This window comes from Folsomia candida, unplaced genomic scaffold (genome assembly GCF_002217175.1).
Source record: "Folsomia candida strain VU population unplaced genomic scaffold, ASM221717v1 Fcan01_Sc005, whole genome shotgun sequence".
Lineage (NCBI taxonomy): Eukaryota > Metazoa > Arthropoda > Collembola > Entomobryomorpha > Isotomidae > Folsomia > Folsomia candida.
The window spans coordinates 2,268,371-2,511,472 of NW_019091197.1; the positions used below are offsets into that span (position 1 = coordinate 2,268,371).

General features: G+C 36.1%; 36 protein-coding genes and 7 long non-coding RNA genes across 55 annotated transcripts; 25 read left to right on the forward strand and 18 right to left on the reverse strand.

The window, feature by feature from the left end:
* Nucleotides 1-4,115: 4,115 nt before the first annotated feature.
* LOC118435536 lies at nt 4,116-5,889 on the reverse strand. The gene is made up of 2 exons (XR_004834836.1): nt 5,562-5,889; nt 4,116-4,283 (listed from the first exon to the last, which is right to left on the reverse strand). It is a non-coding gene; the product is annotated as an uncharacterized LOC118435536 (long non-coding RNA).
* A 1,570-nt stretch (nt 5,890-7,459) lies between these two features.
* LOC118435601 lies at nt 7,460-9,312 on the reverse strand. Its single transcript, XM_035851896.1, has 4 exons — nt 9,226-9,312; nt 7,885-9,157; nt 7,649-7,785; nt 7,460-7,555 (listed from the first exon to the last, which is right to left on the reverse strand). Exons 1-4 carry the CDS (start codon nt 9,277-9,279, stop codon nt 7,460-7,462), a joined length of 1,560 nt encoding a protein of 519 aa, XP_035707789.1. The 5' UTR covers nt 9,280-9,312.
* A 257-nt stretch (nt 9,313-9,569) lies between these two features.
* LOC110850295 lies at nt 9,570-10,454 on the forward strand. Its single transcript, XM_022097730.1, has one exon. The coding sequence runs from the start codon at nt 9,570-9,572 to the stop codon at nt 10,452-10,454; it is 885 nt and encodes a 294-aa protein (XP_021953422.1).
* Nucleotides 10,455-12,519: 2,065 nt separating this feature from the next.
* Nucleotides 12,520-13,006, forward strand: LOC110850245. The gene is made up of 2 exons (XR_002547961.2): nt 12,520-12,734; nt 12,812-13,006. It is a non-coding gene; the product is annotated as an uncharacterized LOC110850245 (long non-coding RNA).
* Nucleotides 13,007-14,573: 1,567 nt separating this feature from the next.
* Nucleotides 14,574-26,287, forward strand: LOC110850296 (potassium channel subfamily K member 17). 2 transcript variants are annotated; one of them, XM_035852349.1, is made up of 7 exons: nt 14,574-14,912; nt 23,745-23,858; nt 23,981-24,143; nt 24,550-24,753; nt 24,840-24,998; nt 25,299-25,461; nt 25,529-26,287. In XM_035852349.1, exons 1-7 carry the CDS (start codon nt 14,775-14,777, stop codon nt 25,737-25,739), a joined length of 1,152 nt encoding a protein of 383 aa, XP_035708242.1. In that variant the 5' UTR covers nt 14,574-14,774; the 3' UTR covers nt 25,740-26,287. The 2 variants fall into 2 exon arrangements, with proteins under 2 accessions (XP_035708242.1, XP_021953423.1); XM_022097731.2 differs by lacking the exon at nt 14,574-14,912 and adding an exon at nt 19,711-20,107.
* A 4,266-nt stretch (nt 26,288-30,553) lies between these two features.
* LOC110850285 lies at nt 30,554-36,446 on the reverse strand. 3 transcript variants are annotated; one of them, XM_035852285.1, is made up of 7 exons: nt 34,681-36,446; nt 33,086-33,213; nt 32,534-32,972; nt 32,202-32,482; nt 31,620-32,136; nt 31,421-31,551; nt 30,554-31,338 (listed from the first exon to the last, which is right to left on the reverse strand). In XM_035852285.1, the coding sequence occupies exons 2-7, from the start codon at nt 33,185-33,187 to the stop codon at nt 31,264-31,266; spliced, it is 1,545 nt and encodes a 514-aa protein (XP_035708178.1). In that variant the 5' UTR covers nt 33,188-33,213; nt 34,681-36,446; the 3' UTR covers nt 30,554-31,263. The 3 variants fall into 3 exon arrangements, with proteins under 3 accessions (XP_035708178.1, XP_035708176.1, XP_035708177.1); XM_035852283.1 differs by having other exon boundaries at nt 32,202-32,972; nt 34,681-36,445; XM_035852284.1 differs by lacking the exon at nt 34,681-36,446 and having other exon boundaries at nt 32,202-32,972; nt 33,086-33,307.
* A 460-nt stretch (nt 36,447-36,906) lies between these two features.
* On the reverse strand, nt 36,907-37,479 carry LOC110850042. Its single transcript, XR_002547914.2, has 2 exons — nt 37,322-37,479; nt 36,907-37,257 (listed from the first exon to the last, which is right to left on the reverse strand). It is a non-coding gene; the product is annotated as an uncharacterized LOC110850042 (long non-coding RNA).
* Nucleotides 37,480-38,289: 810 nt separating this feature from the next.
* Nucleotides 38,290-40,121, forward strand: LOC110850262. The gene is made up of 5 exons (XM_022097717.2): nt 38,290-38,536; nt 38,608-38,800; nt 38,882-39,161; nt 39,249-39,351; nt 39,425-40,121. Exons 1-5 carry the CDS (start codon nt 38,476-38,478, stop codon nt 39,712-39,714), a joined length of 927 nt encoding a protein of 308 aa, XP_021953409.2. The 5' UTR covers nt 38,290-38,475; the 3' UTR covers nt 39,715-40,121.
* Nucleotides 40,122-40,977: 856 nt separating this feature from the next.
* LOC118435602 (interferon-induced, double-stranded RNA-activated protein kinase-like) lies at nt 40,978-41,969 on the forward strand. The gene has a single exon (XM_035851897.1). The coding sequence runs from the start codon at nt 41,100-41,102 to the stop codon at nt 41,967-41,969; it is 870 nt and encodes a 289-aa protein (XP_035707790.1). The 5' UTR covers nt 40,978-41,099.
* A 771-nt stretch (nt 41,970-42,740) lies between these two features.
* On the forward strand, nt 42,741-47,286 carry LOC118435603. The gene is made up of 4 exons (XM_035851898.1): nt 42,741-42,859; nt 42,952-44,139; nt 46,932-46,947; nt 47,028-47,286. Exons 1-4 carry the CDS (start codon nt 42,790-42,792, stop codon nt 47,284-47,286), a joined length of 1,533 nt encoding a protein of 510 aa, XP_035707791.1. The 5' UTR covers nt 42,741-42,789.
* On the forward strand, nt 45,149-48,492 carry LOC118435663. Its single transcript, XM_035852032.1, has 7 exons — nt 45,149-45,859; nt 45,945-46,115; nt 46,655-46,947; nt 47,028-47,530; nt 47,604-47,763; nt 47,834-48,024; nt 48,104-48,492. The coding sequence occupies exons 4-7, from the start codon at nt 47,414-47,416 to the stop codon at nt 48,422-48,424; spliced, it is 789 nt and encodes a 262-aa protein (XP_035707925.1). The 5' UTR covers nt 45,149-45,859; nt 45,945-46,115; nt 46,655-46,947; nt 47,028-47,413; the 3' UTR covers nt 48,425-48,492.
* Nucleotides 48,493-50,693: 2,201 nt separating this feature from the next.
* Nucleotides 50,694-51,390, reverse strand: LOC110850190. 2 transcript variants are annotated; one of them, XR_004834947.1, is made up of 4 exons: nt 51,372-51,390; nt 51,210-51,282; nt 50,994-51,123; nt 50,694-50,918 (listed from the first exon to the last, which is right to left on the reverse strand). It is a non-coding gene; the product is annotated as an uncharacterized LOC110850190 (long non-coding RNA). The 2 variants fall into 2 exon arrangements; XR_002547948.2 differs by lacking the exon at nt 51,372-51,390 and having other exon boundaries at nt 51,210-51,319.
* A 9,965-nt stretch (nt 51,391-61,355) lies between these two features.
* LOC118435604 lies at nt 61,356-63,395 on the forward strand. The gene is made up of 2 exons (XM_035851899.1): nt 61,356-62,047; nt 62,530-63,395. Exons 1-2 carry the CDS (start codon nt 61,483-61,485, stop codon nt 63,393-63,395), a joined length of 1,431 nt encoding a protein of 476 aa, XP_035707792.1. The 5' UTR covers nt 61,356-61,482.
* A 585-nt stretch (nt 63,396-63,980) lies between these two features.
* On the reverse strand, nt 63,981-65,385 carry LOC110850222. Of its 2 annotated transcripts, none has more exons than XM_035852526.1 (4): nt 65,137-65,385; nt 64,939-65,043; nt 64,675-64,864; nt 63,981-64,440 (listed from the first exon to the last, which is right to left on the reverse strand). In XM_035852526.1, exons 1-4 carry the CDS (start codon nt 65,194-65,196, stop codon nt 64,142-64,144), a joined length of 654 nt encoding a protein of 217 aa, XP_035708419.1. In that variant the 5' UTR covers nt 65,197-65,385; the 3' UTR covers nt 63,981-64,141. The 2 variants fall into 2 exon arrangements, with proteins under 2 accessions (XP_035708419.1, XP_021953381.1); XM_022097689.2 differs by having other exon boundaries at nt 63,981-64,443; nt 65,137-65,323.
* A 26,620-nt stretch (nt 65,386-92,005) lies between these two features.
* LOC110850235 (SEC14-like protein 4) lies at nt 92,006-95,271 on the forward strand. Its single transcript, XM_022097699.2, has 9 exons — nt 92,006-92,128; nt 92,204-92,268; nt 92,342-92,417; nt 92,824-92,867; nt 92,934-93,048; nt 93,575-93,781; nt 93,887-93,967; nt 94,413-94,638; nt 94,719-95,271. The coding sequence occupies exons 3-9, from the start codon at nt 92,354-92,356 to the stop codon at nt 94,759-94,761; spliced, it is 780 nt and encodes a 259-aa protein (XP_021953391.2). The 5' UTR covers nt 92,006-92,128; nt 92,204-92,268; nt 92,342-92,353; the 3' UTR covers nt 94,762-95,271.
* A 734-nt stretch (nt 95,272-96,005) lies between these two features.
* LOC110849651 (SEC14-like protein 2) lies at nt 96,006-98,826 on the forward strand. The gene is made up of 8 exons (XM_035851956.1): nt 96,006-96,231; nt 96,312-96,387; nt 96,473-96,516; nt 96,818-96,932; nt 97,329-97,535; nt 97,760-97,840; nt 98,371-98,593; nt 98,657-98,826. The coding sequence occupies exons 1-8, from the start codon at nt 96,088-96,090 to the stop codon at nt 98,694-98,696; spliced, it is 930 nt and encodes a 309-aa protein (XP_035707849.1). The 5' UTR covers nt 96,006-96,087; the 3' UTR covers nt 98,697-98,826.
* Nucleotides 98,827-99,241: 415 nt separating this feature from the next.
* Nucleotides 99,242-100,942, forward strand: LOC110850220. The gene is made up of 3 exons (XM_022097687.2): nt 99,242-100,505; nt 100,588-100,668; nt 100,759-100,942. Exons 1-3 carry the CDS (start codon nt 99,279-99,281, stop codon nt 100,822-100,824), a joined length of 1,374 nt encoding a protein of 457 aa, XP_021953379.2. The 5' UTR covers nt 99,242-99,278; the 3' UTR covers nt 100,825-100,942.
* Nucleotides 100,943-111,663: 10,721 nt separating this feature from the next.
* Nucleotides 111,664-113,195, forward strand: LOC118435605. The gene is made up of 3 exons (XM_035851900.1): nt 111,664-112,893; nt 112,964-113,044; nt 113,130-113,195. The coding sequence occupies exons 1-3, from the start codon at nt 111,664-111,666 to the stop codon at nt 113,193-113,195; spliced, it is 1,377 nt and encodes a 458-aa protein (XP_035707793.1).
* A 461-nt stretch (nt 113,196-113,656) lies between these two features.
* On the reverse strand, nt 113,657-115,739 carry LOC118435717. The gene is made up of 2 exons (XM_035852112.1): nt 115,424-115,739; nt 113,657-115,027 (listed from the first exon to the last, which is right to left on the reverse strand). Exons 1-2 carry the CDS (start codon nt 115,708-115,710, stop codon nt 114,532-114,534), a joined length of 783 nt encoding a protein of 260 aa, XP_035708005.1. The 5' UTR covers nt 115,711-115,739; the 3' UTR covers nt 113,657-114,531.
* Nucleotides 115,740-125,315: 9,576 nt separating this feature from the next.
* LOC118435606 lies at nt 125,316-126,770 on the forward strand. The gene is made up of 2 exons (XM_035851902.1): nt 125,316-126,579; nt 126,657-126,770. Exon 1 carries the CDS (start codon nt 125,316-125,318, stop codon nt 126,048-126,050), a length of 735 nt encoding a protein of 244 aa, XP_035707795.1. The 3' UTR covers nt 126,051-126,579; nt 126,657-126,770.
* LOC110850297 (chitinase 3-like) lies at nt 126,279-126,718 on the forward strand. Its single transcript, XM_022097732.1, has 2 exons — nt 126,279-126,579; nt 126,657-126,718. Exons 1-2 carry the CDS (start codon nt 126,279-126,281, stop codon nt 126,716-126,718), a joined length of 363 nt encoding a protein of 120 aa, XP_021953424.1.
* A 2,533-nt stretch (nt 126,771-129,303) lies between the features above and the next one.
* Nucleotides 129,304-131,406, reverse strand: LOC118435813. The gene is made up of 6 exons (XM_035852250.1): nt 131,223-131,406; nt 130,891-131,015; nt 130,742-130,807; nt 129,936-130,028; nt 129,733-129,867; nt 129,304-129,669 (listed from the first exon to the last, which is right to left on the reverse strand). The coding sequence occupies exons 1-6, from the start codon at nt 131,314-131,316 to the stop codon at nt 129,565-129,567; spliced, it is 618 nt and encodes a 205-aa protein (XP_035708143.1). The 5' UTR covers nt 131,317-131,406; the 3' UTR covers nt 129,304-129,564.
* Nucleotides 131,407-133,845: 2,439 nt separating this feature from the next.
* Nucleotides 133,846-136,265, forward strand: LOC118435858. Its single transcript, XM_035852333.1, has 4 exons — nt 133,846-133,925; nt 134,060-134,185; nt 134,992-135,156; nt 135,701-136,265. The coding sequence occupies exons 1-4, from the start codon at nt 133,866-133,868 to the stop codon at nt 136,094-136,096; spliced, it is 747 nt and encodes a 248-aa protein (XP_035708226.1). The 5' UTR covers nt 133,846-133,865; the 3' UTR covers nt 136,097-136,265.
* Nucleotides 136,266-136,358: 93 nt separating this feature from the next.
* On the reverse strand, nt 136,359-140,551 carry LOC110850298 (ABC transporter G family member 20). 2 transcript variants are annotated; one of them, XM_035852332.1, is made up of 14 exons: nt 139,814-140,551; nt 139,706-139,735; nt 139,504-139,621; nt 139,277-139,431; nt 139,083-139,190; nt 138,926-139,019; nt 138,410-138,750; nt 138,115-138,349; nt 137,876-138,050; nt 137,603-137,718; nt 137,458-137,528; nt 137,114-137,376; nt 136,787-136,873; nt 136,359-136,703 (listed from the first exon to the last, which is right to left on the reverse strand). In XM_035852332.1, exons 1-14 carry the CDS (start codon nt 139,909-139,911, stop codon nt 136,489-136,491), a joined length of 2,106 nt encoding a protein of 701 aa, XP_035708225.1. In that variant the 5' UTR covers nt 139,912-140,551; the 3' UTR covers nt 136,359-136,488. The 2 variants fall into 2 exon arrangements, with proteins under 2 accessions (XP_035708225.1, XP_021953426.2); XM_022097734.2 differs by having other exon boundaries at nt 137,876-138,053; nt 139,814-140,550.
* Nucleotides 140,552-141,590: 1,039 nt separating this feature from the next.
* LOC118435857 lies at nt 141,591-146,657 on the reverse strand. Its single transcript, XM_035852328.1, has 5 exons — nt 146,510-146,657; nt 146,019-146,096; nt 144,639-145,941; nt 142,228-142,364; nt 141,591-142,136 (listed from the first exon to the last, which is right to left on the reverse strand). Exons 2-5 carry the CDS (start codon nt 146,070-146,072, stop codon nt 142,026-142,028), a joined length of 1,605 nt encoding a protein of 534 aa, XP_035708221.1. The 5' UTR covers nt 146,073-146,096; nt 146,510-146,657; the 3' UTR covers nt 141,591-142,025.
* A 57-nt stretch (nt 146,658-146,714) lies between these two features.
* LOC110850253 lies at nt 146,715-149,194 on the forward strand. The gene is made up of 5 exons (XM_022097712.2): nt 146,715-146,863; nt 147,142-147,214; nt 147,290-148,556; nt 148,703-148,836; nt 148,915-149,194. The coding sequence occupies exons 2-5, from the start codon at nt 147,161-147,163 to the stop codon at nt 149,002-149,004; spliced, it is 1,545 nt and encodes a 514-aa protein (XP_021953404.2). The 5' UTR covers nt 146,715-146,863; nt 147,142-147,160; the 3' UTR covers nt 149,005-149,194.
* Nucleotides 149,195-153,272: 4,078 nt separating this feature from the next.
* On the reverse strand, nt 153,273-155,753 carry LOC118435687. The gene is made up of 4 exons (XM_035852076.1): nt 155,652-155,753; nt 154,325-155,579; nt 153,646-153,782; nt 153,273-153,541 (listed from the first exon to the last, which is right to left on the reverse strand). The coding sequence occupies exons 1-4, from the start codon at nt 155,703-155,705 to the stop codon at nt 153,431-153,433; spliced, it is 1,557 nt and encodes a 518-aa protein (XP_035707969.1). The 5' UTR covers nt 155,706-155,753; the 3' UTR covers nt 153,273-153,430.
* A 269-nt stretch (nt 155,754-156,022) lies between these two features.
* On the forward strand, nt 156,023-158,464 carry LOC118435535. Its single transcript, XM_035851714.1, has 5 exons — nt 156,023-156,268; nt 156,379-156,453; nt 156,529-157,792; nt 157,932-158,068; nt 158,141-158,464. The coding sequence occupies exons 2-5, from the start codon at nt 156,400-156,402 to the stop codon at nt 158,246-158,248; spliced, it is 1,563 nt and encodes a 520-aa protein (XP_035707607.1). The 5' UTR covers nt 156,023-156,268; nt 156,379-156,399; the 3' UTR covers nt 158,249-158,464.
* Nucleotides 158,465-165,312: 6,848 nt separating this feature from the next.
* LOC110849904 lies at nt 165,313-167,085 on the reverse strand. Its single transcript, XM_022097377.2, has 3 exons — nt 166,873-167,085; nt 166,719-166,815; nt 165,313-166,380 (listed from the first exon to the last, which is right to left on the reverse strand). Exons 1-3 carry the CDS (start codon nt 166,945-166,947, stop codon nt 165,926-165,928), a joined length of 627 nt encoding a protein of 208 aa, XP_021953069.1. The 5' UTR covers nt 166,948-167,085; the 3' UTR covers nt 165,313-165,925.
* Nucleotides 167,086-168,031: 946 nt separating this feature from the next.
* LOC110849938 lies at nt 168,032-169,983 on the forward strand. Its single transcript, XM_022097419.2, has 3 exons — nt 168,032-168,303; nt 168,378-168,468; nt 168,923-169,983. Exons 1-3 carry the CDS (start codon nt 168,229-168,231, stop codon nt 169,135-169,137), a joined length of 381 nt encoding a protein of 126 aa, XP_021953111.1. The 5' UTR covers nt 168,032-168,228; the 3' UTR covers nt 169,138-169,983.
* A 477-nt stretch (nt 169,984-170,460) lies between these two features.
* On the forward strand, nt 170,461-173,182 carry LOC118435831 (linearmycin resistance ATP-binding protein LnrL-like). The gene is made up of 5 exons (XM_035852282.1): nt 170,461-171,605; nt 171,683-171,712; nt 171,791-171,908; nt 171,982-172,136; nt 172,936-173,182. Exons 1-5 carry the CDS (start codon nt 171,511-171,513, stop codon nt 173,087-173,089), a joined length of 552 nt encoding a protein of 183 aa, XP_035708175.1. The 5' UTR covers nt 170,461-171,510; the 3' UTR covers nt 173,090-173,182.
* Nucleotides 173,183-173,251: 69 nt separating this feature from the next.
* On the forward strand, nt 173,252-178,658 carry LOC110850299 (ABC transporter G family member 20). 2 transcript variants are annotated; one of them, XM_035852169.1, is made up of 11 exons: nt 173,252-174,266; nt 174,330-174,366; nt 174,432-174,525; nt 174,751-175,094; nt 175,162-175,396; nt 175,467-175,644; nt 175,944-176,059; nt 176,486-176,556; nt 176,647-176,909; nt 177,431-177,517; nt 177,594-178,658. In XM_035852169.1, the coding sequence occupies exons 1-11, from the start codon at nt 174,233-174,235 to the stop codon at nt 177,806-177,808; spliced, it is 1,674 nt and encodes a 557-aa protein (XP_035708062.1). In that variant the 5' UTR covers nt 173,252-174,232; the 3' UTR covers nt 177,809-178,658. The 2 variants fall into 2 exon arrangements, with proteins under 2 accessions (XP_035708062.1, XP_035708063.1); XM_035852170.1 differs by having other exon boundaries at nt 173,252-174,366; nt 174,432-174,529.
* A 5,961-nt stretch (nt 178,659-184,619) lies between these two features.
* Nucleotides 184,620-186,490, reverse strand: LOC118435607. The gene is made up of 5 exons (XM_035851903.1): nt 186,430-186,490; nt 186,159-186,342; nt 185,883-186,007; nt 185,250-185,584; nt 184,620-184,872 (listed from the first exon to the last, which is right to left on the reverse strand). The coding sequence occupies exons 1-5, from the start codon at nt 186,488-186,490 to the stop codon at nt 184,762-184,764; spliced, it is 816 nt and encodes a 271-aa protein (XP_035707796.1). The 3' UTR covers nt 184,620-184,761.
* Nucleotides 186,491-187,599: 1,109 nt separating this feature from the next.
* On the reverse strand, nt 187,600-189,906 carry LOC110850212. 4 transcript variants are annotated; one of them, XR_004834946.1, is made up of 5 exons: nt 189,753-189,906; nt 189,503-189,686; nt 189,139-189,320; nt 188,261-188,595; nt 187,600-187,834 (listed from the first exon to the last, which is right to left on the reverse strand). XR_004834946.1 is itself a non-coding variant. In XM_035852008.1 (5 exons), the coding sequence occupies exons 1-5, from the start codon at nt 189,814-189,816 to the stop codon at nt 187,822-187,824; spliced, it is 555 nt and encodes a 184-aa protein (XP_035707901.1). In that variant the 5' UTR covers nt 189,817-189,906; the 3' UTR covers nt 187,600-187,821. The 4 variants fall into 4 exon arrangements, 3 of the variants coding, with proteins under 3 accessions (XP_035707901.1, XP_035707900.1, XP_021953372.2); XM_035852008.1 differs by having other exon boundaries at nt 188,433-188,595; nt 189,190-189,320; XM_035852007.1 differs by having other exon boundaries at nt 188,342-188,595; nt 189,190-189,320.
* A 2,631-nt stretch (nt 189,907-192,537) lies between these two features.
* Nucleotides 192,538-194,869, forward strand: LOC110850051 (sporozoite surface protein 2). Its single transcript, XM_022097535.2, has 6 exons — nt 192,538-192,770; nt 192,899-193,034; nt 193,102-193,209; nt 193,826-193,858; nt 193,940-194,575; nt 194,802-194,869. The coding sequence occupies exons 1-5, from the start codon at nt 192,750-192,752 to the stop codon at nt 194,572-194,574; spliced, it is 933 nt and encodes a 310-aa protein (XP_021953227.1). The 5' UTR covers nt 192,538-192,749; the 3' UTR covers nt 194,575; nt 194,802-194,869.
* Nucleotides 194,870-196,147: 1,278 nt separating this feature from the next.
* LOC118435577 lies at nt 196,148-199,778 on the forward strand. 2 transcript variants are annotated; one of them, XR_004834901.1, is made up of 3 exons: nt 196,148-196,609; nt 198,295-199,433; nt 199,507-199,778. It is a non-coding gene; the product is annotated as an uncharacterized LOC118435577 (long non-coding RNA). The 2 variants fall into 2 exon arrangements; XR_004834902.1 differs by having other exon boundaries at nt 198,468-199,433.
* Nucleotides 199,779-201,489: 1,711 nt separating this feature from the next.
* On the forward strand, nt 201,490-206,106 carry LOC110850145. 2 transcript variants are annotated; one of them, XM_035851852.1, is made up of 5 exons: nt 201,490-201,868; nt 202,831-202,965; nt 203,041-203,214; nt 203,372-203,596; nt 204,193-206,106. In XM_035851852.1, the coding sequence occupies exons 1-5, from the start codon at nt 201,692-201,694 to the stop codon at nt 205,699-205,701; spliced, it is 2,220 nt and encodes a 739-aa protein (XP_035707745.1). In that variant the 5' UTR covers nt 201,490-201,691; the 3' UTR covers nt 205,702-206,106. The 2 variants fall into 2 exon arrangements, with proteins under 2 accessions (XP_035707745.1, XP_035707746.1); XM_035851853.1 differs by lacking the exon at nt 201,490-201,868 and adding an exon at nt 202,387-202,732.
* A 553-nt stretch (nt 206,107-206,659) lies between these two features.
* On the forward strand, nt 206,660-207,320 carry LOC110850071. The gene is made up of 2 exons (XR_002547920.2): nt 206,660-206,817; nt 206,891-207,320. It is a non-coding gene; the product is annotated as an uncharacterized LOC110850071 (long non-coding RNA).
* A 4,505-nt stretch (nt 207,321-211,825) lies between these two features.
* Nucleotides 211,826-214,317, forward strand: LOC118435942. Its single transcript, XM_035852493.1, has 5 exons — nt 211,826-212,043; nt 212,118-212,258; nt 212,329-212,460; nt 212,534-212,650; nt 212,727-214,317. Exons 1-5 carry the CDS (start codon nt 211,918-211,920, stop codon nt 214,059-214,061), a joined length of 1,851 nt encoding a protein of 616 aa, XP_035708386.1. The 5' UTR covers nt 211,826-211,917; the 3' UTR covers nt 214,062-214,317.
* Nucleotides 214,318-222,216: 7,899 nt separating this feature from the next.
* On the reverse strand, nt 222,217-224,515 carry LOC118435523. The gene is made up of 3 exons (XM_035851691.1): nt 224,048-224,515; nt 223,442-223,610; nt 222,217-223,236 (listed from the first exon to the last, which is right to left on the reverse strand). Exons 1-3 carry the CDS (start codon nt 224,307-224,309, stop codon nt 223,107-223,109), a joined length of 561 nt encoding a protein of 186 aa, XP_035707584.1. The 5' UTR covers nt 224,310-224,515; the 3' UTR covers nt 222,217-223,106.
* Nucleotides 224,516-225,553: 1,038 nt separating this feature from the next.
* LOC110850159 lies at nt 225,554-227,320 on the reverse strand. Its single transcript, XM_022097637.2, has 3 exons — nt 226,884-227,320; nt 226,472-226,655; nt 225,554-226,159 (listed from the first exon to the last, which is right to left on the reverse strand). Exons 1-3 carry the CDS (start codon nt 227,143-227,145, stop codon nt 225,679-225,681), a joined length of 927 nt encoding a protein of 308 aa, XP_021953329.1. The 5' UTR covers nt 227,146-227,320; the 3' UTR covers nt 225,554-225,678.
* A 1,751-nt stretch (nt 227,321-229,071) lies between these two features.
* LOC118435726 lies at nt 229,072-232,936 on the reverse strand. The gene is made up of 3 exons (XR_004834973.1): nt 232,507-232,936; nt 231,790-231,974; nt 229,072-229,737 (listed from the first exon to the last, which is right to left on the reverse strand). It is a non-coding gene; the product is annotated as an uncharacterized LOC118435726 (long non-coding RNA).
* Nucleotides 232,937-233,242: 306 nt separating this feature from the next.
* Nucleotides 233,243-234,951, reverse strand: LOC110849669. The gene is made up of 3 exons (XM_022097101.2): nt 234,511-234,951; nt 234,216-234,399; nt 233,243-234,048 (listed from the first exon to the last, which is right to left on the reverse strand). The coding sequence occupies exons 1-3, from the start codon at nt 234,770-234,772 to the stop codon at nt 233,580-233,582; spliced, it is 915 nt and encodes a 304-aa protein (XP_021952793.1). The 5' UTR covers nt 234,773-234,951; the 3' UTR covers nt 233,243-233,579.
* Nucleotides 234,952-243,102: the final 8,151 nt, after the last annotated feature.

A 243,102-nucleotide genomic window follows, 5' to 3' on the forward strand; every position in this document is an offset into this window, starting at 1 on the left:
ACAAAACGTTCTGGACAATTTCGACCATACTCGGCCAAACGGACGGAGATTGGACAGCGGCAGAATTCCTAAATTGTGGCGGAAAAGCGTTAATATTCATCGGGGTTTGGTACGCGGTTATATTTTTACTTGGAAACTTATACCAAGGGGAGCTTTTTTCCTGTATGACGGCCAAACTTGGTCCCTACGTACCACCAAAATTAGATCAACTGCTTCAAGACACTGATTGGGACGTCGTGACGATGTCGGAAGCCCTACTAAGCATCGGAGGTTCGGCATCCATCTTGACAATGGCACTCATACCTGGTCTCTTGGAGGGGACACGGGATAACCAAACAAGGAAATTTCTCAATAAGTTGAGGGAAAGGACGAAATTAATGTCCGGAAATAAATTCCAGCTCGCGTCCAATATTAGTGAGAAGGTTGGGGTGACCTCAACGAATGGAAGAATGGTCGGGGTCAACTTGCCCATAATTGTTTTGGACCGTGAGGTCGAGACGGAAATATTTGTGGAAGCAATTAAATTATTTCTTGACCCCATTGTGGTACGAAATCACGCCATGACTCCGTTCAACAGTCGCGTTCCGTGGGTAGGAAAACGTAATTTTTTGTACCCTTTGTACTCCCGGGGTTTGGGGCAATTAGAGCAGTCCGGAATTTATGGACAGTGGAAGAAATTGGGGATCCTGGCGGGAAAGATGAGACAAGGGTACTTATTTTTGGAAGGGAATAGCAAGAGTATTTTTTTGAGAAAAATGTTACACGTGGGAGGAAACGATGTAAGGAAATTTGCGGTGTGGGAGCCCTTGTCGTATGAGGCGATGAGATATTCGTTTGCCTTTTGTTGTGTTTTGTTGGGTTTGGGAGTGGCTTTTTTTGCGATGGAATGCTTGATAGGATTGTTAAATCAATATGAAACAGTTAATATTAAAGTGTATCTGGTAACTTGGGGTGTAATTGTCATGAGTCGAATAACATTTTGTTTTCATGGGTGGGCACGATACTTTGCTGGTATAATGTATGCATAATAATGTACAGATGTATGTATGTACATAAAGAAAGCTATATATATTGAGAAATAAATAAAAGTTATACCCCTGAAATTGGTATCATGTTGAGGCTCATTTGTGGAAAGTCATTTTAAATAATTTTTAAATCTCAATTTTAATTAAACGTTACATTTACTTTGGTGCTTTGAAGAATAGAAGTTTGGGAAAGACCCGAGTGCTTAATGCCACACATTTATTTTTTCAAACTTTAACTTTACCATGGCGATCGTTCTATTTCTTTATGGCTTCACCATCCTATGCATATTTACATATATGTAAATACTATCCTCGCATTTAGGCGTGTCACCTCATTTGCATAAATCTCAATAGCCCATTTTCGGCGATACGAGCTTTCCATGTTGAGTAAACTCTATGACTCTCACGAATGCGTTAAAATATTCAAATGGGGTGACAGAGGCGAGTACGAGGACAGTATGCATATTGTGTATATACAGTAATATTATAATTTGTCCCAATTAAAAGCTGGTCATAACGATTACACTTATACAAATACCAACATCGTTTGTATGTCGTTAGACAAAAGTTGAATTTCATGGTGCCATTCTATGTAAACTTTCAACGACAGATAAATTGTCTGGAATTCAAGTTGCTACCATAAGTACATAAATTACCAAATTGGGTGCAATAATTTTTGGCACAAACTTCAAGTCGATAATCATTAATTCCCTAGACTTGGAACAATTTTAGCTGCTCCGAGTAGGGTGACCATAATTATTCTGACTAAAACAGGGACATTTTAGACAAAAAAATTTGTCAATAATATCTATAGTGCTTGGCGAAAAATTTGCAGAAAAGCGAGTTAAGCAGATCTTATCTGCACGGCACTGGTATTATGTGGTAAAATCTACTTTTTATAAAATACTTTGGCGAAAAATGTGCGATTTTTTAAAACCGGGACACTTTATCAAAACCGAGACATTTTTTGAAAACCAGGACGTCTGGTCACCCTAGCTGCTCCATATCTGCATGTACTTATCCCAATCGATAAGTCTGCCCATAACGAATTGAGCATTGTTATCTTCTTAATACGATTTGCGTCCAAACCTTGTTTGTTGTATATTAAGCGTGCAAAATATTCTCCCTGCTATAGAAAATCTATTAACATCGGAATTTTCTAAGAATCGCTGACACCATGAATTTAGAAGTAATAAGGCTAATTGCTTATTTAACTACATCTACATCACTCTCTTCTACATTGGAATTATACCAATCAAACTTTTTGGAAGATATCACTCTCCAATTTATTTTAAATTTCCAAGACCTGCATAACCACTCTTACTATTTTATTTTCCACGGAATCCTTTCCGCAAATCCGTCTTGTCCCTTGATTCTTGACAACGTCCCAAACTGGGATGTCCTACAATCGCGGTACAATTATGAAAATTTGCTCAACCAATCTGTCCCACTTAACACAGCATTTTCAAAATTCTCTCCACGATTTGACCCCAGAAGTTGCACATTTCTACTCCCACCACTCGATCCAGGTCCCGAAATGCTCAATTGGGACCGTCTCCTACATCGAATTATGCTCGGAATGGGCTTATCGAACGAAAATCCGACCTATATTTTTATCCATGCAAGTATCACATCTTACTGGGCAGACGCGTCGGTGACTTCCAGTGTCGTCATGTTCCGGAATGACTACCCGTTGCAAATTCTTTGCATCCCGTGGAAAAAGAAGGTTATCGCGATGCCGAGATTGTCGTCACTGCAAAATGTTTCATCTGCTTGGAGAAAATATAATAGTAATTTGCAAAATAGAGTCGTTGTCGCTCTCAATATAATCGGAAAGCAAGAACCTGAAGATCTTGATGATTGCGTTTCCTACAATTTTCGAAATATTGTTCCGCGGGAGGTCTGTGCCGACGAGGTGATCGCAAAGAAATATAATTTCTCAAAGTATGTATACCGAAAAGACATGTTCCCGAATTTTACGATGACACGAGAGTTTTATACATTGCCGGTAAGCACTCCCACGTTTAAAAATCTCGCGAATAAAAATTTCAATGAGCAAGTTATCATGAAGAGAGGTCCGAACAGAAAAGTGTGGTATGTCCATGCCATAGATTACTTACCTTTTATATTTCTGGTTATCACTCCAAAAATTGAGATGAGTTTTGAAACCTTGATAATGCCATTCGACTCTGAAACTTGGGTATTAACGCTGCTCAGCGTTTTCGGCGTTATTTTGACAACTGTATACTTATCTCGGATGAAAACTACTCTGGGGACAAATATATGGGACAAAACGTTCTGGACAATTTCGACCATACTCGGCCAAAATGACGGAGATTGGACATCGGCCGAATTTTTAAATTGTGGCGGGAAAGCGTTAGCATTTATCGGAGTTTGGTACACGGTTATATTTTTACTTGGAAATTTGTACCAAGGGGAGCTTTTTTCCTGTATGACGGCCAAACTTGGTCCCTACGTACCATCAAAATTAGATCAACTGCTTCAAGACACTGATTGGGATGTCGTGACGATGTCGGATGTCCTGCTTGACAATGGGGTAACAGCATCCATCTTGACGGAGGGACTAATACCTGATCTTTCGGCGGGAATACGAAATACCGGAAGAAAAGAATTTCTCAAAACCTTAAGGGAAAGGACGAAATACATTTCCGGAAATAAATTTCAGCTAGCCTCCAACATAAGTCGGAAGGTTGGGGTGACCTCAATAAATGAGGCCATCATTCAGGTCAGCTTACCCATAATTGTATTAGACCGCGTCATCCAGACTGACCTATTTATGGAAGCAATTAAATCATTTCTGGACCCCATCGTGGTGCGAAATCACGCCATGACTCCGTTCAACAGTCGCGTTCCTTGGGTAGGAAAACGTAATTTTCTGTACCCTTTGTACTCCTGGGGATTGGGGCAACTGGAGCAATCTGGAATTTATGGGCGGTGGAGGAAATTGGGAAACCTAGCGGAAAAGAGGAGACAAGGTGACATATTTTTGAAAGGAAGGAGCAGGAGTATTTTTTTACGGAAAATGTTACACGTGGAAGGAAATGATGTAAGGAAATTTTCGGGATGGGAGTAGGGATTCCAATCCCGGACGATTTTTTAAATCCCGGGAATCGGGAATCCCGGTTTTAGCCGTGACAAATCCCGGGATTTTTTCCCGAAATTCAAATCTTACCATATAACTTGAAATTAGTCAATTTTGGTGGAAAAAAAGGTACATGGCTATAAAAAGTACCTGGCCTGAGCATATTTGAGTAAGAATTATAGGACTCGACAAAGACATCCAACGAGTATTTCAAAAGTGAAATTAAACTATTTTATTATGTTCACCTTATAAAAAGAAAAAAAATTGCAAACTATTTTAGGCGCCAAAATTTTCCCTGGGGAGTTATGAGACTTTTGGGATTTTAAAGTGATGGCATAGGGAACAACTTATTTCAGGAACGGGTTGATGGAATTGCACAAAATTTTTCTCCTACACTCTTTGGATCAATACCTTGGTGCGTTCTTCGAATTGAGTCGAAATTCCAACTTTAAAGCCAAAAATTTTAATTTCGAAAAATTAGTTTTTAGTTGTGACGCAAAAAGTATGGCGAAATGTTCGTCGATTGGATTTACCCCAATTTTTGATATGTTGCAGATCTTTGGTAGTAGATTAATAGTTCAATTACCCTAAACGTCGAAATCGAAATGCGTGACCTTTTTCCGGGGGTCGAAAGGTCGCGATGTCAAAGGTCGCCGACCTCAATAAATGGGATATCGTTGGAAAGGTCTTGACGAGAGGATTATATATACTTTGTGGGGTCTGGGATGACCCTATGCAAGTCTAGAGGGCAAAGAACGAAAATATGCAGTTGTCCAGAATTTAACATAGCAGTGGATAGGGAGCTAACACGGAAGCCCGAATGGGAAAAACTCAAAAATATTCTCCTGGCTCTAGCTTTGCAGGGGGTGGTCCCAGACCCCACAAAGTATAAATTTTCGGAATCCTCTCGTCAAGACCTTTCCAACGATATCCCATTTATTAAGGTCGGCGACCTTTGACATCGCGACCTTTCGACCCCCGGAAAAAGGTCACGCATGTCGATTTCGACGTTTAGGGTAATTGAACTATTAATCTACTACCAAAGATCTGCAACATATCAAAAATTGGGGTAAATCCAATCGACGAACATTTCGCCATACTTTTTGCGTCACAACTAAAAACCAATTTTTCGAAATTAAAATTTTTGGCTTTAAAGTTGGAATTTCGACTCAATTCGAAGAACGCACCAAGGTATTGATCCAAAGAGTGTAGGAGAAAAATTTTGTGCAATTCCATCAACCCGTTCCTGAAATAAGTTGTTCCCTATGCCATCACTTTAAAATCCCAAAAGTCTCATAACTCCCCAGGGAAAATTTTGGCGCCTAAAATAGTTTGCAATTTTTTTTCTTTTTATAAGGTGAACATAATAAAATAGTTTAATTTCACTTTTGAAATACTCGTTGGATGTCTTTGTCGAGTCCTATAATTCTTACTCATTTATAATACTTATTTACATACCTAATGATGTGTTTTAGAGATTTGTGCATGCATAAGTATTATAAAGTATGCTACTTTCTGGCCTATACAAAATGCATATAGGATAGCAATACAAATTAGCGATTATAGTGTTTTGCCTGCCATAGTAAATGTACAATTTCGATGTATTGTGATAGCTCAATTTTCGTCTTTTTTTGAGAGAAAAAGTTTGATAATTTCATTCCAGAAAACATAAATAATTAATCAAGGATTCGCTAGCATGTTAACCAGAAATGCACAAACTTACGTTCGTCAGTATTATTTGGCCTAAATTGTGAACCATTATTCACAAAATACAATTGGACATGGGATTTGGCAATTTAAAAATTTCAAGCTCAAATATATGAACTACCTTCAAAAAGCCTTTCATTCAGCCTTAAATTCATCGACTAAAATTCGAAATCACTTCTAACGTGTTAGTATTTTTTGGCATAACTGATTTCAGATTCCATAATTATACCGAAAATAAAGTGTTCTTGTTGCCTCAAGTTAAAATCTGACATCGAAGTTAGAAAATTTTAAGTTCCATCTTGTATTAAAAATTTTGCTTACGAATTTTGCTTATCCCGTTTCCCGGGAATTCCCGGGAATAAAATCCCGAAAAATCCCGGGAATAAAATCCCGAAAAATCCCGGGACTGGAACCCCTAGATGGGAGCCCGTGTCGTATGAAGCGATGAAATATTCGTTTGCCTTTTGTTGTGTTTTGTTGTGTTTGGGTGTGGCTTTGTTTGCGACGGAATGCTTGAAAGGATTGTTGAATGAATTTGACATAATTGATATTAAAGTGTATCTTGTAACTTGGAATGTGATTGTGATGAGCCGAATAATATTTTGTTTTCATGGGTGGGTAAGTTACTTTTGTAGTATTATACATGCTGCAAAATGCATAATATGTCATGCATGAAAGATATTCTATGCAAGATGCAAAGTGCGATTTCTACACATATTCGAAAACGTAAGATGCATAATGATATTTTAGAAACGTGTTAGTTAACCTCTTTCGTACTACTGATTTATTAATAATTCCCTTCGGTACGATGTACAAATTTGTAGATCTCATTATTACACCGGATAGAAACGAATTATAGTTTTCAAACAGTTTCCAATTTTTGAGTTAAAACATTGGTCGATATCGGGAAATTTCTAAAATTTGGGAAGACAAATGTCAAAAAAATCCATTTTTATCGTCGAGCTGTCCACAATATGAAATACCCTTTTTCAGAAATTTTGGTTTCAGGGTAATTTATGCGGTACACACAATTTTGTATTTCGTTAACAGAAAATAAAATACTACACGAATATTTGTACTTCGTAGGTAAGAGGTTAAAATTCGAAGCAAGTTTCGGCATAATATTTAATTAATGATGAATTAAATATTGGTCATTTCATGGTGTAAGGCAATTTTTGTCATTCTAAAGCTGTACACTATGCATGCCTGAGGTTATTTACATACATATATGCAATGTGGTAAATTTATGACACATTTACAAAATTGAACGCGTGCGGTACATGATTATTTGGGATGTATGTATTTTTTATAGCAATTAATAGTTTCTTAAGTTGTGATTTATTCAATATAGAATTGTATTCGAATAGAATGGAAAGCGCAAATATTGTAATACAAATATGCAGAATATTAATATCATTTTACGTATGATTTATAACCCATCCGGGATTAATTATTGTTCGATTTTACCCTTCAAGTTATCAAAATGTTAAAGATATGTAAGGATGTAATAGAGCAAAACCTAGTTTTATAATAAGAAAATGTCGAAAAATAAACCAAATTCGTATTATTTACATAAGTCGAGCCTGGTTACAAACTAAAATTTCAATTAATCCTTGGCACTGGATTAATACCCTTGTCCTTCAAACATCCTAAACTTTGTAATGGACAGTTTGTTTGATATCATGAAATTCAATATAGTTCTCATTGATTGTTCGTCGAACTGTAAAAAAATATACAAATTAGGCTGTATTAAAACTAATATTACACAATTTGATTAATATTAAGTAATTAAACCAAATGTGTAATAATTCACCTCGATATTCCGAATAATGACCTGATCCATTGTATCCATTGCCAAAAGGAGTTGCTCAAACAGATCCGTCTCGCTCTCGGTCAATTTGTACCTTAAATACAGACAATCACTTGTCCAAATTTTCAACGTTTTCAGTCCTGAAGTGCAAATTGAAATTAAGTAAATTATATCATTATGAAAAATGCAGTAACCAAATTGTCAACATTTTAGAACATTTCAACTCGAAAAGTACTGACCTTTGAACAACTCCATGGCATCGAACAGAGCCTGAATTATACCCACCATTTGTCTCGGATAGCTTGGAACCATTAACTCCAAACGTTTCAATCCCTTCCAACCCGTACACGCCTGGAGGACTACGCCCAACTTCATCTCACTCCAATCCGCGTTCCCAGTAAACGTTCTCACCCGCAAGTTCACCAAGTTCGGAAACGCTGTTTTCACCCCAGCCAAAAGATTGGGATCATACAACTCAATAATCGTTAAATCCTTCACGCCTCCCAAAATCTTATCCGCGTCGAAAATCCTTTGCAAAAATTCATGCAAGGCGGTCGACTTTGTTGCATTGGTCTTTCCAATCACGAGCGTTTCCAAGGCAGGCATTTTTTCTAAATCTGCCAAGACATCGTCACACCGAAAAACGTCGAACAAAACGTTTCGAAACTTTCTTAATTTCGGCATCTTTCTCGGCAGTCGAAATTCTATTTGATTCCAGACTCTGGTCCCGAATATGTAAATTGTCCTATTCGTCTCGCCGAAGCAAAGGGTAACCAATTGGTCGTCAACTTGACGTAACATTCGCGAAAATTCGGCGGGGTTAAAGTGACCGATATCGCTGGCGTAAAGATCGCTCAGTGCGATCGTTAAGGAGTCGAGGCGTTTAGTATGGGCGAAATCTGGATACACTCCCCACGGAATGGTGACCTCTCTTAAGTTTGGCGAGACATTGATAACCAGCTGGATAAGACTTGGAGTAGTGGTCTCATGCTGGGAATTGAGCTTCAACATGGTCAAATTCGGTTTTGGGGTCAGAACCACGGGAAGAATTTGCCTGTTCAGAATGTCATACTCAGAGAATGAAAAAGTCACTGTCTCAAATTCGGGCAGTAATCTTTTAAAACTTGATAGATGGTAAACAGTTTTTGTTATAGATGAAAATTCCAAAATTTGCATAATGTCGGTAAACTTGTCGCAAAAGTGCAGCAGTTTAGCGGCGAAGGTGTTTATGCAAGGAATAACTAGGGGGGTGTCTAACGCTGCAGTGTCACAGGTGGCGCGGATACGTTTCGCGAGTCGGCGGTCGAGGGTGGAACATATTGCGAAAAATGGAAGCGGGTCGGCTTTAAGTTCCGTCTCTTCGTCCTCAAAGTTTCTGCGTTCATACTCGTCGTTCAGGGTGAATGCAAATCGCGTGTTTGGCAGGGTGAGAACCATGTCATTCCAAAATTTGCAGACGAGTCGTGCATCTTTTAAGGAGACTGGGGTCTTTTGCAGAATTGTAGTCAAAATCTGAAAGTTTGGAACATATTTTGATTCCAAAATTTGAATAGTTTTGTTTGAGAATTTATTCGGCTTACGATCGGATTTGTTAGTGCGATCTCTTGCACACTTCTTTCCGGCGGAGTTTCCATTTTCCAATTGGAAATAAGAAAAATTTCAGGAGAAATTTCCTATTTCAAAATATTCAAAGTAAATAGTCATGTTTTTAAGACATTTAATGTTAGTTATGTTATAGAAATTTGCATATTGCGTATATTATTTAAAATCACTTTTCACCACCGTACCAATTCCAGAGACTTTGATTTACATCAGAAGTCAACTAGACCAAAAATACCAAGAATCTTCCGACAATTTATCAAAAGATGACATAATGGAGTTACTTAAATTTTGTTTATTTTCTACATATTTTCAGTATAAAGATATGTACTTTCATCAAACCGGCGGAGCAGCAATTGGGTCCCCAATATCCCCCCTAGTGGCAGAGCTATTTTTGCAAATGCTGGAAATGCAGACTATTCATCATAATCTCAATATTAACTTCTGGAGAAGATTTGTGGACGACGCCTTCATCATCGCAAAGGGGAGAAAACTTAAAAGCATACATGATCAACTGAATAATTTCAATCCTGCCATTGAATTTACTCTGGAAGTAGAGAAAGAAGGGAAATTACCTTTTTTGGACACAATGCTGTATGACAAAAACGATGGACAAATTGGACACTACGTTTATCGAAAGCCCACCCATAACAACAAATATTTGGATTTCAAATCTTTCCATCCTAATGCTCATAAAATAAGCGTATGTGACACATTGTTAAGAAGAGCTCTAATTCTATGCGATGATGACCACATAAACGAAGAGATTGACTTCGTAACCAACACATTGAAGTCTAATGGATACCCTGAAGAAATGATAAAAAGGAGACTGAACATCGTCAAAGAAAAAATTGTACACCCTCAGCCAACCGATGAGATACAAAAACGCGTAATTCTACCATGGGCAGGAAAGCCAACTACCAAAATTGCTCAGTTCTTGCGCAGGAAACTATCATGGGAAATTGGATATTATCCTGGACAAAAAGTATCAACATTGGTATGCAATATGAAACAAAAATCAAAACCACTGAATGCAGGCATTTATGAATTTAATTGCGCGAACTGTCCCAAAAAATATATTGGAGAAAGTGGAAGATGCATAGATAAACGCTTTTCAGAACACCAAAACGATGTAAGAAGATCAAACATTAAGCACCCATTTTCCTCCACACAGCTGAAGAACAACATCAGATTGACACAACATCTCTGAAAATGATTATGAAGGAACCAAGAAAATTTCAAAGTTCAAGGAAGCCCTACTAATCAGAAGCTCAACTAATATCATGAACTCATCTAAAGGAATGAACGTCAACAGTATATGGTGCTCAACACTTGTGAATTTTTTGAAATTTGGTCCTGTAACTTAGTTGCTAATGTATACTCATATCCAAAATTACGGAAAAATGATGTACATGTTTTTTCAATTAATTATCGAATTTGAAAGACCTGATGAAGGAATAAGCATTCCGAAAGCTAGTGTCATATTTACAATAATTAATGTCCTCAGAATCCATGAATTTGTCTTCAAAATATATTATTTGATTTTGAAATTAATTTACGTTGATGTAGATAATTCTAAACGACAAATATCTATCCTGTAGGGGGTTGACCGTAAATTATATAACGCGATAGGGGGAGGGTCTAAGGCTCCAATGGTATCGTGCTTATGCGACAAATGTTAAAGGGGGAAGGGAGGGTCTAGAAAATCCCCCATTTTGCATTACATAATTTATGAACGGCCCCTATAGAGCAATTACAATAAAAATTTTCTATTCTTTAATCCTGAATTTGTGGAATACAATTTCTATTATGAATACATACATTAAGTTTGATATTAATGGGTAAACAAAACATGAAATTAGCTACCTATCGGTACCCAGGATTGCAATTTTCAAATCAAACTAAAGTTGTACAATTGAAGAATATCAGTGTTTTAACGTGTCTTCCTTACGTTTGAAGTCGATAGATGAGTATGTAGGTTGATAAAATCAATTTTAAGGGATCAAAATCGTACAAAAAATCGTACAAAGATGGTATAACAAAGTTGTATTTTAAGTTTCGGTTGCGCTACAAATGATGAACGATTAAAATGAATTTCGTTCTCAGGTGAAGATAGATATGTGTACATATTTATGTACGTACATATGTATATGAAGCTATAATACTCTCATTTCTTATTGGACTTGTATTCCATACGAATACAAGTCTATACTTAAATGAATAAAAGTAGGCTTAACTTTCTTTCTTGCTCCAAATACATGTAAAAATAGATACACATGCATGCTTGCATAAGGGCACGTGTGATTGTAGGAAATCGAAATGCAGGGCCCTTCACTGAAAGGTCGAAGGAAGGGGTTGAATGACCGCATATGATATGGTGAGTTTTATATGTACATAACCAATGAAGCATACCAAAATACTGAGGATGAGACAGACAGAAATACATACATGTAAAACCGGTAATATTTAATGGACTTTCAAACCCATGCATATGTTTATTATCAAACCCTTGCCTATTTAATTTAATAAACAACTAATGACTCCACCCAGCCTTTAAGGGGTAATTAATCTTGTTCGTGAAATTTTGCATGGCAATTTTCCATGCATACTGTTTTCAGTCTGATTTCCTGTGCAAAATCGTTTGATTCCTCAAAACAAACATCACTACATACAACATTAGGTAATAAAGTAATAACTTCCTACCGGACTGGTAAAAGTTTGTTCTTGAGTGATAAGTAAAGAAGTCTTCTTTACCACAACATTACTAAACGATAGTACCCGTTATTACCTTACCAGTAGAGTCATATATGTTACCGGACCAGTAATTATTTAATACCAGCTTTCTTAGAGTTTAGTGCACTCTTATTTCTTCATTCTTACATAACTTACCTAACCTAATGCATATATGGCATAATTAAGTCTGATCGTGAAATTATTTAATGCAATGCTTTGATTTAAACATGTGTCTAAATCTAAATATGCATATTGCATGAATGCTACACATAATGGTTAGTAAACTATGTACAAAGTTAATAAAGTAGACTGGTTTAGTTATAATAGTAAATATGTATGTACATAAATGTGTACAATTAAGTGAGTAAGGAATCTTATGCCACAAATTAGTGGCTGTGCATGCGGTTAGTTTTTGCAGGTATCTGTACCCAGAATTCATTAGTGACCATAAAGTCAACCACAACATCCGTCGAATTAGAAGTTGACTGATTGAAGTAGATTGATCTATAATTGCCATGCATGTAATAAATACTAAACTAATAGCCTGATTTTACTTTCTCGTAAACTTGAGAGTTGAGCGGAACTCATACATATTTTTACTTATTTACTTTTAGTCAATTTTAAACTAATAATGAAATTTGCACTTTTTCTCATCTGCGTGACACTGGTCGTTGCCTTGAAGATGAGTGAAGCCAGTGATTACGAAGACCGAGAATTGGATAAGAAAGAAATTAAAAACTTCTACTCGAGCCGACAGGTCTTGAAATTAATGATATTCTGTTCATTTCATGTACATATGTAAATAAATTTTAATTATTAATTTAACGTTAATAGCATGTGAATATTCACGACACACGATGTCCCCATGGATTCAAAATGCATTCGAGTGGATATCACTGTATTCCAGACAAAACAGTTGAGGACTACTATGAATACTAGGAATTGCCCATTTCTAAATATGCATGCATGTATTTATATTTCGGCTTCTTTGATGTCAAATAAATAGACTAAATGAGTTTTTAATGTGTAGTTCGTCTCGCATTTATGCATTGAATAGGAAAAAATTATTATTTGAAACTGTCGTAAACAAACTTCTGCTACTTTCGGATTGGTCAGGAAGCAATATTGAAAATGAAATAAATTTCAGCCTATCTAAAATTATGGTACACATGCTCAATAATTCAAAAATGTTCGATCGATGTGCACACAGGGTTCGGAAAACCCCGGGGTTTTTGTAGAAAAACCCAACCCTGTGGGTTTTTCCGGGGTTTTTGGGGTTTTTGTGGGTTTTTGGGTTTTTGTGGGTTTTTGTAGATTTTGGGGCAGGTTGAACCAGAATTCCTAAAATTATTTATTACAGAAAAACTAATTTAATATACAATTTTAACATGCAATTTTAACCGTTATCATTGATTTGGACTGTTACATCCAAAATTCATGTTTGACATGTAAACCTGGAAATATGCTATGATTTTTGGAAATTCAAGTCGCAAATGAAAATTCTCAAAATTTCAAGATGAAGCAGAAAAGTTAATTAGCATTGATCTACGTAGTAGTTTAAGGGATTTTGTTTCAATCTGCCTCAAAATCCTACAAAAACCCCGGAAAAACCCACAAAAACCCACAAAAACCCACAAAAACCCGCAAAAACCCCATTAAGCATTAGGGTTTTTCCGGAGATTTGATACCCCAAAAACCCACAAAAACCCCAAAAACCCCAACCCTCAAAAACCCGGGGTAGCGAACCCTGTGTGCACATGAATGTATAAAATAACAGTACTACATGTGAAAGGAATATTACCCACTGTGACCATTATTTTATGCATATCCGCATCCATATAACACAACATCAGTATGGATTTATATGTACATTTATCCAGATTTTGTCTGAAAATTGTATATAAGTAAGCTAAGTATGTAATGATATAGTACATAGTTTAACTTCATATACGATACAAAACCCATCGTCCACTGAAATTACGACGCAAATTTTGTATTTAAGTAATTAGGGTTTTAGCAAAAGTGGGGGTAAATTCGCATCGTTCCTTAACTCAACAAAGCAGGGAAAACAAAAATACATATGTCGTACTTCTGTCAACCCTTTTTACATTATGAAATACATAGGCTAAGGCTACCAAATAATATTTCACAGATTACTTCGGAAACAATAATTATAGCACGTTTACATCCATCCATAAGCTGAGTAACAAGAGTTCCCTACTTTTGCAATAAAACCGTTTAACAAAATATCGCGAAATTTATCTTAAATCCTTATTTGCCATGGTTGTCGTGAATTCGCCTGTTGTTTAGGATACCTGTAAAATAAGTTAACCAACAGAAATTGGCAATACGAAGTTCGCATCACTTACTACACGACCCTGGGCCGAGAAAGTGGTACGTGTAGATTTTTGATATGCACGTACATAGGTCTTCCACGTATTGAGGCATCATTCTTGAATATGAACTCATCTCACATCAGTAAATAAGTATGCAGCTCGTGCTCACTTTCTCCAGAGCTTGTTGCTGCAGCGTCTTGGTTGCATAAATATATTTGTCTGCACTTGTTCAGTTTGAGTTCAGAAATAAAGTTGTCGTGTTCCAACCAACATCGATCTGTTCTCCGCTCAAGTGACTTCATTCTGGGTTCCACTATGTATCCTCGATCACATCTCATTTGCCCATCTCTTGATAGGTGAAGGAGAGAAAGCAGCCCAAAAGTTGTGAAAGAAAGAGAGAGACCAGAGTACAAATTGTGTGGACGGAGTGAAAGTGAAAGTGGAGAAAGTTCAGGATCAAGATGGAAAGTGGAGAGGTTGTAAACCAAAATACATGTAATCAGGAGTCCAGACCAGATTTCTATACTCGTGTGAAACCGTATGCCTCGACTGCTTTACTTCTAGTAGGTCTTCTCGTTTATAATGGAATTGGAGCATTGGTAAGCAAGCATTGATAAGCAATGAGACAAAACTGCAAATCTTTATAGCGAGTAATTTACATACGTACATATGTACATAACATTTTTAAACCAGTTTTAAAAAAGCTGTTTCTTGGAAATTAAAAAAATGTGTACATACGTATAACATTTGTGTATTCGAATTTTACAGTGAGACAATTCACGCAGACATTGGTATATAGCATTGAAAACTCCGTAAATTCTGCCGATAAACTTGGAAACTTTTGCAAAGATTTCTAAGGAAAATTAGGTTACAAACTTTGCTCCCTTCAATTTGCAAACGCTTGTAATATTATTATGCTAAACTTGCAGATTTTACAAGTTACCAATGACTGCGTGAATTACCTTAGTGTTTACGAGGTTACAAAGCATTTTGTGAAGAGTATATTGATTGTATGCTCAACGATCATACTATGAGAGAAGGTCTGATTAGATACATATTCCATAGTATAAAATTTCTTTTGAACGCAGCATGAAATTAGCCCAGCCTGCAAAAAATTTCCCCCGGATTTTGCGAAGGATTGAGTAATTTAGCAAGCACTTCAGACATTCGATTTTTTTAATGCGAATCCTGTCTGAAATATAAATACAGTTTTGTCGTTTTGTTAATAAGGGATAAATGTCAGGTTGCTTAGCTTGCCTCATTATTTTATATACTTATCCAATTAAAAGAATTATTAACCTCAACAAACAAACAGTCAGCTAAATCTGAGATAAAAAGTATAGAGTAGCATTATGGACTGTGCATGAAGGATGTAATTAATATGGGGAAACTGAGATCCTACAACCTACTTGCATGCATATTTGGTGGTTATAGGCCATAGTTGGTGGATCCGTGGTTATTGGGTGCATTCCCAAAGTCTATCACATCCGTTATGTTAGGTCCCTTACAATCTTTTTATTCCTGCCAAATAAAAGGTCATAAAATTATAAAATTCACAGCATTGCGGCCAATTCGGTGTCCAGTTTCACCTTGGCTTGGTCCTTGAAAGATTTGAAATATGTACAGGAAGTGTATCCGAAAATAAATGTGCACGCCAATCGAGCCCATTTATAAATAAATGTGCGGCGTGATTGCTAATGTGATTTATTTGTTTCAACTCCCAACTCTAGCAGAAGGAATGAACGGGGCTGATTTTTATTTCGGTTTATTATTGTACCCGATAAAAAATGGATGGCGTGAAATGTCAACCCGAAATCTGTTCCGTTTTCGAAATGTGGATTCGTGCCAGGCAACTATTTGTCAGATTTTAAGTAGTACAATGTTACTTTTGTAATGCGACTCTTACCATGAACTGCATGATAGCATTGCTTGTAGGAGAAATATTGTTAAAATTAGTCAATTTCATGTGTCGAGCTGTCAGTGTCAACGGAGTTAACACGTCAATTAATAGTTGAGAGATGAGCAGTACAAAAATCGAATTAACTTGTGAATTTTTCAGAACCACTGGCTAAGTGGTTCTGAAATCATAGATACATAGTTGAAATTTCAGTCAGTAGGAGATCTCAGCTTATTACGTAAGTTGGAAATTTCAGCTAATCAAGTGGGGGGTTAAATTCAACCAAATTTTTCTCCGTAATTAAAACTGCTTGCAAAAACTATGACACCAGATGAGATCTCAAAATTGTCTTTATTCTGCTAAAGAAAACATTCTAAATTTCTGAATTTTTTTACCGCAACAACATAGAAAGATGGAAGCACATAGTAAGTGAAGCATGGAGAGCATTCGTTATGAAAATTCGCATCGTTAGTAATGTTGGCAAAAAAATGATTGCTTGAAGTATAGTCACATTTACATATCAGTATTTCCACTCTTGCTATGTAACAAAAGAAAACTTGCGCAACATGCAGCTCGGTATAATCCTACCCAACTTGTTACCCAGATGAGATTAATATTCATTATTTTGTTGCGTGATTGCCACCAAGTATGTACGGTGATCGGTGTCAATTGCGTGTTGAAGGTCAATCAAGATTTTAGGAAAGAAATATTGGTCTCCATTTGTATCCCGTATTTTTGACAAATTTCTTCCGGTGATTAAGGGTGGAAATCGGGCTGAATTTCTCTTCGAGAAGGTGTAGTTTTATTTAAAACCGTACTTTAATTATTGCACCTTTTATTTAAATTCTACAATAAAAATGTAGAAAAACACGGTGTTGGGAACCCTACTCCCATGGATAAAATCATGACATAATAATTTACTTGAGCTAGTGGCAAGTTCATGTCATTCTTGGCCGAAATGCACTATTTTCGGTGAATCGTTAGCACGCAATGGATCATTTGATAAAGTGATGGATTTGGAAGTGATATCATGCTGGACCAGATTAAACCGAGCTGCATGTTACGAAAGTTTGGGAAAGTTTTTTTTTTCGTTAGTAAAAGTGAAAATGCCTGGGACTGCACATCAACCATGTAATTTATTTCAGATTTACGTCAAAAATCAATTGTGTTCTTTTTGCTCTCCACAAGTGTGAACTGATCCACAGAAGATTTGCAGTAAAATTTACAACAGTGAAAAATCTTTCCTATGGGGAAATTTACTTTCTTACAAATGTGTGCGCAAAGCAGATGTTAAAAAAGTAGTTGTGTTTGAAGAAAGTTTTTGGAACGCATAATAAACTTGAATTTTGTCACATTTTTAAACTTCGCCAAAAAATAAGGGATTACAATGAGCAAGAACACGTCTAAGGTTTTGTAAGATTAGTATTTTTATATGATCACTCATTTCTGCGGTTTTCGGGGATTATTTCTTGATTTTATTGTTGAAAATTGCTAGCTTTCAATGAACTGCTGTCATTTTCATCAGGCAAGAATACAAAGATATCGGATACAAATCTAAACAATACATTCCTTTGACAAGTGAAAAATGGGAATTAATTGTCAGTAAATGTTACTTAGTCACAGTTAAATTATAAAAAATTCAGTAGTGTTGAGGACCAGATTGGGTTGATGTTGACTCCGCTGGATATGTTAATTTTGCTCGTTAACTTTTTAATGTGCAGGGCTTCTTTAAACTTTCTGAAGAATTTTCTGTTTTCTGGGACAACGAGTTTAAAGGAATTTGGGTCCAGTTGGTGGTCGTTTTCTATCATATGAGCTGCTACAGGCGAGGTTGTACTTTCTCTTCTGATGTCATTCTGATGTTCGGCAATTCTGACCATGAAATCTCGTTCTGTTTCACCGATATAAACAGCAGGACACGAATTGCATTGTATACTGTAAACTCCTGCTCTTGGCTTTTGCAATTTCTGTTTGGCGTTACAAACAATTGATCCAATTTTCGGACCAGGAAAGTAGCCAATATCTACATCCATTTTGTTTCTTAAATATGAAGCGATTTTAGATGTTACGTCTCCAGCCCAGGGAAGAATAATTCTTTTTTTGATTTCTTCATCTTTTTTGTTGTTGGGAGGTTGTAATAATAATAATAAGTATTTTTATAATTACAATTAAGTTAATCAAGTTAATGTATTTGACAATAAATATACATACTCCGCTTAATAATTTGGAAGTATGCAATTATGCATATTCTGGCAGAGTTATAAATAGATACAGCTATATCAATTTGAAGTGGATATGGCTGTTTTTATGCATTTACCAAGGAGAAAGTTGAGATAAATGGAGAATGTTTTTGTGCATAACCTTACAAGTTGTATTGCTTTCACCACGGAGAAAGTTGGGAGAAACAGTGAACTATTTTTTCTCAGTCTGAGGGACGGACCATACACACAACACATGTCAGGAATTGTCCCCTAAAAATTAGGAAATCTTGTAAGCCCTTTCTACCCCAATTCTTGTAGATTCTCTAAAGTTTTTCCATTGTTTAAGGCATGTTACAGATTTTCAGGTCCATTACCTGAGATATATGTACCAGGATGTAATTGCCACGTGAAGGTCAACATGCACCAGACCCTCACTCAATAGTGGCATCCTTTGCACTACAAGTAAAAACACAACTTTTGTGACAAAAAGTGCAGAATAGGTTTGGATGAAATCCAGAAGACGAGAGGAAGATGAGAATGTAATAAACTTGTGGTTGTGTTCAGTCAATAAACTCTCGCTGTATCGCGTAGCCCTAGTCTGGATTTACGCGAGGAATAAAACACTCGGTTTTTTTATTTAGTTATTGTGTACTTCTGTGTCTTAAATTTTTGCATTATCAAAAGTTATAATAAATACGGCTTTTGACATGTGAACTAAATATGTGCATAGTAAATTTAAAATTATGCACAGAATTTTTTAATTCCGATAATTTCAAACTAATAAAATTCAAAAGATGGGCACATTTTTGTTGGTACATGATCACTTATCCTTAGTCCGAGATATGAATTTTTAATATTTAATTGAATTTTATGAATTTCACTAAATTGATTTTCAATTGTTTTTATACTTGACATAAAATTTGTACATAAATTAAAGAAACAGAACACAGAACTTTGCGTCCGATTTAGTAAGAGAATTTTGCTATCCCCATGTTCGACATAAATAAACCGTTCCCAATCAATGAGCTGAACGGACAGACAGGCCATGAACATAAGGCCACCAACAATAACAAATAGATGCACACTGCACTAGCACAATATGCAAATGTAAAATCCATGTCCTTGCCCTTTGAAACGTCGCAGCATTAAATTATGTTTATTTCAAGCAGTGCAAAAAGAAACTTCTGTGCGGAAGAAAGTCCGGGGGTCACTTTCATACATACATAAATAATTTTCTCCTTTGTGAATCTCCGTATCTACCCTGAATTTTATTTCGGTAGGATTAGTCGTGAAATGGGTTCCCTGCAGTGCAGAAGTCTGAAAACACGCACGTCAGTTTATCAGATTGTACAAATACTCTGCTGTAAAGTTTGGTGGGTAAAGAGCCCCTTTTACCAAAAGAATGGGAGTGGTTACTAAATTAAAAAACTGTTTGAGGAGAAAGTCATCTTTCATGTAATTGCATTAAACTTTACGGATAAATGGATAGTTAATTTGCATATGTACATATAACGTACATATAAATATTGGTTGCATGTGTGGTGAAAGTCAAAGCGGAGAAAGTTAGCTCAATGTTGCGATGGAAGACGAAAAGAATCAGTGCAAAGTGGAGCAGAAGACCGGTTTTTGTGATGGGTTTTATGGAAATGTTGTCTTTTTCATGGGGCTGTTGATCTATACGTTAATTGGCGCTCTGGTATGTAAAACTATCAATGTAATAATGTTTCACGTATGTGTGTGTGTCGGTGTTATTGAGATGGAAAAAAATTAGAATCTTGGAAAGTTGTCTTTAATTAAATACTTAAAGACAATTTTGATATTTCTTCGTTTGTATCTTATTTCAGATAGTTAGATAAGAATTTACAGACTAAACTATTTTGATATTTCGTAAATTTCCCTTTAGTAAGATACTGCTGAAATTCGCTAATTTGGTGTCACAGTTAACTATTTGTAAGCTTGAATTGTTCCTTAAATTATGTTTTCGAAGTAAATATAGGGCTGAACGGAAGTAAATCAACAAGTACGGGAAATAGAGTTGCAGATTTTTTTTTGTACAGAACAAATCTGTAGCATTGGTTACACAATGCGGTGTAATTTATTTATTTATTTCGTCCCAACTCATTCTCAATATTTACGCATGAATCAACCAGGATACTCCCCCGGGTATAACTTTGCTTGCTTGATGTGTCACTCGATTCTATTCCCTTGCCAAATGTGTCACCGTGCCAGCAAACGATTTGCGACTTTCGGGTTCTTTAACTTTGCGGTTGTATATTGCGTAATCTCCTCCACCAAAACGTATCAAAACCCATACAAATGGATATATATCAAAGCCATATAAATGCAAATTCACAAAATTCAATTCTTATATAACATAATAATGCATATAACAAAATGAGTGTTATATATATATTATTCAAATTGTACGATATTTAAAATGTAATGAAGAGAACTTTTAAGAAACTTTTATTGTATAAAGTGTCCCCGCTTTTAGAGGCGTATTTAGATATTTACTTATGTAACCCTTCTGATGTGCATGACTGCATGCATCATTTGTGCCAGCGTGTGGAAATCTTGCGTTTAAATAGTCGCCAATGTGAAACATCTTGGTTGACATGGCATTGCATGAGTGTAAATACATAGATACTTTTTTAAATAAGCCTTTGTGCTATTGTATAAGATGGTCAACTTTGATGCCAATTTGTGTCATGTACGAAAAATATAACAGTGAGTACATGTTGGCATCAATTTAAGTAAATAAAACTATTGTACTTTCTCCCCTCTATGCCAAAAACACGGATGGTTTCCCGTGTACCTGTGCATGCAGGACTAAATAATTCATACTATATTCTCCTCCAATTGTGTTGAGAATGACTTGTTGACATGCAAAGTTTCGCTTGTAAAAGTGGTTATATGAAACTTCAGTTGTAATCAAAGTAGATGAGCTTCACGTAATCAACTCTGCAAAGTTAATATTCCAAATAAAGCCATATGAAAAAAACTATTTGCAAACTTTGATCGTTCGAGGTGCAACAGCTTCACGAAAATTGAAACGTTTACATAAATAAGGTCCCCATTAATATCGTACTTTTTGTCAGACTTAAAGTGACATTTTAGTTATTATTTTTTTTAGTGTAGTTGGAGGATTCCCATAGGAAAATACACGTGCAGAAAATCTGTATGCACGTGTATGTAGACAGGGAGGTTCTCTAGAAGTGAGATTAGCATAGTTTTATCCAGAGTATTTACAAACGAAGTTTTTCCTGCATGAAATAATTGTACGGAAACATACACAATATGACAAAGCTGCAAATGGAATGTACAGTGTCGGACAGATGTCTACGTCCACATAGTCGCGTCAATTTCATTTTCAAATTGTCACTGAACTACTGAACCAATTTTCATCATTGATATATCAAATTCTCACAAATTTAACGTAATTTCATAAAACATATGAGTTATTTCTGAAAATTCTGGGAAAACTGAGAATCATAGTGCAGAGCGAGAGAGGATGAAATTTGAGCGGACAAAAGTCTACGTCCACTTCACTTTAATTGTCAACAACAAAAATCTCTCCAATTTATAAAATCAGGTAACTTAATAAATCTATCAATAACACATGCCGCATTAATTTTTAAATAATTTTCTTCCAGAAAAATATGATGGCGTCGACACGCAAGGAAATTCCTATCGCTATTCGAGATCTTGTCATTCAGGACTGGAAGGGTGGACAAAAAGGGGGCTGTCGCAGAGACAAATATGGACCAAGTATAAATTAGCAAGGACAACCATCCAGACAATCATTAAGAACTTTAAAGCTAATGGTTCAGTCCAAAACAAGGTCAGAAGTGGTCGAAAACCCATTTTGGCTCACCGAGAAGTACGCCACGTGCTCAACAAAGTCAACGTTACACCCTCACTTAGTGCTCCAAAGCTATCTACCGAGATCAAGGAGATGTTCGGCAAACAGGTTAGTCCTATGACCATCCAAAGAACACTGAATAAGGGAAATTTGAAATCCCACAGAGCAGTCCGGAAGCCTCTTATTGTACCGAGGAATGCAACCAAACGAGTGAAGTTTGCCAGAGACCACATTTCCAAGCCACAAACATTCTGGGACATATTTTATGGACTGACGAGTCAAAGTTCAATGTCTTTGGGTCAGATGGGCGTCGTAGAGTGTGGAGATATCCAAAAGAAGCTTTGAATCCAAAAAATCTCAACCCCACAGTTAAGCACGGCGGCGGGTCGGTAATGGTGTGGGGATGCATGGCTTCAAGTGGGGCAGGAAAAATGGAATTTATTGACGGAATTATGGACCAATACAAGTACCAGGGAATACTTGACCGTAATATCCAGGAATCTGTTCGAAAACTTGGACTTGGACGACGATTTGCCTTCCAACAAGACAACGATCCGAAACACTCTGCCAAGTCCACCATGGAATACTTCAAGAAAAAAAAATTCCGAAGCTAGAATGGCTTCCCCAATCTCCAGACTTGAATCCCATTGAGCATCTGTGCGACCACATTGAAAGAGAAATAAGAAAACAATCTTTTTCAGGAATTCCGGGCCTTAAATCCAGAATTCGTGAAGTTTGGGAAACCATTTCTGAAGATGTGACCAAGAATTTGGTAAACTCAATGACTCGACGCCTTGAAGCCGTCCTTAAAGCGAACGGAGGCCCAACCAAATATTAAAAATTAATTGTTATAACATTCCTTATAAATTACAGTTTTTTTTGTATGTTTTCTCTGACTGGACGTTGACTTTTGTCCATCCAATTGTTTTCATTTTGAATTAAAATACATCTCTGGCCTAAAATAAATTTTTTAGCGGAAAACTAATAATGTGCTATGAAATTACGTTAAATTTGTGAGAATTTGATATATCAATGATGAAAATTGGTTCAGTAGTTCAGTGACAATTTGAAAATGAAATTGACGCGACTATGTGGACGTAGACATCTGTCCGACACTGTACAGAGGAATTTTTGTAGAAGACTTTCTATAGTAAAATATCATGCAATTTAGCAATGAACAATGTTTTGAATTTTTTGCATGCATTTTTCTGTAAACAAATAATTTATGTAGGCATACATATGTTTACCCAATATTTGCGCCGTACCTAATTCGTTAATGATGTAAATATTCACAATGGAATACATGCACTATATTTTTGAAATATACTTAAGTACTCGCGATCTGCTAGGTATCATATTGTGCATTCAAATAAACAGTACATGCAAGTTGGAATTTTATAAGACACAGTTCTAAGCAACCTTAGACTTCAGTCCTCCAACAGTCATAATTTTGAGATATTTTAATTTGTAGATATTCCAGCAGTTGGAAGGACCAGCATCGCTCGAGAGGAGGACAGCGTACAAAAATCTATTACTTGAAGGACGCTCAAATTTAATTCACACCGTTGTGACGAGAACACAGGAGGTATGTAATAAATCATATTCATAAAACATGTCCTTTTTATTATAGAGTGGTAAAACATAATTGTACTTACCCTCTGCATTTAAGACAATAAGTAAATAATTAAATATGGTCAATGATTTTAGGGGAACGATTTGAATTCGACCTTATCTTCAGCACTGGAAGCCTACGATAATCTGATAGACGATGTCAAGTGGGAAGGAATGTCGGTCGTTAAGCTTGAGGTTACATCAGAGTGGAGTTATCTCAGGTCTTTCTTTTTCGCCACGACCGTCCTCACAACAATTGGTACTTAAATACAGGGTGGTTTAAATGTCAGGTTACAATGGAAAATTTTTCAACGGGAAAAATTTGTGAATTTCCATTAGTTACGGATTTGGGATTGAGATTTTTATTAATTTTTATCAAAACTTATGGAACAATGAATTATGACAAAATTCTTAAAATATTGAATTTCAGAGGCAAAATTTCGGTAACTAATGGAGATTTGTGAATTTTTCCCACTGAAAAATTTTCCATTGTAAGCTGACATTTAAACCACCCTGTATGTAAATATTTATGATGAGTTTTACACACTTTTCGCTACAAAGTGCAATGTATGTACATTTGTCGGCCTCCGGTTGATTTGCATAACTTAATTTGCATAACACCCATATCACATAAGTCTAATTTCAAGTTATCCATTTGTCTACAGGTTATGGAAACATGACGCCAAAAACGAAGGCAGGCCGCACTTTCTGCATATTCTTCGCCGTCCTCGGAATTCCATTGACGGTGACGGTCATCGCGGATTTGGGGAAGTTGATCGCCTCTGCGGTGTCCTACGCTTGCAAGGGCTGTGGAGGCCGCGCCCCGCCGGAAGTGGTAAAATCTTCCTCCAAGTTGAGAAAACTTTTCGGTACGATTCCGATTTTTTTGTAAAATTATGAATATCGGAGATTTAAAATATTTTGCCTAAATTTGAAAATTTTGAAAATTTCCTAGGTAAAGGTGTAACTGCTGGGACGGTCGTGTTCTTCTTGTTCATCTATATTTCTGCGGGAAGCTGGCTCTACACATATCTCGAGAACTGGAGCTTTTTCGACTCCTTTTACTTCTGTTTTATTACCGTGACAACGATCGGCTTTGGAGATGTGGTTCCAAGTGAGTTTTCCTGATAAGCAGCAGTGTTCCGTTTCTTGCGGGTTTGATACATTTCTTCCACTGCAAAGAAAGAAATGCAAGGTGCAAGAAACTGCAAGAAAGTGAAAATATGCGCAATCTAGGACGCAATCTGCGACGGGATGTAGTTTCTTACGTCTTGCATTTATTGCAGGTCGAAATAACTGCAAGAAACCACTTTCTTGTGGTTATTTCTTGCATCTGAAACACTGCTAAGCACAATTTAGTTAACGACTTGATCATCTTTGCGCCTTGACTTTGACGCTTTGAATCTCTTCACAGGTCGCCTGCAGTACCTTCTGCTCTGTTCGGTCTACTTCATCGTGGGCCTCGCCTTGTGTTCCACAGCCTTTGAACTTGTCCGAACTCAGTATTCTGACTCTTGGAAGAAGATGCAGGCACTGTCGTCACATCTGTCCGCCCCACTTGCGGAGACCTTAAAAAAGTAGGTTTTCATACATATTTCCGAGCCAAAAATTTTTTTTTAAATTGTGAAAATCTATTCTGAACAGGTGTGGGGACAACATTCACCACAATTTGGATGCGTGCGTGATGCAAGAGCTCTTAGACTTGAGGAAAGCTTTGGGCATTAGCGGGGAAGGAGTTGGTGACGTGTCGAAAAAGGTTGCCTCCAAAAAATGTGGGGGCAAAAATTCTGCTGAAGAAGGAGTCAATCCTTCACGTGATGAAATGGTCGTCACTTCGTATGAATCAACTCTTTAGGTTTAGGTTTCGATGACGGATTAGATAGGCTAAAGAATCTGTGGAAAAATGTATAAGTCAGGGATAATTAAACTTGTCAGCTTTCGACCATGTGTCGCTGGACACGTGGCAAATCTGGAGACGGATGAGTAGTTTTAAGATACATTTCATATTTATATCAAATATTGTTTTTATTGTTGGGTGAGTTTTAGATGTAATTTTGCTTTCTAATATAAGCATTTATGATACCACTCCTATCAATGTGACGCAAAAAATACTTATGTATATACCTAGCAAAATTCAGTTGAGAGCTGTACAGCTTGTGTAAAGAGGAACAATTGAAATACTCTAATGGTACGTATAATTAGGTACATACATAAGTATATATACATATGTATGTATGTATGTATAATGATACATGTAATTTGTCAGAACGAGCTATACTGTGCAACCAATTTAATAACTTCATCTTATTCCACGAGAACGAGTAGTTTAATTCAATTCATTGTTCATCGATATATATGTAAATACATACTCTATAAAGCAAATGTAATTTTCCCCAACAAAAATAATAATTTCTCCAATAATCAAATGTCCAAACGATTTATTTTTGTTATCCAACCAAAATAATAAAAGAATCCAACCAAATCATTTAAATATGTGCTGATTAAATATTTAACCATCAATTTGTACAATTTTGTAACTCCTTTTCAGGCGTCTAGTGTGTTGCAAGTTATTTTGCATGCCATGAGGGGAAGATATTGTCATGAATTATTACATGAATAATTGTCTTAATATTACTATTGAAGAGTAAGTTTGCATTTGAGAGGTCACTTTTTATTTTGTAAAAAGTTAGCGCTGGTAAAATATATCTAAAATTATATCTACATAAATTGAATGCAAATATAAATCGGTCGCGTATTTGTGTTTGCAAGAAGGTATTAACATTGCAAAATGTAATATAAACTTTGTAAGTAGTTCACGTAAAAAATGAAGCATTTAATCTCTGAAGACTACAGAATATTTACCAAATATGTATGAATTAACGGCATGACGTGAAGTATGTTGTCCATAAATACTTATGACCCACATATCTGTAGACAGGGAGCATATTAAAAATTAGGGATATGTACATATTTTATCATGGATTTAGTGAACTAGAATGGAAAGGACGGAAAATAGACGCCAAAATGAGACCTCTTTATGGCTAAATGTGTAGATATGTATGTACCTACGTAAGTATTTACATATATCTATATCGCACACAATAGTCTAGTGCTTCACTTTGCAGTTATACATAAGTTGACACCACTCGTGGTGTCAACTTATACATGTATGTAAATCTACAAATATTTTGGAACAAGAGTCCGATTAAATATTTCCAGACACCTACATACAACATAAGGGGTGAGTCATAAGTAGTGATACAGTATAAAACGGTCGCCATTTACTTAACTCTTATCACCACACAAGCTATTATCACCCATATTATAGCCCATGCGATTGTTAACTTAGAAATCAATTAGATTTTGACCATCGATTAACTTAAACCCAAAAGATAACAATTTGCCCAAGCTACCTTCAACCCTTCATTTCCCACTTTTCTTGTCATACTTTTATGAATTTTGCATGGTAAAGGCATGAATTTCTGAAACTTTTTCCTTGAGGCAGTTAACAGAATAGTGGTCTACTAACATGTGCTCAGAATTATTGAAATTTACTTTCGTGTGGAATATCATCACCATCGGAACTTATTATAATGTTAATCTCCATAAGACTTGATCCTGAAAAACCCCGAGAATTTTGAAAAACTTTAGTATTTGTTAAGCTTTAGGGACATTTTGTTGTTGTCCATGATCCGTGACATGTCCTACTCTAGGTTAGAAGACAGCAGAATGGTTAAGGTACACGCAGCACTCTTCAAAATAACCGTTATTCTCGCGACATCTTTTTGCAAATTTTGTGAATTCGTGCATATAATGTTAGTTTTTTGTTACTTGCATATTTATTGGCAATTTGATATTTACACTTTTCAAGACCCAATAGGCTAATGTTAACCCTGCCATGATTTGAGATGACTAGGTTTAGTGGTTTGGTTGCCATGATGAATCGATGTAAAACCGTTCATACAAATATAGGTTTTCACTTTTCGTGTAGCCTGAGACGCCGGTTCTTAGGATATTTTTCCGAAGGTGGGGAATTTATTTAGCCAATGCTACTGTGTAACTGAGAAAAGCAAAGAATTTTTAATTTTATGTTCCTCTGCTTTCGTGGAAAATGATTTTCCTACAAAAGTCGATGCGTTTTTTACTTTTGCACCACTCGTATTTTCACTTTTTGTTTTTATTTCAGTCCCAATTTTCCGCCTAAGATTCGATCAACCTCTGATGACATGTTTTGTGTGCCATATCGGTTGCTTAATACCAGGATACTACAACTTAATGAATTATCCCACTCTCCTTGGCGTGCGGAAAGCCAGAAATAGTGGATCACTACTTATGACTCACCCCTTATGTACATAGACATTTGACGGACCATTAAGCACAGATATTCCAAAATTTGCAAATTTTAAATAAGTATGAAATTGAATTTAGCGCTTGGCTTACTAAAATTCGAAGTTTAGCTCGTATATTTACATCCTAAGCGAGATCAGAGCATAGTATTAACTTGAAAAAAAGATATAAAACAAAACAAATCCCAGAAAAATGACTTCGGTCCTAAAATTAGCAGTATTCTTAATAAATTTAATATTACCCAATTCTCCGTACAACTTGGAAATTACAAATTTCGTCCAAACTTTCTCCCCCTGCATAGTAACCCTTGTCCACTACTACCCAGACAATTATATCCCAAAAATCCCCCTAATCCTTTCTTCCTCTGGGGAGAAAAATATTGTGTCTCAACATTCCCGTCGCCGCTATGTACATTGCGTCGCGTATTTTATACCTCCTCAAGAACCCGTCCGTATCAATTTTCCTCGAATAGAATGCATCATATCGTCCATCCTGTGTCACACGGGTGTCACCCATAGCCTCGACAGTGAGGGATTCACACGGTTGCCCAGACAAATTATCCGTCCTACTCCTTGAACATCATTACATGTTAATCCTCTTGGATAACAAAACTTTCACCGATATCTTCATACCGAGAATATTTATCTATAACAACCGTCTCGTTTCAAACATATTTCTAGTCAAAATATACCAGCGCGAAATTCAGAAATTAATCTATATTTGTTTCTTGTGCTATGAAAACTACATAATCTTGCTAACACTGCCACCACCGTATGGCAAAGATATGTTAGACCACCACCAAGAAATTATCCTTGTTTCCGGGAAATATTCCCAAATTCATATCGTCGCCATGCTCGATGACGATGAAAGTTCCCGTAAATTCGATACGCTTTTTCTGAGAAATTCATCCCCACCATTCTCCCCCTTTTCTGCCCAATCATATCAAAATGGAGGTAAGATAGGTTTCGGGAAAAGGATAAGTGTCCTCTTATCCAGAACTTTGGACAGAGCGGGGTCACTCAGAGAGATAAGTGATCGCTTGGAAAATTTGGGTTATCCAATTTTCGACAAGTATTACCACATTGACGTTGAGGATTCACCCTGCATGTTGAAGTATCACAATCCCCAAGCTAGACTAGCTGTACCACTGCCCCAAATAGTTTTCGGGAAAATTCGAACCTTTGATTTTTTAACGTGTCATGGAGTTAAACGGGTGAAAGCGGGGAGAAGTGAATCGTTAAATATTTTGCTAGATCCGCTCTACCCGCTCGTGTGGATTATAACCATTGCAATTTCCACACTTCTGGTAGGATTTGTAACCCTGGTGACCAAAAATAGTGACATGCGTGTCACACGGTTATCTTACAAAGTGGAATTCGTTGTGCGGTGTGTGCTAGAAAACAGCCCGAATCCCAGGACAACCGAAGAAACGTCGGTAACAATCTTGTTCCAAACCGGGTTCCTCATGTACTGCTTCTTTCTGGTTAATTTGTACAAGGCTGTCCTCGTTTGCGATGGTACCATTGCAGATTCAGTAGTAACGAATGTTACGAATTTTACTGATATTGCGAATTTTAACGTGACGACGCCATCTTTTGAAACGAATTTTACTACAAAGGCGACACCTTCAATTATAAATACGCCGTTTGGTAGAAATTTAGTCATGCTAAGAAATCAAGTCAACGTTCCGATTGATCTCTTGGAACTGTATAAAAATATGTCAGAATTACATAGCGGAAGGAAGAAAAATGTCGCATTTCACCCCGAAAATAGGGAAGGTTTCCTAAAACTTATTTCGCCCTGTGGTAATACCGCCTTTGTCGATAAGAGTGCTAGGATAGGGACCTATTTAAATTATTTTAACAGGGAAATGGGGGAAATTAAATTTGTGAAGGGGGAAGAATCTTTACGAGGGGCTCAATCTGGATGGATTTTTACAGCGTATCAGAATACACAGTGTGGCTATGTGTACAGGAAATTGCAGGCATTTGTACACTCGGGTATTTATAATTTGTACAATGATTGGCATGATGGATATAAGAGCGTGGGTGGTGGTATTGAAAAGGAAAGTGGTTCAGGACAGGGTTGACCCTGTTGGGTTTAATTTGCAAATAATTGGCTTATTTTATGTTAATGGAGGTATCTTGATTATGACGGGAGTGGTGTTTTTGTGTGAAGTATGTTTTTACCAAATTTGGGTAATATTTACTCAAATTTAAATGAAAGCGACTTTACAGTTTAAATAAAATAAAATGTCTATGGTTATGGTTACAAGAAATAAGAATTATGTATGTATTTGTTATTTATTTACATATCGAGCTAATCTGAAAATTTGAAATAACTTTATCTGAAATTTCTTCCGAAATTTGGTTTATTTTGCTCCTAAAACTTTAAATCAGCGTGAACCATTATTTTCAAAATCTTGATGGCTCGTTGACATACGAGATTTTACTGATTCGGTTTGTTTTAATCTCACTACCTATTTTTATTACAACAGATTGTAACAAATTAAATTTCCATGATTTCCTATAAAAGACGAAATAAATATTTCAACTGGGTTTGTAGGTTTTTTACGAAAAACGCGAAAACAACTTTTTAACATAAGTACAAGGAAAATTCCAAAATTTTTAGAAGAAAAATATCATTTTTTTACCGTAGAGTTTTCCACAAATGCTAAATAAATATTCTTAAAATTTTGAGAAATTTTGAGATCCAATGATGCATGATGTTCCTCAACGGGCTGAACCCGATGACAATGTCATGAAGACATACATACATAATGAATTTGGTAAATATTTATCAGATTTTTTTATAAATGATAGGTAAATACAATCTATTTAGTCTCGAAATATGCATATCATACTCATATCATGTACGTATTTAATGGAAAAGAGATAAACTATACATTTCAGCAATAATATTTAGCGCACATTTCACCAAAAACAATAGTAGATAATAATGAAGAAATTGCGCTATTTTTACAATGCAAGTAATCGAAGTGCATAATGGGTCAATACAAATGAAAGAATTATTTAATCAGTGAGACTAATCGGTAAATTATGGTCTCCAATAAACGTCTGAAAATTGTCCTTGGTCTGTTCATCCATCTGTGGAAAAATTAGCAAAATAAAAACTCGCATATTTTTTTTTACATTTTTCCTACCCCAACGAGAAAGTATAAAAATGTACCAGAAACCCAGCAATAGTCAGGCTTCGAATCGTCCTGCACGACAGGAGGACATCTCGCATCTCGCCCAACAATCTAAACCCTGCTTGACGACCCTCATTACCAGTAAATTGCAGTGAAGTGTTCCTCAAACCTATCAAGTTTAATTAATGTCACTATTTTCATTATTTCATTATACAATAATTATATTGAAATGATAACCTCTCCATCCCGCCATTCCTTTCAATACGATAAGGACCAGTTCCGAACCAAACCACTGATCGGGATAAGAATAGTTATGTACCCCAGATACCGAAAAAGACGCAATCTCAAACTCGATCTGCCCGCATGTCAACTCCCAGTCGTCGAAAGATTGTACCGTTTCCATCAAAGCCAAAAAATATTGGCCGTAACTACTGACGTATTGGATCAGCATCTTCAATTTCAATTCCTTCACGGCCGGGAACAGATTGACCAGTCTTCTGGCAGCTTGTCCATGTCCATATACGTTGTCAAATTTGGGATAGTGGAAGCAAGACATATCGAGCGACGTTATCCCAATGTGACGCAAATGGTAGTGTTGAAGGATGCTAGAAATGTCCCTCTTGAACGTAGCATTGCTTAACAAGGAGAAATGCGTCAATTTTGGGAGATTGATGATGTTCACCGAGGCCTCAACGCTATACACGTGGGTAGCATGAAGTCTGAGGTGGGTGAGATTCGGGAAGTGCAAATCCAGCTTAAAGTAAAATACAGAATTACTGAAACTTTAATGAAAACGAAAAAAAACTGCAAGAATTTTACCTCTATTGGGCCATTGTACGAACCCAAATAATCCAGGGTCAAAGTTTCCAAAGAATGTCCACAACTTTCCAGCATTTTCGTCATTTCATAGATTTCGGATTGAACACCACCCCAAGAATAATGTTTCACCTGGAAGGTTTTGAGTTTTCCGCATGCCGTTAAATCCCAGTAGAAATTTGCCTTAAGGTCAATTTCTTCCAGGTTGGGGGCCGAGTTGACCAGATTGTGGCAAATGGTTGACATAAAATCCTTTGACGAGGGCTCTCTACAGCTGGGTGAAACTTCAAAGGAGAACACTTTCAGGTTTGGAAGGGGTCGAAATTGAGCCATACCTTGTGCTGGTGGTGTCATTTTATCGAGATACACTCCGTTAGCGATGATCGAGATGTGGGTGAGGCGTGCGAAATGATAAGTGCTCCAAATTTCCTGTAGGGGTTCAAACGTCTTGACCCCTAAGAGCTCGAGTGTTTCCAACTTGTCCGAAATCTGGGGCAAAATTATGACAAAATTGGAGGGCAGATTGGTCAAATTGGGAGGACATGAGCAATCGTCGATGCAGTGACATTTAATAATCTTGCGGAATAGTAATTCAATGTTCCTGGCCAGTTTGGGATTGAATGAGGTCAACTCTTCACAGGTTGGCGGTGTCGAAAAGGGGAGGCGACCCTGTTTGCCGAGAATTGTGGCGCCGACCTCGGCCCAAAGGGTGCAGACGAGGCGAACTGACTTTAAAGTGGGGGTGTCCAAGGAACAGAAGACTTTGTGCAGGATCTGCAATACAATATTTGCAATACAATATTCGCACAAATTAATTAAATACTGTGGATAAATAAAATAAAATATAAAATGTGGATAAATTATGAAGTAATTAATTAATTAAATACCACAGGATTGAGCAAAGCCTTATTCATCGCCACTTTATCGATGTCGACAACAACGTCAAACTCCTCCAATTGTATGGCCGGTTGGTCAATTTCGCCCTGCATCGTGACGTCCTGTCCCGATTGCTTTCCTGTTTACCAAATACGATAAATTAGGTTACACATTGTTCGTCATAAATAAATATTTAGCATCATATCACATATTTATTATTGGCAATAACATATTTCAAAACTTGCAATGCAAATAAAAAACTACTCAAAATAAAGAACGTCCGGGAATGAATGGGAATGCGCGCTCTAGCGAGTATATTGACAAATCAATAAACCCGCGAACTATAATAATTTAAATTTCTGAAAGCCCACTTCATTAGGGTCAATTTGGTATATCACTCTTAAATTTCAAAAATGGATAAGGGTAGAAGAAGCTTGTTTGAAAGGGAGCTGTTAGCAAAACGAGTGATGGAGTTCTACAACACGACAGCCAACCGAGACTCCAAGGTGACCTGGAACTTTTTTAAGCAGGAAGGAATTCCAAGTTCAAATGTGTATTCCTACATAAAAAAGTTCAAGGATTCCGAAAATGTGCAATTCAAGAAGCCAGCTGGTCGTCCGGCGAAGCTAGCGACCACTCGAGTGAAAAATAGAATTGAAAAAATTTTCAAAACCAAGCCATCAACGTCAGTAGCTGTAGCTGCCAGGAAAGTCAAAATTTCCAAAAGCTACCTGGGGGAAATTAAGGTCCATAAATTAGGAATCAAAGCAAGGACCAAAAAACCTGCACCAAATTACAAGCCCGTACAAGAAAGTCGGATCAAGGATTGCTGTCAAAAATTGTTGAAGAAAATGCGTGGAAAAGTAGTGATCCTGGATGACGAAACGTATGTTCCGGTTGACCCTTCAAATCTTCCAGGGCGTCATTTTTTTCATAGCTCGGATCCCTCTGAAGTGGCTTATGAAGAAAAAGTACGAAAAAAAGACAAATTTCCAAAGAAATATTGCATTTGGCAATGCATCTCCAGTCACGGACATGTATCAGACCCGGTAGTTCTCGAAGGGAATATCAATCAAGATATTTATCTGAAAAATTGCGTCAAGGCTGGATTGGAAGCATTTATTAATAGGTTTCACAAAAATGATAAAGTTTTGTTTTGGCCTGACCTCGCCACTTGTCACTATGCAAAGAAAGTGACCGAGTACCTCAGAAAGAAAAATATTGATTTCGTACCAAAAGATATCAACCCACCTAATGTACCCCAACTCCGCCCAATCGAAAAATTCTGGGCACGTTCTAAGTCAGTATACTCCCGGCTTCAAGATGTGCCTGACACCTTTCGAAAATTCAAAGGACGATGGAAGAAAATCACCTCGGAAGTGGCAAAAACTTCGGGAAAAAATTTAATGAAAAATCTTCGCAAGAAAATCGAACTAGTCGCCAACGGGGGTGTGGCGGCCTTAGCTATTAATTAAATTATGTAGGTACGTATTTGGTATTATACATATGCAAAAAGTTTAAAATTCCGATAACTCATTGTGATTTTATGACCACATTTTCAGACCATTCCCATTCATTCCCGGACGTTCTTTAAATTCAGTCAAACCTTAGTAGTTTTCCTCCGTAAATCACGATAGCCGATCTTGATCCGCAGCCATGCGGCAAAGTGAGTTTCAAAATTGGTAATTAATTTTAATAATCTTAATTCAAACTCAAAAATATACAAAAGTACATACTGTGTACTGACAGCAAGCAGCTAGTTCCTACGAGGACTCTAACTGAACAGATGAAAAAGTGAGATTTTGGAAGCACACACGATTTCGTGCATTTTCTGCCAAACGTGGTGGCTGCAACTCTCATACAAAGTGAGTGGTGGGTGCCATACACCCACCACTCATATCCACATATCCTGGCATCAAAAAATTACGTTTGCAGCACATAGGTGGCGTCCGCACCCCTATTTGGACATATTCTCTCCAATTTCGGAGTCGCGTCTCCCCAAATTTGATGCTCTAAATGGCGGTGCCGACGCCACCTAGGTGCTTCCAACGTAATTTTTTGTGGATATGAGCGGTGGTGCACCACCATCGTGGGGCGAAGCACACACTGCTTGGGCGTGCAGCAGCCACACGCGCTGCGTTAATACTACCAATAGGGGGTCAGAAATCGTACCTCTATCGTGGCGTTTTTCCTTATGGACTTTCCACGAACCCTTTCTGGCTCACTCCAAATAAAAAAAGCCAGCTGGGTTCGTCGCGGGAACTAGCAAGCAGCAACTGAAGATGAGTTCTGTGTGTTGTGATGAACGTTTTTTTAAGCAAAGAAGTTCGCGCATGTCCGCAGGGGTATTTTGAGACGCAGTTCTACCGTAGAACTTCTACGTCAAGATTCACTGAGAAATTACTTGAAGTAATTGACAGCGTCAATTTGACGCCAAATCCTGAACGGACTTTTTAAAACCGAAGGATTGGAATATTTAGGTAGATGGTATATGGAGTGTTATATATACCCTGATAAAACATGGCTAGATGTGAACGAAGGAATATTGATAGAGGGTGTTCCGGAAGTAATGCAACTTTGGTAAAATGCATATATGCAAGGGTATCAATTTGCCCCAAATTCGAAATTGGGTGAATATTGAAGTCCACACATTTATCTAGTAGAATCCGAAAACCAGAAGTCGATATCTCTATCCGTTCCAAAATGAGGTCAAATACCACCAAGCAACTCGCAACCATTGTCTGCCACTACCTCGAAAAAGTGGTTACGCGCTCCAAGAAATTGAGCTGTGTTCACTTTAAAAAATAAGAAATTCCAAAAGTGACGATTTGTTGTGTTATACTAAGGTATGAGCTGCAAAAAACGACTAATCGCAAAAAATATCTGGTCGGTACATTCGTGTGGCAGCCCCGAAAGTAATAAACTTCGTGTAGATAGAAATTTGTTATGTCGGAGCGAAATTCGCTGAAGTACTTGAAGTTCTCACCGAACACCATACATTATTTGAAAGCTTAGAAGTTGTACATCAAATCCTAGAAGGTTCTAGAAGCTTATAAATATAGTCAAGAGTAAAATAAAAGTAGCAAGCAGGAGGGCAGAAAAAATCCTTGACCTGAAGTAATTAAAATTAACCAAAATTGATCGTCCTGTACAAGACGATTTACTGCTCAGATTATCAAAATGCTTTTATTTGCACATAGTACAACTCTCCCACCTTCAAGAAAACCATTTATGCAAAACTGGAAATTAAATATAAGCCAAAGTATCACGCTCCGCCTTAAAACGGATCAAATGCAATTAACATGGGAGAGGTGAACAACGTTCCCAAATTTGCCAAATACAAGACCTATTGAAAAATTTTAGTTCCTATCCTAGAAAAAATATTGTAATCGAAAAACTTCAGTCGAAAATTTGAACTTATTTCAACACATGTGGTCAAAAATCTCAAAAATGGTGACCAAAAACAGTGGCGAAGCACTAATTGTGAGCGCCCAACAAAAACGTCTCCAAATTTGGCGGAAGGGGTGTACGGACCATTGGAAGCAAAACTTAATTAGCTTTAACCTTTGTCCCTTTCTGACCAAAATTTCGCTTTAAAAAATTCATTCGTTGAGTTTATATGTGCATTTGACCAAAGTTGCATTACTTCCGGAACACCCTCTAATTATGAATAATCGATTCACCTCTATTGTTCAGAAAATGAGGACATTAGGACAAAATTCAGATAAGTCTTTCCGAAAAATACTTTACGGAAATGAGAGGGAAATCTACATAATAGAACCGAGTAAAGGGTTCATAGAAATTCTTAGAAAATAGACATTCTTAGAAAAATTGAATCCAGTGCGGAAAGGTAAAATTTATTACATATTTTGAAGATTATGTACATTTACAATAAAAATGGTAGCTCGTTTAGGCTTCGCACACACGTATTAGGTACATACATAAATGCTATTGGAATTGGAATTTTTCAACTAAATATAACAATTTTAGTAATTGCATCTCTTCTCCATTTGGATGATGATTCAACGCGTGGGACTTGTTACCCTATGAAAATATTATACGCAACAATGCTCTGGTGGTCTGCAACCGCTGGTATACCCGACACGACGCTTCCCCTCGCTCTGACAACTTCCGGTGTTTACAAGTTTGCAATTCCCACCTTGATCTTGGCAGTTGATGGCGTCTAATAAGTTTATTTAGGATCAGAAATATTCAATTATTATGTAAAATATCTTAGTTTTTCATACCAACATGTGCCACCCCTACGGCGGCCACAAGGAGAACAACGAGTAGAAAAAAGTGGATATTTTTCATTGCGGATTTCTTCCTTCAAACAACTGGGGCTAAATAGTTTGTCTGTTTCAGATTGAAATACAAATTCTGACTGATACATTTTTCGCTGGTTTAGCATGATTTATATACGCTGAAACACCAGATATTAAGGTTTTCCAAGAAATTATCCATTTTCGCAGAACAAACATAAAATAAATGTATTAACGTATACAATTTGATAGTTTCTTGGTCCACGTGTTGTTTTTTTTTTTAATTCTGTGCTTCCAAGAAATGGCTTGACGTAATCGAATTACGAGGTAGTAAGCAAGATAGGCCACAACAAGACAATAAATAAACAATTACATACGTGTATATTAATCTTAATGCATGTACATATTTGGCTTAAGAAGAACCAGTTTTTTAAGCATCGTGTAGCCATGCTAGAGTAGCATACATACTACATTTATAGAAAATATTGCACATGCATAAATACATGCATTGTTAGAAATCTGAATGCAAATATATAAACTGATCAGACATTATTATTATTACAGTATAAATTCTGTCTGTATTCGCTTGACAAGAAAATCCAGTATATATATGTATATATATATGTACATACTCGTAAATAAATATGTGCGGTGATGGTCGTTTATCTTTTCTAAATAATGAGTAAAATGTAATACAATGTAATCTTATGTAAATATGTATGAACGAATGTATGTAAATATGTATGCGTAATGTCGTAAATATGTTCATCAGAAGTAACGGTTATCGGATTCTTCTTGCCGACTCTACAACCAACATATGTAGCACAATTTTACAAAATCAATTTTTACAAATATTTGTACATAAGTACCAATTGGTACTTCCTCCCGTCGTGCTTGTGGATTTTGCAAATAACCATGAGTCATTTACATACGTACATAGTTTGTAGCATGCATTTAACTTGCTCTCAAATATCAGTACTCAAAGGATTTGTTGTCTAATTATGACCAGAACTTTGCACCCTTACTCATACAGGAATTAGTTTTATGGAAATTCAATACTTACAGAAACACACCTGTACACAAGCATCTTTAGCCGACATCGTGCAATAACTGTGGAAAAATGTGATTAAGTCGGTGCAATGCAATGGAATTACAATCGCATAAATTTACTTAAAGTAGAATTTCACATGGTTTTATCAGGTGAGTGAAATGCTTAAAATTAAACGGGACAAAAAATATTTCAATGAAAAGCTGTACTTCAAAATTGCCAGTGTTCATCTTGGTCAACACCAGTCCCACTGAGGACGACTGGATTCGGAGATGCGACAAGTTTTACGATGTCAGCGTAGATTACTTTGCACAATGTTCGAATGGGAAGATAATTTGCAGTTGTATTTGCCCCAGCAAAGAAACAAAATACAGTCCCACGTGCTGTCCTGAATTTCCAGAAACACCTCCAACCCTGTAAAAATCCATGGTTTTATTATAGGGCTAATTTTTTTTCTAAATATTTCGCAGCAATGAAAATAACTTTGCATTTTTTAGTGTGAATATTTTACCCGAAGTGGAAAAAACTGCATCCCCTCCTCCCCCTGGAAATTGCACGCTTTACCGAATGTTCAACTGTTACAATGCAACTCGACATTGCACCGATGAGGGTGTCATCCTTAAATCCAACGAGAGGCAAACATTCCAATTCGAAAATGGAATCAGATCCATATCAATCCCTTCCAATTGTCATGTAACGAGACGCATAACAGACTCGATGTGTCCAGATACTCCTCCACGTGAGGAAATTACAATGTCCGGAAATGTCAATAATGTTGTGAGAAAATTAATAATTTATCACCAGATTTTAGCGCAATTTTAATTTCTTGATAATGTAAAAACTATTAAAAATGCTTTAAAATAGTTAACAATAAATGAGGAAAGTTATGAATGTCAGTGCTCAAAAGATGAACCGACGTCCACGACCACGGTTATTCCTTATCCGGAAGCAGAAGATAATTTTACATGTGAGTAGCATACATAATTTTGTTTTAATTATAAAAATTATAATTAATGGACATTGCTCATGGGCATTTACAGTTGGACTAATCACTGGAATTATTATCATTTCTATACTTTCTGTCTTGGCCTTGTTTACTGTCTTGTTCGGGGGTTATCTAGAAATTTTGGGCAACGCTGCAAAAAATGACTCCCTACTTTCCTCCAGCAACATTAGTGATGACTTTACGGAGGAAAACGTTTCTCAAAACTGTGTCCAACAAGGAACAAATTATGTCAACGAAGTTAAAAATCACGCGACAAGTAAATATCTAAATACCCACCTCGATTTGATTCGGTGTAAATTCTCCCCCGCAAGTTTTCCCCCGTAAGTTCTCCTCCGGAAATTCTCCCCCATACAAGTTCTCCTCCATACAAGTTTTCCCCCATACAATTCTCCTCCATACAAATTCTCCTCCATGAAAGTTTTTCCCAATCCTCAATTTTCAATTTTATGTTTCGGGTATGCTTAGCCCATGAAATTGTATTACTGTTCTTACTATTGACTTGAATTTTAAAATTATTTTTATCTGTGTTTTACGATATGATGTCCTGTTTTAATTGATATTTTATTGTTTTTTGTTTAATTTTTGAGTAGAATTGTAAAACTATTTTAAATCGTGTTTTATAAATTACGTCTCCGTTTTGAATGTAATCTTAACTTAAGAAGTGATGGTAGAGCGTAGTTTTTGAACCGGTCAACATAAAATTAAAATGCAAGTTGCAGTTTGTGCATACATTCAGTGGCTATCCTTGGTGTTGACCGCTTTTACTTGACATCATTAGGTAGGTCGGACTCCAGTGATGTCTGAAGTTTGAACGCCAGAATAGCATAAAATCTCCGTCGGACGCCTAAGACTTTGGCCATATAAATGAACTTTGATAAATTATCTTTAAGTCAGAATCTTATTTCCACAAAGTAGAATAATTTAAGGGCCTGGGGGAAGTTGCTTAGAAATCATGTCAACTTTGACCATAAAATTCAGCAATGCGCAAGAGGGCACATTTTTTAAATTATGTTTAATTTGATAATCATATCTTTAGGTTTTACTAACTTTTTTTTGACAATGTGCCCTCTTGCGCAGTGGAGATATCTGGTCATAAAGTGAGCACAAATTGGCTTAGAATTACAAAATTGATGGCATGAATTGCATTTTGAGTATCCATGGAACAAAAGAAAACAACTTTTTTCAAAAACTTGAGGGAAAAGTGATCAAACAAAGGCTTTTGGACGTGACCGTACCATAGAAACGGTGTCAATTAATCGTGGTCTTAACTTTATAGAGTGATAAATAATCTTAGATTCCTAGCAATTATTGTTGCTAACATAAAATCAATTTTCGAAAAGTAAATCTTCCCCCGGGCCCTTAAGAGGTTTTATCATTTATCAGTGATACAATTTCATGAGTTATGCAATAAGCATAGCCGAAACCCTCTTTTACATAAAATTGAAAATTGAGGATTGGGAAAAACTTTCATGGAGGAGAATTTGTATGGAGGAGAATTGTATGGGGGAAAACTTGTATGGGGGAAAACTTGTATGGAGGAGAACTTGTATGGGGGAGAATTTCCGGAGGAGAACTTACGGGGGAAAACTTGCGGGGGAGAACTTGCATAGTACCCCTCGATTTATCCCAACTCTCTTATCTTGTTAAATTGCATCGAAATTTCCGACTTTTCAGAAACACCGTGGCAATCCGTGAAAACCTTGCGTCTCATGTCACACACTACGCTGGGAAAAGGTTCATATGGAAAAGTATGGAAAGCTGAATGTACGAAAACCGGAAACATCTTCGCCATCAAGCAAATCGATTTATACGAAGCATTCCGAGGATCTGAAGAAAGTGTGTACAACGTGCTAAAATTTAGTCGCGAAATAGCAAATTTGCAAAATATCCGCGACGATAATGTTGTCCGCTTGGTAAACTTCTGGGTCGAGGATAGCGATGGCAGCGCCTACAGTGACTTGTCAATGGTGGACATGTCCGAAACTTCTTCTGGAAGCCCATACCATCTTTTTATGCAAATGGAGTACTGTCACCTCAGTTTGAAACAATGGTTGGCAGATAATCCGCTAGAAAGCAGAGATTTTGTCGTAATTAAGCGAATGTTTCTGCAAATTTCGAACGGTCTCAGTGTCCTTCATAAGGTTAAGATTGTTCACCGCGACATAAAACCGGACAACATTATGTGCAATCTGAACGGGAATAGTTTCATCATGTGGAAAATTGTTGATCTCGGATTGTCTGTAAAGTTGGATAAGAACGAGGATGAATATTGTTCCGCTGCGGGCTGCGAGTTGTACCGAAGCCCGGAAATGACCCTTAATCAGGCTGACTGTAACGAAAAGACGGACATATTCAGCTTGGGACTTTGCTACTTCGAGATTTTATCGTCCCCGATCACAAATAAATTGAGACTTTTTGATCAATTGAGAAGAAATGAGGAGAATGATGTGTTCAATGACTTAGGAAAGGGTCGAGATACTACCAAATTTGAAGAATTAATCAAGAAAATGCTCAAAATTAGTGCTAAAGATAGGTATAGTATTTCTGATGTTAAAAACATGTTGGAAAATATATGTTAAGTATTAAAGGTTTTTATACTTTTATTTTTGCATGCGGGTTCGAAATGTTGGTATTTACGCATTTTTATCCTTGCATGATATAAGATACAGATATGTATGTATTTACATGTACATACTTACATCTATACATGCGTTGCAATGGGAGTTTGCGTAAAATATACCGTTAAATTGCACATTTCAAAATTACCTAATTTTCCAAGTGTCAATAACCAAGTCAATTAGCTAACTAAAATATGGACTTATGTATGTACCTCAATTATGTTTATTCGATGTGGTGCAAGTTAACCGGGTTTTCTTAACGTGTGAAAATTGTATAGTGAATATGTAGTAAGGAATAATAAGGACCCTGTCAAATGTAAGTACAAAGTTAAGTGAGTATGGCCGTGAGAAAAGAGAAGTTCACGACTCCTTGAAAATGGTTTGTCCCATATGAAATGCAAAAATATAAGCTTGTTAGGAAAATAGGAACACATACTTATTTATGCACTGTTAAAAATGTGTGTAACTTAGTGCTGAGTTACTTGCCAGTATACACTGACAGGGGTATTGGTAATTCTGTACAGGGTAAAGTGGCAAACCTATCATCGGGTTGCCCCAATACTTACTCTGTTTAGTCTACTTTGCTTGGATTTAATCCAGAAAGAGTTAACAATGCATAACTTACCCGTGGCAGAGTTATGTGAGTTGGGCGGGAGGTTGGCTCTTACACCACAAAGCAGCGCATTTTCCACTCAATCGCCTTCCACCACGCTGCGAGTGTAATTCGGGCAGTGGAAAAATTTTCATTTCCTTGCCCCCGTTTAACCACCCCCACTCAGAAATGGCAACGCAAGAGGTGCGACGACTTCTGCAGCAGTGCGGATTAGAAGAGTACGCCAAAAAATTTGAGGGTAAATAGTTAATTTAAAGTTGCAAATTGTCGAAATTGTACAATAAATTTTATTCTCATAAATGTGATTGCAATTTTCCCTCTTATTTTCAGAAAACCATATTACCGATGATGAATTGCTGGAGTTATCGAAGGAAGATCTCGCAGACCTCATCCCCAGTATTGGACATCGCTCAAAACTCAGCAAGGCCATTGTTAAGCTAAAATCAGGGAGTATTTACGTATGTTTTAAATGTACAGATAAATTTAGAAATTTAAGGCTATTATCCCTACATTTAACAAAGTTTCATAAACTAAAGCTAGAGAGTGAATATAAATGCCCACATTGTAATGGTTCATTTGCACGCAGGGCTTATCTTGGTCACTTTGCGAATATTTTTAAACTTCATTCCCAACTTTTAAGTGGTGTATCACTTACTGATTGCCATACCGATTTGCTAAATCAAGAAGAGTTAGAGGAAAAAGATGACGAGTTTTTGTCCCCTCCTAAATTAGAAGACTTTTCTGGTCCTGAGTCAGTTATACATTTCGAATCATGCATTGCAAAATTATACGCTAGTATCTTAGAGTCTGGAAAGATCCCCATGGTTAGTTGTACCAAAATCATGTCCGTCGTGAAGGAAAGCATAGCAGAAGTAATTAAAATTAGCGAATTTCGTAACAGTTATAATGGAAATCCAACCAAGTACAGTCCGGTTAGGGATTTATTAGCCGTTTTTGACCAGTTTAGTTCAAGATACAAAATGGATAAGTATTTATTAAGTAGAAATTTCATGATTGAACCCAAAGAAATTGTCCTTGACACCGACATATCCTTTCAGTCTAGAAGTTTGGGGTCACGAAAGCAGGAATATAAGAATGTCACTATGCAATACATTTCTATTAAGAAATCCATTCAACAGTTGCTTCGAAAACCAGGATTTTTCTCAATTTTGCAAACTAATAGTAACTTTAACGGTGAAAATTTCTCTTGCTTCCGGGATGGAAAATTTGTAAGAGATTTTAATCAGCCCAGAGAAACAATATTTATCAATCTCTATTACGATGATGCAGAAGTAGCCAATCCTCTGGGTTCAAAAAGTGGAAAACACAAACTAGCAAACTTTTATTTCTCTATAATTGATCTTCCACAACACCTCCTTTCAAAATTAGACAATGTTATTCTTGTTGCATCACTTAAAACCGAGGACTTCAAATTATGTTCCCCAAATTCGGTTTTACGAGTAATTACTAATGAATTGAAGGAGCTTTGGGAGGAAGGAATATTGTTTGTACACAATGGTGAGCAAATTAATTTAAAAATTGCATTAGAGATAATTTAGGATTACATACTCTTTTAGGATTTTCCGAAGGTTTTAATGCAAATTATCCCTGTCGGCGTTGTAAAATGCATAAAAAAGAGTGCCAGAGTGTTTGTTTCGAATCAAAATCTAAACTCAGAACTGTAGCAAATTATTCGTTAGATGTGGAGATAAATAATCTCAGCGAAACAGGGTTGAATTTTTCTTCCATTCTGAATACTTTACCATATTTTCATGTCATTAACAATTTTGTCTTCGATATTATGCACGACTTATTTGAGGGGGTGGTGCCTGATTTATTTCATTCCGTTGTAAATTACTTGGTTTCAAAAAATAAGCTGTCGGTTGACAAATTGAATTATCGCCTAGAGTCATATGATTTTGGTCGCCATTACGGGAAAAGTAGGCCGTCACAAATTAAACCAACATTTATGAAGGGAGAAACCAAATCTGGCCAAAATGCTTCGCAAAATATATGTATTGCTCTTTATCTTCCTATTTTACTTGGCGATTTGATCGACACTTCTGATAAAACTTGGTCACTATTCTTGTTATTAAACGAAATAGCCAGGATCCTCCTTGCAAATTTTATTTCATCTGGTGGGCTTGTTTACTTGATTCTCTTATCGCTGAATTCCTGCACCAATATCAGGACATGATTCGAAAGCCATTGAAACCAAAACATCATCACATGTTGCACTATTCTTCCGCCATTAAGCAGATAGGACCCCTTCATCAGTTTTGGAGCATGCCCTTCGAGGCGCGCCATAAGTTTTTCAAAACAACTGCACATGTCGTAGGCAATTTCAAAAATATTTCGAAATCATTGGCATATCGTTTTCAATTATCTCGTTGTTTTAAGCTGCTTTCTTTGGAAACATTTTCGCCACACTCATTTGCTTGCAATGATTACGAGTCAATAAATTTGGCAGACACGATAGAAAATGAATTATTACTGGGAAAATTTAGCAAATTGGCGACGGATCAGATAGTTGTGACGACTAAAATTACAAAAAATGGCTCTGATTTTGAGGTGGGTGGATATATCTTGTTAGAATATTGCAGAGAAATGCCAATTTTTGGTCGCATTGACAGAATCATTTTGGACAATGACGATTGTCACTTTGTAGTTAAAAAGTTTAGTAGTGAGTATATTGCTCAATACGCTGGATACAAACTTTATGAATCCGGACTATCCATACTTATTGACTCTAATGATGTAAAATATTTTCAATGCTTTTATTCTGCTATATCATTTAGCAATGACTCAGAGCATTTTATTATTCTGCCAATAATATATATTTAAACTTATTGTGGTAGTAAACAATAATTTATTGAGGGGATATCCAAAAATCAAGATAATTTAACTATAAATGAACATAAGTTCATAACATAACGTAGGTTCACATAACTCCCATTTGCGCCATATGTAAAAATGGGATGTACATAATGCATCACGAGGGGAAGAAGGGTTTGAAAACTCTGCATTTTTTCGTGAAATAATTTATGGGCGTTCCCTTCAAATTATTATGTAAGTTGTTAATAAATATATAATTTAGGATTCATAGTCATCAGTTTTTAGCGGATCAATATTAGATGAAGCCGAAATAAGAGAACGGGGGTTAAACATTTCGCCAACATTGTTTAGCAAACCTGAGCGGAAACGTAACCCACCAAATTTTCAGCCAAGCAATTTATTTGTAAGTTAAATCCAGTCTTATTTCATTATCAAGAGCGCAAGGATATGATTTAATTGCGAAAGTTATTGGTTTGGTCTGTACTTAGGAAGACATATCACCAAATCACGAAGAATTGACAACCAGAGAGCCTATTATTAACGAGTCGTCGCAAGGAGAGATCATTAACCAAATCTCCGATCCAATTCCCATAGAGATTGATGGCTCATTTCTGCAATTACATAGTACCGATGAATTAGAATCTGGACCATTACACCAGGTGTGCCATCGGTTTGATTAAGGGAGCGTCCATAAATCACGTGATCGATTTTTGGACAATTTTGACCCCCTCCCCCCCCTTGGTGACCGGTGGTGATAATTTCGCTACCCCCCCACCGGTCACGTGACACGAGATGATGCTCAAATTAAATCATGTCCGGAATAACAATATTTTTTAAATCATTAATCAAATTAGAGCTACATTACACACATGTGTAAATAACTATTTAATACGCCAGTCAGACATAAGAATTTAGGTCGAAGCAAGTTTATAAATGTGCAAAATGAAAATCAAATTTATATAACGTGCGTGTGGTATCATACCACACGCACGATATAAACTCTCATGACATTTATTGGCAAAAAACTTTACTCATGTCACGTGACATCTGACCATCTACCCCCCCCCCCCCCCGTGATAATTCGTGACAAATTTCAGACCGCCTCCCCCCCTCTAATCGATCACGTGATTTATGGACGCTCCCTAAGCACATTTTAATTTTTTAGATTAAAGTCAATAGAAAATTGATTAAATTACAGATTAACTTCTCGAACAACAAATCCAATGTCCTGAACGTTCCGAGGATCCAGAAAAAATTTTATGGATTCGTGAATGATTATTTTTTGCTATTTATTTTAACAGCCTTAACAATAATTCATAGAAATTAACAGTAATTAATTTTGTAGAGCATCCAGTCCGTGCTTTTGGGAACCGAATCCACTAGAAGAATTTTAAATGAAAAAATTCCGGCCAAAAGGATGCTAATCCGGGAAGATAGGATTGCAGTGACTAATGCGTTGGTTGATGCTTTGATAGCAAATTTAGGAGTTAGGTAGGTACATACTAGTAAAAATGAACCCTCGTTTTAATTAATTTTGCTTATTTTATCCCTTTAAATTCGTTTGATTTCAGTCCAAGCAAAGAAGCTTTACATCAATTAGCATTGGATTTAGTGACTAGTTATCCAGAACTAGGAGATTCTAGGAAGAAGAATTTTGGATCTACAATGTGGTTCCAAAATATCACTCATGGTTCAGGATCACCAGGTTATTTAATGGAACGCATTAAAAACCAGCGCAAGAAATTGGAGTCACGTAAAAACACCGACTATCATGACGAGACAGATATTTTGTCCTCGTGCTGGGATTCTGAACCTGATGATGATGAATAACTAATTGTAGTAAATAAACATTATTCGTGCATATACATTATTACAACAAATTATAGATAACCCTGAGCCGGATGAAAAAGTTTTAGAATTTTTACGACAGAATAAGGGTCAGGATGTTCTTCCTACTATGAAATCTTCCACATTTATGAGGCGAACTGTAATTCGCGAAGAAATGCAACAGAACTTGGTAGGGTTTCGAAGGATCCCGTCAATTTTACCACGCTTGTTTGATATTAAGGGAATGGTAAGAATTATGTTGTGTACATAATATGCTTAATGCTATTTATATAAAAACATAATCCTTTCCTATTGTTCAGATTGTTGAAGACTTCAATTCGAGACATCCAAGGCTTAGTCTTGTGATGTATGAGCGGTGGCCGAAAGCCTCGAAATTGCTCCTCACCTATGCAGAGGAAAGTGGCGTTGATTACCAAAAAAAATTGGATATTCGAAAGCCAAGGTGTGACTTAACTGGGGGTGAGTTAACAACATTATTTGCTCTTCAACTATAATTACAATTACCTAGCTAATATTCAATGATTTTTAGATGACATAGCATTGATTGCGTTCAGCCTCCTGCCACATATTCTCCCATCCTGTGCTCGTAAAATAAACCCTGCGCCCACTGGGGACAATAATATTAGTCAGTCGGACAGCGGTCCTAAGCCAAAGCGAGTTAAGAGATCAATAAAAGCAACAGATTTGGATGCTCGGAATAGCTTGATAATATTTAGATCTGTAAGTTGAATGATTATATAAAAGTATTAAATTAAGGTAAAAACGACATGAAAGTAATAGCATTTCTTTATTGTTGCAGAAAAATACGCATGTCGCGGAAGTCCTGAGTGAGAATAAGAATGTTGCCCCCCTCATACTGGCTCTTGGTTCTACATACGATTTAAGGATTGAGTCTTACTTCGTAATTTTAGATAGGATGGCTATCCCTTGTGGGGATAGTTTCTTTGTAGCCTTAGATACATGCATTAAAATCTTTAGTGTTTTCTACCTGCCCCCTCCGGTTGAAGCAAAAAATGTATGGTTATTTTTGTTACACGGTATAGCTGGAAAACCCTGCGATAACTCAACATTAACCCCGGTTGTGCAAGCTCTAATCGGCCAAATAATGCCCAGGTTGTAATTTTAACTAGTAAATTATATTTTATTAGTGAAATTTTTAATTGTTGCAATATTTTAAGCAATACTGTTCTTGTAGAATTTTAAAATTAATGAATAATTAATAAAATTCCATAAATAAATTATGTAAACAAAATTGAATGGATTTCAAATTATTTGCATATACCGCTCTCATAAAAAGAACACCGTACTGAGTAAGCAGTACTCCAATAAGGGTTACCGACTCACAGTGCCCTTGTGGAAGCGTTACTCCGCTGAAGGTAACGGTGTACTCAAACGGGGTAAAACGCGTAACTCTTTTGCATTTAAGCTCCCACGTACACCATAGAGAGTGCAAACACTATTAACTCTGCCACGGATAGTATTTTACTCCGTAGGGGTTTATTTATTCTTACAGTGTGCAGATTAGAGACATTTTTTTAAAATCATTATTTAATTCCATCCATTACACTGCCACTGGGGTGTCCCACACTACGTAGGATTAGCTATACGTATTATACATACGTATTTATATTAGAGCTGTGCACGGGCCCGATTTTTAAAAACCCAGCCCGCCCAGAACCCTACTGGAAAAAACCCGGCCCGCCCGGCCCTACTGGGTTTTTCTGGAAAAAAAGCCCGGCCCGCCCAAAACCCTACTGGAAAAAGCCCAGCCCGCCCGGCCCTATAGGGCTTTTCTGAGAAAAAGCCCGGCCCGCCCAAAACCCTATAGGGTAGGGCTTTTTTACTGTAAACCCACCCATGTGCAGTTCTGCACGTATTTATCCTAAAAAACCAGCACTTGCTAAGGCTTTCGGAGACTCGATTAGACATGCACACTAGGTATTAATAAAAAATGCAATGGTGGACAAATCCAATGCATATTATTATCAATATTTGCTAAATTTGAGTTATTTTAGTTTAAACAAAAATTGAGTTAAGCCCTTGTATTTAATAGAACTGTATTTATAATTTGGTCTTAATCTCACTGATGTGATTTACAGTTGAGATTTATTTATTCATGAAATTGATTCGTGTAATGAAACAGCCAACCAGTGAAAACAACTCCATAGCATTACAGATAAACAATTCTGCTTTAGCTGGGGCTACATAAAACTATGAAGTTTTGTTTCAAATTGCCATATTGTACTTTATCACTAGGGTAAATTAAAAAGCCCGAAGCCCTACAAAAAAAGCCCGGCCCGCCCAAAACCCTACTGGAAAAAGCCCGACCCGCCCGGCCCGACTGGAATTTCCTGGGCAAAAAACCCGGCCCGCCCAAAACCCTACTGGAAAAAGCCCGACCCGCCCGGCCCGACTGGAATTTCCTGGGCAAAAAACCCGGCCCGCCCAAAACCCTATAGGGTAGGGTAGGGTAGGGTTTTTTTAGGGTAAACCCGGCCCTACGCACAGCTCTAATTTATATGTATATGTACATGTGTACTTACATACGTACATACATGGATATTTTAGTAACCCATTAGGTTGAGGTGTGAAAATTATAAATACCGGAGACTCTGATCCGGAGTACATAAATAGACAAAAAGGACGAAGCAGACAGTAACCTGACTCCGGCAGTGCATTATCCATTCGGCAGATAAAAATAATTAGGAATTTTAAAATCTTGTGAGAAGTAAATCCAATTAAAATCATGGCAGTTCAAATAAAAAACGGGTTCAAACGCTACGGCAAAGGAAATTATGTGCTCAATAACCTAAACCTTAATATTTCCCCGGGGGAAATGTAGGAAATTTAAACCAAGTAAATTTTTGTTAACTAAATAAGTAAGCTGTTTAATTTATGTGTTATGTACATTTCAGTTATGGACTAATCGGTTCGAGTGGATGTGGGTAATTAGTAATTAATTTTCTGAAAAAATTTGTCAACCTTGTCTCATAATATTTAACATTTGAGTTTCTTGCCGAAAATTCCCATGGTTGGCTCATTGTGCAATGGACAAATGGAAAATGCTATGGTTCTAATTCGGATTGCATGCCTGCAACTTACATCCAGCGATGAGCACATTTTTAGTCATCAACTTGCATAGATAATCCTTATGGACGATGATATTATAACAGGAATGTCATGGTCTTTGGAAACCACTACGTGGGCACTTCGTCAATTATATCGCTGTATACCGACTACATTGATGGTTGAGTCGATAAGATCAGTTTGCCTCAGAGGTTGGGATATTACGCACCCTGTGGTTTTGGACGGCTTTATGGCAACAATTGGTTGGATATTGGTTTCATTAATCGTATTATTTGTTGTAAAGGGACGCAGGTACATGCAAGTAAATAGTGAAGATTAAATTTATTTGTTAAATTTTTTGAAGGTTTGTTAGCAGTTTCATTTGTATGAGTTATCTGTAGAATATTTAATAATTATTTGCTCATGTCACATGTGTACATAGATCTTAATGTTAGATATGTAGTTAACTGATAATTAATAATTGTATCGCGTTGCGACCAACTTCATCATTAACAAACTTCACATTCAAGTCCATTGTATGGGACGCACTGCAATAAAGTTACGAAGATTATTGTTTTTAATTTGCAATGGTTTACTTTAGTAGGATAAATATATATTTGTACCAAAGGATCACAGTAGCATAAAGGGGGTACTTGACATCTTGGCTGAATTTTGATCATTGTTCGTCCATTCGTAATCAGGACAACAGACGTTAAAAGGAAGAAAATAACAAGAAGTCCGAAATTGATGAACCTAATAAATAGTTACACAATGTAATTAATTGAAAAAAATAAGGCAAATTACTTACATATTTTTAAAAATTGTAGCTTCACAATTACCTTTTCATCTTTCAACGTTGACAATTGTGTTTGGTATGTTCTCGGTCAATTGCGAAGGTGAACTGAAGGATTACTGAAATTAACTGGACAATATATGTATATGCATTTATGTATAAACTAGTAGTAAGCGTACTAACTTTGCAAATTTATATCTTTATTTACCAGTTTATCCCTTTTTCAAATGATTACTCAATATCTTTTGGTCAGTAAACGTCCCTGTCTTATGCACAGAGGTGGGCAATATACATCAAAATGTATATTGAATATACTTCGCCAATATACTCAAATTTTCGTCTCAATATACTATACTCAATATACTCAATATACTATATATAGTTGTATATACTATTTTATAGTATATACAATATACTATAAAATTGAAATATACAATATACAAATATACGTATATAATATACAGGATTTTAGCTTCAATATACTATACATGTATATTGAATATACAATTCCAATATACTTTGCAAAAAATGAGATACAAAGCGTAATTTAATGTTTTCAGTTAAAAAATTTCTGTTGAACCTTAACGGGCGGTGACTGGCAAAAGTCGCCAGCACAAAATTAAATTGAATTTTCACTTATCGTTAGATAATCATGCATATCTGGAAAGCTTATGAGTCGGGAAAGTTTCCGGGTTTCTCGTATTGTGGGACGCCAATTTTTGTTACCAGTTGCACAATGTATTAAACAATTATGCAATTGCACTTAATTATAATTAAAAAACGTTATAAAATTTAAAAAATTGACAGAAATTGGTTAATATGAAAATGTGAACGTAGGGCTTTGTTATAATGGGTGTTTCAGGCATGTTCGTTTCCAGATTTTTTTAACATGCAGAATTCAACACACCTACTATTTTTTTAATTAACTTAAAATAACTTTTAGTTCAAAATTCGAACCACTACCCAAAAATCGCTGATTTATAAATTGCCTCAAAATTAAAAGTTTGCCCTTTCCAATAGCAGAATCATTATACGGGTTTAATCCATCGATTCCAGTATGGAAATGTGAGCGCTTTTTATTTTATTCATAGTTAAAAAAAATCAGTGGTTTTTGTGTACCTAGTGTTGTGCTTAGAATTATTTGTATTTTCTAAATATCTTGAACTATATAAATATGTGACAACAATCTAAGGAAGGACCAAGGAAGCCTGATATACTCATTGTTACACTCTTAGCAAAGCGGTGTAAAAACTCACAAAAAAATCATAACCGTCATTCCGTGATAACAAACATAACCGGCACGGAAATAATATTGTCTCCAAAATTGTATCCGTGCGCATGGAAAATTAACACCGTTCATATTAAGGCAAACGACATGTAGCAGTATTAAATTTAATACAGTACGGAATAAAATTCTAACCGTATTATGTTAAAATTAACACCCAGTTAACACTAGAGCGGAGTTGAATCTTCTCCGTCAACGGTGACGGCATTTCACACACAGCGGAGACAAATTCAATTACTTTCGGTGAGGTCTTTATCACAAAAATGTAACAATCTCAGCCCGGCAAGCTCAACTTTTTAGCTTGCTTTCTGCACCGCAAGCAGCGACATGGAGAAAAAAACAGTCCGAGTTTGAAGAAATTAATTGTCTCCCCAACTAAGTATCTGAATTTGATAGGAACGTGTAAGTTTACTAATTTTCGACTTAAATCTTTAAGTACTTAAGTAAAATATTTTCCTATGAATTAATAGGTAAATATTTGTAGTAAAATAAATTTAAAATAAATTTAGGGAAAAAGATCGTGCGAAGTCTTTCCCATCCTTCTCGAGTAGCATAAAATCCATCAATTTCCTGGTCAAGAGCGAAATTTTGAGGTCACGCTGGACTCTACATATATGGTAAATTATTTTAATCATTTTTTTTCTATTGGAGACACTGCAATTTTTGTCATCTTTCAATCTCCTTCAACTAGTCGCCTGTTGCAGTATTACAGCCTTCCATTGGACAGATTTTGGAGCACTTAACGAGTTCTGATATGTAAACAGGTAGAAATCCTCATCTTTTTGTGTTGAAAGAAATTTTTCATATTCAGAAATTCATTTTATTCAGTTATTTGACGAATTAAAACTAATACAAACATCGCCCAGATTGCCAGAAAAAGTGACAGCTTGAAAGGAGAAAGATTGCTGCGACACCGCCTCTGAATCAAGTGATCGAGTTTTACTTTTACTGTATTAAAAGGTGAAAATATTTTCTTTCTAAGCAAAATTTTAAAAATATAACTGATGAGTTAAGTATTTCGGTTATTTTTAACTGTCATTTATTCCATGTATGTATAGAGATGGGAACACCAATTCAATCGCTTCCGGACACCTGGAAATTGAACAATTTGCAACTTTGTCTTATCTGACTTGGAGGCCATCGAAGCCAGTTATCCTGTTTCTACATAGTTTGTCACAGTCTAATCTTCCAAGTAGCAGCTCGAACATAGGCGGAACCAATTTAAGTTGGCCCACAAATCTACACAACTCTACAGACGGCTGTCAAAAATACTTTCAGTACTTACAGTAGAGCAATTTAGTTATACTAAACGTAAAATGTTTTGTTGTCCAGAGTGTAAAAAACTTTATTTACAACAATTAAGATATGGTACTGAAATTATAGTTTCAGAGATAATTTAGTAGTTAGTTTTGGAATTGGGCCGATTTATTCAAATTTTGGGATAATATCTGATTTTATACATAATTGTATTTAAGAGCAATTAATTTTAACGACTTATTAATACACGATTGTATCGAATTATAAAACTGTATTAATCGCATCTATGTATGTACATATGTACTTATAGTTTTATGAAGTAGATTGTATTTATACAATATACAAAAAGCAGTGGCGGATAAATAGGGTATGTAGGTTAGGTGCGACCTAGGGGCCCCCGCGCAGCGGGGGCCCCCAACCCTGGTGTAGTGTATATATTGCTATACTTAAGTTTGGTCAACGAATTTCGAAAAATAAATTCACTGATACTGCGGATAAATTATTATTAGGTAATTATTATGAAGTACTCGCATAACAAGTAGCTTGGGGAAACTATGTGCAAGTAGGTGGTTATTTATGTAAGTATGCCGAAGTTAATTAGGTTACGGTTATTTATTGCCGATTTGGAATAAATTTCTCACCGGTCGGTTATAAATTGATAACCAGTCAGTAGTAGACTTAAATATATATCTTCGATTCTGGTCATAATCGTAACCGAGTTATTTCCAGATTATGTAATCTGGAAGATTACGTAATCTTGGAAGGTGTTTTTTGGGGGGTTCGAACGATTTTTGCATGCCATTCTGCAAAATTTTCGCAAATTTTAGTAGCTTAATAATAAATGTGTGGGCACCTTGACAGAGGTGAAACTTTTTCTAGCCAAAAACTGATTTTTTATATTTTTGAAATATAACAAATAAATATGTGCCACAAATTATATTTCTAGAAAATTTGGCTAGAAAAAGTCTCATATCTGTCATGGGGCCCCCAAATTTATTATCAAGCTACTAAAGTGTGCCAAAATTTTGCGGAATCGCATGCAAAAATTGTCAAATAAAAATAATTCCGCCCTCTTTATATTAATCTGTGTATTAATCAAGTTCGAAGCTATTCCCAGTTGACTCTTAATTTCATAGCAAGTTAATATTCCTCGCCTATTTCGATCTTTGAATTGAGAATTATTGAGACGACAGTCATACATTCGTGTTTGTATAAGATGATAAACAAGGCCCAAAAAATGGGAAATCTTAGAGATACTGTATATAATATACTTATATATTCAATATACATGTATATTGCCCACCTCTGCTTATGCATACATAGTTCAGGCATTGTTTGTAAAAATATTTGCTTGACGTTTTAGTGACTATCTACATAAACCTGCCTTGATTGTGTTACTGCGCAAATGTTTTGTTATAATGTTATTTTATGTATGCAATGTATGTAATATACGCCACAAAGCTTAGGTTAAAAACTTCAGATTAGCCTTATCCGTAGTTAATTTTTGACCCCTGATTAAAACTGGGTCCGGCCCAGAGCGTAATCAGTAATCACTTAATCAATTACTAATCATAAGTGAAACTTTATACAAAAATGACACTGTTATATAACTACTTTTTGTAAACGGAGCTTAATATGTATTCCTCAGAACAGATGAAACGCTGCATGCACACCATTTATGTATGTACATATGTATGAGGTATCGGGGGCGCAGTATTGATATTTAAAAAATAAAGTTCAGTGTCAATCATTAATATATATTTACATAAATACGCACATTATGAAGTATATAAACAAGTATTCATGCATGAATTTACTTATTCACGCTGTTGGATGGATAATGCATTTAATTAGAATAATATTTATGTACATAAATAGGAACACACATAAATATATCTACGATTTGTGTATTTAAATATGCATACACGACATTAAATTGTTTGAGGTATATCATTACAATCTATGTATGAATTTAATGAATTAAGATTCAGACATTGTAAATTTTCTTTCGTTTAAGTTGACGTTGAACACACGACGAAATATGTGATCATCGTTGCCACAAACTAAAATTTCAAAAACGGTAAAATTTTCAATGAAGAAATTAGGAATTTACCTTTGTTTTTGTTAGAAAACTGGCATCATTCATAGTCATCACTTACACTTAAAACAGCGGTGTAATCCATCATGAAAATATGTCCGGATATTCCCACCCCGTGAGACTTTGCTTGGTGGAGTAAGGCTTGAAATCTGTTCGGTGTCAAAGTATCCGATTTCTCTGGGGTGGATCCCGCCTTAAAATCCAGCCATTCAACCAACGAATCTTCCACCGTTTTACAAATGTCGCCACATAGAATAAACACGATCCCCATATTCGACATGAATACCCAGGTGCGAATTTGGCTAAAAATTGACTCCGAATAGACCAAGACGTGGAGGCCGATGGAGTAGTAGAAAATTGCTTCCGCCATCCAACTCAGGACTGAAAAGCTGATGGCGCTATTAATAAAGTAGGAGAGACCTTTGAGGACGTCGTAATTTTTTAAGATGCACCTTTCTTTGGTGAGCGGGATTTTTAATTCTTCGGTTTTCTGAAAGTATTTTTGATTTTTATGAAAATTAAATTTGCAAAATTTACTTAAGATAAGTTGGTAGCAAAATTGTAACTGCTAAAAATTTGGAAAGGAAGGAATGCTGATAATCAGACAGTAAAGTTGGTAAACATGTTACTACAGCTACACAGCATTTCTCGCTGGAAGGTAAAAATTTGAATTTCAAGGAAGTTTTCGGCAAATTTTTGCCAACAAATCGTTACGTACTTTAGGAAATCCAGTATTAAAATAATACCAAGCGGTATTCATCTTTGACTCTACCAAATTATAAGTAATTCCGTATAGAAATATCTCGGTAGCAAATTGTTACGGAACGGTATAATTTTAATACCAAGCGCCAAGCGGTAACAATTTTAATACCGAGAAAACAATACATGCGTGGCTATACCAGATTCCTAACAGTTTATGGAATTAAAGCTTCAAATTGTTTACACTTCGCAACAATGTGTTACCAACTTATTTTGATACCAAATAAATTTCAACCGATCATTCTGTTCTGATACCATTTCTCGCCAAGCTTCGATATCTTGACGAACCAAATTTTTAAATCCTTTCGTCGCGCTCCACATGACGATCGTCAATACGAGCATGAGCGCGTCATTGAAAAATGCGAAGAATTGACGAAAGCAGACTCCAAAGAAGCACATGCAGCCCAGAATATAGTCGCCTGTGTTGGTCTCCTCCCACGATGGCGTGACCGACATGTTCCACTCTGACTTCAGGAGGTAAACGTATCTCCCCGAATAAATGTACCTCCGCAGAATAAAATCCAGCGAGATATTCTGGTTTATCATTTTTACGTCGATTACGTTGATGCAAAATATGATGTCGACGAGGGCATTGATCAAAATTATTAGGCAGATCGTGACGGCGGAAAATTTCGAGGTTATCTGTGATAAAAATAAGAAATCCAGTGTTTCACTTATTGCAGTGTAAAGCAAGAAAGGCAAGAAATACAAGGCGCAAAAATGCAAGAAATATGCGCTATCTAACAATAAGTAGCGACGAACCGGCTCCCTATGAACTATAGCGGCGGAAAGTAGTTTCACGTGCCTTGTGTTTCTTGCAGGTCGAAATATGTAGGTACAAGAAACCATTTTCCTGCCGTTATTTCATGCAATTTTTTTACCTGCACCATAAAGACTGAAGAAATTTTTAGAGATAAAATTGTTCTGGTATCAAATTTCCAGGATATTATGTAGTAAAAACGGATGTATGTTTTGATCCATACCCTAGATTTCTGAAGTAAACAGGTGTAGTACTGATGTTCCTCTAGAAATTGAACAATTTTGAGGTACCGCTTCTTCGCGAACCAAAGCGAGAGGATAGTTCCAATCTTGTACACGTGCTTTATCACTTCTGCAATCAATTGGAAGTATAAGGTGGGGTTGGTGCTGATCCCGTGCCAGATTCTGGTCAGAGGCACTTGCCTCGATTCAGCGAAATATTCCAAGAGGAGCAAAACGTGGGCAATTCCACAGAATACCTGGATAAATGTATACATATACATATTTATATTTTTTAAATTCTTCATATCACTGCACTCTTAGAAATCCAGTATTAAAATAATACCAAGCGGTATTCATATACATTATACATACATATGTATGACTCTAGCGAAATGATTTTGATAAATGACACGGTGTAGTTAGTAACAGCTCAATATTCAAGTTTTGTCATATCTGTAATAAATTTTTACGGAACGGTGTAATTTTAATACTAAGTGGTAGCAACTTAACACCGAGAAATCAAGACCTACCAGATTTCTAACAGTGAATCTATGCACTATAATTTTAATTACTTGCTGGTACACGTTGGTGTGGATGGTTAATACGGATGTATTATTAAGATATCGTTTCTTAAACCGGAATGGAAACAGGAACAAGTAGTAGCCGCAGTGAAAAAAGATTTGAATAAATGTGGCAGCTCTGTTAGGATTTTCATAATTTAGTGTAATTCCTTCTAGGAAGAAATTTTGTTTCATTTTTGGACCGAGCACGTACATAATTCGGGAAGGTTTGGAAAATGATAAAGGTCACTGGAGAAGTAGGGAAAAGTTTCTGACTAATGTAATGATTTGGTCGAGTGACCTACTTAACGCTGTTTAAAACGACTTGTGTAAAATTTTCAATGTCAAGTAGTAATTTGGTAATGGAGTTATGTATGTATGTACATACTTCAGTAAATAGTAGGTACATATTACTTCAAATCGGTAAAATTTTTGAATTTGCTGCACTTTTGCAATATTTTAAACCAATTACGTAGCAGTTGTCTGTTTCTGCATATTGATAATGTCACACAAATGCATTTATCTGAGTATTCTTACCCCGGAGATTAGGTATTGTAGATGTTTAGCATGTTAATAAATAGGTAAAACCTATTCAACCTTTGAGCAGTTAAGTATGTATTAAAATTTCTAAAAGGTTCTTAAAAGGTTTTTTTGTTACCCTGAACACACCATAGAATAGTAAGAAATAGAAGAAGCACTCTGCTCTTTGTTAAGCAAGTAAGGGGATGACTCTCCACCTCACATACGAGAGGTCGCCAGATGCCCTCAATGTTAAACTAAATGGCAAACTCGCAGAGTTAACTCCTACTCCATCTGTTATGTGAGGTGGAGCATCTCTTTCTGTATCTTCATATCGTGGTGTGGTTAATTATTCCTCGCTAGAGCCCTCACTAACACTATCTCTTACGCATTTTGTATTTACCAATGCTGAGATCCTACCCATTGGATCACACCTACACACATATCCATACATATATGCATGCATACGTATGCATGTATATACATAATAATACATATTTATGTTGCATGTATGGACACATTGTACACAAGCCATTAATACAGATTTTACATATTTACGTGTGTACATACGTAATACATAATATGCATACATATTATGTACAGTGGCCGTGAATGCGTGGGGGGGGGGGGGTATACTTGATGTCAATAAGTCCCGATATCCTTCTTCAAATGTTCCCATGTCGACATCTTCCGCCGCCACTGCATATGTTTGAGAAGCACTCGTAAATATGTATATCGAAGGCATGTTAACACATAATCCCATAAGTTGTCTAATCAAACACATTTGTTGGTAAGGTGAACATACACACTTAAAGTACTCAAAAATTGTTGTGTTCGATCAAAGCTTTTATAGTACAAACATGATAAAACTACGTATTATATATCATGCATCCAATAGAAAATTGGCAGCAAATATAGTCACATGCATATGTACATATGTATGTAAATATGCATAATATGCAGATTTATTTAAATTTACATTATGTAGATTGCATTACTGGCATAATATGCCAATAACGTAGAATTTTTTTGTACGTACATACGTGCTTATACATAGCATGCCCAAGCTAACTGGGAGTGAAATTAAACGCTGTGGCTTCAACAGTTTTTGCTTTACAAACTTCTAGTTAATTTTAATGGAAAGCCAGTTAATTTCTGATTGTGAGTAGCAAACAATTTTTAGTTTTTGAAATTTCCTCCCCCTGCATTAATGCAGCGCTGAAGACGCTGCCTCCAGTTCTCGATTGGTGCACGCACGAAATCCTTGGACAAATTGTATCATTCTGTGGTCAAAGATTTTTTTAAACCTTCTACACGTCTGTGAGGCTTAGACCACACCTTCTGCTCTAACTTTGACCATTTTTCATAATCCGGGGATTTAAATACAGCCAGAGTGACGGTCATTCCGAAGTGGAGATATAGTGCAGAATTTAGTTTTTTAGCCACGCTTGCATCATTTTTTCCACTATTTGGTGATGCCGAATCCTTCTGGGAGGTCCAACCGATTCCATTGAACTGGATCTCATTGAGGGGATGCACTACGAACTCAAAAACGTATTTTAAGAAATTTGATCCCCCCACCTTCCCCCCATCTTCAATGAAATGTAGAGGAATCATCCCAATTTGCTCCCACCTACTAAAACCATCATAAAATCTGGATAATATGCCTTTCTGACCTTTTGTCTATATTGGGAGATATCTTTGACCGATTTTGCGTAGATTAGGTCTACTCGTTTGTTAAAAGATTTTTCACATGTCAAAATCTCATCGCCTTTAAAAAAAATCTTCTCCACCTTTTTGTTGCGTACCGCTTGAGGAGAGCTCTTCATTTCTTAAGTAGGGCTATGTTGGTGGGTATCATCAAGGGGTGGCAAGTACTACATTTGAAAGCCTTAAGCCTAAGGTTCAGTTTGAGTACTCATTGGATAATCTGCGTGAACAATGTCAGCCGTGAGGCTATTTTCCGTTGAAATTTCGTAGATTTCTTCGGATTCTGTCGTTCAGCGCCTTCACGGTGGGTGTGGTCCTTGGAGGTTTTGAAAAAATTCTTCTTCGACTGTACTTAGTCGAGTTGGTCCCCATGAACGTTTTTCTAGCTCGTTTGACTAAATTAAAGTGCACGTTCAATTCATGTCACACTTTTAAAATTTGCTATTTCTGTTCCCATTTTTTTGATGAAAAATTATCGCCGCCCGCGTTCCTTTCATATTTTCCCTGTTGATATGCTTTGCAATAATAAAAAAATCGATTATCGGCATTTATGCAAAATCGCACGAGGAATCCAATGCACTTATCAGATTTTCATTATCTCCAGCGGTATCGGGGTAAAGAGCTACTACCAGTTACCTTGGGCATGCTATGTAGATACTACCGAAGATTAATTTACTATTATTTGTTAACTGATTTCTATATGTTGAAATGTTGGACTATTTTTACAACAAATTTAATGCATGATTGACTCATGAGGTTATGTATTTATCATAGTTCACTATCCTAGTTCACTATTGCCATCTAATAGTGACAGTGATCGATTCATGGATATGATTTATTACACAATTGTTATATTATATTTAGTTACGTAATAGCATATGTAGAATTATTACTTTGACCCCCGTGAAAGAGAAAGACACGAGAGAAAAGTGCGACGTATGTACATATTTGCTAAATATGTTAATCTACAACAGGGTAAGATTATTACACCAATTAAAGAAATTGCGCAGCTGGCCACCTAAATGTCACATTTCCGATCAGATACCTATTTATTTGTCATTTTTCCTCAATAATATTTGCTTCTGTCAGAAGAAATGATTTATTCGGATTTTATCTTCCGATGATAAAAATGTAAATAATTTATGTTCGTATGTATGTACATATGTACATAAATGTATATGTTAAGAAAAACAGGAGAATGGTCATCCTGGCATGCATCATAAATTGCATAATAATAGTAGTACAAAGTCTTAGTGAGTGGTCAGCGTCTCACCGGATACATTTTGTCGAAATGTGGGAAAAAATGGAGAAACCTCATGAAAGAATTGCCCTCACATATTCCAGTATTTTCGTCCCATTCTACAAACTTCTAAAATATCTTGGCGTTTTTCCGTACTCCTTCGAATTTCACGCTGTCCCGGAAAACCACGCCGGACGACGCCCACTCAGTAGAGTAATTTACGCTCGTACCGAGATTTGGGCGATTTTACATAAAATTGTGATTATTTTCTACACGACTAATTCAATCTATCAAGTATTTCAATTGATTTGGAACCTGATATTTCCAAGTAGCGATTCGAGCGCGCTTTTAATCCTGGCCACGTGGTCGCTAGCGTCTGTTTTGGGGTTAATGGTGGCCCTCAAATATTGGAAAGATGGCGATTCCATTGTCAAATGGATGACGGATATGAATACTTTGGAGTCAGATATTTATGGTAATACAGAAATGCACACGATTAGTTATTGAAAACTTGAATTTTTTTACGGTTTTCACATAAGACTAGATGACATGACTTATCACCGAAATTGTCAAAATCGCATTTTAACTCACTCCTCGTCTCTGGGAATTTATTTAAAAATTCTGTACGACAAATTTGTAGTCAGTAAGTTAATTAATACAATGGCTCTGCGTTTTCTAATTAAGGTGAACCCGTTTCGACGAGTTCCAATTTTTCTGAAGGCATTGAAGCTTGAAATCTTCAGAAACTGTCCAAATCTGGAGTATGAATTTCTAAAAAAGTTACGATTTGCCCTACAAATTTTGTCGTTCAGAATTTAAAAATAAATTCACAGAGCCGAGAAATGATTAAAAATGTTATGATTCTGGCGATGGGTCATCGAGTCTCATGTTAATGATTGACAAATACTTATCCTCGTAATAATATAATAATTGTCCTCTTATTTTTCCCTTTCCCAGAAAACTACAAATCTAAGGGCCCCACCGTTTCCACCATCATTCAAGGACACCACGCCGAATATCGCCGCGGAATAGTTAGCCTCATCTCTTTCGTCATAATCGGCAGCTCGGCCATCGCCATGCGACACTTTGGCGATCCCAACTCCCCAATTTTCATTTACAGCGTGCTCCCCCCACATTGGGCCTTGTTCGGCTTTTCTGTCGCCTTCCACGCCCTCGTGGTCGCGGTCGAGCTCGGCTTCGTGATCCAATTCGTCATGGGCATCCTCGACTTTTGCCGCGTTGTCGAATCCTGCCTGACCATTATTTCTTATCGGCACGATAACAACGAGGAAGAAAAGGACGCCATTTCATCGTTTTCCATCCTCCTCGAAATGGACGAGGCTGCCCAGTACTACAAAAAATTGGGAAAATTGATCCACGACACGAACCAGCTGTTCGGCTGGATGGTGGCCACCCAGCTGGGCGGGTATTCCGCGATGGGGTGCCTGGTCGCATTTCTGCCGATTTACTACTGGAAGGCGTCGACCACGTTGACCTTATCGGGCTACATTTTGCTCCTGGTTTTCATGGTGTTTCTGTTTTGCAGAGTGTTTCCCAACGTGGGCGGGTTGTTTGACGCGTCGAAGGAGTTTCAGCTGGGCTGGCTGCGTGGCGTGGGGTACAGAAGGGACGCCTTACGCGTGGTGGGGGGTGAGGAGGGGAAGTATTTTAAATTGGTGAGGTTAAGGTTGGACACGTGCGTACCGTTTGGGATCCGGTGTGGGCGGTTCTTCTATATCAGGACGTCCACGATGTTAACGTTTTTCTCGGCGATGTCCACTTATCTCATTATCATGTTGCAGTTTGGAAATAAATTTTATTAGGGAGATTTATGTAACTTATCCTCGGGCAGAGGTGCATTAGCTGATTAATTGAGAGGTTAATGTTAGGTTTATCCCCCAAGGAAACTGTAATTTTCCCCGACCAAACCAATAATTTCTCAAATAATGAAATGTCCAATGGGCTTAATTTTTTTTATCTAACCAAATCAGCAACTTTACAGCTAAAAAATAAAATCAACGTCTCCAAGAGCTCGCTAAAAATAAAATTCTGTTCCGATCTTGATAATTCTTGCACTATTGTTAGTCCAAGATATGTAGTACTGTTTTACATTGTAGAATGTTGTAGGAAGTGGGATTATTGAAAAGATCTCAATTTCCTGAGAGCGTTAAAATAAATTGTGTTAGAATAAAACCCAAGCGTGGTCGAAAAAAGTTTGAAAAGCAAGAAACACAAAAACTTCATTATTTATTTTAAATCTAATTATTTCGTAACAAATACATTGCTTGGACCTTTATGATTGGGAGAACTATTAATTCTGAATAACAAACAATTTCGTTATATTGTTGAATTGGCATCCGTTAATTTTCTCATGCATATAAATAATCAAATAATTAAGAACAAATATATTTTCGAGTTAAGAAAATTTTAATGGCACGAAGAATGTCGAAATTCATGTAAAAATAGAATAAAAGTGAACACAATTATGCAGTCGGTTCAAGTCACAAAGTGATAAATTCATATATTTCAAATTCTCACGTCAATTAATTAGTCCAACTAATGAGCAATATTACCCAATCGGGCTAACGTCGACACTACCACCATCACCATTTTCGAAGCTGAGTTTTCGAGCCACGTTGAGCCGTTGCTTTTTTTCAAGACGACGACGACGAGCTGCCGCCCGCAGGCTGCTGTCTCCAAGGAAGATTTCTGGCGAAAGTTGCATCGTCTTTCGTACTTCCAAGGAGCCACCACTTGGCGGCGGAGTACTTGGGGCCGATGGCGGCGGTGTAGTTGACCTTTTGCCGGAGGAGCTCGAGCTGGTAAGTTGGTGGTAAACCGTCCCAGCCGGGGGAGAACTTTCCGGTCCTTCTAAATTCACGGGAACATATTTATTAATTCATACATTCGACAAAATAAGGATGAATTCACGTCACTCTTCGAAAGTTCGTAAACACGCAAACTTACGAACCAAAAACATGTTTCTTACTTCGTAAGGTTTTGAAAGTTCTTAAACATAAATTGCCTTCGACATGTTCGTAAGTTTACGTGGTTACGGACTTACGAAAGGTGACAAGAATTGTCTCAATAGAATTTACGTACCATGATCAGTCAGGTGATGCAGGGTCTCCTCATGCATCAATTCCAGGGCGGCTGCCACGTCCGTCGAGATCTTGCGGGATGATTTTTTCACCTTCGATGATCGAGGGGGCCAATCTACCTCCGGTGAGAGATCATCAATGTCGTCTTGTTCGTCGTCATCCGTCGTCCCGCCTTCGTAGTAGACGTCCGCCTGAATGAAGTAAATTAATAATTAATTACTTCATCCTCCGACATATGAAAAATAGTGTGCAATCAATATTTGACCTGGTTATTCCGCGATGACCTTGGTGTCCTTTCGAGACGCTTCGTCTCTCCAGAGATTGGAGAAACATTAGGCGACTCAGGCTCGTCGTTTTCCTTGCCGGAATACTAAACAAAATAATAGAGGAAATTATGAAATAATTTATTTAATTATGCAAATGAGACGAGAGAAAAATGAGTGACAAATTATTCTTGGCTTACGCGACTCAACCTGTCCCGGCGAGGTCCAGTGGTCACTTCCACCATGATGTCGTCACTCATGATTGATATTGATAAGATGGAACGAGGAAGTTAAAAAAAACAGCGGATTTGGCGGAGATGAGATGATGAGTGTGAAGTGGTGGATTTATTTTGCCTCGCCGCTGAGGCTGGGGCAGGCTTTAGTCTCCCTTTACCCCCGTAACGATAATGATAAAAAATGAGCATTTTTTTATTAATTCTCAATTAACGGGAGGAGGCGGATAATTTATAGCTAAATAATGACTGAGTTTCAACTATGATTAACATAATTATAATTTATAAAAGATATTTATAAACGGGTTAGGGACCAACAAAATAAAATGAAATTATTATCTAGCTCGTCTTTAATTATCGTTAGAGTTGCATGAATTTAGACAAAGCCAAATAATCTTCAGCCTTGAAAGATCACATATTTCCTTTGGGACCGTTATGCATTTTTTAGATTGTGAATTTAATTGACTAATGAACCACCAAATACCGATGTTCTTCAATTCGGCTTCAATTTTATAATTTAACTTGTTTAGAGGCCTATTGGTTAGTATAATTATCGCGATATTTCCTGTAATTCTTCTTGACAATTATAGTAAATACATCTAGGTACTAATTGGACAAGGTTGCCCTTTCTCGTATAACGGTGCAGCATATATTCAACATTTATGGAAATTGAGTTGCAAATTTAATAAAATTGCATGTGGTACGATTAACAAAACCGTATGGAAATCAAATACACTTATATTTACTTGATCTGAATTTACAACTACTCAATTATCTGTTACGAGTAAATTTCTGCATTTGATCATGCATGAATTTTAAATGCGTGCATTACTATTTCGGTAGTAAATACAGCAAGTTATAATAGTCTAGCGGACAAATTATTCGTTTCGTTAGTCAATTACATAACCCACAAGGTTTTGTATAATTTAAAAAAAAACAGAATTTAAGTGTTGTCTGAGGATTAAGTATATACATACGCTACGCCCTAAAAAATCAAACGTGAATACATAGGTGGTAATAAACATGCTTGCTCTTGGTCACCGAGGTGGGTGACCAAGCGGTGATTCTGCTGTAACCGAGTGGTGACATTTATCACCATTCGGTAAAGCCACACGTATACTCACTACTCACCGGTCGATAGTAATCCGGTTGTCAAATTTCTTAGAGGGTAAATATACGACATATTCTGACATGTAGATATTTATATGCAACCTTTAACTCTATTAAATTGAGGAGCTAGTACTCAAATTAATAGTCAAATTACGAGTACTCATAAAAATAAACTATTTACTTTCGTATAAAATGTGAAATTTCTGCGCAGGAAAATATATTTTCAAACGAGTACAATCTTGCCAACCCTAGCGATTTTACGCGAAGCTGTCCAGTTTACAAAAAAAACACGCAAAATGTATACCGAATACCTTCCCAAAATTTTGCACCATTCTTTCCTTATAGCAGGATCCATTGGTGCGACAAGTCTACATTTCAACGAGAAGACGAAAATGTTTTATATAACGAAAAAATCCCGGAAAATGTCGAAATTCACGCTAATTTTCTTAATGGGGTCTACTTTATTTGCCATTTTAAGAACGTTAGAGATTTTATTTTGCAAGGGCGGTTTTTCAAATGAAGATTTTGACATTTGCTACGCAATATCGTTTGCAATGGTGCTGGTGAATTCTGTGGCGTTGGTGGATCACTGGAAGCAAGATGATCTTTGTCACATGTTCAATCAACTTTTGGCCTATGGACTGAAATTTAGACGTAGGTCGATTAATTGATTAATACATATTTAAATAATTATCAGGGTATTTTATCCAGGTAAATGGATGACTAAATCGTACAACCCAAACACAATGAACTGTCTACAGGGCAAGATGTTGGATACGTGGATACTCGTATTTTGGATTATGTCAGCATTTCCACTCTTTCTGGGTGTCCCATTCTACTTTGCAAATACAAATTTGCCAATTTTCCCTCCCTCAATGCTACCTAGTGCAAATGTAGGTGAAATGTGGGACTTTAATCTTAAGCAAAACCACTGGATCAGCATTGCATTAAGCTCCATCTTTATGTTTATTACGTTATCAATTGGGCAGATATTACTTTCCAACACAACCTATGCCTTTCTATATGCATGTAAGTTAACAAGCTAACGCATAATAATAAGTTTAACAGTGTGTAAGTTAACTTCAAATTAACGTCGGACTTGACAACTCATCGTCAAAATCAGCACATTATTAATCAGATTGGGGCGAAAGTTTCGCCCCAGTCATTTCGCAATGGCGTTTCGTCAATAGCAGAACTTCTTGTCTTTGGCTTGGCTGGTTAGCTTGGCTTCAGTTTCGATAGCGTAACATTTGCTAAATATTCTCTAAATATTAAAATTTTGCTTGCAGTTTCAGTCGTTTCCTTAATTAAATTCGAATTTCAAGTACCTTCTGGAAATCAGGGGAAGAAATCCAACACATACAATTTACTTCGAACGGTGAAGTACCTCCCACACGAGTATGCGTGCGTGCAGTTGTTGCATCAACGGGTTAATGACAGCTTCGGAAATCTTATGGGGATTTTGCATGGTGAATTTCTCAACTTCATTATTTCTTGTTATGTCATCTTGGCGCTAAATTGGAACTTGATGGATATTTACGCTAAGGTATATTTATGCGTTGATAAATAAACGTATGTACGAATATCATAAATACATCGTTGATCTGTTTAGAATTAAATTCATAGTTTGTAAACTTTTGCGAGTAGCGAAACGGTACTGCTCCGATTCAACTTCAATAATGCCAGTATGTAATGATGCTGAAATTTATGTAAGATTTCAGCGTTAGCGGAACATTCGTTTAACCGGAAAATTATGAAACTATAGAATCTTCTCACATTAGAAGAATCTCAACCATGTGGTTGAGATTGATCGCATTAAAACTGGGACGTTTGGTGACCAAAATGTCGTACAATACAAAGTACTATGAAATTAATTGCGATTAAGCTATTATATTTAACCCTTTACTTTTATCTTTATCCTCACGAAAAAATATTTAGATACATATTTTTACACATTGATACATGTCTATTTATTATTTACTCAGATGCAACTTCTCGTCCCGTCAATTACATCTCAACTCTGCTGGAGTATAGGGTTGAAAATTGCTGGTTCTTTTTACAAAAGCCTAAACGCTATGCTAAAATCGTGGCGAAATTTGCACCATAAGTCACCAGAAGAAATGAAATACTTTAAAAAGTACGCGAAAACTTGCCAACCCTTAACTTTTGGGGCACCAGGAGTCTTCACTATTAAGCGATTAACGGTCCTAACCTTTTCAATGAACGTATTTAAAGGGACATTCAAGGCGGTGCTTGCCCTTCGAAGGGCGAAATGAATGCATGCAACATTTTGTTCGTACTAATTTCTTGGGATGTCAAATGCAAATTATGTGTTTAATTTCTTTTATCTATGGATTGTAAATTTGTACTTGTGCTCCTGTGTTTAATGCTAAAAGTTGTACTTGCACAAAAAATAAAAAAACAATTTTTGAGACAAATAAAATTTTTTGTTAGTCTCGATCTCTGCCTTGATGTGAGAATTCACGAACATGGCTATTCTCTATTCCAAATAGGAAGACAGATGGCTACACAATTTTTGTGAAGCACAAAGGTTTTTTCCAAGTGGGGTCAATTTGTACAATATGAGTACGTATTTTGAGGTGCAAATGGATATTTTAAAAGCGTTGGACATGTTTTTGTGCTGCAAAAAATTGTACAGCCAGCTGCCTTGTTATTTCGGGAGGATAATACATTGGTTTTTAATGCATGAAGTTACATAAGTGTATGTTCACAAATGATAAAGCTCGTCGTTCAGAAATGAATTAGCACTAATGCATTAGTGCTATTTCATTGTGAACATTACGATGTTCACGAGAATAAAATTTCCACGTTTTAAAATGGCGTTAAAGACGTCATTTAAAGATAGGTAAAAGATGATTTCGTTCCGTGTGTGTGGCGTTTTTTTATTAGGCTTGTCATGTGTTTTCATATTGTTAAGGTGAAGGTGAATTTTAAAATTTAATTTTAAAATTCATGGGGTAATTTCATTCGAATGAAGAATTTAAGCATCTATTGTTAAGAGTGGGGCGGACTTGAAAATTGCAGTCTGTAACTGAACACCTAGTTAAAAAGATCGTCCTAAGGTAATATGGAATGAATTTGGACGAAATAATTTTCAGCTCTGAAAGATCTCATACATATATGTATATATTTCGTTTGTTACCGTTATGTATTTTTTCGACGTGTGACCTCTTGGATACCAATTACACATATTTGTGTAACGAGTTTTTATCGCTTGACAACCAGAAACAACTATTTTTCCAAATGTTAAGTACTTTGCCTACCATGTTACTTTACACACGTTTGTGTAGCAAGATTATTTCTCGTACGTACCAAAGTATTTTTGAAAATTTTACGTTGTCCGGCATTTTACAACTCGATAAATTTTTTAAAATCCCCGATATACATACGTAACTACACACATTTGTGTAACTGGTGTTACGCAATGGAGAACGATCTCGTGCATGACATTGATAGCTAATCGAAATAATTTTGCTACACAAATATGCAAAATTGGTAGGCAAAGGAATATTTCGAAAAATGGGTTGGTAGTCAAGTAATAACAAACCATTACACAAATTTGTGTAATTTGGGTGGTACGTAACGGAATATTCCTGAGAATTAACTGGTAGCAATGAGGTTAATAAACTAATGAACTCATAAAGACAAATGTTCTTCAATTCAGCAAAATTTTATAATTTAACTGTTTTAAAAGGCCTATTATAAATAGTCAGTATAATTATCGCGATATTTCTCGTAATTCTTGACGATTATAGTGCAGCTATAAGTTGGAGCTTTCTGGTTTAACGGTGCAGCATATACATATGTATATACATATTTAAACATTTATTGGAATTGAGTTGCAAATACAAAAAATTGCATGTGAATTTACAGCTACTTAATTATTACGATTATGTATACATATTTCTGCATTTGGTCATGCATGAATTTTGCTGAGCAAATTGCTCCATTTGTGAGTCAATTAACTGACAAGGTTTAGTATACTTACCTAACTTTAAAAAACACACAGAACTTGATCCGTTGTTAAGGATTACATAAATATTTATACACACTACTAAAAAATCTTGTGACAAACGTGACTATATATGTACAACTATGTAATATGGTTCCGCTTGCTGATAGACTGTCACCAAGCTAGTGGTGGGTGTAGGGCTGCCGTTTTTATCCGACATTATCCTATCCGATCAGATAGGATAGGATGACGGATATCCGACACTTGTTATAACATGCAGGATAATTATCACATAATTATCACATACAGGATAATTATCCTACCCGAGCCTCGGATAGGATAATTAAGTGTCGGTTTAGTTTAGTTTAGTTTAGGTGTCCTTTATTAATGTGTCAATAAATATCGGTTAAATTAAACTGCATAATAGGAAATGCATAATCGGATAGTGTCGGATTATCCAATCGGATAGGAACGGCAACCCTAGGTGGGTGTTCCCAAGCGATGATTCTGCTGTAATATAGCGGTGACACACTTATCATCATCATCTCGTCAGGTCACATACATACATACTTATACTCACTGGTCGGCAATATCTGCAATCCGGTGGTCAAATTTTTTAGAGTAAATATGTACATATAGGAAGTATTATGACATGCGGATATGCCTGTGCAACCATTAACTTCATTAAATTTGGGAACTAATAGTCAAATTACCGATACTCATAAAAGTGAACTATCTATTTTTGCATAAAATGTGGAATTTCTGTGTAGGAAAATTTATTTTCAGAGTGACTTGCCAACCCCGGCGACTGTACGCGAAGTCATCCAGTTCCCCCAAAAAGACACAAAATGTATACCAAATTCCTTCCAAAAATTTTGCACTATTCTTTTCTTCTAGCAGGTTCCATTGGTGCGACAAGTCTGCATTTCAACGAGAAGACGAAAATGTTTTATATAACAAAGAAATCCCGGAAAATGTCGAAATTCACGCTATTTTTCTCTATGGGGGGAAATTTCTTTGTCATTTTAAGAACGTTGGAGATTTTATTTTACAAGGGCGGTCTTTTAAATAAAGATTTTCATATTTGCTACGCAATAACTTTTGCTGTGGTTCTGGTAAATTCTATGGCGCTGGTGGATTACTTGGTACAAGATGAAATTTGTCACGTGTTCAATCTACTTATCGGATTTGGACTGAAGTTTAGACGTACGTAGGTCGATTACTTGATTAATGTTTGGTTGCCCATAATTACGTATGTATTAAGGGATGAGGCCCCGTTTGTCCGACCGTACTTCCGTTGGTCCGGCACATCTACACGTCTCAATTTTAATAGATTTTTAACTCTAAATAAACGATACGCATTTTGACGTGTGATTTTGATTTCACTCCATGATTACATGCGTTTACAACGATTTACTAATCGATATATCTTATCCAGGCATTTGGATGACTAAAGCGTACAATCCAAACAGATTGGACTGTTTACAAGGGAAATTGCTGGACACGTGGATACTCGTATTTTGGATTATGTCAGCATTTCCTCTCTTTCTGGGTGTCCCATTCTACTTTGCAAATACAAATTTGCCAGTTTTCCCTCCTTCAATGCTACCTAGTGCGAATGTGGGGGAAATGTGGGAATTTAACCTGAAGCACAACCACTGGATTGACATTGCATTTAGCTCCGTTGTAATGTTTACCATGCTATCAATTGGGCAGATATTACTCTCCAAGACAGCTCAAGCGTTTCTCTATGCATGTAAGTTAAAGAGAAAGCATATCAAATTTTACCAGATTAGTTGGTGTTCACGCAGCTAGCACACAACACAGATATGTACAATTATCTATATAGATCCACGAACCATTGAAAATCGTCTCAGCATGGAGAACGATTTTGGTATAATTCGGGTTGTTAACGCATATGGACCTAGAACAACCAGGAGCAGGATTTAGCTTCACTCAAAAGTTTTGCCACGTTTTTAGCATTGGAAAGATTTGAGTCTAAACTCCGTTTCCCTTTACTTGTTGTTACCGCCACACGAAAATAACATGGGATTCTCATGTTCATTGCTTGTGGCGGTAACACCAAGTAAGGTGAAACGGAGTTTAGTAGCCTATCTTATTCCGTGGACTTGAGGCCGGGGATCGATATATATAAGGTACATATCTGATTCAGCAGAACTTCACGTTTTTGGTTTGGCTTGGCTTCAGTTGTGATAGGGAAACATCTTCTGAGTCACTTCTACTAGTGAATATTAAAATCTTGCTTTCAGTTTCAGTCGTTCCCTTAATTAAATTCGAATTTCAAATGCCGTCTGGAAATCAGAGGAAGAAATCCAACACATACAATTTACTTCGAACGGTGAAGTACCTCCCGCACGAGTATACATGCGTTCAGTTGCTGCATCGGCGGATTAATGGAGCCTCCGCGAACCTTCAGGTGTTTATGTATTGGGAATTCCTCAACTTCGTTGTTTCCTGTTATGTCCTCCTGGCATTAAATTGGAGCTCAATGGATATTTACGCCAAGGTATTTTTATGTTTTGAGCGTGCCCAGGTCGTATATAGGTAAATCGATCTGTTACCAGTTCGGTATTAAACTCGTAGTTAATAAAGTTTTAGTAGTGGAAAGTTCATAAATTATGTAACTCTGGGCCTCCAATGATATCGCCCATTCCATTTATGTACAATCGGGTCTGACTGGTATGCAAATATTGAAAGGTGTATTCTCAACTTTTTTGGATTAAATAAATCATGCTAAACAAAGAACTAAAAAACACGTGAAGAGTGGAAGGGGGTGCTGATCCGATTGTAAAATATCCCAGATACATACAACATACAAATCACACATTTGTAAAGAAACATGTGCATTCGTGGATAGTTTACACGAATCTTGTACAAGTTTTCAGTATTTGTACGCTAATGACCACATAAATTGCAACAGTTAACCACAGTTTTCTTTTATCCACCACTGATCACAATAAAACTGCGTCGTTTCGTTAGCCGAATGCACATTGTTCAAAGAGGCCAATTTAGCGGAAATAATTCCCCAAGCACTTTTCTCTTAATATTTTTGCATTTTACGAGCTCTGGGGGGTCAAAGACGTGCCCATAAAAAATTAGACGAGCCACACCCACTTTGGGTGTGGTTTTTTCCTAGTGGGTTTACGGTCAATCGCCCAGTCCAAAATTGTGTGCTGAGCGATTCTGCACCTTGTAAAAAAATTTCATCAAAATCGGTCCATAAACAAAAAAGTTATTACAGGTCAAAGTTTGGCGAAAGGCAAAACACCCCTACTTTAGGGGTGTGGTTCTCCGAATAGTGCAAACTTCAAACTCTGAAAATGGTTGTAAATGATGGTCCCCAGTGGTATGTAGATATTCTGAAAAAAGGAGTTCTGAAATTTGCACATTTCCATGATACATGGCCGGGAACATTGAAAAAATTAATGTTGAAATTGTCCAAAACAGGCAAACTCAACATGACGTAGAGTAGTACAAATTGATATCTAGCCTCAGCTAGGGCTAGGGCTAAGAAGTGCGTCGCAAGTGAAATTGACCCATGCCGTAAGGGAATGGCGTCGATTTGTCGAAATTTCGACATGATCCTATAAAGCTCAAATTTAAAACTAATACTCCCCCACCATTCAAAATAAATATTCTAGCACTTTTGGCAATGTCGACAGCCCATTTCGCCGATTTTGAAATTTAGACATTTTAGGGTCGATATTAGGCGAAATGGGCTTCAGAGTATGAAGTTTGCACTCTTCGGAGAACCACGCCCCTAAAGTAGGGGTGTTTTGCCTTTCGCCAAACTTTGACCTGTAATAACTTTTTTGTTTATGGACCGATTTTGATGAAATTTTTTTACAAGGTGCAGAATCGCTCAGCACACAATTTTGGACTGGGCGATTGACCGTAAACCCACTAGGAAAAAACCACACCCAAAGTGGGCGTGTCTCGTCTAATTTTTTATGGGCACATCTTTGATCCCCCAGAGCTCGGAAAATGCAAAAATATTAGAAGAAAAGTGCTTGGGGAATAATTTCCGCTAAATTGGCCTCTTTGAACACATTCGAATGTGGTCAAAGCAGTATCAAACTGGTTATGATACAGCATTCAGTGGTAGGGGCTGCGGAAGCCGGGGACATTAATATTTTAGGATGGAGGAGTGAGGGACTCACATATCATGGGAAGATGACGGGAACATAACGGCGGCCTCTGTCCCCACACTTCCGCGGCCACTGCCCGGTAGTAGTTACGACTTGAACTATTTCGTTTTACCCTAATTAAGAAATAATTTATATATTTTTCTATGTATGCATTGATATTTATCTCAGTTTCCACAATTATGCAGATTCAACTTCTCGTCCCGTCAATTACGTCTCAACTCTGCTGGAGTATGTGGTTGAAAATCGCTGGTTCTTTCTACAAAAGCCTAAGCACCATGCTAACATCTTGGCGAAATTTGCACTATAAGTCACCAAAAGAAATGAAATACTTTAAGAAGTACGCGAAAACTTGTCAACCCTTAACTTTTGGGGCACCAGGAGTCTTCACTATTAAGCGACTAACGGTCCTAACCTTTTCAATGAACGTATTTAAAGGAACATTCAAGGCGGTGCTTGCCCTTCGAAGGGCGAAATGAGTGTATACAATATTTTATTCGTAATAATTTATTGAAGATGTAATGCTAATTAAATATGTGTTTAATTTCTTTTGATTGTAAATATGTCTTGTTTTGTTTCTCTGATTCATTTTAGAAGTTGTACTTAAATATCTACAAACAAACAAAAAATTATTATTGATCTCGGTATTCTCGGTCCATGTCTTGATGTGAGATTATCACTAAAACATCTATAAATACGTGAAGTCTAATTGTCTCAAATGGAGTTGTATATATATTTCTGTATTCATACATTACATATATGTATGCAAACATACGACATACATTTACATATATGTAATTCTTATTAAAATTGGCAAATTGGCAAATATACTATTATATGTATTTGTCAATCCTAAGAAAACACACGTATAGAAGAAATATTTTGTAGCAAACATTTGACTTGTCATCATCGAGACGGTTCTGTCGGGTTTAACATGTATTTAGATACTTATTTGCTAGCCCAACTACAAGATTAATTATTAAAAACGGTTTAAATATGCGGGTTCCTAATTTCTCTCGAAGCACTAAATCATCGACCATTCGCTTCAGTTAATTTCCATGCTGTGTCTTCATTTTCCAAACATATTTGCTTTCTTACAATTTGTTTGCTTTATTTTCAATACATCAAATTATTCATGAAAATTTGCTAATTTCCGTATCAAAAAAACTATGTATATACGTAGCCATTTATCAATACAGTTATGTAACTGCACTGCTAAAAATCTGGTATAGTCAGGTATCGGTTTCTAATAAGTATTACAAATTTTACCGTTTGGTATTAAAATTATACCGGTCTGTAAAAATTCGCTACCCATACATATGGTAAAACTTTAATTCTTAGCTATTTATCACTACACGGTATTACTTGCCAATACCAAAGTTCATCCATGAATTAACCTTGGTAATATTTTAATACACGATTTCTAAGAGTGTACATATTAATTTGCGAGCATATTATAGTTTATTTTTATCTTAAATTTTGCGATATGTTCGTTGCTCATTTCACTTTGAACATCCTTCGGAACTAAAAGTGTTCACAATTCTTCGGAAATTTAGACCCTAAAATGTCCACAGATCTACTTTGGCAAGGTTTTTCCTTTTACGGGCACTTTTTCCCATTCGGAAAAACATTCCCAGTCGGAGTACTTCCCAAGAAGAGGGTCATGTATTGCATTATGGGAAGAAAAGTGTGGATTTCTGCCGCTACGGTGTTCACTGGTTTTGTCACCGGCGTCATAGGACCAGGTTATCTTTTTCTTTTTCGGAACTTCCCATGGCCCGAGGACAACCGTTCCGTGACTCTGCTGGTCCTTATGTTTGGAGGGATTTGTGAAACTGTTTCAGCCCTTTTGTATCTTTTCATATGGTTGAACCCCTCGGCCACAGTGAAAGGGTTCAACAATATCGTGAGGATTGAGGAATTGATGAAAGCGGGTAATTCGCATGTCAAAATAATTGTTCCACATGAGACAAATGATTTATATGAGCAATCGCTAGCTGATTATTGAGGATATTCGCAATTCTCTTGGTATCCTTAGTATCTAAAATATTTAGTTTACGAAGAAAGAATCTTCGTAAAAATGGTAACCTTAGTAACGCGATTTTCGAATCACATGATCTTACGACACTTACAAAATTTCGTAACCGTCGTGACTTATTTTACGATACGAATAATACGAAGGATACGAAGGGATTGTGTATCATCCATCATTATTTTTTAATTAAAAATAATCACTTGTACGTCGTCTCGAGTAATTTTGTCTTAACGAATGAAATATGTTCCAACTTTTAGAAATTACGAGACCTCCGAAAAACGGTGCTGATCCGCTTGGTCACATCGTCAGCAAATTTGTCCTCTTCATGTCCGGGTTTTATTACATTGCTTCCTTATTTCTCGTCCTAAACAATTTTGACTCCTCGTACTTCGTCCTTCGAGAAATTGCTCGTTCTCAAAATTTCCAAATTTCTGGTCAATTATCCATTTTAATGTCCTTGCTCTCCTACATTCTAAGATTTATTGTCGTAGCATCGTGCACGTTCGAATTTTCCCGCATCGTCTGCCTCCTAGTGACGATCTTTGCCATCCAGCTCGAAGTAGTTTCCAGCGGGCTGGATCAATTTCACGGAATGAGGGGCAAGCTGACATCAAGCCGGGGTAACGTGAAACTTCGATCGCTCTACGTTGGTTTAGGGATTGGAATAGGATTTACGTCGCGAGTTCAAGGACCAACCACCGCGACGCTGATGGCGCTTGCGCATATGCTTGCGGCCGTCTGTACGATAGCAATGATTCGAATGTGGGACATAATTCCGATGCCGTTGTACCTCATTTTTCCCACGATAGCAATTTGCGTACCGACTTTCGTGCTTACACTTTTGCCGAGAGCGTGCAATTGTTACGAGACGAGTGCGAAATTGCTCCGAACTTGGAGGGATGTCACCGCCTGGGACGATGGGGTCAAGCGCGGTCAATTTGGTGGGAGAGGAACGTTTGGATCTAGGGAGCGTGTAAGGACGACAGCGGCGCTACGACCGTATAAACTCTATGCGAGTGTGGCCGGGGTGACGTTGTACGTATTGAAGAAATCGACGAAAACGACGTTTTTGTATTCTTGTATGGATACTACGGTGAATGGATTGGTATCGTTTAAATAAGGGTAAAAGATGATTTCGTTCTTCTTGGGGTTTCTTTTACGAAGCTTTGGGTGAAAAACACCCATTCAGCCGATTGTATATACCAGTACATGAATATATATAACTGTTCTGAAAAAACAATGTTTACATTTTTTGGGAGTCTAAGGGATTGATTAATATTTTTTATTACTGGTAGAATACATAATCAGTGACGCAATTTTGAGTGGTTTCACCTACTCTGAAATTATAAACATATGTATGTACATAGAAATTTGTAAATCATTAAAAGTTTAGGGATGCATATATGTATAGGGAACAGAGTAAATTAAATTTCACATTGTTCTGAATAAATCCAAAATTAATGGTAACATTGGTAAAACAGCGCTCATACTTCCTACTGTAGTCTATAGGCGATCATATTTATCTGTATTATCGTGCGTATCATATGTATTCACTAAATGAAATGTGTACATACGTACATAAATATGTAAATACATACTACGTACATACAACATATGTAGGTAGATGAAAATGATATTTCAATGGTACAACTTTTTTGGAAATTGGAATGATATACTCGCACGAGTAAGTACAGATATGTAAATACATACATGAGTACAAATGTATATGTATAAATACGTGTGTAATTTACTAACAAAATTCGTAACATATGTACAGAATTATTAACTAGCATAATAATACAAATGAACAAATTAATTTTCTCAAATAAACTGTACCATTTCATTAAACGGTACACTTATCTCCTCTATCTACTTCCTTCCAAATGCCAACATCGCTTTGAACGTCCCTTTAACCACGGATCTCGTAAACTTGAGGACTGTAACTCGATTAATTGTAAACACCCCACGCGCCCCAAAGGTCAAAGGTTGGCACGTTTTAGCATATTTCATAAAACATTTCTTCTCATGTTTTGAAATAGATTTGACATTCTTCCACGAGTTGAGTGTAGTCTTTGACATTTTATAAAATCGTCCAACCACTTCCAACCAGACCGTCCACCAGAATTCGAATACGAAGGACCATAAGAACATTTGCATCTGAAAGTGGGACACGTTTTATGAACAATTGACACAATTTGGTAACAAAATGAACTAAATTTCTACGGAATTTCTAAAGAATATTTGGATTTCTCACCTTTGCGTAAATGTCCAAAGAGTTCCAACTCGTCAAAAGTATGACATTACAGGAAAGAATGAAGTGCAGACATTCACTATGCATGACCAACATGAGATATTTTACACATCCGTTGGCCCGCAGGTGAAGTAGTTGGACACTGTTGTACTCCCTCGGAAGATGTCGCACCGTCCGAAGTAAATTACAAGTATTGGAGGATTGCTTCTTGCTTTCGCGTGGTGTCCGAAACTCGGTGTGAAGTAGTGTAAGGACGGAAACTGGGGGATAATTTTTTGAAATCATGAATTAGTTGGAATACGAAGGGTTAATGTATCAAAACTTAGTTCGTAACAAAATTATGGTCATTAATGCGTTCCTAACGATTTGAAACGCATAACAATGATTTATGCGAAGCCTAATTTTTTATGAAGTAATGCCAAATTTGAATTTAAAATACAAAATAAATAGTTTAATCTACAGAATTTCCATATCTTACACGTGTAGAAACATCCGCACACGATTAGAGCAAGAAATAGCTGTCCGACCCATATCGCTCCGTAGATTACAACGGGACAAAAGAGAATTTTGAACCAGTTATTCTGCTTCAAATTGAGTCCCCAAACTTCATGGTCACGGGGTCGAGGTAGAATTGAAAGTGGAAAAATTGGCAAGGAATCATTCGCAAAATAGAATACAATACTGATCAGAGTACACGTCGACATGATACACAACGTAATTATGAAATTATCCAGAAATCTGCCCGGAATACAGGAGAGTAAGTTGGCATTGTACGATTTAGTCATCCATTTATCTACATAAATGTATAAAAATAGTATTCATGGTTTAACTTGATACAGGATTCGATGACTCATCGCCAAAATCAGCACGTTTTTAACCATCTCACAAATTTCGGAATTTATTTATTTACAAATTTTGTACGAAAAATTTATACATATGGCGGCTTACTTGAAAATTGCAGTCCGTAACGGAACACCTGATTAAACACGAGACAAAGATCGTCCTGAGCCACATTGACGAATATGACAATGCTGTTAACCACCACCAATGAGTAAGAGATTACGTAACAGATGTGAAAATCCGGGTTCGAATTACCCCCCTTGGAAAACAGAATCTCCAGTGTTCTTAAAATCGTGAATAGATTAAAGTTAAAGGAACAAAAAAGTGTGAATGCTAAGAAATCCCGAGACGCTTGAGTTATGAAAAAGATATTCCTTTTGTAATTGAAAAGTATACTTGTTGCACCAATTTTTGATGCTGAGAGTAATGCGTAGTGCAAAATTTTGGGCAGATTTTTGGTATACATTTTGTAAATTTTAGTAAAGCAGCTGAACCAACTAGAGTATGTACTATTCCAAACTGGTTGGTTGGGTATGAATAAAAATATACACATTACTGGTTGAACTTGTCGGTTTGCAAATTTGTTGCAAAAATTGGCATGAAATTGAAGATTACGGTTGATTACTCCTGAATTAGCATTGTTTTCGAGGATTAACTTCGATAATAAAATCATTCAAATATTTCCGCTCCTTATAAATAAATAGATACATGTATCCGCAGTTTACTCCACCCATTTGTATTTCTTTTACATAGTTCTCTTGAATTTTAATATGTTTGCCCTTTCCTACAATTGAGATTGAAATTTAAGATAAAATGTTCACTGACGAAACTATTTAGTATGTACAGGTATACACAAATTCTGCAATTTATAGGCTTGTGAGTGGTTTCCCAAATTGGTGTGTTTACCGTTAGATTTACGAAAGCGATATTGCATAATATGTAGGTATGGTTCGTTTCATATGGAAATTGATCGATAACTTGATAGACTCATCCAGAAAAAATATTTAATTACAATAAAAATTTCACTATTTATACTTCTTCCTTACAACATTACAGGTAAATGTATGTCTATCATTAATTGTTGCCCTTTGTAGAACATTATTTCCCCGAAATGTGTCAACGAAACTGCATCAGAATAATGAAATTCGTGAAAATTTGTTGAAAAACCGTATCAAAAGATTGATTGAGATGACAACGAACAGCGTACTGATAGAATTAATTAGTCCGTACGAGAATCCAGACACGTAATGGTGTGCTTCGTGAAAAGTAGAATTTTCTGGTGGCCAACTGTGAAAAATGGGCAATATGACTAATTAAGAAATTATTTATATACATATCAATACACTCTTAGAAATCTAGTATTAAAATAATACCAAGCGGTATTCATAAATATATGTCTCTACCAAAGTGGTATTGATAAGGTATACCGTATAGTAATAGGTACTAAATTTTATCATATGGGTTACAAATTTCTACAGACTGATATAATTTTACTACTAAGCTGTAGCAACGTTATAATATCGTCAAGTTCTGCATGAGTATACCAGATTTCTAACATTCTAAATATGTAATTATTGAACATCGCTACTTAAATTTATTCAGTTTCAGAAATGTGCAACTTTCAGAACTTCTTAAATTGAAGTGACATTGTTTAAATGACGCTAGGTGCACGCAATAAGGTTGCAATTTTCTGTAATCGACTTCACCATTTGCCACGTGTAGAGCCAGATTAAAAATTTCAATTATGCATAATTATTATTTTTACTCACATTCCGCTCACTTGAAACAAGTCGTACTCAAGAAAGTTGCTATATTGTATGTGGCTAATTGCTAACGCGGTATGCAAAAATAGCGCTGAAATTAGCGCCAGTATGAACGATATGGAACACAGCTTGAATTTCACTTTGACTTGTGTCTTGTTCCGAATGTGTTCGAAAGTCAGAGGACACCGAAAAAGGTATCGGGCAAATTTAAAGAATGGGATGACCTGACAAGTCAAACCTGGAGTGGGGAGTCCTTTAATGGGGAAGGTTTTCGAAGGAAATATATCCATTCGGAACCGAGAAAGAACAACGAATGACGGTGTTGAGCTTAACTTCGGGTTAAGAAATTGTACACGCGCAACTTAAGTATAGCTACGATTTTTTGTCTCAAACCCAATTTCAAATTTCTCAAGAATATTTCAAAATTTTTGGCAAGGAAAACCGTCCTTAGTATCGAATTACTGAAGAAGTGATTTATCTCAATAAATAACGCCTAACTTTATGGAAAATTGCGAAACAACTTAAAATACACCATCAAACTGTAAGGGAACATCCAAGAATGGAGAAATACTGGACCTGTAGCGAATCGTCAACCCCAGAGTCGAAAACGCGGTATGTACAGTAACACGTGAGGATGCGTGCGGATCGATTGTTTGAAAAGTGAGAATAAATTCTCGTCTCTTGCCTACCAAAACATGTGAAACATGTTCAAAGTGACATTGAGACTGCTGTCCACCTCTAAACGATTAGTAGTAGACTGGTATTGGCTGGATTTTCGGGAGAAATCCCTAAATGAACACCTTAAAGCCTAGGGAGAAGAATCCACAAGAAATGCTTCGCTTAGGCAGGATGGTCCCCTAGACATTAGAAAATTATTTCGTTGTCAGGTAAGTACAAAATTCAACTATTAAGTTCAGACTGAACGATAATAGTGCGGTGAAGGCGTAAAGAAAGTTTAAACAATCGATTTCTGAGGCCAACTATTAAACGAACAGGAAGTGAGGAAATTCTTGTTGTGTGATACTTTCGAACTCTGAATCGAAGGTAATGGTTTAGGGCAGTTTCTGTAAATATGTTGGCAGGAACACTAAGCCTAGGTGGTGTTGATGGCATTATGACAAGGCCAAAGGAGGTTTTCCTTGATTTGATGGGTACCCAGCCAGACGAATAGCCGTTATTCCACCCACAAGTGGGTAACAAAAATCAAAATATTGAACCGATCAAATTCCGGTAACCTCCAATCCACAATATTTGAACATTTAGGAATTCACAGATTTAACAATTTTATCTCAATTCCTTTAAAAATTTGCTACAATGTAGTCCGATACATATATTTCTTCTTGAACTGAACGTATACTTGTTCTTTTGAAATTTGAATTTGAGCAAAAAATCGTTGCATACACATACTTGTAAATGTGTACTTTGTGGGCTGACCAGACTGCTCGTCAATAAAGACAGCCAGGCGAGTGATGGTTGCATAATGCTATTGCCGTGGCTATGCTTAAGTTAGATCCTGTAGGTATTTATTCAGATAAAGGTCGTTCTAATGAAATTAAAATGAGTGATTTGAACGTCAATCAATTAGGATTGATTCAATTAGGATTAATTCAAAAGCAATGAGAAATATAGGCTCGGGTTAAAATTGATTCATATTGTTTTGGCGTATTTCGTAACCAACGAATCGCAAGTACTCACGGTTCAAAGAATTGCGTGGAAATTTAAACAAGCATTTCGACAAGTATTATGTACACACATACATATATTGTGTAATTTATTAGCAATTTTACTCATTATCAGCGTAACTACATACCTATAGTCTATCCACGGCAAGTTGAACTCGGAGATATGGAAGACTAAATCCCGGCCCATGCTTATTAACGTTGAACTGAGTTTAGTCTCCCATATCTCCGGGTTCAACTTGCCGTGGAAAGAGAGTATGTTACATATGTATATACATAAGTTCGATAATATTAAGTTGATGGACTGTGAAGCCCATCTACTATGTAGCGAATGTGTTGACACCGAGTCGTCTTGGTACAAGCAACCCCGTCCCCATGATTGAAAGCTGAATTTTGAAATTTTTCATTACGTACTGATTGCAAGTTGTTATTATATATATGAAGTTGAAAATCTTGCATGCATGTAATTGTACACATACATACCTCTTACTAGGAACACTAGGTGTGTGTGACCCCGACCTAGCGATCCCACTATATACATTCGACGTATCTGCCAATTATAGTCCGGCAATGTAACAAAATTTCCATGTAAAAGTGACATTATAATGACGGGCGGTTTCTCCCATGTTGAGAGAAGCGGAGAAGAAAAAAGTGGACAAGAAAATGACATCGGAGCTGACCCATGCTTTCAAAATTCTGTCGCCTTACTTAAGTACACCCCTCCAACATTCGCTCCCCATTACGCAGCTTGGTTAAATTTTATCGTAAAAATTTGAAACTTGGCATAAATGTACATCGATATATGGTGAATCGAAATATAATATCAGTTCCCGTTTGACCCACTGAAAATTTTTAATTAAAAAATAAAAACTTCAAATTTATAGCAAAATGTACAAATTTCCCGTTTTAATTTTTTAATTAAAAATTTTCAGTGGGTCAAACGGGAACTGATATTATATTTCGATTCACAATATATCGATGTACATTCATGCCAAGTTTCAAATTTTTACGATAAAAATTCACCGAAATACGTAAATGCGAGCGAACGTTGGAGGGCAGTAATTATTGCAAGGCAAGCGAAGTGATCATAATTTGGACGCCGTGGTCACTCACTCACTCTCCGATGTCATTGTCTCGACACTTTTTTCATCTCCGCTTCTCTCAACATGGGAAAAAGCGCCCGTTCGCCGTCACCTAAATCGTCACAGATTGACCAAATGTCACTTTTACATGGAAATTTTGTTACATTGCCGGACTATAATTGGCAGATACGTCGAATGTATATAGTGGGGTCGCTAGGTCGGGGTCACACACGCCTAGTGTTCCTAGTTAGAGCAACACAATTTGGAGTATTGCCAATCGTGGAGTCCATGAGGAGAATGAACCAACTCCGGAAGTGACTTGATCTCTTTTTAAATGTGTAGTTTTAAAAAGTTATAAAAAGTTATAACAGTTACTTTTAACAATAGTTTTAAACATTAGTTTAAAAAGTTTTAAAGATTATTTTAAATTTGGACTTTATCTAGGGTAGACATGTCAACACCGTATCGACAGTTGGAAATTGTTAAATTTTTGAAGGTCCATTGCCAATTCTAAGGACATAGTTTTCATAAAAATAGAGAGTAAATGAGTTGTCTTCCTAATTTAATATTTCATGTAAATTAGTTTGTATGTACAAATTTCGCGTTTTTGTATTAACATATAATAAAATATAAATAACTGTAAAATAAATATGACAATTATAACATGAATATACAAATATAACATAAATATAAAATAAAATAATTAAATATAACTGCATATATTTACGTAGCTTATTTAATGCATAAACATAAATAAAGTGGTCACAAAATGACAAAATAATAAAAAACATCATATGATATATTCGAACGCCAAACACGAATTAACCCTGCGAATCAGAAAACGGGAGGACAAACTCATCTGGATCAATTATCTGATATGGTGAAGATATTCTATTCACAGTTGTGGTGGGAGGGTCATCATCAATGATATGAGTAGGGCCACGCTCAGCGATAGATCTGGGTGTGGGGTCATCTTCATTGGTAAACGTGGTTGTGAAGTTACCGCACTCCTCTTCATAAATTATGCAATTGATTTCATCCGATCCATGTGAGAATATATAGATCAATTGAAGATTGGATTTGCAAAGAAAGTGCGATGTAGTTTCTCTCTTCTCTATCGCAAGTTATCTCCACTCCGAAAATGCGACACTTTCATGATACCGGTGGCTCCCAGACCTGAAAGAAATGGTCCGTATCCAATGTACTGGGCACTTTACTGGCAGGTCGACCCCACGACACGATTCCGCACGAAATATCTCTCGAGGGTTGCAGGCAAACAGGCAGTAACGAGAGGGAAAATAGCCATCTTGACAACGGGAGAATCGCCTAAAAATATTTAGATACTCACTTTACGCGCGACTTTATTTTTTGCTAATAATATGAAGACCCCCAATACCACCGGTTTGTTAAGAAAAACTACCTATATACTTTTACAAATTGCAGTTTTATTTGACCCTCCACACAATCTACGATTGTTCAAGTACGTCAGGTTGTGGATATTGGCACACGCATAACTAGTGGCGATTTGAAAATTGAAGACCTGTGATGCTTCCGGAAACTCATAATATTGTTGTATAGAAGTAATATTATGCCATGTCATCATTTCCAGTTATTTTTTCTCACCGAGAATAGGAAATTACTGGGTCGCAACTTATGTACCATTATTTGGTAGAGTAGAGCAGACATGTCAATACTGAATCGACAGTTGCATGTTCTTAGATGTTTGGATGTCCATCGTAAAATTGAACTGGAATTGATATACTCTCGAGCCCTTCGTCAAATTAGAAATACTCTGTTGCTCGAATATGTATTTACTTTGTGATCGCATATCTATTATAATTATAATTAATTAAAATTATAATTAAAATTATAATTATGATTATAATTTTATATCTTATTTTATATTCTTTTTTATCTCTATATTTTATTTTAATTTAAGTTATAAATGAATAATTTGTTCGTTTCTTTGAGAAAAATGCAACAACCTGATAATCAAATTCCTTCAAAATTTATTGCAAAATTTTCACTAAATGTATGTACAGGCTCCCAATCATTCTTAGATACTGCAAAATAGAACATCAACGAAACTGCATTAGAATGATGAAATTTGTGAAGATTTGTTGGAAGACCTAAATATTAAATTCAAATATTAACTTGTGCATGCATCTTCGGTAATTTTACTTTTACGGCCGAAACACGCACTAACCCCCAAAATCAAAGCGTTGTTCAATTTTACGTAATTGTTAAAGGACACCTCGGTGGGACTAGAGGTCAACAAATTGTAAACGCGACGCACCTAATTAAATACATAAATGGCATAGAAGCATCTTAAATATGTACGTATCTGTGTTGAAGTATTTGTATTTTAGTTGTTAATTCCACATGTACATACATATTTACCTCGGAAGAATAATCGGTCCCCCACGTTCCCAATTTTAGCTGTAATTCCCTATTTTTCAGAAGAGATGCAATCTCCATTTCCTGTGAATCGTAAATACACAATGATTAAATAATCTCGGTTTGACATGCTTAAATATTGTTTGCATTTATCAATTGTTCGTTCAAAAAAATGGAGATAGAGGTCCTTCAATTTTTCAGACATGTTAAAATCTGCTAATACTTAGGTCTGCCACATAACCTTTGTGATTTTTATATCTCCATTTTTTGACAGAAGTACACACACCTCCTTCGTTATTGAAACAGCCACCCAAATTTTTACGACAAGACGACTGATCCCAAAGAGCGGCCATATTGAGGCGAACGCTATCAAGATTAAACCTCCCGCACTACGGTCAACCGATGGATTGCTAAACATGGTCACAAAGAGGAAGAAGGACCCTGCCGTGGTGTACATCGTCAGAAAAATGGAAAGAAGCTCTTGCGGGGCAAGGAATTCCCCGCACAGTTTAGCCTTTGAGCGTAACTTGATCAAAATCTGGTGAATTTTTCGGATCGGAAGTTGGTCCTGGCCTTCACTCAAATATTTCTCAATATGGTTTCGGACCTTTGAATGAAAATTTGGCTTAAATATTTGCGACAATGGAAATACATAGTTGTAATTGCAAGAAATTTTGAAAACCTGTCGGAACTCGACTTGCAAACATTTCAGCATAATTAACGCCTGCGAATCTTCAACGGCGTAACAAGTATGGGGAAGATATCCGTAGATCATGGATAACACGGAATTGATAGGATATCTCACATCAAATCGCGACACGGTTACCATACTTGCGAAAAACAGGGTTGGTACGAATTCAAAGAAAGTGATAAAATAGATTATGAAATTTTTTATCGCAATTTTGTCCATGACCATATCCATTTTTCGCATGTCATCATCAATTTCATTCCAATTGTTGAGCGACTTTGATAGCTCTGGTGCTTTAAGAAAAGCGAGTAAATAGTCGATGGCTGAGATGATAACGTACAGCGTACTGATAGAATTGACCAAGCCGTATGAGAATCCAGAGACGTAATCGTGTATGTGGTAAATAATAGAATTGTCTGGTGGCCAACTACATATGAAAAGTGTACAGTATAATTTATTTAATTAAGAAATTACGTATCAGTAATTATATAACTTCGCGGTTGAAATTTATTCAGGTTCGGAAACTTCTAAACTTCAGAACAGTGTTTCGTATCTTGCAGGTTTTCTACATTTCTTGTATTGCAAAGCTAGAAAAGCAAAAAGGTTCAGGTGCAAGAAACTGCTAGAAATATTGCGGCGCACCCTATGTATGAACTATGGATACCAGCGGGAAGTAGTTTCCTGTGTCTTGTATTTCATGCGGGTCAAAATAGCTACAAGAAACCACTTTCTGCAGTTATTAATTGAAGTAGTTACATGCACCCGAAACACTGTTTCAGAACTTATTAAATTGAACTGGCATCGTTCAAATGAAGAAGTTCTGCAAGGTATATGCACAATCCTAATTTCAATTCAACCAAAACTTCTGTCACGTGTCAGGTCAGATTTCATTTTCGAGTTCTATATAGCAAAAATGCAGTGACAATTTTTTACTTACATGCCGCTCCCTTGAAACAAGTCGTATTCAAGAAAGTCGCTGTATTGTATGTGCCCAATTGCTAAAGAGATATGTAAAAATAGCGCTGAAATTAGCGATAATACGAACGATATGGAACTCAGCTTGAACTTAAATTTGACTTGTTTCTTGTTCCGAATATATTCAAAAGTCAAAGGACACCGAGAAAGGTATCGGGTCAACTTGAAAAAAGGGATGACCTGACAAGTCAAACCAGGTGGTGGGAGTGGAAGAAATTTATTTACGGGGAGGTTTTTGGACGTGAACATATTCTGCACAAGTAAGAATTTTGGTTGAAAAAATGCACAAAAAGAAGGAATGAATGCTAGCGTGTAATGAAATTTGCAGTGGAATGTACAAACGCAAGGGTTGTACAAATTGGAACCTAATTAGACAAATATTTGAACATGGTTTATGATAATTGTGATCAGTATAGTAAAGAAGGCGCGGTTGAGGAAGAATACTGTTAGGGGCCGTTCATAAATTATGTTTATGAACGGAAAATTACGCAAAAATCAACTTTTTCAGACCCGTCCCCCCCCTCTGTCACAGTAGTGTAACGCAAGACCACTACCCCCCCTCCCCCTGTGTAACGTAACGCAAATCTCATTTTTCCCAGAAAAAATGAAAGACCCAAAAGGGACGTAACGTTTTACCCCCATTTCTTTGTTGGTTAGGATTTGATTGACGTTTTGCTTTATTTTCTGTTCTTTTTTAATTTAATTTAAAGATTTGCTTCTTCCTCAATTTTTTGGGAAGAAATTGTAATCTAAAGTTTGATTTGATAACTTTGTTACGTTAAGAATATATAATTTTTTAAAGTAATGTTCATGTAAATTTCACTGGAAAATCTTCAGTAAACACTAACTGTGGCGAACTTATTTTAAGTTCTCCTCAAGGGAACATGAAGCCTGATCTTCAGGTTGCATTGTATGTGGGGCATTGTGGGGTTTGAAATGTGAATTCTTCTGGGTCAAGTTGTCCGTCTTCCATGTACTCAAATGACGATTTTGAAACATGTAAATCTCCGTGCGTTTTTTTTAAATGAAAATTTAATTGCAACTAAACATCGATAATTTTTAGGTTTGCAAAGTTAGGAGGTTAGAATTTTGATTTTTCCTTCCATCAGAAAATATTTAACTGTTGCTTGTTAATCTTTATTTATTGGGAGAATTATTATTTACGGACATTGTGGATGTACAAATGAGAAAAACTTTATTGTTTTCTAAATGGTGTCAAGCTTTCGATCTCGAATTGTGATGGTCTTCAGGACGGAAAATATTACAAATCGATTATTATTATTCCCACAGACTTGAAATTTAAAATTTAAATAATTTATGGTTGCTTGATAAGTGGAACCAATAGCGACGACCAAATTGGGTTAATCTCCATGCCGGAGTCCTTGTTCATTGTGTTGGGGGTTTTCTATGAAAATATCTTGGTTCATGAAAAATTAAACTTACTGAGTTAAAATTGATATCATGTTGTGGAAATTCTATCTTGTGCGTTGCAACTGCTGAGTTTTCTTTTCGTTTTTCGGTATCCTTGATGTGAAATCTTTATTTACTTTATTTCTGTTTTTTATCTTGGACGAAAATGTCGACATTTTAACCTCGCAAACCTACAAATTACAGTATTTTACGTGTAATTAAATCTTCACTTTAAAAAAACAACGGAGATGTACAGGTTTCAAAATCGCCATTCGAGTACATGGGAGAAAGGAACCTTGAGAAACAATAATTCAACTTCAAAACACACATAACATGGAACGTTGAAAGGACATGCAACTCCATTACACAACGACAACGCGGAGGGGTCTAATTTTCATAAATTTTAAAACCGCGGGGTTTATTTTTTTACGCAATTACTAATTTTAATCTATTTTAGTTTGCGTGACGTAACGCAGACCTTTGACCCCCCCTCCCCCCTCGTCACATCTTGTAACGCAACTCTCAGACCCCTCCCCCCCCTCTCGCGTTACATAATTTATGAACGGTCCCTTATTTTAACAGTATATATGCACTTACATTCATTTATGCATATGCCTACTTTGCATAATTGCTTTGGTTTTTGTTGTACTACAAACACTTTTCTAATTACTTAATTCATTCGTGAATTTGTTAATATTTCGTACATGGCTAATTGTCATGTACATGTTATAAGGGAAAGGCACAATAAAAGAAAAATTACGAGACATATGTATGTACATACATACGCTAATACTCTTAAATATATCAATCATGAATCGCATGTACGTATGTAAACTTACCGTAAGACTTACCTTACTTACTGTTAGAAACTTAGATATTTGATAAGGCAATTTTCATGAAATGCGTAACTTTCGTTTAAATTTTCATTAATATTTATTTGGGTTTAATTTATGTATGTACAAATTGATTTATGTAAAGCCTGTCTTGTTATGTTTTTAAACTTTAAGCTAATTTTAATAAAGTACAAAAGTAATAAAGTAAATTTAATAAGTAATTTTACAAAAGTCGTAGGTGCATGACCCCGTCTAAATATAATTAATTGTAGAGTTGGGGCATTTTACTGAATGATTTGATGCCTTGACCCCCGTTCTTGAGAAACCACTTTGCAGGGTTGGCCAAGATAATTTAACAAGATACAAGATATCAGATACAAGATACAAGATATATCTTGTATCTTATATCTTGTGTAACGGAGTTTATCTTATCTTTTATCTTGTATCTAAACGTTTCGCAAAAGTATTTTGTATCTTGTATCTTGTATCTGGAGAATTTATTTCAACCATATTTTATTTGAAATACTAGTCAAGATACAAGATACTTTTTTTAGTGAAAAACCCGGAAACTTGCATATTTGGTAGTATTAAAACTTGGAATTATGAAGATTTAAAAACCTCAGTGTACAGCTTTGCCGAGCCGGATGCAAGGTTCTGTTATATAACGTCGTAATATTTATTTATCCACAGTAAATAAACCCTCGCACGTTGGCAAATTTTGTAATTTGCATTATATTCCTAATTTGTACCACAATTAGAGCAATTATTCCAAATTTCAACTGAATATACTGGTAATAATAATTTCAGCTCCATAGAATAATTTTAAAAAATCAGTATGGGTCACCACAGACGAAATCCTCATATTTGTTTATAAATTGTAAACAGAGGGTGAGGACTTGCATTATAAATTACAATGCAAGTTATGAGTCTATACTATCATTATTAACAAGTTACTCGGCTACAATACAAAAAATCAAGTGGTGCTTCGTTATTTCATGTTTTTTGCAAGCTCCGAATAATTTATCTTGTATCTTGAAAAAATTATTTCAAATAAATATCTTGTATCTGGGATCACAGCAGATAAAATCTATCTTGTATCTTGTATCTTGTGTAACTCTAATTATTTGTATTTAGTATCTTGTATCTTAAGGTTTCGTTCAAATATTTTGTATCTTGTATCTTGTATCTTTGAAACAAAGTATCTTGGCCAACCCTGCCAGTTTGAAATATGGGACAGTGAATAACCGTGTTGACATTGTCCCTCTGTCCCTACGCTTCCGCGGCCACTGAAACTAGATATGTACCACAATCATTTATATTTATGGTCTTACACATGTATGCAGTTTTGCAATTACAAGGTGAATTAACAAAAAATAAGCATTACCTACACATATGTACATGTACCTTTGCAATAATGATTGTGTTTTCGCGTGGGAATCTGCCGCCTGGATTTTGTCGTAGCACTTTCGTGTAACAAGATATGTAGCGGCATAAGCTTTGTTGGACTTGGTTACCATGACGATTACCTAACTTATTTGTTACATACATAGGTATGTATAATTCAGCACGGGATTTATTTTCCATAACTCGATATCAAGATTTTGCTTCGTATATTTTGTATCCAGTGTTCAGGTCTCGTAATTTCGCAATTATAAATAATTGTTCCCTCAGTAAAACATGCATATTAACGGTTTTGTCTGTTCAGTTTGATTTAGATCGTGCTTGCAGCACAATTGTGCATGCGAGTGTTATTTCAGGTTTAAATATTTTTTTGAACATGATTTTCAAAAATGAAAGTTATTTTCGCATTTTTGTAATTGGGATTTTGATAGTTGGTACATACGCGGATAATCATGACTTGGTTATTAATGAGAAGCAAAAGGTGGCTTTGGACAGGGTAAATTTATGTATATAACTTTAAATACATAATTTGTAGACTTTATATATTAATGTTTTCGATTTGTTCAAAGTTTCGAGAACTTATGCGGCCGCAATTATCGCTGGATTATATGAAGAAAGATATTTATCTGATTCGCTGGTTGAGGGGTGAGTTGGATTAAATTTATTCAAATGTGTGCAGTTCATCCAACTATTTACATTTTATTCTGTTCAGATTTTGTGCTAAATAGTTTGTATGTATTCAAAGTATTTTTTGAAAGATAATCTGATCGCATTCGGATTACTAGTACAGGTTATTTTTTGGACATTAATTACCAGATTCAAGCTTAAAATCCAATTAGTAAAGTGCTCATTGTTTGTACGTTAAAATTTTGTATGGTAGAAAAGTATCATGAGACCAAATATGTGTCTACATGCATACAAATATTTATATATAAATGAGGGAAATATATTATCTGTAACATTAAAATGATTTAATGTTGCAAATACACGAATAAGTGTAATTCATATAAATATACATATGTAAGTGTACATAAATCTTTTTCCTCATCAGCAACCAGGTTCGACATAAAAGCAGCGGAAAAAATGCTGACGGAGGTAAGTTACATAAGAACAGGAGGAAAATTCATGCAAGGATTTTTTAATGTCTTCTTTTATACGCAGAATTTAGAATGGAGGAAGGAGAACGATATGGAAAATATTCTAAATGAGGATTGGAGTGATTTTGAATCAAATTATCCCATCGAATTGCAAGGCTGTGATAAAGAGGGACGACCTGGTAAAATATTATTTCTGCGAATTAACGTCTAAACATGTATGCAAAATTTACAAACGAAATTGCATGGATTTATAGCTCTAATAAGTAATCTTGGAGTAATCTTACAAGTAATATTATAATCTTATGATTGCAATCTTGGAGATTACTTCGGTATGAGTAACCATTTGCAAGAAATAACGGCGAAAAAGTGGTTTCTTGCATGTATTTTGACCTGCAAGGCTTGTATGACTATTTTCTGGTGTTAGAGTTTTTATATAGTAAATAGGTGACGCATTTTTGTTCCACTTTTTGCAGTTTCGAATTTCTTGCGCTTCTTGCTTTTCAGTACAAGTAATGTAGCAAACCCGCAAGAAATGAAGCACTGGAAGTCGCTTTTGTGCACTTATCTAATTTATTTGCATTGTTCAGATGTATTTATTTTTCACTTTAGACTACACGTCACTACACGTTAGTAGATGCAAAATTTTGCAACGTTTGCATAATGCTTCATAATTTTGTAAAAAAATTGCACTTCTGTCATATCTAGTCTCGAGTGGAAACGCTGATGATTGGGATGTGCGAGGTGTCACCGTTTCAGGGAAATTACACCGCGGAATTCGTTACATTGACCGCGTGATTGAAGAAGCCTCGGCAATTGTGCGGGCAATGCAAGAAAACGGGGACAATGTCACCCGTCTCGTTCAACTTATTGACATGCGTCAATTCAACTTTGTTCAGCATGGTTGTCCAGTTTGTAAGCATTTCAAATTCATACTTTTTTCGGGTTTTATAATTTTCAATATTTTATTTTTGGTTTGTGTAGGCGTTCTATAATTTTCAACATTTTATATTTGTGTAGGCATCACGCTGTACGTTTATGCTATTCAAACGTATCGGGACCACTTCCCCGGTACCGTACACAAGGTTATCATGCTAAATGGTCAGTTATGCCTTTGGTTATTAAAGATTGAAACAATTTATTACAATATATTTGTGACAAATTTGGTAACAAATACAAACACTGTTAGAAATTTGGTACATCACGCGGGTATTGATTTCTCGGTGTTATAAAGTTGCTACGGCTTGATATTAAAGTTATACGGATCCGTAAAAATTTGATACCGCTGTGATACGATTTTAATACTATATGTTTGTATATGAATACTGCCTGGTATTACTTCAACACTAGATTTATAAGAGTCAAACAGAGAATTTACAGTGCAATTTTTTTAATTTGTCCTCGCTCTCTAAGTACTCAATAAGTTAGTAGTTACAATTTTGTTCAAAAAATTCCGGATTAACAATCGATAGCACATTTCCAACCAAGAAAAGTTGCCGAAATTTCCAAACAGATGAAACTAATTAAATTGCTAATTTTTAAATAGTTCCGTCCTATTTCCTCTCCATTTGGCGACTGATACGACACTTGCTACCGGAGGAGGAACGAAACCTGATCGTCCTGCACGGTCGGGATGAGACCACGTGGAAGAAGGCGTTATTAAAGGATATCGATTACACCGAGTTGACCACTGAGTATGGAGGCGTTAATAAGGACGCACCTGTCGAAATAACGGAGGTTGCCCTTCATCGAGCTGGTCTTTCGTGTGAGAGGTAAAATTATTAGATACGTATTTTGATACGTTTGAAGTAAATTTTGTTTTTATATCATTTATTTATTTCCAACATTTTAGATTACGTGCAATGCGGAAGGAGATGTCAAAATATAGATTATGATAATTTACAAACGATGAAGTAGGATTGCTGATTTTTAATCAGCTCCTAATTAGTAATTAGTAATTACATTTGGAGGCGTTCATTAATTTCAACTAATTTGATTTTTCAATTAGGAATTGGAATTTTAATAATTATAATTATAATTATAAATTCGGTCAGATATTTAATACTTCTTTTTAAAAGATAAATGATAACTGTAGTAATTAAGAATTAAACTTGATGTGATTTGTTAGTAATATTTGGGTGGCATTGCAAATAAGTTAAGTATGAATTAAATTAATTTGTCTCATTAATAAATTTAAGTAGACTTATAATAATTATGAAGCTACTTAAAACAATAATTCTGCAGACTCAGTAAATGCATAAAATAAAGAATAATAAGTATGTATGTACATACATAACTAGTAATGAGTCTAAATTCTCGCAAAACTTGTGGGAAAAACATGGTTTGTGTAGGGTACTTTAGTTGACTGATATTTGCAACAATACAGATAAATATTTACAAAGAAATGCTTTAATCTACGACTCAAACTATGTATGAACTACCGGACGCACCAGTAACATAAATTTAGGGGTACATACATATGTATGTACTAAGCTGTGCCAATTGTAAACAATTCTAAACTGCATTTCACAATTGATAAAGGCGAAATTTCTGGCGTCGAAATGCGAAATGCGTTATGCAAAGTGACACCAGACCAAATTACGTACCCATTTTCTTACATATGTAGCATTGAGATTCAATTTGAACGTGGTCCCATCAAAGTGCAACAGAGTTTAAGCATATTGGTATTCCCTTCCTTAGTGCATTTTAACGTAAATCCAAGTTGCATTATACATTCTACCTTATCTTTAGTATTTAAAATGTTAAAAACAACTTTCAAACGCATGGGAATTTCTGGGTACTCGTTCAAGGCAGCCTAATCCAAAGACTTGTCCAGAAGTTGAAAATACTTATTATCTATCTATACGTATGTATGACTGTACATATAAAATTTAAAAAGTTGACTAGTCGAGGTAATAAACATTTGAACTCAAATTATCCCACAGGGTAGTAATTACTCATTTTATAAAATTATCCCACAGGGTAGTAATTACTCATTTTATAGCATTCCAAATAACACAGCTTGATTACTTTTTACCCAGATTTGCATATTGTCATAGCTAAATATGTACCTATATAGCTGTATCTTTGGGTACATCCTCTGATGACCTGGAATTTCCTATACACGAGGTACCGGCTTATTATCCAATTCAGTCTGCTTTTTGGTAACGCTCCGGCAACTTTAAGCTTTAAATTTTCTTCAATAGAAATATTTTATACCCATGTTACGTACCATGGGTATCGACCATTTAACTTGTTGCTGTGTGATTTTAGCGTGCATCCTGATACCGGGTATTTTCTCCGGTACCGTAAAATATGCGGATGATCTAATCATTAGCCAGAAGCAAAAGGAAATTTTGGATAAGGTGTGAAACTTAATTTTTTATGCAAAATTGATCAAATTTGGAGTTTTATCGAGTAATTTAGTGGAATGATTTACCTATAGTTTCGTGAAATTGTACTCTCTCGCCTACCGCATGATTACATGAAAAGGGACATTTACCTGGTCCGTTGGCTTAGAGGTACATATTTTTAAGATATTCATAAGCTTATGAAAAATTATGCTCATTAAAAATTACAACTGTAACACTTTTGGAATTAATTTAGCAAAACGTTTTGACATTGAGGCTTCTGAAACAATGTTCATGCGGGTAAATTTTAATGGTTTTGATACACGCTAAGAAATCCAGTATTAAAATGATACAAAACTGTATTCATATATGACCCTCACAAAGTGGTAGATAGTGACCAGTAATACATATCATGTAGCATTGATTGCTAGGTATTAAAGTTTTACAAGATTGGCAACAAATTCTCAAGGGCCGGTATAATTTGAATACTTACCATGCCGTAGCAACTTTAATACTGAGAAATCTATACATACCTGCTTGAATATACCAGATTTATAACAGTGTGTATAGTTAAATATGTATTTACATCTTTATTTCTTAGAATTTGCGGTGGAGGGAGGAAAATAAAATGGACACCATACTTAACGAAGAATGGAGTGATTTAGAGCTAAATTATCCTATTCTCATGCAAGGTTGTGACAAAATAGGACGACCAGGTAATTATTTAGTTAAATGCATAAGGAGTCGTTAATAAATTATATGTAACGCGAAAATGGGATGGGAGGGTCTTTCGGCGTGGGGGCTAGAAAATCGCAATTTCTATGTTACATAATTTATGAACCACCCCTACGACGTGTGAGAGATTTTCGGGTCGTTTTGACCTTAACTCTGTCACAAATCGTTCACATGTCTCGTTTTTTTATCTCGTTTTTTTAACTTGGAACTCTTAGGATTATTTTTTTAATTTGAATTACTCTCACTCACAGCGATATCCCCACAGCATTGCGGGATAAGAATATGCACCCTATCCCTCAATGCTGTGGGGCTATGTGAAGAATAAACTCTTTCGCTGTGAGTGAGAGTACTTAAAATTTTATTCAAATTTGCTCAAGTTGTTAGCGGGCAAGCGGGTGAGTGGGACGTGCGAGGTGCCATTTTGGCGGGATTGTACGAACGTGGCCTCCGGTATGTGGACCGAATATTAGAAGAATCCGTCGTCATAGTTCGAAAAGCGCAAGAAAGAGGGGAAAATATGACACAATTTGTCGCTGTTATAGATATGAGACACTACAGCTTTGTTCAGCATGGGTGTCCGCTATGTACGAATTTTATAATTACGGTGGGAATTTTCCAGGTAGTCACCTCATTTGGATTTCTATTTACCTATTTCGACCCTTTTGCGAGACGTTTATTAAGGGTGGAAAGCCCATATCCAAAGATATATTTATAAATGTGGTCACGTTTATCCGGAAAAATTCCACAATACAAGATAACATATTTTTTCAGATAAGCATAGTATATAGAGTTTGATCCATATATCCAGGTGTGATAATGTACGCCTACGCAGCTCAATCATACCGAGATCACTACCCGGGTAGTGCACACCGAGTTATTATGATTAACGGTAATTTGAGAAAATTAAATAAACAAGTTAGACTCCGCATCGATATAAAGAGTTCATTTCATAATTAAAGTTACAAAAGATGACGATTTGATTTGGCATAAATTTTAATCTCACTCTATCCTTGTTAAATTCTTTAATGACAACTACTAAAATGACATCAATTTCACGAGTTGTGAAATACACGCAACTTTTCTACTTTAATGCGAAGTAAATTTTTGGTAATACAAAACTATTGAATAAAATTGCTCATTCATTCGCCATTTTTCACAATAAATTTCCTCAAAAATGAATTCGTTAATCGTTCCCAAATCAATAGGCTTGCAGTACCAAAAATTAATTTTTGACTAAAATATGAAAAGTTGGATTGATCTCATAACTCATGAAATTGATGTCGTTTTAAAAATTTGCATTTAAAGATATTAATTGAACAGGGGTAGAGTGAGATTAAAAATCTATGACAGAGTTATTCCCCCTTAAAGAATGGCTATATACTGAATATGAGTCCAATTAATTGTATCCTTTTTACATAGTTCCATCAGCTTTTTTAGCAGCTTGGACTTTGATACGATCCGCCCTTCCGGAGGATGAGAGAAACCTTCTCGTTTTATATGGGCGGGACGAGCATGAATGGAAAACACCGCTATTTAAGGAGATAGATCCTTCCGAGTTGACCATTGACTTTGGTGGCACCAATGAAGAAGCAGTATCTCAGATTTCAGATCATTTCTACCGAGATAACGTGTCATGTGAATGGTAAAAAAGATGAAAGTATGTATGGCGAGAATCCCGTTGAGTTTTTTATGTTTCACTTTGCAGGATGCGACATCAAAGAAATATTGATAAAAACGGGATTTGAGGATTTAGAAAGACTGAATTTGTAGGAACGCATAATATTTTTTACGGGGTGGTGCAAAATTCAACTGAATATAATAATAATAACTGAAAAAAATTAAAATTAAATCCAAGCCAAAATTTTCTCAAATGAACACCTTACATTATATCCGCACTGCATGTGCATATACACCAGGAGTTACACCTCAAAGTTTTTATAAACGAAAAAAACAATTTTTTAATCGAAAAGAAATGTTAATTAATATTAGTTATTTAATACCACCCAGATAATTAATCAGGCCAATCACGATTAGCACGTGTTTTTTTTAAGAATGTAATCTTTCTTGAAATTGTCGTCCAGTAGTTGATGGCATGGGATTAGCTAATTATCACTACTAAAGTAATTGCATATGTATTTATCTACGCAATTATCTACTTAGCTAATTACTCGATACTTCTTTCATCATCTACACAATAGGCTAAACTATCATTGAAAAAATTCATCCAATAAGTAAAATAAATATCATTTTGATGTTAATGGTCTCTCGATAATTAGGGAATGACTCGGAGTTTTCATCGTCAGTCTGAAAATGGTCATTAACCATTCATGTTCAACATGTCGTCCACCAATCAATCGTATACTAATTTTGAAACTGGACATCCGGTTGAAATTCCTTCATCAGAAAAGTCCCCGAACAAAACAGGAAGTCCATTGCCGAATGAATCACTGCTCGCTGCTGTAACCAGGGCATCAATTTGGCCCCTACGGATATCGCAGATCGCAGGATTTTTTCCAATTCCAATTCACCCCCGGAAAAATGGCGCCAATTTGTCAGCAGAACTTGAACTTCCCGCCACATTCTCTCTCCACAAGACCCCTTCCTCATGGTGGACCTTGGTTCTTATTGCGATGGCCTTCTTCCCAATCGCCTCCTTTCAAGCTGATGCTGAGCGATTTGACGATTATTCCGCAGCTTTCAAATCCCTGGGACGCAACACGTTTCGAGCGATTAACGTCTTGTGGTCACTATTTGGCAATGGGTGTCCCTTTTTAGCAAGAGTTGATGTCATCCTTCAACGTAAACGATTTATATCCTTCTGGACAAATTTCCTCGAAATGTTGAGACAATTTGATGTTATATTGAGTGGAAACCAAATACTTTTATCAATAAAATTCGGGTCATCATTAAGGAGAAAGTTCTTTGGGCATGCCTTCCTTAACTTCACCGCTTTCTCAATTGGACTGTATGGAGGTCTCTCGTTTGCGTTTCAGTACGAAGGGAAAGTAATGGGAATTTATGTAATGGGCATTTTACAAGATGGGTTCTTAATGACGCTGGCAGCCATGCAAGTATTTGGGTTCACGCTGATGCTATTTTTCCTCATGGTGTACAATCATTGTTTGGCAGTTATCCTGAACATTTTGGAGGAAAAGGGTGAACAAAATCGGGACAACGGGGTTGAACATGTGATCAAATTGTACAAACTGGTGGATGACCAGGTTCATGAATTTAACGCGATTTTCAACTACAAAATAGTTTTGGAAGTATTGTACAATTTCATGTCCATCTTATTCTATGGATATTTTTTGATATTGTTTTCTAACTTGGGGGAAGGATTGCTCTTTTTGATAAATGTTGTGAATTGTATTCTTCTGTTGACGTGGTTCGCATGGTTTGGCAAGGAGTGTTCTGAACTAGCGCTAAAAAGTAGGGAGATTGGGAGGAAGTTGGCGTATCTCGGGTGTGTAGGAAACGGGGCGATGGAATTTGTTGCAGTGCAAAATGTTGGAGTTCAAGATAAGACAAACGATCGGAAAAGATGGGACTACAAGGTTTCTTTAATTTGTTTATGTATTAATGTTTTTTTGAGTGATTGAAAAATATGTATTTAGTAATTTTTAAACAAATTTATAGACGGCAATTGGGTACATACAAAGTTGTCCATTAACAATCGAGACTTCAATTTTTGACGTCAATCTCAAATTACTGTTGTCGGTAAGAATATATTTACATACATATATTCGACTTCTTTACTGAATCCTTCTCGTGCAAAATTTTAAGATGTTGTTAATGGTTTCTATATAGATTTTCGCAGCAATCTCAACATATCTCGTGATCATTGTACAGTTCCAATCAGTAGATCATTCATAATCCAACTTGAGTAGTTTATTAATTGGAATACTTTCGTAGTTTGAGGAAAATTAAGTATGAATTTTTGGACTTTTAATGATTTCACTGAATAAAGAATTTATTTTTTATTGATGATTGATACGATAGCATTATTACGATATTGTAAAATTAAAAATTAAGAATGTCCATATGAAATTTGAAGTGAACAAACAAACCCCTTCAACAATATCCACGTGTAAGTTTTTTAATAAGAAACTGTTACTTAATATCAACTTATGCCAGATAGATAAGTAATCAGCGAGGCCGATCACGATTGTCCTGTTTATTCTAAATAGGAGTGTACATACGTAAGCTTACTTGAAATGACTGACCATGGTCAGTCATTGATGGCATTGACCAATTATTCTTATTTAAGTGATTGCATATTTATCTAAATATCTAGTTATACACTTAGGTAGCTTTTTACTTGATTTTTACTTTTGTATTTACACAATAGTTACGTTAAGGTACACATCGACATGCGAAAATATAATTGACACACTCACTCAAGCAGTAAAATAAATATGATTTTTATGTTAATGGCCCTCGATTCGATAGTCTGACGATGGTCAGTATCGAATCAACATGACGTCCTTCAATCAATTGCATATTAATTTCGATAATTATTACACTTCGTACCAGATTGAAATTCCTGGTAAGGATTCATCAGAAAAAATCCGCGAACAATCCGGAACTTCGATTCAAAATCAATCATTGCTCGCTGCAGTGACCAAGGAGTCACTTATGCCTCTACGGATATCACAGATTGCGGGATTTTTTCCAATTCCTATTCGCCCTCGGAGAAATGGCGACAATACGTCGGCGTCACTTGAACTTCCCGCCACTTTCTCTCTCGTTGCGACACCTTCTGCATGGTGGACATTTGTTCTAATCGCGATATCATTTTTTCCCATTATCTCCTTTCAAGCAGAAGCTGAGCGATTTGCCGATTATTCCGTAGCTTTCGAGTCCCTGGGTCGCAACACGTTTCGGACGATTAGCGTCTTGTGGACACTGTTAGGAAATGGGTGTCCTTGCTTGGCAAGAGTTGATGTCATTCTTCAACGCAGAAGATTCTTAAGATTCTGGACCAATTTTCTGGAAATGTTGGGACAATTTGATGTCGTATTGACCGGAAATAACGTCCTTTCACCAAAAAAATTTGGGTCATCCTTAACGAAAAAGTTCCTAGTGCATGTCATCCTTAACTTTGCCGCGGTCTCGGTCGGAATGTACGGAGGTCTCGCGTTTTCGTTTCAGTACGAAGGAAGAATTGACATTTACATAATGGGCATTTTACAAGACGGGTTTTTAAAGGTGCTCGGAGTCATGCAAGTATTCGGCTTCACTTTGATGATATTTTTCCTCCTGGTGTACAATCACTGTTTGGCAACTATTTTAAACGAGTTGGACAAGGGAGGACAAAATCGGGACGAGATGGCAGAAAATTTGATCAAATTGTACAAACTAGTGGACGACCAGGTTCATGAATTTAATGGGCTTTGTAACTACACAATGGTGCTGGGAGTCATGTACAATTTCATGTCCGTCTTATTCTACGGATATTTCGTGATGCTATTTTCTGCACTGGGGGAAACATTGTCCCTTTTGATAAATGCTGTGAATTGTCTTTTTCTAATGGCATGGTTCGTATGGTTTGGAAAGGAGTGTTCCGAAGTGGCAGGAAAAAGTAGAGAGATTGCAAGAAAGTTGGCGTTTCTCGGATATGGGGGAAACGATAAAACGCAATTTGTTTCAGTGAAAAGTGTTGAAGCTCAAGGTAGCAGAAATTCTCGGAAAAGATGGGGCTACAAGGTTTGCTGAATTTCCCATATTTTATTATCATTTGTAAGTGACTTAACAAACATTTAGTAATTTTACAAACCCATTGATACATAGACGGCCATTGGGTACATACAAAGCTGTCCGTTAACCATCGAGACATCAATTTTTGACATGAATCTCAAACTTCTGCTGTCGGTAAGAAAATTTGCATTTGTATGTTTGATATCTTGGTTGAATCTGGATATTAAGACGCTGCGAATTCTGTTGTTTTAGATTTTCGCAGCAATATCAACATATCTTGTGGTCATTGTACAGTTTCAATCCGTGGATCATTCATAATCCTGCATGGATAGTTTATTTATTAGAATAATTTCGTGGTGTGAACAATTAAAACAAAATAATAAGTAAAGAGTTCTCTAAATAAAGAATTTAGTTTTTCATTAATACAGCGCTGCTCGCCGTGTTTGGAACGATTTACATAAGTAAGAAGATTACTACCATTAATAACTAGTTATAAAAACTGAATATTTGTCAATTTCACGTGGCTAATTTCAATTTTCTATAGTCCCGCTGGCAGTTGTAATGCAGGAATTGAAGATTAATTCCACCCTCCACTATGCCTCTGATCGCTTGAGGCGGCCAGCTAATGTATTGCGAGAATATTTGAAATTGCACTTGATCAATACACAAATGATGCAAAATGTTGGAATGACATTTGTCTTTATGCACGGCCTCTTTTCGTATCTCGTTTTATTCTGCAACTTTACCCTTTTGGTACACTGGGATACGTTGGATAGAGCGACAATTGTAAGTGATATAATGTAATACATAAATACGTAGATATATGCCGGGTTCGGAAAACTTCGGGTTTTTGGAAGGGTTTTTTTTAGTTTTTTTTAGATTTTAGGGCAGGTTGAATTATGCTATGGCCGAAACCCTAGGCTTTTACGAACCCTGGAAATATTTAGTGAATTGAAATAAACATGCAAAAATTAATTTCTATATTTTTTGCAAATTATGCAGTTCTATTTGCCAGTTGTTTCCATTTGCGTGCAGACGATTTGGTCTCTGATGCTGCAAGCCTCCGGAGCATTTCGATCGTACGCGGTGAAGACGTTGAAATCCTGAGACAGCGTGAAATTCGAGTCCAAAGAGGAGAGAGAATTCTTTAACAAGTTTCGAAAGACGGTGAAACCAATTGCCGTTGGGGTCGAGGGGGTCATGACGTTCAAGCGATTAACGGGAATTTCCTTCCTTCGTGCCCTTATTACAGGGACGATCCGAGCTCGCCTCACGATTGGGGAAGATGTCCTGCTAGAATCGTTTTCTGAAGCAGCTGCCTAATTGAGCGGGTAATTTGAAGCACAAGCATTTTGAAGAACAGAAATTTGAAGTAATATGGATGTGTTATAATATTTAAATTCCAACATAACATAAGATGTACATAGTGGGGTCATAAGTTCTCGTGAATGCATTTCCGGTAATAAATCCCAAAGTATTAGAGCTATCTGTTCGAAATTTTTATGGATTAACAAGGTATTAATATTGTTTAGAAATCATAACTTCTTTGTCAAGATTTCGTCCACGGGCAATTAGACAAGACATAACTCGTGACGGCCACAGGTTGATCGTGGTACGCGCCAATTTTCGTGCCAAAAGTATTTCAGACTTTTCACCGTTGGCAAAAAATTTAATAGAAAAAAAGGCCAGATATTTGTTGTACAGAAGTCTGACATCCGTTTAAGTATGCGGAAGTCAATACGAAGTCATCACCGTGGTGTGCATGGGAGCAAGTTGGCTGGAGAAATGAAATCTCTGTTTTTTACCGCAAAGGGTACAAGTTGAAGCCAAGAATTATTTTCAGAGTGTCCTAAAGCCAAACGTTAATAACCTGAACCCTGGACCCTCCGAAAATCGCCATTGGACCTTTCAACAAGACTCTGTTCCTGCGCAAGGTGCAAAATTGTCCAAAACTGGCTTCAGACGAATTTTCATGACTTTTTTTCATCCGTAGAACGGTGCTCAGTATCTGCAGACCTTAATCCCCTAAATTATGACTGGTGGTCAAAATTATAGGTACAAGTATGCTCTAAATTTCACCCAAGTGTGGAAGGGCTGAGGTCGCACTTACTGAAGATCTGGCGCTTTTCCCAGGAAATCCGTGCGTGCCGCGATCTAGCAGTTTTTGCCACGACATATGTCTTGTGTACAAGCCCGTGGAGGAAATTGTGAAAACGAAGTTATGATTTCTAAACAAGATTAATACCTTGTTCATCCACAAAAATTTCTATCAGATAGCTCTAATACTTTGGGCTTTATCACCGGAAATGCATTCACGGGAACTTATGGTCGGACTATGTATGCATGCATGTACTATTTTGTAAAAGTTCAATCCTGCGTGGATGCAGAGTACATATGCAAATGTCGCATTTCCCAATCTAAATACGTGCACCATTTTAAGTTAATAATAAAAAATAATTTGTTTAATCACAAAGAAATGTTACCTGATGGCAACTAATACAAAATAATTAATAAAATAATCAAAATTTGTTTTTCCCTGACTGATTAATAAGCTGCATACATACATCTTCAAAAATTTATAGAGAATGCATTATTACCACGGCTTCTTCCACAAATTAGATTTTTTCAGTAAAGTCGACCTTTATTGAAATAGCTGTTCAGTAATTGATGGAATTAGCTAATTATTATTATTATTATCCATATAAGTAGGTGTGAACTTAACTATGTACATACTTAGCTAATTATTCGTTTCTTTACTGATCTGCACAATATGCTAAAATACTATTGACAGGATTCACCCATGCATTAAATAAGATTTTTATGCTAATGGTCTCTCGATAATTAGGGAACTACTTCAATTTCTCACGTTAGTGCAACGATGGACATTATCGAGTCGACATGACGTTCTTCAAACTGCTACATACAAATTTGGATAAACATTACATTGCGTACGAGGTTGAAATTCCTGGGAATTCATCAAAAAATGTCCCTGCAATAACAAGAGCTTCGCCGCAAAATCAATCATTGCTCACCGCTGTGACCAAGGGGTCAATCTTGCCCCTGCGGATATCGCAGATCGCGGGATTTTTTCCAATTCCCATTCACCCCCGAAGAAATGGCGCCAACTCGTCAGCAGCACTTGAACTTCCCGCTAATTTTTCCCTCCTCACGACACCTTCAGCGTGGTGGACCTTGGTTCTAATCGGGCTCACATTTTTCCCAATTTTCTCCTTTCAAGCTGAAGCTGAGCGATTTGCCGATTATTCTGTAGCTTTCGAGCTCCTGGGTCGCAACACCTTTAGGACGATTACCATCTTGTGGACAGTGCTAGGCAATGGGTGCCCATTTTTAGCCAGGGTTGATGTCATCCTTCAGCGCAGAAGATTCTTAAGATTCTGGACCAATTTTCAAGAAATGTTGAGACAATTTGATGTTAAATTGGGAGGAATTAACACCCTTTCACCAACAAAATTCGGGTCGTCATTAAAGAAAAAGCTCATTGCGCATGTCCTCCTTAACTTTGCCGCTGTCTCTATCGGAATGTATGGAGGTCTTATGTTTGCGTTTCAGTACGATGGAAGAATTGACATTTACATAATGGGAATTTTACAAGACGGGTTTGGAATGTTGCTTGCAGCCTTGCAAGTATTTGGCTTTACGTTGATGATATTTTTCCTTATGGTGTACAATCATTGCTTGGCTGTTATCCTGAACAATTTGGAGAAAAAGGGTGAACAAAATCGGGACAACGTGATTGAAAATGTGATCAAATTGTACAAACTGGTGGATGACCAGGTTCATGAATTTAATGGGATTTTCAACTACAAAATGGTGCTGGAAGTATTGTACAATTTCATGTCCATCTTGTTCTACGGATATTTCTTGATGCTATTTTCTAAAATGGGGGATGTGTTTCTCCTTTTGATAAATGTTGTGAATTGTCTTTTTCTGCTGATATGGTTCGTATGGTTTGGGAAAGAGTGTTCTGAGGTAGCAGGAAAAAGTAGGGAGATTGGGAGAAAGTTGGCCTATCTCGGGTTTGGAGGAAACGATACGATGCAATTTGTATCAGTGCAGAAAATTGGAGCTCAAGATAACACAAATTATTGGAAAAGATGGGACGACAGGGTATGCTTATTTATTGGGATTTTCGAGTGATTTAAATTATTTAATGAATTTTTATTAATCGTTTGTGCGTATACATAGTTTGCCATTGGGTACATACAAAGTTGTCCGTTAACGATCGAGACATCAATTTTTGACGTGAATCTCAAATTACTGTTGTCGGTAAGAAAATATATTTGACATGTTAGCTGAATCTGTAAATATATTAAGACGTTGGGAATGTTTTTTTTAGATTTTCGCAGCAATCTCAACGTATCTCGTGATCATTGTACAGTTTCAGTCCGTGGATCGATCATAATCATATTTACATACATGAGTATTTAGTTTGCGCATTACTGGGCAGAATTTTGTATACATAGTCAGCATAAAATCTACGTAAACTTACAGACGAATTTTCGTTTGAGTGAAAATCCACCTTTGCAAGAAATTCTTAGATTCCGGCTCGTGTCATCCGTAAACAAGATTTTTTGATGAAATCTGTTATAAGGTTCCTTAACCTATATGAAATTACATGTAAGATGAGTTATCTGTGACCAATTTTTTCCCTCCCGTACCCTTAAAATCAATGGCTGACCGAGCTGCCCTTTGCATATGGGATGTCCTTTGTTTAACATTTCGAGTTGAGCGATGAAACAAGCTTGAATAGATTCTATGAATTTAATTTTCTTAAATTGACACCTCTGTGCATTAACTAAGAATAACTACATTTCAAAATTTTAGTAGAAAGGACTTTTTTAATACAAAATAAATTCCACCTTGAGTATTACTTTTTGATTTTTTTAATTATTTCACTGAATAAATTCAGTTTTTCATTCATACGATACATTATTATGATATGGTGAAATAGTTATTGATTGCCAGATTGAATTTAGGGTGAATTCGGGAAACTATGGGGTACAGCTCACTACGAATCAAACATAAACGACCTCCGACCCCAAATTAAATTTTACTATCTATGCATGTACATATGCATGATGTAAAATAAAACTCGAGCATTTCCCTACAACTAGGTAAGATAAAAATTGAAAAATATCGTAATTATGTAAGTTTCAAGTTCAAAAGTGAGGGCAACCCATTGTGAAAATTTAGCCTGTAAGTATCTGTTAATTCGAAGACATTAGTCAAATGAAAACACATTACCTATTGCATAGTAAGTGCATAGTAAAAGAAGATATTCATCTTCCTATTTATATACATACACATATAAATATATACATTCAGCAATTTGCGACTTCAATCAAACTGTTGCATATAAATATATGATTAAGCAGGAGAATATTTCTAATCGTCCTGGTCAATACCAATGGTATGATTATACGATTGTGTGTATTGTTAAACTAGTTTCTACCGTTAATTTATGGTCAAATAAAAGTTTAGGACATTGATAGCTTCGGATCAAACTCACGGTTGGAAATATGTACATACGTAGAGGCAATACGTATGTAATAACAATAACCTATTTACTTAGTACAGAGCATATGTACATATTTACATATCTACATTGTCATCTTTAGCTAGTCTAGTTTGCTGTCAATATGTATAATTTACCCCAGTTAAACACATAACAAGCTTTCGCAGAATTTGGCTTTAAATACAGATAATTTTGGGTCAAAACTCTTCCCATAATGTATCTACATATGTACATAACTTACAAATTATAAGGGAACTACATAGTTATCTACATAGTTTTGCAACTGAAGATATCCACCATTGAAACATGACACTGGAAAATTAGGATGACCTGACATATATATCAAAGTCAAGTAAAAGTTGTGTTTTGTCCGCAATGAATAGTCGTTTTCGTCATTGTTTGTCTCCCGTAATCCGAGAGCTTCAAAAATGTATTCTGACTTTATGTACAAACTGTTACGCATTATGGCAAACTCGACGGCATTCGTGGGGGTCTTTAGTGCCCATTATGACGAAAAAACTAAATTAATCCACACATCAAAAAAGTTACGAAAAAAGGTTGGAATTTGTATTTCGATATATTCCGTTTTTGTCATCCTCATCGTGCTGAAGACGGTTAAACTCTGGATGTATGAAGGATTAGAAAGAAACACCCACTTTCCAATTGCCTACTTGGTCAGTTGCTTAACTTTCCTGATCGCCTGGAACTTGATCAATTTGTTCGTTCGCCAACCTGACTTGTTTGGCGTGGTTAATAAGATGTTTTACTACTGCCCGAAATTCATAGGTAATAATTTTGGTAGATTTCAAGATTTCATACGCTAAAAAAATAAGGCATTTGAGTGTTTTATGACTATTTTTTTAAACAAGGAACGTTCCTAAAAAATCCCATATTTTTGCATTGCGTATTTCATGAACGTTCCCAAAGTTCAAAAAATACTTTTGATATGCATAGATCAGCAAATATATTTTTTTAAAGTCCCCATTTCTGGTAAAATTTTCTTAAAGGTTATTTGGCTTTTGGAAAATAATATAAACCAATATGCCAGAAAACCTGTGACATATTTTCAGACGATTAATATTTTATGAATAGTGCTTATTTAAATGTTTCATAATTCAAATGTATTCTATTTATCTTGCAGAAAATTGGGTTCCCAAATCTGCAAGATGCAAAATGAGAAAATATTCTAGAATAATGGATGCTCTGGCATTGCTGGAAATCTGGTCTGGTTTCACATTTCATCATTTATCTACCCCAGTATTTTAATGCTGTCCCCAGGCCATGAAATCCATCCGCGACAAGTGCTGCCAAAATTGTTCGGGTTAAATGAGAATATTTTTTGCATTGGGGCCTACATGATTTTTATGACGTGGCTGACATTCGTGGGGAATCTTGCTCTAATGCTTCTCGCCGTGTTTGGAACGATTTACATAAGTAAGAAGAGTAACAACATCTCGTTTTAAAAACTAAATAAATATTTGTCCATTTCGCGTAATTTATTTATTTCGATAGTTCCGCTGGCAGTTGTAATGCAGGAATTGAAGATTAATTCCACCCTCCACTATGCCTCTGATCGTTTAAGGCGGCCAGCTAATGTATTGCGGGAATATTTGAAACTACACTTAATCAATACACAAATGATGCAAAATGTTGGATTAACATTTGTCTTTATGCACGGTCTTTTTTCGCATCTCGTTTTATTCTGCAATTTTACACTGTTAGTACACTGGGATACGCTGGATAGAGTAACAATGGTAAGGGAAATAATAAGTTCATTACGACTGCATATTAAATTAGTAACTTACTAAAAATTTAAGGACGCAGTTAAACTTTAACTGCGTCCTTAAATTTTTGCTGTGATAATTCACAATTAACATGTTTTTTGCTTTGTTTGGACCGCATTACTATGGTGTCGTTGCACTTCGGGAACAACCACTTTTAAAAATTGTTACATATCTTGTAAAACTTATATAACTTGGATATTTTTTTTGCAGTACGGTTTGCCCGTTGTTTCCATTTGTGTGCAGACGATTTGGTCCCTAATGCTGCAAGCCTCCGGAGCATTTCGTTCGTACACGGTGAAGACGTTGAAATCGTGGGACAGCGTGAAATTCGAGTCCAAAGAGGAGAGAGAATTCTTTAACAAGTTTCGAAAGACGGTGAAACCAATTGCCGTTGGGGTCGAGGGGGTCATGACGTTCAAGCGTTTGACAGGAATTTCCTTCCTTCGTGCCCTTATCACAGGGACGATCCGAGCTCGCCTCACGATTGGGGAAGGTGTCCTGCTAGAATCGTTTTCTGAAGCAGCTGGCTAATTGAACGGGTAATTTGAAGGATTTAAACGATATGAATGTAATAGTATTACAATACCGAAGAGCAAACATCAGATGTATGTACCCGTATGTATGCGTGCACGATACATTATAATAGAGATGAGTGTCTTCAATCTTCTCGTGACATGTCACCAATCATATGTAAATATCTATTTATTAAAATGGTAGTTACTTGAAAAAATGCGTAAACGTGAAACACTAATATTTCGAGATAAGTATTAAAACTTCTATTGAAACTGTCGCATTTATCTATGTGCATACATTGCTTGAGTAAATAATAAATAGAAATATGGAATTTGTTTAACCATGATTAACTAAATATGTACAAGAAAATTCATTAATTTGAGAAAGCTATAAGTACGTATGTTGTGTTCATGGTGCAGGAGGAAGAATTCAGGAATTTTAATAAAACTCGATCAAAAATTTAATATTGCGTTATATTGGAAAATATGTAAATGTCATACATATTATGTATCCAAATTTTCGGTAAGAAAATGTTCAAATTTAACATTTGCGTGGCATAGGAGAAATCTTTGAAAATTCCGACAGATTCTAGCCCACGGAGAGAAAATGATGAAAATTAATGACCCTCCATAAACGACAATTGTCTTCCTTCCGCATCATGACCACGATTATTCAAAACAGCTTTCGTCTTCCTCCCGAATTAAACCATTCCTCATAAAACGACAATTGCCTTCGCCACGAATGAAAGGATAAATAAAAAAGAAATACCTAATGTCAACTAATCCCAAATAATTAATGATATAACCGCATTTGCTTTTCCTTCATGGAGTATGGAGTACTAATCTATTCACAAATGTATGGACAATGTGTAGCACGGCTACTTTCCCCACATTATATTTATTCAGGAATGTCAACTTTCTTGAACTGACTGTTCAGTAATTCATTACATTAGCTAATTATTATCTAAGTACATTAGTGTGTATGTACGTAGCTAATTACTTGATTCTTTTCCCATGTCTTCACTCATTTGAATAATACATGCATACATTACATAGGTGTGCTAAAATAATATTGACGGAATTCATCCAAGCAAAAAATACGATTTTGATGTTCATGGGGTCCGATAATTTGGGAATGCCTTCAATTTATCGTCGTTAGTCTGAAGGTCAGCATTCATTCGTCATGATTTCCCTGAAAGAGTCAGAAATAAACTTCGATAAATACTACACCGCGTACGAGGTAGAAATTCCTGGTGGAAAAATACCAGAAAATGCCCCCACAAAAACAGGAACTTCAGAGAACCAATCACTGCTCGCTGCTGTGACCCGGGAGTCACTCTGGCCTCTACGGATATCCCAGATCTCGGGATTTTTTCCAATTCCCATTCACCCCAGGAAAAATTGCGCCAATTTATCAGCAGAAATTTACCTTCCCGCCACTTTCTCCCTCCTCAAGACCCCTTCCGTATGGTGGACCTTGTTTCTAATCGCGCTCACATTTTTCCCCATTATTTCCTATCAAGCTGATGCTGAGCGATTTGACGATTATTCCGTAGCTTTCGAGTCCATGGGACGCAACACTTTTCGGACGATTAACCTCTTGTGGATACTGCTTGGCAATGGGTGTCCATTTTTAGCCAGGGTTGATGTCATCCTTCAACGCAAAAGATTCATAGCGTTCTGGACCAATTTCCTCGATATGTTGAGACAATTTGATACCACATTGGACAAAAATAATATACTATCACCAACAAAATTTGGATCATCCTTACGGAAAAAGTTCTTTGTGCATGTCATCCTTAACTTCGCCGCTGTCTTAATCGGAATGTACGGAGGTCTCATGTTTGCGTTTCAGTACGAAGGAAAAATTTTCACTTATATAATGGGCATTTTACAAGATGGGTTTTCAATGATGCTCGCAGTCATGCAAGTATTTGGGTTCACTCTGATGATATTTTTCCTCATGGTGTACAATCATTGCTTGGCTGTCATCTTGAATATGTTGGAGAAGAAGGGTGAACAAAATCGGGACAACGGGGTTGAAAAGTTAATCAAATTGTATAAACTGGTGGACGACCAGGTGCACGAATTTAATGGGATTTTCAACTACAAAATGGTACTGGAAGTATTGTACAATTTCATGTCCATCCTATTCTATGGATACTTCTTGATATTATTTACTAAAATGGGGGAAATATTCGTATTTTTAATAAATGTTGTGAATTGTCTTTTTCTGCTGATATGGTTCGTATGGTTTGGGAAAGAGTGTTCTGAGGTAGCAGGAAAAAGTAGGGAGATTGGGAGAAAGTTGGCCTATCTCGGGTTTGGAGGAAATGATACGATGCAATTTGTATCAGTGCAGAAAATTGGGGCTCAGGATAGCACAAACTATCAAAAAAGAGGGGTCTGCAAGGTTTGCTTAATTTATGAGCATTTTTTGAATGATTTTACAATATTCAAATGGATTGTAAATATATTTATAGACGGCGATTGGTTACATACAAAGTTGTCCCTTGACCATCGAGACTTCAATTTTTGACCTCAATCTCAAATTACTGTTGTCGGTAAGAAAATATGTATATTTGACATTTTGACTGAAGTTATATTTTTGTGATGGTTATTAAGACGCTATTAATACCGTTTTTTTAGATTTTTGCTGCAATCTTAACATATGTTGTCATCATTGTACAGTTTCAATCCGTAGATCGTTCGTAATCGTACATGAGTAGTTTACGCATTACTTGGCATGATTTTGTACACAGTCAACATAAAATCAATGTTTGTATGAATGTAAGATATAATTTTTAAAAAAGTTGACGATTGGTTCTTTAAGCTTCTGTCATCAATCATAAGTTTGTAAGTAATTATTTATTTCTGCATGTAAAATGGACACTCAAGAAAAAGTGTGGGACATAAGAAACGCATTCTTGACATGACTGTCCATGATGGAATTAGCTAATTAGTTTCATATTATTTATGTAGATATGTATTCATATATTGGGAAGTAGTTAGCTAATTATGTACTTGATCTTTCACTCATTTGCACAATATGCTAAAATACTATTGGTAACATTCATCCAAGCAACAAAAAAGGGTTTGCAGCTAATGGTCTCTCGATAATGAGGGAGTGACTCGAGTTTGGCTACGTCAGTCTGTAAATGGGAATTATCCTTTCAACATGACGTCGTTCAAGCATGTGCATACTAAATTCGATAAATATTACAATGCAGCACAGGTCAAAATTCCTGGTGGAAATTCATCAAAAAAGTCCCTCAAAAACTAGGGACTTTATCGCAGAATGACTCACGTTTTGCTGCCGTGACCAGGGCGTCATTCTTGCCTATACGGATATCACAGTTCGCGGGATTTTTTCCAATCCCCATTCATCAACGAAGGAATGACGCTAATTCGTCGGCACAACTTGAACTTCCCACCACCGTGGAAAATAAAACATTATTTCTGAATCGGTTTATTACTTCACTGAATAAAGGATTTTGTTCTTTAATGGTAAAATTATGTATTGATATCGATACATACATTTGGGAAGCAATGGAGCGAATAGAAATTCAGGATAACCAATAAGAATTAATAACAAAATTTAACATATGTAGCTCACAATATTGGAACAAACTAGACTAACTAAATATATATTCTCTGGTCACATTAGCTAAGTATGTATATACATGTACTTTAAATATGTACAATTTTGCTGAAATTTATTCAATTCGGCACATCAAGGTAATTAAGTAGGTTCATATTGATTGTGTAAATCGGCTTTAGAGAACATGACATTTGAGACATACATTTATTTGTGCAAGCTTTCGGTACATATGTATTCCTACATCAGGCGATTATGTAAATGTACATATTTCCGAAATATTAAATAGTTTTACAGTATGTGTGCACGGCTAATAATAAAAATTTTCAGTAGGCATTGAGGTCTAATCTGGATTGCATATACATACACAAATTAAGTACGTCTTATGTATAAACACAGAACGATACATACATACCCATACGTCAAATGAGTTAAATTGAAGCAGAATTATCGTTATCCGCCCATCTTCCCGTGCTTGATCAGGGTTAGCGATACGGTTTGATTAATGCAAAACGTTTCAATAACGAGAGGCGTTCCACGGTCGATGAAGTTCGATCCGAATTTGATTTTGAGCAAGGATAACGATTTTATCTCCTTTTTCAAGTGGGCCTTATTCCCACTTCCCTTTCGTATCCCATCCTTCAGAAATTTCACCATCGTTTCCGAAGAATTATTAATCTTGGAGGCCAGCGTGAAGACGAAAATGATTGTTCCTGCGGCCTCCATGAGGAGCAGAGGAAACACCAAGAATCCTGGCATGTCGATGTCCTGATTGTGATTGAGGCAGACGTACAGGGAGATTATTTGAAGGATAGGAACACCTGTGATTAGGACGGGAATGACGCGTGGGAGGAGGAAAGCGTTGAAGTATTTCTCCAAGATTTGAATCGACTTGTAAAGTTTGATGCAGGAATGTAAATCCGATGGGGTTTTGACGATGGAGATTTGTCTGAAATAATTTACATGAAACTTGTGTAATCTCAGATCTTATGTATTTTATCAGGGAAAAACTTGATTTAATTGAAAGTATAAAATTATGTTACATAATTTTATATTTTTAATTTTTAGTCCAGATTAAATCTGGACTCAATATCTCAAACTTGACTAAGTATTCTCCTATCGATAAAACAATGAGGAAGTTTGTAACTTTGTAAAACCTGTAAACTTGCAAAATTTTCCAACGAAAATTAGCTGTTGTGCAAAATTAGCTTAAAATTGTGTAAGTTTACTCAGATCAAGGGCGTCTTTTAACTTTGTAAAAGTTTGTACAATTATTTTACAAAATTTACGGATTTTACGAAGTTATGAAGGACCGCGTGAGTTTCTTACTAATTTATAAACTTACGACAGCAAAACCCTGAAGTACGTAAGAATACTCATAATTCCAGAAAAGAAAACGTAAATTATCCAAAGAGCTGACGAATTCATGATATTGAACCATAACCAAGTTTCGAACAAGTGGATGCCCAGGAAGGGGAGATGGACTCCCTTTTTCGAGGCTATCATGGCCTTACAGTTAGGATCCATGGACAGGATGAATGGCAGTGTACATGGCGCGTAGGTGAGCATGATCAGTTGTAAAAGTGGGACTACGCATAAAGCCGTCTCGCTCAATAGCATGAATATGATCATCAATTTGGCGGCAAGTGAGCGTCCCTCTTGTGGATATTCTGGAATAAATTATAGTGTAATTAATTGGTGCTGGTGGGTAACTAGTTCAACTTATAAGGGAACGTGCCGAGTTGTCACACAAGTTGAAGGTTGACACCTGTACCGAAATGTGCACAATACACGACTTGAAGGAAGTTTTGTGTCTGTGTAATTACTTTTCGTCAAGTTGTGACGATTCTATTGGTGATCGGTCGTGTAAATCTTAATCTTAAGTTTACGTGCTTGATAAATCATGTATTGTGCACAGTTTGGTGCAGATGTCAAACAATAACTGGTTTGACACCTCGATATGTTCCCATGTTAGATGTTTAATAAAATAAGATGTGACGAAAAACAGGACAACTTTCTAAGTAGATTTAGCTATAAATTATACATGTGAATTTGATACAAACATAAGTACTTTAGCATCTTCATCTAATTAATTACCTTGGACAACTTTTCTCTCAAATGAGGCAAAAGTGTTAAGTATCTGAACCCCCGAATTGTCATAGACCAATCGAGTCGCTGTACCGATAAGTGCAATCATAAAAAGGGCAGCCCCTTGGAATTTACTCGTCTGTGGTAGTGGTCCAAAAATTAAGTTCAGAATCATTGCTGTACAGTACGTAACAGAAATGATGCATTGAAATTTGAAATGTCGAAATTTCTGGGAGGATCTCGTTTTTATGAATGTTCCCTGTTTTTCGTCCCATTCGAGAGAAACGCATCTCAGAAATTGACAAATTTTTACGCGAAATTTCAGCAAGGGTAGAAAATCAGCTTGCGACATAGTCAAGCTGGAAGATAGGAGATGACTAAAGGTCACAAACGTACGTGTGATAACTAGATATAAGTGGATTTACTGCGTAGTTACCCTGATTAATTTTTAGCCAGGGTTCTGAATCAAACTTGATACTTAATTAATTGAGTATCAACAATACTATGTAATACATAAATGATAAATATATGCAAATAATTAGGCGCCATTTACAGTTAACAATACCGTAAAATTAAATTCATTCATTGTTTCCCAAGGATTTAAATATTCTTATCTGCAAAAAGTCACGAGTGAACAGGATTTGTAATTTTGTAAACCCTTGAAGACACACCTTATTTCATTAAGATACAGAGATTGTGATTCAGATTATCTGCCTCCTCACCTTATAATACATTCTTATGTAAATATTTGCCAATACAAAGTTTATATGTATGTATACATTCATATATCTACACATTTAAATATTTATCACCTCTGTGTAACACTTTAATGAGAAGGCTTGATTAAGAAATTCATTCATAAAGGCTAGGAATGGTGGAATACATGTTGAGTGGATTATTTCATTTATTGCGATTCAATTTCAGGTCGGAAAAGCGTGGGTTGTATGACAAGCATTAATTTAGAATAAACGTTTCTGCAATTAAGAAATGTTCAATTCTAATCAAGAATTATCAGTAATGTAATTACACTATGTGTAAGTAAAATCTGATACATAATTGAAAATACGTATGTATGTATCTATGTAGAATATGCAACAATATGCCTTCTCCATTTTATGTCAATTGACATAAAATGGAGAAGGCCCTTTTGGCAGCTTCAACGACGATATTGTAAATGAGCACTGAGAAGCTATGTATGTATGTATGCATGTATTTAATTTTGATTTTTTCGAAGGCATACCCCTGGTCAGGAAAGTTTCGAAAATACTCAAAAAATTAAAAAAATTGAGTTAGCTATTGGATATGATAAAGCAACTATCTAGGATCACAAAAATGCTTAAATTATGAAAATCCGATCAAAATTGGATTTTTGGTGATTTTTTGAATGAACGAAAACAAGGTATTTTTCGTGTTTTTCGCACCTTTGAGTGGGTGTGGCGGGTGCAAATGCGGCCATTGAATGAAATCCTTCTTCACTTTTGCTAGACTCGCCTAGGACTACAACATATCCAAAGGACGTTAAGATCGGTGATTCTGTCGGTGAAGGGTTGTCCTCCTAAGAACCAATCAACGCAAATCTTCCTTCACAGAATTTGGTATATACATAAATCGTATGTATATGTAACAAATATTTGCATATTTACGCTTTAAGAAAATCCAGGAAATTCACTGAAATGTTTACTTATTTCTTCGAAAAATTGATGCCTGAATCATCATAGCTTATCTACCTAGTCCGCCACGAATTCTTTTGACAAACGTTTTTTAGTATATAAAAAGAACGGGTAATAATTTTTATTTAAAATTTTCCACAGGGATGCATAACATACCTGTATATATTACAAAAATACTAAGTTTCAAAATTTCCTCTTCTGGAGTACACAAACTTAAAAAATCTGACGGCAAATTAGTCGCTCGGATTACGCACGGTTTCCAGTGGAAATTTGTCACACGCGTCGAGAAAAATTTTTTTGAGAACTTCTGCACCACTGGAAGTTTTAGTCCAGGCCTTGGTCTCAGTTTTAAGCCACAAGTCGTAATTCAGATGATTAAGATCTTCCATTGCCGATAAAATTCTTGTGACCAAATAAAATCGATGAAATGAGCTCATAGCCAATTTTTGACAACTTTTGCACCTTATGACGCAGCCGTGACCTGTTTTGAAATCCAAGTTCTATTTTTGAATAGGTCGGACTTCAAAGGGTTTTCAGTGGGTTTTTCAGCTTTGTCCGTATAACTCTTGTCCTCCACTGTAACCCTTTCTGGAACAAAATAGCGTCTCGCGTTCTCCTGCCGACTTGTTCGAATCCAAGTCATCTCAGAGCTAGGGGATGAGATCTTCGACATTTTCTTACTCCCAGGGGTATGTATGATTTTTGCCATGTGCAAATTCTGCTATTTTCCTTGCTAAATTTACGCAGAGCTCTCGATAAATCTGCAATGGAAATCGTGCGTAATCCGAGCGACTAATTTGCCGTCAGGTTTTATAAGTTTGTGCACTCCAGAAGAGGAAATTTTGAAACTTAGTATTTTTATAATATATGCAGATATATTATGCATCCATGTGGAAAATTTTAAATAAAAATTATTACCCGTTCTTTTTATATACTAAAAAATGTTTGTCAAAAGAATTCGTAGCAGACTAGGTATTATGACTCATAGCCATAGTTATATTTGATCTGTCTCAAATTTATACGCAAGATAAGATAACAATATGATGAAACGGTTATAAAGGCTGTTGATTTTACGAGGTCAGTTACACTTACATATATACGCAGCTTGTCGGTTTATTTATTTCGCTACTTCGCAATTTTGTGTAGTTATGTATGCGAACTTTCTAATCGTCTTCAGAAAATCTAAGATTCATGCACGAAACGATACTGAAATTCCACGTATTTACAAACTAGTTATTACCACTTATAAAGCACATCTATTAAAAAGTATACTTTCTTTTGCCATTTACCCGTCTTTGGGTGTATTTTTGTGTTTGTTTGGGTGTTTAGGTGTACCTACCGTTAACGCGATTTATATTTCATTCGATGGGAAGGTTACTAACGCGGTCGTAAAGAGGCTCGATATTTGGATAAAGAATGCATTAAGTGCGGCATAACCGATTGATTTAATTGGGCCCACACGAATGCCAAAAGGTCGCATCGACCTTACTTCCTTCGCTCGTAGCTTTCTATTTCTCGGAGAAAGTGAAAGTTCCACTATGTTGCTGAATTTAGCACAAAGTTCGGCACTGTTGTGTAACACCATGCCGGAAATGTGCAAATAGAGGAACGACGAGGTTATTACGACCACAAACATGCCCACGATAATGATCTGTTCTGGAATGGAGATTTTGTCAAGCAGTCGCGTCATGACGTATCCCATGGTAACGAGGCCACCTCCGTTGAAGGCGTATCTCACAGGGGCAAAGGTTATCGGGTAGCACGTGTTATGTTGCGAGTTAATGAGGTAGAGACAACGGTAGTGGGAGAGACGTATGTTGACAGGGTTCGTGGCACTACTGAAAATTTTAAAAATTTCATTAACCCTTAAATCCTACCTGTTCAAAAAAATATTTCTTCATTCAAAATTCATTTAATTAAAAAAAATTATTTATTGGTAATTCATTTATTCGAAATTTAAAAAAAATTATTCATTATGTATTAATTTTATCTCAAATTCGTCTTATGTATTTGATAGATTTCTCACGTTGCCCCAATAAATTTCTCACCCGATTAAGCATAAATGAATAATAAATAAACTTTCATTCATTCTTAATGAGTATTAAATGAATAAATATTTATTCATGTTCATTCATTCTAAAATTGTAAAAAAATTAATGACTCATTATTCTTGGAGTTACTGAATAATGAATGAATAATTTATCCATGCTCTATTTAAAAAATCAATGTTATGCCTTAAATAAATAATATTAATCAGCCAATGTGATAATAAATTATTACCACATTTGGCAATGTTTGGTGGTCGTTAGTTCCTAATAAATCTGTTACGATATAAAATTCGATTTCAATTAAGTTAGTACGAACCTCAAAGTAGAAATTCCAATGGTTGTGTACGCCACGGAAAATAGGAACCACGTCTGTGAAATCAAGTAGGACAGGACATTGACAGTCTTTGTGAACGCTTCAAAAATGAAGAACACGATGAAAGCGGTGAGGTTGACCAGGTTGCATTTTATTTGGTTCGACCAAGAACTATAGGCATACTCGACGGAGTCCGGTTTCATCAAGTAGACCAAAACAAATAGAATGCTGAACAAGATAGTGTTGGAAATTCCAAATTGAATGAGGAAAACAGAAATTTTGTCATGAAGAAATTTCCGCTTTGGGGAGAGTCGAGACGGCATTTCTGAAAAATTTTATATTATTTATGTAATGTTCATTTTATTTATTTCACGTAGTTATTATTAGGTTCTATAAACATAAAGACGAATTTAATGAGACCCAACAAATTAAATTTCTTAAAAAATTGAATATTTAAAATTTCAACTAAATCGCTTCCAAATTGTGAAAATTTGAAAAAATATATATTTATAAACATTAAGCATGATTTTTTGCGATGTGCAAGCTTTTCAAATTACTATAGTAATTTGATAATGTCTATAGACATCATATGAACAAGTCTGCTTAGGAATTTTTGCAATCCTCCTGGCTTTCTGAAAATTCCTGAAATTTTGAATGTCGAATTTCGACAATCGAATTTGAACATTTTATCATCGATACCGATACATTATTATAAACATTCGAACAAGTTAAACCAGATCAAATAAATTGTAAAAAAACAATGTTTAAACAAAGAATGTACATAACGTCTTACGTTTTAGTTGAGTGTCAAATTCGGTCATCCATCTGAAAAAGGTGACCATCTCTTCCTTCTTCAAATACCAGGTCAAAACCCCTTCGAAACTGACGTAATATCCTGCGGGAAGATATCCCACCCAAAAAATTGTCATGATTTTTCCACCCCCACGTTCAACCAACTCATTCAAACGGTACAAATTGTATCCAATGTAAACAAAATAATGGACAAACAAAACTTTTGTGAGTATTTCATTTTTCTGAGATTTCGTTACTTTTAAAATATTCCTGTTAGCGTCCCACGAAAATGGAAACACCTTCGTCCACCCACAAATTTTTATAGAGGGGGAAAGCATTTTGAAAATCTTTGGGGAAAACATCGTTCCTCACTCGGATAGTGATGGGTTCGTTATGTCATCGAGAGCCGATTAGATCAAAGTGTTGGAGTAACAGTCAAACCGAATTACGTAAGAGAAGGGATGTACTAAATCCGATACACAAATTCAATACGTACTAAAATTCGAGGACATGGTTATTCAATTACGGTAGATTTAGTACTGTAGCGTTAGCGTTAAAATCTAAATTATGTATTGTAAATTTGATCCAACCTTCAGTGATTTGACAAAGTGAAGAAGTTATTTTAATGCTTTGTCGCCAGCTTTTTAGACATGTTTCTTGTATTTGATAAGCATGCAAAACGTGATGTTTATGGTCATAAACTTCCTCAAATATGACTCTGAAATTTTGTTAAGTATAGAATTTTTTAAAGTAACAGGATTAAAATTTCATTGAATATTAACAACGAGGGGTTAATTATAAGTTCTCCATGTCCATAAGGTAACAATTCACGTGGAGCGGAATGAGACGCGAGAGGATGACTCATCGAAGCTCACCTTAACCTTCTACTAAATACATGAGAAGTTTGAAAGGTCTGTGAAAAAGTTATGTAATTATGTAATTATTTGATATTCAAGGCAGTTATCAGTTATGGACGCAAAACTCATAACTTAAAATTATGACGTAACTTATTAATTATGATGTAACTTAACTTCTACTTATTATAAGTATACGTCGGGAGTTTCTATGACATAACTTCTGTATAACATAAATCATACGTCATAATTTTAATTCATACGTCCGTGGTTGCCCTAATTGTAAGTGTCGATTAACATTCACAGTATCGTATATCTAAAGTACTTTATTATTAAGATTAACATGGAGAAGGTGTTGAATTTAAATGTCAATAACACCTCCTTCGGGAGGACATATACTAACTTCTTACAGAAATGAGGGCGAGCTTATTTTAGATGAAGGCTAGCTAATTTTTTATTTCTGTTTGGCCCACCGCCCTACCTGGACCGGGGGAATAATTTTATACCGAGAAATCGTGTCCAATTACATGATGGAGTTGGCCCAAATGCGGACTGGCGAAAGTTGTTACACAATGTTGGAATTTTCTAACAATGCAAGTCTTTTACGTGTACAACTCAGATCTGGTTGGGACCAATTTTATTTTGTTCACCACAAAAAATAAGCATACCTATATTTTTTAATTTTTCATAATACGCTAATTTGAGCGCGTGGCGCGAATTTTAAAACATTTTTCAGCCAAAACCTCGGTTTTTAAAAATTGTGTAAATTTTTGAATTTTAGCGCGAATCCAAAAATTCGAAGACATGTCTCTTCAGAATGACTTACCTGACTTATAATTTTTTGTTATCTTTCCAAATTACTTGAAATCTTATGAACAAGTCTGTTTAGTAATGTAGCAAATCTTCACGGGTTTCTGAAATTTTGACAGGTAAGATTTGAGAATTCACCACCAGTTAAAAATATGGGCACACTAATCACAATCATTTTGAATAATTAAAGTTGACTCAATTATAAATTACAAGTTTAAAATATTTAAATATGGAATTGTATAGAGACTTACGTTTTAGGTGAGTGTCAAATTCGGTCATCCATCTGAAAAAAGTGACCATCTCTTCTTTCTTCAAATACCAGGCCAAGACCCCTTCGAAACTGACGTAATACCCCGCAGGAAAATATCCCAGCCAAAAAATTGTCATGATTTTCCCACCCCCACTTTCAACCAACTCATTCAAACGGTACAAATTGTACCCAATGTAAACAAAATAATGGACAAAGAAAACTTTAGTGAATAATTCGTTTTGTTGAGATTTTGCTACACTCAAGATATTCCAGTTAGCGTCCCACGAAAATGGGAACACCTTCGTCCAACCACAAACTTTTATGGCGGGAGAAAGTATTTTGAAAAATCTAGGGGAAAACATTGTCTTTAATCGAATAGCGATGGGTTCGTTATGTCATCGCGAGCACGATTTGATCAAACTGTTGGCATATGTAACAGGCTATCCGAATTACATAAGTGCACGGATGTAGTTAATCCGATACGTGAATTCGATACATAAAATCGAAGACATGGTTATTCAATTACCGTAGATTTAGTACTGCAGCGTTAAAATCGAAGTTATGCATTGTAAATTTGGACCAAATTCCATTGATTTGACAAAGTGGATGAAAACTAGAGGTTTTTTAATATTTTGTGGCCAGCTTTTCCGACTTGTTTCTTGTATTTGAAAAGCATGCAAAACGTGAGGTGTATAATCATAAAGTTTATGATATGCACTGTTAGAAATTTGATATGGTCCGGCAGGTATTGATTTCTCGGTATTAACGTGGTTATTGTTCGGTATTAAAATTATACCAGTTCGTAAAAATTTCCTATTAACATGGTAAAACTTTAATACGCCGCAATTACTACACGGTATTACTTATCAATACTACTTTGGTACAGGCATATATGAATGCCGCTTGGAGTCATTCTAATACTGGATTTGTTAGAGTGAGCATACATATAAGTGAATACTAAAAGTAGCATAAACCTCGGTGATTGGTTTATATAACTCGTTATAATATCACGTTTCAGTATGCACTTATATATGTAACACGGCATGCATTTAATTGCCGTAAATATTAAAATAACCCAACCAGGAAATGCAGTTTATCATTAGACAAACCATTTAAATATAGTATAACTGCACGTTGGGACATGACCAAAAGTGTGCGGACGCGGCTTAAGAATTGGAAAAGTCACTTAAGTACATGAGAAGTTTGAAAAGTCTGTAAAAAATTAGATACAGAGATCGACCTCATTTGAAGTGCGGAAATAAAAGTTATATGTAACTGTTAACATTCACAGAATCGTATAAAGGACTTTATTGTTAAGATTAACTTGAAGAAAGTGTTGTATTTAAGTGTCAATAACTTCTGTTCCGGCAATAGAAATGAGGTCGGGCTTGTTTTGCTTGAAAGCTACTTAATTTTTTATTGCTGTTTATCACAACCTACTTGTGCGGAAACTGGCCAATATTCTACTGGGAAATCGCGTCCAGTTACACAATGGAGTTGGTCCCACTGGCGAAAATTGTTACACAAATTGCAATTTTCTAAGTTGATATCGATTTCCAGAACCATTTAGTAAATAGTTAAAATTTTGATTGTGGAGATGTTTATAAATATATGCGCTTTCTTATTGGACAATTACATAAATTGGTATGCTGGGTTCATTAATGTGGTATCAAATATAACCTTGGTTATATTTGGAAATCTTAATTAAAATATATATTTAGAAAAAACAAGCTTCCGTCCTCTGTTAATTGTATACAAATATAACATAGCTTATGTTCACACATGCTTACTACATATTTACAACATATTTATTTCTAATCTGTAGGGTGTACATAAATATTAGGAAAATTTAACGTTTATGTAAATCTTGCATACTTAATATCATCCATAATCATCCATAATTAAAACGACATATCCAATCTGTTGTGGTTCTTATGAATAACTGGCCTTTCTTTTATCCAAGCGAATAGGTAGAGCTGCATATGTAGCTATTGGCAAATATGCCTTTTTTCATGTATAATGATTTCAAAGTCGTCAACTTTCAATGGGGTCGGCGTTCTTTACTTATTTATGAGAGCTGGGAAAGTCATAAATGTAATGCTGAGTTAAATTTTGGACACTACTTGTCATATATGTATTTGAGGAACAATTAATTCAGTCTGAATAGTATTTGGTGTAATAAATAATTGGTTCTTGTTCGTCTGGACAAACCAGACATGACTTATGTACCAGCTTATCACTCTGCCATTGTGTAGGTCAGTGATAAGCTTAATTAACTTTTGCCCAGTATCAAGCCAATTTATAAGTCATGCAAAATCTAATTAAATCATTCTGCTGTAAAATATTTCTTTTTAAATTTCGCAAATTTGCATATATTAAATTTCTGCTCTTTAAGAATAATTCTTTCTTAAAATGTGCTCCTCCTCAACAACTCGCGTATTTCGGTCAAACTTGATACTATTTTTTGCCACTAGCGTCATAATTTTCACGTCAGCTACCTCTTTAGTTGCCGAGTACTCCTCTGTCACCCTTCCCGTCACATTGTACGGCTCGACCATACATTACGACGGACTCGACACGGTTTACCTCGTCGGAGGGACGCACAACGAAGAGCTGTCTGGTGACGTGATTGCCTACTCAATTTCCGCCGATACCGTCCAGATTGTCGGGGCGATGCCCAACATCGGATTTTTTGGTAGTGTCCAACAATTCGAAGAAGATGGCAACGAGTTCTACTACTTTGGCGGATACAGTGATACAACGGGAGATTTTTCTGTGGTGTACAAAATCGAAAAGATGGGGGAAGAGGAGTTGGAAATTACGGAACTTGCCCAACTTCCGGTTGATGTCATGTACTCGACAAGCGTTGCGATTAATACGTCGACAGTTTTAATCGTTGGGGGACAGGGGATGGAAAACGGGCTACTTTTCTTTAATTTGGACACGGAAACGGGAACTGTTGTGGATGCAACGTTGCCAATGGAACTGCCATACGTTACCTCGACCCAGGTGGGAGATGACTTCTATATTTTCGGAGATACCCGACAATCCTCGGACGGAGGAGATGCAATCCTGATCTTGAACCTGGCCAGTATGGAAACTTCCCTTCGGGACGTTCTGGGCTTCCCGGATGTCGGATATTTTTGACCGAAAGTAGTACATGACAAGATAAATGGGCAACTTTACGTGATTGGTGGGTTCTCGGATAATGTGGGACATGGGATCGTTACCGTTCACCCGGAAACTTTTGAGGCAGAATTTTTGGAAATTGAGGGATTTCCAATTGCAGGGAATACTTTCTTTTACGACGCCCCCGCCGCGGTGTAGATAGGTAAATTGGGGAGGATTTACTTCTTTGGAGGGTTCTCACTCGATATGAGCACGGGGGATGTTAAGTATCATGATGAAATTTGGTGGATTGATGTTGGGTCTGAGGGTGGGTCAACTACAACTGAGGTGTCAACTACAACTGAGACGTCAACTACAACTGAGGCGTCAACTACAAATGAGGCGTCGACTACAAGTGAGGTGTCAACCATGCTAACTAGTACAACATCAACGACCACTGACACAACTTCAAATCGTACAACAACTCGTGTAACTTCCAGTACGTCGGATAGCTCGAGCACCGTTCTATCCACGCCCACTACTACTGATGCCCCTTCTTCCGCTATGGGTAGCTTAATATTTAAATTTTAATTTGCATAAAAAGTTTTCAACCAAGACAATTACAGTATTCTTTTGTCTTTCCAGGATTATTAGGACACGTTCAAATGGTTATCTTAGCATTTACCGTCGTCATTGTAAAACTATAGATTTGACTAAAAAGTTTGTATAGATAGTTGTCCAAAAAAATAAAAAAGCTTGGAAAATATGTACAATAATTTTTTGAATTGACCTTCATTGCTTGCTTGAGCTTGTATTTCTTGTAATTAATACTTCTAAACGCTATAAAGTACACGTGGTTGTTGAAGAATAAGGATATTGAAAATTATACCACTGTATAACGTATGTAATATGCAGGCCCGTACTGACGATGCTTCTAGGTGGAGCGCTGGCTCCAGGCCGTACGGCCCGAAGGGCCGTACCGGCACGCCCTATACACTAGATATAATTGTCCTATCACACGCCGCAAGATAAATGCATATTAAGTGTGGGAAAATGTAAGGCAGACGTGCTTCATTTGCGAGGCCGGATGTTCCTAGTCAACAATTTAACAATTTTAAACCCGAATCTGCTCTTTCGGGGATAGACCTTTAGCTAACGATAACTTTGATATTTGTCATAAAAATACAGGATTACAATTTCAGACGTACCTCCACGAATTCATAATCTCAGGTAACATTTGACTTCAAGAAATCACATCGAGGATTGAACTCTGTGATTAGCAAATAAGTCTCGTGGGGTTTGTAAGTAGGGCCAAAATTGTTTTTTCCGATTTCATAGAAATTGTTTTACCCTTTAACGTGTATAAATAACAGCAATAAAATGCATTGATTCGGGGGCGCTATAAGTATGTATGTTGTGGTCATGGCGCGGGAGGATAAATTCAAGAGTTTTTTTACTCGAAGAACTGAAAAATCAAAAATTTAACATTGCGTTGTATAGTGAAATATCCAAATTTTCGGGAGGGAAATCTTCAAATTTAGCATTGTGTTGGCATAGGAGAAATCCCTTAAAATTGCAACAAATTTTATGTCGCGCAGAGAAGATAGTGAAAACCAATGACCTTCTAGAAACGATAATTATCTTCCTTCCGCGCCATGACCAAGATTTTTTAGGACGACTTTTGTCTTACTCCCGAATTAAACCAATTCTTATAAAACGATTATTGTCTTCGCTACGGTTTAAATGGTTAACCCTTTAAATTAGTTTTCAATTTAACGGAAAACTGGTTTAACAATTTTCCAAAAACCGGTTTTGGGAAAAACCGGTTTCACAATTTTCCGAAAACCCGGTTTTTACAAACTCCAAGACCGGTTTTTAATAAAATAAACTTTTTTAAGAGCTAATGTTTTCTGTTTCGAATTGTTGAGATAAGAATTAGTTGTGCTGTAATCCCGTTTTAAGTTAACATTTAATTTTAATTTTGCATTCTTTGATTATTATATTTGCCAACTTTTTACAATTTGCAATAAAACTGATTTTTAACATCGGTTTTAAGGCGGTTTGCGCAAAGAATCGAACACCGGTTTCCTACGATTTTCCAAACTTCGATTAATGTAAAACCGATTTTACCGCAATTTGAAAAATCCGAGTAATCGGGAAACAGGTATTTTAAAAACTTCCGATTTTGGGCGCCCTGTTTGTAGCACATAATTTCTGGTTAATTGGAGGTAATTTAGTTAGAGCTTAAACCTATTTAGTGCCCAGGACGGATTTTTGGCATGAAAAACTTTAAAACTTGGGCAGCGCTTTCAAGTTGCTTTGAAGAAACACTCCCGTTTGGTGCACATTTAGTGAAATTCCGAAGTCATGTGAATTAGTAATTTAATAGAACTCAAAGAATCTGCTGCTTCGCGTCAAAATTCCGTCCTAATTACTAAGCTTTAATTCTTTGATTAGAGCGAAGACAATTGTCGTATTATGCAAAACATTTTAATTCTGGAGGAATACTACTCGTCCTGAAAAATTGTGGTCATGGTGCAAGCCGAAGGTAATTGTAGTTTCTCGAGGGACACTGGTTTTCGCCATTCTCTCTCCGCAACGTGTGTAAAATCTTTTGTGATTTTGAGGGATTCTCTTATGCAATTGCGTGTTAGATTTGAACATTTTTATTCGAAAATTTGGACATATCTAAATCTAATGCAATGTCAGACTCTGCATCTTGTTTCGACAATTACATATTTGAATCAAAGAATTCTTGCTCCCGTACTACGACCATAAAATCTTACTTATGGTATGGTCCAAGAATTAATGCATCTTATTGTGGTTAGTCATACGTACTCACGTTAAACTATGGATCTCCCTCGGTATCGTTTTTTAAGGTTCCAGGATTGATGATAAGGGACTTAGAAAGTGGAATTATCACAAAAAAGTCTAACTTAATAAGCTGCGTTACAGGTTACAATTACAATTATTGCTAAAGAAATTAAAATGAGCCGAGAATTTTCTTCATGCAAAATTAACTCCGCGGTTTGAAGGATGGATATAGAGAGCTAGATGGCACTTAATTTTACGACACACTTTGAAGCAAGATACGTACAATGTCATAATAACTAGATACTTTACACCATTTTTGAATAGGCCGGACTCAATATGTGCTCCAGGCCGTCCCAATCCAAGGAACGCCTCTGGTAATATGTACATATGTGCATATGTACATAGTTCTTGTCGGCATATGTACCGAAGCTAGCTATATATATACATATTTTGAGTACGATTTATGTAAATACATGCATACGTAAATCATTCGTCGTTTATTTGTACAGCCAATTTTCCACAATTTTCCGTAACTAATCTCATTGTGACCATAATTCTTAAAAAATCTCCCTTGAGTACGATATTGATTTCATAACTACATAAATATTTACTATGACCAATCCGGTAGAAAGTTATTACAAAATTAACACCAGTACATGTTTGACTCCACCAGATTTTTAACCGAGTATGCATGTAAAAGTTACAATTTATTCATTAATTATCCCCCGTCTTCAGTTAGTTAAGTACATCTTTGCTCTATCCCAGTCGGACCCGTTACAACGCACTGGCCACAGCAGGCTTTCGTAAATGGTACGAAGCAAAGGCTTCCCGTTGCTAAGCAACTCTGCATATTTTCAGAAATATGAAGACTTGTTTCATTTATGAAGTAAGGATTATCTCAACTTACCGCATCGCTCTCAGGCGGTGTGCACAACCCATTTTTACATTTCGATCTTTTATTACAGCAATCGCTGCTGGAAGTGCACTTGGAAGAATCGTATAAATTGTCGGATCCATAACCACCCGAATCCGGGAGACAAATCTGCATGATGCCCGATGGTATTATACGTGGTGTTATCTTGGGATGAGAAAGCGGTACAACTGACTTACACAATATCGTGTCGTGGTCCCGACATGTTTCCCCCGGGAACAACAATGACGTCGTTGTCCTTGCAGAAGTGGGTATCCATTCTCTACGCAATCCTGCGGAAAATGGGGGGCAAATCTTTAGTGTTTTTTGAAAAAAATCCTCTGGTAAGAAATTACTGCAACAAATTGTTTTATTTGTAGACCTAATTTCTTAAATGACTGCAAGAAATGAGCGGCATCTATCGGGAATCTCCTAAATATAGTTACACGACGAGCCGCTTGATGCGGCTATTTCTTAAATTTCCTAAATTTCTTGCAGTGCAATGCAAGAAATGTGCAAGAGATCAAATAAACATATACCAAGATGCCATAGTGTTTTGCTTTGTTAAGAAAATAAAGTGAATTATTTCCATAAACAATGTTAAAAATCTGATATAGTCACGAAGCTATTGATTTCTCGGTATTAAAGTTGCTACCGCTTAGTACCCATAGTAAAAATATACGGGTCAGTAATTTTTTTTACCGAAATAGTAAAACTTTAATACCGAGGTATTCGTATAAATCCTATAACTCGTCAATACCGCTTTGGTGCAGTCGTACAAATATATATAAATACCGCTTGGTATTACTTTAATACTGGATTTGTAAGAGTGCGTCGTAACAGATTTCGCTTAAGCCTCTATAGTTAGCTAGATAGACACACCCACGGAAAAATTGACCCTCAACTAATTCGAGGATTATTTCGTCGAGCTCAAATTCATAACTTCTTTCTGGACAATTTATCCACGCTTGATTGCTAACATCGCGGACAAAATTAGTTTACTTACCTTTCGGCAGCTACTTCTAATGCAGAGGAGCTTTTTGCAGTTGAGGGTGTTACGGCATTTACCGCCCTGCAAATTAGCAAAAATTAATTTATGCAGGGAAGGGACTAAGGGACAGATAATTAATAATGATTATATTTGTAATTGAATACATATTCTTGCAATCTGTCCTCATGGTTCGGTGGTTGGTTTGGTGGTTGGTTAGGCCTTCCCAAATTCCAAAACTGTACATTGCAGCTATAGCAAAAAATGTCGGTTTGTTTTGCACTCCGGTTTCCTGGAGTAAATATTTGCATAATCAAGGAGCTCGTTAAATTTTTCATAAAAATGTGAAATGAAGGTTTATGAAGTGAAGAGGCTTTAATTCGTTTCTATCAGATTTAATTATGAAATCGATATCGTTCCCAGAAAAAATTACAGATTTATTAAAAAATCAATAATACGAAACAGGTATTGAATTTACAATGAACTTACAGATATTTACCTGCGGTTTGGTTTGTGATTCCATGTGCAGCGAAACCATGCGCGAGGATCATGTACCAATTTGTCAATTGTACACAGACTTGAATTAAAGACATTGTGCCTCGAATATGTCAGACATGGAACTGAGGATTTTTATTTCCGATGTGCGAAATGCAATTTTTTCAAAGATACGTAGGTATTTTAGTTTCGCGTTGCAATTGATAAGGATATGAGACTTTCTGCAAGATTTGCATTCGCTTTGATAAGGGAGGCATTTTATCACGTTAAGAACTTGTTTTTCTTATCTCCGACTAGTCCGACATGTTGTTGGGAATAGTCAAAATTAAAATATACATACATAATAAAAAAAGACTGGTTTTTGTACGACGATTTTAATTATATGTATGAGTTTTATTGAAACTTGATTTTCAAGACATTGTACGCACGACAAGTTTGCAAATTGTTTACTAAGTTATAAGTACATGGTTTTTTATAGGGTCATTGGTTTCGTTCCGGTAATAAATATTTAATTGTTCTAAAACAAGTTTTGTTCCTGGTGCGTCAAAGAGTGGGATCTTCTTCAAAGATAATAGTATTTAGTGTACAGGGTACCTTAGAAATTGAAGGATGAATTAAAGAGAATCGGCGTGGACAAAATATACGCATGATAACCAAGTTTTGCCAATGGCTAAAGTCCGTTGACAAGATGACGTGCAATTTTTGGTGTCGGCAACTTTTTAGCGAAATAATATTTGCGTTAAGTGTCATAATCATAGCTGGAAGTGGTGAGCATGTTGAGCCGGAAATTTTGGGATATGCTAATTCATCTAGGCAAGCCCTGCATGGTGAGAAAAGTGACATTTGTGTGCAAGGTTTTAAATGACAATTTGGCTGTTTTCTTACTTAAAGGTGGCGAAAAAGAAGGGCGAGATGGCCGATATTTTAACGTAGAGCCGTACAGTTGGACAGGCTATAATAGTTTTGAGCGTGCTGAAAGTGAGATTTATAGGCTGCCTTATCCTGGAGTTTGGACGGTATTTCTAAGATTAGACCGATAACTAAAGGGTGTAAAAAAAAGCTTGTTAACATCGATTTTTGTGTTGAGACAAACTTAACTCAACTGTAGCTTTGAGCAAATTAGTATTTGTCTTTCAAATTTTTATCGTTTATGAGCCGAGATCAAGTGTCAATTGCGAACATCACAGAATTCAGATACAAATCTTAGGTGAGGCGAAATTTAGAATGAAAGAAATTTCAGAAAAAGTATCAGAAATAGTGATGCAACGAGTTCTACATTTCGAGTTCGAGCCGAGTTCGAGTACTCTGCAAAGCTCGGTGCCGAGTGCTCGAACTCGAACGAGTTCGAGCACTCGGTGAAACTCTGCAACCGAGCACTCGAAAAACCGAGTGCACTCGGCTTTTCGAGTGCTGCGGCAATCGTTCTTCACTTATTTACATATCTCAACATACATATGTATGTGTACACATGAAAAAAAGTAGTAGTTTTACATTTCTAAAATTCAAATTTTGAAAAATTAATGCTATAATTTGGAAATATTAATGTTGAATAAATAAAAATTGTGCTTCTGTAATTCAATGCCTAATTAAAAAATTAAAATGCGTTTCATTATGATATTAAATACATATTACCACATATTTATCTACTACTGTGTTAAATTTTTGGCAACTAGAAACATAAAATTCATAAAAATTAGAGACCGTGAGTACTTGAGCTTGTGAAGCTAGCGGCTAGCTGGTAAATTTTTTTTACACAACTTCTAACAAATTCAATTCAATAAAGAATTCCCCATGAAACTGAAAATACAACTCACTCAGGTCATTTTTAAACAAAAAGAAAGAAAATCGATCTAGGATTGAGTTAAGAAATAAAAACCAGATAAATAAAGTGTTCAAAAACTACGTGACTTTTAAGTGCCACACCCACTGGCCCCACAGATTTTCCCCACAGTCGAAGTTTTTTAAAAACCAAAACATGTCCTTTTACGTTCGGTCATAAACCTGAAATGAGGTCGAAGTTGCTAAAATTCTGCACAAATTCGAGGTCGATAAAACCTAAATAAATGGTGAAAATACCAACTATTTAGTCATGCAAGTGAGAAATTTAATCGAATGTGTGAAATAATGGCAGTGAACATGCGGAAGAAGGTAAGAGTATATATACACAAAATGAAAGGGGCGCTTAGTCTACTTTGGGGCAAAATAATGCTAAAAAAGCTCGGCCGAGTGCAGAAAAAACTCTGCAGAGTTCGAGCTCACAAAAAATTTGCCGAGTTCACCGAGTACCGAGTCTAAACGAGTACTCGTTGCATCCTTAATCAGAAACATTTTATGCTAATGGATAACGAATAAGTTTGTCAAGTACGATAAGCGACCTCGAGTACTTATTAATAGGTACAGAGGTGACATGAAAACAATGAATAAAGGTAATGTTTATACCAAAACTAGAATTTGAGTGTGAAATTGAGCACAAAAATTGGCTTTTGTAAATGTTTACAAGTTTTGCGCAACAAAGTTCCAAAAAAGATGTTAACGAACTTTAATTATGTATGTATGTATATCCTGCAATAAAATGAAAATAAGTAATTAAGTGGTAAAAATTACTTTACAGCCATGCATAAAAGATGGTCAACCGTGTCCGAACCCAATGCGACCAGAGTTTACATGCTGCTCCGGCGTTTGTGGAAACCATGGTCGATGCAACACGGTATGCACTCATATGCATAAAAGATTTGCATGTCTGAACTTGTCTGAACTTGCAGAATTGTTAGAACGAAAAATGTGCATAAGGTCTGATGTGTAAGAAATTGATTTATAATTAGCAAAACATGAAATTTCCAGGCCTGTTTAAAAGAGACTTGGGAATGTCACCCTGAAGGGACGTACCCTTGCTGTCAAACCGGTCTGCTCTGCTATGGTTGGACCAAAAGTGGATATGGTCATTGTCGTCACGGTGGTATTACGAAGGTCAGTTTCACGTAATTTCATGACTTTTGCATTGACGACGAGTTTCCAAACAACAAGGTTCGCAAAAATATGTAATTTTGGCTTGAAAACACATTTCCTAACTTCTACATAAGACTAATATTCATGTAGTTCACAAATTAAAAATATGGGTTGTGATGCGACCTCGTAATGAATAGTCCTCATTAATTTGTCTCATTTAATTACTGCTCTGTTAATCCGGGAATTAATTTCTGCTGCATGCAGGGTTCGGAAAAACCCAGGGTTTTAATCAAAAATTATAAAACCCATGGGTTTTAATGGGTTTTACCATGTTAATTGGGTTTTATTTGGGTTTTAATGGGTTTTAATGGGTTTTATTGGGTTTAAATGGGTTTTATAGGGTTTTATTAGTTTTAAGTAATAACTTAACAAAAATAATTAGGAATTTGTATCTATTCGGAAATTATTTTGTTTTATAACACTTGAAATCTGTGATGCTAAAGGATGGAGTCAATTATTGAATTGTTCCGAATTTTCATATATTAGAATAGTAATGAAATAAACTGCTTTAGAATGAATTGAGATAACGTCTTCTAACGTATAGGAGATGTATTTAACTTTTAGAATGTAGTTTTTAAGTAAAACTCAATTAAAACCCAATAAAACCCATTAAAACCCAAATAAAACCCACTTAACATGGTAAAACCCACTGGGTTTTATTCATTTACAACCCATTAAAACCCATTAAAACCCAATAAAACCCAACCCATTAAAACCCAGGTCGGAATACCCTGGCTGCATGCTTAATTAACTGATTTTATTTATAGACACTGGACATTGGCTCGTATTACTTGATTTATATCGTTACAAGTGACCATGGTCGACTTTGTTGGTATCTGGATCGTGGAAATCAAGGGAATAATTACCAATTTTCATTCCGCCTCGACCCACGTTGCAATCCGAATGATCTCAGCTTCATGTGGAAAGTATTAGTAAGTTTTTAGTTGGAGATTTTAATTATCCTGGATAATGGAAAATGATTTAATGTAACTGAAGAAAATTGAAACGTATTTACATACTTCCATTTAAATAAGACAGATTTTAAAAAAGCGTACTGTTTGTAGCAAAATTTCCAAGTTAAAAAAAATTGTTCCGTGAGGAGATTCACAAACTAAATATTTATGATTTCGCAAATTTAGCAAATCTTCACAAATGCAATTGTGTTATCCTGTTTTTAAATATTCCATGGATTGTTCGTAATTCCTAAAGTACTTATGTAATGAAGACGACAAGTTTGCGAAGTTCCATTTGCCCAATTGGTGGGCAAATTTGCCAAAAAAACTCATAAGTATGTTTTTCCGTAAAAGTTTTTCCAAATCTCGCAAATTTTGCACAACTTCGCAAGGTATGTTGCTCAATTTACGAGATATGTACATATGCGAATGTTGGCGTGAGTATACATAGGTATACACTTAACGTTTCCAATATCGTTTTTAAATAATGAGTTGTTTTATACACTTACATATTTATTTATAGCCGGGCGGATACCCTAACACGGTGATTTTTGAAAACAATCAATTCCAGTCTAACTGCGTGTCGGCAGTATTTTACGACGTGACATGTTACGGTGAAGAAGAGCCCGAAAGAGATCGAGAAGTAGTCTGTTCGACACATGTCGACCCCAACCGCCTGGGCCCTTTTCTTGGTGGCTGTGACAACAAAGGAGGCGTCGACACCCCGTACAACAGTTGGACTATTTCTGGCCCTAAAATTTTCAATAGGCAGACTGGCAGATACATAACGGGAACAGCGTCAAGATCTCTGACGATGGAACAGCTAGGCGTCGGTGGTGGTATACAGGACTGGGTGTACTACAAGATACCGTGGGTTAAAGAGATTGGACCAGTAGGGTATAAACCGGGGTTGGGTTGAGTTAGGCTAGGTTAACATTTTAATTTAATTTTTAATTTAGTTAATTTTAATTTTTTGAACCTGTACAATTGTACGAATTGTAATTGTCTATATCCAATTGTTCTTCCGCGAGAATAATAATAAGAATAATAAGAATAATAATCGAAGAAAGTGATTTTGTGTTTTAAAGGTGGAAGTCCAAGTTCATATTTTAATATTTCATTGAGAATAAATTTGGAATAAAGAGTTGCTCTTGGAAACGGAATTTCGTTGATTATTGAATTTTTAAAAAATATCTCATACACAAGTTTTTTATTTATATAAATATCTACGTAATACATACATAGGAACCGGATGGATCAGAAAATGAGGCAAATAACCAACAATTTATGTTATCACTGTACAAAGCAAGTTCATTTCCTCTTCTTCCTCTCAACTAAAATGGCAACAATTGTAGGAACCAATATCCATACCAAGGATGAGAGAAATGCTTCCACAACGTGCCTATTACTGATGCCCCATCCTCTCAAACACACCGATCTGAACGCCTCGACTAGTTTTGTAAGGGGTAATAGTTCACAGAAATTTCTATAAAGTGGTTCACTTTCATCGAGCGAGGTTAATATACCTGGAAATAATTAAATCGCTGAAATTAGCGATAATTACTTAGCTATATACGATACATACATACATTTATAAATATTAATATACCGGCAGAAAATGCTTGTGTTAACACTAGTCCAAGAACACGGAAGGCATTGCTCACAACTTTATTTCCCAACGTCCCAATAATCCAACCTGTCAGACAATTTAAAGAGTTTAGATAAAGACAGGTATAGATCCTCTTTGATAGGCAAAGTTGCCAAAGTTGCCAAAAATAAAGTTTGTAAATTCGCAAAAATTTGGTAAAACGATCCGCGAACTTGACATCACCACGAGCAATACATTAATTACTCAGGATTAGTTCGCAAGTCATTTTGCAAATATACGTAATGCGAATTTTTAATGAATCGGTACTTTGCTTTTGGGGTTACTCACCAATTGACAAACCCACCAGTGACGTTAGATATATCAGTCCAACTCCCAAACCCAATGACCCCTTAATTTCGAAGTTGTAGAAGGCGCACAGCATTCCGAGAATTAATGCTGAATTAATTCCCGTAATTACGAACCGTTCAATAATGCTGGATCCAATTTTATGCCATAAATTGACCCCAGCGACATAATCGCGATCTTCCAACCCTTCACTTCTATCCATCGCCCAGAGGATAGCAATCGCACTGCAGAGCATGAAGATTAATCTGCAAAGTTTAGTAACAATTAGGGTTAAGTTAAGTTTAATTATGTATCTATAAATAATTAACGGATAGATTAACACGAACAGAATTATTAAACCTGGCTGGATAAAGGAGGTATAGCTTGATAACGATAAACTACCATGGATGGCGCGGAACTTGAAACCACATAACAAAATTCTAACGCAATGATTAAATACTTGTTACTTTATCAATAGTTTTCTTAGCTTACCTTCATCGCTGGCATGGAAATATTTGCATTGGCCGAACAAGAAATCATAATTCTTTGCAAAAATGTAAAATATTTGTCAATCAGAGTTTTCTTAAACCAGGTGGATGAGATTGTATCTGCAGAATTGAGAAGGGTTAGCCAAGATTAAAAGATTTTCTGTGGGAAGAATGCTAAATATGTACATAGGAACGTCAGAAAGTTAACGTTGTGAGTAAATATTAATAGCAAAATGCTAATGCAAAAAAAACATGCAAAAAATGCGAATGGAATTACTCGAGTTGTCTGTTTCCACAGTTATCGTGGACCCACGCAATGTTTCGGTATCCACCCAATTTCTGTAAATAATTCGATTCACGACATGCATTCCGAAATGGGGTGGAAATTCTAAAAAAGCGATTGTATTTCCGAGCTTTATATCCCGAATTGCATTCTCATACGAATTTGCCACCTTCTGAAAATTGTGTCGTTTCAAATATCTGTAATACATGCTTATCTGTTCTATTTTTTCGTACCCAATCAAATTCACGATTTTCAAAGGTATCGATAAAACTGCAAATCCCAACATTTTCTAGACATTCAGATCCCGACGAATTCAATTGGTTGCAAAATTTACCGAGTTGTTTTGTAGTTGTCACATTTTGCATATTTGTTACCAACCCGACAGGTAAAGTTCGTGGTGGGAGACCAATTATGTTTTGCAGGAGACCAATCATCATAACTGGTATGACAAAGTCAGGCATAACTCGTCTAAAAGAAATTAGTATTTAGTATAACGTACATAAATATAACGAAATTTAAACAAATTACCTTAAATCTCTACTAGTTTGGTAGAACGATTTGCGGAGGAGGGCAAAAATTATGCGAAAATGGTTCCCTCTAGATTTCCCAGACTTCTGGATTTGGCAAAAGTCACTTTCTAAAGAGGAGGATAATTTTCGATATGTCGTTCCAATCACGTTGGAATTTGCATCTTGCATTTTGTCGTTTTCTTTTTTCCAAAGGAATATGTCTCTCGTTTTTTCATGTTCCAGTTCATCCTGAAGGCATATCTTTAGTGCAAAATTTTCTAAATTATGGGAGCCATACGAGGATAGGAGTGCTTCTGGGTTATCTTCAGCAATTAGGCGGCCACCCCTCATGAAACCAATCTGCAAATAAGGGAAACATTTCAGGTGAAAAAACTCGTTCATCATTTCGAAAATATATCCTCTGTTAAAATTGATTAGTAATTTGTGAGAACACCCGGAAAAAAATTAATGCTGTTTCCTACGAAGAATAACGACGGGAGAACATAATGTAATTTCTAAACCCCGCTGTACCTACTTTGTCACATAGCTTGGCTTCGTTGACGTAATGCGTCGATATGATTATAGTTGTCCCACGTGTTCTCGATATTTCTTTCAAGTATGCCCAAATCCTGGCAAATTTGACACAATTTGTAATTTTGGTCATATGAGAACATACTAGCTGTGATATTTACCTTTCCCGTAATAATGGGCCAAGCCCTACGATTGGCTCATCCATGATAAGCAGTTTTGGATTGTGTATCATGGCGATCGCAATGGATACCCGACGTTTTTGACCACCGCTTAAAAAAATATTCAATGTTGATCAATTTGTTTATTTGTCTTAACTCATCTCAGAACTAATTATGCATCATGCATGTAATCACACCTTAAACAACTAATCTTCACCCTTGATGACTTCAGGTCAAGAAATGTGGTAAGAAAATTTGTCATATTTTCTATTTCCTGATTTGTCAGTCCATAAATCATCCCATAGTATGTAAGGGATTCTTCAGCCGTTAAAAAATTTTGGAGGGCAGTATCCTAAAATTTAAGTAAATCAAAAAGTATCCACATTTCGAAATTGTATGGAAAATTCCTTAAACTAATTTTTACTTGTGGTACGTATCCGCACAACGTATCAGTCACTCCACCCCCTTTTCTCCCAAATAGGGAAAATCGTCCCCTGTCAAACTGACGTAATCCGACAAGACACGAGAGCAGCGTTGTTTTTCTAAATTTGTAAAAAAATCGTACAAAATTTTTTTATGAATTTTAGAAATTTTGAACTCGTATTTATTTATCTGCATGTACATACCCACATCCACTTGCTCCAAGTAATCCATAACTAAAATCAAGTTATGCAATTTTACTAATAAGTTTTTAGTAAAAACTGTTTACACTCCTTTAAAAAATATTTCCTCACATTTCTCCTCGATTTATGTCCATGTCCAAATTTCTGAGAACGTATCCCTCCTTTCCGTTGTACGACTTGTAGCCGTTTCTTATTTGAACAACAGCCATGTTTTTATCGGATTTACTGACAATTCGAGGAAAAATTAGGATTCTAGATATTTCACTACGAACGAACTAACCACACTGCGCAAATTTAGAGAGACGTACATATCAACACGGAAAGATTGTGGAAGAAAATGGTGCAAAATGAACAGTTCATTCAGTGAATTTAATAAAATTGTATGCACTGTTCGTTAAATTTTATATAATTGTCTGGAGAAAAACAACCTTGACTTAAATTAGAACTATTACTCATGCTCGAATACTTTAATCTTGCCATGTACAAAACTACCTATACGCACGCGAATGAAATATGTGCATACAATTGTCATTAGTAAAACTAGACTGACAAGAAGGGAGGCGATTCATGATCGAGTAAACTCACCGTAAGTCGCACTTTACCTATACTTATCCATTAATACTTGCTTCGTAAATATTTAATTACCCGTCTTCTTTTTGTTTTGCAAAAACTTTACGTGAGGATAATTAAAAAAGGTGAATAATTCTGATAACTTTATAGATAAGTGTGTTGGAAGAAATAAAACTGAATTTAATTGAGCTCCGTGGATAAATAAATATGAAATATGATATGTAAATGAGCAATTACTTTATTGTGTCGGTGTAACGCGTATTATTTTTTTAATTATCGTCTCACAAATACTGGACTGAATGCATCCTTGATACTGACCTGATTTTGTGCATATGTACATAAAAATACATAGGTAGGTACTTTGTTTGCACTAGCATCTTAGGTATGTAGCAAGTTGCTACTTGCATCGTGGGAACAAAGACGAAGAGTCGCTACTCTGAATATCGGTAGGTTAGTATTTAAATATGTGCATAAAATGTCTTGAGAATTTCTGGGAAATTGTGATGAAGGATAAATACATGTTGTTATTATTTCAAGTTATATGTATTTACATAGTCTTACCATAAGAAGTGATAGTAGAGCGTAGTTTTTGAACCGGTCAACATAAAATTAAAAGGTCAGTTGCGGTTTGTGCATGCATTCAGTGCCTATCATTGGTATTAACCGTTTTTACTTGACGTCACCAGGTCAAAAGTAGGAGAAGCTTATCTACACGCGTGCGGCAATAATTTTTCACTTTTTGCACGAGAAAAAAATGCACAATGTTTGATGTAATGTAGCAGTCCAAGTACAACTACGATCTGGTGTATTTTTGATGGAGCTTTCTCCTCTCGTGACCAATTTTTCATGGCATAGGAGGAATATGTTTTCAAGTTTAATACATGTTTTCTACTTGAAATTTAACTGGCTTTTCAATGGAATAAAAATAAATTTGAAATTCCTCAAACACAACCTAATATAGTCGTCTACTGTACTATCACTTTTTAAGTTGAGACTATGTATGTATGAGTAAGGTTTGTAAAGGTAAACATGTGTACATGCATACTTGTGTGGTTGATATTCTAGGAATACAAAATAAGTTGCCACCTCAGGAAAAGATCTTGGCTAATAAACAGTTTTTTTAATGACTAGGCGATGCAAATAACATATGCAGATATTTATGTGCATATATACGTAACATACATATATGTAATCAATGACTCAATGACGAGGAAAACTAATCCTAAGAACAAAACCGGTCATTATTTCAATAGTAGTGTGGTTTGGATAGAGGAATATGCAATTTGTACTGAAAAAGTCTGACCATCATTTGAAAGAGTTTGTCCTTGATTTGTTTATCAAATATGTAGATAGTTGTGTCATAAACATTTTACGATCGATTTTTTTCAACAATCAGCTAGATATATACTTTTTAGTAAGTGTTGCTACTTTAGCAAATAAATTTGCCGTACCGAAGCAAATCTTGCAAGACTGGATTTAATTACTCCGATTTAATGATGGAATAGTCGCTAGAGTCGTGTATAGTTGATAATAATTAAGTACAGTCGGTTTTCATAAATATATATACATTTTAGGATTAGTAAATAATATAAGTGGAGAAATATTACGATCCAAAATAAAATATTTGTACAGAAAATTGTTGGCATCCAACAAAGCTAGTCAAAAACTTGACATTATATAGAGGCGAATGCGATTCATAAATAATATTAACGACGTCTTTCCTAGTACAAAACTCGAATTTGCACCTGCAAATTTACAACCTGTCCCGACACGTCAATCCCCCTTGAAAAATCTTGAATTTCGTCACGGACATTCCATTTGACACCATGAAATTCAATATCTTCCACCGAGATTTTTTACTAACCTGGACACAAAATCAGTACAAATGTAAATAACTATTTTTGAATAATATTAACCAGACACGTTGATTAAAATGTACATCAGCAGCAACTTACAAAAATATTATGAATGGAGACCCGGTTCATCACATCCATCGCGACGAGCAGTTTCTTGAACTGCTGCATTTCATTCTTCGTTAAATCTCTTCTTTCATAATTCCCCCGGTATATCAAAATTTCCAAAGTTTTCAACTCTGGAGGTTCACATAGAAATAAGAGAAATTTCATTAATAAAAAATATGGGTTGCTCCACGAGATATGGTAATGAAGGCGATTCGAAAAATCGAGTTTTTTGAAATCCTTCTAGTATGTGTTGGGGGACCCTAAAAGATGGTCAAAAACCGTTGTCCGCGATTTTTGAAAATTTCGGTGGGGGCGGTAGGAGGGGGAGTGGCTTTTGTTGAGATCCCACTTTTACGCGCCCGGTTTTGCACGTAGGGACTTCAAATTTTGCACACACATACCTTGGGAAAATCAAATTGCGGACCTTTTTTTCTTTTTTTGAAATAAGGTCTTGGTGACCGTGTGCAGGTCAAAATGCGCGATTCGTTAGATTGGTCTTAAAATGGTCATGTGGGGTGTCGTTGGAAAGCTAAGGACTGTACGAATGCTTCTGAATCAGTTACGCACCCCTCTGACCTCAGCGGAAGGTCATAGCCCCGTTTTAAGGTCACAATAAAGAATTATTTATTTTGACTTTGTCATATTTGAATGTGTAGCGTTTACGTACATACAAAATCTTTAAAATACGAAACATCGAGTCTACGATCTGTGGAATTTATGCACTGCAGTGTTATGAATCATTGTCATTTGTAGTTGTCGCGATTTCAGTTTGACATGTTATTTTTTTGCCTGCATGAATTGTTTTATGCGAAATACTTGCATAACTATACTCTACTCGTACACATCATTCAAATTCAAGCGTTTTGTACTCAACAAATTCATGACAAATTTATTTTTTATGCATTGTAAGTTTTCTTGTATTTGTTTTTACGTAATTATTAATTGGGAAACGTCTAAAAAGTATCAATTGTGTTTTCTGTGTGAGTAAGAAACGAAAATTATTGTACATGCACTAAGTTCGACAGGTAATCTATGGACATGGTTAAGAAACATGACAAAATATTTTGCCAGGTGCCGAGGATATAAGAGACAGCATTGAAACAGCTGAAAGTTATGTCGTCGAAATATCGGTCAGCCTGGAGTTCTGAAAAAAATGCGGCGAAAGCTGTGGAGTTTGGTGAAGACTTCAAGCAATACACTGTAAACGCGCGCAGCGTTATGTGTTCCCAAGTATAGAAAATAAACAATTAATCTATTTATGTAAATAATGTATACTTAACAAATTTAATTCAAGTTGATTATAGAAATTAGTACTTGACACTACTACTCGTCAGAAGCAAAAATCGCTTCGAGAAATTTTATGCCTAAGTCAATGGAGTGTAAGTTCAATATATGTCGTCATCGGTATCCTAGTAGGTTTTATATTGCGGGAAAAAGATTGATCACGACAACACTGAAATGGCGTAAATTCGAACGCAGTAGAAGCCGTTTTCCAAAAGGTCATAAACGTAAACATCAATTTGTGCAGCATATATTAATAAAAATTTGATACTTAACATTTCGTAATTAATAAATGCGTAAAAACAAATACAAGATATAATAAAAACTTAAAATTGTATGCATCAAAAATAAATTTATAGAGTACAAAACGCTTGAATGATGTGTACAAGTAGAGTATAGTTATGCAAGTATTTCACACAAAACAATTCCATGAAGCAAAAAAATTCATGTCGAAAATGACGAACTGAAATCGCGACAACTACAAATGACAATGATTCATAACACTGCAGTGCATAAATTCCACAGATCGTAGACTCGATGTTTCGTATTTTAAAGATTTTGTATGTACGTAAACGCTACACATTCAAATATGACAAAGTCAAAATAAATAATTCTTTATTGTGACCTTAAAACGGGGCTATGACCTTCCGCTGAGGTCAGAGGGGTGCGTAACTGATTCAGAAGCATTCGTACAGTCCTTAGCTTTCCAACGACACCCCACATGACCATTTTAAGACCAATCTAACGAATCGCGCATTTTGACCTGCACACGGTCACCAAGACCTTATTTCAAAAAAAAAAAAAAAGGTCCGCAATTTGATTTTCCCAAGGTATGTGTGTGCAAAATTTGAAGTCCCTACGTGCAAAACCGGGCGCGTAAAAGTGGGATCTCAACAAAAGCCACTCCCCCTCCTACCGCCCCCACCGAAATTTTCAAAAATCGCGGACAACGGTTTTTGACCATCTTTTAGGGTCCCCTAACACATACTAGAAGGATTTCAAAAAACTCGATTTTTCGAATCACCTTCATTACCATATCTCGTGGAGCAACCCATATGTAAACGGAAATCATATTCAACACAAATTTAAAATTTAATCTTTAAATTATTAAAAACTTGACTTACCTTTATACAAATCCGAGCGATCCAACAAACTCTGAATGACGTGCTGGTTTGGTGAAAAATTGGGCAGCCTTAAATTTAAGTATTTCAATCCCTCCCAACCCTTGCACGCATTTAGAACCACGTCCAAGTTCATCGTGGTCACCTCTCCCTTGAAATCTATTTCGCAACGCGTGTTCAACTCCAAACTTTCCAAGTTCGGAAACGTCGTTTTCAATCCTTCCAGAAGTTTGGGATTGTGCATCTCGTTAATCGTCAAATTTCGCATGCTCTGCAAGACCATTTTCTCTTGATTAATATTTTCAAAAAGTTCATCCACATCTCTCGACTTTTTCAATATTTTCCCAATCTTTAGCGTTTTCAGAGCGGGCAGTCCTCCGATGTCGAGGCGCTGATGCTGAAATACGTCGAGCAAATTGTTCTCAAACTTTTGCAGCTTCGACATCTTTCTCGGTAACTTGAATTTGGTTCGGTTCGAGTTATTCAAATTGTAGGCCTCGTTCCTTTTTGGCAGTAAATAATTGTCGGGACCAGAAAAGGTAAGGTTGATTAGCTGGTCACCAACTTGACTCAACGAGCGTGAGAGTTCGGAAGGTTTTAAATCCACCAGAGCATCTTCTATTGTCCGACGGGCGTCCAATTCGACCCTTAAGGAGGAAAGATGTTTAGAACTTGCAAAATCTGGATAGAATCCCCATGGAATGGTGACCTCTCTTAAATTTGGCGAGGCATTGACAACCAGCTGAAGAAGATTAGCAAGCGGAGGGGTCACCTGGACGTCAGACCGGACCGTGAGCAATGTCAACTTTGGTCTTAGCAGGAGGGGCCCTGACAGATTTGGCAGAATTTCTTGCCTGAAATCTAAATCTGAATCATCATCATCGAAGAACTCGTAAGCGATTCGAAACTGTTTCAAATTGGGACAGTAATTTTTCAAAATTTGGAAGATGGAAGGTAAACAGGGTGCGTAGTCGAAGGAAATCTCAAAAATTTGCACAATGTCGCTAAACTTGTAGCAAAAATGGGTAAGCCTGTAGGCGAAGGGATCGATCCAGAGAATGGGGTGAACGCCGTAAGGAGCAGATATACACGTGGCGCTAATTCGCTTCGCAAGTCGGTCATCCAATGTGAAGCACAATTCGGAAAATTTATTGGCGTTGCCGTTATAGTCAGCTTGAGATTTGGCCTCGTATTCCAGGTTTAACGCAAGTTTCGTATTTGGAAGGGTGAGGACCAGTTCATTCCAGAATTGACAAACTAGTCGACATTTTTTCAATGGGGACCGTTTTAATATTTCTATCAAAATCTAAAAATTGACAAAATATTTATATATTTTATTTGAAATACTTCATAATGTCAACGGTTTTAAAATTATTGGCTTACAATTGGATTATTCAGTGCCCTGTCCACCACACTTATTTCCCCCTGAGGCTTCATTGAGTCAAGTTTTTTAATCCTATTCTGAAATGTACATTAATTAAAGCTCTCAATTAAATAGGAATTATGCTTTGTACTTCATGTTTTGAAACAATTTTCAATACATAAGGGAACGTTCATAAAATACGTATCACAGTGGAGGGGAAGGGCTGTTGCGCTTTCGGTCAACTTGTGCCACATGTTAGAAGGGGGTGTAACTCGTTATGAGGGGAGGGAAGGATAACAAATTGCCTATTTTGCGTTATGTATTTTATAAACGTTCCATAATTAGAGTGCAAATATTCTGTTCAAGTTAGGGCCGTTCATATATTACGAACACAAGAGGGGGGAGTCAAAGCTCCAATGATATCGTGCCCTCGTTGCCCATGTTAAAAGGGGGTGGAGGTCGAAAAATCGTTTTTTATGACATAATATATGAACGGGCCCTAACACCTTACCAAAAACAGTTGACAAATGTTAAGGTTGATGCAACCAAGTTGTTTTGACTTAATTTAAATAATTGAAAACAAATGTGTAAAATATTTACACTTTTTAATTAAAAATCGCAATTCTTATCAGGAGTAGATGTTCAATGTAAGATGTGTGCAATTGAATCGCCCGCTTTCGCCTTGAACCGCATCACACCGGGAAGTAAACCAAAGTTGCGAGTCAATCGCACATCTGCTCCTGACAAGAATTGAGATTTTTAATAAAAAGTGTAAATATTTTACAAATTTGTTTCCAATTATTTATATTAAGTCAAAACAACTTGGTTGCATCAACCTGAACATTCGTCACCTGTTTACACATTGGTAAGGTATTCCTTATGGAACGTTCGTAACATACGCAACACAAAATATGCAATGTGTGTACCCCTTCCTCCCCCTCTTAACGGGTTACGCCCCCTTTTTAATATGTGGCGCAAGTTGACCGGAAACGCAACAACCTTCCCTCCCCTTCCGCCGTGATGCGTATTTTATGAACGTTCCCTTAGGTATATACATATGTACACGTTATAAATTGTTTCAAAACATGAAATATAATTTATAATTCATGTTTAATTAAAAGCTTTAATTAATGTACATTTCAGTCTACGATTTAAAAACCTCATGGAGCCCCAGGGGGAAATAAGTGTGATGGATAGGGCAATGAATAATCCAATTGTGAGCCAAATAATTTTAACATTTTTAAAACTATGAATTTGTTAAATAAAATTGAAACGTTTGGTAAATTTGCAGATTTTGAAACAAATATTTAAACAGGACTCCACCCCACTGAAAAATTGTCGACTTGTTTGTAAATTTTGGAATGAGATGGTCCTCTCCCTTCCAAATACGAGACTTGCATTAAATCTGAACTACATTGAAGACGTCGATGACCACAACGCCGTTAAATTTTTCGAATTGTGCTACACATTAGATGCCCGACTTTCGAAACGGATTAACGCTCCATTTTTCTCAGATGATGACATGGACCCCGCCCACTGGATTGATACCTTCGGCTACAGGCTTACCCATATTTGCGACAAGTTTAGCGACATTGTGCAAATTTTGGAGATTTCCCTCGAGTATGAACCCTGTTTACAATCTGTCTACCAAGTTTTGAAAAATTGCTGTCCCAATTTGAAAAAGTTACGAATTAATTTCGAGGACAACGAGTATGAACCAGATTTAGGTATCGAAATTCTGCCAGGGCCGCTCCTACGAAGACCAAATTTGACATTACTCAAGGTCACTTGTGAAGTCCAGGTGACCCCGTCGCTCACCAGCCTTCTTCAACTGATTGTCAATGCCTCGCCAAATTTAAGAAAGGCCACCATTCCATGGGGATTCTATCCAAATTTTGCAAATTCTAAACGTCTTGACTCCTTAAGGGTCGAATTGGACTTCCCTTGGCCAATAGAATACGCTATGGAAGATTTTAAGCCTGTGGAACTCTCACGTTTGTTGAAGAAAGTTGGTGACCAACTAGTCAACCTTACCTTTTCTCGTCCCGGCAATTATTTAATGCCACCATGCGACAAGGCATACAATTTTAAGAACTCGAGCAAAACCAGATTCAAGTTACCGAGAACGATGTCGAAATTGCAAAAGTTTGAAAACGAGATGGTCGACATATTTCAGCATCAGCGTCTGGATATCGAAAGACTGCCCGCTCTGAAAACGCTTAGAATTGGAAAGATATTGGAAAAGTCGAGACGTGTGGACAAACTTTTGGAAAATCTGTATAAAGCGGAAAAGGTTTTCACAAGCGTGGAAAATTTGGCGATTCTCGAGATACAGGATCCCAAACTTCTTGACGGATTGAAGACGGCGTTTCCCAACTTGAAGAGGTTGGAGTTGGATACACGTTGCAAAAAATATTTCAAGGGGGAGTTGGGCGAGATGCTCAATACGTGCAAGGGTTTGGAGGGACTGAAATATTTGCATTTGATGGTGTCTACTTTTTCAGAACCAAGGCTGAATATTATTCTGACTTTGTTGGACAGCGCGGAGTTGTATAAAGGTGCGGGTCAACTTTTCAGATTAACTTATAAAAAAAGTTTTAAATTTCATTTCAGTGTGCAATATGACTTAATTTATCCGTTCACATAATTTAAAAATAATAATAATGTCCTAATTCTCTTATTTTTATATGAACCGGATCTCCAGAGCTGAAAGTTTTTGAAATTTTGATATTCCGGGGGACCGTGAGAGGGGATTTAACAGAGGAGGAGATGGACTTATTCAAGAAACTGCTCGTCGCGATGAATGGGATGGATAGGGTCACCATTCACAATTTTCATGTGAGTGGCAAATGACATTTAATGGCTGTTTGTTTATTTTAACCGACATGGTATTAACATTTGTAATTTTGTGTTCAGGTTGGTGAAGAATCTCGGAAAAAGATATTGGATTTCATGGTATCTAACACAATGTCAGTGTCCAAGTTTGAGCTGTTTCGAGGGGGATAGAGTAACGATTAGTTGCAAATTCGAATTTTTACTAAGATTTTAATAGCCAACGACTTTGGTGATAGCATTTATGAATCACCTCTAGCAGCAAGCTTTTACATAACTTTGTTAATTTTAAATGATGAAAGATTTGTCTCCGCTAGAAAATGCGGTTTTTCTAATAAAAATGCGTTTATGTATTAATAAACATGAGAATGTTCGTTCTTGACATGAAAATTGTAAATTTTATTCATGTTCTCAAAATTGTTAATTGTTAACTAAAAGCTATTACTTTCACTACTTATATCCAGTCAAGTCAAGTAATCCTTTGGTTATACATATGTCAACCAATATCAGTTAATATAAACTGGTTTCTAATTCATAACACAATTGCTATAAATTTAGAAAGCAACCAATCTAAATATACTATTTATTTGATTACACCAGAGGAAATTGGATTACATTCCGTTACGCAGCTACATATTAGCGCGAGTATTATCTATTATTTGATATTGCTACTCCGTTTTATATTGGTATTCATACACATATCGAGGTCGACCTCCATGGATTCGACCTCTGATACATATTTCGCATGAAATTTATATTGTCGATTACCTAAAGCAACGATACATTCATTGTTTGGTCCGATATTCCCGTCAGGACCTCTATCACTGTAGATTTTGTACAAATAAACAACGTATGACCCCAAAATCCTATCGGAACACCTGCGGTCGGCAGGGATCTGACCCGTCGTAGATAAATGCATTTCGTAATTTTAGAATGATTCAACTGATTTGCCGCCCCTCTAAAATATTTCAACAATTCGGCCGATTTTCCGTTAAATTTTGCCGCAAACTGGAAGGTGGCAATCTCCATGGTAAAACTCACCCAGGAAAGATTCATCATCCCTAACCAGACAGAAACTGGTAACACGTTGGAGAGACGTATAGTCGCGAAAGTGGCCAAAATATGAAGCACTGACGCTAACAAGGTCGCCATAAAGCCGAGAAGACCTGCAAAATTGTACGCGGCGTAGAGTGGGATCAGGATTTTTTGAAAATGTAGAAAATGTGTCCCATCCGACAGTCTACCGTTTTTCAAAATTCCTTCAAAAGTCTTATGCAAATAGTCGATCGCTTTGCTAAACCAATTAACAGTCAGGATGACGCAGAGAAGAGCAAAAGAGGTTATTCGCATGCATTCAAAAGTGAGAATTGACGCGATCAGGTATCTAAGACTGAACGAAATTAATTTAATTGTAAGGCTGTGACTCATCCCGATAGCAAATGGTAGTTTTCCACAGATAAACGACATAATGAAGCTGGTAGGGTCCACCTTCAACCAGATGAGAGACAGAAGAAACGGTATTGGTAAAATATAGCCCGAGATCAGGATTGCTTTTAGGGTTACTTCGAATTTAGTTTGCTTTGACCGAATGGTGGTTTTCTGCTTCAATTCTGAAATTTTGTGGTAAAATTTTGTTTAAAAATTATATATTTTCAAAAATAAAAATAATCACAAAAATTGTGTTATACAAAAAACTAGCAATACAAAAGCTGTTTTATTTAACAAAAAATCAGATATTTATCTATCAGGGTTACAAGTGATATATATCACTGAGTGAGATTTAGTGAGATTTAATGATTTATATCATTTATCTCACTTGGGGCTGAGTGAGAAATATGAGAAATAATGAGATAAACATGTAGTTAATGACCCCGTCCGCTAGGTGGCGCTAGTGCATGGCTCATAAATCTCACTAAATCTCATATTTCTCATGTCTCACTATTTCTCATTATATCTCAGTGAGATGAGATTTACGAGGGTGAGATGAGATTTCTGCAACCCTGTTATCTATGCTTCACTGAACCCTATTCAGATCACAATAACTTACCCCGCGATAAGGTCAATACTTCAGTAATTAGGAAATTCAGACCAAAGATGCAGTCCTCCTGTGAAGATGCAATAGTTCGAAAAAGTGCGATGATAATAGCACCTAAACTAAAGACCATTACTTGCACTGCTCCGACCAGATTCGGATTTACAAATAGCACCTCTATCAACTCGACTCGTAATGAGAAACAATTCTGACTAAACTTGCGGTTCGAAAGTTCACCTTTCATAGCAACGTGGAAATATTCATGTCGAGTCAAGAATGCGTACAAAATGGAGCCAGCTATTCCAATTGCACCGATAAAGTAAGGCCAAATTCTCCAAAATATGGGGAATCTTCGGCGAGCAAAGATTATCTCGTTCCGCTTTGAATCCCAAACCCAAGGGAGTGTAAACCTGAAGGGGTACATATCCTGGTACAGTTTAGCGTAAAACGACCAAACGCGAAAATCCGACTGAGGCATTTTATTTAGTTTTTTTCGGGGCGGAAAATACAGAATATGGTGCAAAAATTTACACCATAAAGTTTGGAATTTTAGGTAGGAATTTTCGCGAAAATATGTAAAATATGTAACTATGCGTATGTATCTATACAGAGCGTGAATCAAGATACAAAACTCACTTTTATTTTTGAGATAACAAGTGTTAGAGACACTTGGGATTATTGAAATTTGCACGTGTCGTACCCAGATAGTCAAGGAACAGTTTGCAAAATCACTCTTAGTTCTGTGCAGCAACATGCCCCCACTCCCCCCCACGGAGTGCGAGGTAGCCGTAAAAGAGTTTTCCAAAGATGAATTGTACCATAAATTTTTTTTAAGAAACTGGCGACAACTGAATTCAAGTACCAGTCAAAGCCATGTTTCCATTGTATTAAATGGCACTATCATAAAGAGGCAGAAATCATTGGCTGGAGTTCCACCTCCACCAAAGTGGCGTTCAAGATCAGTCAGGATCGAGCATGAGTTATACTAGATTGCAAATTTCATCAATAAGGAACATCCGTCACCACAGAAAAGTATGCAAAATGTTGGGGGTGAGTCAGGCAATAGTTTTTAGGATCAGTCACTTTGACCTAAATATATTAACGCGGAGGAGGACCCGCTGTACGCCCCCACGCCGTCTTACATCGCGTTTTTCGAAGCAAATTCGCGGTAACTGCATGAAAACTTATTTTCCAGAAATAAATTTTTAACTGCAATTACTCTTGGCGAGTCGCATGACATTATTCGGATGGATTATTTTAGATTTGAGTACTTGAAGCAGAGATTTTCAAGCTGACGGCTCGGGCGCTAAGTGGGTTTTGGAAAACTTTTCAAAACGGGTAGAACAAAATCACTCCAAAAAAGTGTCAAAGGTGATAATGGCGTAGAAAAAGCGATTGCACCTCGTTAGACAAACTAATGGGCTACCCATTGAAGCAATTTATAAAATTCACAAACGAAAAATAAAGCTGTAGAAAAATAAACAAAAGTGAGTTTTGTATCTTGATTCACTCTCTGTAATGTACTTATTTATCTGAAAAACTGTGAAGATAATATTGAATTTCTCAATAGTAGACGCTTTCGAATATGGGTTTCATGTCTGGAAAGAATTGAGTAAATCTAATATTTATCTGCTACGGATATGTAAGAGGTATTACCTTGGTTACATAAATTGGCATTACAAAAAAGAGTTATGGATGAAATTTTATTCAATCATACATATTAAATATTTACTAACAAAACAGATTGTGGTCATGTCCAACTTCTAATAATCAGAGAAACAAATATGTTTTCAGTAGAGTTTATTCTTCCAGAATATTCAAACTCCAAATTGTATTAGCCTGTAGCCCTCGATGCCAAATTATTTAAACAACCAATCCTGAGAATCGTAGACTGAGACGCTTAATTCAATTTAAAATAAAATCCAACCCTGGGCAAAGTTTATTAATACGAACCCTCTTTAAGCTCAAAACTGGAAAAATAAAATTCGCTTAATGACGTAGGACTCGTGATGAATATTAAAGATCACGGTATCATATGGATGGATCTGTATTCAATGTAAATTAATCCGGCATTAATAATTCTTTCCAAATTTCCAGGGGTGGTCAAAATACTTTGTGAAAACTTGTCACAAAGTATTTTGCGGCTGACTCCTCCCGCTGGCAACCCGATGGACGTATGTAAAGCTAGCCACAAATATCGTCACAACGTGAATTTGACACAGAAATTCCTTCCTTTTGTTGAATTAGTCATGTATTGTGGTCATTTGTGTATGGGTTCGACACCATGTATGTTCCCTTACATACACATACACATGTTGTTAGATAAAACGTCATAAGTGGAGACAAAACAAAGTAAAAAATATTACGATCCAAAACAAAATATTTGTACAGAAAATTGATTTATATATTGAACGAAATAAATACAGATAGAAATTAGTGCAAGGCCAGGTAAATTTGGCATCCATATATGGAATTAACAGACACACAAAAATTGTATATTATATAAGGCGATTAAGAAATGATATCCCTGACGACCTTCCTACAAAACTCGAATTTGCACCCACAAATTTACAACTTGTCCCGACACGTCAATCCCCCTTGAAAAATCTTAAACTTGTCCACGGACATTTTCTTTGACACCATGAAATCCAATATCTTTCTCCGAGAATCTTGACTAACCTGGACACAAAATCAAAACTGATGTCAATAAGAACTTTTACATAATATTAACCAGTAAGTTGATTAAAATATACAGCAATTAAATGCCGTTTGCACCAACTTACATAAATATCATGAATTGTGACCCGGTCCATTCCATCCATCGCAACGAGCAGTTTCTCGAACTGATCCATCTCGTAATTCGTTAAATCTCCTCTTTTATAATGTTCCTGACATATCCAAATTTCCAAAATTTTCAGCTCTTGAGGTCCGATTCGCATGGAAATATGAGAAATTAGAACATTATTAACGAAAAATAAGTGAACGGATAGATTAACCTCTTAAGGACGAAGTGCAGTATTTTATTTTCCATTGGTGACGAAATACAAAAATGTGTTTACTGCATAAATTACTATGGCACCAAAATTTCTCAAAAATAAGAATATTTCTTCGGTATTTTTGTGGAAAACTCGATAGTGAAAAGAGGATCTTTATATATTTTACTCCTAAAATATTGAAATTTTTCCTATACCGACCAAAGTTTAAAAGTAGATTTTTCCTCAAAATTGTGACGAAAAGTGAGTTTTGAGTGTTAACACTCAAACCTAGGGATTTGGTTGAAATAAATATCTCGTCTTTTATAAGAAATCATGAAACTTTTAATTGTTTGCTATCAGGTCTAATTATGGAATCGATGTTGTTCCCTAGCGAAATTTTGTTAAAAAATCAGTAGTATGAAAGAGGTTAAGGCATTTTATGAATCATATTACGCACAAATTTAATTTATGAAAAGGTGACATTTACCTTTATACAAATCCGCGGCATTCAACAAAGTCTGAATGGCATCCCGTTTTCGTGAAAAATTAGGTAGCTTCAAATTTAAATGTTTCAATCCCTCCCAACCCTTCAACGCATTGAGCACCACGCCCAAATTCATCCTAGCCAGGGCCCGGTTGAAATCCTTTTCGCAACGCGTATCCAACTCTAATCTTTCCAAGTTGGGAAACGCCGTCTTCAATCCATGAACAAGTTTGGGATTCTGAATCTCGAAAATCGTCAAATTTCTTACATTCGCGAAAACCTCGTTCGCTCGATACATATTTTCCAAAAGTTCATCCACAACTCTCGACTTTTTGAATATCTTTCCAATCTCAAGCGTTTTCAGAGCGGACAGTACTTTGATATCCTGGAGCGGAAATATGTCGACCATTTTATTCCCTAACTTTTGCAGTTTCGGCATATTTTTCGGTAAATGGACTCTTCTTCGACCCGAATCGTAGGCCTCGTTGTAATTCATCCCATAATGGTCGAAATGAGAAAAACCGAGGTTGACTAGCTGGTCAGCAACTTGATTCAACAAACGTGTGAGTTCCAAAGGTTTAAATTCCGCCATAGCGTCTTCAATTCGCCGAGTGAGTTCCAATTTGACCGTTAAGGAGCCAAGAAGTTTAGAATTGGCAAAATCTGGACAGAATCCCCATGGAATGGTGGCCTCTCTTAGATTTGGGGAGGCATTGACAACCAGCTGAAGAAGGCTGGTGAGAGACGGGGTCACCTTGACTTCAGACCTGACCGTGAGCAATGTCAACTTTGGCTTTGGTAGGAGCGGCCCTAGCAGGATTTCTTTATTGAAATCTAATGATTCATCCTCGTTGAGATCGTAAGAGATTTCTAACTGTTTTAAATTGGGACAGCAATTTTTCAAAACTTGGAAGACTGATTGTAAACAGGCTGCATAGTCGACGGTAATCTCCAAAATTTGCACGCTGTCGTTAAACTTGTCACAAACATGGGTAAGTCTGTAGGCGAAGATATCGATCCAGTCAGAGGGGTTCTCGTCAGAAGGAGCAGATGTACACGTTGCAACAATCTGTTTCGAAAGTCGGTCATCCAATGTGAAGCACAAATCGAAAAATGGAATGGCGTTGTAGTCACCGACCTCGTACTCCAGATTTAAGGCAAGTGTCGTATTTGGAAGGGAGAGGACCATTTCATTCCAGAATTGACAAACTAATCGACAAGTTTTCAATGGGGATCGTTTTATGATTTCTGACAAAATCTGAAAATTTACCAAATATTTAATTGTATTTAAAGAATTCAGAGTTTCAAATTTTAAAATTGTTTGGCTTACAATGGGATTATTCATTGCCCTATCCATCACACTAATTTCCCCTGGGGGCTCCATGAAGGCTGGGTTTTAAAACCTATTCTGAAATGTATATTAATTAAAGTATTAATCAGAAAGGAATGATATTTTGTATTTCATGTTTTGAAACTATTTGCAAGGTGCATATAAATAAATAAATAAATAATTAATTATAAGTGGATATAAAAATATTCTATTCAAGTAACACCTTTACCAATGGTAATTACCAATGTGTAAACAGTTGATAAATGTTCAGGTTGATGCAACCAAGTTGTTTCGACTTAACTTAAATTATTGAACAGAAATGTGTAAAATATTTACTCGTTTTGATTAAAAATTTCAATTCTTGTCAGGAGCAGATGTGTTCAATCACTGCAATCGAATCATCAGTGAGCAATCATCGAACTTTCCCAGCGTGATGCGGTTCAAAGTGAAAGCGGGTGATTCAATTGCACAAATCTTACGCTGGACATCTGCTCCTGACAAGAATTGAAATTTTTAATTAAAAAGTATAAATAAATATTCATTCACACATTTGTTTACAATTATTTAAATTAAGTCAAAACAACTTGATTGCATCAACCTGAACATTTAGCAACTTGGTAAGGTGTTACTCTTAACTAGAATACTTGTTTATTACGTCAAATATAGTGTATAGTATGTAATTATTTTTTAAGTAATTAAAAGTTAATTAATATACATTTCATAATAGGCTTTGAAAACCTGATTGCCGATGGAGTCCCAATGGCAAGAAAGCGCAGTAGAAATGGCACTGAGAAATCCAATTGTAAGCCAAACAATTTCAAAATTATTGAAACTATAAATTTGTTAAATAAAATTGAAACGTTTGGTCAATTTCTAGATTTTGACGGAAATATTAAAACGGTTCCCATTGAAAAATTGTCGACTAGTTTGTCAATTTTGGAATAAAATGGTCGTCTCTCTTCCAAATGCGAGACTTGCGTTAAATATGAAAAATGGCGTTAACTCGACTCGTTTTTTCGAATTTTTCTTCAAATTAGATGGCCAACTTGCGAAACGGATTAGCACCAGATGTTTCATTGCTCCTGATGACGAGGAACCCACTCACTGGATCGATACCTTCGCCTACAAGCTTGCCCATATTTGTGACAAGTTTAGCGACAACGTGCAAATTTTGGAGATTACCATCACCTACTCAGCTTGTTTACAACCAATCTTTCAAATTTTGAAAAATTGCTGTCCCAATTTGAAACAGTTAGAAATCAATTACGAGGCCAACGAGGATGAATCAGATTTCAGTACCGAAATTCTTCCACTGCCGCTCCCACTAAAACCAAAGTTGACATTGCTTACGGTCACTTCTGAAGCCCAGGTGACCCCCTCTTTCACCCGTATTCTTCAGCTGGTTATTAATGCCTCGCCAAATTTGAGAGAGGCCACGCTTCCATGGGGATTCTATCCAGATTTGTCAAATTCTAAACTTCTTGACTCCTTAACAGTCGAAATGAACATCGTTCGACCATTCAAAGAAGTTCTGGCGGAATTCAAACCTTCCGAACTCTCAAATCTTTTGAATCAAGTTGGTGACCAACTAGTCAATCTAAGCTTCTCTTGCGCCAACAATTCTGGACTGCCAACAATGTACGAGGTCGACGATTGGAATGACTTGAACCTAACCCGGTTCCACTTCCCGAGAAAGATGTCGAAACTGCAAAAGTTTGAGAACAATTTGCTCGACGTATTTCAGCATCAACGCCTGGATATCAAGCGACTCCCCGCTCTGAAAACACTTCTGATTGGAAATGTATCTGAAGAATCGAGAGGTGTGGATGAACTTTTGGAAAATATATATCAATCGAAAAAGGTTTTCGTAAGCGTGAGAAATTTGGCCATTCTCGCAATTCAGGACCCCGAACTTCTGGAAGGATTGAAGACGGCGTTTCCCAACTTGGAGAAATTGGAGTTGGATACCGGCTGCAAAATAGATTTCGACGGGGCAACGGGTATGATGGAGTTGGACGAGGTGTTCAATGTGTGTAAGGGTTTGGAAGGATTGAAACATTTAAATTTGGCGCTGCCTCAATTTTCAAAACCAACGCTGAATGTCGTTCAGACTTTGTTTGATAGGGCGGATTTGTATAAAAGTGAGTTCTACTTTTCAGATAATTTTTTAAAGCTTTTAAATTAATTCGAGTGTGTAATATGATTCAATTGATCTGTTCACACTTATTTTTTTTACTAATATCCTAATTTCTATTATTTCCATGTGAATCTGACCTCCAGGGCTGAAAACTTTGGAAATTTTTATATACATGCGGATTAAAGTGAGAGGAGATTTAACAGAGGAGGAGATGGAGCTGTTTAAGAAACTGATCGTCGCGATGAATGCGATGGATAGGGTCACCATTCGCAATTTTTATGTGAGTTACAAGTATAATTGCCATATATTTTAATGGGCCTACTATTTATATTTGTATTGATTTTGGATACAGTTTAGTAAAGAATCTCTGAGGGATTTATTGGATTTCATGGTGTCAAACAAAATGTCCGTGGACAAGTTTAGGATGTTTCAAGGTGGATCGGTAGGGATTAGTTCATAATTCCCGAGGACTGGGTGGTATCATTTATGAACCACTTATAATTCTTACTAAGCTTTCACACAAGTTAGTTTCATTTTACATGATACAAAATTTAGCTACCCATTTATTGTATAATTGCTATTTACTTCTTGAAACTTGGTCAATCAATTTCCTGTACAAATTCTTATTCATTTTACATTGTAATATTTTTACCTTTTGTCTCTCCACATATGGCGTTTTTCTAATAACAATGCTTTTATATATTAATAAACATCATCTTGATTTCTTGACATGAAAATTGTAAATTTTATTCATGTTCTTAAAATTGTACGCATTGTAGTAACTAATTATACTACATATGTATGTATATGACTACACAATCGCCCGAAATTGGACTAAATTCTGGTACCAATTAGCAAACTCTGATATATATATCTCTAAAGCAACGATACATTCATTGTTTGGTCCGATATTCCCGTCAGGACCTCTATCACTGTAGATTTTGTACAAATAAACAACGTATGACCCCAAAATCCTATCGGAACACCTGCGGTCGGCAGGGATCTGACCCGTCGTAGATAAATGCATTTCGTAATTTTAGAATGATTCAACTGATTTGCCGCCCCTCTAAAATATTTCAACAATTCGGCCGATTTTCCGTTAAATTTTGCCGCAAACTGGAAGGTGGCAATCTCCATGGTAAAACTCACCCAGGAAAGATTCATCATCCCTAACCAGACAGAAACTGGTAACACGTTGGAGAGACGTATAGTCGCGAAAGTGGCCAAAATATGAAGCACTGACGCTAACAAGGTCGCCATAAAGCCGAGAAGACCTGCAAAATTGTACGCGGCGTAGATTGGGATCAGGATTTTCTGAAAACGTAGGAAATGCCTGGCTTCCGACAGCCGCCCATTTTTCAAGATTTTTTGAAAAGTTATATGCAAATAGTCGATTGCTTTGCTGAGCCAATTGACAGTTACGACGACGCTGAAGAGAGCAAAGACGGTAATTCGAATGGACTCAAAAGTGAGAATTGACGCGATCAGGTATCTAAGACTGAATGAAATTAGTTTAATGATGAGGCTGTGACTCGTGCTCACAGCAAATGGTAGTTTTCCACAGATAAACAACATAATAAAGCTGGTAGGGTCCACTTTCAAGCATACGACAGATAGGAGGAGCGGTCTTGGTAAAGCATAGCCCATGATCAGGACTGTTTTTAAGATGACTTCCAATTTAGTCATTCTTGACTGGCTTGGGATTTTGAGAGACAAGTCTGAAAATTATTTATTTAGCGAAAATTTAGTTGAAAAAATCTGTATTTTAAAATCCAATAACAAAAATTTGTCGCAAGAAAGTGGTTTCATCAAGCAATTTTGACCTTCAAGAAATGCAAGGCGCAAGTAACCAGACACGCGCGTAATAGCTAACGTACTTATATATGGCGTAACACTAGATTGCGTGCGATTGTTGCTTTGAAATGCAAGTGAAATTTAACAAGCCCTCACTAAAGCATCCTATCCTGATAAGCAAAGACCTGATTTATCTTTATTAAGCAAAAAATCAGACGTTTTTATATACTGCGAATACTATGCAGGTCACAATAACTTACCCCGCGATAAGGTCAATACTTCAGTAATTAGGAAATTCAGACCAAAGATGCAGTCCTCCTGTGAAGATGCAATAGTTCGAAAAAGTGCGATGATAAGGACGCCTAAACTAAAGACCATAACTTGCACTGCCACGACCAGATTCCGGTTTAGAAATAGCACCTCTATCAACTCGACCCGTAATAAGAAGCAATTCCGAGTAAATTTGTGAGCCGAAAGTCCAGTTTTAATAGCATCGTGAAAATATTCGTGTCGAGTCAAGTATGCGTGCAAAATGGAGCCAGCTATTCCAATTACACCGATAAAATAAGGCCAAATTCTTCAAAATATGGGAAATCTTCGGCGAGCAAAGATTATCTTGTTCCGCCTTGAATGCCAAATGAGTGTAAACTTGAAGGGGTACTTATCCTGGTACAGTTTAGCATAAAACGACCAAACTCGAAAGCCCGGCTGAGGCATTTTTTTCTCAAAGCTGGAAATGCAGAGGGTGACTGGATGACGTGTCAAACTTTGAAGTTGTCGAAAAATGAAATAGCTATGCATATTCATTCAAGTATTTATCTGATGAACTTTGAAGATTATATTGAATTTCGTAATAGTAGACGCTTTCTAATGTGGGTTTCATTTCATGTCTTTAGAAAGGCCGCGGAAGCTGTGGGGACAATTTGTTGGATGGTGGTGCGAGGGATATAACACGGGCAGACGGTGTGGGGACATTGCTCCTATGTCCCGATACTTCCGCGGCTACTGATAAATAACAGAGTAATCTAATATTTACTAAGGATAAGTATATCAGATGTTTATTAAATGTCTTGGTTGCATGACTTCTCATTACACCGAGCTATAGATGAAATGTTATTCAATCATATTAAATATTTACCGATAAAGCAGAACGTAGACTTATATATTATATTTCTAATAAATGAGAAAAGTAAGTACATAGCTGAATTTATTCGTTCAAGTAGGCTGCTGAGACGTTTATCTAATTCAATTTAAAAATAAAACCCATCTTTTCATCTTCCAAGCCAAGAAGAACACAATACAAAGAAATTGGATTATCCAAACAATGCATCCTTTAACTTAACAATAAGGGGCAAAAATTCATACAAGCGTTAACTTAAAAATAAAAATTCAGCAGTGGTGAGGACAAAAATTAAATCGTAATATTCTGCCTGCACTGGTATCTTTAGCATTGCATACGATTCATCCAATTGATCCTATAGCGAGCATTATAGCGAGTTGCAAAGGAAATCCGAGATTCACAAACTCTTACAAAAATTCATGGACCTATTGATTAAAAAATGTCACTTGGTATATGTTCTTCTCTTCAAAACTGAAATGACTGCATGTCGCCTAACCAACCAAAATGATACATATTTATTATCCACTACTTCTTCAATTCTTCGGGTTTTTGTATATAATCATGAAGGGTTACTTTTCTACAATGCTATTCGAAATATAATATAACGATATGTGACGCATTTCATATAGAGTATTTTTTGTTTTAACAATTGTTTGTTAAATTGCTAGTTAAATTGCTTACAATGCATGACAGCAACCTAAAATAACTGCAACTTTATTATGTATATTATAAAATGCGCTGTAGATAATTATTGAAATTTGTGTAAGTTTTCAACATTACTAAAATTATTCTAGGTAACATGGTAGTTAGCTATAGCCGAATAATTTAATAATTAGGACATCGACTAAAGTATGCCAAAATTGGGCTTAAAATATTATACTTTAGCAAATATAAATAAAGAACGTCCGGGAATGAATGGGAATGCGCGCTCTAGCGAGTATATTGACAAATCAATAAACCCGCGAACTATAATAATTTAAATTTCTGAAAGCCCACTTCATTAGGGTCAATTTGGTATATCACTCTTAAATTTCAAAAATGGATAAGGGTAGAAGAAGCTTGTTTGAAAGGGAGCTGTTAGCAAAACGAGTGATGGAGTTCTACAACACGACAGCCAACCGAGACTCCAAGGTGACCTGGAACTTTTTTAAGCAGGAAGGAATTCCAAGTTCAAATGTGTATTCCTACATAAAAAAGTTCAAGGATTCCGAAAATGTGCAATTCAAGAAGCCAGCTGGTCGTCCGGCGAAGCTAGCGACCACTCGAGTGAAAAATAGAATTGAAAAAATTTTCAAAACCAAGCCATCAACGTCAGTAGCTGTAGCTGCCAGGAAAGTCAAAATTTCCAAAAGCTACCTGGGGGAAATTAAGGTCCATAAATTAGGAATCAAAGCAAGGACCAAAAAACCTGCACCAAATTACAAGCCCGTACAAGAAAGTCGGATCAAGGATTGCTGTCAAAAATTGTTGAAGAAAATGCGTGGAAAAGTAGTGATCCTGGATGACGAAACGTATGTTCCGGTTGACCCTTCAAATCTTCCAGGGCGTCATTTTTTTCATAGCTCGGATCCCTCTGAAGTGGCTTATGAAGAAAAAGTACGAAAAAAAGACAAATTTCCAAAGAAATATTGCATTTGGCAATGCATCTCCAGTCACGGACATGTATCAGACCCGGTAGTTCTCGAAGGGAATATCAATCAAGATATTTATCTGAAAAATTGCGTCAAGGCTGGATTGGAAGCATTTATTAATAGGTTTCACAAAAATGATAAAGTTTTGTTTTGGCCTGACCTCGCCACTTGTCACTATGCAAAGAAAGTGACCGAGTACCTCAGAAAGAAAAATATTGATTTCGTACCAAAAGATATCAACCCACCTAATGTACCCCAACTCCGCCCAATCGAAAAATTCTGGGCACGTTCTAAGTCAGTATACTCCCGGCTTCAAGATGTGCCTGACACCTTTCGAAAATTCAAAGGACGATGGAAGAAAATCACCTCGGAAGTGGCAAAAACTTCGGGAAAAAATTTAATGAAAAATCTTCGCAAGAAAATCGAACTAGTCGCCAACGGGGGTGTGGCGGCCTTAGCTATTAATTAAATTATGTAGGTACGTATTTGGTATTATACATATGCAAAAAGTTTAAAATTCCGATAACTCATTGTGATTTTATGACCACATTTTCAGACCATTCCCATTCATTCCCGGACGTTCTTTATATCTGTATTTAAACTACATATGCAAACAACAAAATAGCTCATAAATTGTTCTGGAATAAAATTATACAACTTTTAAAAGTCGAGCAACCTTAATTTACAAAAACGTCACAGATAATATTTGGTTAAAAAATACGCGTAGCTTTGTGGAAGTTAGATCATGGTAATTCCACCACATAAATATTTTTGTAAAAAAAGCAATTAATACGGAAACGGATATTTTTCATTAAGAAGCAAAGTAACCCATTTTATCTTGATGGCATAAAGTTAGTGACTGTTTTTCCTCATAAGCAATATCTTTATTAATGCCGTTATAAATTTTTAAAGTTAAAACAAGGTTCTCGATTTAAGAAAAATGCCAAATAAAATGCGACCTTTAACTAAAGCTTGGACTTACTTAACAAAGAAAAGGCCGAACTGAGACATTTTTACGTACAAGGACTCATCCATAAATAATTTAATTAACATCCACACTCACGTCCACATAAAAAATCGAAAGAAATGAAAGAAGATAAAGCTTAATTTGTTTTCTTTATCGAATCGTTGTGCTCGAATAATCTAGATTTACGTAAAACCTTCTTATGTAAAGTTCAGTATAGTTTATATTTTTCTCTTTATGAAATAATATTTTTTCTAAACAGTCTGATTCTCCAAGTTGGTTGAAAAATGCCGAATTCCGCAATACTTCAAGCTTTCGATTTGCATGGAAAAACTTTCCAACTATTCAGACTCCCATTTCCAATAGGATGGGATCGTTCTCGGCAGAAATTAAAGTTCCATGGGGGCAAAAAGTTTTTAGTTTTTGTGTTAATCCTCGGTTTTGTGTTGGTTCGAAATTTGAATTACTCTGTGGTAGTTGAAAGTTTGATAGATCCTGAAAAAATATGGGAAAGAATGGTTGCCATGGGAATATGGATTTTCGGGAGTAGTGTAATTGTTGCCATGGTAAATTACGGGGGCGAATTTGTGACCGGTTTCAATACTTTGTTGGACACGGAAAAGAACGTGGTTAAGTTGAGAGGTGAGCCTTTACTTGAGTTAAATTTCTATTGGAAATCGATACGTTCTGGGGATTTGAGTTATTCATAGAGTTAAATTATTGATATAATGAGATAGCGAGGTTGTAACTAAGGAAAAATGCAGTCGCACATAATCGTGGAGGCAGTTTGAGACTTATTTCAAAACAAAAATAGCAATATGTGAAACGAGTAAATAAATTTCCATGGAAACTTATTGCAGTTTTGTTTAAGACTGACAATAGATGGATTTTTCCTTGAAATAAAATCATGAACAAATGGCATGTGATAAATTACAATTTCGGAGAGGTAGAACCCCGTTCTTGAAGCAATGCAGACAAACCTGTAGGGAAAATTTTGCACGAAATCTGATGCATTGCATTTCCATATATTTATGTCTTGTTCTTTTTGCGAAACAGTAAAAAATCGATTTATTTCGTTTAAATAACGTAAATTTTTTTATAGATAAGCTGAACAGCATGGCTCAAACCAACGCCCGTAACGAGAACCTACTGGACACACATTTCCAGCCCGACATAGAGAAAAAACGAAAACTGTCCTCTGTCCACCTAAGTATTTTCCGGGGCGACACCGACACCTCCAAGAATTCGCAGGGTGGATCATCCTTCACCGGAAAATGCTTACAACTAATCGTCATGCTCCTCTATTTGGCCCCGATTCGGATCATACTTTACACCCTATTTGTTCCCCATGGTCCGAAAACTCTTCTAAAACCGTCCCTAACTTCGCTCCTGCTAAAATACGTCGTCCTCCTCTCATTCTGTCGAATGCTATCAATCATGGCATGCCTCGCAATTTCCTATTTGGCCAGCTTACACTATTCGTTACGAATTTTGAAAGAATCCATGCAAAAAATATATTCCTTTAAGAAGAAGAAATTCCGGGCTCAACTGCTCTACGTCGTGATGAAGAGGTACACTCATGCAGAAATCGTTGTTACCGTGGGGGGAAGATTTATCTCGAACGTGGTGTGTCATCTGGTCGTCGTGATGGGTTTGGGTGTCGGGTTGGTTTTTATCTTAAGAAAAATGTCACCCGGGACAATAGCATATTTTTATGGAAGGGTAGCTTTTATGGGAATTTTTCTAATTTCGAGAAATGTGGTGGGTTATTTGGGGAAAATAAATACCTGTTCGGTTGAGCTAATTTGGGCCTGGATGGCGCTCAGTGGGTCCGGCGAGGTAAAGGAGGACAGCAAATGGGCGAAAAAGTCGGGGTCGAAAAAATATTTTAAACGAGTGATGGCAGCGATTAGGCCGATCAAGGTGTACGTAGGATTCAGGGGGGCGAATTTTTTGTGGGGGGAGAGAAATACGGAGGTAAAATGGTGGCATGGAAATTGCTGGGTGGTGATTGGGGTGTCGATTTTTATTCGTTCATAGATTGAAAATTAGTTAGGGATTTTGAGCAATTTTGAATTTTTTGTACAAATCAAATCTAATTATTTTTATAAAATAAACGAAACAAGCATAGAAAACAATAATTCGTTATGAACAAAATTGTTTGTACATACATATTTTTAGTAATGTGTAATTAATTTATATTGGTCGACAGTATTTGAAAATTAAGGAGGATGTTTTTGTTAAGCAATTTTGACCTACCTAATATTTAAATGTTTATTATGTACATAATATGTACTTGTAAATTGTCAATATGTGTATATATTTCGCCTGTATAAATATGATAAATTAAAATTGTCCATGTTATTTTAAATACATTGGTGAAAAGTGCCAAGATTTATCAGTAAGAAAGAAAGATGACTTTCGTGATGCCAGAAACCATACATGGACAACGTGATTGGTACATAACACCAATACCTACCAATGGTAACCGTAAAATTGTGCGTATGTAATTATTCACACTCAAGACTACTTTTTAAAAAAGTAATAATAAATACTTTACCTTATCTTACATTAATGTTACAGAACTGAGCAACAAAATTTAAAATCGAAACAAATCTGTCATATTATTTACAGGTAATCCTGCTGTGTTCCTTGCCCTTGATGCTGGCTTTGATTTTGCTCAGCTTGTTGATCACTATTGTCCCACGTGACCACATTGACGACCGGAGTGTCCGGTTGCATTGCCGGGTTGTCATAAACAATGCCATTTTCCAACGACGCGTGAAACCCTAGCGGCCTCTCTTGAGCTTTGAACTCTCTGATTAAGCAATGGACGAAATAACCCATGACGACGCGGAAGAGAAGGACGACGATGTTAATGACCAGGTGACCTGTCCCATATTTCCCCAGGGTCGCGTTGACCATGAGAAGTAGCACTTCCAAACCGCAGAACACGGATTTGATGATCAGCCAATCCCGACAGAAGGAAGGTTTCGAGTCGGCGACCAAGAAGAGCTGGAGGGACAAGAAGACACCCAACAAGTTGATGATTATGACAACGATGGACGTCCAGATGGCGACCTCTAAATAATTTTCAAATTTAAATAAGTAATTTCAGTTTCGTATTTGTAATCATACCTGTTCACTTTCATTCATTTGAGTGATTATGATGACAGTGAATTTTCTGTCATTTGACTGACGGATTCCGTCATTTCAGATGAATAATGAAAAAAAATTTCACTGCTTTTCATTTTTCATCCTATGTTTAATACATGGGACGAAATTAGAAAGAAGTGAAATGAATTTGAATGAAAATGCCTGAATGTGAATGAAAATCTCCAATCAGAAATCGGGATGACTGACGTTTGAATGAAAACTAAATTTTTGAACAGGTAGATATGTAATACATTTTTGGAGTAACCTTCGTCACGGTCATTGTCTCTGAAGTTCTCATGCCTATCTCGAGAATAGTTTAGTACGGCGAGAACGAGGATGACGATGTATATGATGGTCAAAATCTGGTGCAGAAAAAAATTTGAAACAACAGGTTCGGAAATGATGACTATTTTTCATACCACGTCAATAACTGCGAGGATGGGGACGCTCTTTTTCAGGGAGGTGAAACACGTGTTACTTGTTGTAGTCGACATTTTGTGGTGTGTTTAAACGGTTTAAAATTTGACACAAATTGAACCAGCGAAACTCACAAGGTTACTATCTCAAGAATTATTTAATATTTCAACTGCGGAAAGTGAAGTAATTGGCATAAAGTTTGATAATATGGGTTGGCCAGGCAATGCCCTAAGTTGGGTAGATAAATATATTTATTAACAGATACGGCCTTCTTATACCAATAAATAAATGCATACAAACATAATTTGCATAAATAATATTAAAAGTGTAATATGGCACGATGACATGACCGAATTGTTGCGATGAAAGGGTTGTCTAAAATAATTAACACATAAATGCGCTACTGTTTTGCATTCTATGTGACATTTGACATCTGAAACTCGGTCATTAATAGATACTTGAGGTACGTATGTAGGTATATGTAAGGTACTTCTTCTAAATCTATTGGGAAGTTTGCAAGACTGATCTTCTTACCGCATCTCTTGATTTTTTGCTTTTAAGACGACTTAAGGAATAATCTTGAAATTATTCTAAGGTGTCATCTGAAAATTTTTCTAGTTAGATATCTGCATAAGTTTTGGCTAGGCTCAATAAATACGGAGACGTACGGAAGTTGTAAAAACTGCATATTATGAGTACACACATAGGTACATACCTATGTACATAATTAGCTCGGAAGAGCGGATATTGTTCAATACATGTTTAGAAAACATGTTACGTATTAAATGTTAGGATTTGGATGAGGCACAGTGTACATGTGTGTCAGAATATACATAGGTAAATATGTCCATGTCGGTATCGGACAACAAAAATTCCAATGACCAATACGCACACATTTACATATCCACATACTCGTATTTACTCATGTCGTCGCAGCTCATTGTAAACATTCACAGAATTATTTAGTTGACCCGTTGACGTCAAACGGAGTGCAATATAATAACGTACAACGTATTTATCACTTCACATAACCCTTTCATCGCAACAATTCCGTGATCACGCCAGATTACACTGCTGATATGTGTGCAAATTATGTAGGCATGTACATATGTATGTATTTTTCGGTATAAGAGGTTCGTATCTGCTAATAAATATGTATGTATCTACCCAACTTACCTATCTGTCATTGTCTTATCAATTTATATTATCAACCTTTTATGCACATGACTAATAAATCATTCACTCTCCGCAGTTGACATATTGAATAATTCTGACTTTATTGCAAACGTAACGTAATATTTCGTTGGTTAAATTTTTGTCAAATTTTAAGTAATTTAAACACTAGTAACCACCACAAAATGTCTACCACGACAAGGAACCCGTGTTGCATGCCCTTGAAAAAGGGCGTCACCATCATGGCAGTTATCGACGTGGTATGAGATATACATATTCACTAAATAAATGATTTCTAAATCTGCTGTTACAAAGCTTATTGTCTACTAAACAGATTTTAAGTACGATCTACCTCATCGTCCTCATTGTCGCCGTGGTAAAATATTCTCGAGATAGTGACAAGGAAGACGACGACAGGGACGAAGGTTACTCCAAAAATTTAAAATTTTGATTATTAAGAGTTTTCAGGATATTCGTATAACTGTAGAGTCGTAAAAAATCGTCCATTTACAAAGGGTTGACGTGATAGACATTCGTAAATAATACTTTGGTAAAGATTTAAAAAAACATTCACCATGGCTTTTGTCCAAAAGCATCGGTGACTAAATATGATGGTGGTCGAAATATGCTGACTTTTACATAATTCTTACGAAATACATGTTTCTGAAAGAAAAAGACGCATTAAGCTTGTCCACATTTATGTACGAAGCGTACAAAATAAGCGAAAATTCCATGCTTACTAAGCTTGGAATTTTTAAATTTATGCTATCTATTTAAGTAAGCCAGTTATGAAGGTGATGTGAAAACCCTCCTTTTAATTTCTGAAACTAATTTATTAATCTAAAACTAAATTATTCAATTCGAAAATTACTTATACAGAGGTCGCCATCTGGACGTCCGTCTTCGTTATAATCTTGGCCGGGTTGGGTCTCCTCTTGTCCTTACGCCTCTACAATGGTGCCGTCCACTCGAACATTTCCTACTGTCGGTTGTGGTTAATTATCAAATCCGTCCTTTACGGTTTGACGTGCTGCTCCTCATTATCAACTCGGCCGCGGGAAAATACGAGGCAGGTCAGCTGGTCATTAACATAATCGTGCTTCTCTACCGTCTTTACATGGCGTACTGCGTCTACTGCTTAATTCAAGAGTTTAAAGCGCAACAGAGGACGCTAGCGTTTCACGCGTCGATGGAGGCTGGGATTGTGTACGGAAACCCGGCAAGACAACCGGTCACTCCGGTCATCAATGTGGTCGCGGGTGATGGTTACACGTACAGTATTAATCAACAGGCGGAACGACAAGGTCAGCATCAAGGGCACGCCACAGCAGGATTATATGTAAATGATATAAGTAATTAGTATGGCGGATTCGTTTCTAGTGTAAATTTAGGTGGATGTTAATTGTGTGACATTAATGTAAGATAAGGTAAATTATGCGAATAATAGTGCCCATCAAAACATTGTTAAATATATTTATTTTTGTGATTATTGAGTAATATCCGCTCTGTTACATACATATAACTTTCGGGTGACTGCATATTGAATTGATCGATTTTTGTACAAAATGCTGCATGTTTCGGTTGGCTCAGGCCGAAAATCATAACATCAGTTGCAGAGCAGTAAAGTATTATTTACTCTTCCAAAAAGTTTATGCAGTGCTCTAAAGAATTATACATTTCTTATAGCCCTATAAATAATGCTTCCTTAGGATGAGGAAAGGTTGAGTTGATTGATCGACTTCATTATTCTGGATTCACAATAAGTATTTCTTCGGTTCATACATATCTATATAAATACATATAAACATGTATTGGACACATAAAATATATACCTAAGCACAGTATGGATTACATATTTATATACATACAGATATATTCTTAAATGCCATGTAAACTCACGTCGTTTTCGTATCTATGTAAATAAATAATGTTGCAAATCACTTTCGTTTCCTGGTCATTAGTGCCGATATATTTACCTCATATGAAATAGACCGAGTAGTAGTCGATGATAATCCAGCCCAAGTGCTGAACTACCCTATGAATGTTTTTATTTATGGAAGGCAAATATGTACGTTGCATAGCCGGTGGACATTTTTGCAATTAGATATCGTCCTGTTAAGTGGATATAAAAGTTACCCAGATTCCCATGCCAATAATCAATGACACTGCTCATGATTTATGCAGAATAAAATATGTACATACCTTAAATTTTCTCAGGTATTCTCATAAAATTTGCATAAATATCAAGAAGTATATTATACGTCTTCCTTCTTAGATAACGATTGTTAAAGTTGGAGACAATGATAAGGAAATGTATGTAATACTATAGTCTTATGTGCGATTGATGCTGTCTTTTATATTTATAGATTTACATATACATATTTTGCATATGTGTTACGCAACTTCGACCTGGGTTGTAACACCGTTAGCATTTCATGAGATTTGAAACCCTTTGCAAATTTTGATTATCAAGCCCAATTTAATATAATAAATGCCTAACGATTCCACGATTCACAGTTAATTCATTTGTGCTTTGTGGCATCTTGCACTAAAAGTTCTCATGCAGTTTTTCCTCCTTTTAGTCTCATTATCCTCAAAATTCCTTAAACTTTCTGAATATGTTAGGCTTTTATCTTGGTTGGGAAAAAATGAGATTATTGTTAAAATTAATTCTTTTTATGAACCATAGCAAAATTAATGTTTTCGTGTCTTCAGGGAAGTGTTTGAGGCAAAGAAAGACATCATTCATAAAATCTATTCTCCAATTAAATGTACATTGCATAGTATAATACAGTGGAATTATTTGTGCGTTTCACCTCATTTTCGTAAATCTCCTCGACATAAGCCCATTTTCGGCGATACGGGCTATTCATGTTTAATATACGCTAATTAGCAAAAAATTGCACGTGAAGTGACTAGCCGGAAAATTTCGAGACTATATAGTTCATTCTTCTCATTGAAGGCACATATGCATTTATGTATGTACATTTTCTGCAGTTCATTCATTCGTACCGAACCTAGTATATATATGCATGTTCAGGATAAATTGACGAAAATAAGTGGGGAAAATGTCCAAAAAATACAATACGTAGGTAATTTTATTTTTATGAGACCAATAGTATGCATGTATCTAAGTAAATTGCAGGTTAATTCCCTTGCACGCAGGGAACAATGTCTCACTTTTACCTGCTCAACAATAATCCCACATTTTTTTTGCTTGGCTGGTTTTACCTGCACTGGTAAATATTTACAACATATAATTTCATACTATGTTATTAGGTTGCATTCGTGAAAATAATGCTAGTTCAAGGCGATCTGCTCTCCGAACAAGCGAATGCTTTGTTTCCACAGTGTATTTACTAAGAATGATTTCGGTTTTAACAAATACGTAAAATTATTACACTTGTGTGTGATTTTGCATTGCGGTGAAGCAAAATTTCTTTTCGAATTTTGAATGAACCAAAAATATGGCTGTTGTTCAAATAAGAAACGGCTACAAGTCGTATAACTCGGAGGGATATGTTCTCAGAAATTTGAGCATGGACGTACATCGAGGAGAAATGTGAGGAAAATATTAAATTTAAATTAATGTAAAAATTTAGTTTCGAAATGTGATTGCTTGATTTTTAATTCTTTTAGTTATGGATTACTTGGAGCTAGTGGATGCGGGTATGAAAGATAAGCTTGAACAAATTCCATTATTTCGTAAAAAAAACTGGTACGATTTAAGTTTTTTTACAAATTTAGAAAAACTACGTTAATTTCCTGTCTTGTCGGACTTCGTCAGTTTGACCGAGGTCAATTTGCTGTGTTTGGTAGGCCAGGGGGAGATGTGCTTGGGAAGTTGGGAGGATACATGCCACAAGTAAGGATTTTGTTGGGGAAATATATCTTTTTAATTTCTGAAATTTTGGATGATTGATTGATTTAAATTTTAGGATATTTCCCTCCAACTGTTTTTAACTATTGAAGAATCCCTTACATACTATGGGATGATTTACGGATTGAAAAATCAGGAAATTGAAAATAGGATAAAATTTCTTACAAAGTTTCTTGACCTGAAGTCGTCAAGGATGAATATCGGTTGTTTAAGGTGTCATTACATAAATAATTAGTAGGAGATGAATCAAGAGATAGAAATGCATAAATTACTTTTTTAAGTGGGGGCCAAAAACTAGGGGTTCCAGTCCCGGGATTTTTCGGGATTTTATTCCCGGGAATTCCCGGGAAACGGGATCCCGAAATCCCGGGATTTGAAGAACTGAAATCCCGGGATTTCGGGATTTTTCAATTTGTCAATCAGAAGTGAAATTGCTTATAATTTACAATTTTAATAGTAGTTTTATATAATTTTCGGTTATATGATTGGTAAGAAAAAGTTTCGATGAGCATAACCAGTCAAAATTGATCCTGAACTCGAAAATTTAAATTTGAAACAATATTGATAGCCATATTTTTCGCACATTGATCTAAATTTTGTATTTAATTCGTAAGCTAAATTTTTAATACAAGATGGAACTTAAAATTTTCTAACTTCGATGTCAGATTTTAACTTGAGGCAACAAGAACACTTTATTTTCGGTATAATTATGGAATCTGAAATCAGTTATGCCAAAAAATACTAACACGTTAGAAGTGATTTCGAATTTTAGTCGATGAATTTAAGGCTGAATGAAAGGCTTTTTGAAGGTAGTTCGTATATTTGAGCTTGAAATTTTTAAATTGCCAAATCCCATGTCCAATTGTAGTTTGTGAATAATGGTTCACAATTTAGGCCAAATAATACTGACGAACGTAAGTTTGTGCATTTCTGGTTAACATGCTAGCGAATCCTTGATTAATTATTTATGTTTTCTGGAATGAAATTATCAAACTTTTTCTCTCAAAAAAAGACGAAAATTGAGCTATCACAATACATCGAAATTGTACATTTACTATGGCAGGCAAAACACTATAATCGCTAATTTGTATTGCTATCCTATATGCATTTTGTATAGGCCAGAAAGTAGCATACTTTATAATACTTATGCATGCACAAATCTCTAAAACACATCATTAGGTATGTAAATAAGTATTATAAATGAGTAAGAATTATAGGACTCGACAAAGACATCCAACGAGTATTTCAAAAGTGAAATTAAACTATTTTATTATGTTCACCTTATAAAAAGAAAAAAAATTGCAAAATATTTTAGGCGCCAAAATTTTCCCTAGGGAGTTATGAGACTTTTGGGATTTTAAAGTGATGGCATAGGGAACAAAGCAAACCTGCAAAGCTAGAGCCAGGAGAATATTTTTGAGTTTTTCCCATTCGGGCTTCCATGTTAGCTCCCTACCCACTGCTATGTTAAATTCTGGACAACTGCATATTTTCGTTCTTTGCCCTCTAGACTTGCATAGGGTCATCCCAGACCCCACAAAGTATATATTTTCGGAATCCTCTCGTCAAGACCTTTCCAACGATATCCCATTTATTGAGGTCGGCGACCTTTGACATCGCGACCTTTCGACCCCCGGAAAAAGGTCACGCATGTCGATTTCGACGTTTAGGGTAATTGAACTATTAATCTACTACCAAAGATCTGCAACATATCAAAAATTGGGGTAAATCCAATCGACGAACATTTCGCCATACTTTTTGCGTCACAACTAAAAACCAATTTTTCCAAATTAAAATTTTTGGCTTTAAAGTTGGAATTTCGACTCAATTCGAAGAACGCACCAAGGTATTGATCCAAAGAGTGTAGGAGAAAAATTTTGTGCAATTCCATCAACCCGTTCCTGAAATAAGTTGTTCCCTATGCCATCACTTTAAAATCCCAAAAGTCTCATAACTCCCCAGGGAAAATTTTGGCGCCTAAAATATTTTGCAATTTTTTTTCTTTTTATAAGGTGAACATAATAAAATAGTTTAATTTCACTTTTGAAATACTCGTTGGATGTCTTTGTCGAGTCCTATAATTCTTACTCAAATATGCTCAGGCCAGGTACTTTTTATAGCCATGTACCTTTTTTCCACCAAAATTGACTAATTTCAAGTTATATGGTAAGATTTGAATTTCGGGAAAAAATCCCGGGATTTCCCGGGATTTGTCACGGCTAAAACCGGGATTCCCGATTCCCGGGATTTAAAAAATCGTCCGGGATTGGAATCCCTACCAAAAACGTCGGGTTTCCATTGCGATCGCGATGATACACAATCCAAAATTGCTTATCATGGACGGTAATAATTTGAGCCAACTTAAAATTGAGATTAAGATATAACTTACTGATGATCCAATTTTAGAGCCAAGCGTTGGGCTTGACCCATTATTACGGGAGAGGTACATACATAAATACCAATATGTTTTTATATGACCAAAATTACAAATTGGATCAATTTTGCTAGGATTTGGGCATATTTGAGAGAGATATCAAGAACACGTGGGACAACTATAATCTTATCGACGCACTACGTCAACGAAGCTAAGCAATGTGATAAAGTAGGTACTATAAGGTTTAGAATATGGATTATATAATTCTCCTATTAGTCATTTGGCCTGGGAAGCAGCATCACTTTTTTCTGGGTGGTTCCCAAATTTTACTATTTGACTTACTACCAATATGAAAGCAGCCTATTTTATAACAAATTAACTATCGAAATGATTAAGCTGCTAAATAAGTTTTTTTTCATCTGAAACGTTTCCTCTATATTTATAAATGTGTAGATTGGTTTCATGAGGGGTGGCCGCCTCATTGCTGAAGATAACCCAGAAGCGCTCCTATCCTCTTATGGCGCCATTAATTTAGAAGATTTCGCTATAAAAATATGCCGCCAGGATGAACTGGAGCACGAAAAAACGAGAGACATCTTTCTCTGGATAGAGGAAAACGAAAAAATGCAAGATGCAAATTCCAACGTGATTGGAAAGACGTATCGAAAATTTTCCGCTTCTTTTCTACAAAACGATTTTTATGCAAGTCAGACAACCGGTAAAACGAGTAGGAATCACTTTCGCATAATTTGTGGCCTCGTTGTCAAGTCGTACCATCAAACTAGGAGAGATATAAGGTTACCCGGGTTACGAAGTCAATGAAATTTCAATGCAATGTCATTTTATTTTTATCATTTTTTATAGACGAATCGTTCCCGAATTTGTGTTACCTGTCACACTGCTTATTCTGTTACAAAACATAATTGGTCTCCCACCACGAACTTTACCTGTGGGGTTGGTAACAAATATGGAAAATGTGACAACCACTGTACAACTGGATGAATTTTGCAACAATTTTAATTCATCGGGATCTGAATGTCTAGAGAATGTTGGGATTTGCAGTTTTATTGATACCTTTGAAAATCGTGAATTTGACTGGGTATGAAACAATAGATACAGATAGGTATCACAGAAAAGTATTGAAAATAACAAACTTCGATAACGTTCAGAAGGTGACAAACTCGTTCGAGAATGGAATTCGTGATATTCAGCTGGGAAATACAATCGCTTTATTAGACTTTCCACCCGAATTCGGAATGCATGTCAAGAATCGAATGATTTACAGAAATTGGGTGGACAACGAGACGTTACGTGGGACTACGATAACTGTGGAAACAGATAACTCGAGTAATTCGTTTTTCCATACAAATAGCGCACTCAGGATAATGTGTTATTTAGAATCGTAAATATGTAGCTCATTTGAAAATTTGATTGCGTAATAGCATTTCCCACTTGCTCGACAGATTTGCAAATAAGAATTAATTTTTTTCAGCAGTATTATTGCGAAATCTGGAAAACTTCACATAACTTAAACTGATACATATGTATTCATGTCCAAGTTATGAGATTTGTGGGCTATACAATTTTCGTCGACTTATCATGATGAAGGAAATGTTAATTACATCTTGCTTATTTTAATCTGGCAGATATCATCTCCTATGCGTGGTTTAGGAAAACGCTGATTGAAAAATACCTCACCTTTCTCAAGAGAATTTTGACTTATTGTTCAGCAAATGAGAATATTTCTACTCCAGCGTTGAAGGTAAAGGAAACCGTGTTTAAGGTAGGACTCGATGAGTTATCATCAAAATCAGCATATTTTTAATCATTTCTTGTCTCTGGAAACTTACTTAAAAATTCTGGACATCAAATTTGTAGTGAGTAGTTGGATTAATAAAATAGTGATGGGTTTTTAAGCCAGTTTCGACGAGTTCCAATTTTTCTAAAGACTTCTTAAATTGAGATCTCCTTCAAAAACTATCAAAATCTGGAGTGTATATTTTTTTAAATTTGTATCGACCTGTTCTACACATTTGCCGTTCAGAATTTTAAAATAAATTCCCAGAGTCGAGAAATGATTAAAAATGTGCTGATTTTGACGATCTAATGATACTTTATCGAGTCCTACGTTAAACTGGGTTTATTTTTTTTAATGACGTACATATTAATAATGTTGAAACACATTAAGTTCCACGCGATCCACGGTAGCTTGGAAATTGGTGGATCCGTCTCCTTCGTGCAGCCAGGCATTATAATTCTGTACGTATTTATTATTTTATTTTAAGCTCGACGCCAATTTAATCAAAATTTTGAAAAAATTCCAAAATTTATGAAATTCAAATTTTGCAGACAAATATTAGTGGTCTCCTGCGGCGTTGCAATGCACTGGGCGATGGACAGAAGTGAAGGGTTGGAGGATCTCGATTATGTCGCTGGAGTCAATTTATGGCATAAAATTGGATCCAGCATTATTCATCAATTCGTCATTACGGGAATTAATTCAGTATTAATTCTCGGAATGCTTTGGGTCTTTTATGGACTCGAGGTTAAGGGGACATGGGGTCTGGTGGTTGGACTGATATATTTAACGTCGCTGGTGGGATTGTCAATTGGTAAGTTGGAATTTAGAAATTTAGAAATTTTTCGGTCAATACTTTGGCATTAATTTCAACAAAGTTGGGAATCGGGTTTTGTTGGGCTACGAGTTTTTCAAGTTTTTAACAAGATTCCTATGTAAATATGTTGGGGGTATTCGTTACGAGTTCGCAATGTTGGCAGCACAATACAACTTTGAACAAAAAATTCGCAAATAAAATTTCAAGCCAAAATGTTGTTCGAATGTTCGAATCACAACAAAATTTTGAAATAAATGGCGAAATACATACATAAACAAAATACTAGCTTTGGAGATGGATAAGTTCGCAAATGAATTTTTAAGCCAAAATTTTTTGCGAGCTTGTTTTTTTTTGCTAAAGTCGTTAACTAGAAATTAATAACTAGTTGAACGGGTAATTATGTAATACCTCCAGTGTAGATACATTCAGATCCAGTTCCAAAAATGCGGAGCATGTGACACGCTTTTCATGATCCACCTTAAATAATTCATAATTGCTGTTAATTGTTTTCTTTAAAGGTTGGATATGTGGGACGTTGGGGGACACGGTGATTGAAAATGCTTGTATCGTGCTTGGACTTATGGTCGTACAAGCGTTATCTTCAGGTTCGTACATTCTCAGTCAAAGTCGGAATTATATGAACATCTGTATGAAATTCACCGAAATTATTTCTTCATTCAGGAGTCATAACTACCCTCGAGGAAATTGAACCACATTACCGTCATTTTTGTGATCTCCTTCCAGCCACTAAATTAGTGGAAGCATTCAGATCGGTATGTTCGAGAGGATCGGGGATCAGTAGTGGTCACGTGGTGCCAGTATTTATCTCAGCGCTAGGATGGGTATCGCTTTCTCTAGTTGTTGCTACTTTGATGGAGAGAAGGCGGAGGAAATGAGTCACTCTGAAATGCTAGAATTTGAGGTCAGACAGATTTTTTTTAAATTGGAGACACATATCCGACTGAAAAAAAGGAAACTACAATTATTTTAAGAAATGTGAAAATTGTGTATTTATGTTTATGTACTTATCTACAGACATATCTAAATATATGTCCATACGTAAATTTATGTACCTAAAAATTAATTAAGTAATTAAGTAATTTTTTCCAAATATGTATCTATCTATGTGAGCTTATTTATGCACAAGATACGCTGAGCAGAAGGCTAAAGTATTTCTCGTCTATGTAAATATTATTTGCAACTATTCTAGGATTTACACATTATTTATTAGAAACGCGTAAATAGTAGTAAATACGTTTATGACAAAATTGCCAGTGAATTTATATTTAGTTTATATGTAGTTTATATTTATTACCTAACCAAATCGAGATATTGCACTGTATGCAGGTAATCTATACAAATTTTGCACTGCGAAATACCTATGAAATCGATACCGATTTAGGAAATTGGAACGTTGTGTATCAAGTGTCACCACTTATGTACGTTTGTATCTACTTATTTGAGATTGTATTCAGTATTGTATAACTGAAGAGGTATATGAGACACTGTTTAAATATTCCTTTGTCAAATAAGCGGAAGTCGGGCCAAAGTTGCAATAGCTGCTATGTACTTTGTACAAATATTGGTAAAGCCCTTGCATTAAATCAATTTCCTTCGATAAGCTGGACCAATTTCATCATGCCACTTTCTACGAAAATTGGATAACCATGTCCTTCCAGTTACGAAATGTAGGTTTATTTAATAAAGGGTGGGGAAAAAGTTCCTCCCACTATTTTTGCCAATCAACGCAAGCATATTCTGTCAATTGTGACAGCATGAATCCAATTTTTTACGTGTTCTTCTTCACCTTAGGATGTTATCAACTCTTTAGTTTTGACTGTGTGCTAATTAAAGGGGAAGATGTGTCATCGCGCTCCAGACACTATACTTTTTCATGCTCGATTTCCGGATACGAGTTCATACACCCAATTTATTTTAGACCATGTATGGTCTTATTTTGCATATATATTGCCGACTCAATTATGAATACTGACAGAATGGGGTAGGATATAGATGAGTACAAGATTCCGGAGAGATTCGTCCCGTGAACATGGAGCTAGAATTCTTGACACGCTAAAATAACCACTTTTTTAAATTTTGTGCGGTGAACAGTAATTCTGGAGAAACTGTTCCCCCACCCTTTACATGTTTTTACTTAAGATTAACTTGGCTAGTGTTTTATGATTCTAAGCCACATTATCCTCATCACTATCCGAGGCAAGAACAATGTTTTCTCCAAAAATTTTCAAAATACTTCCCCCCGCCATTAAATTTAGCGGATGGACGAAGTTGTTCCCTTTTTCATGGGATGCTAACATGAATTTGTTGAAGGCACCGAATTCCCCGAGGAATCAATTTCTCACGAAGGTTTTCTTCATCCAATATGTTCTCTACATTGGGTATAATTTGTACCATCTGCATGACCTGGTGATGTCGGGGAGTGCTGCGATCATGGACATTTTTTGGTTGGGATTTTTTCCCGGTGGATACTATGTGAGCTTCGAAGGGGTACTCGCCTTCAATTTGAAGAAAGAAGAGATGGTCACGTTTTTTAGATGGATGACCGAATTTGACATCCACTTAAAAGGTAAATAAATAGTTATTTATTTTAACTACAATGCATAAATTTTTTGATGATTTTCGGGGATCAATTTTTACTTGTTCAAAATCATAAGAAGTAATAGACGAGTCCATTTTTGAAGAAAAAATCATAAATTTTCAGAGAACTTAATACACATGTCAGGATTTCAGGAAAAATTTATTTACTTGAAAATATGTATTTAGTAGTATGCAAAGAAGGGGGAGATTACATGGTAGATTAGGTTATTTAAGTTGATCTTAATTATAATTGTTTAATTGGTATTAATTAGTTACTAGAATAAACCGTGTCTAACAAATTTTATAAAAAAACATAACTTTCAGAAATGCCGTCTCGACTCTCCCCAAGGCGGAAATTGCTTCATGAAAGGATCGCCATTTTACTCATTCAATTTGGAATTTTAGGCATTTTAACTTTTAACCTTCTTTTCTTGTTGGTCTATTTAATGAAACCTCGCTCTATCCAATATGCCTACAGTTCTTGGTCGAACGAAGGAAAATCCGACTTTATCAATGCTAATGCATTCCTTTTATTCTTGGCGTTTGAGGCGTTCACGAAAACTGTCAATGTCACGTCGTACTTAATGTCGCAAACGTGGTTCCTATTTTCCGTGGCGTACACAACGATTGGAATTTACACTGTTAGGTACATAATCTAATTTTGAAATTTTTGCAGAATTTTTAGGCAACAAAATGCAATTCATGTCAATTTTGCAAACGTCGTAAACGTCGCTTCGATACATCAACATCAGTATTTTCTGCGCAACTTTGCGACATTTGCAAAAATTTATGATGCGAAAACAAATCAGGCAGCTTTATTTTTTTGAGAATTATTCGAAGCAAAAAGGCCTATCGAAAACTATTTTCTGCAAACTCAAAAGCGAAATTCACTATAAAAAGTTAATTTCGATTTCTCATCTCATTTTGCGTTTACGTATTTTTATTTAAAATATGTTGGTCGTTCACGACTCTGATTTCGCAAGCATCGCAGATTTCCGAAGAGAGTTTTTGTTGAGTGACGTCAATATTTGCAAAATGTGGCAAATTGTGGTAAAATAATTTTTTCATAAAGTTTTATAATTTGCAGCAATTCGACGAACTCCATATCCCAACGTCTCTCCCATTACCGATGTCTCTACCTCATCAACGCCCAGCATAACACGTGCTATCCAATAAATTTCTCCCCTGTGCGATACACCTTTAACGGCGGTTGTTTGGTCGCCATGGGATTCGTAATTACTCGACTGCTTAACAAAATCAGTTTGCCTGAACAAATCATCATTGTGGGCATGTTTGTGGTCATAATAATCTCGACGTTTCTCTATTTGCACATTTCCGGCATGGTGTTGCACAACAGTGCCGCACTTTGTGCCAAATTGGACAGCCTCGTGGAACTTTCAATTTCACCGAGAAATAGAAGGTTACTTAAGAAGGAAGTAAGGTCGATGCGACCTTTCGGAATTCGCGTGGGGCCAATTAGATCGATCAGTTATGCTGCACTTAGTGCATTCTTTATCCAAGTATCGAGCCTCTTTACCACGGTGTTGGTAACTTTCCCTTCATAAATAAGTGATAAACTCAAGGGCAGAGGAAGTACGAAAATATTTAGCGCGTGGTGTTTAATAGATGCACTCATACCTGTTCACATTCGTTCACTAAAGTGAGTTTGAATATTGAATATGTACGAATTATTCAAAATCTTTGAATTTTGAAGGAATAATTATGCCCCATTCATTTATTGAATGAATATTGAATGAATAAATATGTCCCGGACATTTATTTAATGAATAATGAATGAATGAATAAAATTTTGAACTGAATGAATTGAATAAGGGATGGCTGAATGTAATAAATGAATTGTGAATAAATTTGGCTCTCATTCACTTCACGTTGAAGTGAATGAGCCTGTGATGTCTCATTCATTCTTTATGATTGTGGTCGAAATTCTCATGCTTTATGTGCATCATCATTGCGTGCCGGGAACTTCGGTCGGAGCATGGTGGGAGCCAGTTCAATATTCCAACACATTTTACATTAAAACCCGTGTTCCCAAATTTTAAAAAAATCTTTCGAAAAGTTTATACGGAGGGATTTAATTTTACAAGTTAACAATTGCAAACTAGAGTAGTTATGACATCACAAGTTAACCCTGGCGATGGCGAAGCTGTCCACACGGATCAAGAAATCGTAGACCTTGAGCATGACTCTGAGGGAGGTTCCAAGGAACCTAAACTCGTAAAACAACCAGGTTTTGAAAAGTTGTCGAAGTTCCGTTTCTTCTTTGAGAAGCAGTTCAGCTACCTTGGACATTCAATTGAGTCCCAGAAGTTCTTTTCAACTTGTAAAAAGTGCACCGAAACTGGTAAAAAAAGCCGTGTTTACTCATTTGGTGCGAGCAACTTTAACGTAAACGGAAATCGTCATTATAGAGTACGTATAATAACTTTATATTCCTCCGTGCAATTTATTAAGTAGTAATTAAATTCGTTAATTGTATCGACTATTTTTTGCAGAACTCACACAAAGATGTGTCTTTGGAAATTGAAATCCCACGAGAAAATCATAAGGTGAACGAGTTTTTTCACTCAAATCAAACCAAATATAATAAAAACGACCCAATACAATCAAAATTTAACTCGAATCTGCAAGATTTGGTCTCTGTTGATGGACTCCCTTTCAGTTTTGTTAATTGGCTAGGATTCAGGAACTTAGTATCTGACCTTAATCCACGAGTTATAGTTCCTGACCGAGTGACCTTGGCAAGAAAATTAGCAAACACGGTCAACAAGATTCTATGTAATTTTGACTTACTCAAATACACATAAAACTATAATAAAACCTTTATATATGCAATTTTCCCGCTTGTGCGAATTCCAGGTAAAACCTAAAATTCACTCAACCACGTTCAGGATTACAATGTTCACATATCATCAGACATATGGACAAGTAGACAGGGTGACGGAATTATGGGACTTAAATACCATTATACTCAAAAAGATACGCAGAACCGAACATGGAAATTGGTGTCAAACGTCCTCTCAGCCGTGCAATTTAATGATCGCCACACCGGAGAAAATATAAAGCAAAAATTCCAGCAATCTATGGATTCATTAGGAATTAGCACGACCAAAGTGAATAGTAAGAATAAACATTCAATTTTGTTAATGATAAATAAATAATGCAATACTTTTAAACTCAGATCGGTTATCTTGTGACTGATGGTGCTAGCAATATGGTTTGCGGCTTTAGGAATTGTCAATTGCTAAGTATGGAATTCATCTAAACAATAAAACAAAATGGTACTAATTCGCTCAAAAAATTAGATAACAAGTACATACCGTATATATTTGTAATACAAATTTACGTGCAAGTTCTATTTGACAATTATGTTAATTAATAAATATTAGAGTGGATATTACCGATTTTAGACATAAATATTTCAAAAAGCCTCTACCTCTAAGAATCTTGGAAATGTTTTGACTCAAATGCTTTCATCATTACCTTGAAATTTATATTAAATTTAAAGTTGGAGTTCGCCCGCGTAACGCGGCAGATGCATATTACATAATAATTTGAACTCAAATTGTGGATGGACTACCATGCGCAAATTGTGAATACAAAAATAATTGACTAAACCGTCGCAAACATATGTAGCTAAAGGGTGAAATAAGTGTCATACATACGGCAAAATGAATATCATATTGTGTTTGCCAGTCGAAAATCCGTTAAAATGGGGGGTGGTTGCATATAATTCAAAAATACCTATAGTATATTGATCTTTCTACCCAACAATAAATTAAGGATTTTTTATGTGAAATTCGGTGAAATCGACGCGAATAGACCTTGCGCTTTTGGCTCATTTTGTACCTTGAATGTATTTCATCCGTAGCTTCAATTTCTGAAAAAATCTCATTTTACCCCGACCACACCCCCTGGCCGAAGGGGGTGGTCATATTGGTCCCACAAGTTGATAGGATCCACCTCGGGTCCTATGCGTAATGTCGAAAACCGATGTCGATTATCTCGATCCGTTCTCTTGTTATCCTGTCTTCGCATAAAGTAGCTGAAGCTACTTAATAAATGAACGAATATTTGAATGAATAAATGAATATTTGAATGAATAAATAAATATTTGAATAAATGAGTGAATATTTTAGTGAATGAATAAATATGTTAATGAATGAATGAATATTTGAATGAATATTCCCTATTGTCAATGAATGAATATTTGAATGAATATTCCCTATTGTTAATGAATGAATATTTGAATGAATGTTGCCTGCACTTCATGACAATGAATGAATATTTGAGTGAATAATTTTTTGTTGAACACGTCTGGATGCACTTAATAAATAAATGGTAATAAAAATTGGTTAGGTTTCGGAATAAGTGATATTTCAACATCACGCATAAATCTTAAATTTGGTAGGATTGCGAAATATGTGCATCACCAAACCACATAAAGCTGCGAATTTCGCAATAAATCGAGAAACTGCATTAGTTTAACTGATATCGTTAAATATATAGCTTTCTTAAGTACATAGATACATAACTGGTCCATCCGATATTGTTATAAATTTGTGGTATAAATTTGATGCTGAAATGCTTGAGTCATTTCTTATTCGTTGAGGAGAATAAGCACTTAATGCTAATATTAAGCCTTTATTTTCATCATTTTTTTTACTAGAATCCATGAATGCACATAATACTTAAATTTGTGCATTAAATTACATACATGCAATGTAATTGGGCTAACCTTGCATAAAGAGTGCAAGCCTGTATTCGTGAGCTTACGGAAACCAAATGCAAAATTAACAAAATCAAAGGAAACAAAACCTTAAACTTTAAATTTAGCGAATGAATAAAATAAAATTGAGTTAATTTCGCATATACAATCCTACGTTAGCTTTACTACTTATGTAACCAACCTAATTAATCTAGATAATAATAACTAAGCTACCTATGTAATTTCAAATAATGTGTACGTAGGATATCCTTATTATACGCTACCTTAATTATTTATATATCATTATTTATTAAAAAAATACGCAGCATTAATTGTAAATTCATAAATTGAAATTGTAGATTTTATCTAATTGCCATCCAGTATTAGTTTTGTTAAGTATCACTAAAACAATTATGAATTGAATTACTTAGTACTAATAAATGTAACAATGAAGAATTTTAGTTTTATATAAAGATTTTAAGTAGGTATATGTATTTATGTATCTACGTGGCACTAAGATATTAATTAGTGCTTAAGTTTTCCAAGTAAGACAACCATCACAAGGATTTTGAATGTATAAAGTTCAATCGTACTTGCCATCGACGTCTCAGCCAATATTTCCTTGACCGTTTTTTCCTATGCGCAAAAAATAATTGTTATCAAAATTTAAACAACTTAGGATTAGCTACCCTGGATTAATTACGTAAGGATGGGCCATACAGTATATGATGTCACGGGATAGGCAACAAGATAGATACATATGGCAACTTCATTCATAGCGCCACATTTTAAAATTGTCAGATCTCTTGTTTGTATCATAGCATAATTTTGAAAAAAAAACACGAACTAAATATTTATTAGCCTTGGACATACTAGTTCTCCAGTGAAGTTTCAATGCAAAAACTTGCGAATCATTTTTGTTCCTAACGTTGCTAACCGTGACAACTCTTAATGTAAATGTACCCTCATCAAATATATTTATTCGGACCACCCTCAGTATTTTTTCAACTTACTAATAAAGTAGCACAGACGAATCGTCTCACTTCTTCGAATTGTGGGTTGGAAAACATTCCAAAATAGTAGGTCATTCCAACCTCGTCTTTGTACCCGTAGATAATGGAGGAGTACAGAGGGTGTCCCGAGCTTATGATGGCATCATCCTCAAAATCAAATGTCTCATCATAGCGGATAAAGGCATCCTTGAGCCTCCCGTTACAGGTCAGATAACCATATTCATTAATATAGAAGGGTACGTACACAGTGGTTTGAAATGAGGGGTAGGTCAGTCGCCAGCCTCCATCAGAGAGGACGAGGTCAGTCAGAATAATTCCCTTGGTTGAGTGGAGACCTGATTTGTTTAAATACACAATTAAGCTAAAATAAAATTCTTAACGAAAATTCTTAACGAAAACAAAAATTCCACAATTCGACACAGAGCTTAACATGAATGAATGAGACAAGATGCCTAAAATTATAAATGCTTCCCGTATTTTGACGATCTTGGTATATATAATGTGGCTTATTTTTTGGAGTGAAAATTTCAGTGTACATAATTTATGTCACACCCAAGATGTATGTTCATGAACATACATCTTGGGTGTCACATAAATTATGTACATATGCATATGTATGATTGTTAAGATTACCTGTAATGTAGGGAGTGACGGCAGGTTGTTTAAACACGATTCGGAGGACTTCTAGACTCCCAAAAGAAGTCACACCGGTGTAGTTGACGAGATGATCGGGGTGATAAATGTGGAATACGGCGGAACTAAAAAGAACATCAAGAACTTTGTTTTTTCAATTTAACAAAAATGTATGTATCTAATGCATGTAACTACATATTTACATGTACTTATCTACATACTTAGTTTGTACTTTTTTATTTACATACACATCTACCTGATGATGTTTAAACTTACGTCAAATTACTGGTCAAGTTAAACCTGCCAAACAAGTCCTTCACATTGATTTTATCAAGTTGTTGCGGAAATGAAAAGTCTGTCTGATTATGACCCTTTTCTACCATCCAGTCGCGCAGGGCGTGGTCAACGTTAATTCGCCGGGTTAGAAATGTTTCCACGGCTTTGTTCAAGGTTTCGGGGACTATTTGAGTGTTTAAAAACATGGAAATTAGTCGTGAAATTATGTTTGGATATTTATATGCACCCTTCAGTTTAACATTTTCCTTACCGTAAGAAGAATATGTGGGGGATAGTGTGGGAAGAAAAATCGTGAAGAAATTTAGAAACATTTTTACTGAAGTTAGATCAATGCGATTTTCTTTGGCAAAATGAGGTAACAAAAGTGGGACGCCGAGTTATAGATATGTATACATATATGTATAATTTAGCATATGTCGATGAGAGGAAATTGGAATTGTACTTATTTCGACCTAGTCATTTATGATTAGCTATTTTTGCTATATTTTTAGCATTTAATTTAACACCTTTATAAATAAGGCCCATATGTATAGTCGAATTGTTATTTGCCATCCGGCCCAAAGAACACGGTCTGAAAATTTTACATCACTTTACAGTAAAACGGGTTACATATCAAAACTTCAATTTTTCATTAAGGCCCATATTCCAATAAACGTCAGCAGTACTTCTGCTAAACAAGTATGTACATGCAGATATGCCCAAAATGCCATAAATTTTTGGGAATGATTCCCACGTCCTTGGCATTGTGCAATTCTAAGCAGGCTAAAGCTTATTAAGCAGGTGGTGGTTGAGCGATACGTTTCAGTAATTATATTGACACAGATAATTGAGTCATGTCTTGTAGATAAGGCTTGATTTGTTCATAAAATGTCGCTCGTTATTGAAATTACTGCTCGGCTTGCCTGGTGCCAGGAAAATGGACGCCAAAGCAGCATTATACAGGATTTATTTGTGCAAATAAAAAGGATATCGGATGGTTTTAAGCCTCATCCATCTGCTACTTATTGTGGCGACAGGAAAGGGATAATATTGTCCAATTTTGCACATACTGTTTATGCATATGGAGATTTGGCAGAATTGGTCAATTAAAGACTTGCGCTGAACAACGAGTTAATCTACTTATTTATTTGTTGAGCTTCCAATTAAGCTTAATTTGTGATTTGTTCAAAAAGTTGTATTTATGTAATTGGCTGGGTATTGTTTAATTATGTAGATCAACTTATTTAATTATTTAGTAGCCTTGTTAGAACATTGAATATGTTCTTGGTCACCATTTTAAAACTAGGGTTCCCAGGAAGAGGTTTTCGACTATTATTTTCATTTAAGCCTCATAAATAGGACTTCTGAGCCTTCTCATGTTAATTTAATAAATTTATTACCTGAAATCCCTTGTTAACATTTACTTTATTTAATTCTTCCTTGATAAATCTCACTAAAACTTTGTGTATAAATACTAATAATGAAAGTAATTATGTAAAGTATGCTATTCACAATTTTGTATTAATAATACATATTTTATCATAGACATGTCAGTAAAATGTACATTAGTGCATTAGTTTTCCGAATAAAATAACTATCATTAGAATTGTGGGTGAATAAAATTTCATCATGTTTGCCGATGACGTTCCAGCGATGATTTCTTCTACGGTTCTTTCCTGTTTGTGAAAAAATAATTATTAATGTTTAAGTACTTAATTCATTCATGCATAACTATGTAGACGTGAATATTGGGTGATCAATAGGTAGTCCAGCTTAATTAACGCCACATTTAAAAAATAGTAACGCGTAAACCAAATTCATACTGTTAAATAGAAAACTGGTATAGTAAACCAGGAACTGATTTCTCGGTATTAAAGTTGCTACCGTTTGGTATATACTAAAATTATACCTGCCCGTAAAAATTTGCTACCGATATGGTAAAACTTTAATACCGACCTTTTACTACACGGTATTACTTATCAATACCGCTTTGGTAGAGTCATACATAAATACCGCTAGGTATTCTTTTAATACTGGATTTCTACTAGTGTAATTATTCCGTGACATAATTTTTTGGACCACCCCTCGTTATTTTTGCCTACTTTCAAAGTAGCACAGATGAATCGTCTAACTTCTGTGAATTGTGAGAATGAAAACATCCCAAAACTGTACGCCCTCCCCACCTCAGTTTTATACCCGCTGATAACATCAGAATAAAAAGGGTTCTCAGGACTTATAAGGGCGTCATCTTCAAACACGAAGGTCTCATCGTACCCGATCGATGGTCCTTTATTAGTCTCATTACAGGCCAAATAGCCATTATTATCGATGTGAAAAGGTACATATACTGTGGCTCGGTATATTGGATATGTCAGCTTCCAGCCTCCATTAGAAACCACATTGCTTTCCTGCAGATATCCCACGGTTTCGTGGAGACCTGATTAATTAAAAAAAACGGGTAAGATAAGATAACAGGTAAGTTTTTATCTGTATAATTGACATCGCAAATAAATGACGTAAGCCAAAAAATCCGGTTTTAGAGGTCAAACGAGTGCCAAAAACTGTACGACAGGCTGTCGTACGGACAACTTTATGGAATGCTTAGTCACGTAGGCACAATTAAATATGCCAATCCGAATACGAGAACATTGAACCCACGGTTTAACAGTCCCAGGTTCTACTTAATCGAGAGGACATAAAGTATGTATATCTGTGATACTAAACTGTTAGAAATCTGGTGTGGTCAGTTAGGCATTTATCGATTTCTCGGGATTACAGTTATTACCGCTTTGGCAGTACAATTATGCTGATCTATAAAACTTTGCTACCGATACGGTAAAACTTTAAGCCCGTACTATTACTACACGGTATTACTTATGTATCAACATCCACTTTGGTAGAGTCACACATGAATACCGCTCGGTATTATTTTAATTCTGGGTTTCCAGTAGTGTATATTAATAGGTAACGAAAGACATACTTTATGTACGGCCCCAAAAGTAGTTCGTAAGCGCATCATGGTAACAAATACCTGTTACGTAGGGACTGACGGCAGGTTGATTGAACATGATTTGGAGTACCTCACCCCCGGTAGAAGTATCATTCTCAATGCTTGTGTAGTTTACGAGATGATCTGGATGATAAATGTGGAATACGGCAGAACTGTAAAAATAGTGTGGATAAAATTGAGATCTTTATGCTAAACCTAATGGTAGTTAAGACTTGATAATATTTTAAGCCGTTAAGGATTTCATGACTCATGAAATCTTTAATAAATTACTCATGAATTAGTCATAAATCATGACTCAGTCAGAGGATGGCATCATGAAAAATACAAAACTTACGTTAAATTACTGGTCAAATTAAACCTGGCGCCGGGCAAGTCTGTCACATTGACTTGAAAAGGTTGTGGAAACGGATATTGTGACTGATTATGACCATTTTGGATCATCCAGTCGCGCAACCCGCGGTCAATGTTAACTCTCTTGGTTAGAAACGTTTGTACAGCTTGGTTAAAGTTTGCGGGGACTAATTGAGTGTCAAAACACATGAAATTAGTAGATTTGCATATTTTAGTCTAAATTCTATGCTTACCATAAGCAGAATAGGTTAGAGATAACATAGAAACTACAACGACGAAAAATAAATTTTGAAACATTTTTACGTATTTAAATCAGGTCAACGTGAACTTTAAAAAAATGCAAAATTACGTTAAAACAATAGGCCGTTATATTATAAGTGCAACGTAATATAGTGTAGGTACGATACAGGTTATCAGAGGGGAGATAAGGTCCATTAATTATATTCCAACAGGTGGCTCGGTTATCATTTTCAGATAAGGCGCTTTACAAATATTTCACCTTGTCATCCATTAATAACAGTGTGCCTACATACAGTAGAATTATTGTTGTGGGTCACCTCATTTGTATAAGTCTCGCTATACCCATTTTCGACGATACGCGTTTTCCATGTTGAATTAGCTCTGTCTCTCGAAAAATATGCACATGAAGTGACACCCCGAAATAGTCCTACTGTACATACCCACATGAGTCGGCTTGTCAGGTACACAAGGCAGAGGTCAGAGAAACACACATTGTATAGCAATTATGGTTGTGCAAATAAAAAAATGTACAAGATATTGAGTGCATGCAAACAAAAATTTAATTATGATTGACATTGTGCGATAACTAAGCTCTGTCTCGTCGGTCTGTTACAGATTGGAGATGAGTTTCCTCTTGACAACAATATTGCATCCAACTTACAGGTCCACTCCACCCAATAATTTGTAATATTTATATGGCACACGTGCGCACGTGTGTAAAATTTAGGAATTTGGATCGTATGATGCCCGAGGGATTTTTGTATGCGTCATCTTCAAATAATTGACGAAAATTCATTGTTTCGTGCGCAGTTTAAAGCTTAACCATGTCATTGTGTCACGGGTCTTATTGTGCGGTAGAGTAGAGATGTAACCATACCTGTATTCACTTTCATTCATTTGATATTCATTTGATTATGATGGTGAATGATAGAGAATGAAAATGAATTTTCTGCTATTTGAGTGGAAATTAATGAAGGATTCAGTCATTTCAGATGAGTGACGGTGAATGCAAATTATTCTCTCCTTTAATTTTTCACCTTACATATGCTTAATACATGGAGCGAAGTAAGAAATCAAGTCCGATGAAGTGAATTTGAACGAAAATGATTGAATGTGAATGAAAATCGTCAGTCAGAAATTGGGATGACTGACTTTTGAATGAAAACTAATTTGTTGAACAGCTAGATATGTAACACCAAAGCAAGTCAGCCTATGTTGTTTTATAACTTGAATGATCTATGTATTTAGTTAACCCGTTATTTTTCCCAATGACATTGGTCATGACTTAGGAAGTACCCAAAATAAATGTTACTACTCATACATATTCAATTTCATTTTATCTGGGTATATATGTATGCAGGGCTCGCTGTATATTTTAATGTACCAGTTTATGTTTTGTTTTGCTTAAGATACAAGATAAATCATGCTGTATGATTCATACACAATTTTTATACACATGTATGCATACATATGTATACATACATGCACTGATGAAATAAATGAGAATTTTATGGAATAGCTTTATTTCAGCCAAGAAATGGTATGGTCATGGTTGGTTTATTTATAACCAAATTTGCAAATGTATGTACCGTAAAAACTCAAATAGTAGCCGTTGCTCAAATAGTAGCCGTGCTCAAATAGTAGCCCTGCATTTTTTCATAATTTTATAAATAGTGACCTTGCCCAAATAGTAGCCCTGCTCAAATAGTAGCCCTGCTCAAATAGTAGCCTTAGATATTCGAAATTCGAATTATAGCCGTGTATAAACTTAATCACACATCTCCTAGCCAGGTCATTTAAGTAATTCAATTATAATTCAATTGAATCGCAATTACGTACAAAAAAATCGAAGTGAACACGAAATTCGGCTCATCGAAGGAATTGATTAAGAGCAGGTTTAAACAATAGCATTGCCATAGACCGCGATTCTGGGGGAGAAATTGGTGCTGTTCTTAAAATTTAATTTGAGCTTAATTCTGGAAACAAAATTAGGCTGTGTGCAAATGGTAGCCTTGCATTTTTCCGTCATTCTATAAATAGTCTAGTGACCCTGCCCAAATAGTAGCCTTGCTCAAATAGTAACCGGGTCCCAGCCTCCCATTTTGTAAATAGTAGCCCCCGGCTACTATTTGAGTTTTTACGGTATGTACATACTTAGAAGACAATAAACCATAGGAATTTTCTTGTGCAGGTAGAGAAAAACTGTATGTATATATCTGGAATTTATGTATATCTGATATGCATATCTGGATATTTTATAACGGTCATGCACATGCACATGCATTTTCTTACATAAGGATATGCATATGTACCTACCATAGACGTAGACTATATTACCTTACCTACAAACGTATGTACATCTATATATTAAACAAGTATGCACAAATGCACAAGCATGTATATCCTCCAAAAGTAAAGGAGACGCTCTTCGACCCAAATTCTACTAAAATTTTAATGAAATCTGCAGGAAGTCAGGACCGTAAATGTCTGACGAATATATGGTTTTATGTATGAGTATGTATTTTACACGCATACAGAAGTTTATATCCTTACAGCAATATATGTCTACATACGTAGATATCTATCTATACATACATACTTGCCATGGTTACTGCACACACTTTAGACTTGATTGAATCCTACATACATACAAACATATGTATAATATGTATTGCTTGAACACCGAAGGACTCCAAACAGCCCTGAACTATGTGCTTTCCATTAACACGATACATAATAAATACTATAAACATGTAAGGGATGCCTGCCTGCGAATAACTGACCTCGGCTACAACAACTTTCCAAATCTATATTTAACTTATTGTAGATATGTATAGTTAACTGTTAAATTCCAGGTTTTGGAAACAAAACTTGTCCCTCGAACAAGTTTAGGGCCTTTAAAGTAATATTTATTTTTCCTGTAACAATAAAATATTGGACATTGCCTTAACTTCACTGATGAGGTCAACAACGCTTTGACGAAGGAGGTCATGTGTCTTTACCCGAAACCGGTAATTTTGAAATTTAAATTTTGCTGTTAAACTACGCGGGATAATGTGTTTTACAAATTTGTGTAAAAAATTACACATTTTTCTCAAGTGAATTGCAGTGTTTTATTAATGTCCTAAAATTTTAACAGGGCCCCCTTCCCAGAAACTTGGGCCGCGAGGAGTTCCTCCGACATGGAATTGTTCTCGGTGTGTCGCCAGAAGTCGAACATCGGCGACGAATCCGGGCCTGGGAGAAGATGAAAGATCCCGAAATTGCAAAACTTCGTAACTCGATAATCGCAATAATATTATTAATTTCAAAATTTAAACTGGAATTGAATTTCACTTTAAGGTGACGATTATATAAACGCTTACCTCGACCACACTGTTGCCGAGCTAACATGGCATGCAAGACGAGATTACTACGCTATCCGAAAAATTGCACCTCGTGTGGCCAGTTGTAAGTACATCCTATTTCAATAATTCTATGACACGATTGTTACCAGTGGAGGTACCATGGAATTCTATCGCTTCGGTAATAATTTATTACCGAAGGGTAGCATATATAATACCAAGGAACTTTTTCTTTTCCCTTCCCGCGCGGTATCCTTCCCATGCTATTAGTATGGTAGGGATACGAACGCGGGAGGGTAAAGAAAAAGTTCCTTGATATTACAGAGGCTAAATTATAAATTCCACATTGTCAATTCTGCATTGCTCTGGTCACATAAGAATAACCGACACCTGATGCAATTTTTTAACCTAAGGAGACAACTAGAGTGTTACCAGTGGTAGAATTGCATAGTACCTCCGCCGGTAACAATTGTATTTATCACAAATTTATTAGACACATTTGTTGTAAAGGGTTAACCTCATTCCAACTTTTGGAACTAAATTATTAAATTTCCTAATATGTAAAGTTCATCTCTTGATTGGCCAATTTTACGAAATTTAAGGCCTTACTACGTTACAAATATATTAATGAATTGCGTATTATATGACCTATTAGCATATTTAAAAAACAATGAATAATTTTCTCTGATTTTTGACTTTATCTGATTTTAATATTTTTTCAGTGCGTCAGGGGCATCGAGAGTTTGACATCAAGGGTAACTTAATCACATGCTATTTTCATTCGAGATTTAATTAATAAAATGGTTGGTTGGTATTATTTGCATAATTTTATGTAGTTGAAAACTATTATGCGGCCCAGCAACTCAAACAGCTGAATTTAGTCATGAAGGATTCGCGGATTCGACTGCTGGCGGTGATCGGTCAGTATGGACTCGACGATGTGGGCGAACGATGTATTCCTTTGTTGAAATTGAGGATGCAGGAGGTACCCAATTCAATCAAGAAGGCTATGTATTACATTAAACGGTATGAGAATCATCGACCGAATGCGGCAAATCCGAATGCAGCAAATCCTATTGTGGCAAATCCGAATGCGGCAAATCCAAATCCTAATCTGAATCGGAATGCAAATCGGAATCGCCGAAATCGGAATGCAAACCCTAATCCAGAACCGAATCCGAATGCAGATCCGAATCAAAATGAAGATCCGAATCCAAATGAAGATCCGAATCCAAATGAAGATCCGAATCCACATGAAGATCCGAATCCAAATGAAGATCCGAATCCAAATGAAGATCCGAATCCAAATGAAGATCCGAATCCAAATGAAGATCCGAATCCAAATGAAGATCCGAATCCAAATGAAGATCCGAATCCAAATGAAGGTCAAAATCCAAACGCAGATCCGAATCCAAATGAAGAACCGAATCCAAACGCAGATCCGAATCCAGAACCGAATCTGAATGAATGAGGTACGATTCGGTAAATAATACCGATTCATTTACATGCATTTATATGCATTACAATATAGAAAGATTTTCACATATACATATATGTATGGTATGTAAGTATGTAGATATATATGAAAGATTATATTTTTGAAATGATTTTCAAAAATAGTCAAAATATTGATGATTTTCAAAAAGTGAAATTTATGCTAAAACAAGATGTTAACAATCAATATTTTTAAATATCTAGATTGACAAACAAAGAGTGTTCATCAAGGAGGATTTTGTGCAATGAAATAAAATACAATGAACATTGAACTAAAGCATTTGTGCCGCATATTTATTCCGTTAAGGAAACTAATTAGTTTAAAATAAGCAGCATATCAGAACCTATCGGAAACATGAAATTATACAAAATCGTAATTCATACTTAAATGAAATCGCATAAATTACCTGTATCACCATGACTGCGATTATCTTATCGAAATCGTTTCCCTACATGATTATTATCGGATTATAATTCTACAGGGTTGGCCAAGATAATTTTTTTTCAAAGATACAAGATACAAGATAAAAAATATTTGAACGAAATCCTAAGATACAAGATACTAAATACAAATAATTAGAGTTACACAAGATACAAGATAGATTTTATCTGCTGTGATCCCAGATACAAGATATTTATTTGAAATAATTTTTTCAAGATACAAGATAAATTATTCGGAGCTTGCAAATAAATAACTATGCACCACTTGATTTTTTGTACTGTAGCCGAGTAACTTGTTAATAAGAATAGTATACGACTCATAACTTGCATTATAATTTATAATGCAAGTCCTCACCCTCTGTTTATAATTTATAAACAAATGAGAATTTCCAACATTTCATGTGGTGACCCATACTGATTTTTTTAATTGTTCTATGGAGCTGAAATTATTATTACCAGTATATTCATTTGAAATTAGGAATAATTGCTCTAATGGTGGTACAAATTAGGAATATAAAGGCAAATTACAAAATTTTCCAACGGCGAGGGTTTATTTACTGTGCATAAATAAATATAGCGACGTTATACAACAGAACCTTGCTCTGACTCGGCAAAGCTGTACACTAAGGTTTTTAAATGATCATTATTCCAAGGTTTAATGCTGCCAAATATGCAAGTTTCTCGGTTTTTCACTAAAAAAAGTATCTTGTATCTTGACTAGTATTTCAAATAAAATATGATTCAAATAAATTCTCCAGATACAAGATACAAGACAAAATACTTTTGCGAATCGTTCAGATACAAGATAAAAGATAAGATAAACTCCGTTACACAAGATACAAGATACAAGATATATCTTGTATCTTGCATCTGATATCTTGTATCTTGTTAAATTATCTTGGCCAACCCTGTAATTCTACATAAATTCAACGTATACATCATATTATTTACAATTAAAAATGGTAAACAATTTTCACTGAGGAATTTTTCCTGAGTCATTCATTACATTGAAAATATTGTCTTAAAATAAACAAAATTCAAGCCATTGTCTCAGAAAAAAACATACATAAATATTTATTTAGCTCAAGTTGCCTTTCAACCTGGTCCGTTAACCTTAATAATCGATCGGTCTTCCGTGTTGGTAAAATTTTCTTTATGAACGTGCACTTAGGTTTTACCAAACAGACACGGAATGCGGACCAACGAACGTATTTACAGTCGGGTGGAATGAATACCTAGTTGGGCCGAGGGTTACGGAACAGGCGACCTTTTAATGTTGATGGATAATGTGATGGACTTTAGTGCTGAATAATACATACTTTTGTATATTGACACGAATTTGGGTTGCATGCTGTCATAGATATTAATAGAATCGATATATACATAGCGAAATGAAATGAAATTGGATGCCCGTCTGAATGTGAGAAGGAAGCAGGGTTGCTTTTTCAGTTGGGAGAAACCCACATTTTATGCAGTTTTTTATTGCCTCTTCTGAGAATAGTTTATTTGGGAGGTTCTAAGTATTTATAAATTAGATAGGAGGGACCCTAAGGCAAACGTTTTGAAAAAAGGTAAGGAATTTTTGTTTAGTTCAAATCTTTTTGGAATCTCAGGTTTCCCTTCAAGCCCAAAGTGTTATGGGGAAGTTGTATGGGAACGTTTCAATTTTTAGGAATTTTCCCTGGGTGCAGATAATTACGAAATTATTCTGGTAAATGCGCGAAATTTTTATTGAAATGTTGGTATTTTTTATGTATTTTTCTCGTATAATCTCGTATTAATATCTATGTATACAATTCGAGATTTTTATAACTTGACAAGCATCCAAGTAGCCCAATTGAACATTATTCAAGTAGATATAATTTTTTCTTAGTTTGTTCAACCATGCAGAAATTTATCTTGTAATGCTATGGGCCATGAACCTTGTAAGAATTATGAATTGAATAAATTATTATTACTTTTGGTATATATAAATCTTTCGCGTTATGGAATAAAGGGGTGTTAATGGCAGTAAAGATTTCTTGCAGACAGTTATAGAAAAAATGATGGGTTGATGATATGATCAGCTAAGGGTATAGATTATAATATAGATGTTTGTTAGGAAACGTCTGTTAGGAAATGTAAGGAAACTTTGTCTAAGTATTAATTGTTTCCAGAAAATGATCAAATGGTAGATGTAAAACTGTAAGATAAAATACCATATAATAAATCTAAAGTAAATTCGACTGGGGATTTTACTAGGAATTTTAAATAATTTTCACGTAGGTCCTTCAACTTTACTTAGGTTGTAATCATTAAAGGTTATAAATAATCCAAAACATCTTTGCATCCGTTAGGTTATTCGTAACAGGTTATTTGATTAGTTGCATTCGTTTGACATTTGATCATCACTGAAATAACCGGAGACTGAAAAAACTTCAGAGTGGTAGTCACTGTACATACCTGAATATAATCTGTATATTTCCAACGATTATTCCTTAAGGGGACGTTCATAAAATACGTTGTGGATGTGAAGGGTGGTGTCAAGCTCTCTTGTTATACGTCAGTTTGTCCAATATGTTATAAATAGGGTAAACAAAATTGCTGATTTTCCATTACTTATTTTATGAACGTTCCCTAAGTTCTCAGAACTGAACTAATTACCTATTGATCGTTAACGAATATAATCTGCATACGTAATTGGTATGCTTAATTACCGCTTACAGATGCTTATAGGTATTTAACTTGTACTACTTAACTATGCACATATTTGGCTAGCCTTGGTAGAAATGTATTTTAAAACCAAATTAATAATGGGGCCGTGCATAAAGTGTGTCGTAAATTTTTGTTGGGGATGTCTATGTAGTAATCCAATCCTTGCTAAATGTGTAAATTATAGTACGGGCAATAGGTTAAAATTCTCCGAAAATTAGTAACATTCTTCATGCACATAGCACGGTCCATAAGCCAAAAAGTATTTAAATAAATAATATTGATCGAACAATATTGCGCAATCGAGTCAAAAGGTCACCCTGGCATTTTAGATAATGTCACAGAACTAGATAAAAATATGTTTGTTTTTATCTCCTATCGTCCCAATTTTCACCATAACAAATAGATTGCGGTAAATGCTTACATAGGATTATCATAGTCCGCAGTTCACTACATATCTGGAAAATAATTCGCGATAATAAAGAATCCGATTGTGCAATAATTATGTACAAATTGATAATAGTTTTACCAAAACTGATTTCGCCGAATTTTGTGTACTTGTTAGATCCCGGGATAAAAATTGCATAAAAATCGATATGAACGAGTGAATTATTCTGAATAATCTGCTGCATCGTAAAATTTAACTCAAGTTATCAGCCCAATGACCTTCAGTTCATATACCTTAGCATGGAGTGAATGTCATGTATTCAGACATATATGTATGTATACACGAAACAGGTATACCAGCATATGCAAATGTGGATGAATCATGTGATTAAAACGTGCCTGAGGAGATTCAGACTCACAGTTGGGAAGGATTGACGTTGAATACATGAATACGTAAGTTGGGGATGTCTCAAAATGAGAATAAATGGAGTGACGTGTGATGCTTGTTGCCTTATCAAATTCAAGTTTAAGTTAAATATTTATGTAAAAAATTTCTTTTTTAGTTGAAAATTTTCAATAAATTTGGAATATGGTTATGGATATTTTTTCGAAATTTTCTGATTTTTTTAATACTGTTTTGTCCATTATTGCAATTTCGGAGTTTTATCCTGTTTTGCGTTGTTCTAAAAACTTAAAAATTTCTGAATTTTTTTAAATTGAAATTTTTCAATGAATTTGGACTTTCAAAGATTCAGCATGATTTTTCGTAATTTTTTCTGATTTTTTTTCGCATATTTTTTTCATACCGTAATTCCTCCATAATTGAATTGTCTGACTTTTTAAGTGGTTTCATCCTGTTTTGCGTACACGCTTAAAAATGTTCCCGACTTTGCAAGAAGTAAACTGGTAGACAACTATATATAAAGTAACATTGACTAGATTTAGCGTTAAATGGATAACTTCAATTTTAGTTATGCATCATCTAGCCATAATTTTAGTTAAGTCGGTATATTACTTTAAACTAAGTTAGACGTTACACCAATCAGGGTCAGACTGTACTAGCATTTACTACATTCCGGGTACTTTGTCCCGCCAAAAAAAAGCTTGGCCCACGCTCCAATTTTCCATCGTCGTTGTAACAAGAGTGAGTGCCCGAGTGCGAATTAAAACTAAAGTATATATTAATTAATTTGCCTAATAATTAATTAGTTGAAGCTCAAATATTCCACAATTCCACACCAACTGTACTAGATATGGAAGAAACTGCTCGACTACTATCGCAATGTGGGCTGGATTGCTATTTTGATACTTTCAAGGGTAAGTTTATCTACAATTGTCCATAACTGTACCATAACTGACACTTTGCTCATTTCATTTTATTTTAAAATAGAAAATGCAATAACGGACGACGCGACGCGAGAAGATTTGGCAACAATTGTACCAATACGAAACTTTGGAAGGAATTCAGAAGTAGAAAAATGGCACGATTTACGTATGTTTTCAATGCAAAAATTCCTATCACCATTACTCTCCGATCACTATAAATATGTGCATAGGTTATCAAAGTTAAGGCAATTATTTCATATTATTTTTGGTTGTTTTGTAATTGTGATTTAAAGAGTTCAAGTGGATTTAATTGAAATAAATATATGCTAATGAGGATATTTACAAATACCGCATTCATTTTATTGAGACACTATATAAATACCGCGACCATTATTCATTTTACTTAATATGGGGTTAGAATAGTAACCCCAACCAGGGTTAGCACCTAGACGAGAATAGGGTAAATGGCTATTTGCAAAGGGTAACCACCGTTACTTTATTGCTATGTTGTGGCTGCATACCCCAAATCGGGTAAAGTCACTTTTACGTTTATATTTAGTTATATTTTACTCCTTTTAGGGTAATAATTTTTAAGCGTGTACTGCGCAGTTGTTTTCCAAACTTACATATGTACATAAAGGTGTTCATAACTCGCCAATTACACAATTTTTGGGACTATCTACCCACGTGGCAAAGGTTTTGTAATACTTAGATTATATAAATACAGGAACGTTAACTATGTATGTATTATCAGCAATATGGTTATATATCATTGTTTACTTTATCTGTTACTAATTATACAAGTTATATGTACCATAATTCTCGTCTATTTACATATGTAAGTTATGGATGAATTCATACAGAGGAAATTAATATTATTATTTTTTATATAATACATTGAGGTAGGACAGGTTCAGGTAAGAATTCCCAAGTTGCATCTTTTTTGAGGTACACCAATTTAATGGGAGGCCATTAATGTACCTCAAACTAAACTAGATGCATAAATATGTACGCCGTGTAAATTAATAAGTAGTTAACCTTGGTCAAGTGTTGGCACTAATTCAGGTACTCGTGTTCATTAAGGCATATCTTTGCATCTTCATGCATACCTGGATGCAATAGTCTGCTCAACTGGTTTTTGTACGTAGTTTAAGTATACAAATTATCAAATTTTAGTAAAAAACAATATGTTCAAGAAGATGTTCAACCAACTGAGACTTAGCAAGGGCAAACAGGCGTATACAGATAACATGCCTTTTTGCCTGTTAGGCACTTTAATCTTGGCCATGCTTGATATGCCTTTTTGGTAAACTCGGGGCATTATGATTATACAATGTACGCCTTGCAAGGTACAATGTTTCACAATTCACTCGATTTTTTTGTTACTTAAATTATGTTGAATTTAGCAATTTTGATTATCTTCAACCCCATTATCGTATGCCTATTAAAATTAGACGAATTTTCGTACACGTTTCTTATGAAGAATTAGGCCTAATTATAAAATAACGATAAATCATTAAACATATAATAAACATTTCGAAACGTATCAATATCAATACGGGAAAAATACACAAAAAATACCAAAATTTCAGCACCATTATCGTATCTCCATTAAAATTAGACCAATTTTCGTACACGTTTTTATGAACAATGAGGTCTAATTATAAACTGACATAAAATAACAGTAAATCATAACAAGTAATAAACATCTCGAAACGTATCCACACTAATACGGGAAAAATACCTAAAAAATACCAAAATTTCGCCCAAAATTTCACCCATTTACTAGAATATTTTCATAATTCTCCGCCCCCCAGAAAAATTCCTAAAAATTGGAACGTTGCCACATTTACAACTTACCCTAGCCAGACAGAAGTTTAGGCTTATTGAGCGATTCGTAATTCCGAGGAAGCCGAATCAGCAGCAAAAAGCTTATATACGAAGCGTGTATTTGACTGGGAATACATTGGGGGAACAGGCTTCAGCTTTTAGCGTTGAAATGTATGGCTCCACGTAATGTTCGTCTTCTCGCCGAGTTGCCTTTCTGTTTTTATAATCAGTTGTAGCTCGTTGGTCGTCTCGTTACCATGGTTACATTTCCGTCATGTGGAATTTGTTTTTGTCGTCACTTTATCTTTTCGTGGTTATATATGTACATATCAAGTCACATTAGATAAAATTGTTGAATTTTGTTTGAATTCAAATTAAGCGCCCTTTAAGGTCTAACTTAATTGTGGCTGTAGGAAGGAATGGCTAACGGCGAATTGCTCGTTCGCATGACGAGCATTGACGAATTTTGGGACGAAATAGTGACACGGACGAGTGGAAAATTACCCTACAGTTCGAACGGTGACTCGGTATCACGAGTTATCGGGAATGACCCCTGGCTTAGGTTTGCCACGTTGTATAGTGGCAACGGACAGAAGGTAGAAATTGAAAAATGATAATTGTTGGAGTTAAGAAGTATGAGAGACTAAATGCTGAACGGGTACATATGTATTTGCATAATTTAGGGAGATTTCGAAATTTCGAGGAAAAATAGGTTAAAAATAGATTAGATAGTTTAGAAGTTTTATTAATACTTTGAACATCAGGAAGAATTATCTAGAATTAAGTATGAGAGACTAAATGCTGAACTTCTAAATATTTGATTAACTTATTAGTGACACCTCCGAATTTCAAGGAAAAATAAGTTAAAAATAAATGAGATAATTTAGGAATTTTATTAATACTTTGAACATTAGAAGAACTGGATTTATTTGGAATATTTATCAAAAGTAGGGAAGGATATTCTAATCGGTAATTTGAATATCCTGTTTTGAGGTTAGCAATTGAAATTGAGGTTAACTGCTATTTTGGATGTTTAATCGGCCAATTGTGGTATTGATTTAATTCAATATTGACGTTAGTTTAGGTGTCGAAAAGTTGCTGTTGCTATGTAGGTACACTTGTCAATATTGGGTAGTCCTTGAAAAAATCAAAAACATCAAAATAGGGTTTGAAGTAGTTTGAACCATGTCAGGGAAACTTAAATGGGATATTCAAAAACACAAAATAAATTGGACGAGATTGCTTTAAACATGTTTTTAATACGTTTGTAGTTTTTTTCTGAATTTTTTCTGAAATGTTCAATTATGCATGAGTACCCCTAACTAGTTTAAGCTTTCGTAGGGAAATTCAAATAAGGCCACACGCAACTTAGGGTTATCCTAAGAATAGTCTATCTATGTACCTAACACATGTACCTATTTGTCCCTTGGGGGAACGTCCATATATTACGTCAGCAAAAAGTGGGTGTGATTGTGCGTCATTTATTTCTTGTTCGGCCTAAAAAATCACAGTTTTTCGATGACATAATATATGGACGTTCCTCTTGTTTCTTTTACAGTACACGATCGGTCAAAAATTCGAAAGTCGGGAAACCCAAGGAGAATTCTTGTTCTGCTTTGGTCCCGGTGTTTCTAAAGGATCCCATTGCGAAATAGTTTGTTACGAAGGGTCATTCTACATCCAAAACGCGAAGGTATTTAAACATATTTAAACATCCACCTACTTAATTATTACCAAATTTACAAATAACATCATCCAATTTGTTTAGCCCCTTTTTGCCGAAATTTGCGAAACTTTCATCAATGGGGTCAAACTCGTGGGACGGCAAGAACTCCATTTTGGCGACATGATCTCTCTCGGGAACCAATTTTCCGATCAATGCAGACGCATCAACGATTTGCACGAGTACAAAAACAGTGCCAGAGTCGTGTTTTGGTTTATGGTTAGTGCTTAAGTAATACATATATGTGCCTAAAAATAAATATGTAAATTCGTACGTGGCCTCGTTCGCATTTCAACCAACTGATGCCTAATACATTTATTCTTATCGCGCAGTTATTTTTCCATGATTACATACATTTATGATTTATTTACGACAGAAAGTCCAGACTTGCTCGGCGTATACGCGATTACCCATCCAAGGCTGGTATTGGGATTGGAAGAGATATACCACGTACGAAAAGACGAGATCGGATTGGCTCAAAGGGGATCAGCACGAGGAGTCGATTGTCAATAACAAGTCTGACATCATGAATATTAAAAAATTACGATCTTATCCTTCAATAAGAGGAGAAGAAGCTCGATGGGATAGGATTGACACGTTGGTATGAATTAAATATCTACTTATCTCGGTTAAGTACTTATGTGCAGATAGGTTATCTGGACATGTATGGTACTTGTCATGTAAATACTGTGGTAAAACAAAATCTTGACTGGGTGCTAAGCAATATGCTCTGAAATTTGGTATATTTAGTAACATAAGTAGGTGGTGATTTCTGGGGGAGTAAAGTTGCTATATTAGAATTGAAACTATCCGTTGAAGCTTGCTACAGATATGGTAAAACTTTAATACCGAGCTATGTATGTACTATTAGATGGGATGACTTATCAATACTACTTTGGTAGAGGCAAACATCGATATGTGAATTCCGCTTGGTACTATTTTAATACTGAATTTCTAAGAGTATATCGTTGCATAGTTGTACCGTTGGATTTATGATTTGTTAACAATTAACATAATAGTTAAGCGGGAAATTCAAATTTGAAACATTTTTTATGGAATGTGATAAATTTGAATTTCGCGGACACTCATTTGCAATGTTCTACAACGACATGAATGACGGTTATAATTGTGTTACCACATTATGTTAAAAATTTCATTAAAGTTCCCCCCATAAATACAAATTCTACCTTATTTCAGGCCTTATCAACCATACTAAACAACCTAAAATCTCCCCGCGACCTTGGAAACTGCCGCCTCGTATGTTCCACGTGGAAACAAGAAGCTACCAAGCGTCTCAATAAACTTGCCACCGTTAACTTTAGTCTATCCGATAATTACCCCTCTTTACGAAATCGGTTATCCAACTTTATGCAAGAAGGGGTAACCTTATCCCCGAAAACGATAAATTTTTCATGTTCCTTATGCCATTGCGGCGAAGATCTCGTTCATACGAAAAAACTCGCAGAATCTTGGCAATGCAGTCCCGATGCAAAATTTTACTCCGATATGGAAGCCTTCTTACGAGGAGGATTTGTCACGTCCGGGTCAAAGGTCAGACTCAGGGTGGCAAACGATATCACCTGCGAGCAAGGATGGGGACGATTAGAAAACCTTTTGAAATTGGCGCATCTCTCCCTAGAACAGCTGGATCTTTGCATCGACGAAGATTTAATAGTTATAAAACGCGTAGAATTACCTGGAACGGTGAAAATGTTCCCATCCTTGAAAACCTTTGATCTTAAACTACTTCATAAGATGAGTCTGATTCAAATGCACCAGAACTTTTACCCCATCAAGGAATCCGTAATGACCGAATGGGTCAAGTTTTTCGTTAGTAGGGCTCCTTATCTAGAATCGTTAACGTTAGATCCTTCAGATTCGACGAGTTCGATGTGTTCCTCGTTATTCTTGAGGGAAATTGTAGCCGGGGGATTTAAACATTTAAAGTCACTCAGCCTCTATAGATATTCTCATTACGAGCTAAACACTCTATTGAAATTGGATAGAAAGTTGGAAACCTTAGTGTTATCGGACTATCTTGAAGAGGACGATCTAGATTGGGGCATGGATCCTAGTGCGTCACACTCGTTAATGACGGATGTTCTAGAAACGTTCGCGCCAAATTTAAAATACTTAGAATTAGGGTTACCATGCGGACGTCATGGGGCCGTTAGAATGCCGACATTCCCAGAATTGAGGGTGTTCAAAATTAATGACGATTCCGAACCTAACATCGAATTTTCACCGGGGGGAATAAACTATGCTAAGCATTTTCCTAAATTGAAAGAACTAGAGATATTTTTAGGTTTTTTGGACTCTGGCGAGTCAGGATTTTTATCATATCTGAAAATTTTTGTTCCGGAAGATCCCTCACAAATTTGTAGGACCGTGACCCGTTTGAAATTCCCGTTTTTGGATAACATTAGTAAAATTGGGGCAGCGAACGAAAGAGCGCGAAAATGGTGGTACGAATTAGATTTGCATTCAAGGAGGGATATGGATGACGGGAAAATTGTGGGTCAAATTGCAAAATTATTTCCAAATGCGAGAAACAATTATTTAGTAAAGGTCAGGAGCCAGGAGAAGGAAGACCTTTTGTACGAGGAGTCATGCAAATTTGGCACCCTGACGCCATGGGCGGTTAGGTGTAATAAACCCATTTTTGTATCAAGGCCGAGAAAAATTTTCATAGAAAATGAGCCATGAAATTAATTATTGTGGTTTGACACTAAAAAATCAATGGGGGTATTCATCACGAGTTTGAATCGTGATACTTTTTTAAAGTACGATTTTTTGCGAGTAGAGTTACATGTATACCGGTCAGTAATGATTTAATACAGGTTTGCTATGAGTGTACTACTCGTGAAAATTCATAAGTAGTTTTTCAATCAAATATGCAATAGTTTTTTATTTATTAATTTTGTTTTGTTGTTAAAGATGCGAACTCGTCATGAATACCCCCCCCCACGTAATGTTAAGTAGTTAATTGTTTAGCTTTACCGATAAGACTGATAACATCACTTATTGTACATATCGTGTCACCTTTGGAATAAAAATGTAAAATTGTAATAAAAAATGGAATAAAAATCAACATTGCCGGTAAATTGAAAATATTTGTATACATTTATTTTCGGTTAACTAGTCGAATTAAAAATTTCGATCTAAATAATTTGTATTCAAAATGGGAACGAAATTAAAAATTTCCAATGATTATTTGAGCTTTGATTTTGATTTAATCTTCATTTTGGACTTAGGCATTTCATATTGCGTTGAATAAACCTAAACGAGCAGAGAATTTGCTGCATTGCATAGTTACAAAGAGAACCGTATCTACCGGTTGGGCCATCTGGCTCATGCATAATTCAACTATTCCGTATTTCATAAATTGATATGGATACCGTCACAAATTTTGCATAACAAAGGAATTAGATCGTCAAACAGATGGCTACCATGAAATATGGAAATAGCAGTAACTGTGTTAACCGTTATTCAAAACGTTAAGTGAGCTATCACTCAATACTTTTCACAGAATTATATGATTTCCTGATCATGTGCCCGATTTTTGGCAACACATTAAGAATCAATGGCTTATCAAAAATACTGCAATATCATATGATTACGAATTACCATCGACGTGCAGTTCCGTTTCGCGAGTATTTAACCCCGACAAATTCAACTGAAATCATCACAAACCAAATACCACTGCTAACAAGCAACACAAAGTCTTATACCCAAATTCAAAAAACTTTCAACCAAACTTTCGGAAACATGAAGTCCGCTTCAGTTGCCATGATCTCTGCGGTTGTCATGTTTTTGTGCACGGTAAGTAGATCTTTGCATTTGAAACTATATGGAATTCGCGGTTAACTTAGGGTTTTGTATTTTTGTAATTTAGGTATCGTTTACTACGGGGCAAACTGATAGTCCTATTCCGACGGGGGTAAACGGGACTGGCAACCCGGACGACGGGATGTCGATGATGTCGATGATGACGAACGGGACCGAGTTGGAGGGGATGGCGGGCTGCGGCTATTGCGGGAACTATTATCCATTTCAGTGCAGCTCCTTCTGTGGGCAGTTGGGGTGGTGGTGCTATAGATGCCTCCCTTGCTATTGCGAATGCTCGAACTACTGTTAACTTGAAGGAGTTTTGGTTTTTTACTGTTTTAAAAAGGTGATGGTTAATCTGGTTAGGGAATTCTAGGGTTACATTAACAATGGGAATATAGGATATGCTACAAAACTTATGCAAGTATGTTGTCGTGTGTGAATAAATAAATTTTAATAAATTTCAAATTGTTGGAATAAAGTAAAGTTCTTAACCATATATTTGTGTGAATATTTATTGTATGGTAGTGGACTAATATGCTTGACTCGTTACGACAAGAACAGGGCACATTCCATCCAAATTTATGCACAGCTGTATTTATGCAAATGGAAGATGACTTCTATTTTCTTACATGAAAAATGTCGGAAAGTTATGCAGTTTTGCACAGGCGCAGCCACCATAGGTGTGCATTTCCCACCCTAGAAAATCGTAGGGTGGGCAGTCAATGCAAATGCCAACCCTTAAATATTTCCATATTCGTCTAGATAGGTTTTAAATTAAAACCTATCTAAACGCTCATTAAAACTTTTAACGAGCGTTTTTTTACTTGTTTAACTGCTTTAATTTAAATATTCTCGCAGTGTATTCTTTAGTACTTCTAACTCCCTAGCATTCTTTATCACTACCATACAAACAAGCTTTTTAATTGTGTAATCATTATTCTAAAATTTTTCGGGATGTAGTCAATTCGTTGTCCAAAATTTTGACGTAATTTTTTCCCACTAAGAATTTCAAGTACACAAATAATCCTAATGAACCTGACTAGAAAATCATGATAACCAACGGTAGAAATTATTAGTCTTATAAATATGTAGATAATACGAATGAAACTTGTAGTCAGGGGCTACTGGCAAGAGCTTCAACGGAAATTAATTACAAATTAATTAGTGACACGTTGTACCAATAAGAACACAAAACAAGGGCGAAATTTTTCCCGCCACCCAAGCAGTTCTTAGCAAAAAATTCAAAATATATCGTCCCGTGGTTACCAGCCAACAAATTCAGGGCAAATTTTCGCATAGAGCGCCGTTGCAGATTTTTGCGAAATTAATTACAGTGACAAGTTGTATCTATCAGAACACAAAACAAGGGCGAAAATTTTCCCGCCTCCCAACCAGTTTTTAGCAAAAAATTCAAAATATATCGTCCCGTGGTTACCAGCCAACATATTCAGGGCAAATTTTCGCATAGAACGCCGTTGTGGATTTTTGCGAAATTAATTACAGTGACAAGTTGTACCACTAGGAACACTTCCTCTTCCGTTTTGGAAAATTACTTTCACTTCCGTTGCAGACAAACATTTGCAGCGTATAATATAGAAGATACTAATATGTGCACTTATGTATATACGAGCCTTTGAACTTGTGCCTGTTTTTATATCGCCAGCTTGAGCCTAGGGTACACACAATAATCTGGTTTTCCCCTAAAAAGTGTGAGCTTACGTGTTTACCATTTGACAACAAATTTCTACATAATATTCAAAAAACAAATAGTCATTACACAGAGAAATAGCCGAGATAGACTATCCTCACAGAAATTGTTAGATACATATGCGCTTCATTCTGCAACTGCAAATCGAGTGTAATATGTACATATTTATGTACATATGCATTTGGATGGACAAACAGTTTGAAGATTGGGTTGAAGAGGGATTTAAGTGATGCTATCCATGGCATAGGTTGAACATGTAATACATATAAACCAGTGTTGCAGATAGCAGTTCATTCCTACCATTGGTGCCTACAAGGTCAGCTCCAATCGAAAGGTGGCCATTGAGGCTAAGGTCACATCAGGAACAAGATTGTCGTGATTTATATTTAAATATACATACATTTTTTTTAAATTGGAAATTCAGGCAGTCATTGGTAACATTGTAAAATCCGAAAATTCTGCAAATTGTTACAAAATTTTAGACATATCTAAAAGGAAAATTAGCTTATAAATTGTTGTAAACTTGCTCATCCTTAAATCAAGGGCGTCTTTTTTATGCAAAAATTTGTAAAATTATTTTACAGATTTTACAAGTTACCAATGACTGCCTGGATTGTCTTTACCTAGTAGAAAAATATGATTTATGCATTTCTTGTTCCTCTACTTTGTAACATTATATCAATTTTCAATCAAATGAAGTATATTTGTAATTTAATTCTGTGTTTTACTATTCACATCGCCAGTGCAATTTCTATTGGTGAATACGCCTTGGATATTAAATCTCCGGGGACGTTAGAGTTTATATTTGCAAGTGACATACCAACGAATTATGCTGATTTTGATCAAACATTCCCATATTTCATGGACATTATCGCACAGAATAACTGTTCTCCACTATTAATTCAGAGGATACTTAATAATACTGATATATTTAATGCAACGGAAATATTTCACGTCAAAGCAATCACTCGCGTTATATCTTCGCAAGATCAGTACACAGTTTTACAAGTTATTTCAAGAAATACGAACTATACGCATTGGCACCATCCTCAAACAGTCCTACTTGCAAATGTGCTATTAAAGTCTAATCCAAAATATATATTTTTATTCGTTGGTTCCCGCATATCGATAAATTATTACCGTTATTATCCCCATTCGAATGGAAACTCTATTTTAATAATGATAGCTGATTCGCGGTTATTTATTCCATGCATTGCTTGCAGTGAGCTTCCCCTCAAAGAAGAAATAAAAGGATTAAATGGATTACAAATAGACGAGATTTGGAAATCTAGGAATAACGATATGCACGGAAAGAGTGTCACTTTAGCTACACCAGCTACGTCATGGTCCCCCGTTAAAGTAAAATGTGGTCACAATATAATCAACTATTACGAAAAGAACCCTCCCCATAGATGTGTCATCTCTGTGCTTGCTCAGCGCTATAATTTCACAGTGATTCCTGCCTTCGGAAAATTCAACATGGATAACTTTGTCGGAGAACTCAGTTTCAGACAATATCTGAACAACGCTTTTATGGCTGGGCTTGCAAATAAGAGACCGTTCATACACAAAGTAACATTTTCTGAAGTTGGATTTTTCATTGTGACCGACCATCCGACTCTAAGGAACGATTTTGCCGGGTTTTTATGTCCTTTCGATGCACCCACGTGGACCTTGATTTTCCTGAGCGCGATTGGAATTACAATCGCAGCACGACTAGGTTGGGGTCGAGTCGGGTATAAAAATGCCTCCATATTTTCCGATTTCCTACGAATTTCATCCATCCTGCTGGGTCAAGTTGGGGGGAATATAGTGCAACTATTTAAATCCGGGTTGATTGCATCGTCCCTGTTGCCCGTTTGGTTTTGGGCGTGTTACATCTTAATGTTTAATCATTACCAGTGCTCAATCTTGTCCTATTTGACCGTCACAACTTCTCCCAGAGTGCCCAGAACGATGGGAGAATTGCTTGATTCTGATTATAGGGTGGTGACGCGTTCGTCCATAACAAGGTGGAACTCGACGGAAAATCAAGCCATGGAGTGGTCCTTACTTACTCAGGAGATATCGACTTTCAAAGAAGTTTTGTCCAGGGAGGAATCAATCGATAAATATGAACGACTTCAGAACAGAATTAAATTTTATCGAGTTAGCGAAATTGACTCGTTAACATTGGCAAAAAGTTTGTCCTACTCGATTCAAGAGTACGCTGGATTTAGACAAGAACCAATTGTACTAATGGATGTGAAAATGGCGATATCAGATTTGGCCGTGCTGCTTGGAGAGCTTGGAAATCGATACGTTATAAATGTTCGGGACGTCACGCCGTTCCGTACAATCTCGATGTCAGTCGGATACAGGAATTTTCTCACGCCTTATATTTCCGAGACGCTCACTAATTTGGAGGAATTCGGAATTAGCGGGAGGTGGGATGCGTTAAGGTATTTGCAGTATAAGTTGAACGCCGTGAGGTTGGCGGGAAGGTCAAAGTTCAGGAAATTGTTCCGAAGAGAAATGGCGGATGGGAGGGAGCCCGTCGTTTTTCACGAGGCGGCCCCAGTGTCACTGAAAGTAATGAAGTTTGTATTTTTCCTGTGTGGTGAGCTAGTTTTGTTTGCAGGGTGTGTTTTTGGATGGGAGTGGGGGAAAGTGGGGACAAGGTTTTATGGTCAGTGGGTTCGTTATACGACTGATTGGCTCAGGTTTTAGAAGTATATATTTATATTGTGTAAAGTTATGTTTTGGTTTGCACGAATAAATGAGAACTGGATGAAAATGTTTTAAAAAAATGAAAAATTGATTGTTTAATTGTGTCAGTACCTATAAATGAACCGTTACAAATGCATGTACCCAATGGGTGAAAGTACAGTCTCTTACGTCAAAACGAATATAAAATTGGGGTTGCCCCTTGAAAATACGTTAAAATTGGCACGTTTGACATGTTTTCGACATATTTGATCTTTGACCTTGTCAACACAGTCACAAAGACCATGTTCGTATTCAGCGTTCAAAATCTGTTCAAATACATAACAGGAAAGACAAAACTATGAAAAAGTTCCACTTAATTGACCTTAAAAATATAAAAGTGCAGAATTTTAAACTTCTAAAATTCAGTGAGCGATTTTAATCTACAGTTACATTTATGTTACTTTATTATTTGATTTATTGATCATATTTAATTAATTGCTGCATTTTAATAAAATGAGATAGCCATCGAAGCATCTCCTACATAAATGTGAGACATTTCAACTCGCCCCATTGCTCGATTCCAATGCGAAACCAAGACACAAACAAGCGTGTCGTGTTTTTGCTCGGGAAGAAAGAGAGAGAACGTGATAAAAGTTAATTTTTTAATTTCCAAATTTACAATTGAATTAAACACAATGGGAGAATTGTCGAGAATAATGGCGAGTGACTTATCCCAACCTGCAGATGGTGTTCTTGAAGAAAAATTCAATACTGATTGCAATTTCGGGTCGGTCATCTTGCCTTATCAGGAACTTCACAGGGCAAGTTATTTATTACTCCCAACGATACAGCATTTTTTTGTGGGTCTCATTAATTCGTGTCGTAAATATTGCAGTACACCTTTGGCGAAAAGTACGTCTCGTGGAAGACTCAGGGCGAATTCATCTTTTTCCAGAGCAAGCGACCCCACTGGAATTGGAGTTTCGCCATGGAAATTTTATGCGGAAGAGACAGTTATTGGATCAAACCAGCGAGGGTAAATAATAATTAAAGTTAATTATTCTACTTGTCTTGTTAATAAACTACATAATAATGGGAATTTTTAGGGAAACATAATTTTCAAAAACGGCGTAAAATTTGATACTGATGCCAAGATTCAGCTCAATTTCGGTGATGAATTATCCTTTACCAAACATCGCAACAATGTCTCTGGTGGTCTTGCGGTCTTCACTTTTAAAGTAAAGATAAATACGACAAGTTAAAAAAACACTAATATGTTTTTATTTAGTATTAATTTTGTCCTTCCTTTAGAGACGGGAGTACCCTTCAAATTGGGATAAGTGGAACAAAAGTAAACACGATTCGGGATTTGGGTGTGACCGGTGTGGATCCGAAATATTGGATTTCACGCTACATAAGAACAAATTGGTATACGAAATACAAAGCTATTCTCTATTCCACGTTTTCACGAATTTTTAATAAACTTGCCTTCATTTGCATCCAGGTTTTCTCCCATCTTTCCATTGGCAGCCTGAAGAATGCTCGACTAGTTTGCAAGGACTGGAATGAACAAGCGCCTCCCATTTTGCGAGCAAAATCCGTCGTAAATTTTGCTCTTCATTCCAACTATTTAACTCCTTCGCTAATATTTCTGAGATACGTCCATGAAATGAAGAACGCCACACCATGGCCAAATTGGAAAATTTCCTATCCCGAGATTTCAGCCGAAGGGCGTGATGAGAGAAAATGGGGAGTCAAGTATATCGAAGATTTTACCTGGTTCCTTCGATCGCAAAGGGGTCATCACGTCAAAAGTTTGTCTCTGTGTGGCACCATCAGCTCTGACCTGGATTACGGGACATACCTCAAACCCGTTTTACAACTTAAAGACACCCTGGAAGAATTAAGACTGGATTTCACCATGAAAATATTTGATGATGACGGCAACGAGAAGAAATATGCTATTACTGGATTGGGTTCAATTTATCTGAAAAGTCTGAAAAAGTTTTCAATCGAACTGCGTTTCGACGATAAGCCGATACCCCTTCCACAATTTGAGGCGCCATGGATGAAAATCTGGGCAAAGGCGATCAACCGTGTCGACTCCATTGTTACGCTAGGCGATGCTTCATTCATGTCACGATTTATCCAAGAGTTACAAAGTAGCATGGGAACTTGGTCGTACCAAAGGTTAACTGAGGTCATGTTGACGTGCAAGGGGTCGGATGGAATCAAATTTCTCACCGAGGTCAACCAGCCCCTGAAGAAGATGACCTTTACGGTGCCTTTGGAAAATGGGAACCTTCCCGACTTTGAAAATTTGCTGAAGAAACACGCCCCGTCATTGGAACTGCTTAGTTTTCGAATCTCCACGGACGGCATGGAAGGAAAGTCTAGTTTCGTTGTGAATTTCCCAGGATTTCCAAAACTGAAAGAGCTAGATGTTAATTTTGGAACATATGATGATTACGACGACGAGTACTGTTTCATTGAGAATGAGGCGCGATTAAGTCTCGCATTTCCGTGTGGCGAGGATGATCCTGATGATAATTCGATTAACTATGAAGTCCACCTTCCCTCGATTTGTGCTATCGTCTTGAGCCCGGAATTTAATGATGATGCAGGAGATTTTTGGAACACGTACGGCGGTTTCGTGGACAGTCTTCTACCCAAAGAAGAAGGACAACTTTGCAAGACGCTGCAATCTTTGGAAATGCCGACTTGTGCCGAGAATGCGATTGAGACAGGATATCTTCGAGCTGCTCGACTGCCTGAGGTATTTCCAAACGTGCGAAATGAATGGATGGACCGATTAAGGGAGATGAAGCACAAAATTTAAGTATAAATTTAAGTTTTTAACCATTGGGTAAAGTATTTACCGTGTGCACTGTTTCCACACTGATATAATATGAATAAGATGATGAACTTTTCAATGTATATATGTAGTATTTCCTAATTATTAGTGTTAATTGGCAATATTTTTGGCAACTTTTCTATTGTAATGCGCTTTTGCATGAGTAATATGTTACATATATATATACCCATTTCAGCTCAATATAAATTAAATTACAAGTAGTAAGTTATCAAATTTTCAAGCGTGTTTTCAATTTTTGTTGGCATTTCACATGTCTTCTATAAATACATTTAAAAAAACAAACTTAGGTGAAGGACGCGCTTAAAATATTAAAACAAGAAGCATTACAAAATTTTACAATATCGTTTAATATTTAGTAACTTTTACTTCACCGTGGGCCCAACTACCTATTTCATTTTCACAGCGATAAGTAACACTAAATGCAACTAAAAGAGCGACTTGTTTAACCAATTAAAACGAAAAGTCTACCTGTTTCAGGAATTAAAATGAGTCAGAATGTGGGCAAATTTTCTCTATGCCAAATGTGCAAAGTCACTATTTATTGAAAGATAATAATTCAAATCTAGCAAGTTTATTATATAAAAATTACGTATTTCGTTTACACAAAATGCCTGAAAGTATTTTTTCTGTTAGTTGGGCCCACGGTGAAGAAAAGTTACTAAATATTAAACGATATTGTAACATTTTGTAATGCTTCTTGTTTTAATATTTTAAGCGCGTCCTTCACCTAAGTTTGTTTTTTTAAATGTATTTATTTAATTATTTTTAGTGAAGTGTGAACTTAAATGTATAAAATCATAATATCAATTCTTAAACGTTGTGAACTTTCCTATGGGTGGATGCGTGGCATACTAATTTAATCCCGAGTGGGTGGATTAGTTATTTATTATTATTATTAGTTATTATTATTGTATTTCATGGAATTTGATCAATGCTTAATTTTTCAGAATTTTAAGGAATGTTACATATGTTGAAATAGTAATGCTAATAAAAAATAAACCTGACATTATTAGCATACGTTAGCAACCAGTAACCTAACACCACGTAAATAGGTAGCTTAATGACAATATTTCAAAACGCTCTAATTCCATGAGTTTTCATCCGATTAAGTCTAACAAAGGCTTAAAATGTGCGTATTATCCAGGAGAATAGTAAAAATGGCAAGCCCCCGGTCGGAAACATTTCCTTGGTGCCAAGAAATAGATTTGAAAATTTAGGCATCGGACTTTCCACCTGAAGGAATTGGAATTTTGGAAAAATAAGAAAAATGTCACTGTAAAACCGAATTCTCTAACTATTTTGTTTCAACATGTTTTCCGTACAACGAACGGTTGGGGAGAAATCTCAGTGGAAGTTTCTCAAAGTTGCAGCTGAATGCATACCTAGGCTTCGCCGTAACCATGGTGATCTTTTAACATGATCACTTTATGGTTACTTTTCCTTCACCTAAGAAAAACAAAATTTCCATAAGAGCACACAAATAAAAAACGTCTTTACTGTAAAGCTCAAGCTTAATAATTACAAGCTCAGGCAACTTGTATGCGTTCCAAGATATTTAAACGACGCAAAAATTAAAGAGAGGCCAAATCACACAAACTGATCACCACCATTTTCTCATCTTCCTTCGCGGAAACAGCTTTGGGTCCTTGAATCTCCAACTCTTGGCGATTTCCATCCGTTCCCGAAAATAGCACGCTTTTTCCGTTAACTTTATCAATCCTGACATCCCCCGGATTTTCATCCGGGCTAAGCTGAACTTTGATCTCATCTTTGAAGGTGGTCACGTCAAAGGAAAATTCTCCAGCCAAATATTTCGATCCCATAATTTTTGCATTCCTGGCATAATCCAACTCGTACATCAGATGCTCATCTTCGGGTGACGCTGATCGTACAAAACTAGGGAGCCAGTTGAACCAGTTGTTTCTCTGTAGGACTTGAAATCGATTTCTGTTAAAAAAATAATACTATTTAATGATACATTTTTTTACAGATTATTCAAATAGAAAATTAGGTATGTACCGTAATGGAGTGCTTCGAATATGTAGGTTCGATGTCCCCTCAAACAGGCCCGTACCGACGATGCTTCTAGGTGGAGCGCTGGCTCCAGGCCTGCCCAAAGGGCCGTACTGCCCAAAGGGCCGTACCGGCATGCCCTGTACACTAGATATAATTGCCCTATCACACGCCGCAAGATCAATGCATATTAAGTGTGGGAAAATGTATGGAAGACGTGCTTCATTTGCGAGGCCGGATGTTCCTAGGAAACAATTTAACAATTTTAAGCCCGAATCTGCTTTTAGGGCGATAGACATTTAGCTAAGGACAACGTTGATACATTTGTCGCATACAAAATATAGGGTTACAACTTCAGACCTACCTCCACGAATTTATAATCTCGTGTAACACTAGATTTCAAGAAATGAGATAGAGGATTGAACTCTAGGAGGATTGAACTTGATGATTAAACTGAGGATTAGCAAGTGAGTCTCGTGCGGTTTGTAGATATATAAGTCGGGCATCCAGAATTTAGTTTTCCGATATCGTAGAAGATGTCAAAAATCGGTGTTCAATTTAACGGAAAACTGGTTTTCCAATTTTCCGAAAAACCGGTTTTTACAAACTCCAAGACCGGTTTGGGTTTTTAATAAAATAACCCTTTTTAAGAGCTAATGTTTTCTGTTTCGAATTGTTGAGATAAGAATTAGTTGTGTTGCAATCCCTTATTATCAAGTTTACATTTAATTTTAATTTGGCATTCTTTGATTATTATATTTCAAAGTTTTTACAATTTGCAATAAAACCGATTTTAAAATCGGTTATAAACCGGTTTGTGCAAAGAACGGAACACCGGTTTCCTACAATTTTCCAAACTTCTATTAATCAAGAACGGGTTACTAAAAAATTGAACTTTGCCCCTAATATGTTATCTCTTGGATAGGTATCATTGGCCACGGGGCAAACTGATATTCCGACCGGGGTAAATGGGACTGGGACCCCGGACGACGGGATGTCGATGATGTCCATGAAGACGAACGGGACCGAGTTGGAGGGGATGGCGGGCTGCTACTATTGCGGGAACTACTACTCATTCGAGTGCAGCTCCCTCTGTGGGCAGCTGGGGTGGCGGTGCTACGGGTGCACGGCTTGTACTTGTCGGTGTTCTAACTGGTGTTAACTTTGGGGGGGGGGGAGGGGATTTTATACATAGTGGGGTCATAAGTTCTCGTGAATGCATTTCCGGTAATAAATCCCAAAGTATTAGAGCTATCTGTTCGAAATTTTTATGGATTAACAAGGTATTAATATTGTTTAGAAATCATAACTTCTTTGTCAAGATTTCGTCCACGGGCAATTAGACAAGACATAACTCGTGACGGCCACAGGTTGATCGTGGTACGCGCCAATTTTCGTGCAAAAAGTATTTCAGACTTTTCACCGTTGGCAAAAAATTTAATAGAAAAAAAGGCCAGATATTTGTTGTACAGAAGTCTGACATCCGTTTAAGTATGCGGAAGTCAATACGAAGTCATCACCGTGGTGTGCATGGGAGCAAGTTGGCTGGAGAAATGAAATCTCTGTTTTTTACCGCAAAGGGTACAAGTTGAAGCCAAGAATTATTTTCAGAGTGTCCTAAAGCCAAACGTTAATAACCTGAACCCTGGACCCTCCGAAAATCGCCATTGGACCTTTCAACAAGACTCTGTTCCTGCGCAAGGTGCAAAATTGTCCAAAACTGGCTTCAGACGAATTTTCATGACTTTTTTTCATCCGTAGAACGGTGCTCAGTATCTGCAGACCTTAATCCCCTAAATTATGACTGGTGGTCAAAATTATAGGTACAAGTATGCTCTAAATTTCACCCAAGTGTGGAAGGGCTGAGGTCGCACTTACTGAAGATCTGGCGCTTTTCCCAGGAAATCCGTGCGTGCCGCGATCGAGCAGTTTTCGCCACGACTTATGTCTTGTGTACAAGCCCGTGGAGGAAATTGTGAAAACGAAGTTATGATTTCTAAACAAGATTAATACCTTGTTCATCCACAAACATTTCTATCAGATAGCTCTAATACTTTGGGCTTTATCACTGGAAATGCATTCACGGGAACTTATGGTCGGACTATGTACTGTTTGTGTGAATGGAACGGTAAATAAATAGTTTACAAAATTTTTGGATCCCAATGGGAAACTAGATTTATAACTTATCTGGTTTTGATTGCGAATTTGTTTTTACTTGTTTTGAAATAAAGTAACGTTTTTAGCCTATTTTAACATGTAAGCATTATTTCTTATCTGGCCGTGACGTTAGCGTGGAGATACATATTTGCATTGTAGGATGATAGAGAGCATTAGGGGACGTTCATAAACTTCATAACGCAAATTTTCGATTTTTTGGACACCCACCCACCCCCCTTTAACATGTGTCACATATGAACGATATCATTGGGTCCTGACCGCCCACCCACCCCCCTTTGCGTTTCGAAGTTTACGAACGTCCCCTTAGCATTATTGTACAGCAAATGTCCACGCGTTAACGTTATGTTCCACATCCACAGCCCATGTCGCCACGTTTGTAACCATTTGTAAAGAATAAGGTGTCCGCCTTCAATTTGTCTCAAAGTTAGCCTTAAAATAAATAAAAAGTAGTCCCAGAAATTGGTACTAAGAATTTCTCGGTAAGAAATTATTCTGACTTTCCTAACCGACCTCTGGATTAGGATTATAAATTAGTTAAGTATTTCGTCTTTGAGTCTTAGCCTAAGACTCAAATTGTGTACATGTACCTAAGACTCTTAGGTACATGTACACAATTTTTATTCAAAACCATGATTTAATATTTTTGTGTGGATTTTCAATTTCCCTCGGTCTCTTATTAATTGTCCATTATCGGTAAAGAAAAACAAAAAAATGCATATTATTTTCGGAATCTACATTAAATTTCCTATAAAATGGATATGTTGCATAATAAAAGCATATAATTTTATTCATTTTTGATTGAATTTTATCCATTCTAGAATCTAAAATGCGCATCAACCTTAGAATATATTACACACAGAATTATCTACTTAATACAGAATAATATAACTAATCGTACAAACTTCACAGCATAATGATAACTAACTGCTAATTATGACATGCATAAATAATATATGTATTTAATAATAATCTGACATAAATAGTAACGAGAAAAATTTAACAACGCTAATCGCTCTCGATATTGACCTCGGCGTGAACTTTGCTTCAAACATGTAACAAATTTCGAATACGTGGACAGAATTAAAAAAGATTACGTAAACCTCACATTACTCACAAATTTTGTTCCATCTACGTAAAAATCCTGTTTTATAAAGTGATTCGTGTACACCTTAAGCTTTCCACAAACCCCAACGATTTGCACAATTACTGTCTTGATTCCCACGGGAATGTCAAGCTTACCAGTTCGAGTTCTTCCTTGCCAAATTCCGAATATATCAGTTGCCTTCCAATCGTTCTGGGATGTCGATAATTTCGACAAGGTTAACATAAATCTAGTCGAAAGGCGAATTGCCTGCTGTAATGACAAGTTTTAGGCCTTTTATGATGGCCTTAAACTCCGTCTGTACGCACGATAACTTTCTTTAAACACATTCTATCGACTTGAAATTTTGCACACTTGATCTTCGGGTCAAAAGTAAGGATGAGTTCGGAGATGGGCATGATCGGCCAAGTGGTTGGCCAGTGGGGGTCTTTTCCACCCAAATGTGTTGCCATTAACTACCAAGATGATATTAATGCCATCTTAAAAGGACCCGCAAAGTTGCTTGGAGTAGGTTTTTAAAGATAGGAACGCCTGCCGGATAACCTATTTCCTTATCATTGACCGAATCAATCACTTTCTTTATAGGGACCCGATTAGTGTTATTTTGTACGTGAGCAAATCTAGCCTGATAAATGAGCGAGGCCTGAATGGGGTCTGCCCCGTCCGTGTTATCAATGGCCAGAAGCGTCACCCTCTCCTCCTTTGGGGTATAGGTCTCAATTTCATCATCTAAGCTGAAAACCATAAATATTAATTAATTAATTAGTAGACCGCCGACCGGGTAGAGTTTCATTCGTAAAATTAGTTACCTTAAATTATCGGGAACAAATGATTCTCCAGCGACTGATCGAAAAGGTGGAACCTTGCACTTCCAGAAATTTGCTTTTTGATTTCTTGGGCTTTGAAGGGTTTGCTGCTCACAATAGTTTGGGTTCTTCGTGATTAAGTGAACCTTCCCTGAACAGTCTTCCGATTCAAAGAGCTGGACGGAATCCCCAACCTGTATGAGTAAACGCAACCATTACTATTAATTTATGAAGAATTGATGAAATGGCGACCTTTAGACGTGGCATTTTTAATCGAAGCGTAGCAATAAATATCGCCTGCTAAGTGCAGTCTGGCACATGGCACGAAAAAATTATAGTTATCTACTTTTGACCGATTTACAGAACTTAATTTGGAAAATTTATCCTTTAACGTCATTGGATATCAGATTTATAAATCTGGTTTGCAAACCAAGACGGTTCCTCTTCACCATATAACTCTGATGGCGGTGAGTCGGATCTTCTCACAGAGAACGGACTCTGTGAGGGCTCCCTTTTACAGCATTGCCAGACCGTCTGGCCGGGCTCACCCAACCATGAGAGGAGCACCCACCCCGTACTAACACCGAGCCGAGTAGGATTAGCAAATAACTGCCCAGCGAGTGAGGAATCGAACGTGTGACTGCGTGGTGACAGTTCCACCCCCGATCCACCAAGCCAAGCAGCTACTGCTTGCTTACAGATATGCACCCGTGAACTACTGACTATATAGATATTTAGTTCAACTAATATCTATAAACAGATCTGTTTGAGATGAAACTTCAGACTCATTGTCAGATCTTTCTCTTGCTGAAGTACAAATATATATGTACATATGTAAATCACACTAAATTGTGTGATTATTTATTTTACCTTGCAATTCGATCACTGAAAAAATCCTGTGCGTTATTTGCGACACTTGTATGCACATCGAACTCGGGAAATTGATAAAGTCCCAATAGTTTTTATCTTGGGAAGATTTGGTTGTTTGATTTACAACACCGGTTCATCCATCACACAATATTTCACCCGTTTTACTGTCCGCCTATGCTGGATTAAAAACCTTAAATTCTGTCGCCATATCGATGTCACTTGCGACGACGTTTATGGTCAGGAAAACTAAGAGGTCATTTTGAAAAGAACCTTAAAATTTTTTATTCAAATAATCTACCGATATTTATTTTTTGTGAGGTTGGATACTTAATTGATTTTAAATCTGGTTCGAGTTAAAAGATATTTCAAACTTTACAGGATGCAGAGTTAAAAGAATGTGGAAATGATTATCGAGCAGAAGGCAGACAGGTAATGAAAGCTTTTGTGTAGTTGTGAGACTTAATAAGCGATTGACCATGGTGCTGAGTAAAGGGTTGTATGCATATAAAAGGGTTTAAAAATTGGAAGGGTTTTTGTATATAAATAGTTTTGATTTAACGGGTGTGCGAAATATGTATGGAAATAAAATTCCTGGAAATTCCTCTCGTTTTAAGTTTGGTTTTAGTTATTTTTGCTTGCGACTTAAGTATTTATGTACTTGTTTCAATTGACATGCATACTGCATAGGTAAGAATATGCAAATTTATGGGATCTATTTGTAAACTTAGGATAAGTTGAACGAGTCCAAAGGGGCCGTCCATAAATTACGTACTCCGAGAGGGGTCGTAGGCTCCAATGATATCGTGCCTATGTTACACACGTTAAAGGGTGGGAGGGGGAGGGGAGGGGTCTAGAAAATCGCGAGTTTTATATTACGTAATGTATGGAAGGTCCCATATTTGCTACTTGACCAATATAATTGCATTGTGGTTTGAGAGAAACTACATTTCCGAATAGGTATTTGCACAGATTTATATATATATATATAGCACGGCATGTAGTATATACGTATGAACAAGTCGTCCCTACATAAATATTTATGCAATTAATTACAATTTCAGAATTTTGATTAGTAGTCATGTATGCACTCTTGGTTGACAGTTTACATGCAGGATTAATAAAGTACAGCAGATATAATAATTTTGTTTAATCGTTTTATTTATTAGCTTTCAACTTGCCTAGAAATTAGTCTAAAAAAATAAATAGTTCTAGAAATTAGTACTAAAAATTTCTCAGTAAAGCATTATCCAGACCTTCTTAATCAAATTGTAGATGAGGACTATCAATTAGTTATTTTGTCCTTGAGTCTCATCCTCAGAGATATGTACGCATTATTCTATCAACATTGCAGAATCTTAAACGCGTATTAACCTTAAAATATATTACATACATACAGGATAATACCAAATAATATAACTCGTCGTACAAACTTAACAAGACAACAAAAACTAACTAATTATAACATGCAATATCACTAGTTAGGTACTCTCTACGTAACAACCCATGAAAAATGGGAAGTAGAGTACGAGGTCAAAAAAAAAAAATATCATGCATATTTATGTAGGTACTTTATACTAATAATCTGACATACATAATAACCAGATATGTTAATTTAGCGAACCTAATCACCGTCGATATTGCTATCAGCGTGGAGATATGTAACAAATTTTGAATAAGTACACAGAATTGATGTAGATCACGCAAATTTAACATCACTCACAAATAGTGTTCCATTTGCGTAGAAACTCTGACTTACAAAGTGATTCGCGTACACCTTAAATTTCCCACAAACACCTACGACTTGCCAAACTACTGTCTTGAATCCTACGGGAATCAGTTTTACCAGTTCCAGTGATGCCTGACCAAGTCGTTGATCTCGGGTGACGATACTTTCGACGTAAACCTTTCAAACAGGCGACTTGCCTGCTTAAATGACAAACTTTTATCGGCAGGAACTCCCTCCCCGTAACCTATCTCCTTTCCATATGCGTAATCAATTCCTGTCCTTCTTTGAGACATGGGGACCAACTTAAGGTTGTCTTATTCGTAAAGAACTCCGGAGCCTGAAGTGAAAAAGCCTGGAACAGGGTCGGTACCTTTAGTGTTGTCAACCGACATGAGCGTCACTTTGTCATCGATTGGGGTGCACGTCTCAATTTGATGGTCTAAACTGAAAACCAAAAATGTTTATTTATTAATTAAAATCGCGATTTTGCGTTACATAATTTATGAACGTCCCCAAAGGCTTTTGATATTTCACCGACGCTGATCTATTTAGCTGTCTCTATTAAAGAGACAGCTTATTAATTTGCCCACTACCCCACAAAGTGCATACATACTTGTAAATACATTTGCAAAACTATGTATTTATTTACCTGATACTCCTAGAGACTGATCGAAAAGGGGGTACCGTGCATTTCCAGAAATTTGTTTTTTGATTTCCTGGACTTCGAACCTGCTGCTTACAATGGCACGGGCCCTTCTTGATTAAGTTAACCTCCCCCGAGCAGTCGTCCGATTCAGAGAGCTGGACAGAATCCCAACCTATTTATCCAAAAAGTTGAGATTAGTATTTATTTGTGTAGAAGTGGTGACCCTTGGGGGTAGAATTTCTAATCAAGCTTTTCAATTTGTAATAACATCGTGTCCAAATTGTTTAGACTTACTGTTCAGCCAATATTAATAGTCTCAAAAAATATGGAAGGATTCCTATGGCAGATTATTTCATATTTTCAAAAAACGTCTCAGAAATTTTCCAAGGAGTTGAAACTATGTACATATTAGTATTGGCTGAACAGTCGCATTAAAAATTAAGATCGCCGATTTGCAGTGACACTGATACCCATGCACAAATAAAGAAAATCATATTCAATCAAAATATATTTACATAAATGCATATATGTCGATCTGCTTGAAATGAAACTGCAGACCCTGATTTTCCTTTTAATGAATTATATCTCAAGCTAACTTGTGTATTTTACCTTGCAATTCAATCACTGAGAAATTCCTTTGCATTATTTGCGACACTTGGATGCACATCGATTTCGGAAAATTGATAAAGTCCCAACAGTTTTTATCTTCGGAAAACTTTGTTCTTTGACTTACAACACCGGTTCGCCCATTGCACAAAATTTCACCCGTTTTATCATCTGCTGATGCCGGATTGAAAACCTTAAATTTTGTCGCCATATTTATGTCGCTTGACACGACGTTTATGAATAGGAAAACTAACAGGATCCTCATTTTGACAAAGGAAATAGTCACGCTTAGGATTTCTTGTTTAAATAATCTACAAATATTTATATGAAGTTGGATAATTTTTAATTGTTTAAAGTTTGGCTAGAGTTCGCAAATGTTTCAACTTTTGCAGAACGCAGCGTTAAAAAAATGTGGGGATGATTATCGACCAGCAGGAAGACGTGTAATGAAAGCTTTTGTGTAGATGTGAGCCTATTATGCGATTGACTTTACAGTAGTCAGGAAGGAATGCAGTTGAAAAATTGGACGCTTATACATACATAAATGCTTTTGGTTTAAAATGTATGCATACATTTTATTTCCATGGAAATAAAATTCCTGGAAGTCCCTTCCATTTTTTGGGTCCTTTAGTTATTTTAACTTGTAACTCGTTTACGCACATATTTGAACTGATATGGCCATGCTAGGTATGTGCACATGCGACCTATTAGTAAATTATATGTAAGTTGTAAGTAAGATGTGTTTACATATCTTATAATTATCAATATCGACTTTGAACTCAATTACAAAAAAAATGAAGTTGTCGTATGGAAATTCCATGAAATTAGTGACCACACTTTATCTAGTGTTAATGTCATTCTGTGATGCAACCCAACGTAGGTATTTATTCGTATGTAAGTATTTCTTTAAGAATTACCAAGCTATTTCAGAAGACGTATGTATGCATTTACCCAGATTGTAAATACATGAACAAATCTTCTCTGCGTATGTAATTGAAGGCAAGTTCCATGTTTTTACTGATATCATTATTATTATTTGTACCTATGTATGTATGCATTCATTGGCGATTGACAGTCAATAAACATGCGAGACTATTAACTTAATAGTATTAAGTGCAGATAGAATATGCAGTTTTGTTGCAATAAGAAATTAAATTAGGGTGCATATAAATATTTATGTAGGTTAAACATTTTAGTGCAACTGACTTAAAATATTATTACATTCATTTAAAATACGTATGTACATGCATGTTATGTATGAATGTAGTACTTATCTCAAAAACCTCAAGATTATTCTCCAAAATTCTCAATAATGTTGTTTCCTACTTTCGTAATCAAGTTCAGGTAGGATGACGATTATTATTTCGCATCAACTTCCAGACTGGAAGTTCCAGTTACAAATATATTTTGGTATTATATGTACGACTTTAGGTTTGGATGCATTTTAGTCATGCTTTTTAATACATAGTGAAATGTATTCAGGCAAATAATTAACTTTGAATCAAGAAATTAACACTAAATAATGATTTATTTAATAATCTACTCTAATAACGAACTTCATAGATTTGCAGAATAGATTTTATGGAAAACAAGCACATAGACAAGAAATTTTAGTGCATAACAAACTATCAATGTTACAATGCTTTCGTAGTCCCATTTGCGTATAAATCCTGTCTTACGAACTGATTCGTGTACACCTTAAAGTTCCCACAAACACCGACAACTTGTTCAATTTTGGCCTTAATTCCTGGAGGAATCTCAACCTTTTTGGGTTCGGTTTTGTCTTGGAGAATGGTGTCGATAGTCACGGCATTCCAATCGATCTTTGATAATCCCAAGAAGCTGAAGCGAAGTCTGTCAAAGAGACGAGTTGTCTGGTTAACGGACAAAATTGTGTCCATCCGTACAGACAATTCGCCCCCGTAACGTGTCCCATTTTGATCTGAAGTGTCTGACGCTGCCCCCTTTCGAGCTGTAGAGTTGCGTCCTGTGTAAACCGATATGACCCGTTGCGTGTAAGAGGCTTGGACCGGGTCTGCACCTTTCGTGTTGTCGATGGACAGTAGCGTCAACTTTTTTTCCATCGGGGTGCACGACCTAATTTCTTGGTCTAAACTGTAAAGCAAAAATATTAGCTAATTATTCAATTAACTTTTTTACTGAGGGTCATGCTACATTTAATGGATTTTTTTGTGCTAATAAGTCATTTCATTTGCATATTTTGACGCATTCCGGAAGAGTTTACTTATTAAACATGGAAACACATGTCGCGTGTCCAAAACTGGGCATAGTGAGATTTATGCAAATGAGATGACATATACAAATGTACAAACATACAAATATTTGGCATTAATCACGCATTGATGAGAGAGTGGTTCTCTTCTAATGGATATTGGGGCCAATTCAATACGAATATGTTTGACTTACTATGAATTTTGGGAATACAAATATCCCGCGATTGATCGAAAATAGGGGACCTTGCATTTCCAGTAATTCGTGGTTTGACCCCTTGGGCTCAACTTCTGCTGCACACAGTGGTCCGACCCTTTCGTCAATAAACCGGCCTCACCAGAGCAGTCGTCCGACTCGAAGATTTGAACGGAATCCCAACCTGTGGATGCAAATTTTTAAAATTATTATTAAGCATTTGGCAGGCGAGAAGGCAAATGAATTTTGACCTGATAAGAATAATTTGCGAACATTATTTTCAACAGAATAAGAAATGTACGAAAAATAAAATTTGATCGAAATTGGTTAAATTGGAAGTTTCTATGTATAAATTCTACCCATATACATAGAGATTTTTTAATATAGTTATGTTGTGCAGTTACATACATACCTTGCAATTCTATTACAGAGAAAGGCCTGCGAATTATTTGTGACAAACGGATGCACTTTGAATTTGAGAAATTTACGAAGTCCCAACAGTTTTTATCTTGGAAAGATCTCGTTGTTTGCGTTACAATACTAGTTCGTCCATTACAAAAAATTTCACCCGTTTTACTGTCTGCCTTTGTTGGATTAAATAATTTAAACTTTGTCCCCATATTTATCTCGCTTGATACGACGGTTATGAACAGGAAAACTAACAGGGCCCTCATTTCGACAGTGTCGATATCTCTGGTTTAAGTAATTGACGGATGTTTATGCGAAGTTATGTATTTATTCGTTTTTGTAAAATTTGGTTAGAATTATAAAAATTAATTTGGACTGTTGAAGGACTGAAAATGTGGAAATGGTTACTGAGGAGAAGACAGCGTGGTAATGAGAACTTTTTGTGTGAACATGGTGCTTATAAAGTGTGGTTGACTGAAGAAGAAGCTTAAATGTACATATTTTAAGGGTAGAAAATGGGAACGGGTTAGAAATTTTAGAAAGTCGATCTTAGCGTCTTATTAAGCGTGGAAATATAATTCCTGGAAATCACACTCCCGTCGTGTTTATAAATAACTGCAATATGAAATCTTTCTTAATTTATGTTTATATATGCATGTATGTACACACGTGACAGATTTTGTTGAAGTCATGGGAATTGGATGTAGAAGTCACCAAAATTTAAACCATATTGTAGGAGGCAGTAGTATTTACATATTTATATAAGCTGTAAGCTATACATACATACACTTATTTGGGCTTATTTGGTCCTAAATACATATTTTAATGACTATCGGATTTCTATTAATTTAATCACTGATGATGAAATGAGATTAGTCTTTATCACCACTTTAGGGACTTAAAATGAGCAGAATTTTTAACTTGTGAAATTTTACCCTGCGCATGGATAGGCAGATTAACAAGTGGGAAATAAATAAAAAATGTCTTTAAAATAACGCTTAAGATTATTATAATTATCTACATACTAGTATGCAAATTAGTATGCAAATTCAGGGAACTCGTTTTTTCTCCAAGATATTAAACGAGATAAAAATTAAACAGAGGCTAAATCACACAAATTCATCACCACCTTTTTTCTCATCTGGAAGCAGCTTTGAGTCCTGGAATCTCCAACTCGTGGCGATTTCCGTCCGCCCACGTTCCCGAAAATAGCACGTTTTTCCCACTGACTTTATAACATCACTCAGATTTCCATCTGGGCTAAGCTGAACTTTGACCTCATCCCGGGAGGTGGTCACTGGTGGTCACATCAAAGGAAAATTCTCCCACCCAATATTTCGATCCCATAATTTTTCCGGTCTTCGCACAATTAATGTTCAACCTCGGTTGACACTGGTCGTCCAAAACTAGGGAGCCAGTTGAACCTGTTGTTTCTTCGTAAGACTTGAAATCAGTTCTTGTTAAAAAATTATTAAAAATCATTAATGCATTTTTCATCAACTATTAAACCCGTCAATGCTTACACTACATTCATGCATATTTGGTTAGGGTTAGTGACGAAATGTGGAGAGGACGGAATATCACCTCTGAAATATGGCCGAAAAATATGTGGATGACAGAAATATGGATAGAAATATAATGTGGATAAACAAAATGTGGAAAATTTAAGTCTTTAGAGTGGACAGCCGCTCGCCTTGCATTTGTCGATGTTCTACATGGTGTTAACTTTTGGGGGAAGAAAAGATTCGATACTTTTTTGTGTGGAGTACTGTGGAGGTGATGGTAAATAAATAATTTGCAAAAATTTTTGTTTCGAAATGCGAAAATATGTAATTTATCTGGTTTTGATTACGAATTTACGGTTATTTGTTTTGAAATAAAATAACGTTTTAATCTAACCGTAAGCATTATTTCTAGTCATGTCATAACTCAGGGCGTCAGCGTGGGGATATTTGCATTGTAAGATCCTTAGCATTATTGGATATATAGCAAATGTCCCCAGTTAACGTCATGCTCCACAGCCCATGCCCCTCCCCAATGGGGAGTCCCCATATAAAGATTAATGTGTCCGCCTTCAATTTAGCCCAAAATTAGTCCTAATAAATAATACATAATCCTGAAAATTAGTACTAAAAATTTGTCAAACGGATGTTAAACGAGTTTATTAACCTTAAAATAAATTACATGCAGGGTTTATCTCAAATTAGATATGAATTAATGTTCATAAAAAATAATATCTCATTTTTACAATTTAAAAGTAAAATAAAAACTAATTGATACATTATTATGGCATACTATTTAATATTCTGGCATTATATCCATCGCGAAGAGGTGTAACAAATTACTAGTACGTGAACAAAATTGAAATTGGTTACGTAAATCTAACATTACCCACAAATTTTGTTCCATCTGCGTAGAAATCCTGTTTTATAAAGTGATTCGTGTACACCTTAAGGTTTCCACAAACTCCTACGATTTGCACAATTACTGTCTTGATTCCTACCCGAATGTCAAGCTTGCCAGTTCGAGTTCTGTCCTGCCAAATGTCGAATATATCAATGGCCTCCCAATCGTTCTGGGATGACGATAATTTCGACAAGGTCGATGAAAATCTACTGGAAAGGCTAATTGCCTGCTTGAACGACAAGTTTTTATGGACTGGAACGCCTGCCCGATAACCTGTCTCTTTTTCATTAGCTTTTCTTGTAGGGACCAAATTAGTGTTATTTTGCACATAAGCAAATCTGGGCCGATATGTGAATGAGGCCTGGATGGGGTCTGTCCGGTCCGTGTTATCAATGGCCAGAAGCGTCACACGCTCCTCCTTTGGGGTGCAAGTCTCAATTTCATCATCTAAGCTGAAAACCATCAATATTAATTAATTAATTATTCTATTTTTTCCATTTAGCCCAAATGTCGAGGCAACATGAGACATTTAGCGCTATATGAGATATATATAGTATGCGTTCACGAAACTTCAATGTTAATGGTTTTTGACCGTGTGGTTCGACCTTATGAGCTAGGGGGATGCGGTAACAAGCATTCGAACCAGCTTACAAATATAGATATAGGGCACGCGTACCGTTTTCAAAAATTTCGAATAGTTTTTGAGATATCCACTAAAACGTGTTTTTGACTAAAAAATCACAAAATGCTATCCTGAATGAATTGGGTGCATGATGGAGACTTGAAGTAAATTACAATCACATCTGGCAGTAATTTATTTACAATATTTACATTTAGACCCTTTCGAATTAAGGCCTCCTGGAGGCCACAAAATTGAAAATTCACAATTTTTAATTCCTCAATCTCACCGATGTACAGCCTTCGTGAATAGGTTTTTATCGCCGATCACCACGGATTTCTATTCCTTAGATGTATGAGGAGTGCAACGTGGCCATCAACTTATAAATTTGACCGTGGCGGAATTGTAATAGTAATTTTTTGAAATTTTCACTGAATAATTTTTGACGGGTATACCAGTCCCTAAATGCCCCAGATGAGTGGGAGTCAAACCAAAATATCCAAGTTTTATGTTTTAGAAATAACTTCAGTAAATTAATGCGAAGAATTTGTCCGCCCAAGCCCCTTGACCTCAGGGGGAGTGGTTATACCCAACACAGTAAAATCAGAATAACTTATGAAGCAGTGAATATTTTTCTATTCTGCTTTCACCATGTGGTATTATAAATTAATAGTGAGTCACGACCACACCCCCTATGAAAATCAGGGGGTGTGGTTTGGGGTAAATTGAGATTATCGTTGAAATTGATGAATAATATCAAGATTAATGTTTTTGCGTCGTCGGGAGTGGTTTGGGGACAAATTAAGACATGAATACATCGATTATAATGATGAAAAATAGTGCAATTAAATTGTTTTCCCGGAACTTGGGAGGTTGGGGCAAGTGCTTTATGGAGATTGTAACATTAGGGAAGTGCAACCATAATATGTAAATGTTAATGTTAAGGTGAAAAGCATCAAATAAGTTGGGTGGTAAAACCACAGAAAAATCTATTTTTTCAATAGTACAGCCTTCAATTTTTGTAGAAAGCAGAGTATTAAGGAGAGAAAAAGAATTAAACAAGATGTAGTACCCTTTGCTTAAATTAAATATTTTTACTGAAAAAATAGGGGCAACAATTAGGTTGTGCAAGTTCCATAACTTCCGTATAAATTTGCAGATCATATCTTGCTATTTAAACTCACAATGGAGGTCTCCCAACGTATGCTCACGGATTTGGACCAAACTAGCGTCAATCGATCGCAAATATAATTAGCATGAAATTTGCAAATGGAACTATCTGCCAATGCCCAGGTTTCGCAGAGATATTTGCATACAAAGAGAAGAAAACGCGCCCTCAAGGCTGGCAAATTTGTCGTTTTCCAAATTTGCTGCGCCTTTTTCGCGCTTTGGATGCAAATATCTCCGCCGAACCTGCGCATTGGCAGATAGTTCCATTTGCAAATTTCATGCTAATTATATTTGCGATCGATTGACGCAGTTTGGTCCAAATCCGTGAGCATACGTTGGGAGACCTCCATTGTCAGAATGTTTAGTTTGTCATGCTTCCTTTGCCTAAGAATTATGTACATATTTGTATTAATTAACTTGCTCTGTACATGTCCACTTCTTCAAAATAATTTATCTGTTAAAACGAATTTGGGCAATATTGAATACCACTATGAAACAAATGAGCAATGGTTGCCCCTATTTTTTCAGTAAAAATATTTAATTTAAGCAAAGGGTATTACATCTTGTTTAATTCTTTTTCTCTCCTTAATACCCTGCTTTCTACAAAAATTGAAGGCTGTACTACTGAAAAAATAGATTTTTCTGTGGTTTTACCACCCAACTTATATAATTAGTAAAACTGGATTGAGTTTCATTTGTAAAATTAGTTATGTACCTTAAATTATCGGGAACAAATGATGCTCCACCGACTGATCGAAAAGGTGGCACCTTGCATTTCCAGAAATTTGTTTTTTATTTCCTGGGCTTTGAAGAGTTTGCTCCTCACGATCGGGTTCTTCGTGATTAAGTGAGCCTTCCCTGAGCAGTCTTCCGATTCAAAAAGCTGGACGGAATCCCAACCTATGCGAGTACAAAGTGGCATTACATTTTATGTATCAGTTGAAGTTATGAAATAGTAGCCATTGAGAGTTGCATTTTTAATCGAAGTGTTTAAATTGTAGAATAAATATAGCCTGCTAAGCTGTCTGGGACTTGACACGAAATTATTTTTATGCATTTTTGACCGATATGTCCATATTATTTAGACTTGCAAAATACTGAGACAATTCACGAAGCCCTTGGTAACATGTACAAAAAATCAGTAAATGTAGTAAAATAATTTTGTAAACAAACTTTTACAAAAGGAAAAGACGCCCTTGATCTCAGTATTTAGGTTTACGGAAAATTTTAAGCTAATTTTCTTAAGAAATATTGGTAATTTTTTATTTTGTAACTTCACAGAATTTATGGATTTTAAAACATTATCAAATCTCATCTACACATTTATATCTGTTTGAGACGAAACTACCGACCCCGATCTTTCCCTTGCTGAATTATACAATATGTATATGTATATGTACACCACGCTAAATTGTGTGGTCTCAAATTTTACCTTGCAGCTCGATCACTGAGAAAATCTTGTGCGTTATTTGCGACACTCGTATGCACATCGAACTCGGGAAATTGATAAAGTCCCAACAATTCTCATTCTTCAAAGATTTCGTTGTTTGGGTTACAACAGCGGTTCGTCCGTTACACAATATTTCACCCGTTTTACTGTCCGTAAATGCTGGATTAAACAATTTAAATTTTGTCGCCATATCGATGTCACTTGCCGTCACATTTATAATCAGGAAAACTAATCCTAAGAGGTGCCTCATTTTAAAAATAAATATTAACGCTTCGGACTTCTTGTTTAAATAATCTACCAATATTTATGCGACGTTGGATACTTTTCAGGTTTTCTTAAATCTGGCTTGAGTTAAAAAATATTTCAATTTTTACAGAACGTAGTGTTAAAAAATGTGGAGATGATTATCGAGCAGAAGGCAGGCAAGGAATGAAAGTTTTTGTCTAGGTGTAAGATTTAAGAAGTGATTGACCATAGTGGTGAGTAAATGGGTTGTTTGTTAAAGGGTTTAAAAACTGGAGGCTGGGATATAAATAGTTTTGATTTAAAGGATGTTCAAAGTATGTATGTATGGAAATAAAAGTCCTGGAAATCCCTCTCTCTTTTTGTTTTTTTAGTTATTTTTGCTTACGACTTATTTACTTATTTGGGTTGATATGTTAATGATTTGGTTGGTGATTTATTAGTAAATTAAGGATAAAATGAAGAAATGTATATACTTATGTATGGACTCGAGATACATTTATTAAATCTAATCGCGGTCGATATTGTCAGCGGCATGAAATCGTTTGTTAAATGATATGTAATTGGTGATTTAACTTAATTATTTGGAATAAATTCATGCATTATGTTAAAATTTAGAACTTACGTAAACTTAATAATGACTTATTTAATAATCTGCTACATATAAAAACTAAGTAGATTTACAAATTAATTGTTATGTGAAATTAAAACATGTAGAAAATTGGCTTGAAATATTTAACGAAATATGAGTACATATTCTACCATGAATTTTTTAATAGTTAACAAAATTACGTTTTCCAACCTACAATTATTTATCTACTCACAAATACAGTCCCATTTACGTATAAATCCTGTCTTATGAATTGATCCGTGTACACCTTAAAATTCCCACAAACGCCGACGACTTGTTCGATTATGGTCTTGACGCCTGGGGAAATCACAAGCTTTCTAGTTTTAGTTTTTTCCTGGAGAATTGTGCTGACATCCGTAGAATTCCAATCGTGCTTTGATCCCGATAAGTTTACGCGAAGTTTGTTAGCTAGACGAGTTCTCTGTCTAACGGACAAAATTTTCTGCATCGGTACGGACAATTCTCCCCCATTCTCATTCGAAGTGTTCGATGCTGCCCCCTTTTGAGTTGTGGCGTTAGGTTGGATATAGACCGATATGACCCGTTCCGTATAAGAGGCTTGGGCTGGCAGGGTGCCTTTTAAGTAGTCAACGGACAGTAGCGTCACCATCTCCTCCGCTGGGGTGCACTTCTCAAGTTCATTTTCAAAACTGGAAAGGAAAAATATTAGTTAGTTAGTTAATTAATGAAGAACAGAAGCAAATTTCTTTAGTGACGGCGATGCTACATGCATGCATTACGTATTTAAAGAAAGTTCGTTTTTCATGAAAAAATGGTTAATTTCCTCCATATATGTATAAATAAGTGTCTTAATTACCTCGAATTTTGGGAATATGAGGATCCCGCAATTGATCGGAAAGGGGAGACCTTGCATTTCCAGTAATTTGTTTTTTGACCCCCTGGACTTCGCTTCTGCTGATCACAATCGATCGCGTCCTTCTTCAATAAGCGATCCTCGCCGGAGCAGTCGTCCGATTCGAAAAGTTGAACGGAATCCCAACCTATTTATGAAAATTTTCAAAAATTGTATTTACTATTTTTAAAATAGATGTGTTTTCGTATATATCGTACGTATTGTTTACATATATCGTAATATTGTGTAAATAGGTTACCTTGCAATTCTATTACAGAGAACGGCCTGCGTATTACTTGTGACACATCGATGCACTTGGATTTTGAGAAATTTATGAAGTCCCAACAATTTTTGTCTTGGAAAGATCTCGTTGTTTCAGTTACAACACCGGTTCGTCCATTACACAAAATTTCCCCCGTTTTACCGTCCGCTTTTGCTGGATTAAACAATTTAAATTTTGTCGCCATATTTATGTCGCTTGAAACTACGGTTATGAACAGGAAAACTAACAGGGCCCTCATTTCGACAGTGTCGGTATCTGTTATTTAAGTAATTGACGGATATTTATGCGAAGTTATGTAGTTATTCGTTTTCTTAAAACTTGGTTAAAATTATAAAAAATTATGTCGGACTGTTGCAAAATAAAAAATGTGGAGATGACTGTCGAGCAGAAGGCAGCGTGGTAATGAGAACCTTTTTGTGTGAACACGGTTCTTATAAAGTGTGGTTGACTGGAGAAGAAGCTTAATTATTTTAAGGGTCAAAATGGGTATGGTTAGAAAGTCGAGGTTTTCTAAGGGTCTTATGTATTAAGCGTGGAAATAAAGTTCCTGGAAATCACACTCCCGTCGTGTGTATAAATGACTGCGTTGCGGAATCGTTCATAGTTTTGTTCATGTATGTATACACTGATTTTGTTAAAGTCAGGGGAGAATAGTCACAAAAATTTAAACCATTTCGTGGAAGGCAGTGGTATAAATTTATTTGGGCTTACTTGGTCATAAATACATATGTTTATGTACATATGTACATAAATGTCCGTCTGATTTTTCCTTTTCCAGCATCGGGTAAATAATACCTTCACAATTAGCGTTATGTATCAGTTTCCAACCAAGCACCGATATAATTTTTTCCAGGAATGGTAAGATTAGTGTTAAGATGACTCATCTTAGATGAGACAAATTTAACTTGATGGCATTTTGTCATATTAAATAGGTACTTATTCATTGTGTTGTTGCTACGATATATGGATTGGATGCATGCAAATATTTAAGAAAGTCAATATTAATAACCGTGTTCATAAATAAGTCTGACCAGCAATTTATGAATTATTCAGAAGTGCTGTTTCTTTGAGACATTTTTTGTCCCGACAATTTTAGTCAGGACAATGAATTGCTTCAATTGGTCAAACATGGTTCATTCTAAAGGTCAATGGGTCCTAAATATTCTTATTTGTAGACTAAACATAATGATATTGAGCACAAATTTTTACAAGTTTTTGAAAGTCATACTTTACAAGTAGCATTTTATATTTACTTAATAACTAATGCGGTAGTGCAAAAATATTACAAGTGTTTAAAGTATGTACGCAGGTTTATAGTATGAAGTTAAGTAATTGGATTTCATCCATCATCCATTGCATGACACATACTGAAGTACATACTTCCGAGTTAAATTTCGTACAATACAAGCCGCATATTGCAAACATCAACTCTATAGTACAGTTGTGCTGTAAAAGCTAAAACACCATTCGAAAATATATTATATATCCATATCATATTTTATTTTAAGTTGAGGTTCATCGAATTTTGAAAATTTGAGATTCGTGGGAGAATCGTCATCGATAAGTTTGTCGTCATAAGAGTTGCGTCGTTACAACAGGAAATTACGTAGTTATAAAATTGGGATTCTCTTTAACTTCAAATTATTTATTGCTGCCAAGTTCTAAAATAATGATTTATATTGTTCCCTTGTTTCTGTGCGTCTCAATTCCAAACGTAGTGTCAGTTTCGATTGGTGAATACTTTCTGAATATTGATAACCCGGGAACTTTACACTTTATATTTGCATCTGACGACACACCTAAGAAAATTGATTTTGATCAAGCATCAAAACATTACGTTACCATGATCGCAAAGAATAACCGTTCTCCACTGCTAATTCAGAGAATACTCAATCACACCGAGATAATTAATGACACGGAAATATTTCACCCTAAAAGAAGCAATCGCGGGTTATTTTCACACATTCAGTACACAATTTTGCAAGTTGACTGGACAAATACGAGGTTTTCCCATGTCGAAAAAATACTACTTGACCACGTTTCGTCTAATTTTAACCCAAAATACATATTTTTAATCTCAAATTACCCCATATCCCTAAATTACTACGGTTACTACGTGATTTTGAGGGGAAGTTCTACACTAATAATTCTAAACGAGACAATGACCGATGTCCAGTTATTTATTCCATGCATCATTTGTCCTGATCTTCCACCTAACGAGAAAAACATGAACGAATTAACCGTTACGCAAATAAAGCACATTTGGAAATCCAGGAATACGAATATGCAAAGAAAGCCGGTCGCTTTCGCGACATCTTATCCTGTCCGACAGATGAAGAAATGTGGCCCGAATTTACCCACCTCAGATTTCTACAGAGAATGCACCATTTCTGTCCTCGCGGAACTTTACAATTTTACACTAATTACCCCCCAGTTTCACCGCCACCAATTAAGTAAGAACAAGTTCGTGGGAAGTATCGGTTTCAGCCATTATCTCGACAAAGATTTCATTTCCGGTTTTCAGATTCAAAAGCCACTCATCTACAAGACAACATTTTCCCCAGTTACGTTTCTCATTGTGACCGATCATCCCACTTTGATGAACAATTTTGCCGTATTTCTGCATCCTTTTGATGCATCCACGTGGACCTTAATTTTTACGAGTGCGATTGCAATTACAATCGTGGTACGGTTGGCGGGGTACAGAAACTCCTTGTTTTCAGACTTTTTACGAATTGCCTCCCTTTTGCTAGGTCAAGTTGGGGGTAACATGCTGCAATTATTTAAATCCAGGGGCATCGCATCGCATCTCGTGCTGACCCTGTGGTTCTGGGCGTGCTACATTTTAATGTTTAATCTCTACCAGGGATCGATTTTCTCCTATTTATCAGTCACCGTTCCACCCAGAGTGCCCAGAACAATGGGAGAATTGCTTGACTCTGAGTTTAAAGTGGTAACCCGGTCTTCCTTGGAATTGTGGAACGCGGAAAATAAGACAGTTACCGACTGGTCGTTACTTCTTCAGGAGGTATTAACCTTCAAAGAAGTTTTGTGGAGGAACGAATCAATCGAAAAGTATGACCGACTTGAGAAAAGAATTAAATTTTGTCGAGTTAACGAAATCGATTCGTTAACTCTGGCAAGAAGTTTGTCCTTCTCGGTTCAAGAGTACGCTGGATTTAGACAAGAACCAATCGTGCTAATGGATGTGGACTTCGCAATATCGGATTTGGCCGTGCTACTTGAAGCACTGGGGGGTCGATACGTCATAAAAGGGCGGGATACCACGCCGTTCGATCAAATTGCGATGTCGGTTGGACAGAGAAATTTTCTCGCGCCGTACATTTCGGAAACGATCGATAACTTGGAGGAATTTGGAATTAGCGGGAGGTGGGAAGAGCAGAGGCTTTTGCAGCATAAGTTGAAAGCTATGGTGAAATTGGGAGGAGCTAATTATAGCGGGTTGTTACGAAAAGAAATGGCGGATGGGAGTGAGCCCTTCGTTTTTCATGAGGCGGCCCCAGTGTCGCTTAAAGTTATGAAGTTTGTATTTTTCCTGTGTAGCGGATTTGTTTTGTTAGCTGGTGGTGTTTTTGGGTGGGAGTGCAGGAAAGATTGATCATAAAAGTTTTTGGGGGTTTAGAGTATATTTTTATTGTGTTAAGCTATTTGTTCTGTTGTGTCGTGGTTTGAGTGCTAATTTTTATCCGTGTCGTAGAACTTAACGGAAATGCTTTAAAATTTGTTTGCATTGATCTTTATTTTTTACATGGTCATGTGTAATAAATATCTATGTACATGCTCTTAGATTTCTGTTGCGGGTCACCTAATTTGTGTGTGGGTGTGAACTATGACCCCCAATATTTTTCTTCAAAGGGGATAATTAACGGAATGAAAAGTGCCATATGATTCCAAATTTTTAGCTTGATATCTCGATACATATATCTCGTTAGTCCATCCCGGTGCATCTTGAAAAAATGTTCCATTGTAAGTCAATATTAGTAACCGCGTGTTCATAAATAAGTTCCGACCGGAAATTTATGGATTGCTTGCTTCTTCTTTGAGGCATTATTGTTTGACCGTTAATTTTAGTTGTAACAATTGCTTAAAAAATTTATTCGGGTTTCCATAACTTAGTTCAACATATGGATCATTAATTCATTTATATTGTATTGACATTGTTGAATTAAATCTTATCTAGTAATATATCATATAAAGCATTCATCTAATTAATATCGTATAATATAATGCATTGTACATTTTTAATAGGACAATAAAGATTAAGTCATAAGCTGGCCCCAGACTCCATGATTTACTCATGCCTTGCTTATCACCGTAACCATAACGTTCTCGTACGATAATTTATCGCATCTATACTTGCTTTCCTCATGCCTTCATCGTCACCACGAAAGCATTCCCATCTTCTCTAGAAATTCATTCATAAATTGTATATCTATTAAAAATGCCCTCGGTAAATCGTGAGCTGGCACTGAAGATTCTTCTTCTTCGACGAATTCGACGCCGCTTGAAGCGTAAACCTCGTCAACTCTACATGAGGAAAATGTTTGAGCAGCGACTCGATCATGGAGATGGATTTCTCGCTAAACAACTTCGGGACGATCCTCAATACCACCAACTATATTTTAGGTATGAATTGTTTTAATTAATATCTTCTCAGATTAATGGTTTAACAAATTGTTTAAATTATTGTTGAATGCTTCAACTATTGGATTGTTTTTAGAATGAATAAGGAAAATTACGACGAAATTTACAATCTCATATGCAGTGAAATTCAAGGAAAGAATACCCATCTGCGGCCCATTTCTGCTCATCAGAAGCTTGCAATTACGTTGAGGTGATGTCAACTTTTCAGAATCCTTTGTTAATATTTATTCTAATCATATATTTATTATTAAGATACTTGGCGACTGGGAATACGCAAATGGAGATGGCGTTTTCGTATAGAGTCTCACCACAATCTGTGTCCGTTATTTTGCGAGAGGTCATGATGTCCATCTGCACAAAACTTGGGCCACTACATTTGAAGAAACCGATGGAAGAAAACTGGAAAGATAACGAAGCTGGATTCCGGGAATTGTGGGATTATCCAAACGCATGCGGAGCGATGGACGGAAAACATATTAGGATCCGATCCCCTGCACATTCCGGCTCCACCAATTATAATTATAAGAAAATGGTCAACTCGCATTCAAATAAAGGTTACATACATAATTGAATTAGTCTAATGAGGTTAAAAATCAAAGATTATCTTGAAGTAAGCAAAATAGATAAAACTGAGAATAAGCATAATTGAACTTCAAAGCGAAGACAATGACATGGTCATAATTATAAAACACGCTAAATTGAAATACATTTACATTTCTGAACAACTTGACTTATCCAATCCGAAACCGGCTATTTTGACCATTTTGTTCTTGGCTATTTATTCAATCCACAATACTTAACACCAATTATATAATTCATATGAATTCCTAATTCGTACACAATATAACGCATTTACATATTAAGAACAAAATATTTATCCCGATAAAAGTGACCTCATTTCAGCTTCGTGAACAAGAGAGTTGATACTGTATTGTAGTTCTAAAAATCTTTTTCGGTCTGAATTTCCTAATAGTCGAAATTTCTCGGCAAGTGTTTTGCAATATGTATCATATTCATCTTGGCCGTTTTTTAGCATTCCCAACAGCTCTTTGTCGAATTCATCAAGTTTCCTCTAAAATAATAACCAGCAACAAATTATTGGCAAATTACTGATTATTACGAGAAGAAACGAACATTTATAAATGTAGCTCACCTTTCCAAACTTGGCGTGTGACCGTCCTGGGGGTACCTCTTTGTTCCGAGGTATAATTGTTGACTCAATCTGGCTGACGGAGCCCATGCTTGATAATTCTATCGCAATTTCATCATTGATCATCTGAGAATTTTCCTCGTCATCATCAAGATTAGAAAAATTTCTGAAATAAAATCATAAAATATTGAATTTTATCAATGAAATTTGTCAATTTCTTGATTACTCCTCATCTGGTTCTACAGTCCCCTTCAAGAAAAGCATGGCATCTTCGTGGCGGAAAAATGCTCGCCCTCCACCACTTCCTGTTGGTTTTACGAGTCGCCGTAAAAACGAAACAAACTGACTCCTCAAGTTACCCCAAAGTGACTTCTGCTTTGTCGCAAAGCATACAATTCTAGATTTTAAGTAATCTAAATTGGACTAAAATCATTGAAATATCTAAAAACTCACCTTCTTTTCCCAGCAATTTCCCCACCTCCAGCCACGCAGCTTCTTTTTTAATCAAATTTTTGAAATCGGGATGAAGTTTGTTCCAAAGGCAAGGACGGTCGCGCACTGCATCAATCAATTGCACCTCTTCTTGCAGTGAATTTTGTCCTTTTTTTGGTGGCATAATTATTTTTGTAACGTTTATTGGAGCCAAACAAGAAATGAGGAATCGTTTTGCAGTCATCCAATTTTGCCTGACTTTAACAACTAACTTCCCCTAGATTTTGTAATAAAATGTTCCTAAGCTACAAAAGGTCAAGCAATCGTGGCAGTCATCCATACTTTTTTTTCTGAGGTGATGAGCACAGCAAGAGGAAGTATGGATGCTGTGTAAATGTTGTCGAGGTGATAAGCAAGGCATGAGTAAATCATGGAGTCTGGGGCCAGCTATAGTTACGAAATTCATAACACTCGAACACGCATATATGTAATAACGAAACAAATTTATAAAATTGATTGCATGTGAAAATAAGTATCAAACATCCACACGGTTTGAAGTCCTACCGAAAAGCTTCCGGCGCTTCTAACAAAAAATTGAAAGATTACCCAAATCTAACGTTACTCTCATATGCAGTTCCATTTGCGTAGAAATCCTGTCTTATAAAGCGATTCATGTACACCTTAAAGTTCCCACAAACGCCAACGATTTGCACAACGACTGACTTGAATCCTACGGGAATCACAAAACTACCAGTTCCAGTTCCGTCTTGCCCAGTGACGAACCTAAAAATTGAATACCAACCGTTCTGCGATGACGTGGGCAAGGCTGACGAAAATTTGTTAGCCAGCCGAACTGTTTGCCTATGTGACAAAATTTTGTAGATAGGTACGCCTTCACCGTAACCGATCTCCTTTCCGTTTGGGGAATCAGTTTCTTTCCTTTTTTGAGAAGTAGTGAGGGATTTCACGTCAAGTTCGTAACCTACGAAACTGCGTTAGGTTTGTAAGTTTACACACTCTTGACGTGAGTTGACTTTGTAAACATTTTCGTAAACATTTTTTAGTAAAAAAAATATCGCATATAAAACGTCATCAAAATGTTGCTACCCAACTTTATCCTAGCGTACACCAAATGACATGTAATTTTTTTGAATTTTTTTGCCTGAAATATCAGTTTTTCAGGAATTACACAGCCATTTCTTATGTCACAAAATTCTATAATATACCAAAATGATCGTATGATCAAGACCGATCGATTGATACCCCTCTGGATGAAGTGTGTCAATTTAGCCCAGATTTGACATTTGGGGGCTGGTCGGATAGCGACCAATATTTTCGGCTAGCAGCAATCTTTTGTTAAATAATTAAATTAATTTGCATGTCGGGACGAGATCACATAAAAATGTACAATAGACAATTCGTCTCTAAGACAATTTCAACCGAAAATTCAGATCTCAAACACTCGAATTATTTACGAACTTTTGTTTACGAACCAAAAGCATGCTTTTGAAGTGCGTAAGTTTCGTAAAAGTTCGTAAGTCAATTTTCCTTAGAAATGTGTGTAAAAGTTCGTAAAAGTTTGTAAGCTTACAAACCTTACGCAGTTACGAAGGTTACAAACTGTGACGTGAGTTCCCTCAGTGTTATTTTGCTCGTAAAGAACTCCGGATCGATGACTGTAAGAGGCTGGAATGGGGTGTGGACCTTTCGTGTTGTCGATGGACAGTAGCGTCACCTCCTTCTCGATTGGGGTGCAAGTCTCAATTTCATGGTCCAAGACCAAGCTGAAAACCAAACAATTTTGGATTAATTAATGAGCAAAATGCCACTAAAACTGGATTAAGTTTACTTCGTGGTCGAAAAAAATAGCGTGGGTTGGATTTAAAACGGGAAAGTTTCCGGGATTTTCTTCCGGTGAAAAGTATTGGACTGAAACATGATATGAGTCCATGTTTCAGTTCAATACTTTTCTCTGAGATTTATTATGGAATTTATGCAACATGGCAATTGTAAAGCACAAACTTGGGAATTTATTGCCACCAAAACGAAATCAATCCATTTTGTATTAGCTGCAAATTAGAAGTTTTAGTCGAAATTTTTCTCCTTTTCTGGTTCGCGATGCCCCGTTTGGAGAGTGGGAACGGTCACTCTCAAAACCCAAAGCAACTTTTTACATGCAACTGCCTGCATTGTTTACATGAAAATCAGCTGCTCTCTTCGCCCCGCCCCCCCTCATTAGCAAAAAATCTCTCGGCACACAAGGAGACGCAACCGTCGTCTCTGTCTTTTAGTTATGAGATTTTTTCAACGTATATGCATTC

Bases quoted from the DNA above. Each gene is read 5' to 3' on its own strand.
- LOC118435601 (XM_035851896.1), bottom strand. From the start codon at position 9,279: ATGGAAACTCCGCCGGAAAGAAGTGTGCAAGAGATCGCACTAACAAAT. The intron at 9,158-9,225 runs GTAAGCCGAATA...CCAAACTTTCAG, and splicing joins TCGCACTAACAAATCCGATC to ATTTTGACTACAATTCTGCA. The intron at 7,786-7,884 runs GTCAGTACTTTT...TTTGCACTTCAG, and splicing joins TGCCATGGAGTTGTTCAAAG to GACTGAAAACGTTGAAAATT.
- LOC110850295 (XM_022097730.1), top strand. From the start codon at position 9,570: ATGTACTTTCATCAAACCGGCGGAGCAGCAATTGGGTCCCCAATATCC.
- LOC110850296 (XM_035852349.1), top strand. From the start codon at position 14,775: ATGGAAAGTGGAGAGGTTGTAAACCAAAATACATGTAATCAGGAGTCC. The intron at 23,859-23,980 runs GTATGTAATAAA...CAATGATTTTAG, and splicing joins TTGTGACGAGAACACAGGAG to GGGAACGATTTGAATTCGAC. The intron at 24,999-25,298 runs GTGAGTTTTCCT...ATCTCTTCACAG, and splicing joins CTTTGGAGATGTGGTTCCAA to GTCGCCTGCAGTACCTTCTG.
- LOC110850285 (XM_035852283.1), bottom strand. From the start codon at position 33,187: ATGCAGGGCGAAATTGACCAACCGGCCATACAATTGGAGGAGTTTGAC. The intron at 32,973-33,085 runs GTATTTAATTAA...ATTGTATTGCAG, and splicing joins AGGCTTTGCTCAATCCTGTG to ATCCTGCACAAAGTCTTCTG. The intron at 31,339-31,420 runs GTACATTTTTAT...ATTTTTCCACAG, and splicing joins TGACTATTGCTGGGTTTCTG to ATGGATGAACAGACCAAGGA.
- LOC110850262 (XM_022097717.2), top strand. From the start codon at position 38,476: ATGCAATGGAATTACAATCGCATAAATTTACTTAAAGTAGAATTTCAC. The intron at 38,537-38,607 runs GTGAGTGAAATG...CAAAATTGCCAG, and splicing joins ATTTCACATGGTTTTATCAG to TGTTCATCTTGGTCAACACC. The intron at 38,801-38,881 runs GTAAAAATCCAT...TGCATTTTTTAG, and splicing joins CCAGAAACACCTCCAACCCT to TGTGAATATTTTACCCGAAG.
- LOC118435602 (XM_035851897.1), top strand. From the start codon at position 41,100: ATGTCACACACTACGCTGGGAAAAGGTTCATATGGAAAAGTATGGAAA.
- LOC118435603 (XM_035851898.1), top strand. From the start codon at position 42,790: ATGGCAACGCAAGAGGTGCGACGACTTCTGCAGCAGTGCGGATTAGAA. The intron at 42,860-42,951 runs GTAAATAGTTAA...TCTTATTTTCAG, and splicing joins GTACGCCAAAAAATTTGAGG to AAAACCATATTACCGATGAT.
- LOC118435663 (XM_035852032.1), top strand. From the start codon at position 47,414: ATGAAATCTTCCACATTTATGAGGCGAACTGTAATTCGCGAAGAAATG. The intron at 47,531-47,603 runs GTAAGAATTATG...CCTATTGTTCAG, and splicing joins TGTTTGATATTAAGGGAATG to ATTGTTGAAGACTTCAATTC. The intron at 48,025-48,103 runs GTAAGTTGAATG...TTATTGTTGCAG, and splicing joins GCTTGATAATATTTAGATCT to AAAAATACGCATGTCGCGGA.
- LOC118435604 (XM_035851899.1), top strand. From the start codon at position 61,483: ATGTATGTACATATGTACATAAATGTATATGTTAAGAAAAACAGGAGA. The intron at 62,048-62,529 runs GTAATACAGAAA...TCCCTTTCCCAG, and splicing joins TTTGGAGTCAGATATTTATG to AAAACTACAAATCTAAGGGC.
- LOC110850222 (XM_022097689.2), bottom strand. From the start codon at position 65,196: ATGAGTGACGACATCATGGTGGAAGTGACCACTGGACCTCGCCGGGAC. The intron at 65,044-65,136 runs GTAAGCCAAGAA...TATTTTGTTTAG, and splicing joins GCCGGGACAGGTTGAGTCGC to TATTCCGGCAAGGAAAACGA. The intron at 64,444-64,674 runs GTACGTAAATTC...CCGTGAATTTAG, and splicing joins GCATCACCTGACTGATCATG to AAGGACCGGAAAGTTCTCCC.
- LOC110850235 (XM_022097699.2), top strand. From the start codon at position 92,354: ATGCGGCCGCAATTATCGCTGGATTATATGAAGAAAGATATTTATCTG. The intron at 92,868-92,933 runs GTAAGTTACATA...TTTTATACGCAG, and splicing joins CGGAAAAAATGCTGACGGAG to AATTTAGAATGGAGGAAGGA. The intron at 94,639-94,718 runs GTAAAATTATTA...CCAACATTTTAG, and splicing joins GCTGGTCTTTCGTGTGAGAG to ATTACGTGCAATGCGGAAGG.
- LOC110849651 (XM_035851956.1), top strand. From the start codon at position 96,088: ATGTTACGTACCATGGGTATCGACCATTTAACTTGTTGCTGTGTGATT. The intron at 96,517-96,817 runs GTAAATTTTAAT...TTTATTTCTTAG, and splicing joins CTGAAACAATGTTCATGCGG to AATTTGCGGTGGAGGGAGGA. The intron at 97,536-97,759 runs GTACGAATTTTA...CCATATATCCAG, and splicing joins TCAGCATGGGTGTCCGCTAT to GTGTGATAATGTACGCCTAC.
- LOC110850220 (XM_022097687.2), top strand. From the start codon at position 99,279: ATGTTCAACATGTCGTCCACCAATCAATCGTATACTAATTTTGAAACT. The intron at 100,506-100,587 runs GTTTCTTTAATT...ACAAATTTATAG, and splicing joins GGAAAAGATGGGACTACAAG to ACGGCAATTGGGTACATACA. The intron at 100,669-100,758 runs GTAAGAATATAT...GTTTCTATATAG, and splicing joins ATCTCAAATTACTGTTGTCG to ATTTTCGCAGCAATCTCAAC.
- LOC118435605 (XM_035851900.1), top strand. From the start codon at position 111,664: ATGATTTCCCTGAAAGAGTCAGAAATAAACTTCGATAAATACTACACC. The intron at 112,894-112,963 runs GTTTGCTTAATT...ATATATTTATAG, and splicing joins AAAAAAGAGGGGTCTGCAAG to ACGGCGATTGGTTACATACA. The intron at 113,045-113,129 runs GTAAGAAAATAT...CCGTTTTTTTAG, and splicing joins ATCTCAAATTACTGTTGTCG to ATTTTTGCTGCAATCTTAAC.
- LOC118435717 (XM_035852112.1), bottom strand. From the start codon at position 115,710: ATGATCATATTCATGCTATTGAGCGAGACGGCTTTATGCGTAGTCCCA. The intron at 115,028-115,423 runs GTAAGTTTATAA...AAATTATTTCAG, and splicing joins TACTTCAGGGTTTTGCTGTC to ACAAATCTCCATCGTCAAAA.
- LOC118435606 (XM_035851902.1), top strand. From the start codon at position 125,316: ATGTGCTCCTCCTCAACAACTCGCGTATTTCGGTCAAACTTGATACTA.
- LOC110850297 (XM_022097732.1), top strand. From the start codon at position 126,279: ATGAGCACGGGGGATGTTAAGTATCATGATGAAATTTGGTGGATTGAT. The intron at 126,580-126,656 runs GTAGCTTAATAT...TTGTCTTTCCAG, and splicing joins TGCCCCTTCTTCCGCTATGG to GATTATTAGGACACGTTCAA.
- LOC118435813 (XM_035852250.1), bottom strand. From the start codon at position 131,316: ATGTCTTTAATTCAAGTCTGTGTACAATTGACAAATTGGTACATGATC. The intron at 130,808-130,890 runs GTATTCAATTAC...GCTAATTTGCAG, and splicing joins AGGACAGATTGCAAGAATAT to GGCGGTAAATGCCGTAACAC. The intron at 129,868-129,935 runs GTAAGTCAGTTG...GGCATCATGCAG, and splicing joins GGACCACGACACGATATTGT to ATTTGTCTCCCGGATTCGGG.
- LOC118435858 (XM_035852333.1), top strand. From the start codon at position 133,866: ATGCGACCAGAGTTTACATGCTGCTCCGGCGTTTGTGGAAACCATGGT. The intron at 134,186-134,991 runs GTCAGTTTCACG...TTTTATTTATAG, and splicing joins GTCACGGTGGTATTACGAAG to ACACTGGACATTGGCTCGTA. The intron at 135,157-135,700 runs GTAAGTTTTTAG...ATTTATTTATAG, and splicing joins GCTTCATGTGGAAAGTATTA to CCGGGCGGATACCCTAACAC.
- LOC110850298 (XM_022097734.2), bottom strand. From the start codon at position 139,911: ATGGCTGTTGTTCAAATAAGAAACGGCTACAAGTCGTACAACGGAAAG. The intron at 138,751-138,925 runs GTAGGTACAGCG...CCTTATTTGCAG, and splicing joins AAGCCAAGCTATGTGACAAA to ATTGGTTTCATGAGGGGTGG. The intron at 136,874-137,113 runs GTGAGTAACCCC...ATTGTCTGACAG, and splicing joins ACTGGTGGGTTTGTCAATTG to GTTGGATTATTGGGACGTTG.
- LOC118435857 (XM_035852328.1), bottom strand. From the start codon at position 146,072: ATGAAGCCTCAGGGGGAAATAAGTGTGGTGGACAGGGCACTGAATAAT. The intron at 145,942-146,018 runs GTAAGCCAATAA...GTCAATTTTTAG, and splicing joins GGGCACTGAATAATCCAATT to ATTTTGATAGAAATATTAAA. The intron at 142,365-144,638 runs GTAAGTCAAGTT...GTGAACCTCCAG, and splicing joins TCGCTCGGATTTGTATAAAG to AGTTGAAAACTTTGGAAATT.
- LOC110850253 (XM_022097712.2), top strand. From the start codon at position 147,161: ATGGAGCCCCAGGGGGAAATAAGTGTGATGGATAGGGCAATGAATAAT. The intron at 147,215-147,289 runs GTGAGCCAAATA...GTAAATTTGCAG, and splicing joins GGGCAATGAATAATCCAATT to ATTTTGAAACAAATATTTAA. The intron at 148,837-148,914 runs GTGAGTGGCAAA...TTTTGTGTTCAG, and splicing joins TCACCATTCACAATTTTCAT to GTTGGTGAAGAATCTCGGAA.
- LOC118435687 (XM_035852076.1), bottom strand. From the start codon at position 155,705: ATGGAGCCCCCAGGGGAAATTAGTGTGATGGATAGGGCAATGAATAAT. The intron at 155,580-155,651 runs GTAAGCCAAACA...GTAAATTTTCAG, and splicing joins GGGCAATGAATAATCCCATT to ATTTTGTCAGAAATCATAAA. The intron at 153,783-154,324 runs GTAAATGTCACC...TCGGACCTCAAG, and splicing joins TGCCGCGGATTTGTATAAAG to AGCTGAAAATTTTGGAAATT.
- LOC118435535 (XM_035851714.1), top strand. From the start codon at position 156,400: ATGGAGTCCCAATGGCAAGAAAGCGCAGTAGAAATGGCACTGAGAAAT. The intron at 157,793-157,931 runs GTGAGTTCTACT...TCTGACCTCCAG, and splicing joins TAGGGCGGATTTGTATAAAA to GGCTGAAAACTTTGGAAATT. The intron at 158,069-158,140 runs GTGAGTTACAAG...TTTTGGATACAG, and splicing joins TCACCATTCGCAATTTTTAT to TTTAGTAAAGAATCTCTGAG.
- LOC110849904 (XM_022097377.2), bottom strand. From the start codon at position 166,947: ATGTCGACTACAACAAGTAACACGTGTTTCACCTCCCTGAAAAAGAGC. The intron at 166,816-166,872 runs GTATGAAAAATA...TTTCTGCACCAG, and splicing joins TCCTCGCAGTTATTGACGTG to ATTTTGACCATCATATACAT. The intron at 166,381-166,718 runs GTTACTCCAAAA...AAAATTATTTAG, and splicing joins AGACAATGACCGTGACGAAG to AGGTCGCCATCTGGACGTCC.
- LOC110849938 (XM_022097419.2), top strand. From the start codon at position 168,229: ATGTCTACCACGACAAGGAACCCGTGTTGCATGCCCTTGAAAAAGGGC. The intron at 168,304-168,377 runs GTATGAGATATA...TCTACTAAACAG, and splicing joins TCATGGCAGTTATCGACGTG to ATTTTAAGTACGATCTACCT. The intron at 168,469-168,922 runs GTTACTCCAAAA...TTACTTATACAG, and splicing joins AGACGACGACAGGGACGAAG to AGGTCGCCATCTGGACGTCC.
- LOC118435831 (XM_035852282.1), top strand. From the start codon at position 171,511: ATGGCTGTTGTTCAAATAAGAAACGGCTACAAGTCGTATAACTCGGAG. The intron at 171,713-171,790 runs GTATGAAAGATA...TTACAAATTTAG, and splicing joins CTTGGAGCTAGTGGATGCGG to AAAAACTACGTTAATTTCCT. The intron at 171,909-171,981 runs GTAAGGATTTTG...TTTAAATTTTAG, and splicing joins TGGGAGGATACATGCCACAA to GATATTTCCCTCCAACTGTT.
- LOC110850299 (XM_035852169.1), top strand. From the start codon at position 174,233: ATGATACACAATCCAAAATTGCTTATCATGGACG. The intron at 174,367-174,431 runs GTACATACATAA...CAATTTTGCTAG, and splicing joins GACCCATTATTACGGGAGAG to GATTTGGGCATATTTGAGAG. The intron at 175,397-175,466 runs GTATGAAACAAT...GATAACGTTCAG, and splicing joins AAAATCGTGAATTTGACTGG to AAGGTGACAAACTCGTTCGA.
- LOC118435607 (XM_035851903.1), bottom strand. From the start codon at position 186,490: ATGTTTCTAAATTTCTTCACGATTTTTCTTCCCACACTATCCCCCACA. The intron at 186,343-186,429 runs GTAAGGAAAATG...ACACTCAAATAG, and splicing joins CCCCACATATTCTTCTTACG to TCCCCGAAACCTTGAACAAA. The intron at 184,873-185,249 runs GTAAGTTGAAAA...TTTTGCGCATAG, and splicing joins TCGTCTGTGCTACTTTATTA to GAAAAAACGGTCAAGGAAAT.
- LOC110850212 (XM_022097680.2), bottom strand. From the start codon at position 189,816: ATGTTTCAAAATTTATTTTTCGTCGTTGTAGTTTCTATGTTATCTCTA. The intron at 188,596-189,189 runs GTATTTGTTACC...TTAATTAATCAG, and splicing joins CGTCAGTCCCTACGTAACAG to GTCTCCACGAAACCGTGGGA. The intron at 187,835-188,260 runs GTAGGCAAAAAT...TTTCACAAACAG, and splicing joins TCATCTGTGCTACTTTGAAA to GAAAGAACCGTAGAAGAAAT.
- LOC110850051 (XM_022097535.2), top strand. From the start codon at position 192,750: ATGTGTCTTTACCCGAAACCG. The intron at 193,210-193,825 runs GTAAGTACATCC...ATATTTTTTCAG, and splicing joins TGCACCTCGTGTGGCCAGTT to TGCGTCAGGGGCATCGAGAG. The intron at 193,859-193,939 runs GTAACTTAATCA...AATTTTATGTAG, and splicing joins TCGAGAGTTTGACATCAAGG to TTGAAAACTATTATGCGGCC.
- LOC110850145 (XM_035851852.1), top strand. From the start codon at position 201,692: ATGGCTAACGGCGAATTGCTCGTTCGCATGACGAGCATTGACGAATTT. The intron at 201,869-202,830 runs GTAGAAATTGAA...TTTCTTTTACAG, and splicing joins ATAGTGGCAACGGACAGAAG to TACACGATCGGTCAAAAATT. The intron at 202,966-203,040 runs GTATTTAAACAT...CAATTTGTTTAG, and splicing joins TCTACATCCAAAACGCGAAG to CCCCTTTTTGCCGAAATTTG.
- LOC118435942 (XM_035852493.1), top strand. From the start codon at position 211,918: ATGGGAGAATTGTCGAGAATAATGGCGAGTGACTTATCCCAACCTGCA. The intron at 212,461-212,533 runs GTAAAGATAAAT...TCCTTCCTTTAG, and splicing joins TTGCGGTCTTCACTTTTAAA to AGACGGGAGTACCCTTCAAA. The intron at 212,651-212,726 runs GTATACGAAATA...ATTTGCATCCAG, and splicing joins CGCTACATAAGAACAAATTG to GTTTTCTCCCATCTTTCCAT.
- LOC118435523 (XM_035851691.1), bottom strand. From the start codon at position 224,309: ATGAGGATCCTGTTAGTTTTCCTATTCATAAACGTCGTGTCAAGCGAC. The intron at 223,611-224,047 runs GTAAAATACACA...TTGGATAAATAG, and splicing joins CTCAGTGATTGAATTGCAAG to GTTGGGATTCTGTCCAGCTC. The intron at 223,237-223,441 runs GTAAATAAATAC...TTTGGTTTTCAG, and splicing joins TCAGTCTCTAGGAGTATCAG to TTTAGACCATCAAATTGAGA.
- LOC110850159 (XM_022097637.2), bottom strand. From the start codon at position 227,145: ATGAGGGCCCTGTTAGTTTTCCTGTTCATAACCGTCGTATCAAGCGAG. The intron at 226,656-226,883 runs GTATGTATGTAA...TTGCATCCACAG, and splicing joins CTCTGTAATAGAATTGCAAG to GTTGGGATTCCGTTCAAATC. The intron at 226,160-226,471 runs GTAAGTCAAACA...TTTGCTTTACAG, and splicing joins TTGTATTCCCAAAATTCATA to TTTAGACCAAGAAATTAGGT.
- LOC110849669 (XM_022097101.2), bottom strand. From the start codon at position 234,772: ATGAGGGCCCTGTTAGTTTTCCTGTTCATAACCGTAGTTTCAAGCGAC. The intron at 234,400-234,510 runs GTAACCTATTTA...TTTCATAAATAG, and splicing joins CTCTGTAATAGAATTGCAAG to GTTGGGATTCCGTTCAACTT. The intron at 234,049-234,215 runs GTAATTAAGACA...TTTCCTTTCCAG, and splicing joins TCATATTCCCAAAATTCGAG to TTTTGAAAATGAACTTGAGA.